This window comes from Ciconia boyciana, chromosome 7, assembly GCF_034638445.1.
Source record: "Ciconia boyciana chromosome 7, ASM3463844v1, whole genome shotgun sequence".
Lineage (NCBI taxonomy): Eukaryota > Metazoa > Chordata > Aves > Ciconiiformes > Ciconiidae > Ciconia > Ciconia boyciana.
Window position 1 is genome coordinate 17498807 of NC_132940.1, and position 253694 is coordinate 17752500.

At 40.4% G+C, this 253694-nt stretch overlaps 4 protein-coding genes across 4 annotated transcripts; 3 read left to right on the forward strand and 1 right to left on the reverse strand.

Moving 5' to 3' along the window:
* Window positions 1-10189: 10189 nt before the first annotated feature.
* Window positions 10190-38904, reverse strand: SELENOF (selenoprotein F). The gene is made up of 5 exons (XM_072868172.1): window positions 38746-38904; window positions 35680-35847; window positions 22765-22828; window positions 13652-13701; window positions 10190-11201 (listed from the first exon to the last, which is right to left on the reverse strand). Exons 1-5 carry the CDS (start codon window positions 38812-38814, stop codon window positions 11070-11072), a joined length of 483 nt encoding a protein of 160 aa, XP_072724273.1. The 5' UTR covers window positions 38815-38904; the 3' UTR covers window positions 10190-11069.
* Window positions 38905-39488: 584 nt separating this feature from the next.
* Window positions 39489-124872, forward strand: HS2ST1 (heparan sulfate 2-O-sulfotransferase 1). Its single transcript, XM_072867422.1, has 7 exons — window positions 39489-39849; window positions 101782-102020; window positions 108566-108651; window positions 112856-112994; window positions 116566-116663; window positions 117877-118034; window positions 119106-124872. The coding sequence occupies exons 1-7, from the start codon at window positions 39726-39728 to the stop codon at window positions 119330-119332; spliced, it is 1071 nt and encodes a 356-aa protein (XP_072723523.1). The 5' UTR covers window positions 39489-39725; the 3' UTR covers window positions 119333-124872.
* Window positions 122555-143920, forward strand: LOC140654116 (uncharacterized). Its single transcript, XM_072867132.1, has 5 exons — window positions 122555-122560; window positions 129679-129807; window positions 133992-134333; window positions 139086-139187; window positions 139862-143920. Exons 1-5 carry the CDS (start codon window positions 122555-122557, stop codon window positions 140393-140395), a joined length of 1113 nt encoding a protein of 370 aa, XP_072723233.1. The 3' UTR covers window positions 140396-143920.
* An 83596-nt stretch (window positions 143921-227516) lies between these two features.
* Window positions 227517-243797, forward strand: LMO4 (LIM domain only 4). Its single transcript, XM_072867313.1, has 5 exons — window positions 227517-228154; window positions 230470-230708; window positions 237644-237740; window positions 238094-238249; window positions 242411-243797. The coding sequence occupies exons 2-5, from the start codon at window positions 230473-230475 to the stop codon at window positions 242417-242419; spliced, it is 498 nt and encodes a 165-aa protein (XP_072723414.1). The 5' UTR covers window positions 227517-228154; window positions 230470-230472; the 3' UTR covers window positions 242420-243797.
* The last annotated feature ends 9897 nt before the right edge of the window (window positions 243798-253694 follow it).

Here is a 253694-nt window from a genome sequence, read left to right on the forward strand (position 1 = left end):
ATGCTTAAGGTTAAATAGTGTTCAGCTAAATTTGGCATGGAATGGCTGATGGAATAAATAAGGAAACCGGTTAAGATTAGAAACGAGGGGAGTCTAGTTGAATGTGGGTTCATGGATAGGGTGCAATGGGCTAGACCGGTAGCTTAATGTCTTTAAAGCATTGTAGAATTTCACTGGAGAGGTATTTAAGTTTTGGTGCCAGATGAATATTGAGCGGGTGTGCAGGTAGTTTCATTTAATTCTCTTGGAGACTTCGATCACTATGTATGTGAGACTTGTATAGATGGTAGCTCTTCCTAGACTGGACGTTTCCAGACACTTTCTGTCCCAACAACCCCTGTAGGCTACTGCTTCTCTGACCATAGAGGACCAGAGCCAGTGGCATTAGTTTCTGTGCTCCACTGAGCTGCTCTCAGCTTATGCAAAATCCTGCATATTTTGAATCTAACCTTTATTTGCTCTAGTTTAAAAAAAATGCTGGTGTCTCTGTTCTTTGCACTTGCAAGGTAAAGCATACTTATGAGTCTGAGTCCAGCAAACCTTTTAAATGTGCCTATATGAGTAGGATGGTTTGTACATTCAGATTATGTATATTAGTAAGATCTTTGCTGGATGGAACCGAATGCTAGCTGCTTTGCAGCGGTAGCCATTTGGAAAAAAAAAAAGTGGAGAACAGTGTGTTATTTTAGCCCACTCTGTGGCACTGCTGCCAAATGCCGTTTCTGTCTCAATGGTGATTATTGTAGTTGTTTGTCATCCTATCAATTCTGCAGCAAAAATCAGTGTAGCAAATATGCTAAATAAATACAATTTTTAAAACTACACAGTAGGATCATGAACAATGGTGACAAGGGTGTTCATCCTGAAATGTGCATCTACAGGGATCAGGTGCTGTTCTTTGTCAAATGGCTGTGCTCAGAGGAAGGGAGACTTGGACTGTGGAGTTGGGAAGGGACGCAGTTTGATAGTCTGCATTAGTGTGTTGCTTCACAATGGGAGTGTGCTTTTGATGTGAACCTCCCAGTTGTCCTTGCTTAGTGTGCTTTCGTTAATGTCGTTGTCGTCTTGGAGTATGTGTCTGGATTCCTTTAATGTGAAATGAAAGCAGGGGGTGTCTTCTAGGAGCACACCTGGAATGTGCTATCACGTAGATGTTGGATTCTCAGCACCAACTGAGAATCCAACTGTCCCTCTGTGCCATGCTAATGTACACAGAGGTGGTGAGTGGCACCAAAGAGCAGTGAAAACTCTTCAGAAAGCCTCACAGCTCTCTGAGCTTGGATGAAGGTTTTTACCTGAGTTTTTAAATCATTATTGAAACGATACCGCTTTAAGCAAGATCACAACTTTTGCTTGTTTCACAAGCACTGGCATTCAACGTAGGCAAACAGCCTCCCTTCTCCTGGGAGACAGACAATTACCATAACTAACACACTTTAGAAACCACTTAAAATGCCAGCATCTTTCATACTGTGCTCCTATGTCCACAGAAGACCTGTTAGAGGTATGCTGACAAGCTCTGCCCCTTGGAAGGTTCTTCCTCCTTAGGGGTGAGGCTTATGGGTGTTGCTCAGTGCCTGAACAAGGGGAGGTTGGTAATAGGCAATTTGTTGCTCAGACGCTTCACTGCAGGGCCATTCATGTATGCGCCTTTGTATGTATAGAATTTATCTGCTAATGACAGCAATTCTTACCTGGATGGTGAACTTTAGATGACATGAAAACTGTTGATTGCCACAGAAGTTCATCCAGAGAGTTTTTCAGTGGCTGTTTCAGTAGCCTGTTTCAATACAGAGTTTATACACTAATACTGTCGTTATGACAAGTAACCCATGAAAGATGTCTGTAATCGTGCAGCTCCGATGCAGATATATCTGTCATGCACGTGTGATCTTCATGGCCCAAATGGCCCTTTTCTCCATCCCTGGTTGACAGTCTTAATGCTCTCAGCTTGGGGTGAATTGATGACGAAGTGATGCCGTCCCTCTGATTTTGTAACCAAAGATGCAGAATTAAACTGGAGTAAAATTTCTCGCTGAATACAGATTCACAGTGTGTAAAGCAATGTTCCTTCTGAGTACATTTTAAAGGAATAATTATCTGCTAAAAAGGAAGGGGGATATGATTATGCATATCTTAACTTAAACCCAAAGAAACTCAGGCTCACGAAACCTGTAAGGGGGAGAGCACGTGCAGAGCCACGGCACTGCCTGTGCATGCTAAGCAGCAGGTGGCAGCCCACGTTTTGCCGAGAGCAGGGTTGGTCCTTGCCACCACGCTCCCATCCCGAGCAGGATCTGGCTGGGGCCCAGTCCCAAAACAGGTGAGAAATGGGGGAACAAATGCTCGTAGTAGTATTAAATTTTGTGGCTTTCCAGTGCTTGTACATGCACGGATGGTGAACAGCAGCAATGCTCACGTTAGGCTAAGGGTTGAGTTTCACTTTCACAGAAATAATTTACGGCAATCCCCCAGCTGTTACAGTGATAAATGACGATAAATGAAATAGTTTCACGGTGAAGAATCTGTCAGTAAACTAGGAAAAGGGTGAGCTGGGGAGGCTGCAGCTAGCTAGAGCTGAAGCTGTGCACAGCTCTGAAGCTTAGGACAAGCAAACTGAATGTCCCTTTAGACTTACTTTATTTCTTTTAAATAAAGGTAAGAAAAGCCTATTCTTACACCCGCTTCCTTACACAATCCTGGCTCCCAGATCACCTTAGGAAAACGTGTCAACATCAGCCTGACATTAATCGCTCTCCTCAGTTGCTGTGGAGACCAGTCCCCTGTGTGGTGGTCAGTGCTGCCAGCAGGAGTGAGGGGCCGCCAAGATGGCGCCAGGCAGCCTGCGGCCGGGCTGCAAAAGAGTGCAGATAAGTCGCTCACTCCGTTTGTGTAAACACACCTCTTCGTGTGGGTGTCAAATGTCCTCTAATATTTGTTTCATGGCAATGTGTGCTTTGCCTGATGGCAGGATCCGCCTTTTGTTCCAGTGATGCAGAAATGATTCGTAAGGCTTATTTCTTGGCCTGGAAAATGTGTTTGAGGGCCAGTGACAGCTGCCATGCTTTTCTTTGGGGGATCCCAAATCTTTGCAGCCAGGATTAAGTAAAAGGTCTGCTTTGATTTCGTTTCTCCAAATTTGCTGTTCTGATGGGCTGTGGCCTCTGGTGTGACAGGAATGGGGTGCCAGCGCAGGCTCCTGAGGGAGCTGCTGCGGAAGGCAAAGGTCCAGGCTGAGTCGGGAGGTCACGGGGAGGCTGTCCCACAGCCGGTGACACACCTCTGCCTATTCCGCACAATGGGGAAAATCAGATTATGGATCTTCTTTGTCACAGTCCCTTCAGCGACCTTTCGGCAAGACGAAGGTGGCACTTGGCTGTTCCCCCCGGGGGACTTGCTGCATGTGGTGACCCTCCACAGAGAGCCCGAGCACCCCACGTGGGGAAAGCCTGGCCGGGCTCCCAGGGACGCGTGCGGTGTGGGGGTAGGCGGAGTTCAGAAGTGAAAAGTCATAAAACTAGATACTCTGTGACTGATGCAGATAATCTAATAAAAGCATTAGCAAGACTCCCCTCTGGAGACATGGCTGCTTAGTTTGGGGCATGCATGGCTGACTAACGCTGGAGTGTGAATGCGGGTGTTTCCTCACTGCTGGGAGTGGAGGGAAGCTGCGGTTTGTCACCTTATTACAGCTCTGCTCTGTCAGACCCAGGAGGGGAAGAAATAAGCTGGCAGCATTAAGAGTCATACAGTCTGACTGGAAACTCTGCAGGTTGGAGCCTGGCTGCACTAAGTACAGAGGCTCTGAGGTGTTTCACCATGAGCCTCCTAAACCTGCTAGTTAAAGATGTGTCTGTCTGTTCTCAAGACCTCTCCTTATTGAAGATCAGTGCTTTCCAGAAACTGGTTCAGGTAGGCTAAAACATAGGGTAACACTGGAGAAACCAAGTCATTGATTGCAGGGGGAAAAGGTGGGGTAAAAAATTGTTAACTATGGTGTTCTCTGCTTATCCTCCTGCACCAAAAATCTGTGTTTGCCCATAGAATTTACAGCCTAGTCAGGAACTGTAGCCTAGAGATAGGTTTGATAGACATCCTGCCTTGAAATTACATACATCCTACAACAGAGAAAAGTGGAAATTTTTCTCTGCCCATATTTAAGGTGAGGAATGCTTTAGTCTGTGGTTTGAGCCACTGTGCCACTGAAATAACTACACAAAGATAATACTGGGTTAAAAAGAATTAAACTATACCAAAACATGAATTGCCCTCCTAACCATAGCTTGGCCCCAAGCATGCAGAAGCAAATACTAAATGATGTGCTTTCTTACCAGTCTCGCTCTAAACTTAGGAGGGGAATCAGAAAGGCTCCTAGCTAACCAAAATAAATCCAACCTCAAAAGATCATTGTCAAGCAAACATCTTCCAGTGTCTTTTCAGGATACAAAACTTACAAGTAATGGTATTAAAATTACTGAGGGATGCACGTAGAAGTACTTTTAAGGAAAAATTCAGAGGTGACCTTCAAGTTTATATCCCAGAAAACAAAAGCCAGAGGTCCCCTTACAGGTCTTCCACTTTTAGGTACCACGGAGATTCTCTTCTGATAAGGTTTTACCCATCCATAGTCCTGATTTTGTTTCTGGGAGATCGATTGGAGTTAGCTGGGAGAGACTGTTACGCTGCTCTAAGCCACAAAGCTGTACAGTCCCAATGTCTTCCCACCTCCTTCTTGTTTAGTGGGACTCCTGAATAGTGGTTGCACCCTGGCATGCAGGTTCTGCTGCTGTCACCCATCCTGTGGAACCCTTTTTCTACAGTTACTGAGACATACCATGTAGAGTACCTTCCCATGTATGGCTTTCTAAAAGAAATGATGAAGTATTCTTTTATGCCCTTCCTAACCAGGCATCTGCTTGGGCCCCATCTACCTGGTAGGTAAAAAGTGCTGTGGAATGTCTCTTTACCCTGTTCTCACCCATGAACGCAGCCTTTGCTGGCAACTTCAGAAATGGTTTATTTTGTGCTTGATGCACTCAGCCCCAAGGGGATGTATTCCCAGCTCCAGGATATGTACTGCACTGCAGTGCTGGATGCTGGCTGAGAAGGTCAAGGTATGGAACTGCTCTAGTGAATCATTTTGGAAATGTTAAGACTTCTACACTGTAAATCCATTAAGCAGTTATTCCTATATATCAAATACGAACACAGCCACCTCTGAGGATTTCCATTATACAGAAACTAGGAAATATATTCTTAGATGAATTTGTGGTTTTACAGTAAGACTGATTTACTCCTTCCCATTCCATCCAGCATGACTTATAGTGGGATTTTACCACAGTAAAATCTTGGGAAGAATACTGAGAACTGTGCTGTTACGATGTTGACTCACTAGAGTGACTGCTGTCCTGCTGCTACTGAGTAAATCAGGCACTTAAAACTAAGACAAAACAGAAGTATCCCAGTCTCTAGAGTTTGATTCTGCTAGTTTGATTGTTAACCCTTATTTTTTTGTGATATATTTTGTATGGCACATGAACATACAACTACTTTTCTTTAGAAGAATAACTTGTTGAAAGCCTATGTAATTAATATAGAAGTAAATTACACATGGCTTTTAAAACAATAAATTAAGGTGCTCTATTTTGTGTACAAATCTTAGCTGTTTTATTGAGATCGAAACCCTGAGTTATTTATGAGAAAATATTATGTTGTTTCATAGCTTTTGTAGGATCCATTGATTTTTAGTAAACAGCTTAATTCTTACTCAAATTACTGCTCAGTTGTTACTGTCCTGCTGTCTTCATTTCATGCCCTTGTTCCTACTAAATATAAACCACTGTTAAGTGTTCCTATGAAAATATGCAATTGTTTTCCCCTCCACTCCATTTCTATTATGTTCTTTTATTTGCTGTCACTTTTGGGAGATGTTCAGAGCAAAGAGTATCTTTGTATTCCAGAAATGGATAAAGACATAACTTTATTTCTAGTCAAGTGACCTGATCTTAATCTCAATCTGAAAGCAGTGAGCAGGTAACCCTCAGGGAGACAAAGCGGCAGCAGCACTGAAGGCACAACTGCAGCATGCTGTAGCAAAGATGTGGTTTAAACTTCCATTATGTATACTCTGGTATACACTCCAAGATGCCCTCACAGTATTTATAGCTTGTAATGATACTCATACCAGCGTGTCTTATTTTTTTTAAATTAGTCAGACTATAACTTCCCAAGGCACAACAACATGTGCTCTTACCTGTCTTTGATGTGGTACAGACCTATCCAAACTTACCATGACCACCAAAGTGCTCATCCTGGCAGGTATCTGCAACTCTAACTGAACTCCTATGCACTAGGATCAATTCCGTTCTACAAATGTTTAAACTATACTAGGCATCATACACGGCCTCTGAAGGCTGCCAGGATAAACTTCCAAAAGATACACAATATGTATGTCATTGATACAGCTTTGTACTGGGCCCCCGTAAAATATATGTGTGGTGTGTATTTTCAAGGAAAACAATTACTGGTAGGAATACCCATAGGAGGGTATGTATGCCACCACTGTCTATTTGAAGCCTATGCATTAGGCTGTCTAGGTCACCTGGGACCACTGCATTGCTGCAAGTGCTTTGAAACAAATATGCTTGACAACACAGTCTGGGAGCAGACAAAATGAACTATGATTCAAAAGAAGTGCTTGCTCGACGCAAGGGTAAATCATTATCAACTCTTTTGATCTTGGTTGCCTTGGTAGTGGGAAGTGTTGAGACATATTCCATTTCTCAGTGTTTAGAACCTTTTTTAACTTGTACATCAGTGGACACATGTGCTGCTGTATGTAAGGCTTTCAGTGTACAAAGGTGCAACTGAAACATGTAGTTGGATACCTTGCTTCTTGGACAGCAACAAAGCTGATAGGCCTTGTTCAGCATCAGGAATCCATTTCAAAACATAACAGATAATCAGGTACTCTCTGAGACACTCTGTGTTCACCTGGTGCCATGGTTCCTATTTAAATCAACAAATGCAAGAATACTCTGCTTCTGTAGTTTGTCTCCTGTCTGAGCTCACTAGGTGAGTAATTTCATAATGTGTTTCCTTCTGTCCATCCTTTATGACAAGTGATAAGGAAAAAAAATTACTGAAAATGTTCTCCAGCTGCCCTCTGCTTAGACTTTTCAGCAGAGTGCATTTGGGAGGGAAGCTGGTGTTCTGAACCACAGGTGTTCCATAACATAACATGTCAGTGGGCTGTCTGTTCTTTGTCTCCTTGGCTATCTTGTCCCTTGGGCTCTTCTTCTTAGACATGACAGCAAATGTTTCACAGTAACTGGGCTGGGCCTTAACAGTTAACAACTCAAGGAAAACCACACAAATTCAGAAGATAGTGTTTTCTTTAGCTGCTTTTGATATAAATATTCTGCATTTTAGCATTTGATGGACCCTTCTCAGGCACACTTGACAAATTTCAAAGTTCACTTACTTTAAGTGGTCAAAGCATCCCTCGCAAAGAAAACTTTGTGCTTTGTCTAACCTTCCTTATACACTGCAAGAACCAGCAAATGATATTGTTCCTTGCAATGCACTTTTGAAACTATCTCAAGTTTTGAGCCTGTTTGCCTTTACGGGTGGAATGTAGAGAAGTTGTAATGCAGCTCTCAAAATCCTGCTTCTGTGCTAATGAAGTAGAATGACAATAAAGCATTTTTTGCCTTTTTATTTCTTTTTGGTTTTTTTGAGGGGAAGAAGGTCTAATCTCCCTGGCTGAAGAGGAACATCAGAAGATTTACTTTGTTTCTGAAAGCTCAGGTTCAAAAAAAGTTATATTCTCAATAGGTGTTCAGAAACCTGGGCTCATACTTTTTTTTGTGTGCACTCTTCATTAAGTTGGCAATCTGTTCTTGTTCTATGTAATGAAACAATAAAACAAAGACTGAGTTGAATACTTACTTTCTTTCCATGATTTTAATGTCTGCTAGAAGGTTTCCTTTAGCTCTGAAACAGATTTTTGCCTGCTACAATCATTTTGTTCTGGTTCACACTGCAGGAACCTATGACTAAGCAGGTACCCAGGAAACCCTTCGGAGTAGCTTGTACACTGTGCTTCAAGTTGATCTACATACCATATGTAGAAAATGGAATGTACAACACTTTTTTTAAAAAAAGTACTTATCTTGCAGGAAAAAGTATGCATTGCCTTCTTTTTTCCTTCTAAAAAGATAGGAGAGGTAGATGGACACTTCATTTTTCAACTCAGTCATGCATGCTTTCTGCTTTTAATCTTCCTTTCATTAACTCTCTCAAGATTTGGCACAACAAGAGCATTATATAAGACTAAATAATTCTTACATAAATCTGAGTGAATGCCTTTCATGAAGTACTGGGTGCTTATCGTGGCTATAAGTAAAAATGAATCACTTCCTTTTTAAACAGGAGCTTTAAACCTTGTATTTTGTGTAGTTAATTGCCACAAGCCAAAATAACCTTTTGAGCTCTATGAATTTTCACAGCTGCAGACTGGAAGAAAAAACCCCACACTGATAAATAGAAACTTAAGAATTTCCAAAAGAAATTATTCCCCACTCCAACTGCCTCTTTTAGCACAAAGCCCAGCTCGTTTTTGCCAGAATGTGAAATGTTCCTAGCACATGGCTATAGAGCCAAGAACCTGAATATCATCTAAAAGGATAGAATGAGAGAGAATAAGAAAGAATAAAGCAAGGACAGGATGAATTTGACACTTCAAGAACAGCACAGAGAACAGTCAACAGGCCAAGAAGCATAGGCAATTAAGCTTTTGCTAGAGGCTAACAGATCAAGTAGGTTCAGGGCCCAGGAGCTCAGTAAGAGAATCATGGAAGACTCAACATGTTCCTATATATAGGGAAATACAGGGATGGACCTTGTGTGTGCTTCTAAGCTAAGAAAGTAAATATCTGTATTACAAGACAAGATTAGTATGTGGAACAGGAATCGGCAAATCAGGAACCTAGGAGGAAAACTGGGAGAAAAGATAATTTCCAGTCTCATTGATGAAAATAAGTGAGGACCAGTACTGGAAAAGGTCAGAGGCTACAGAAACAGTATTGTGACTACAGTCAAACTCCAGTTATGCTGGAGGAGAAATTCTTTGGCCTGTCATCCTCCTCCACTATGGGATGGTTGTTTCCTGGTACAAGAGTGAGTTCCTTGCTTCACTGAAAGACAAGCAAGAGCAGGAGTGAAGGACCTAGCATTGGAAGAGGAAGTTTGTGTAGGGAAGTAGTGGGCTGGCAGTAGGAAGACATGGAAAGAAAAGGGAGGTTGAAGGTCAGAAACCCATTGGCCATCATTTTAAGGAGGAAGAGGAAAGAAATACTGAGAGAAATTATTTGGTAAATATCAAATGAAGCAAACAATCTCTCCACTGAGTGGTAAAGAGGACCTAAGGCTAGGGAGAAGGACAAGGTTAAAATATTCTGCTAAAGCAGCATGATAAATGATCAAAACAGAAACTGAAATCCCTTGTTGGCAAATATAGGAATGAGAAGTATGGGATATAGTCAGTATATTAAAAGACCAGTGGATGGCAGTATATTTTTACTACCAAAATACTCATTGTCATTCCACATGTTTTGGTTGTAGCTCATTTGCTGACTAATATATCACATGTCCCAAGAACAAATCCGTGTTTGACAAGTTAGCACAAGCTGCAAAGATTCGTGCTTTTTGTGTAGAATTCATATTTCTTGAAGACAGTGGTGACCACTATTGTAGCTGTCTCACACTGAGTCATCTGGGAGATAAGCAGCATGTTTTATAAGGGTAGGAGTGAAAGGCACAGAATAAAGAGTGAGAGAGAGAACAAGGATTATATCATGTGACCTAGCTGTATGCACCTTCTAAGAGTTTATATTTCAGGAATAAAAACTCAGAAGGCTATGCCTAAAGAATCACCTTAGTGTATTACTTCTGATCATTTAGTGTGGTCTCAGTCCCAAGTTTATTGTTCTGCTATGAAGCTGATTATTTTTTCCTCAAAAGTTGGGAATAAAATCTGTAAGTTGTAGAGAAATTTCTTGAGATATAAAATTTTATATGAAGAGAAAAACTGAGTACCAATTCAGGCCATAGCATAACACCCATCCAACCAAAAATTAGTGTGCATGAAGTAGTTAAAGGGAAGGCTTATTTGCTAATTAGACTTCAGAAAAAAACCACGTTATTCTTGCTTACAATATTTATTCACTTTAAGTGGAAAAAACCTGACAAGTCATAATGGATTTGACTCATTACCATACATACTGTCTATATTCCCTGTTCACATAAATTTCAACTGAGAAAGAAAATATACATTTTAAGAGAACAGTTTATAAATTCATTTGATAAACGTACTTCCAATAAACTTGTGAAAGTTAGAAGGAAAGGTTTTGAGACTTACATCTCATGTTTCCTGAAGCAAAACACTTACGTAAAGCACACCTGACATCTGACTTCCATACACCTCAGAGGTTTTCTATGTAGTCTTCACTAAAGTGTACTTACTAAATGTTTCACAGTACCAGAGCATGAGTTCCTCCATCAGCTTCAAAACCTGTGAACTAGATACTCACCGTAAACAATGCTTCTATAAAAAGGACAGTTCAAATACAAAAACTAAGAGGGCATTAGCAGTCAAGTTTCTTTGGGAGATAGTACATTGCATTTGGTTCTGACTTTCTTACAAACAGCAGCAGACAAAAAGCATGGTAATCATTTCAATTATTTGAAGCTCTTCAGTTTTAAGAGCATTTGTAAAAACAGGTCCAATTATAACAAACTGATATTTGCATAATTAACATCAAAACAAAGCATTGTTAGTGATAAATGCATTAAGAGCTGAAATATATTAAGACAAGCTATTCTGTTTGTCAGCTTGTCAGATATGTGTGCTGAAGCTTCCGCCTTCTAATTACAAGATGTTTAGTACAGCACAACAGATATTTTTAAATTAATATAGAAGCTGGAATGTTTTTTCAATTGTAGCACACCACATCTGAGAAGATTACCATGACAAAACATGAAAAGGAAAGAGGACTGAAAGCAATGATTTATAGACGTTCTAATTTTTCACTTAGAAATTCTTCCACACTATCTGTATTCCACTTGAGGATGCTCAGTTCTTCTGCAATGTTCCCACTGTCATCCAGCAGCTTTAGTACAGGGTCAGAACCACGCACATACTGCAGAAAAAAAAAAGTCAGTTATCTTGGGCTGGGAAATGCATTCTCCATATTAACACTCCTCCCCACCTCCCCAAATGATTAAATCCGTTAAAAAGATGTCAAAGCAAGAATAGTAAAAAGTCCAAAAAGTGACACCATGAAGTATGAATACTTAAGAACAGAGTACTAAATTAAATCAGAGTATTCTGGGCAACCTTTGGCAATACAATGGTGCTAAGAAATCAACCTAAGCTTTGGCTTTTTAAAGCTTAGAATTCTTAAAAAACAAACAGACAAGCTTGGTTGTTCCTGACAATGCTCAATGCTATAAATATTCAAGTGCCACGTATTTTGTTCTGATTTTATGAATTTCATTACTAGTGTTTAACAACAGTGTATTCTACTTTTCTTGAAGAAAACAGATCTATAAAAAAATCAAATTAAGCTTATGAGACCAGTCTGTCAGCTTGTTTTCTCCTATGCCACTACCTCCTCTCTTCCAATATTTCTTTCACCTACTGTCCAGATTCAAAGGAGAAGTAGATGTTCAAAGCTAGAGTTTGTGTGCATGTGCCTATGCAGAGGAAGAACTGGTAAGAGGGGAGACACCATACTGAAGCTTTCGATGGACCTGCTGTGGGTTGCACACTCCACCAGCAGCAGTTGGCCAGTGTTTGCAGCTCTGGATTAGATACTTTCTTACCTAGTCCTAAGGAATGAGGGTGGGAGAAAAGAAGGAAGCATAAGGGACAAAGAGGCCTCATTTCACAGGAAATTAAAACACAGTAATTTAAGAGCAGTAAATGTTTATCTTGAGATCCAGAACAGAGTTACTTGCCTTAACTAAAACAGGTAGGAAACAGCTTCAGTTCAGGCTTCTGACTTGCATTTAATGTCAAAGAGAGGAAAGTGGAGGAACAAGTCAAACGAAGAGATGTGGGTATGTGAGAAACACCTACTATTTGTTCTCCTTGGCCCACTACACAAACTAATGCCTGTGCAGGGGAGCAGTGTCATAAGCCCAGCTTTGAAAGATGGTATTCCTATTCTACTTCACCTGTTTTAAATTACCAAAGTTGGATTTTTGAATCAAGCAGCTGAATGATTTTTCTCTTATAATCAATAGCCTTTTCACCATTTTAGAAATTTCTGGCCACTTTAACAGCTTGAAGTTCTACTATCAATTTCTAATGTAATCACATTCTTTCCTGCTGTTCTGTATCCGTGCCTACTAGGCTTTCCTGGTAACATAATACTTTAATGCTTCTGAAGACTCACTAAGTCACAAAATATGTAATGCAAATAAAAGCTTTTAACAGTATTAGAAGGCTCTAACCATTTAAGTTTATGGAAAGATTTCCCCAGGAGTATTTTACTTTACCCTGAGCTAACCTAGTTGGTTTTACTTAATGGAGCTAGTGGAATCTCTAATCTGTTTTCCAAAAGTCTTGTAAAATAAATACCAGATCCATTTGCACTAAATTTTTTGCTGGTAGGGCTCTGTACCAATTGTAGTGTAGACTGCTTTGATGTTCAATACAGCTACAAAGTTTAAAATAAAAATGAAACAGTCAGATATGCGGGAGAAAGCTTTTGAAAGAAACTGGAGGGGACAGAGACATGAATGCATGAGACAGACAGAGGAAATCTATTTTAGATGGAATCTGCTGCTGAGAAGACAAATCACTTGTTGCAGCCATGCACAACTATGAAGTGATTCCAGATGGTGCCATTTGGTGAATAGAGATGGGAGCACAAGATGTGAGAATCAAGATGTATATCTGTGAAGTATGCTGGAAGTTCACACAAGATTTTAAGAGGAAGGTGAAGTCTCACACTAGATCTTGAAACCAAAGAATTGTTTGAGCTTAAGGCAGTGCAGCTTATGCAGCTTTGCATATATGCAAGTCATACGAAACACCATTCAGTATATGCATTTCTATAAAGCTGGATGTTTGAAGACTATAAAGAAAAATAGAATCATAGAATGCAGCAAGGAAATTCTGAAAGGGAGGAGAAAAATCTAAGAATTACTGAATGTTTGGAAATGGCAGCTCCATCAGAAAATTAGGGGAGAACAGAACAGGAGAAAAGGAAACTATGGCAAAATAAGCTTGAGTAAATCCAAGACATCCACAGAGTAAGGACAGAATGCAAGCATTCCTCACATTCTTTTCCCATCTGCCATTAATTATGGGTTCCAGCATATTTTATAGATTAAAAACAAACAAGCAACAACAACAAAAACCCAAAACCCCAACAAAGAATTGGTACCAAACAGTTACTGAACAATAACCCAATTAATATTAGCAGCAGGAACTTGTAAAGATTTATACTGGCAACAAAAATATGTCCTCTGCTAAAGCATTACTTGATCAGCAAATAAGGAACAATCCACAGAAGGACTGTCTCCACCAAGCTTAATTCTTCCTACTGTACCAGGTAAAACAAGTTAGGTTACTACTCACCTTGATTTGCAGTCCCCTGAAGAGTTTTGGCTTATCACTCCTGACAAAAGCTATGGTTTGGAGAAAAAAAACCAAACATAATCAAACTCTTCTCCACTTGCATAAAGTAGATTTACATTCAAGGTAGTATTCCCTGAATTACTTCTTTTGGAATGATGCTTTAGAAGGCATTTTAATGTTAAAATTCTTAATAGCCTCACAAAATGAATAATATTATTATGCCTAAGGAACACCCTATTTTTGCTAGTATTCCAAACAAGCTTCGTATCTGCTTGGATTTTCCTCAAACACTAGTGCAACTGTCTAAATCAATTTATCTGCATGTACAACTGACAGTCTTCAGTAGACTGGCCCATATGCTGCTGCGATATGCAAGTGTGAGGAAAAGCATTACAGCGATCAAAATCAGGCTGAAGATAAGCTTTGTGAGAGAGGCTAAATACAACACACATCCCATCAGCACACTCCACAAAGCTGCAGCAGTGTGGGTGAAAGGGCACAGAGGAAACTGTGGGTAGAGGTGCTGTTCTTGCAAACAAGACGGACAATCTTGTCTTGCAGAGATATCTGAGATTGCATGTTGAAAACCAGCAAGAAAACAAGAAGAGAAGCTGGTATCTTCTCTTCTCTTGACACTCCTAAAGGCAATCAGCTTTTAAGATGGACTCTATGGCTTGTCATGTAGCTACCTGGAGAGAAGTGCAGGTCTGAGGTGGGCTACTAATGAACAATTTTTTGCTTGAAGCACTAGTCAGCAAACAGCAAGCATTAACAGCAGCATACTCCTCCCATAGCACAACCCAGGCCTTGTGTTAACGTTAACTTTAAAAAGAAAAGTCAATATGAATTATTTCAGGACAAAGTGTGAGCATAATCCCCTACTTCCAAACACTTTAGCCTAATGCATGTCTGAGTTCTAGAAGTACTTAAAATTTATTTAGAAAATAGCATAGTCTTCATTCCTCCTTCTTACATTCAGGTTATGCTAAAGGCTGAATTTAGTATCTGTACTGCTATTAAGTGAATTCAGGACACTCCTGTAGTATGTCAGCAGAGCCTCCCCAAGGATGAACCCTGCCAGTACGGACTGACTCTTACAAAGGTACTAGCTGCATGTTAAAGCTGCTTTTTCAAGGTTAGACAACAATCACTCTCTCACAAATTGCAGTGCATCCAGCTGGTGCATGGAGATGAGTGCAACCTCAGGACTACTGTTTCATACTGCTTCACAAAGTGTAGTGCTTTCCTCAGTAATTGTAAAGATGTCCCCTGGCATCTTTATACCTATCTTTACATTACTGTAGACAGCTACCTTAACACTTTCTCAGTATGTATATACTGAGTGGCATTTATTTCTTCCCTCTTCCACTGTGCTCCCAGTACAGATCAAAACCATATACTCTGCCTGCTGCACCAACCACTACACAGTATAAAGAAGTTGAAAAAATACCAATGGCCAAATGACCTGGCAGATATACTAGATCCCTGAAGAAGAAAATAAAGCTTGTTTTTGTTCTTTCTATAGTACACTAATGTCATATTGCAAGCTGTACTTGTATAACAATTTCAAATAGCGCTAAATAACCAGTACATGCTCACGTACTGCAGTTCAATTCTGATTTAAACTCAAAAGACATAATTTTCAACTTCAGTGTTTCCCATGTCCTTTGACTTGTTGTCTTGGCTGTCATCAACACTAACATGCAAAAAAGTGGCAAAGATATTTCTTATTCTTTCTTAAGTCCACAGCATGTTGAACTATTTAATGGGGAATTTTCCCACATTTTTTTCAATTTAAACCTAAAGCTGAAATCAGTCTCTAGGGCTTTATATGAAAAGGAGGTTGTAAGAAGCAGTCAGTACAGTGGATAACTTTAATTGCAAAACTTAAAGAAAAACTGTAAGAGCATAGTAAAATGGATAAAGTTTCAGAAGCATATCTGAACTGTGGAACTCCACTGTATTAAAGAATAGCCTTTGGGGGTTAACTCAGGTTACAGCACTTTAAGCTTGTAACAGGTGTGAGGATTTCTTACTTGAGTGACAGATGAAAGCTCATTTGGACATGACTGGATGTTCTCTGGCTGCAGTGTTGGACTGAACAAGCTCGCATAAAATGGGAACAATTAGGTGGAAGAAGAAAGTATTCTATAGGCAGTATTACGTTTTGTCACTTTAAAAGTAGCTATTACACACTTGTATCAATGTCAAATGTCTAAATCTTCTGAAAGCTGAAGCACTACAGAACATTTTTCCTGAAATTTTAGACAGCTGGAACAAAATCGGTTTCTGTTAATGGCATATTTATTTCTAATGCTGATCATAGTGACTTTCTGCATTAGTCACTTGAGTCTGCAACGCAACACAAAAACATTCACTGTACAAATAAGTTAATTTGTATATTCTCAATTTTGGAAGCTAAACTGAGAAACAAATCTACTGACATGCATTAAAAATACAGATTATCCTATCAAACACTTTTTTCACAAAACCATGCCCTAAATTGAATAAACAGCCTTTGAATGGAATTGATGGGGTTAGGAAGTCAGATGCAGCTACAATGCACATTTTGGGGCAGGTGGCTGCTTTCTTATCATGTGATATGGTGCACATGCTCCAACAGTTCTTCAGCACTGCCCCAACAGTTTCCCCTCTACACCCTGACATCAACATTGTTGCCTCCTATGATCCTATGTCTGAAGGCTACTTGCACATCTTTACACCACTATTTAGTAGTTTCATGTTGAATACTAAAATGCTAGCTATTTCCCCTTTTTCCTTTCCCTGTAGCAGCATTATAAGTTACACACTGCAGAGAAACAAGCATTTATACAATCCAACCATGGGTGAGCAAGGAATTTTCTACTTTGACTTCCGTAAGATGAACTCTGAGCTTGGTGCCATGACACTATGTTCTGGTGAATTAAACACCGGACTAGAAGTCAGAGCTGTTCTACTGCCAGCTTTGCAACTGTCCTTTCACATAATGTTAAGAAAATCACTTCACCTTATGCTCTTATAAGAGATGTGCAATACTAAAGCATATGCCTTCTGTTTGAAGGCAACCCTGAGGTGAGCCTACAGAGCAGACTTGATTGCCACACAATCAACTACAACTAAAAGGTCAGAGAAAAGGATCCAGGTGCGCATGAGCATTTTAAAGCCTGCCCAGCACCAAACTGTTTTGCAGAGACAGGTAATACTGAACAGTCCTTTTAAAGACCTAAGAGCAGCCTCTGCCTATGAACACAGTAGAACAGAGGAAACTCACTGCTATCGCTATAATGTCACTTTGTTTTGATATATAATGCCTCTTTGCTTTGAGAAAGTCTGCGAAAACTAGTCTGTTGGAATTAAAGCCTAGAGTACCAAGTGGAGATTACTAAGGAATCTAAGAATCACTCATGCCCAAACAGCAAGTCTATGTATATCCATGTACACTCCTGCGCTATTCTGAGATACAGTAGGATACACCATAAGAAAACTTCCTGACCCAAAAGGGACATGACACCACATCCCTCCGTGCAGAGTTGCAGATCTATATGCTAGGCATAACTTCTTTGTAAACAGAGTTGACTACCTACTGTTATATGTTAAGGGCGTGACCCAGACTACCAAGGATATCTACATTCAGGAATATTCATATATTTAGATTCCTGCTTTAGGAGCAAACATCTCCTGCTTGGTCTGTAACTGAAAAAATACAAAATGATGTTGAGAAAAAATTAAACTTATCTCTTAATACTTGAATGAGAGCCAATATACAATGGCAGTGAAATCTCACACTAGTTTTCAAACAACTATGAACACAGACAAGCATTTTTAACCTTGTCTGTCTCTACATGCATCAGAAGGATTATAATGGCCTCAAATCAGAAAGGCCTGGAGGAGATTAAAAAACCTTACTGTCTCTATTATATCAGTTTCAGATTTTAATGGCAGAAAAGCACAAGTCAGAACTAGTCAAATCTTCAGCACAAGGTCAGCAATAAATTTTTACTGCACAATTTTTCCTCCCGGTAAGCTACAGCATGTCTTCCAGCAAGAATCTAATGTGATTAAGTATGTCAGTAATGGGAAAGTCCACTTGTTCAAACTTCTAATCCTTTTGTTATTTAAAAGCTGTGCTTTTAGTTTAGATTTATTCCATTGCTTACTGTTGTAACACTTATGAGGACTATGTATGCCCATGGGGATTCATCCAACTTTTTAAGCGAGACATACCCTTCTCAGTTTATGCTATTTTTCTAGTAAACAGAACCCTTTAGCTTCTTCTAAACTCTTGATGCTGTGTAGAGATACACAGCTTCATATTACAGATAAGTCTGATCAAAAATGCTGATTGTGCACTGAAAAGCAGCAGCATACTTTTTTTATGAAGGTGACTACCCTGCCTGTCCCTCAGTATTACACCAAAAAAGCCTATTATGTGATCAGGGCAAAGAATTGTTAGTGCTCCAAGAGCAACATCAGAAAGGAACGCTTCCATTATCATTCATGAGTAAGGAGGAATGGTTCAAAATCAGTATAAAGGATGATCTATTTTTAGAGAAATATTTAAAGTCTTTGTGATGCATTTAAATGTTTCACCCATTGAATTAGCAACAGGAAGCACATGAGTTATTACTATCTTTCAAAAGACATTTTATCAAACAGTAGCATGGTACTTCATGCAGCTCAATTGATTTTTAAAACTCAAAAATAAGAAAGACTAAATGTATACAAAATGTGTTATTAACTGAAGTGATCTAATACTAACAGACAACAGGATGATTAAGTACATCTAAGACTATCTATAAATAGATGTTCTGAGTTAATTTCAACATACAGAAAGCAAATGTAATATTACTTAGCATAAACCAATGAAATAACGGGTAGTTTGCTTAACTTGGCCCTGAATTATTAGACACAAGCAGTTTGAAAGTAAAACAAAATTACTAGAAATGCAAGTTTGTGCAGAATGTCACAGACTCGTACATAAAAAAAGCAAAAAGGACTTGACCATACTATGGACTTGACCATTTCATACCTGAAATGAACTCGAATAAAACAATGGTTTTATTGAGGCATTGTTAATTATCAAATGTTAAACCTATGGAAAAGAAAAGGAACCAAACCAAAAGGAAGAGTAGCAGAGTGATATTTTATGAAGACAGGAAAACCCAACATTTAATTACGTCACAAATCTAAGCATTACTAAGACAACTGGCGATATTTGCTAAAAATGTGAATGTGTAAATCACTGGGAATACAGGCAAACCAAAAAAGCATTAATTTCTTTCCTAAGACTCTTTAATAATTTGTTTTGGGGACAAATACATGCTCTGCAGTTTTGAAGATTGCATGAGCCTGCTTCAAAAGATACCATGAGGGCCTAGCAAAAAGACAGAACTATAGCAGACATCAGGCACTCATTTACATTTTAATGGCTATAGCTCTTTACCTTTTGGGGACCTCAGTTTGAGATAAGAATTTAAATTTAAGAATTCATATGGCACATCAATAACTACTATTTGTAGTCTATTAATCAAGTTACAATGCAGCTGTTCATGATGTTATAACAAAGCACCACACGCTTTCAAAAGCAAATCCAAGACAGAGCTCCGATCAAGCCTGAAGAAACTTCACAAAAACCACAAAGACAGGGTATTTTGTAGAAGCAGTAGGGCAAGAGACATTGCTAAATCTGAAGGGAAGTATTGTTTTAGTTTGTATATCATCTGTTTACAAAATATGATAAAATGATGCATGTCTCCCACTACAATATCCTATATTTCTTAGTAAAAGTTTTACTAACATTTCTACCAATGCAAGATTTAAGGTTAATATAACTTTCTAACTTTCTTTCACCAGTATTTAAGAATTACAGATTAAAATAACCAGGAAATAAGCGGTCTTACCTAAAAGTACAATCCCATAACAAATTACGTTTTAGTAGCTAAAAGAATCCTCCTCACACTTACAGAACTTGGGCAATATAATAGAGTGCTTACTGACTCTGAAGTCAGAGGATCTAATGTAGTTGCATACTGCATGAGTTCAAGGATTAAGGACCCTGTTTCTGTAACAGATTTACTGGGAGCATGTCCACTTCTTAACTAAGAGAGTCACACAGGGAGAGGCGAGAGTTACTCTATTGATGAACAAAAAGAATGCAGAGAAATATGAAACAAATGTTCAATGAAAAAACCCAGCCTAATTCAGTTTTTGTTAAAGAAACTGGAAAGAACGTAGGAGTCTAGGCACCGTGATCTGTCTCATCATGAGCAGAACACAGCTGCCACTGAAGTCAACTTAAAACAAATATGCTAGATTAATCACTGACCCAGCTAATTTATTATTCCATTTCAGAGCCTTAGTTTTATGGATGTCAGCCAAAAACTGTCACATTTTCTGTGTTACCTGGTATAATAAGATACTGCTTCATCTATAAATCTTGTCACTTATGTTTTCAATGTTCTACTTTGATGGAGTGCTTTTAAATGCTAAATATTTAAGAACAGTTTTATACAGAACAATTTCAAAATATATGTAATATAGGAATTAATTTTACAGTATAGCATTTATAATGGAGCAAATTAATTTTAAAGGGAAACTTAGCAGGAAAAGTACTTCAGTACTGAGCTTAAACAGACTTACAGAAATGTGGTTTGTTACCTGACTTATCACAAGAAGCTGTATTTGAAAAACATAATAGACATCCTTGGCCATATTCACAAAATAATTTAGTAGTTTGTTATGATATTACAAAGAATAACATGCAGTTTAAGATTGAGATAATCTTGCTGAGGACTAGATTTTTTTCATCGTCTTGCTAAGGACTAGATTTTTTTCATCACTTGTCACTGCTTTGCTTTCCCAGTATCTATAAATATATTCCATATGTAATGATTCTCACATTTCAGGCACACAGGTGTATTCAGCAACTATTTGTAGCTAAAAATTATATAACCAGTAATTTTGACAGAAATTTTGATACAGAAAGACCATAGAATATTGTATTTAGTAACCACAAGCAACACGCAGGTTTTTCCAACTGTGTAACTTCCTTACTGTGTAACTTTTACAAACCTTTATTAATTCCACAGATTTTAATCCTTAACTATTTTAAGATGTGAATCTCATTATAGAAAAACCACTGTTCATCCTCTGGCCAAATAAAATATAATCCAGAAGTAGCCCATGACAAATCAAGTCTGTGGGAGTAAGCCAAGTGGCAAAACAATTTACACAGGTACTTAAAGGTGAAGACTTCATGGTCAGATACAGAAGTAACATACACTAATCCAAGTAATTCTAATATATACACAGTCCTGCAATCAGTGGTGCCATTTTGTGTATATTCTGCAAAAAAACCCAACAAAATCCTAGCAGAAGCTATCGAAAGGAATCAGTTATTTGCAATAAGACATTGTCAATGACAGGATACATAGTTCAATGAAGCCTACAAAGACAGTGCTTCAAAAGCAGCAGCATGACCTTCAGGCAACCTAACTTCCATAGCAAACATCCAAGCGACAAGTTGAAATAAACACACTTCTTGAATGTTAATGTCTTAAGATGGAGACATTTAGTACTGTTTCTTGCAGAAGTTAAAATCAAAGGGAAAAATCTAAGTAAAAGTGTTCTGAGATTAATACTAATGTGAGAATAAATACCAGCTGGAAAAATATATTCTACTCCTTTTTAAAGTTTCTAAATATGCTCTTAAAATTTATCCCATCTTCCAACCTGTTCTAATACCCTAGCAGTAAGTTTGGTCAAGATAAATTTAGATTGGGTAACTGCAGAAATTGGTGATGAAAAGGCAAAAGACATTAAGTGCACTACTGAGCCCTTTTTTTTCTTCTCACTGTACCAAAGAAGAACTGGTAGTCAAAACAGAGAACCTACTGAAAAACCACTGAAATTTATTCAGTTATTTTAAAAAGAAAGCTATATGATTAATGGAATATAAATCTTTGAGCAGGTTTAGATAACCAAGGATTGAAAGGAAAAAAATCTTTAAAAATCTTCAAGTTTTTCCTTTTGTACTGTAAGCTTTTGGACATGTTTCATGGTGTGTGCACAGCAGAAGTTGAGGGCCGTTCCCTTTTAGGGCCTCCACATGAAGATAACTGAAGACATAATGCAGGCTGGAGTCAGGCTAACAGGCTGACCTTTTTCTTCAAACCTATAGCTCAAAAGAGTACTTAACTGTTACAAATTCACAACCATAAAGAAGCTGAGTGAATGGGCAACAACAGTTGGGAATGTTTTCATGTTTGCTAAATTTGAATGCTCATGGAGAGAATATAGACTCCTGTGCTCACAAAGTTAATCTCCTCACACCCCTGTAGTATGACAAGTCATTTAAACAATTCTTGTTTTGGCATTTTAAACAGTGGGGAAGAGAAAATAGCTTTGCTGTGGTCTTGCAGTCAATTAACTGAACTGTGTGTGGGTAGAGGTGGCAGGAGAGGGTCTAAAGCAGCATAACTTACGTTAATTTTAACCTGTTTTAAAGCCCTTTTTTTTACTTGCTTGTCAGTCAGCCTTCAAACAGGGAGGTATTAATACTGGCCATGGTAGATAGAGACATGCTGTTTGTGCACTTCTATGTCTAAAGCTAGATTAGTCTTTCTTCTCTATGTTCAACTATGTCCAGAGTACAGTATTAGGATCTTCATTATGGGGCGGGGGGACCAAAACAAAAAAACCCCACAAACCCAAAAACCAGAAGTACTGCTATCACCTAAGCTCTTCCCCCATTTGTAAGATAATTCCAGTTTGAAATTTCTCAGACTTTTTCCTGCAGCTTCCTCCCACCACACACTCATAGTACTGATTTTCCTTGTACACTGCTGTATTCCATTCACTTTAGTTGACTGTCATTATCCACTGACAAAACAATTATACTGCAGGATCTGTGAAAATAAAGTAGTTCCATAAGTACACAATATAATTTCATCTATCAGTTACTGGAGACCAGTTCCATGAGTCTCAGGTCAATACAACTTTCCTGATATAATATATGAAATTTATGACTACTTGTAGTACTACTTAAAAGCACATTTTGTCATTCAGCTGTGACGGTATTTCATATTTCAAAGAACAGTAGTTGCTTTACTTACCCTGGACTTGAGGGAACCTTCCCAATTTTCATCCACATACCTCTAGGACAGCTCCTGCATAAAGCTGTAATAATAAACAGAAACTGTCAATGACATCAAGAATCTAAATTACCAGTTTACTTATAGTGTGTTATCTGTTGAACTATTTTTCTTTGAGAAGACAATATGTTATTGTGTTGATGGTAACTACAGACCAGTAAGATCCCAAATAGAACCACAATTCCAGACCTGTCTCTGATTTATGCAACAACTGACTGTTCACTCAAGATACAGGATAATTTCCATTCATTATATTAAAAATGTAAAAACAGAAAAAAGATCACTTGAGATATACTGTTGCTTTAAGCAAAGCTTCATTAAAAAAAAATGCAATCAGACATGTTACAATGGGAATTATGAACTAGTAATAGGAAAACTTTATTTCTTCCTCCCCAAAGATGCCAAGAAAGTCTCATCAAGTGAGATTTTAGTTTCCGTTTTAAACCTAACTTGGACAGTGAAATACTGTTTATTATAAAGATAAGACAGTGACTTTAGACTTCTCATTTGAGCTAACTATTAGTAGTTTATTGTAGTTAATTGTGATTGCAGAAAGAGGACAGATCACATTAACAGGCCTTAGCTGAAGTAATATATACAAGCTGGGCTAACTTTGATGCTTGCACTTAGATGTCAATCACTTCTGTCAGCTATGCAAGATACTCAGATTCAATGTTCTTAAAGCAAAGTTTAAGTTCATTTAAATTTTTTGTAGTATCTAAATAATAATTAAAAAACCTATTGATCTTGTATACTGTCATGTTTTTAAACTTTTTTGGTTTTTTGTGACATGCAATTGATTCTATAGTTTGCTGAATCTCAAATATAAATCAACAACAGATTTTTCCAGCTACTAAAATAGAGCTTCATACTGTAAAGTTAGGCATTTTAATCTTACACAGTTGTCAATACTGTATACCAAATCACGTCCTTCTAACCCTGAAACCCCACTGTTTATAGGGATGCTGACTGAAGAATAAGCTTCAGTTAAAATTTAATTCATTTCATTACCTTCTACAAACAATTAAGACCTCTGCTTTCATTTTCTTTTAGACAGTGCTTTCATAACGAATATGCAAGTCAGGACATGGAAAAATACAACCTTCCTGAAACAAAGTAAATTCACATTTCACTTCAAATATGAACTGTGAAAACATGTAATTAAAAATAAGCTTTCACTATGAAATTTACTGAGTACTAACCCCTCTGAAAAAGGGGTGACAAGTCATAAAAGCAAACCACACACAATACGACAGAAGTCTCAAAGACAATTTTATTAACACTTATCTACTTGTCACCTATCTAGATAGGCATTATGGACAGCCAGGAATACAACTTAGTTTCAGAATATGAATCTTCTGAATTCACGTCCAACTCAATATTTGCCTAAATACTATTAATTAGAACATAAGAAATACTCTAATCATTTGCAGGGAAATTACAGCTTCTTTCCTGACGTGAACTAATCAGTAATCATTACTTCCACAGGAAACAGAAATAAAAATGTTATGTTGCGTTATCTGTTCGGAACAGCATCTCAGAAATGTGCTTAACTATATTTACATTTTCAACTAGACATTAGATTTAAGATAAAAACTAAGATTTGACTGTTAAAACCCAGAGCTGCTATGAAAAATAGTCAAGAGATTAAAAATACCAGATTTTTTTTAAAGCTTTTTTTCACCACCCAAATAAAGATTTTAATTAAAAAAGGCACTGATAAACAGCTCAGATTCTAGCTTGCATAATTAAATTTCCTCTGGACTTACAACATGAAATAATTACAAAGATGGAGGAAACATGGAATACTGAGATTATAAACTTCAGTTACCTTGTCTCTATTCATTATTCTTTAAAAACCATTCAATTACAATTATATCAGCAATCCTAGATTTAGATATTAGTTTGCACACTCGCTAATACACTGAACATTTATACTGGTTCTCTGATACTGACAGTTATCTGCATTTTTCTATCAAGAAGTTAGTATAAAGAAGCAGACAAAGGAATAAATAGCCTTTTTCTATCTAAGTAACTAATTATTTTATATCTGTGTACAAAGAACTAAGCATGCCCAAACTTAGGACAACAGTGAAGTGAACATTTTTCAATTCTCATTACTGCAAATAATTCTTACAGTTTATTTCTTCCTTTCAAACAAGGACTTCTATGGAAGAAAATCACTGTAGGAATCTAAAATACGAAAGACATCTTGTTACTACAAACTACTCCAAATTTGTAACTCCTAGCCAATATCTGATAGAAGTAAAGCTTAACAAAGAAAACAGCTCAATTGTTGATGCCTATATTTTGAGCTTATAACTCCACTGTAATTGAAGGCCAACTGTACTGGTACAAAAAAGTTCAGATTCATGCTGGGACAAACAGCTGCTCTCTAGATGGCTAGACAAGAAAAAAAGAAAAATCAATTGGCTTCATTTATAGCTCTAAACAAAGGTGTCTTTTGCAAGAAACACAGGTTTATTTCCATCACTTAGCCCACAACAAAAGCATACTTGTTAATATCTACTGCTGCTACCATCCCATCGTGTCCAGAGCAGACATCCTCCAAACTTCCTTGTGAAGGCATTTACTGTGTTCAAGTATTACTAAGAATGACATGTATCACTCAGTGTGGAGGCATACAAACATGACTAGTCAGTTCATCACACAATACTTAACTCATAAGTTAGTTCATTTTAACATAATGCTTCACTTGTTTTAGTGCTCATGAAAGTGAGTTTAGTACTACAAGCAATGAAATAAAGACTCTCTAAACTATTACTAGTGTCCATTTTAACATCCAAAACAAGTGCTGTTATGATTTTGGGGCTGATTCATGTCTGCATCTATAAAAATAACTTCGCTTTTTTTAAAACCTTCTAATAGTATGCTTTCTAAGGCTACTGTGAAAAAATCTGAACTTCTCCCTCATCTTTTTCAAAGCATCAACTTGAGTTAAATTTCATTCAAAAGCTTTTTGTAAGCACGTGAATGTCTTGTAACAGTTCACGCTGATGTAATGAAGATGGCTCTTTACAACTGAGAGGAGGAAAACCACACTATCAGTCATGTCTGCTTTAATGATGAAGGAAAGTGGTAATTAGAATAAACCACCATTTACATAAGAATAGTGTTAGATAAAAATAGGTATTGCAAAAATAATTGTTCCAGCAATTAAAAACAAGGAACCTTAACTTAGGTGAAAGTAAACATTTCACCTGTTATTAGGAAGGGAATTGAAGTTATTTCTGCAAGACAGAACTCCAGCAGCGCTTCATTTATAAATAGATACAGTATTGTTATCACAATTATTCATGGTGAAAAATCCAGAAGAAAGATTACATTCCCGCTATGAAGCTGCTATATAACTGTTAGTGTTTACAACCAAACAGGAATTCAGATCAAACCGAACTGAAAAAGTGGTACTTATCAGATTGCTCCTTGATCATAATAAAATGGTGTTAGATCAAAGGTGACAAAGACAATTTTGTAAAATACAATAAATTATCCCTAATTTTACTTCTATAGGACCTATGCTTTGCACACTGCTTTCTTCTAACTACTGACTAAGCCTGACCCTGCACAGGTTACAAGTGTCACTCAAACTGGATTTGTACAGCTGTTTGCAATCAGCTGGAAAAAATTATAGTACCATCATGTCTCAAAACACACAATGAAACAGGCTGTTAAAATAAAGCCACACAATGGTAAATAGCTATCTTATGGTATCTGGATTCTCTCCAATATCTGCATCTCTTCCTCTCGTACTATCAAACAGTTTAAAAAACAAAGTTAAGCTCTGAGAACAAGCAGTAAAACACAACTTAAAACTACTGTTAAAACTCTGGAATTTTCACTTGCCTCAGATACAAGACAATCTTCCACTAAATATTTACCAACAAGTAATCTCTTTCCAATGCAAAGAATTTTTGTTTTTATCAAATTCACTGTAATTTTGATTTCATATTACTATATAAGCAAAACTGCCAAAGAAACCTCCTCATGCCCTATTAACTCATACTATTGTTTTACTTCAAAGCAAAGTCAGGAAAAATACGGATATTATTCTTCTTATTGGCCAAAGTTGCTTGGTATGTGCAAACTGGTATTGTTTTAAAGTAGAGTGCACGATCTCTTTTTTGAAAGGCATGCAAATCAATTTTTACTGTGTCCCACACACCTCAGAAGCAAAACAACAAGTTAATAATCGATATTTGTTCTTCTGAGAAATGAAGTCACAAAGAAAAGAGATTTTGGTGCAAGTTTCTTCTGCTCTTTCCTAAACTCTTATAACTACCAATTTATTTGTTACTTTTACTAGAAAACTAGATTAGTTAAAAATAAAGGAATATACACTGAGATATAAACTATAAAATATTTTCTCTTCTACAGGGCAGAGAATGCAAGGTATTTGTATTGACAGTTAGAAGTATTCAAAGTCACTCTAGTTTTCCCCTTCCTTGGAGACAGAAAATGAGCAAGAATCTGTGGGTTAACAGAGAGCCATCAGAAAGCCTCACTGCCAGGAACATTATGAATTACTGTTCTGTAACACAGAAAGCCAATAAAGTCATTGCTACGTAGACACATCATTCAGAACTGATGTAATCAGTAAATTTAGCAACAAAGAAACTGCTTCCATTCAAACTCATTATCCTGTGAAGGGAAATGCCTAACTCTAAGAGTTTGGAAACAAAGAATCAAACAGTCAAAAACCAGTTATCTGAAGTAGTGCTATTCCTGTGATTAGTGCTATGTATTGCAGGCAAATTCCTCTGAACAAAGTTGAATCAGAATCTAAGCTCTCATTTATTTGCAGGGAAGGAAATTCCAACTGAATATAAGGGTGAAAGAAAGTCATAATGAGGGTGTTTAAGCACTGAAATAATTTACTAAGAAAGGCTGTAGAATCTGTATCCTTGGAAATCTTCAGAACTTTGAGTTCTGCTTCGAGTAGGAGATTCAACTTTTTTTATTCTGCGTGTACATAACAGTTGTGCATTACTATTACAATCTTCAACATACAGAAAATGTGTGATCCATCCAAGTGTTTTATTTTGAGTGTTAAACAATCTCCTCCTTGCAATATTATGTAAATATTTTTGCTCTTTAAATCCAACAACTACCAAAAAGCTCCAAAACAACTTCCCCTCCTGGCAGGCTATTTTTTTTGTTAACTTTGCTCTCTGAAATGGTTTGGCGTAAGGTCATGTGAGCAAGAGATCTGGCACAAGGGTGAGAGAAAATGCAGAAGCTGAGCAACCATCAACTTTAGACCTCTGGAGCTGTAGCATGGATTAGGTGGTATGAATGCCTTATTTGAGTGTGGGTGGGGGGCAGAGTGGAATAGAGAAGGATGGCGGAAAAAGGGCTCCTATATACAGGCTCTCACTCGGACCTAGAGAATAGAATTATGCCAGCGAAAAAGTAGAGACAAAGTTAACAGTTTAAGTTCCAATTTTGGAATATATTGTCTGATTAACTTTTCTATCTAACCATCTACTTACCTCTAGAAGTAAAATCCCTGAATTTCTCTTTTATTCTACAGAATCTGTGCTTTTATTAAAAAAAGCATCTTAGAAGAATTGCAAAGAAAACATTGATAATGGAACTTGTCAACTATTTGACTTTGCGCATTTAAGTAATTAGGAGACTTTCTCCTTTTTGAAGTTGTTTCAACAAATGTAGAGTCAAATGCCAGTACTTTATCCAGATGAAGGAGATCAGACTTAATTAGCTAAACATATTCCATTCACCAGCACAGATGCACATCAACACCTTTAACTCACATTTAGCAAATTCACATTTATAATTTCCCTAACCTTTTCTTTTTCACTGATAAGGCTAGAAAGAGGTCTTCCATAGGTAAGGCTTGCCCTACTACAGACAGATAATGTATTTTATCTTAGTTTATCTGACAGACATGAACCCTTGGTGAATCTGATCCAAACAAAAGATGGTAAATTTCTGTCTCAGGCATTGAGTAGCTAGCTGCACCTTCCTTATCTAGGACTACTGTTTGTCAACATTAATCTTCATTGCTGATAACATCATGTACAGAAGGAAGGGAAAGAGTGTACATGGTAAAGTTCTTGAGAAGGACATCCACTTCAGCACATTTTCAGTACAAAGAATGGCTGTGCGTAATATTCTGAAGTGACACTACTCTGACAAGAGACTCTCAATTAGAGAGAACACAATCATCTCAATTCCTCAACTTCCCTATCAATATTTCCCATAAAATTTTCCCTCTGTGAACTGTACGAGACACTTTTTAGTTAAAAGCAAACTTTGAAGGGAGATCATTTGACATATTAGCCTTAGTTAGAGAGTTCTGATTATTTACTTGAGTGTTAAATAAAACATGCTGTCATTGAATTATGCTATTTTAAAGAGTCACACTTGGTAAAAACAACAAACATGAACCATTTTTATGTAGCATGTTAGAAGTAAGGAGTACAGCTACTTAAAAGCACAATTTGATTTTTACGAAGCAGACAAAGGATTTTATAGAACACATCAAAAAACAGAGAAAGTTGGGGTTTTTAAGAAAGAGCTACAAGTAAACTAAAATTCTAATTCATTTATATAAGTATTGATATGACTTACAGTTACATTACACCACTGAGATGTCAATGAATTCTAAGTAGTTCTCTTATTTTTACCCCTTGAGTTAAAAACCAAGAGATGAGACTCCTTCATCGGAACTATTCATATTAAGAGCCTCTGGCACAACAAGCAGGCAGCCAACAGTAATTTTTTTGAGTGTAGCACTTTAATTAGTGAAATGAAAAGAAAAAACCCTGACAAATGAAACTAAATTGGGTCACACAAGTGTAGCCTAAAGCATTAAAAGCATTTCAAGTTATTCTAGTTTCAGTAATTGTGAGGTTTGTAAACTATTTTTAGTTTAAAAAAGTCTGAACAAATGTCACCTTATTCCTCCTTGTAATTCATAACAGCACATTTAAAAGGTCTGTACATGTAAAAAGGTGGAGTTTTAAGAGAGCTTTCAATTTGATTTTTTTATTAAAAGTAGCACACAGTCATAGTTGCAGTGGACATGTTTATTACTAATATTACACTAAATATTTATTTCATTTCCAGGAGGGGTCTAACAGTAACTCCCCTCAAAGAACTGGTTTTAAGTTATGGTCAAACTACATCATAATGAGAATATAAGTATGATCCATTAGAATTAAAATAACCCATCCTGAGGAACAGTTTCTGCATACGTGCTCACCTCTTACCCTATAATGTTTGACGGTCTGAGTGACAATTTTGTTGTGACTGACAGATAAGGTAGACTACAGAAAACTGAATTCGTATAGGCATATTTTTTACCTTTCAGTGAAATTGAGTCATCTTTTCTTCAGAATAGACCAAGCTGACATTAGCAGCTACTTATTACATGGGCTAAATAGGTCTAATTCACTCTTCTTTTGTATATCGTCCCTCACCTCTGCATTCTTCACCCACAAAAACCTCTCAAGTTGTGTGATACTATGCAGAAACAGGTGGCTGAGGTGGAAGAAGGGGTCAGAGCCCAGCCTTCACTTTCACCAGACTAGAATTTCTGTGGTTTTGCAGTGTTGAAACAGGCTGAATCATTCACGTCTTAAAATGCCTTCCTACAAACTCAAGTACCAAGGGCTTGCAAGGAAAAGAATCTCGGCTTGATGCAGTCAAAACATGATACTATCTTCCTGACGAAATGTCAAAGTACCTGGTTAAGTGCAGCACCAGTTACAATGTAACAACTAGGGAACAGGCCTGCAACATGCCTAGCTGCCACATGTTTTGATCAATCCAACTGCAACGAAGACCTGCTTACCCGACTGGCCAGTGGAAACCTGTAATAAAACTCTAGGAAAGGTTCCCCTGCTGTGCTTTGACTTTTCTCCCCATTTTCCAGAGTGTTTTAGTATGCATTCGTAGGATTTTTTTCCCTAGTTGGTTCTCCGTCTTCAGCATTTTTCAAAACAGAGAAAAAACCCAATACTTAAAGGTCACTAAATACCACTATTTTCTAAGTCTCATCCATTCTGTTTGTCTACAGCCAATGGGGTTATATCCATAGACTTGCATTAACTTTCAAACAGCAGTCATAAATACTGAAAATCATTTTAGGTTCAGGTAGGATGTAAAATGGGGATCTGAATGTAAAGCAACCTTAAGATGGGCTTTAAGATTTTTTGGAAAAAGTAATAGCCAAAGCTATTTAAGCTGCCCACATTTATTTCAGGTTAATATTTCACAATACTTTCATGTCAAAATGAAAGGAAGCTTTCATATTCACTGGTGTGGGAAGAACATCAAGTTGGAAACCTCCCCTCTTACAGCACAATAATCCATTTCAAGTTTCTGAAATATTTTAGTTATTGTTACATCTAGTACAAGTTTGGTGAAAAATACTCCTAAATCTCTCATTATCTTAGCAACGCAGAGGCCAGATATTCCAATAAATTATTAAGCCGTGCTTTGACAGCTTATCTTGACAACCCTGAATACGTGCACAGGAAAGTTGCTAAAAATATCAAGATTTTACATGTTTTTGCTTAAATTCATGGAGTGGAGCAGTTATTACCAATCTCTATGTAAGTTTAAAAGTATGCATATAGACTTCTGTATCATTGTTTGCCTTGTTTTACAGTAGAATCAAACTATTTAGAAATAGTGTATGATAGACATTTGTGATGCTACCCATGACAACTTGCCATCTAAACCATCCATTTTCATGTCTCAAATTTCCTGGCCAACTTTTGCTTACACCTGATGTCACATTATCTAATTCACCAAACACTGTAACATTACAACATGACAAACACTTGACAATAGAAATTTAAAATGCTGAAGTTCAACACATCTTAGTGAGCAAAATATATTTCAAAGCTCTGTTTAGAAATACTGATGACTTTTAAGGGTTGTAGGAATCCTGCACAGTGCAACTGTGAAATTTAATGTATTGCAAATTTCATCATGGAGTTGACTCTTAAAATCAATTTGGATTTTGACACGCATATATTGTTGAGATAAATCTAAGATTATAATATACAATTAATGGAATATGCTTATAGCTGTGTCTGAAATGATCACACAGCATAAGTGAAGCTGCAGATGGAGTGCGGCTATTTTCAGCTACTGCAAAATATGGACAATCTCTCCTGCTACTACAATTTCACGCACAGTTAGCTTCACCTCCATTTCATCCTTCTACGTTTTACACACCAGCAGTACTCTGCATCTGACAGACTGAGGCTTAAAACTTGCAGCTGTCTAAAGCAATACTGTTTAAGATAGCTTCTGAATTAGTCTGAAAGTCAATACAAAATCTCTAGAAGAGGTGAAAATAACCAAAATAATTTTTTAATTTTACAAAGTACAATTATTAAGTAATTAAAATATTTCACTGAACAGGTGTCAGCAAAAGTTAAGAGCAAGGCAAATACTGAGTAACAACAGTACCTCACAGCTATTTTACGCAATGTCAATTCACAGAATACTGGACCAATAACAAGACCAGGATTAATAAACATCTTTCAAGGATATCAAACAGTTGAAATCTGCAAACATCTCATTTGAGGTTGCACTGATGCTATGCAGCACAAAGTATTTTTAGGACTGGGCATATTTCACAGATCATTTCTGAAAAGTAGCAGTGAATGATACATACAAATTCTCAGATACACATGCTATCCCCTTACCTTTAATTTTAAATTCTCATTTAAAACTCAGGTGCAAGTCATGCAATAAACCAACTCTTGCTTTCTCCATTTCTAACACTTGCCACATACTTACAAGGAGAATTAACTTAAAATCCTGAAGTCTGTCCTGGAATTCTAATAGTTTGCAAGTCTTTTTGTAGCACAGACTACCAACATGCTGTGTCACACGATGGGAACAAATATCTGCTCACATAATGAACAAGCTAGGTCATGTACTGGAATCATGGTTCAGAAAAAAAAAAGATTAATGTACTTTGAGGATGTTCAAGCATGTAGTCAGAGCATTAGCAAAACCCAGAGCACCACTGCTCTGGAACTCAGCAACATATAACGTTGCTAATCAGCAAGTCAGACATCTTACTGATGCAGGTCAGATCCAGGTTTTTAGAGTAAGATTAAGAAATTCTTCAAGCAAGAGGGTAGGAAAAAAACTTTTAAGAATTTCAACATCCATTCACTCTCAACTATCAAATTTTCATTAGAAAGAAGATTTCTATGGTAACCCGAAAAAAACTAGGGAAAGGGAAAAAATATAACAAAAGGCAGCATTCAGATTTTTTTATTCTGTACGCATATCATGAAAATACTTCTTTAGCAAGAAGCTACTATAAATTAGATTATTAATTTTTATGTAAGCATAAAATCTTAAACTCAATTACAGACACCTATTACAACCAGCACTATGTTAAAACACAAGTCAATCCAAAATGTCATGATTCTGAATACAATCTGTTCAGATAATATTCATGGTCATTTCTCCCAACACTAATTTTCCCCTGGCTAGTCTTCAAGGGATGTTACTCAGTACAAGGTTCAAAAAAAAATTAAAAAAAAAAACAGTTAGCAAATCCAAAATATACATTTTCAAGCAGTGGTAACAGTATAAAAAATTTCCACCTTCTGAAACAGCATTCAAAAGAACATTAGAAATGATGCTATAATTTAACACTCAGCCATATAGCCATAATGTTAAAAGAATCCAATATTTCTATTCACACACACAGTACAGAAAGCCTGCATTCAAACTCGGATATGAAAATGCAGGAAAATAGTATCATAATCACTCCTACAATTCAAGCCGATACTTAACATGCTAGCTCCAAATTTCAAGTATCATTTGCATTAAATTTCTTCAAAAATGTCACAGAAGTAAGAAAAGATAAAATAATAATAGAGATGTACATTGAATTGTGCTATAGCAGCAAATTGTTCATATTTAATACAAAGCACAAGCAGAAAATGAAACTGGGTAAGCCAACACAAATAGATAAAAAAACCCAACTTCTAATATAGTCTCTTGGTTCCTACGAATATACAACATTCTGGTTCACTGTGAAGGGATTTGTCAAACAACCTTGAGACCCCATCCAGACCACATTCAGCATGACTAAAATAGAAAAAGTTTTGAGACTAAAAATATTTACAATGTAAGGCCCTGACCACAAAATGGCATTTGATTAGTCTTACACAAAAACTGTGATTATCCACATGGTGAAATCTACGTCTGATTCAGGATAATTAGAAAAATATCTATTGATTTAAAATTCTGTTGTTTGATCCAACTTTCATTAATACAATGTTTACAACACAAACTAAGTTACATCCTTGAGTAAATTACTGATAAATTGATAAAGACAGATTTTTTTTCCTCAGAAGTCACATTGACAGAAATGCAACATAACTCCTCTAGTTTATTTTCCCAACAAATCACAATAGAAATTATCCTGCTCCATAAGTTCTTGTGCTACATCTTTGCATGCTGAGGCAAAACTGTAAGAATATTACCTGAACAAATAAAAGCACCTGCTCCTTATGTGGGCACTGGAAGCCTTGCTGCTGCCACCACAACTGTTACTGGTTGTGGTACACAACCACAGCACAGCTGGAGACTCTTTCCTATTTTCCCATTCCTTTTTAGTACATTTCATTAGATTTTATTCTGAAACTTTTCAGCTTTTCTGTGTGTGTATGTATATGTTCAGATATGTACATACCTTTATAAAGAACTGGAGCATTTTGCAGAGACAGACTTTCCTTTATAAGACCCATATATCTAGCAAAGAAAGTCTTAGATATCTAAGTCCCATAAGGATTGTACTGAAATATTACTGCAAGCATTCTTTTGTCAATATATGAAACAGCACAATTTACAGTCTTACCTCTTATCTTAATAGTCTTTCAATATTAAGGAACTACTAATCATTAATTCTCTGCAAATCTCAAACACTTGCTTCTTGATATATTGTACCTAACACTGTAATCAGTGATTTTGTTAAAAATTATAAGCAGACTTTTTTTAATATTATGCTGAATTTAATTGACAGGAGAAACCTGCTAGATTTCCTCATTAATTTCATGTTGTCTGTTATTGAGCTATCTCCTAGCTATTAAAAATAATTTTGGCATCTCTTCTCCTTGAAATCTCTACTTTCCTGATAATTGATTGGTCTTCAACGTATTCTACAATACTCTTAAATTACAACATATTTGAAAGCATGTATTCTTTTCAAGAGCTCTGTAAAAATTCTTCCTTGCTGACGTACCTTAAGCAAGACAGATATTTATTTACTACAGGTAAAGGAAAGGTTTTGCCTTAGCCTAACTGATTGAAGCACAGCATGGGCTCTGAGCAAGATCATTCCCAACATTTCTAGCTGTTAGAACCTAGCTGTTCTCACTGCTGCAGAACAGAGTTGACTAGCCCTGCTTCTGTCAGGTTTGTGCCACTTCAGGCGTTGACCTGATGGCTGCACCAGCCTTTTGTTCTTAGGCACTGAACTGAACTATCCTGGATGTTACACTACGGGTCAATGACCAAGCAATAGCTGTGATCAAGAACACCAGTCTCCTTAGCATCTTTTTTTGCCCTCTTCAAATCCCATACATCTTTCAGTTTCCCATTAGTCACTTCACAGTAGTGAAGAGCTGTCACAGAACTAAAGATTCCTCTGCTCATACAGGGACGTTATTTTAGAGCAGTGTGGCAAGCCTGCAAATCTAGACCCTATGTATATTGGACTATCAAGAAACATTACATCTTCCTCTTGAGATTATAATCCAGATTCTCATATATTTTTAAAATGAAAAGTTTCATAAGCATAACATAATGTCTTAAATTATTCCACAGAGGATTTGGTCCAAAACTCACCTTTCTAGTTTCCAGCTGAGCTTCTTCTTGGCAGCATTGCCTGCAGAACGGATCCAACTGATTCAGACTGAACTGTCCAAGAAGGTTGCAAGAACTGCATAGCAAGTTACTTGAGAAGCCTAGCTCTCTGCAAGCTTCTGATGACAACTGTGCTCCATATACACTTATCTGAAAATCAATACAATGTTATACTTTAGTATTAAATTAGTTGTTTTAAAAAGTTGCTTTAATGATTAGGAAGAACAACTAAGTCTCTTGTGACTGTTTTGGTCACAAGATGGTCCACCCATAAGTGCAAAAAACCACCTTATTTTGAAGAATGGTCTTAAACTAACAGTGAATTCTAGACACTCATAATATGTATATTTCAAGGTATCAGACCTGCCAAAATTCATTTATACACACTCCTAACAACTCTATGTTTTCCTGTTGCTAGCTCCAAATTAAGAAAAAAAACCATAATGAATCAGCTGAAATGCACATGGCTACAGCTCTCTAAAGCCTGCTCTTTCAAAACAATTTCAGTAAATTTCATATCACTGAAAACACACTTGGAAAATAAGTGTAACATCTAAGCTTGGGAAAAGCACAACCAGGGAGTGATGAAACAGACCAAACTGCTCAACAAGGCACACAAGTAGGATTTTAATTTCATGTTTGCATTAATGTTACAAAAAAAATAATTGCATACTAAAAGTGGAAGTGTAGATAAAAACCTGAAATTCTGATTTACTATTAATACATTAAAATAGGCAACTCAATTACATGGCTTCTATGTAAAACACCAGTTCTGTTTTTAATGAGCAGCCAAAACAATTTTACCAATTATCCAAGCACTTAAATGATATTTGGGTTTTGTTTTCACATTCCCACTTCTCTACACAGGGATTCTCACACCCTAGCTTAAAACCTTTCCTTCCAGCTGTATGCCGGGGGGGGTAGGAAGTGAGAGAGGAAATTAAGACAGTTTTCCCAGATGCTTCTCAGTCTGGGTGAAAGACCTTGGGCAAAACCCACAACATCTAACACACCAACAAAACAATCAGCAAGCACCTCTGTGTTCAGTGAAGAGTGAGATGATGCCAGTAAACTGGACTGGATGATAACAGAGCAAGAGTCAGAAGAATTATGCTGGGACAAACAGAAAAATACAGAAAGAAAACTAAATTTGTCCTTCAGCAAATCAGACTTTTCTTCACATTCACCCATCATTTAATATATACAGCATACCCAAGTAAGATAGAGACAAACCTATTTCCTCCCCTGAAGTGGCCAACCTATAGCCAAAGACATGTCACTGATGTGACAGATAGGAAATGTTATGGATTAGGAATTAGTAGAAAATATATCAGGTGCCTCATTATTCTGTTTCTCTGTATCTGCTAAAAAAGTTAAAGCATGAACAGAAAAGTATAATAGAAAAAAATTATTTTGAAATTACTATTCTGTCAGGCAGAGAGCTATTTTTCTTCTTCCTACAGAATACTGCTAAAGTAATTTCTATATATGACAGCAGGCAAGCAAAAAATGGGACCCTGTTCTACTGAAATAATCTATTATTTATCCTTTCTGAGGGATACTGGCAAGAAGAAATAACACCACCACAGTAGTATAGAAAATCTAAGGAGAATGCCAAACACTGCCAAAGCTACATTTTAATTAATGTTCACTTATTAAATGACTGATGATGACAGTAGCTAAAACAGTTTTCTTGCACCTTGCTGCTTGCCATCCACCCCTTTTATGCTTTACTATCATCTTTTGCTCACTTTTGAGTCCGTTCCCTTGGGAGCAAAAATGGCATTACTGCCATTGTCATTTTGCTTCCACCAGCAATGCTCCTCACATCTTTCCCCAGCACAGCTCTAGAGCATCTGCATATATAAGGCCAATACTCTCCTCTTTTTAGGGGGACAGCAACCAAAAAACCAAACAGGGTATGAAAGCAAGTAAAGTCTCCATTACAAGAGAATTGGTCAGTGAAGAAGTTCTAGTTACACAGCAAGCTCAAAACAGCTTGAGAATAAAACCATAGGGAGGGTGGGGGGAAGAAAAACTGGCTCTCCCTAAGATTTTTCCTCAATTTTTAGTACCGTAACTATTGTACTATCTTGAAATAATAAGCGTACTAATTATAATAAATGTCTCTATTTAGAATTAGAAAAGAACCCTCACATTTCAGAAACTAATTTCCGATCAGAACAAGATAATTTCAGCTACTTAGCCAGTGATGCACCTCATTTCAGCAGCATGCTCTCCTTTAAAGCTCTGACTACAAATACACATTACAGGACTGCTTTGCTTTCACATTCAATAATATATTAAAGCAAATGCAGCATTGATACAAATTGCTTTAGGAAGTACTTAATAGTTATTAGAGTGAAACATTTGAACAGGTCTTTTGTATAACCTCTTGTCTTTGGAGCTCAGGTGGGTCAGAACTTTAAGGGCATCGGGTGCACTAAAATAGAGAAACGGGACCTGGCTGGAAAACCTCGAGGGACAGCCTTTCACAGGACAACCTTCAGTAAGAAATCAAAAGCCACCTAGCTTCACTTTCCAAACCCATTTTTAACTTTGTTACCAAGCATAACCCGGGTCATGAGGTTTATAACAACACACAAATCCCACTAAAAATAGGCTAGGAAGCCTGTAAGTTTATTTAAAGAGTCACTGCAACACCCACACCGATGGCCACGTTTTCCGAGCTAAACAGGGCAAAGCGGGGCCGAGGCGAGGGACAAGGCGGAGGGGTGTTTAGGCTTCAAAACACGGCTCTCGCAGCCTGGAAGAGTAGAGGCACCGGCAGCAGGAGGGGAGAGGGCAGAAGCAGAGAACAGCCTCCGACAAAGACAGCAAAAGAGGCGGCCGCGGAGGCAGGAGAAGGACGAGGCACGGGACGACGCCGCGGGCATGGGATGGGCAGGGCAAGGCCCGCTGTCTCCGCCTCCCGCTATGGGACACGTCTCACTCCCACCCCACCCCCCCTTACAGCCTCTCTCTGTGTCCAGGAAATCGCAGCCGCATTCAGCCCCGAGCGCGAATAAACCGGAACGGCCTACTCACCGCCTGCAGCCCCACTAACACCCAGAACCAGCAGCGCGCCAGGGCCGTTAGCTCGGCAGCCGCCGCCATCTTGGTGCCGGAACGCTCCTGCCAGCGTCGCCGGGAGGCGGCTGAAGGGCCCCACCCATCGCGGATGCCCGACGCACTGCCTGATGCGGGAGAGGGCAGACTTGCTCCCAATCCCCAAGCAGAAAAGGTGACTCAGAACCTCTGCGGGAAGCCTAGAGCAAAGCTATTTTAGTCTGTTCGCAGTAGCGCTTCACGGCGAGGCTAGAGGAGATACCGTTCACCAACTCTAGTCAGGCACTGCCGAAACAACTCCGAGTAAAGCCCCTTCCCGTTCCGGAGAGCTGCTGCCAACCGGCATATTAGGCCCCTAGACCCGGCGATTGACAGCCGGTCTGAGCAATGGTATTGTGTATTTCCCAAGTGCCGCGTTGCCTGTGCCCAATGAGAGTGGGCAGATGGGCGGGACTTCAAGAAGGACCTCCCAATCACGAAGGGTCGCATGGAGGCGGGACATCGTCTCTGTCCGGCAGCTCCGCGCGGAGGGGGGAGGGAGGAGTCAACGCCCTGTGGGCGGGGCGTCCCCTGAGCGGGGCCAATGCAGTTGCGGGGGAGGCGGGGTGGCGGTAGCACCGCCCAATGGCGGAGGGCGCGGGGGCGGGTCCCGCCGCCGGGAATCGGCGGCGGCGGCGGCGGCGGCGGCGGCGTGGGGCGGGCGGGCGGTTGGGCGTTCGGTTGCTGAGCAGCGCACGCAGGCGGGGGAGGGGCGCGCTGGTGGCCGCCGCGCGGCGGAGGGGGCCGGGCGGGCAGTCCGCGCCCGCGGGGCGATGTGAGAGCGGCGGCGGGCCCTGAGCCGCGCTCCCTTCGCCTCCCCTCGCTCGCGCCGTCCCTGCGGCGGCGGCTCCCGCCGGCCTCCGCGGCCGGGCCCCGCGTTATGTCGTGATCCCGGGCGGGCGGCGCTGCTGCTGCTGCTCATGGGGCTGCTCAGGATTATGCTGCCGCCCAAGTTGCAGCTGCTGGCGGTGCTGGTCTTCGGGGTGGCCGTGCTCTTCCTGGAGAACCAGATCCAGAAGCTGGAGGAGTCCCGCGGCAAGCTGGGTGAGCGGCGGCGGGGCGCGGCCGGGGGCCTGGGGCCGAACGGGGGCCGGGCCGGGGGCCGGGGCAGGGCGCGGGGAGGCAGGGGAGGCGGCAGCGCGGGCAGCCGGACCGGCGGCGGGAGCGCGAAGGGTTGGCAGCCGGGCTCACCCCGCCGCGGTGTGCCGCCGGGCCGGGGGTGGGGGGACGCGCGCCGCTGGCTACTTTTCCCGTACGGCTCCGTGTGTTTGCACGCCCGAAACGGTGAAGGACCTGATCGATACGGTCTGGGGACTCTGCGGAAGGGGCTGTCAACCCCAGAGGCAGCAGCCTTGGCCTTTGAGTTTATTTGTATGTGTGTTTTGCGAGATCATGAGACCTAGGAGAGATCGGTGTCGGAAGATAAATGTTTCTGTAGTGTGTCTAAATGGGTTTTCTTAAAAGAGCAGCGGTGTTCAGCGCTATTAGGAGCGGTGGCTGGCCTGCCTGCGCCTCTGACAGGCACCTGGGGGGGAGAAGAGAGGCAGCAGTGGTGCCGAAAGTCAGTCTAGTTCTGCTGCCTCCTGCTGCAACGAATTATCATCTTCTTCACATCTAATTTCTACTTCAGACGTTTTACTAACGCTTGGCGTTGTAAAGGAAAGCACAGTGTAAAAAAAAAAGCTGGAGACGTTGTTCTTAATGACAAATGGGCAATTTGTTTTACTCTCATTGAACGTAAGATGTTATTTTTCTGCAGTTTGCTGAGTGTAGTTAGTGATCTCCTAGACTGTCACTGAGCTGTAGTTAAACAGAATAATGATGAACTTGAAGACTCTTGTGCAACATTTCTTTTGCTTTTCCTGCCTTAAAAAGACCTTTCTAGAGTAATATCTGCCTGGTAGGTAACATCTTATTACTTTGTCTGTCATACGTAAAGCTGCAGAACTTGTATAGATTTTACATTACTTAATTAAGGGTCTCAGGGATGTGAAAAAATACCATTCTGAACCTAGTTTGTGGTGCCTGGGAGTTGTAAAAACAGAGCACTGAGACTTCTGGTGTATACAAGTGCAGAAGCTGGTTTACAAACGTTGCTGATTTGTTTTCTCATAGTATTTGACCGTACTAAGATATTTAGACTATGAACACTTCCAGTTTGTAGGAAGAAAAGTGCACATGTTATGTTCCTACTGGTGTTAAAACTAGAAGTGGACTTTGACATGGGAAGTTTAACAGTGAGCTTCTAACAGAGCCAGATTCAGCATGACTTAATGTTGAGCTGTATGAATGCCATTGGGATTTTACTTCTCAGCATTTCTTTTCCACTTTGCTCTCTCTGAACTAGATATTAGAGATGAGGACCCTGGAAATGGCAGTGGTTGACTGCTTGAGTTACAGGATGCTCTTACTCTGCGTATTTTTCCACTGAAAGTTTGTACCAATTATAATCGAGGCAGAATTTTTGCAGGGTCTCAATAACTATAAACAAAAATTTAAAGAAGAAAATGAATGAAATTGGAAGATAATTCAAGCAGGTGTTAACATAGTGCTCAAGATTCAGTGGAATTTTGTATCCATCTGTCTTAAACTGGTCGGTACCTGTGGCTTCAGTGCCTCTGTTGCTGACAGTGTATGTTACTTTAGGGAAGTCTACCTCCTGGCATGGAAAGATTAACATAATGCATGTGAGAATAAAGAATTTTGCTGGTAAAGCTTCCTCTTCCTCTTTAATATATATGCAATGGGCATGATTAAGTTACATATTTAGAGGGTTAAAATATACAGCTCATACTGCTTTGGGACAAGAATCTAATTACTATGTTCTGCTGATTTTATTTCTTAAGGAGAAGGGAAAACTATTATAAAGTTTATTAAAAGTATGATGGAAAGATTTGCTTTGTGAGCAACTTACTAGTGATTCTTTAAAACCTGTGTAAGGAGGGGAAAAAGGGCTTTCTGCAACAGCTTTGAACTTGGGTTCTGTTTTTTAACGTGAGAGTATGCTTTGTTAAAAAGCTTCTAGCTATCTGAATGTCTCCCTTTTTACGTGTTCGGTATGTATTTTATGACTACCAAATGTTAAGATTTCATTACAGAAAAATTTTTACCGTCATGGTTGGTGATACTTCTACTGAGCTGTAATATGGAGAATGGCTTTCTCCGAATCCAAGTAATTAGTTGGCCTAATGCACTTGAATTCCAATCTTTCTCCCTGCCCCCCAAAAGAATGAGGTGTGTGTGTGCGAAGAGGCAGTGATACTATGATTTGATGATAACAACAAAGTAGTTCTTTTGGTCCTTCAGTTGTGTTTCAGTGGGTGCTTTAAGTTAGAAGACACCTTGCATATTTTTTGGGTACTGGCTTTTGAACTATGCTATGTGTTTGCGTTGATAGGTCATCTGATATACTGTCATCTTGGAAAGTAAGTGTAAGAATTAGGCGCTGACTAGGAAAACCGAATGACTTCAGATTTGATAGAAAATAAAATAATTCTGCAGTCTTATCAGCAGTTCTAATAATATTCAGCCATACTTTCTGATAGAAAGGGTTTTATCCAGTTTATTAACATATGAGCAACTCCTGATTCTGTACTGAACAATTGGGTGTGGGGGGTTAATTTCAGTTCAACGTCTTAAAATATCTTGCCTATAACATGAAAATGGAGCATGTTTCTGGGCAAAAAAGGAATGGGAACCTCTTTCTTCCCATAGGACTTTATACAAGTAAAACTCAGTCGCCCTGGCAAACTTTTCTTTTTTAAGTTGAGAAGTACAGGAGATAGAAGCGAATGACCATCACAAATGCTGCTGCTGCTTTTTGTCTCTGTGGTAAGATTATTATGAACCTAATATCATTAAAAAAGGTATTTGTAAACCTGTGGGTTTCTTCATCATATGAAAGGTAGCTCCCTAATTAAAAAAATAAAGAAAATAAAAATATTCATTGTAACTTCTCTGCAGCTGTTGGACTTCTTAAGCTCTTTAAAAATAGTTTGTAGTGGTGAGATCACAAGCACAGCCCAGTCAGAACCCAGCTTCAAGTACGTTTTTGGTGAGATTTGTACATACAGCTATGAATCTTTCATATTATTTTCAAGTTTACGTGTAAGGGCAGCTAAATTGGCATTCTCTCCAGACTAAGCTGTCCCTAGTTCCCAGTGAGAACTTTAATGTTTTATTTAAGCCTGGTGTAGGTACTTGCCCATTAGCTCTAGGAATGCACAGCCCTAATAGAGAATATTACATGTGAAAGGCAGATGTTGAGGTTTGCACTGTCATTCCTGGAACAGAAATAATGTCTGACCATCCCCTTTGGTTTTTGGAAGCCTGGTGGGTGCAGCTCTGCCTCTGGTTTAAACTGACCTAGCATTAAGCATGTACCATGCCATCTCCTGCGTTGCCATTAGTGTTTGTGGTGAGTTGGATCAAAAAACTGATCCAGCTGAAAGTAATCCATCCATCTTTTCTCTTCCCTCCCCAAAATTTTGTAATGCATTGGTGGGGAGAAGGAATAGAAGAGGAAAGTTTGTATGTGTTCTAGTTCTTCTGTTAAATTAATTTTTATTCTACAATAGCAAGTACTAGAAGCACTTCAAGGTTGGGCAGAGGGATGGGGGAAGACAGTGCCTCATTCAAGGAAGAGCCTGTAGGATTGATCAGCGAAGGTGAGGATGGTAGATGGGGAAGGATTACTCTTTTGTGGGGTGGAAGTGAAGTAATACTGCTGCTTTCTAGCTGTTTAGTGATACTTAGGTATTGGATTTTTAAAATAGTCCATGTCTGAGTAACATAATATACCATAACAGGGAGAGCAAGGATTGAGCAACTTTATTACTGTTTCAGGTTATTGCTTCAGATCATGTTGAAACACTGGTTGGCTGTACTGTGGGAGTATTTCTTCTGCTAAGTGATAAACCAACTTACGGCTCATATCTGTTAATTCAGCATCTTGAATTCAGCATATAGAAATCTGTAATTTGAAAGAAATTCTTAATATTTTACTTTTTAAAAATTGTTTTGTTTGAAAATAAGTGAATAGTTTGAAAGACTAAGGCTTTTTTCTTAAGCACAGGGAACAAAATTTAATTGATGATTAATTGATTGCCAGATTTTTTTTTTAAGGTAGTTTCCTAGGGCCTGTGGCCCTTGCGGGGGTAGTATCCTTCTAAGCACTGTGCAAGTACCTAACAAGCCACCGTTCCTTTGAAGTTAAATGATTTAACTTCCCAATGATTAAATCTTATACTTTCTAGAAATATAAGAGTTTCTACTTTTTTGGGATGTTGAAATAATAGCCATCTTATGTTTCCTTCATTTAGAAAAAAAAAAATCTCCTGTCAGTAGGCCTGCCAGTTGCATGTGTTTGGAAAATCCCTCAGAACACTTCTGAAATTGTGCCTCATAATATAGCGTGCAGGGTTCCTTAGTATATAATTTATACTTGAACTTCATTTATAAAGGGTAGTTTGTGATTGTTGGCAGTTCTGGCTGCACACAGCTATGCAAATAATTTACTCGCATTTCTTTTAAATATAGTTCTGTTGCCCAGTAGTTATTATTTTCCACTGAGTAGCCCGAGGCATTCTTTCAGAAGCTGTTTTCTTGTGTACCGGGTTTCCTTAAACAAGAGTTTTAATGCTGCTTCCTCAGTGTATCTCCACCCAGTGAAACATTCTTCCACTTTGCCTTGCTGGTTCTATCATACTTTTTCATTTAGCTCCCCCTTACCATTCCCCTTCACCATGCCCCTGGTCGTTGGGGACACTTTCAGAATAAATTTTAAACTACTCCCATACTATGCTTGTACTTCCCATTGAAAAGTGTGATATAGAGCAATTATATGAATTCTGTTTATTTATTTATTATGTTATTGTTTGTGATTTTATACTTATTTATAACTTTTATGGGAGTAAGTGTTGCAGCTGCTACTGTTGCATTTTCTATGAAATAGGTAATGTTTGAATTTTGGCTAATACAGAGCCCTGCACGTTCCCAAGCACACACCAAGACAGTTCAGACTTGCTAATGGGCTCTGAGGCTCGATCTCACCCTTTTCACTGGCACTCCAACATCTGTTTCTAACAGTGGAAATAAGAGGCCCAACTTTTAAAAATTTCTTTCCTCTTCTGGAAGGCTGCACATGAGAAACTGTAGTATTGTTGTACCTAGTTTGCAGGCCTCATGCTTTTAGTGAAATAGGTTTGAGAATTAGTGATGTGGTGAGAGCTGTGCCTTTGCTTCTAATAGCAGATGCTGTTCTGAAGAGTTATCCGGCAAGGGGATATTTTTGTTAGAGTCTTTTGAGGGCAGTTCTGAGAGGTGAAATGGACTTGAGAAATCAGATAAAGCATACGCCTTCAGTCCCTCCAGCCACGGCCTGCAGTGGATGAAGTAATCACCAGGTAAGGCACTGCATCTTTCTAGATTCTCCATTGGAAAAGGTCAGGTTTGGGCCAGTACATATCTATGTATGTTACTTTTTAATGCACATATGTAAGTTGAAGAGCACAAAGACTTAAAATACCATCCTCCAGGGAAATCCTGGAAAAAAGCCACAATTGCAATCAGCTGTTTAGGATAGAACAGGCTTGTTGGACAGCCAAAGAAATGGAAGTGCCATGCTCTTCTTTGTGAATTAATGCGGTATTACAGATGTGGTAATGGTAGCTATGAGGTAGGGAATTAGTTCAAGGCTGAGAACCTCAGGAGAAAGTGTTTAAAGGAGTTCTAGGTCCTGTTCTTCAATATAATTGTTTTTCTACATAGACAGGGATATTGGGCTATTTCAATAATGAAATACCTGACAGGTTTCAGTAATGTGCTTGGCACTGTAAAAGGAAAAGTGGTAGCACTACTGGAAATCAGAAAAAGCTACTTTTAATGCCTTTACTCTGAGATAAAGCAACTAAAACAATGACATTATGGCATAATGCCATGCCAATGCTCCCTTTGTTTTTCTTGTCTATTTTCTGCTTCTGAGCATGGCAAAAGTAAGTAAAATTTTCTCGTCTGCAATGTGCCTTTGAAATTGAATGACTGGAAGTTACTATGTCTGTTTTTTAGTTCTCACGGGAGATTGTTATCAAAGGAACTGGTTTAAAACACAGCAAAACCCTAATAAAACCAGAGACCCCCAAATACTCCACTAAATTAAAATTGACTGGTCGTGCATTTTATATATCTGTATGTGTGTATATAAACCCATATAAAATGTATATGTATTAAAAAAAAAAGAGCCCAAAACTCTACTTAAACTTTGGAGTTAGCATAGTAGGTTAAACCATTCCTTTCCAGTTTATCGTGTACATCTGAAGTGAAATAAATCATAGGAATTTTTTTTCTTCCTTATTTCAGAAAACTGACATATTTGCAGCTGGATTCTTTTTTTGCACAGCTTTGTATTGCCCCTGGCTGTTGAACTTGGGGACATTTGAACAGTTTGTGAACAAGTCATTTCCATATCTACTGACTGGCAACCATGAGTCACTCACTGTTAGACTTATTCTGGCCAAACTTGTCTTGTCTTCTAATAATGCATGCCTTCCCTCAAATTCTTGCTCCTCTGTAGGAAATAGATGGCTTTTGCATATGGAATCCTCCACGTATTATCACTTAATTGGGTCAAAAGACAGCCTTTTTGTGTAATTGTGTACAGTCTGTAGTTTTTGTCACTTATCTGAAGTGTATTTAAACCTTGTCAAAGCAGTATTAAAATAGTGATAAGTGCTTTGCTTGAAATGTGGTGCTATTTATCTGTTTATATATCTGAAATACTAGCCTAGCAAGCATAATGAAAGTGCCACGCTGTAGAAAAATAGCTGAACTGTTACATGTATTTGCATTATTTTTTCAACCAGAAATTAAAGATAAAAGACTGAATCAAAGGAGCCCAGTGTTGAGAGAGGCATCTGAAATTTGGCCAGCTGGCTGCAGCCTTTCATAAACACGTACAGACTCTTAACTGCAATCTGTCCTACTCGCTATCTAGAAGGGGGGCGGGCAGTATCTTATTCAAACCCTTAGCTGCATGTGATGCTCAAGCCCATAAATTCAGTTGGATTTGCCCACTCCCCTAAAAACTTGTGGCCCCGTTAAGTTGTTGTGTTCAAAGCCCAGCATCTTGAGAAAGGCAGCATTCAGAGAAGTCTTCAGTTGCTTAGGAGAGAAAAGCCAACCTCTTTCCTTGCTGGAACTGGGTCAGTTGGTTCTTTATTCACCCCCAACTCCTCTCCACTTGACCTTTTAAGTTTTGGAGAACTGAAGTCCCTCCATTTGGCATTCCTATCAGTAATTGCCTGTATTAAAATTACTGCTAGTGCTGACTGTAGTTGGTATGCCCAGGCGCTTCACTAAAGGTATAAATTCTCAATGCTTGTGGAAGCATTCATGTTGCACATGTATGTTTTTGTGTCAGGAATATGCTGACTATCAGGACATCAGTGTTTTTGCAGGATGTGCCCTTGAGTGTCAGGGTCTGGCATCATATTGAGTGTCAGTATGTTCCCAAGTAACTAATTCATTGCTGTAGTTTAGCTTTTTATGGCTATAAATTAAGAGCGTATTTTTACCGTAGAGGTATTGTTTGCAAACGTGTCTGCAGGAAGCCCAACTACATCCACATGTCTTTATTGTCTCTAGTATTCAGTGTATTATTGTTGTTCTTACTTTGCAATATCCTTGTGTCATCATGGTTCCAATAACATTACTGCTATAATAATTATTATTCAAGCTTTCTGGTAGTGATAAAATTCATCGTGAGTAGCTAGGAGTCTAGGGCAGTGAGAGAATTAATAAGATAATTAAATTACAAAAAGTATTTGAAAAGAAGCTATCTATCGCTTTGGCCCAGTCTTTGTCTGCCTTCCTTTACGTCCATTCTCTCTCTATATCCAGTTAGTAAGTTTAAAATGACAGCTGACATCCTTTTTTTAATCAACTTGCTGTTTAATTCTGAATACTAATTTGTGTTGAAACATATGTAAAACTTAAGTGCTGTTTTGATAAAACAGCTTTTGATGATTTTGAAGTGTTTATGCAAACCTTGTGCATAATTGCTGTAAAACTGTAAAGAGTGTGGGGATGGTATCTTAGGTTCCTTGAATTAAAATGTATATCTTCCCCGTTTACTTCTGTAGTGGTTTTTCTCTCAGAAGATCTTATTTTATTCTTCTGTTTTTTTAATATATATTAAAAATACATAGACAAATACATACAATGTAAATTTATAATGTATACGGTTATAATAAATATAAATATTATGTATGTATATATTCCTCACCCTCATTGTCTATATTTTCCAATGTGGTAGTATAGGACTGATCTTTCTTGGACAACAGATTGAAAGGCAGTAGCATTTCATTTCACTTTGAAAAAGATACAAAAAGGTTGTTGAGAACATGAAGGAACTTGGAGGTATGAGGGCAATTGAACAGAGCTTATGCTTGTTCCTCTCACTTTCTGCAAAGTGGAGAGGGAAATCCAGCTAATTTAATTATTTCTTTTTCCCCTTGAATCTTTTCCCGGCGTATCTTTCCATTTTCAATATTTCTATTATCTTATTTTCTGGATATATTGTTGTTGAATATATTCAGAAAGATTGCATAAATAGCGTATCTGTGTTTTCTTTGAAATATTTGCCTTTCATTACACTGATTCTGTGGGGGGCTTTGGAGGAGGTTTTCAGTAGTAGAAGTCTCTTTTTGCAAAATGTGGCATTTGCAATGGATTTGAATATACAAAACATTAATCAGCAATTGATTGTATTATATTGGAGTTGATTTTGGTCATTCATTCTGAGCGAAGGATCTTTGTAATTCTGAGAAGGATTTACAAATTTAGAGTAAAAGGCAATGAAGTAAAAAAGTAGGATGTGAAAATGACAGAATCTTATTCTGACACATTAAATAGACCAAAAAGTGTCTCCAGAACAAAACAAAGCAGTCAAAGATTTTGACTCCTTTAGCATTTGAATGACAGATGTAGATTGAAGAGAAAAATAACTTTTTGGAAGATCTAATTTCAAATGTTTGATTCCTTCAAAAAATGGGGATTAATTTTTACAAAAGCTGATTCCAGCCATGTCCTTCCATTATCTGTGGTAAAAGTAGTATCTCACAGGGTTTTATTCCCACGCTGAAGGACAAAAATACTACACCTTGTCTATTGACCAAGACACTCTTGAGCACAAGTGTATGATCACTTTCTGAAGATGTGCTTTTGTACCTGGTACAGAAAATATCTTGTATGAGGATCCGTGTGTTTGGAAACCGAGTCATAATGTCAGATTTTTTGTATCCTGGTGTTGAATGAAGAGTTTCATAGGTAGAATCCTATTTCAGCTGCACTCCCACTGACAACTTTGGAGCCAAGATTTTTCAGCAACTCATTTGTCAGTAAACCTTCAGCGGTGTGTGCTCTTAAAAGTGAGAAAAGATATTTTCCTGGCAAAATATCTATAATTGCATACTATTCTTGATACATTATCCTATGAACTGCTGAGATGGCCATAGCACTAAAATGCTTTCCCTTGATCAAGTTAGTGCCTTTGGGAATATTGAAGGTCTTATAGCTTGCCTCTCTTATTTTTGTGTTTATTTTTTTAAAAAAGCCAAATAAAAGAAGCTTACAAAGCCCTCCTGCTTATCTGAGAATAATTTAGTCTGTTTTAATAGGTTTTTAGGCAAATTAACTATTTTATATTAACTTTGGTGATGCTGCCAACAAGGCAAGCTTTTGAAGATAAGTACCTAATGAATAGTTTGCCGTCTTATGATGAAGCAATTAGATCTTGCTGTCCATTTGATGACTTCAAAGTGTGTAAATTGGGATTGGACTGAGTATGTTTTTGAACTCCATTTCACTTACAAAGATAGCATTTCAAGAGTAGATGTGTATTTGCTTTTTGGAGAATGTTCTTGTCTACAAAATGACCCTTTGGAGTATGATCATTTAGTAGGAATTGGAATGTTTTATATTTTCACTGTCTTCCTACTTTTATTAAAACAAATTTTATTTTTTATATACTTCTGGGCTTCCCTCCCTTTGCTCTCTAAATTGTTAATCCTGAGGTGCTACTTGTGCAGCTGCTGTTGGTTTGAAGACAAAACTTGCAGTAACCTCCTGTGTTTTAGCAGGACCTGTTTTAAAGTTTAAAGTTATCTTCAACAGGAGAGTACTTCATGTTTTTGTTTGATCAAGCTGTAAAAAAAAAACCCTAGAAAATTTCTGGCATACTGCTTGATTTATACTTCTAAATTAGGCTTTATAGTCTGTGTGTTTAATGTGTATGCAATAGTCTAGGTGTTTTCTGCTGTGAGAAATGCCAGAACGCCTTACTTTCTGGTAGGCTAGTAGTATTTATTCTAGTCCTTGAAATGCCTCACGAACATGCTGTCTGAGCCAAAAGCAAAGGCTGAATGACCAGAAATACCTGTCTAAGCTTACATTTAAACATAGCAGTGTTCATAACCTGTCATGTCTGGTACAAACCTAAATTTTATCTTTGAAACTATTCGATGGCCAAAGCAGTTAGGGTTACATAAAAACTTTTCCACAGAATTCAGTTGGAGCAACTTTTATTCCAAAGTTTTGAATTCTGAGGAGAGATTTTGGGGTCGTTAATGAAGTAAAATTGCTGTCAGTCACGGAGGTGCATAAGAGAAGTCATGAGACCCAAAGATGAGCTGTCAAAATTAGCAGTGGGCGCATAAAATGTTGTTTCCCCAGCAGTGTGCCCAGCACTCTCGTGGGAGAGTATCACCCCATTGCTAGCCAGGGTGGTAACCAGAAGTATGCCCAGCTCCTCCGCCAGCAGAGATCAGAGCACGGAGCATGAAGTTAAAGCACTCTTGATTTCAGTTTAGTTTAATGCTTTGGGCTTTGAGCTGCAGAGACGGCCTATGTTTGCTTCTGGACAGGAAAGGACAGCCACCCCTTCATCCAACCCAGAAAAAATTGGTAGAGGATATTTGTCAGGCTTCTTAGTTATTCATGAGGCACGTTAAATGCATTTGGCCTAAAGGCAAATTTATCTTGGAAGCGCGTGATCAAGCTTAGGGAGAATATTCAAGATGAACTTTTGAAGAGGGGAAATGAGGAGTAGAAAGGATGTATATGTGAGGATCAGTGCAACTTTTGCATGTGTGAGCTATCCACAGTCTGTCTGATCCCAACAAAAAGGCAGAAAGTATTGGGGAATACGCTTATTTTCAAGGCTGGCTTCGCTCTAGCTTAACAGTCTGAAAATGTACTTGCTTCTGATTCCTATTGCTTTGTCATTTACCCTCTACAATACTATTAAACCCTCCTCTCCTTTCTGATGTGAAAAACCAACATAAAACTGAGGTGCTGGTTTAGCAGAAAGAAACAATAAATCAACTAGTAAAACATTTATACGTATCCTCTTCTGGTTTTCCTGTCTGTGCTTTCCAAACCATACTCTGAAAAACATGGTCTTGCTAACATGTTTGTGGGAGCATTTTTCTAAACATTTGTGGTCACTGGAGCAACCCAAAGCATTGTTTCTAGTGATTTTTATGTGCTTACTTATGTGTGCTTGCATAGTGCAGATGGCAAGGCAGTCTTAATATGAGAATTAGGAAAGAGAAATAGATGATAAATTATTCACATATCAAGTTTAAAGAAAAAACTACACATGTGAAGGAGGAATGAAGATATTGAAAGAGGGTTTTTTCAGGTTTTTTTTTCTTGTTCTAAGCCATAGAAAAAAGCCCTTGACCATTTTTATATTTTCCAGGAGCATTAGTGGTGATTATGTGTAAGTTTTAAATATGTGCACTCTTTGACTGGTGGAAGCTTGTGTCAAGGTTGCGGTTAAAAGCACATATTGTTTTGTGATGAGTAATGGGACATAATAATTTCTTAAGCTTGTGCTATAAAATTTACATACAAAATATTTGTTTGCTGGAGATGATGAGAAAAGGTTTTAAATGTTAACTGAGATTTCAACTAGTTTTCAAGAATGAATGTTGGAAAACAGGGTAAACGTTTTTAGACTTGCTTCTTCTCATTGTTATGCCATCTTAAAACAATATGGAAATAAAAATGGCGCTTACAGCATGTGCTTTTTAAGTATGAAAAAAAATACTAAATGTCTGACAACATGACATTTAAGCAACAAAATCTGTCAAGTATTCATATAGCAACAGGAACATGAAATACAGTGATTGTTCCTACATCTCTCTTACTTTACTTAATATATATTAAGTAGGTGCATGTAAATGTAAACATGAGATGGCACTCTAGAGATAACTAGTATGTAAGAGAAACCTATATGAAAATCCTCTCAGATATTGAGGAATTGATTTGGATGAGTTTTCTGCCCTTGATGGAATCGCCTGTCTACAAACTCTCTGCAAATTCTGTTAATCCTTCAATCTTTGCTGTATCAAGTTCCACAATTAAATAGTAACCTAAATTGGCAAGAATATTTGGCTTCCCTATAGAAAAATAGACTTCACAAATACATATCAGGCAGAATTACCAGGTAGTTTAAAGCTTTACTAACTGGTAAGGATTAACCAAGTACAGACATAAAACCATAAAAAGGGGTTGTTCTTTTTCATCTGTTCAAAACCTTTGTTACAAGGAATATGAGGAGCTACAAACCCTGTGATATTTAAGGATCAGAAATGCATTGATATCAAACTTGACTAAACTTGTTGGCTTGTGTAATTTCAGTAGCACCCTTCATAATTTTCCTGCGGTATTTAATATACAGCATTTTGTGGTGACAAGATTTTAAGCAACTGCATGCTGTACAAGATGGAATATGGGAACGTAGTGTATGCTAATGGTTGTGTATGTGTCCTCATCTTGTCCCAGGGATGCCCTCAAACAGGTTTTAAGTGTTTGGTTTGGTTTCAGAGAAAAGAATCCTTGTTTTAGGCGGTTTGTAGACAGGAAGAACTTAATGAGTTGAGGATAATTAATTTCTTAAGTTAATCCTTGCTTCCTGTTTGATCTAAATGCAAGGTCAAAATTAGCTAAAAATATCCCAACATTCCTTCAAAAGTATGGCACGTAAATTATTACCAAATGCAAAGTTTTTAGGAGGTGTATCATTCAAGAACTGTTAGCATATGTCAAAGAGCATATGAATTATTTGCCAAAAGTATTCTTGGATAATGGTGGTTGTTTTTCTCTAACAATTTCTTTAGAAAACAAGTAACAGTTGACACTTTTCCAAACTATGACTGAGCTTACTGCAATAATTACACATTTTAGTGCTATTGTTTTATTGTAGTCTGCTGCCTGGACAGCAGCACTGATTTTATAAATGTAAAAATTAGTTATGCTTTGATTCCCTTTTTTTTTTTTAATAAAAGATAGTCTGATCTAAAGCAAACTTCCTAAATTGCACTTTAGTACTTATTAATCATTCTGTGACTGTAACCTTGAGTAGACATCACAGAATGCTTGTTAAATGAAGTAGTTGTGTTTCCAAACTAGAACCAGACACAATTTTGTGTAGGGTAGTAGTTAAAGCATTAACTAGATGCTTAGCATTCTGAATTTGATTTTTGTTTTTTTTTGTTTGTTTTAACTGCAGGCTTATTTCAGGTGAACTTAGAGTGCTTTGGATTTTTTTTTTTTTTAATAAAGGGATTGCTTTGACCAGAAAACTTCAGTGTAACTTGTACTTGAGAATTTTATGTGGTAGACTCGCATATTAACAATTCTGGTGGCAGTCTTGTGACTAGTATTTTTTATTTTATAATAGTTGGAATAAAACTATGCAGTGACGCTGTCTTTCATGATGGTTGATAAAGAGCTAAACTTTGTTTTAGTGTAGAAGTGACTGTTGGGTTTGGTGGGTTTTTTGGGGGGGGCGGAGGTGTTTGGTTTTTTTTTAAAGTGAACATTCAAGAACATTTACTAATGCCAACTGCTGGAGTGGCATTTGCTAATGAAAATTTAAGATCTCTTGCCTTGAGTGGTCTAGCAACCACTGGATCAACAAACTGCATGTGGCTTTCCTTGTTTATGTGTTTTGTGGAAATTTTCCCTTTTATGCTCTGTGAGCCCTGGCTACGATGTTAGAATGATGAACATTTTTTATTGAGCTCTTTGCCATTTTACAGGTTAATTTGTGAACCACTGACTGAACAGAACAACTTTTACAGACTATAAAGTGCAGCCTTGTAACATGGAGTAACAATCAAATAAAACAGGGTCTGTTGGGGAAAGTAATTTTCCCACATCTTTTAAAGAGTCTGTACTTGAAGCAGGGGGAAGGTTGGGGCTGTAGGGTCTTGTGATGATTCATAGCAATACAAGAGATGACGGGATGGGAGAAGGTTAGTACTAATGGTGCCGGCCACTAATGGCCATTGAGCATAGAAACATTCGGTAACACTTCTGCCTCTGCTCCCCCTATCTGTGGAGTCCCAAGGATAGAGCTAATTGGTTTATACGAGGGGGAAAAAATAAATGAAAAAGTCTTAGTCTTTCAGATGGGAAGTAATTTTTAAAATACCCATAGGGACCACCCTAATACAGAAATGGTACAGTCTATCTGTTTGATCTATGTCCTTCACAGGTATATCGCAGGTATGTGACATTATAAACTTGTATGTATACAAAAAGCCACTGTTTGTATTTATGCTCGAGTTTACACTTGTCATTTCTTCATACAAATTTCAGAAATAGTGCTATGGATAGAAAACTGTATTGGTATCCTTGTGTCGCCTGAAAGAAAACTGCTTAGTCTCCCTTACCCTGTTTAGAGCTGCATGAGTTAGGTTTGAATGAGCCAGTATGTTTACTCAAGCTATTGCAGCCTCTCTTGAAGATATGAACTTGGCTTCTCTAAGCATGTTTCTGCCCAGGTATTTGTTCCACAGCTCACTTGCATGTTTCTGAAGTGCTGCATTTATGATGTAGATTTAAGCCTCAGTCTGTTCATGATATATGTTGCCCTGAAGTTACTACAAAATAGAGGTTTACGGATCTTCTCTGCTTTCTATGCCATTTGTTCCACTGTGCATCCCACAGAATATAGAGCAATTTCTTCCCTTGGAGTCCTGCACCCATCTTGGTGCTGAAAGATCTTTATAGTTGGGGTTAAAGGGCTTCCTGAAATATTTTTAGTTATTAGTCCATGTGGATTGTTAATTATTTCAATAACTATGTTCAGTAGGCATTGAAATAAAACCTTTATAGAGTTAGTTACTTTTTAGATTAATTGGAATTAAGCTCATTAAACTAATGTTTCAGAGGAGAGAGCATATGTTTACAAGACTGATGACTGTTTCAGGGACAGTATATAATTTCTGTGCAGTACCTCATAATAAAATCATGCTATTAAAGACTTTCCTATGTTTAATATGTGTGGACAAATGTGTTATGGTTTTTATTCTATTCCTTAAATAAGCAGCAGTCTCTCGGCCTTGGGAGCTCACTGGCTATTTCAAGAATTTAACCTGCTTTGACACTTCCGTGGTTTCTTCCTGTGAGCAGCTTGAATACCACTTACTCAGCAGTAAGTTAAATAAAATCAGCTAAGGAGAGCAGCATACTGTAAATGATGCTGGTAACAGAAAAGACATGTAAAATTGCTTGTACGATGATAACATTTCATAACATTCTGGAAAACAACCTCTCATGTATTGATTTTTTTTTTTTCTTATTTTTTTATCCCCCCCTGTCTGCAAAGATGAAATGTAGTCTTTCAAGGAGTCTTATTCCTTCCTTGAAGACTTGCTATATTGATCTGAAGCCACAGAGCTGAAATAGGTCATATTTTAACAGTGTTCCTTCTCTAATGACAATATATGGCCCTACTGTTTAAGTGGAAAACTTGCTGCAGTATTTCTGTTACTAGAATTTGTGGAACAGTCAGTGAGGGACTTCTCTAAAAATCCCTTATGAGATACTGCAAATGGAATACTTCACTGACATCTGTGTGAATGGATAGCAGACTTCTGCAGACGTGATTCCTTAGTCATGCTTCATGGAAGCATACCACCAACTTGCTCCAGAATAAAGTAATGGGAGAGAAGAGATGTTGAGTAACCCCTGTATGAATACAGATTTTTGTGTTTTCTTTTTGGCCTGGTGCTCCAATTCTCAAAGGCCAGCTAATCAACAGACTTCTTGTTAGTGCAACTTTAGGTTTCTCAATTAGTGATAAATGCAATAAGACTTACCATCTCCCTCAGAACAAGGGACAAGACAATTTCTCCCTCTCTCCTACCCCCTTTGCCAGATGATGAATTTAAAAGCTGCTGCGTATTAATTATTCCGCACAATAACTATGTTAGCTGTTGTTGCAAGGCCTTGCTGTTATTCTAAATATGTAGTAAGTTTAAAGAAGTATAGGACTTACTATTAATGAGAGAGCTTTTTCCTCTCTCTTGGAAAAAAGGGGAAAAAATTTGTAAGAAAACATACACAAAGGCTTGTCGTGATTTTTTTGAAGTCTGGTTCTGGAAACAAAGGAAGTACAGAAGGTCAGAATAACAGTATAGAATTTTTGGTGCTTTCCAGCCTCACATCTTCTTTTACCTCCACTGTCATAAGCTTGTTGCTTCAGAACATGGCAATGTGTTTGTAATCTCTCAGTGGAACTAAAGATGAGTTACATAAGTTTGCGAGTAACAAATATCATCTTAAGCTAATTTAGCCTGGCCATTCAAACTTAAGGCAGTGTATATGCAATAATAGAATTACTGTATTTTTAGACATAACAATCTGCAGGGTGAGGATAGACAACTGAAGGATGTCAAGAGTCTGTGCAAGCTTGGCTTTAAGGAAGAATAGGAACCCAGTAGGTCTAAGTAACTTAAACTGAGCCTGTTAAATTTACAGTCTCTGAATCAATTTTTCTATTTTTGGAAACCACACAATATAAATTTAACATTAAATCAACAAATAATTTAACTGTAGACATGTCTGCATGAACCATGTTTTTAAATCCTACCGTAGTGAAATTTATGCCAGGAAAATGGGCCTCAAATGAAACAAACAAACAAACAGAACCATTATAAAACACACAGTTTGAAGTTTTGAAACCTTTAAATGTCCAAAATGTTTGTTCTTATCCAATGCACAGGAAAACCAGTTGATTAATAATGTAACAAATGGTTAGGAACCAAATGAATTCAGGATGATGCACTCTGGTGTAATATAAACTCTTGCAGAAAGTGGTGTTATCAAGAGAACATAAAACACTAAGCAGATGTATCGTTGCACAGAAATGATAAAGGCACGTTAGGCACAGATTTACTGAAATGAGATAGGAGCTAGACAGTGAATTTGATATTCCTCCCCTTCCCTATTGCCATTGTGCTGTTCTCATGTTCATCACATGAGGAATTGTTGTTGTATGGTTTCACAGCGCTTTCGCTTAAGGAGGACAGTGTTACCTCCACGCTAACTGAAACTGTATGGTCTCAACATTGTAACATTACTTTGCATATCAAATAGTAAAAGCTTTTGAAACTAAAGTTTCAACAGTAAAAAACCCCTATTGCCCTGCCAGGCTAATAAAGCCCCATGGTAGGGTTGGTTTAAATCTGGGAGTTTTGGTGTCTTGTGAGGAGTAGACAGTTGTTAACAGTAAAATTGATTAATCTGGAGTGTCCTTCTGCAATTAGATTTCTTAAGTTTCTGATATAGTCACACTGGATACAGTAGTACCCAGGGAATGCTTTTGCATTTTATTTAAGTGTATATGCATATGTATCTTTAAACTTAAATTCTGAAGAAGTCTGTTTAAAAAACCCCAAAATTAAAAAAAGCTCCATTGCTCAGAAACTGCTTTAATGTATTTTGGAATAGTGGAGTTTAAGTCGTTGTGTGTGGGGGCCTGTGGGGGCTTTTAAAAAATAACCACATGGTGTGACCTTTGCAGGTATCTCCTCTTTTACATCTGATTCCTACTCCTTCTAATGCTTTAGAGAGAGGGCTGAATGGTAGCTGAATGAGATTTATAATGTTTTTTAAAAGCCTTTCTGTCCTGTTAATTAGCTGACAAAAAATCTGACTCTTTTGAGGACTGTGATTAGAATTGTTACTTGTATTTTTTACTGAGCATTAATTCATGGTTTGAACTTGTGATTTGCACTTTTCTGTTTTAGAGATTATTGTGGGATGACGGTTTGATGATAATGAGCTATTCAGGGGAAGAATCTCTCAATACCAGGTGACTGGGTAATGGCAGGTGAAACTCAATTTTGTCATATCTAAATGTATTTGGAGAAAAACAATGCCAAATTTACATATGTTAGATTCTGAATTGGATGTCCTCACTGAGGAAGGAGATCTTGCAGTTACAGAAGTTAGTTTTATGAAAACATCAGATCAATTCTCAATAGTGGTCAAAAATGCATGTAGCATGCTGGAAGCCATTAAAAACAAATGAAGAACCACATGAGAATTTTTTTTTTCCATTGGATACAGCAATTCTGCTGTGTTATCCTTTCTTGCCCTTCATCTCAGAAGAGGTTACAACAGAGTTGGAAAAGATATATGACTGGTGAGGGTAATCAAAGGAACAAAGCATCTCCCATACAGGGAATGATTAAGTAGACCAAGGCTCATCAGACTTGGGAAAACATGTTAGGAAATGAAAGGTAGGAGCCTGTAAAATCATGAGTAGTATGGAAAAAGTGAGCAAGGAATGCTTATTATACAAGTATAGGAAACAGTCAAAAATAAAGTATTGGTTGATAGCTTCAAAACTACTGAAACAAACTGGTGAACTGTAGAACACAATGCCACAGCATATAATAATTATTTAAATGCTTAGACAAACTAGGGGTGGAAAAATTGTTGATTTAAAAATTCATTAATCTGCTAAGTTGCAAGTAGGTGGGCAATGGTAAATACATCAGGAAGGTATGACCATGTGCTTGACCTGTTTTTATGTCTTCTCCAGACATCTATTTGCCTTTGTCAGAAACAGGACATTGGAGCTTTGGTCTGAACCAGTAAAGCCCATTAGGTGATGTATGCACCAGGCCACTTCCCTTAAATACCATGCGTCCCTTAATGCATCCTGTTCATCCTTTTCACGCAAGGACTTGCCTGGCAGTTCTTCAGCATTGCCTAGATTCATAGCTTTTGTCTCTTCAGGAGGCAATTAAAGACTTAGACTGACCTTTTGTTTGTCATTAGTCACTTAAATTTCAAGTGGTACCTAGCAAAAGTTTTGCTAATCCATTTCTTCCAGGAGGGGATCCAATCTTGCTTTGAAAATATTATCAAGAAATGGAGCATTTCCTTCGCTCATTTATGAATGACCTTTGGAGCCTTTCACTATTTCAAAATAAGGCCTCAATTTCTTGAAATCAGGACATGGTTGGTCTTGTGTTACAGCTACTAGATCTTGTTATTATGTTCTCTGTACTCCCCACCACCCTGCATTTTTTTTTTCCCTGTGAAAGTACTGACATCCTGTAATCATCTCACTTCTCAACCTCTCTGAAAAACTAAACACATTGAATTCCCTAAGCCTCTCATTGTAAGGTAGCTTTCTGATCCTTGAATCATTTTTATGGCACTCCTGCACCCTCTCTAGTTTTCCACCATCCACTTTAAAGTGTGGACAAAAACACTATGCAATGTTTCAGTAGCAGCCTCCTCCCTGCCATGTACTCCGTTGTTTTTCCTCTGTTCTGCCCTCCTGACCCATCTGCGGATGCCGTTTGTGTGCGGTTGATTGGCAGCGTTACGCAGCTGCAGATATGGCTGAAGTGGCTGGCTGTGTTAACCAGATGCCATGCTCCGACATTTATCAATTTTTACTGAAATCAAGTAGTAGATAGAACTCTGATAACAGCAACATTATATGAAATTGAAAGCAGAGAATTTATCATATTATCTCCAAACTAAAAATACCAACAAATATTCAGTTTCAGTTTATTTGATAGATACTAGCGACTTAGTTTGTAAATCGAAATACAGAGCTTTTATAGTATAGAGATGAAAGTATAGCTAAAACTTCCCCAAACTCCTTTGAAGAGTTGATACTTGCAGTATTTACTGATTTATTTTACTGATAGGAAAATCTATCATCTACCATCTATCAAATACTGTGAATATGTGTAATGTGGAGTTTCTAGTTCCAGTCCAAACCCACTATGGTTGAGCTTGGATGGAGCCATATTTGTGCAACTGTGCTGCTTTTATTTTTGAGCTGGTTTCAGGTTTGTCCACATGATACTCAGGGATTCAGTAGGATTTCTTTGTAGAAAGCAAATCGGGGAAAAAAACCCCAGATCTTAATTTTAAAGGTCTAAGTAGCATTTGGAGAGTGTTTAAATGTGTGTGAATTTAGTATTTATTTGAAACACTGCATAGATTTTCAGTGTTAGAACAGTACGAAACATGATGGAACACATTTATGGATGAGTGATGGGTTACATTCTGAGTGTGTTGGTGGAATAAATAACAGATCTTAAGATAACATGTTTGTTCTTTATTACTTGTAATAGTGAGCTGCTTTCTCTTTCACTGTACTTACACTTTTATCTTGCAGGTATTTTTTTTGTTTGTATTTCCTGAAGGAAAACTGTTTCCCTGGTTTTTCCTTGAGAAAGTAGTTAGGCTTTTTGGATTTCATTGTTGACAAGTGGTACTTCCGCTCTTTGACTATCTTAAATATTTGAAATTTCATTTCTTCTGCTTGAGAGCAGAGCAAGTTACTTTCCTGCCTGAGTGTTCTGATTTCTGTTTGTGATGTGCTTAAGCTGGAGATAAAGTGGTTTGAAGCTTGTATTTCTGTTCCGTAGCTGATATTGTCACACATTAGAGGTTGGAAACCCTTGTGGTAGTAGCTCTACATTGAGAACATGTCATTCATTGTAGCAGCTGCTTTACACTGCATTTATATTTAAATAGGAGAAAGTGATCTATTTTGAATTTTAAGAGTTGTTCCCATGGCAAAGTAACTTGCTGTCTTGTCTTTTTCTTCACCATTGATTGATCCATTTGCTTGCTTATCCCCAGGAGTGGGGAGGAAGAAATCTAGAGTGAAAAAGCCTTCATTTAGGAGTATGCTGAATGCTTGCTAATAGCATTTGAGTTCAGAAGACCAGGGTCCTCTGGGTCTGGTTTATTTATATAGTTTTAATTAGAACTGAGCCTCATTAATGAAAATGTGCAAAATAAAACAAGGGCATCTCTTTTAAGTTCAAATACATACATTGTGACAGTGGGATTTCTGTTTAATCTAGGAAGCTGTGAGTTAGCTGCAGTACGGTGTTCAAGTCAACTGTTGCAAAGGATCTTACCCGTACTGACCATTAATATTCACCTAGTTCTCAATTATCCTAAATTAATTATTGTTTCTTCAGATGTAAACTTTTAGAATCATTGGTCCAGTATCTATGTTCCTGACTTCTGAAGTGAAGAGTTTGAATGTAGCTGAGAAAATGATTGCCAACTTGTTATAACGTGATCTGTTTTATGAAGAAATGTTGTTAGAGTGCTCTTTGCTCGGACTGAAGTTGAGACTCTGTATTGAGCGCCCTGAGGGACAGAAGAGTGGGCACTCTTTGTCTCTCTGGTTGCCTGTCCAGTTTTTTTGGATGATGAAGGAATAGAGCAGCTATAATAGTTCTGTTAATTTTTTTTTAAGTTGAAAATATGGAAACACAAGCGATCATGGTTGTAATGCCAAGTGTATGAGCAGTTGCACTATTTTATTTTTTAATTGTTTTTTCTAAAAGCTAAGCAGTGTTTTGCTATCTCTCTTTTTTTTTTTCCTCTTTTTTTCTTTTTTCTTTCTGTCTGGAATCAAGACCATAGCTCAATCTTGTAGGTCACTGGAATTTGCGGGTATTTTTTAGAAGAGCATGTGTAGACGATGCTTACTATAGCATCAGCATGCCATCAGGCCAAGACTGTATTTACTGTGCTTCCTAAGGTGCTATGAAGTACCATGCTGGACCCAGTTTGGAAAGAGACAAACCGATCAGGGTATTGGAGAGCTTGTTTTCTTCCCAGCAGTACCCCTTGTGTGATTGGTGTTGGAACTTCTCAGACATTGTTAATGCAGGAGTAATGCACAACAAGCAATTTGCTGTATTAAGAAGCAACCTTAAGCTCATCTCATGGCTTTATCAGAAAAAGAGAGAGTTAATTTTTCAAGTGCAGTCTTGTCACAAATGAAACTGTTCAGGAGAGAGGGAAAGACACGGAACTGATGATCAAGTATGCTTGTAGTAGCTTAAATTTGTGATTATTCTGGATTGCAAGCATGTTTCTCCACGTTGAGAAGTACATTGCGTGCGTTTACTTGAATGTTGGTATCATTTGGTTTCCCTTAACTTCCCTCGGTTTTAAAGAGGAGGAATATGTAGAGAACTTAAATGCATGCAACATATGGCTGAAATATCACGTATACCAAAGATTTAAAAATCATAGTTGCTGTTTCTATGGCAACTGTAGCTGAGCCAAAGGCTTCTTTTCATAAAGACAGCAGCCGTGCACAGCTAAAGTTCAGAGTCTGGGAACCTGATCCCTAGGATGCTTTAGGGTCCACATATAGATCTCCAAGGAGGTGCTATTTATGTTTGTATCCACTTGTAACTTCGAGTGTCACTTGTTCCCAGCTACTGCCTACAAAACACTCTGATGGGAGTAGCGTGTTTTTATGGTATCTAATTGATATGTCTGACATGTTGCAGATGGGAATAGCAAACTAAGAAGTAATATCACCTTGGCAAAGAGGAGTTTTAAATGGAAAACAAGAGCGTTTCTATCTTTAGTTTTGGGGGTGGGGGATGATGAGGATTTGATCTGCAGCTTTTCCTAATCTGAATTGTTTGTATGAATACCCATAACCAGATTCTTCTTGTGCATAGACCCTCTGATCTTTATTACAGGAAAAATTAGGCTATTCAACTTTTCTGCTGTAGTGCCACTATATTTCAGTCATGTCAGGTGGAAATTTAATTTTTCTTCCCTCTGATGCTAATTGTTCATGTTTTCATAAAATAGGAGAAGTGAGTCTTGGCTACAGTCAGTCAAGATAGTGAAGCAGATGAACCAATATCCTAAGTATGGCCAGTTCTGTGTAACCGTAGGGTTACACTGGTGTATTTTATCGTGCTTAACTCCAGTTTAATTCAGATTTTAGATTGATACTGGAACAGAAATTTTATGGGATTAGTTACTGTTTACCCTTTTTTGAGTATCCAGACATAGAGATAAATCAAGGGTGGATTAACCAAATCTGTCTGCAAGTCATTTTCCTTCATCCAGGCTCCACAGCAGAGAAGCTTTATTTTACTCAACTGAAGCAAATATTTCAAGTAATTTTTTTTGGCTAGTCACCAATTTCATCTAAACATCTTTAGTTTAAAATTATAAAATGGGTAATCTGGACGTTTTAATTTTGGTGAACAAAAGCCCTATTACTTAAAAAGGGAGGAAATAATAATAATAATAATAATAATAATAATAATATACTTTATTTTTTTCCCAATTAAGTAGTAACACTTTTAATTCATGAAAACTCTTAAAAATGTAATTGAACTTTCAATAACCCCATTACTGTAACTGGTTGACATTACTTTGATTTGAAGAGTTCAAACCTTTCCTACTGGGACAGCCTGTATAATAATAGAATTGTTCCCTTTTTTCTGCTCTGGCTCCTCTATATTAATGTATCTCAGTGGCAGTAATCCAGTTTGATCATCATATTTCTGGAAGAGTAATTCAAGAAAATTTAATCCCCTGGTGATATGAGTTAGCCTTTCCAAATGTGCTGTTAAAAATCCACGTGAGAACTGAGCTGGTGGTGGTTGGCAATCAATGTTAGCACAGTAGTTGGAAGCTAAATGTTTAGAAATCCGGTGCCCCTCGTTCATAAAAGAGCTCTGATTCATATTCCCAGATGAATTTCGCTGTCTTGGTTTAAGTGATTCTCTGCCCCATGGGCCTGACCTTCCCATCTGCCAAAGGTAGTGCTCCTTGGCAGAGACGGTAGAAGGGGCTTTGTACCAGCTCATGGACCCGTTTACACTGATATCCCTCAAGGTTTGACGTCAACTGTAGGCTAGACCAGAAGCAGAGTCTCTTGGCTGAAGGAACAGCATAGTACACGTGCACTGAGCTTTGGGATGCATGCTCAGATACATGCAGGCAATTTTATCGCTAACTACTTATTTGAGGGGATTGGGGGTGAAGGTAGAGAAAGGCTTCACAGTCAGGGCATGGGCATGTGAAGTATCTGACTAGATTCACTGGTCAGAAATTTCCAAATACAATATGAATTCATGAATAAAGCTCTATTAATAAATAACAGGAAAAGCATTACAAATATTAGCAAATGCCTAGCAACAGATTCTGTCCAGCTTTCCACAATTTGGAAAAGGTTTGTGGACAATGCCACTTATCCCCATTCTCCTTAAGTCAGTGCTTTGTGTTACCAGTGAGGGCACCCTCTTGATTTAATATGTTGTAGATGAAGATTGCAATAGAAGTTTTAAGTTGGCTTTTAAAGTGACATTGATTTTTGGGGACATATTTAGAAATGAAGCTGTATTTCCTGACAAATGGATTTACAGATAAATTTTTTGTTATTACTTGAATAGCTGAATATGCTTTAACTTCTGTCATTGAAGTCTTGGCTCATGCATCAGGTTTTGAAATCGAATTTGTAGATGGCATTCTTGGAAAAAGTGGCACCCAAATGAAACATTTTTCTTCTGGTTCTTTAAGCACTACAGTTGTATCGCAGAATGAACATGGATGTCACTGAGACAAAATTCTTAAATACTATTTTCAGAACCAGTACTCTGGAAAATATGGCCTTTCCCTTCAATTTTTCTTTACCTCCAAGCTCAGGTGTGATATTCCTCAATTTCTATAAAGTACCTGAGACCACATCACAGAAAAGTTGCAGATTTTCTGAGCAATGTGGTGTTTTAGGTGTGCAAGCTCTGTCATCTGTCACGATTCTGCAGATACTTGTATAGAAGAGCATCATTTTTTCTCTTCTTTGTTTTATTTAATGGCGAAAAATCATAACCTTTTGCTAGATTTCAAAATGGACTTTTCATGACTGGTTTCCCAGGCTCCATTTTGTAGATGAAAAGTCTTTTGAGAATAGTTTATGATCTTTTGTTTTAGCAATATATATTGCTAATAGATAAACTTCCTTTGAAAGTAATCTTTAAACATAGAACTCAAGTGTCTCTGTTAAAATGGTTAAACATTGATTAGCAAGAGACAAATCCTATCTTCCCCAGCCTAATTCACAAGCGAGGAGGGTTGATGAGAGAGAAGTAATTGCCATTGACAAGACTGTTAGCATTATATTTGAGTACTGGAAACATAGATGTGCTTGAGTTACGGTATTGGGTTGAACCTTCTGTCCCCAAAATTGTGTATGTGTAGCATTTTCCCTTTTCCGAGGTCTTTCTTAACAAACCGCTACTCTGGCATATCAGATTTTCTCCCCTGAGAAAATTTTTATTTATGTATCCCATGCCCCTTTGTACCTTTAAGGCTTCCATATCCTCCTATTATTTTTGTTTTGTTCTTTTAATTATGGAAATACAATTGTTTAACAACTCCAGTGTTCTATTACAGTTGCTTTGAGGCATTTCCTACAGTGATTTTTTTTTTTGTCTGGGGGAGAATGTAAATGAGAATGGCTCTTAAACCTTGCACATCCTCATTCGGGATGTTACTAAACACATGAGGAATCATGTTACAATTCAGAATCCATATCTTTCTAATTAGCATTAGTGAAGTCTGGCCAAAATATTTAAAATCAAGCTATATTTTTGCTTGTTAGAGGTTTAAAAGAGCATAATGTCTGGATTCCAAACTTGTCTTCTACATTATAAGCTGAAAGATAACTAGAATACAAAAGCTTTCTCTTCCATAGTTTTAAATTGTAATACAAACATATTTGTTGGTTAGCTAAGTAGTTGCAGCTTAAAATTTTATTTAGAACTGATACTTACACAGCAAGTCACTGGTATTGACATAGTTTTGCTGACCAGTGTGTTGTACAGTGGGATCACAGTGCTTGGTAGTTTACTACTAGGAATAGAATTTTTTTTTATGAATTTACAAGAGTTCTTTCAATAAAGTCCATCAAGCTTCAGTCCTAAGCAGCGATCTGGTGATAATGTGATTCATTACTTTTAAAGCAAGTCAAGGTTAGGTGAATCATTGAAAAATAAATTACTAAAACACAGACTTAAATAGTGAATGCTACATGTTGATGCAAGTTGGCGGAAAAAAATAAATGGATGTAATCTTTGGCTTTTTGCTAAATGGAATTCTTTCTACAGACGTAGGTTAACTGCTTCTTCATTGTCTCGTATAATCAGTATAAGCTTGCCAGTTTTATTTTGGAATTTGGAAGTCTGCATGGGACAGATACTTTCAAATATCTTTGAATACTTATATGATCTAATGCTGGTTTTAAATAGCAATTTGGTCTTGGCAAGATTAGCCTGAGGCTTCCTCTAGCTGAGGTTGAATAATGAAATATTTAATGCAGTGACAAGTTGTGAGGTTTCTAACAATGGTCTGGGTCGATCAAGATCAACTTTATGCTTTGTGAGTTGTTTTTTAATGGTGATCGCCATCTAAATAATGCACTAACTTGATCGTACCCGTAGCCCATCTGAGCTTGTATCCTGGGGGAGGACACTGAATGAAGCTTTCTCCTTTCTGGGCAAAGACTCAAACTACTAGTTAAACCATTGTAACTAATTGCTCTATGTGTTATGTTAGGATCATGTAAGAACACATTGTGCTGTGACTTAGGATCTCCTTTATAAAAAACTTAATGCTTCATAGCTCTGGTATTACGTTGTATCAGTTTAAATAAGGATTGTCCAAGGAATAAACAGGAGAAAGGGATGAAGTCAAGATGATCACAGTTCAGCTGAAAAGTGTTTAAGCATTCCCTGACTAGTCTAGAAAGTGGTTTAAATTAGTACAGGAAAGAAAGACTTGTGAGCAAAGAACAAATATTTATTAATGGTATTTGGAAAGGAGGATAGTGCAAAATAGTTATCCTGAAAACTCTCTGCCAGATTATTTTCCCCTTTCTTTTAAGAGCAGAAACTGAAAATGTGAAGTGTGCTTTTCAGATCTTTGAAAATGACTTTACTATATTTCATACTACACTATGGTGTCTGATTTTGTGTTATATATCTCTTTTATTTCCGTTTTAGGGTTTTACAAATCTGTGCTTTTAGAAGCAAAGAGATGAGGAAAATAGGCATTTAAGTCTGCCTGCAGACCAGACAGACTTATTAACAAAAACAATTTTCTGTATTTCTTACTAGTAAAAAAAACAAAAACAAAAACAAACCAAAAAACAACTCATCCTCTCACATCCACTTTTGTGGTCTTCCTTTGTTGTTACATTTCTGACTTTTGAGTTTACAGCAGACTTGTGAATTTTAGCTTTTTAAAATATGTACCATACACATAAATTAAAACAAGCACAAATTATAGTAAATGATCTAGACCGTTTATCCCTTCTCACAGTCATGTATATTTGAAATAATCTGCTATAGTAAGGCATTAAATGTGCACTCATGATTCCTGTTTTTTTGGTGATACTTCCACTAAAGATACAAAAAGAAATGGAACTTGCATTACCTGTGGAATATTGCTTAACATTTGCATAAACATACATTTACCAAATTGTACCAAGAGGGAAAACGCAACATAATCGTATCATAATTGCATAATCAATTCACTGTGATTATATTTTCTCCCTCGATGCAATTTAGTAAATGGGAGTTCAGGTGAATATGAAACAGATTTTCTTGCTTACTGTGATTTTTTCAGTTAGTTTTGGGTGGCTTTTTTACTTTAGAAATAGTAAGAAATATCTTTTTAACTTAATTCAGTTCAGAATGTATTCCCTAATTACCTTTTCAGATTGCGCAGGTGTCTTCATGGAGGTTAGATCTCTTTCTCATGGTTTAAGCATCTAGATTCTGTATAGTCCAGATTTAAACCAGAATAATACGGATAACAATTCCTTAATGTAAAACTTTTTTTCCATTACTATTAGTTTGATTATTCAACATTTGTAACATTCCCTTATAATAGCTAGGGATATAGCAAGTCTTTGTGAACAAAAAAGGTGACAAAAAAAAAAAGGAATTTGAGGTCTGGAAGTTAGTTTTAGTGTGTGGAGGAGAAACTATTTCCTAGTTAATACAGAGTAAATACAAGAAAATAGCTGAAATATTGGGAGAGATAGTGTAACATAAAGGCACTTGTCAGGTAGATTTTGTAAGTCTAGTTTAAAGCTTAGTGTAATTTTCTTAACTGTGCACGACATGACTCAATGGTAAGCAACATGTGGAGTGTCACTGACTGTTATGTTGATTCATACACATTGTACTGTATTTAAGACTTCGTGGTGTGTTTGTATAGGATAGAGCATATATTCTAGTTGCAGTTACTGAAACAGGGATAGATGTTCTTATGTGGGCAACTAGCCAAAAGAGCTAGAACCCTGTCACGAAAGTGGTTTTCCTATTTCAATGAGGTGTAATGATGTGGAGGCGGAGGAGAGGAAGCAATAGGAGGTATATAGGTACGTGGTACTCGCAAGTGCCTTATGCATATAAATTAACCAGATGCTATTTACTTTAAACTGCATTATTATTTTAAATTTTCAGCGTTTTCACACAGGGCAAGAGTCCAGGGCTTTATGTATGTCTGTAGGTGTCACTGAGAAGCCCTACCATTAAAAGTAGAATACAAAGTCTGCTGGAATATGGAGTAAGTCACTCCAATCGCTCAAAGGCAGTCATAGCTTTATAGCTCTGATTTAGAACAAAGGGAATGTAAGCTCTGCCCTGAGAAAGGTAGTAGCTAAATACATATGATCTATTGATGATGTATGCTCAGAAGGAATGGATGAATACTGAGAAGATGCACTCTTCTTTAAGCAAGGACACACATTGCTTCTCTTCATGCACTTTGACAACCTTTCAAACTTTTTTATCAGTGCTGAGACTCCCAGCCAGGACTTTCTGCACTGTAAAACTAAACAGTCTTGGGTGCTTATGTAGCTAACGGAGAAGATGCCTAAGGCCTGGGACAGAGGTCCCTCTCTGGGTCTAGCTGTGCTTATAGAAGGTGTTGCTGCTGCCCAGCTGGAGGTTGCTGCTCGCACTGTTTTGCTTAAAAAAAAAAAGAGGGATTATGTGCATGCTTCCTTGTCGGCTTTAGGCTGGTAGTTTAAACTGATGATAAAGGCTGATGTGAGCTAATTCACCTGACCTTGCCTAAGGTTGTTTTAGGAGAGCTCATGTAATCCTTAAACATGATTTTTCCAGAGGAAAGGAAGTGAGTAATGGCTGATAGAGGTCAGCAGTCAAGAATTGTAAGGTACAGGGTTTTTTAGGTCAACATCAGTCTATGACCTGAGGAAAACAACCCTAATAAATTTCTATAGAACTAAGTGCTTGCATATTAGGATTGTGCAGATACAACTCGATGATTTCCTTAATTAGATAGGAGTTAAGTTACATGATTTCTCAAGTCTAGAATTGTTTTAACTTCAGTGAGTCAGTAGGTGCTTGCCTACATGTTTAATAGACAAAGGCATAGCACTTCTGGGTTTTATGTTTGTGAATTTTGGTCTTGCTTTTTACATAAGCAATATTTATCACAGCAAATTGATGGTTTTGTTTTGAACAAACACATCAAACATCGGTCTCTGCTTTGGTAGTGATGGACAAAATGATACTGATTTTACGAACAAAGTGTTTAACACTTAAACAGTGTATTCCTAGAGATGTCTTAAAACATTTTTGGTGTTATTATGAACACTTCTTCGGTGCACAGGATATGTGACTATCTCCGTCATACAAAAATTAATAAAAAAAAATAGTGCTCCCTAAACAAATGAAAAAGAAAGCCCCAGAAAGCTAAGATTTCTGATAACAAATCATTTTAAATGTGACTAGTCCTATACAAGTGAGTGGAAATACTCACGTGCTTAATTATCTTGTTGAACTGGAAACTGAGCTATTAGCAGTATCTTCAATCAGTACAGGATTAGATGTTTATCTCACTTACATGCAGAGGTCCAAGAATTAAACTCCTGGGGCATATTGTTGGTGAATGTACTGTCTAACTGGCCTCTCCTCCCTTTCTGGAACACTGAGCAGAGCCTTTTTTCTATTAGGATAAGTAAGTGTAGCTTGCAAAATTGCTTTAGCTATCTGTTACTGGTTTAGAATTTCTAATTTTAGGAAGTAATGCTACAAACATCTTGAAATACACCACTTAAATTTGCTTACTTTTCCATTAAAAGTTTTGTCACTTATGTCATGAAACAGTTGTTAGTTTTTGGTAAGGCTTTTTCCTGAAATCTGAGTCACATCACACTGAAACGTAGATCTTGTTGGAAAATCGTGTGGTTTTGGTTTTTTGTTTTGTTGGTGGTGTTTCGTTGGTTTTTTTTTTAAATTAACTTTTTAAAGACATCTTAACTGTTGTTATAGTCTGTTTTCAGGTATCCCATAAGTTATATTTAATACTACACTGAGGGCAAAGAGGCTTTGAGAAGAATGTTGCTTTTCTGAAAGGCAGTCTAGAATCCAGACATATTATTTATTCATTCCTCAATGTTCTAGATGTCTTAGGGATGTACTTTGACATGCATTATTTCTGGCAGCAATGCTGACTTAGGCATACCCCACTCCTCCTTCCCTTCCTGCTTGTTCCAAGTTCTGTATAATCTTTGTGGGATACAGAGGTAAACTGAATCAGAGACTTGGTTTACCATGTAGCAAAAGTGGTACTGGGAAGCATAAGGACAGAAAGAGCAGTAGCGAATGTAGATATTGCTTAAATATCTGTATATTGGTAGGGTATTTTTCTGTTTCTCTCCTTCATTTCTCTGAAAATAGATACTTGGACATAGAGAGAAGCTAGCTTCTGAGATACTGCTGCCGAGCATTGGAACAGGAAATTACAAAGTTGGTCTCTCAGTAGCAGTAGCAGGAAGATGAAAAAATGTACCCTGAAAGTAACTTAGTTTAAGTATGTATGCTCTGTAAGATTAGATTCCCAGTCACTACACTGTACAATTAAACTATTAATGAAAGCATTGTTCAAGGTGTGTTTTATCCCATTGTACAGGAGCTCTGATGAAGAGTAAAGAATGGTAGGTAAAGGGGACAGAAAAGTAACGAGGATTGATGTTTATTTCTAGTTTTCCTTTGTCTTAAGTTGGCATGTTGGAAGTCACTGGAATCAAGACTTCATAAAAGATGGAAGATTACAGTTCAGGACTCGGGAAAGTGTCTTAATTGTTCTACTACGTTTTCCCTTCAGCATTACATGTAGGTTATTCCATAGTCCCTGTTTCATCGTTTATGGAATGGTTTCATACATTTCTCTGTGTTATCACAGCCATCTGCATCTTCCATGGTAACTGTTCCTTGGGAAGTCAGTAGAGATGCTCTACTAATACTTTCTTCTCCATCTATTCATTGAACATTCTTTGTGTTCCCAGTATCTAAAAAAGATAGGGAGCCAGAAAGCTAGCTGACATGCACTTCAGTTTCAATAAAGACAATGATGGTTTTGGCCAGAAGGTGCAGCAGTTTTAGAAATCAGCTGGATTGGTAAATGCAGTTTGATTTGAAGGCATAATGCCTTCAGTTGTGAAGGTGAACTGCAGTCTGAGTTGCAAGAGATTTACTGCTTGTTCTTTGGATAGCCTGGGTAGCCAGGAAAATATATTTGTCTCCAGCTGGCCAAGTGATTGCAGCTTTTCTTTGAGGATTTGAACAAAACTGCAGGTATCCATCTTTGTCATCTTTAGACTTGATTACTATAGCACACATTTTCTTTATGTACTTTATGCCTGACATTTTGCTCTAATCAGCATTTCCAAGTGAAACTGCTTGTAATTGGGCTTGCTAGCCTAACATGCTCTATATTTTGCATTATTTACAAGTTTACTCTTGGAATTGCTTAGTATTTGATTATCTGACATTTCATATACCCAAAGACTGACTTTATGGGGCATATATCGATATATATCTAGACACACTAGCAGCCTGCTCAATTAAAACCATTCTGGTTTTCATGAGAGCCTGAATCTTACCATTTCCAAGTCTTGATACATTGATCTGAGCTGTCTATTTGGATTAGTAATTTTTTTTAGCCTCCTTGCTTACTGAGATCCTTCCCATCTTACATTTTTCTAGCTTGAACAGATTTTCCTTAGTTCTTGTTTTTTTTTTTTCGCTTCGTGCAACTGGTAGTGTCTCTTGCAGTTTACTTCTGATTAGGATTGTACTACTTTTAAGCCTCTGAAAATATTTGAAGTTCTGCACTTATTAATAAATAAGGCTTCAGTTATGACAGCAGTAAGAATAGAAGAGTATAGGGATTGTATCTGGAACTTGCAGCTGCTGAAAATGGTATTCATGGATTCTTTATGCACACTTGATGTCATCCCCCCAAGACCCTCAAACCAAGCATCAGTCTTTTTTCAGGCTTTAAAACTTCATAAGGTCTATGAATACTGTGACTGCCATTAAAAGAAAAAAACAGCCAATTTAACTGTTGGTACTTTGAATAGTACTTCCTTACATACATAACCTGAAATACCTTTACAGATACAGCACTTTAAAAGGAAATGCAACAGTATAAACAGTGTCTGAGGAAATAAATAAATAGCTTCCCAAATAGTCTGCTTTATTTATGGCCTGACAGCTTACTTGTGCAGTTGGACAAACAGACTTAGACAAGCGTATTTGAAAAGGTACTTTAGAAATATTTGTCAGCACTAGCTCTATAGAAAAGCCATTGACCTGTAAAAGTATGCTGCTGAGTGCTGTATGTTCATCTGGATAGTCAATGTATTTTGTTATTCGTTACTGGTGTTAGTGATCCTGAAGATGTTCTAATGCATACTTTACTTAACTAAGGTTTTCCTCTGTAGTTGCAATCAAATGTTACTCTGTTTTCATCTGATTTAGTGTAACAATAGCAAAGAATGGCCCTCAACATTTGGTTACAAGAATAAAGATACAAAAATTCTGGAAATAGCCTGATGCAAATAGTGTCTGCATTTGTAGGACAATGCTTTTGTTTTCATCTTCACCTTTAATATATTAGTAATGGGAATGTCCCTGACCTCAGGACACTTTACCTCCCTTGGAGGAAGATTGCTAATTTTTAAAAATTATTTCTCTGCATTTCCTTTAGATATCACATTACTGACTATTGTTTTCAGTATCATATGAACTGATTCCCTTGGTCTCCAGGGAGAGTATTTTGAAAAAAGTCCCCCATCCCATCTTGTAACACAGGAACATCTCTGATGCATCTGTTGGTAAAAACCAATATGGCACAAGGGAAACAAAACAACTCTTGAAAGAAATCATTGACATTATCTCTGGGGAAAAAAAAAAAACATAATGGAAAATAAGGAAGAGAGAAACAACTCCAATTTATGTCTATAAATACCGTTTTATTGCAATGGTGAAAAGGAAATCCCTGGTAGGGAACTGCTTGGTCAGTGACTAAGTGCTTGGGTTTGAACGTATTTATGAAACAGATACTCTGGATATTTGCTGCAAATAGATGAGTAGCCTATTACTCCTGACTCCTATTGCAACTTTCTCTCTTTTTTTTTCTGTGACTTATATAAAATCTAGAATTCCTTTCAATTTAAGAGGTAGAATGTCAGATGTCGTGGTTTAGCTTCAGTTGGCAACTAAGCACCACACAGCCGCTTGCTCACGCTCCCCCCCCCCTCCCCCCCCTCCATGGGATGGGGGAGAGAATCAGAAAAGCAAAAGTAAGAAAACTCGTGGGTTGAGATAAGAACAGTTTAATAATTGGGAAAATAAAATGTATAATAATAATAAAAATTGTAATGAAAAGGAAAACAACAAAAGAGAGAGAGGCGAACAAAACCCAGGGGAAAAAAAAACAAGTGATGCAGCCGCTCACCACCCGCTGGCTGACGCCCAGACATCCCCGAGCAGCGATCGCTGCCCCCCGGCCAGCTCCCCCCAGTTTCTATACTGAGCATGACGTCGTATGGTATGGAATAGCCCTTCGGCCAGTTTGGATCAACTGTCCTGGCTGTGCCCCCTCCCAGCTTCTTGTGCACCTGGCAGAGCATGGGAAGCTGAAAAGTCCTTGACTTACACTTAAGCACTGCTCAGCAACAACTAAAACATCAGTGTGTTATCAACATTATTCTCATCCTAAATCCAAAACACAGCACTATACCAGCTACTGGGAAGAAAATTAACTCTATCCCAGCCAAAACCAGGACACAGCTTTTCATGCTGACACATTCACAGTTGATTTGCCCAGGAAAAGTACAAAAAATTAAAGTTATTTTAAAAATTTATTATAGAATATAAATGGAAATATTTACACTTGTTTCGATTCACGTGAGGGAAGAAGAAATGCATACGAACATTCAGATCATATTTGATAAGTAGTAACACTTAAATTCTTAATAGAGTTTTGGATTATAAAGTTAAATGAGGCGGCTTTCTTGCACAAAATGAGATGAGAAGAGAGACCTTTTGTTTTACTATAAATTTTAATGAAATTCCAGAATACGTTGACAGGCTCTTCAGTGCATCAATAGGGTTGCACTTAAATGCTTGCTGTTTTCCTTGGGGTATCTTCTGTTACTTTAAAATGTACAGCAAACTAGTCATAACAATATTTTCTTGTGAGAATAGTGGTGAATTAAGGCTTGGTTTTTACATTGACATTACCAGCTCAGCTTCTTTTTGCTGCCAGAAAAATTCAGTACAGTTTATAGCAGTATTTCCAATATATTAGTTGTGCTGGTTTGTTGGTATAGTGCATTATAAATACCATTAAATCCTTAATAAAAAAAATTAATGTAAATAATATGTCTATAATACATAGAAGTCAACTGGGGCTGATTTGCGTAGACAGAGGTTGCCTGCTGATTGATGACATCCAGTATGGTAAGGCTGTATTTGTTTTAAACAACAAATGGGTAATTATGTGCAGACTGCCAGGTATAGCAGGTAATTCACAGGTAGATAAATTATAGTTCTTGATCTCATTGATTGGGTCTGCTGTGGGACTGTTGATTCCTATTTGTAAATGTTTCTTATCAGGATGGTAGAAAAACCTGAAATTAGGGAAACCTGTCATAAACGTCTACATTCCTCTAAATATTAGGATATTAGGAGAAAAATCGACTTTTAGGGCATGTAGTTTCAAAACAGTAATTTAGATTATCAAGTTCTTAGAGCAGTAATTGTTTGAGGGAGCTGTAAAAGTTATACAGCTCTTCAGGCACTGAAGTGAATGTGGAAGCTGGGAACAGGTGGAATGGGTTATCTTCCTGAGTTCTGTCACTAGACTTTGGAGTATCTTGAATGATAAAATATATAGTTTGAAAGAGGGCATGTATTTCCAGAACTTTAAACTTCTATGATTTCATTTTCTAAAACTCTGATTGTTATTATTGTATAATTCATTGGATAGATTAGATTATGGATTGATGGTTTCTTATTCTAGCCAGCAAGTGAAAACTACTGATGGATGATAAACTGTGGTCAGTATTAGATATGTTTTAAAATTTTTATTAAAGCTCGTCATTCAGTTTTTAATTCTGTGAAGGGTGAACGTACAATGGTATGAAAGTTTTAAAAAAATTAATCTAATGCTTAATGCTTAGAATATGAGTTTACCCAATGCCTCCAAGAAAAAATATCACAATGTGTATGTGATAGAAAGGAGAGATGATAATATTGGTCGTGGAAACTGCAAGATACAAAGAATTGTTTTCATTTCCACAAGCACAAAGGAGTGATTGAAGTATTTTTAACATCAATTTTAACATTGAGTATCGAAGTGGAAAAACAAAGCAGTAATGAGCTCAGTCTAACAAGTGGGATGCTTACAAAGGCCAGCAAACCTACCTCTGCAAAACTAGCTGCCATCCACAAAGCAAGCTGAGGAATACAGTCAGGTTCTTATGTAGCACTGCGCCTATTTTTGAGGCTAACGCTGCTGACATTCTCCTTCGCAATTTTGGCATGACTTTTACTTAACAAGGACTTCTTTTAGCGAAATAAAGCTCTCTTTTTTAACAAGCTAAATAAATATTGTGTACAAATTTACTATCAAAGAGAAAGATGACCTTTTCCCAAATATTCACCTGTGATAGTCACATACTCCCTAATTAATAATATATTAAAAAAATCATTACAATTACTACTTGTATTGGGGGGGAGGAGGAACATGTATCTTGAACGTACCTGCCAGAACTTCTTTCACGTAGCTTTCAAACAGCTCGACCACTCTATGAAATCATTACTGATAGAGAGCGACAAACATCACATGGTACTAGACCTTGCTAGCGCAATAACTGTAAAGCTTGCAAGTCTCAAGAGACACTCAGAAAAATACATCAAAGGACACGAATTTTGTGTATGTACAGTCGCAACTGTGTATTTTATTTAGTCTGATACTGTTTGTCCATGTGGAAACCATGTTGGTGGAACTAAGATACAAGGACGAATTCTCAAATAATTGATGGATAAACATCTAATTGCAATGTAGTCCTGTATCACTGATATCTTGGGCCTTATTCTCAGGGAAAACTACAAGCTATCTAGGTAAGATAAGTCTGATAATTAAAATTTAAAATTTGGTTGAATAAACCTTGTACTTGATAGAGAGACTGATTTTTATTGCTTTTTTTTTTTCTCCTGCTAACCCTTCACTAACAGGTATGCAGCAATCTTTCTGTGTCTTTATACAGGTACTAGCAACTTGGCCCCATGCTAATAAACTCTTTGAAAGCCAGCTATCCTTTTGTCTCAAGGGACCTAATTAGTATAGTTAAGTTTAAGCACAATTCTCTAAAACTGTAATTAGTTTGGAAAGTGTCACTTCTTGTCAGACCTGACACTTCAGGGATTGAACACATGCCCACCTGGTTTTTTTTCCTCAAGTATATAATTTTGTGTAATTTGATGTGCACCAGAAAAATAAGTAGGGAAAGGTAAACTTTTGATGACAGATTTTTTTTTTCTGATGGTTGTGTGATGTCTATTGTCATCCTGAAAGGACGCCAGTGACTTAACTGATTTTGATAAGATATTGCACTTCATGCAATAATGTAATTGAATTATCTGCACTGAGTGTCAGCTTCATTGCTATCTTGGCTCTCCGCAGTATGCAAGATTCAAACCTAGCACAACGTGTCCTTTTAATCCAGCTACTTCAGTGTCAAGTGCCCAAACAGGTAATTTTATGCATATTAGAGAACTGCATTAGTAGCAAAATAGGCATAAGGTGATACTGCAGTAAAATAAATCCTATCTAGCTATTTGACAAAACATTCTGGTGAAGAGGTAGAAAATAAACTGTGCATTCTGGTGTGCAGCTAAGTTTTTCTTCTGAGAAACAAACTTGCGTAAGATTGCAAGACGCCCTTCTTGAAATATAAGCTGCTCTTTTGGATCAGTCAGGGATACAGAGAACTATGACAAGTCAAACTGATACTACAATTAAGGTCTGAGCCCAGGATTTATGCAGTCTAGCTTTAAATTCTGGTGTGGGAGTGTGCGCATGTGCAAATGGCTTCTTTGTGCTATGCTTCCTTGCTTATAAAATGGAAAGATACATCTTCCAATCTCAAAGGAGTTTTGGGAGATTAAATCCATAAATTCTGGAGGCATGCAGATTTCATGGCAGACGTGGCCATCGTGGTCCTTCCAGAAACTCCTAAGATACAAGAAAGCACCACCCTGCACTAAAATGCTCTGGGCACAATGGTCAAGTTAAGGACCATTGTATACTAGTTAAGCTCTTTTTAGAAATATTTCCTTTTTTCCCCTACTTTTAGAAATCTTTTATACAGAAGGTCCTTCATTTTAGGAGTATACCATCTTGGAATCAAATAGCTATAGATAAGTGCAATGAAATTTTCTTGGCATCAGCTGTGTTATTCTTTCTCACTCCGTCTATGAAACAGTCCCTGTTCAACATTAAAAACACTCTCCTTGCTAGGAATTTAAGCTTTGAGGCCAATACTCATTTAGTAAATAGTTGCACTCATTTCTAAATTTGGTAATTACACTGTGGTGGGTTGTTTCCCTCTCACCAGAAGTGAAAGAGAAGAAACTAGAGCAGAATCCGGGGAGGAAAGAGCAGCTCCATTGCCACGTTCCAGCCCTTTGTGGTACTGCAAAGGGGGGAAAAAAATCACTGTAGATTTGAAGAGACATTTTTAGGAACAGAGCTGGGCAATCAAGCACTGTGAGCTATCAGAAACTCAGACGGGAATTAGTTTTGCAAGGAATAAAGTTCTTGCAAAGTACGTTCCCTCTGACTGCTCTCCCAGTTGTGGAATCTGGGAGCATGGCTGGAGGAAGGAGCAGGGACGGAATCAGTTCTGTACAGTGAGTCGAGATGAGGCTCGGCCAAACATGAAAACTTGGTGCCATCCTTGTGGGGCTGCTTTTAAAAGCATATGTGTAGATTCCTTTGACGTGGTAAATGGCTTCTCTGATCACACCTATGAAGATTTTTACAAGAAAAAACTTCAAACCAGAAACTGTATTAATTTTTCTGTTACTTTGAAATACCTGTTCTGTGACTCGCATTTATTCTCTTCTTTTAGTGTTCATTTAAAGCTATGAAAAAGCATATTGTCTATTTTATCTTTATAAGCTTATTCACTAATTTTGATTTCTATTTTCCAGTGCAGTGTAAACATCAGAATAAAACTCAGTCTAACTGTAGCAGCAGTAGTTTTATTGCTTATTGTATAAAAATTGTAAATATGCATCAGTTTTTATCGAAATATGTTTTACAAACTTTTGACTAAATTAATAGCACTCCCGGGGAAGAGCCAAAAAATTCTATCTATCTAATATGCTGTTTCACAAAATGTACATCAGATCATCACCAGTCGTGAAACTTTATGTACCAGTGTATTAAAGTTGGTCTCAAAATGCGAACGTTCCCATCATTTCGTCCCGCATTAAGCTTCAGATCTATGTGTATTTATTGTTGTGGAAATTTAATTGTGTTAATGTAGTGCCTGACTCCTAATGAATAATTTGCAAAAGAAGTGGACTGACACTTTCTCAGTATATTGTGTTTGCATCTTAATGAACATTTTCTGCTTGGTCATGATCAAAATAGGAATACATTTACATAATGTTAATCAAGCACTTGTTCTTAGCATTTGGAAAAGGGCAGGACTTAAATTTAATTTTTAGTGCGTGCATGTCTCTAACACAGATTTAACAACTAGTTTAAACTACAAGTTGCTGTCACAGTGAAAACTGATATTAACTGTCCCTTCTACAAGCTCTATATTAAATGTTCTTTTAAGATGTTTTATAGAGTGATATTTTATAACTCATTCCTATTGCTTGCTTTCTAGACATAAATCTTATCTGAACTTTCCCTAATCTTTCTCAACCTTTTTAATTTAGATGATCACTTTCCATTTTTAGCTATTCATTGAGTGATAATTCTTTTTTGCTAGTTTGGTGCCACTTCATCTTTGGAACCAGAGAATTAACAAGTGCTTAAAAACATCTTTAAAGATTTTTTTTTTTCTGGGAGCCTAAAGGAAGCAGTCTTTTTTTTCTTTTTTCCTTTTTCTTTTTTTATTTCTCCACTTTTAAAGTGGAAATCTAATCAGCTTAAAATTAAGAGAAACAGAGAAATAGATACAGAGTTAGAAATAATTGCTTTTAAACAAGTTGTTGTCTGTTCTCACTTGTTTGCTTCTTCTGTTCCTGGTAATAGTATTTTGTATAAAAGATGTTGAAAGGAAGCATAAGAAAATAATCTGTGACACTTTGGTTAAAAAAGAAAATGGCAGTCATAGGCAGTCTATTTTGACTATGTAATTTTTTTTCCCCTCCTTTTGTTTTTTGTTTGTTTGGTTTTTGCGTTGGGTTTTTTTGTTGGGTTGGGTTTTTTTGCTTCCTATTCCAAGAGCATCATGTGTTCCATTGTTTTATTAATTGACAACCGAGAAGTTAGCATTCACTTTTCTGGAATCAGGGGGAAAAGAAGCTTCTGCCAGGGGGAGATTTTGAGGTAAGAGAAATGTGTGTGGGCTCCCATTGTGAGAATGGAATCTTTTGGCCAAAAGGTGACATTGCGGTGCACAGAGAAGTAGAATGGAAAGGTGAAAAATATGAAGGATGAGAATATAGGAAAAAGAAGTGAGGCTAAAAAAAAAAAAGACCACTTTGCTGCTTTCCTTTCTTCATTACCATTATTTGTTTAAAAAAGAGCAAAGCATACTATGGATCTTTCTCTCTCTCTCTCCCCCCCTCTCCCCATCTTTCAGAAACAGCTAAAATGTGCTTTTCTCATTTTTCAGTGGCAAACAAAGCAAGACTACAGGGACTTGTCGTATACTTTCAGGCATACTGTAAGAATTGGATCATGAGGGAAATGATCAGCAGTACAACCGCACTGTGTAATCTGTTGCATTTTATGCAAGGGATTCCTGAATGGTGTTTAGCAAGTCATTTGAAGCACAGGCTTGTGGTGTTAGTGCTTCTGTGACAGCATCTTTCATCCATTAGCACTAATTGTGCCTGTAATGGTTCTTTTGGGCTTGCTTTGAAATGTCAGTGCAGTTCCAATATGACTAGAATCAGGTATCATTTAATGTAGTAGTCCAACTGTCTCCCAGTTTTTAATTGTCATAAAAATCATATGCAGACAGTATGAAGCAACTCTGTCCCTGATCTTGGTTCTCACAGGTAGAAACGCCTGTTTTCTATCAGCTTCTCACTGAGATAAATCATCCATTATCAGTGTTAAAACATAGAGCTTCAGACTGCACCTTTTACTCTGCGGTAAGCTCACACAACTTGTTTTCTTTTGGAAAAATAGCATGTCTGTGTGTAAGATGTAGGACAACAGCAGGAAAGAAGAGGAACTAATACTGTTTAATAGCAACACAAAGACAATTTACTTTCTCTTGATAACAGGCATCTGTATTTGGTGACTTTATCCTTGTGAATTGTTTGAGTAGAGCCCATGGATTTACTGAGAAAACTTCAAATTTTGCCGTGATTGCCTTTATGCAAAACAAATAGCAATCTGTTTTTAGTTATCCCAAACTTTTTATTTAGTCCAAATGGCTATGACATTTCCTTAGCACCAGGCAGTTTTGACAAAATGCCTTTCTCTCAGAACTTCCCCTTCATCCCTAGGGTTGCTTCCCAGATAAAGCAAAAATCACGAGGGGATCAAATTGAGCATCACTCCTTGGTCCCGGTAGATGAATTTTGCTGTATTTTGATGTGGCTGTTGAAAAAGTGCATCTGTCCTCAGTTTCCCTCAGCTCTATGCTGTGTCTTCATTGACAGTGACGGCACTTGTTTATGGTTTGCCATACTGGCTTCAGCCCCCAGTGGAGATAGGTTTGTGGTAAGGGGCTAAGATGGGAAGTAGAGCTGAGGAGGAGCAGGCGCATGGCCTGTTCCTCATCCCTGACCTGGAATGGTACTTCCCAACCTTTACTGTGTTTATCTGAGCTCTTCTGTACAATAATTGAGAGCTCAAAGGAGCTGGCAAATATTGCACTGACGTCTGGATTTTTAGGAAAGCCAAACAAAAGCACGTGATGTCTACCATCACCTTTACTACAAATACTTTGATAGAAACAGATACTCTGGTAGTGAAGCACAAGTTTAATGACCAGCCTTGTAAAGACAATTACTGGTTTTGATTTTACGGAGAGCTTGACTATTTTATGAAGTGTATATAGTAGCTGAAGTTGTATAATGAGAACATGATGGTGTGTAATGTGGAGATTTTGTTTTGAGGAGGAACTGCAATGTTTTGATATTTCAGGTTCCTTTTGAAAGGAAATGAATTAGCAATTCACTGTTGTGAACCTTTGAAGGGTCTGAGTAATCTTTAAATTCATTCAGTGCTGGGAAGAGCATTGCAAGCTGATGCATAATAGCTACTTCCAAATAGATATTGACAATGGACTCTCCTTGTGAGAGAAGGAAGAGTGATTGAGTATTTTCACTTTGAAATCAGAAGTCTAATGTCTTTAACTCATTCTTTCAAATATACGAGCACTATTTAATTTTTTTACTGGCAAAATTTTTTTCCACTCAGAGGAAGTTCTGATTTTGGTGTTGTTAGATATTCCACTGGGTCTCTGCACTTCAAGGATGGAGAAATTGATCCCTTAGCATAAGTTTCATTTGCATAAGTATGCTATATCTGTGCTGCATAATTATAGACCACCAGTACAAGCAGCAGAATATTACATTTCTGGAACTTGAAAAATTCTTTTAATTTGACATTTTTGTATTTTTCATCAGTCAAGGGTTGGTTTCATTTTACGGAATTGTTGAATAGAGAAATGATGATTGAAGTACCAGTTTCAAACATCTAGTCTATAAGTTAGTCATCAGCATGCTTACTATATCAATGTTTTATTCTGTATAATGTAAGAATTTTGCATTCTATTCCATGTTTTTTTAGCAAAATATAGGCATAAAAATGCATATGACTAATTTGGATTGGGAGTTAAATCTCTAAAAAAATAGCATGGATCAGAAAACAAAAACAAAACTGAAAAAAAAACAAATAGTTCAATTTGTCACAGTGTAGTTATTATCCAGATCTTGACATATGTAAGAGAGTTTAAGAATAAGCATTTCCAAGTGATTTTTGTTTGTTTAGTGTTCACAGCTTCTTCAGAATGAAGGTGAAATCTTTCCAGGAAGCAGCCATGTATTACCAAAAATAAATATCTAATGAAACATTTAAAAATTAAAGTTGAGGTAGCAAATGTTGGCTATGGGATAGAATCTATCAAATGTGAAGTAGAACAAAACTCTTATTTTAACTGCAAAAAAGCATAATTTTTGTTTATTTTGTGTAGGTGTGTTTGTCCTGGGGGAGCTATCTTAAAACTGCCATTATCTTAATCTGGGAACTGCTTCTGCACTGACAGATGAAATGTGGATTTTCTTAGATAAGAAGAATAATTTTTCTATCCATAAGTGTTTAGCTTCTTTATTCCTGTTGCTTTGTTTTAAAGTGTAAATGGAAACTAGGCAACAGCAACTTGGATGCAGGCTCCCTAACATTTGGGAGTGTTTACAAGAGAGGAGTAGGGCTTCAGTGCGCTGAATAAGAAGCAGGAGAGTTTAGGGAATACTGGGGAGATTTGACGCTGGAAGTTGAAGAGCTAGAGGCTTGGTGCTTAAAATGAAGCTAGTGAAGGGTGGCAAGGTGTGTTTGAGAAGACACTAATAGCTATGAACGGAATACAAACAGGACCGTTGTAGCTGAAAACTCAGAATTATGGACTTTATTACAAAGTACTTGGCATACTTGGGTACTGGTAAGCAGCTTTTGATGTTGGTGGCAGGGAATTATTTTGGGAGGGGGTATTTTTGGTGGTTTTGCTTTGTGTGTGGGTTTTTTTGTTTGGTTGGGTTTTTTTAGGAGGTACTATAATTGGGTACTAGATCTTTTTTCCCCCAAAAAAAGAAGTAAATGCTCTGTCTTCCCACTGGCAGAGCTTTGAGAAGAAAGGAGTTGGATGATATATTCCTCTCCTTTAGTTTGGGGGTCTGCAATCAAAAAACTTGTTTATTTTGGTCTGCCCACACAAATACCAAGTGTACTGAAAGATCCTCTGGTTCCTCACTTTAATATATTGCTGAATACTAGTGTACTCGCTCTGAATAGATCAATGGCTCTGTATACTTGGTTCTTTTTTCAGTCTTTAATAAATGGGCAAAGAAACGTCTTGATTATTTTTATAGAAATAGGAACATTCTGTGGAGCAGAAGTTTGTGCTTGGAGGGGTTTAAGGGGAGCTAAAGTGATGTCCCCAGTGTTTTCAGCCTGCTTCACGAACCTTTTGTATGTCATGTTATATTACCTCTGATTTGGAAGATACTAAACCAAAATCCATTAAGACAAGACCTAATGTTATCTCAACTGCCTTACATATAAAAAGGTAGATGAAGACTATCATTCTTCTGTATAGAGAAAGCCAAATGTCCATTCCCGCTCAAATTCCTGAGGCTTTATAAACAAGCATTTGTGCTCATTCTTTGATGAAGCAACCACAGAAAAAAGGCTGAGGCAGCTGATTGCATAAGTCTGATGGTTGGAAGATTGGGATCCTCAGGCCTCACACTACTTCCTGGCCTCAGACTGTTCTCATTCAAGTCTATTAAAAGCTATCTAAAAAACTTTAAAAGCTTCTGAAACTGCTGCTTTTTTTGTATGGAACTAGCACTATTTCTTTACCTCCAGTGCACCTGGTTAGACCTCAAGGGTGTCTGGTGTTCTTTCGTTGTACTATACTGGGGTATATTTTTCTGCTCTCTGAGATGATTTCCCACCTTTTTAAGTGGCTTTCTGGCTGTTTTTTTCTTTAACTTTACTTGCTAAAACTACGGTTGTGTTTTAATGGAGGTTTTCAATAAAGCCTAAGACTCCTTCTCTCCAGTTTGGGTTAACAGGAGAGTTGTTATTCAGCTGCATAATGTAAAATAAAAGGAGAACACCGTTAATTATAAATGACTAGCCTTAGTAACTGTGTCCAGACATATATTGCAGAATTTTGATGCCCTTCCCAAGGGTAAGCCTGAGATAGCTGTGAGCTGCCAGGTTTACTTTCTGTATAGACTCTATTCCCAGCTCTCACGTATAACCTAGACTTTTTGAACTTTTATGCAGCTCTGCGTGTCTGTATGTACAAATAAGAAATTCTGGATACAAAGTTTGTTCCTTAGTGGAGTGTGGAATAATACAGCATATTCTAATTGATACCCAACTTGAATATTATTTTTTCTGTCCAATTCCTTTCCTTCCTCCCCATGTTTAATGTACTTTGACCTCCTGAATTCACCACATTGATTGGGGAATTAAGAATGTTGTCTTGGATGTGCTTGAAGCCCTAACTGTTGTTAGCTTGGAGTAATTAATAGCAAGGCCCTATGTTATTTAAATCCTTTTGGAGGTCATTAGTGATCTTGAAGGTTGGTTTGCCTTTAAGGCCATTGAAACAGAAGAGAGTCTATATGTTCCTTTGCTTTATTGCATTTGTGCAGAAAGAGAAGTGAAAGGAAAGAAGCTGAATGTATGGAAGAATAATGTTAAAAGCTTTCATTAGTGACTTTAGGAAGAAAATAGGAAATTCAATCTAAGTACAGACTAAAAATTTATGCTACTATTGACTTACATGCTAAAGGAAACATTGGTGTAGTACTTAATGTGTTCTGAAGTCTTGATGAAATAGTATTTTGGAGATTTGCTAGTTTTCAGGTAGCTTTATTTATCAGTTTACCAGTTGTTCAATATAAATCAGCCATCAGAGTTGTATTTCACAATAAACTAAACACCATCTATTTAATAAGATATGCTAAGTATTTCAAGGGGTGCCTCACCCTTCACATCTGTATCTTACCTCCCTTACCCCCACGTTCCTCTTGGATGGCATGTTCCGCACCTATTATTCTGACATTGGATTTTTACTGTAACCTTCTATAATGATCTCTGTATTGTGCTTTAATAGCATTAATATTTACTTTTTTTTAAAGTCCTGGCAATTAAGCAAAAGGTTCTGATTAAGTGTAATCCAAGACAAGACTGTATTTCAAAATAGTTGTATTGATTGCAACAGCTGATAATACTTTGCCCTTAAACTAAGGGAGCAATTCATTTTCATAGGAAGTTGATATTATACACCTTGATCTTTGCAACTGGAGTAACTTTCATATCCGAATGAAATAAACAATGGGTTTGCTATTCTAGCCAAGACAGTTCCTTACGGCTTATAATGGGAAAGTTTAATACATTTCTGTGCCATGATCCTATAATCAGCTCTTCTGACAAGTCTGAAGCTCTGTAGAGCTTTGCTGACTTCCACTGATGTTCAGCCAAAAGTAAGAATTCAAACCTGAGAAGTCTTAATTTTTAACTGTAACTGAAATACATTTATGTGTGTGTTCTTTGGTGGGTAGTTTATTGGTTTTGATCCTACATTGTGTGCTTAAAGGTGAATACATAGCCTTATTTATGCCTATCTTATATGCAAGGGACTTGAAAAAATATGGATTAAAAATAGGTTGCTGTGTCATAGGCATTACATGGATTCCTCTGATTTTTTTCAGTGATTTGATGTTGGCTAATGGATAATGTTGAGCATATTTCCCCCCCTTCTTTTTATATAAGTTTCTGACAGGAAATCTGTAGCTAAATATCATTTTATGATATCCATCTGTTCATGTATAATCGTGTTTTATAATGCAGTCCAGATTGCTGCCCAATAGAAATGTCCTATAGCAGGAGATAGGCTTTCAAGTGATTGTTGTACATACTAATTATTCTTTTAATGAGTGCTTCATTTAATTTTGAAGAAAAGTAACTCATTTTAAAGAGAACTTCTTTGATGGAAAATTTTCCACTAATTAACTAAAATAGTGCCTCATTTTTCTAGTGTCAGTGTTTTTTAAATGAAAGGTTTAAATAGTTGTACTACCATGGTAAAATAAGAAAATAAAATGCAGCCTTAGATTCAGAGGGAAAGAAAAAGTAGGCAGTCGAAACAGAAAACTAGTGCTGAAACGTTTCTTAGTAGCTGACTTTTGTGATGTCTGCGGTGTGTTTCCCAGCTAGTGAGGACTAGATTAAAGAGCATTTATGGTAACAGATATAATTTTAATTTTGACAACTCGGGTGATTTCCTCAAGTATTAAGAGTAATTGATAAAACTGTTAAAACACTAGCTCTTGAAAGATGTATGTCAGCATATGTTTTAAAATGAAAGTTTCTGTCCTTCACAGCTGGGAAGAAAGACTTGGTAATGGGAACCAGGTGTATCTGTATGGTGGGAAAACAAGAAGGCAAATAAAAAAAACTTACCTGTGTTATTCATGCTCTTCGTCACATGTCAGTCTTGATTTTTGTACAACTGACTGTAAACCATTTCAGGGGGGTTGGACTAGATGACCTTTAAAGGCCCCTTCCAACCCAAACTATTCTATGGTTCTATGATAAACAGTAAATTATTGTGGCTTTTCTTTATAAGCTTTGCAATCAGGTTGCCTTTAAATATTTTGACTGCCTGGGAGTTTCCATCTTTCACATGTAGTGATAATCTGAGTGATAAGATTAACATGAAAATCGTTTTAATATTTATCAGCTGAGGACTAATTTAGGGACAACTATTGTATGTTCCACGAGCCAGGATGCTGCCTGTGACTTCCACATGGGGCGGGAAGCGTCTCTGAGGGGGAGAGCTGTGCTCCCTCTAGAGGGAATTAGCTTTGTAGGAGCCTCAACAATTATTATAAAGAGCTCTCACTTCCTAAAAAGAAATGTGTTTTGTGTCCATGTTGGATTTCCTTTCACCAAGACAGTTTGTTGCAGACATTTTAATGGCATGAACACGACTTTTTGTGGGGTTTGCAGCTCAGTTGTTATCAATTCAAAAATGTTCTCTATAGATAAGCTAATTTCCTATGGTTTGTTTCCTGTGGCTGTATGCTTTGCACAGGGTGACCCTTTGCAGAGGAGGAGATGGTAATCCATCTGAAGTTCAGAAGTTGGAACTATTCGTGTATGTAGTCATGAGGGAGTACGGATCTATCATTTTGTAAAATGAAAGCCATTGGATTCAACTGCTTTTTTTGATGAATATACTGAATGAGTTAGTATCTGGGCTGAAAGCAGGGATTGTTCTCAAATGCTTATATCCACAACAGATGTGCAGAGACAGCTAGTCTGACTCCCACAGCTCTGTTGGGCTAGACAGCGCCATTAAACTTCTGTCAATTACCCCATTGCCAGTCACATCACAGCGGCTTGCGACATCTTTCCTCTGATGTCAGGAGAGATGTCTGTTGTGTTCTGATGCAGAGTCATGTTTTCCTCCTCAGAGAGAAGTAGCGTGAAGCTCCTTTGCTTCAAAGATGTTGAGAGCCATGGTTTAAAAACAAAAACAAAACCCCACAACACTTAAAACAACTTTTTTTCCCCTCTGAGCAGTTGGAAGACACAAAAGCAGAACAGAGCTGTGGCAGCTCAGCTTTTTTGTTCAACAGGAACCTGCTGTTTGGAAACATATTTTGAAATAAACCTTACTATGTACATTTGTAAATATAATTTTTATAAATTAATATATTGCAAAAATCATACCTCAGTTGAAGAACAGGTTAAAAACAGTTTATGGGGCATGCAAAAATTACTGAAGTTCCAGATATTTTTTAAGTGGCACATGTACAGTCGAGCGAAATTTCTGCTACCTGTTGAATTTGCAGGCTTGTAACATTGACTACAGAGGGGAGCCTTTTCTATAGTCTCTGGAAGAAAAGGCTACTGTTTTAACCAAAGTATCATTGGGGTAATTTGTCCACATTTGGGAACATAGAGGGGAGGACGCTTGGAGAGAATAACATCTTTTAAATTTACCATAATTTTGTTGAAAAAAACAGATACACATATGCACCGAAGTACAGCTCTGCATCTTGCTTGAGAGGTCTCTTATCTTCTCAGTTGGCCGTAGGCTAGTAGTGCACAGAGATGTGAAGTCCTGATCTATAACAATTTTGATGCAGAATTTTCTTTTGATGAAAAGTGACCCGTTTTCTCATTGATATGGTGATGTTTGAAACATAGTGAGAATTTTTACCCTGAGTCAGTTTTAATCCTGCAAATTGATGTCAGCCTATGATATCCTCTCCTTCCTGAGAAGAAGATAGCGTGGTATGAACTAGGTGTCAAAAGAGGTTTGAAAACATTTTGAGGAGGCTTATCAGAAACTAAGAGAAGTTACTTTATCTGGGAACGTAAAAGTAATAAAACTTCAGAAGTTATTTAGTATGAGCAAAGGAGGTATTTGTTTACAACTTACATGCAGCCAAAGTCTTTCCTCCTTTTGAAGGATAAATTGTGTGTTGAAAAAAAATGAAAACAAAAAACCCTCCCAAAAAACAGCAACCAAAAAACCCCGTACTTGAATCAAAAGGCCAATGCACTTTAAAAATGTGCAGTAGCAATGTGGCTTTTGTGTATGTTTTAAAAAGCATTTGTAGATGTCAGGATTTGGAAGAAGGGCATTAACACTAGCCTTCCAAGGAGGCAGTAGAAATTGATTCTTGCTGTATCCTAACAGGTCATTGTAGTCTAAATGATTCATGGGAAACCGTGATCAGAAGTGTATGATTATTAGCAGGGTGCGAGGAGTGTATGAGGAGAGGCTATAGCTATCTGAAAGGTTCAGAGGAAGATGTGGCAAAAAACTGAAAGGTTTAAGAAGACATGAGATAATGCAATTGAAGGAGACTGGTATGCAGATACTATTCTGTAATGGGCATACTGTACTGCTAAATTATTTGTTACCAAACAGTGTAAGTTTGTCTATTATTTATTTCTAAGTACCAATTTACTGAACTCCATGTGTGGGAGCTGTCATTCTTTTTCTCCTACACAGCCGCTTGGTTCCTTCGTATTGCCGTTTTAGAAAGAACGATGTTGTTGCTTCCCTTAAGAAAAGTCCAGTGAAGACAAAAGGGCATGAAGAGATGAGGATAACCTTAAAACTTGACAAGAATTGTAGATTGGGTGGATGGAGAGCAGTGACTTTGAGGAGATGAAGGGTGGGGATATGCACATTCTCACTATTACTCATCCTGCAGCTTCCCTTGAACCATGTGGTGCTATAAAGGGCTATTGCCTCTGGGCTTTTCCCCCACTTTTCTGCCCAAACTTGTGTCTGAATTGTTCCTACCATGTTACGGTGTCTTTAGAGCTCTGTTGATACATGGGTAGTTCCCTCTCTAACCACTGCGACTACATTTGCTGAGGATCGTGAGTCAAAGTTCCTTGTATTTCATTTTATTTTACTTGGTTTTACTTTATTTTATTCCTTATGTAACAATGTTGCCAGAGAGTCTGTGTCCTGGCAAAGAAGTCCTTTTCATGTTTTGCTCTGCTCACTCAATGTGAAGAATAACTTTAGCATGTGGCATGTTTCTGGAAGGTAATATGTCATCTCCCTGGAAACAGAATTTGCCAGTGGTATTTTTTGCTTTGAAGTATTCCAGATAAATAAGCAATTTCTTACAAAAAAATGTATCAATTGGTATACCCTCCCACAGAAGTTTAATAGTCCCACCCCCCACAGAGTAATGGCTTGGATTAAAATATCTTTCTGACTTAACACTCCGAAGAAGTAACTTCCACTTCATATAGCAAAAAGGAAAGCTTGTGTGTTTTTCCACACATGCTTTATTTGAATTACCAACAGATATTAATATATATATATGTCCTTACATGGGTACAGCTTATTAACCTAAAAATGAACTTTTCAACCTTACTATTCATATACACAAAAATAGTAATTGAGACTGATGGAATTTGAGGATGATGACTTAATGCAACAGCAAGGCAAATTAAATTTATACATATAGAAACCATCTGTGGTCGCTGGAGACTTAAACCACATGCAACTCAGGAAATTTGGGGTTCATGTATGGAGATGTGAAGAACAGAGGGTAAAAGCTTGTTTTAGATGACTCTTCAGTAGCTTTAATACCGGCATAGAAAGGAAGTGTTACGGCTGTACACCTTTCCTGGGGAAAGCTGAGCTGAGACCAATACCTGCATCTCTGGCGAGAATGCATGGTTCGCAACATCACACACCTTTCTTTGGGAACATGGTCCATGAAGTTTCAACAAATCTTTGCTTCAAAACATATTTTTAGCGCTGATACTCTTATCTTGGCTGACCATGTAATATATTCTTTAAAATCAAGTTAAAATATCTTAAGTGACTCGGTATTGACAGTTCAAAACACTTTCTGAACGACAGCAAAAGGATTATTCCCTTACAGAGCTCTACAGGTTTCAGCTGTATTAGAAATGGGTTAATGCCAGATTTTAGGCTATTGACTATTGTTGGAAGCAGATTACTTTGCTCGTGTAAAATAAAATCTGACAATTTAAAGTCTTAATGTATGCAAAAGATAATCTGACCAAATATGTGGGTGTTCTTGGTGGTTGTTTGGCCTTTCTTTTTTCCAAGAGCAGTCAGCTCTTTATATACTGTGCAATTCTACATCAAATGCCAACAAAATGATATGTAAAGCTAAATTAACTTTCTCGTTGTTCCAGGGGCCTTCATAAAATGAATATTTTAATGAATTTGAAATACTAAAAAGAGAACCATTATTCCTTTTTCACTGGTCTTACTGGGGGGTATCTGTAGGAATTCTTTTTATTTCGGTGGCATTGCATTATCCAGCATAACTTTCTGCAATTCTGACTTTCAGTAAGCTCAGTGATGATGTACCTTCTGATAGTGAATAATTACGGTATATTATAGGCAGGATCGATTGTTATAGATTGATTGAATACAGATCTATTGTATCCCTTACTGCTGTGGGACCAGAGGTCTGAGCAAGGGGCTGGAGATGTCTTTACTTTTTTTGCAACAGCTACCTAAGATGCAGTGAGGGAATTGCTTGCCCTTTTGTTCTGATCAAATTTTCATCAAATAGTCCTCCTTGTTCAAAAAAGGACTGATTTGGGGGAGAACAGAATATTTCTTATGCATGTAGGATAAGAATTATTTTTAATTAAAAAGCTTAATCCAATCTAAATCGGGATTAACACCCAGAGGCTTTCAGTGAGCAGCTGGCTCTGCTACCAGCAGGAAGTTTTTTGTACAAAACCACCTTACTGCACACCTTACCCATCTTGGACTGTTCCTGTTTTTACCAAGGACAGGGAGCTCTGTATTGCACTGACATGAAACTAGATAAAGCTCTTGTTTGTGCAATTTTGATTTTGCTAATCAATGTCTGCTGCAGAGAGTTTTTGTAGTAATGTTGTTGGTCTGCAAGTGTATTTGAACTGAATATGACTGCCACTGTTTCTTAGCATGGAGAGAATGAATGCGGAAGGTTTGCATTAGCTGGTTAGTTGTGTCACAAATGTTCTCTAATGCATGATTTCGAGCTAATCCCAGGGATTTCACCTGGGCTTCTGTCATGAAAGCCCAACTGAACTTCCAGGGTAGGACCAGGGAGGGTACATGTTGCGAGGACCTGTAAGCTTTCCTCTGTAATATTCCCTCTACTGACTCTTTGAGTCCACTGGGCCTCTACTCCTTTTAATCCTCTGAAAGTCAGAGGGGAAGGCCGACCTTTAAAGCAGGTGATTATTTTATTCAGCAAAGAGCCAGTTCATGCTGCATGTATTTGTTTTCCTAGTTCTGCCTGAGTATAGCTTGGACCCCCAGGTGTGAAGAGGTGTAGGATATAGCAAGAAGAGTTTTCCAAAGGTAGTTTAAAAACTATTTAATTTAGTGTTCATTGTAGTTCTAGGATTTAATTTAAAAAGAGTTTTTCTTGTACTTTTGTGTACTTAGAATGGCTTTGAGGTTCCTGAAATGTATTTTTTGAGTAGTCTATGTGTTGTTAGAGCTTATCTTTATTCATGCTTATCTTTTTCATCTCCATCTCAGATGAGGTCTTTAGGCTTCAAGCCTAAGATTAGGAATAAAAGATAAGGCAGTATTTTTTAATTTTTTTTAATGTATGTTGTTATTTAAGCTACATGAGCTAGCAAATCTCCCGATTAACAACTTGCAGCTTTTTGGGGAAAAATAAGACATACTTTTGATTTGTATATAAAGCAACCAGGGTATAGAATTAAACTGAAGTTCTTAAAATGAAGCTAAGAGCAAGATAAATGGTTTTCACAAAGAAAACAAAAAATATAATCAAGAGCTTATCTTGTCAGTATTTAAAAAATGTAATTAAAATTAATTCTGTTATGACTTAACAACAGTGGGGCTTATTCAGCGTGCAGACTAATTTCTGTTTTTTCAAAGGACTTTACACAAACTCCTATAACTACATTACGGTTAGAAATAATGTTTATCACTGTAAATGCTTAGTCTGTACACAGCCAATGTTAATTCAGCAAATACCATGCTGTATCTGTTGGTACTACATAGAGTTATCATAAGCTTGGTACTCTAACTTCCCAAGATTCCTAATAAAAGATTTAGATCTTCTACCTTAACCATGTCAGTTGCCATTCTGATCAGAAGGCAATGCTGTTTGCTGTTTTCCTTTTTTTGGCTGCTAGACCAGCTGGCAGTGGTTTGTTTTCCAGATTAGTTAGTTTAGCCCAGAAGCGTGAAGACAAGCTGGGGTATAAGTGTAATATGTTGGAAATAACAGTATATCATACCAATTAGTTTTATTAAATGTGATGGTGACTTACTGTAATACAGCATTGAGCATACATATAGGTCTTTCAATGATTTTAAGACAGTTTAGTGATCCTTTTTGCTTTTATGCTAGCCAGTACCCTTTTAGAAAATCTAAATGATTATATGTCTGGAGAAAGCTTGTAGAAAAATAACAAAACAGTCTCCAGGCTGCCTTACTAAATGGAGTCAGATGATCTATATTGATCTTGCTTTCTTTCATTATTTGAATTGGATTTTGCTTGAAGGAGTAACATGCACATTTGTATAGTGGAACGCTTGTGACAACTGTATCCATGTATAAAACAGTTCCATTAACTTTTCTTGCTAACACTGAAGACCTGCATTACAATATTAAGGCACTATAAATAAGAGCAAGCCCTGCTGTTACATACTCAGCTGTGGTTTATTATTTAGAGAACAAATCCCTGATTTACAAGTATTTTTCATTGTCGTTATTGTAGTCACAGTGCTTCATAACAGTTTACTGACAAGTTTTGGGGTTCTGAAAAGCCACAAACCTTTTCCTTGTGTGATTACATCCTTCTCTTTACAGCTATCTGTTATTCAAGTTTCCTTGTCCTAAAGAAACCTGAAATTGCAAGTGACTGGGAGGAAAACAAGATAAATGGTGTCTATTGTGTTTGCTCTCGTGCTGATTCATTAACTTGAATTCAACACTTGTGTCAAGCAAAACAGTTCAGTCTGAACTTGGAGAGTTTGTGGAGCTGTTTGACATATGCTTATTTTTAAATCTTACTATTACACCATGTTGCCCAAAATGTTTCTGTAAATTTTTATGTAACTTTAATTAGTATTATTTGCAATATTCAGCAGTCATAGTAGTGATGTTACAGTTAAAGCGGAAGATGTGCTTTTAGTATGCACCTTTTCTTTCCGGGCATTTACAAATCTTTCAAAATGTCATATTTGATGGAATGAAACCTCCTATTTCTGTTTTATTGGGTGTTATTACACAAAAATGTCTGCTATAAGCCATATTTTTTTCTGGGAGTAACCATGCTTGTTGGGTTAACCAAGCTCTGATCTATCAATGCAATTCATCTGGTCTGTGTCTTTTCGTGGGTTTTTGTTTAGTTTTGCCCTTCCTGGGGCAACTTGAGATGTAGGCCCTTACCTGTCCTATGTATTATGTAACTAAAACACCGATTGACTTTATAGTACATGCATGGTATGTCTGGTCTTGTATCAAAAAGGGCCACATTTCATTAAAATATTCTGCCCAACAGAATGCTGGAAGAACAATGCGTAAGGCTGTATGTTAACTGTAGTTTAAAAAAAAAAAAAAAAAAGATAAAGGAAATACTTGGTCAGAGTTTAATCTTTAAATATTCTCTTCCTTCCAAATGCAGTTGATCGACTAAGAAAATTTGCAGAAAAATGAGAAATGCAGGGTCTTATATTAAAACCAGCTTGGACGTGTATGTGGGATAATGATTTTACTGTTGGGTAAACATTTTTATTTTTTAGTTTAATATCAAACCCTTAACAATATCACACACTAATCAATATGCTTCTACTTACATGTTCAAAATAAAGCCCTGGCAAAAATGCTATCTTGAAATTAAATGACAAGTATCAAATGCTAATGAAACTGTAGCAGGTTTTTCAGCATCACTACTTCTAATTTTCAGACAGCTGCTGCATTAGATTTTAGTTAACTATCTCAGTGCCTAGCTGGAGGTGGCTCCTTGCTAGTCTGTGTTGGGGGGTTTTGGGGGGTTATTTTTGCTTTTAACCGGTTCCAATGTGCGTTTGTTGAAGTGTGAAAACAATTCTCTTCTGTCTAGACTGTTCTTTTTCCTTCTGTTCTGAAAATGCATTAACCACTATTAAAGAAAATGTTTTGACCATGTTAGCGAGTTTTAATTGTTCACTAAACTACTGATTTTTATTACAGAAGATCTTTTATACCTGTTTTTTTTCATGCCTTACTGGAAAAAAACAAGCTGGAATGAGATTTCTAAAATTATTCATTAGAATCTCTTGACACTAAGGCAACTGAATTTTTAGAAGGGGAAGGAAAAGATGGGGTTTGTTGTCCTGACTGAAAAAAATTAAAATAACTTTTCTGGTATTATTTTAAGTTTTGTGCTCTGTTTCTGTCCTTGTATGTGCTTTGCACATGATCTTCACTTGCTGTAGTTCAGAACTGGGCTCAGAGCACATATATGCCGAGACTGTCCTGGAATTTGAGGATTTTTTAAAGACAAACATTAAATTAAAGGTTTTAATAGATATTTCGTAGGCTGATTAAAGATAGCTAGATTTGCAAATGAGACCAACAGTCTCTTTTGTCTAAAATGCAAATAGCTAAAATATCTTAAGGCTTAAGACGTTTTTAATTAGGTAAGTTGTTGTGAGCTGCACAGATAAATAAGAAAAGAAGAAAGCGAAAATGCCCGAGTTACTGTTTTTTAACTAGAATAAATAATGGCTATTGCATATGGCATTAGCAGTGATTTCTACAGGTGTGGTTCCTGGAACAGTATCTTTGTTAACCAGAATTTATGAAGATGTGAAGTGATTGGGGGGGGGGGGGGCAGGAACGCAATAGGACCATCTAGCCTCTGTCTAAGGGCAGTGGTCTGCTGCTTGAGTACCAATGTTCTCGCTAGCATCAGGTTTCACTGGTGACTGAAAAAACTTAACTCAAATTGCAGTTTTGTTTCTTAGCAATTCTTTTATTATTTTTCTTAATAAAAATTTGGTAAGATGGGGGTAAGTGTTTCTGTGTTGTGTTGTTTCACGCTGAAGTTGTATTTGCTTTACCAGTGAAAAGTCACTCAGCTCTGATAAGCAGAGGCACTTTGCAAGACTAGCATTTGGTACTTTTATCAAATAGCAAGCGTTTTGCTTTCCTTGTTTTTTAATGGTGATTGTAATATCTCTATTTACTTCTGCTAATGGGGATCAGAATAGTTAATTACGGTTTTAAGGATGGTCACTTAGAGATAGTTGTAAGGAGTCACACTTGAGAGAATCTGAAGTCCCCCAAACTGGTTTTCAGAGCACTGTAATTACCAAAGCCAGAAGAGTTTGCTGCACTTTACTGACACCTTCCCCCCCCCCCCCCCCCAATGGCTCACCCAGAATAGCCTTTGAAAGTAGTAAACATTCATTAATCAGCAATAAAGAGACAGCAGGCCTCATGGAATACTTTTACAGAGGAAGAGAAAGTAGGAGAAACCAAAGGCTTGCCCAAAATACACGTTGGTATTTAAGTCATTAAGTTGCTAAAGAACCAATGTAGTAGCTCTGCTGTTAGTAAGACTTAAAACTAGAGCAGGATAGAGTTGTTATTCTTAAAGGACTTTGAAAGAGTTTGTGTGTTAATACCGGTATCTTGAACAAATGTAATTTTAGGTGTTTTTTATTAATTCAATCTACATTTTTCCTGTAGTTTTAATTGGGTATAGTGACACAAATCCTCCATGGCCATAAATTGTCATAGCACCATTGACTCTTTCCCTCCTCCTCTCCATCCCCAAAGTACTGATATCCATATACAGCAGCACTGCTCTGGTTTAGAAGTAGTATGCTGCTGAACAGCTCCCAGAGGAGGCTGCATTTCAGTGAAGGATGAAGGCTACGTGTATATGGTGGGTGTATATAATTTGAAAATGAATCAGGACATTAACTTTGCTACATAATTATGGTTAATTTTTAAGCTGCTGTTCAGTTTTCATTCTTCATCAGAGGAGAATGGAGTCAATAGTGAGTAGGTTTTCGGTCCTGCTCCGGGTTCAGTATTTAGGCCAATCATGTTTAATGCAGCTTTTGGGCAGGGAAACAGCTTGAGAGCTGTTCAGTGCCTGAGGCTACCAGCTGCTTGCCTAATTGGCCTGGGAGCACAGTGGAAAGAAAGCTGAGACACCAGGTCAGCTGTCTTCAATATTGCTCCCAACTGGAAGAAACCTGCTTACTGGTTTGAAGTAGCATCCAGTGTCGTAGATATCTGGCAACTGTTTCCTCAGGGATGGTGCTATCAATACTAGCTGTCCAGTTCCTTCGCATCAAGTCAGCGAGAGTGAAGTTTGAATCTACATCTTTTTCTTCTGTTGGGCAACACTTGAAGGCTGCTGAGCTAAAATTTATTTTAAGACTGAGCCTTTCCTCATCTGAGTGGGAGGTTTCACAAGGAACCATGGCAGGCGCAGAAGACGTATTGAAGAGAGAGCCTAAATAATATCTGTAGATACACACAGAAGGAAAATAGACATAGAGGACAGAGAGCATAGTTTGGGGAAGTAGGACGGTATGCTCTGAATTATTCTTCCAGATACTCAGTTAACTTGACTTTGACAGTCAGCGAGGCTCAAAATGTATCCTTCATCAAGAGTGGTAAGTGCTAAGCTATAGGGGAAAGAAGAGGTTCTGGTTTTGTTAGATTTTCTTGTTAAGAAATCCCAGGAGGTTCTTGTGCTTTTGTGAAAAATGTAAGGAATTTGAAATATTTGGTTTTGTTAACCTTTAAGTTGTTAAAACCCATGCCACTCTATTTTGTTTGGGAAGATAATATTTTGTATGCAGTTAACACTTGGATTTGAAGTAAATGCTAATAAACTTGTTTTATTTAAGACATTCATCTGTTTGAATGTGCAAGGAATGTAGATAAATAACTGCTTGTGATCACAGTGATTTGTTTCTATAATTATCGAAATATTGTTCAGTTGGGTGATTTGTTTCTATAATTACGTAAATATGGTTCAGTTGGGTTTTCAAATATTTTTATAGGTATGTATGCATCTAGTGCATTGTCACAGGTGTTTTTATTAGTTGAGACCTTAACAAAATAGGGCTAAGCAATCAAACTTGCTCTGTCCATTTCTCTCCAAGTGGATAAACTGCTTTGACTTGCAAGGGCAGCGATCTTGAAGATAAATAACTTCAAATTTTTCCACAATCAGTGGTGGCATACAGATCGAATGCTGCTATAGTGCTTCTGCTGAAGGAGAAGACGTAACTTGCCCATTATATGTTATTTTCTGGTAGCATCTGACTGGCAAATCAACTTGTTGCTAGCTGTGGTATTTCCTGTTTTTTTGCTACAAGATGGTGGCTCAAGAAATGTAAGTCATGGGAAGATGCTGGCAGTTGAAGAAATGGGTTAAAGGAGGATTTCAAAGAACATGTAGACAAATGGCTGAGGAAATAAGCTTGTTCTGTTGTTTACAAAACAACTACTTCTGCCTCCTGAAGCCTTTCTGCAAATAATTCATCTGCTGGTAATAACCAGTGTAGCAATCTTTATTACGCTGATCATATGTGGTACTGCCCGTGTGCAGACTGTCCTTGCAGCTGATGAAAGTTTGCACGTAGGACAACTGCAGATGACAGAACAGCATTTTTCCCAACTGTATAGTAATTATGTTATTCATTACAGTGAACCTAAAGAGGCATTAATAAAAAAGTGTGAGACAGAATATTTTATGCCTTAAAATTATCATGTATTATATTACTATGAAAAACTGTGTTGTATTCAAAGTACCGCTTGCTTAAATGCTGCTTAGCTTTTTTAATTGATATAGTTAATTAGTGTAAAACTTAGTGTGGACAGTCATAACCCAGACAATTGTCTCTTAATAATTTTGCCTAGATGTTTTTCTTACACAATCAAGTTTAAATAGAAGGCAATGAAAGCAATGAGACTGTAGGACATAATTTTGTCCACAGGATCTCTGATAGGAAAGAAATGACCTAACCTGATTTTTTTTTTTTTTTTTTTAAATTGATTTCAGTGAAACCAATCCAACCTTATGTAGATACGTTCTTATAATCAAAGTTAAATTTGCAGGGCTGTCATGTAAGGAGATTTTTGCTAAACAAAATATATTTAATAAATACCTAACATCTTCTTCCTCCCCATCTTCCACATGTAAAAAGTCATCAAAGCATACGTTGCATTTTCTACTGTACTTTTAAAATCATATGAGCAATGTTCATTTTTCAACCATTATAGGACTTTTACTTCCAGGATGATTTATGCTCATCAGCTCCTCAAATTCTCTAACTCCTGCTTAACACAGTTATCCCAAAGACTAGTCAGAGTTGTGTGTTACCATTACTGGACCTCCTCCCCCTCCCCTAATAAATAAATAAATAAAATTCATATGGATCAAATCACGTGCCATTTAACAGTTAAACTGAATTTTCAAAAAGTAACAAAAAAGTTTCCTGACTTCACAGGAAAAAACGCAAACTGTTCATGACTGGGAAAAAACTGTGCGCTTTTACAGAACTTGCAATTTTCCTTGTTGTCCTATTAAGAGACTACAATGAAATAGGCCATTAAGATGGCTGACCAGGTTAGACACTTTCAGGTGCTTCATCGGCTGCTCACCACTAGCTTTAGCTTCCCTGGCACTTCAGCAGTTTATATCCTGCACTTCATCACAGCTTTTGGTTTTTAACTATTGCAGTTATTTCAAAAAGGTGATTTCAGTTCTTCATCAGAAAGATTAGTTTTCATTTTAATTTGAAGTTTAAAGCCTCCTTATTCTTTGGTAACGCAACTGTCTGTGTACTTCATTCTTGTGAAGGTTCTCCTCCTTGCACGGGCTCTCGCTTTCCCCTCTCACCATACAACGTTGCAGGTGATTGTATGCAGTAGCCTTTCTGCTAATTGCATCTAATAATACATCTTTTATATCTTACGTATAGCCTTTCAAGTGCACTTATCACTTTAATTCTTGAATCATCATGGTTTCAAATGCCTCATTAGAGGAACACTTCTCATCACTCTTCTTGCAAATCATGTCTGTTTCTCACAAATGTCTACTTCTTACACGTAAAGGGGGAAGCTTCCCTCCGCACCAGCCAGCCTCATCAGCCCTGGAGTTCTGTGCAGTTATGATTCAAATATAGCTGAGATCTACTACTCTGGTGTAGAAAATACAAATTAAATTTGTTTCATTTCAGCCTCTCTAGGTGGTATTCAGTATCCATGTAGCCTTGGGCAGCTGCAGCCATGTGGTTAACTATGTCCCCTACCAAATGCTTCCTCTGATCTGCTCCTGGCAGGAAGGGGAGAGTTGCCAGTGCCTTTTTGTTGTAGCCATCTTCAGATAGATGAAACCTGAGTCTGTTGCCTCGTCTCTTTCCAAAATAGGATGTTTGCCAGCAGTGATGGGAGAGGTAGCAAATGAGAAAGGAAGGAGCAAAAACTGAGACTGATGTAGTGGGGAGCAACAGATGTCATGTGGAAAATTGAGATATACTCAATAAGCATTTTCTACAAACATTTTCATACTGATGTAACTTCGTTATGGGGTGTGAGATACGAGCATATGAGAGAGTGAGTGAGTTTAAGGTTTGAAGCATTTCAGACAGATGGAAGTTTGTGGTTGAAGACAATTTATGTGGAATTACAGGCTAGTGGTGTTCACAGCTTAATGATTCTGCTTTAAAAGTGATTTTATGTTATAATTAAAGAGATGTGGTGAAAAAGAATAGAAGGAGCTGGGTTACAGCAAGCAGGGGAAGTAAAGGCCAAGAGCTGCTGCTTTTAAAGCGTGTCATCCAGAAAGAGCTATATACCCTGTGTAAGAGCATAATACAGAGAATTACAGGTTACTATTGTGGTACTCACTTCAGCTTGCACTGTTGGCCAACGCAGCTTTCTTTGAATACATTATTAAAGGCAATATCACAATAAATGAATTGGAAAAGATGCTTTGACATCTGTATTACAAATCGTATTAAACTATATACTTATCTAGAACAGAACAAAGCTGTGTCTGACTCAGCACAAAGTATTTGATATTCAGCAGCAGCAAAAAAAAAAAAAGCAGTAGTACTGTGGGTTTTATTTTCCAAATAAGCTTTTAGCACTTGAAGCAGAGTTCAATTACTCAGAGTATTGCCCTTTGTATAAAAGGAAAAATGGTTTATTTGCCATGTACTCACCTTGCCAAAATGTCTTGTTCATAGCTTGCTTTTCCATGTTTCTTTCTTTTTGATGTATTTGATGTATTTCAGTACTCAGAGATCACTCTTCACCTTAATGTTAACTGTTTTGTAAGCACCTCTTGCTTCAGTTCTTGTCAAACTTGAAATTAATAAATCTAATTGAATTTTTGCAAACCCATTTATTGTAATGCTTTACGCTTGGGCTTTTATCAATTGAAATAACAAAACAATGGTTTCATCTGAATTCCAGTGCCTCTACACAGTTAATTGACTAAATCTCTAGTGTTAGTATTTCTACTGTTTTCAGAAAATTCATATTCTCCAAATTGCTTGAATTATTCCTTTTATTAAAATTTTTAAATAGTTGTTTTATAGAAATTATTTGGGATATTTTGGGGATGTCACCATTTTGATAGCGCTTTATAGACATTTTTCTTTAGAGACAATGGCTCTAAACATAACATAATATCACATAAGCATATATATAACATATACATAACATAAGGTAACATTAGCATAAGTCATAGAATACAGTATGTGTTCCCTAATTATATTGTTTTCTAGTCTTCATGTTCTGTGTCAGACTAACTCACCTTTTATCATTCATATGTTTTATAGATTAAGTTTTGCTTCAGATCTGTCAGAAATACATATGACAGCAAGTGTTTCCTTTATTGCTGAGGAGTTATTGCTCTTCACCAAGTTATTTGCATTCTATGGTTTGAACTTAAAAATTTCTGATATTTACATGGAAATATTGTATTTGTCATCCTTAACAGAAAGGGCTATTGCAAGACATGAAGTCAGAGAAATAGAACAACGTCATACAGTAGATGGCCCCCGACAAGATGTGACACTGGATGAAGAAGATGATGTGGTGATTATTTACAACAGAGTACCTAAGACTGCCAGCACATCCTTTACAAATATTGCCTATGATCTTTGTGCGAAGAACAAGTATCATGTTCTACATATCAATACAACCAAAAATAATCCTGTTATGTCTCTGCAAGATCAGGTAAGCTACTGCATTTGGGATGTCTTTATTAAACAAGGGGAAAGTATAGAAAACTTTTTCGCTATTGCAAACTTATATGGTCTGATGAAATTGGCTTTTATGTCACATTTTCCAATATAAATTAATTCTAATGTGTTTATATTTTCTTTGTAGAGAATTAATATTATTTATTAAATAATAGGTTTAGGTTTTTGCTGGGCTACTGGAAGTGGTAAGTATCTGTTTATCAGACAAAAACAAAGCTAAAAAGGGATACAGCTAGGGCAGAAATGACCTTTGTTGTTACAACTCTAAAAGTTTATTGTATTGTCAACTGTCTCCCTTTTGGCTGTGTAATAATATTTGCCTGTCATCTCCATCTGCAGTGAATGCAGTCTTATGTGCCTTCCTCTCTGAGTAGCACAGGCAGTGTGCCGTGCTGTCAGGGCTATACTTCTGTCTTTGGTACTAGGTCTGGTCAGGTCTCACAGGTAATTAAAAAAACAGGTAGAAAGAAGTGGTTGTAAATAGTTTGCACTCCAAAGGATGGGTCACTTTGCACCCACTTAAAGCTCTCACTAAAATCAGTGTAGTCCCAGGCTAGAAATGGCCATGGCTACCACTGCGTCAAATGATGAATATTGAAAAAAGATGATGGAGGATCAGTGCTCTGTTTTTCTTGGGGTGGGTTGTGGTGAGGGAGTAGGTTTTTGCTTTATTTTTTAAAATAATATTTCTTTGCTTGTCATGAGTGCACGTGCAAGCAACCAAGGTCAGAGGTCTGAAAGATCCCTATGTCATCATCCCTGTCTGTAAAACAGATGTTTCCAAACTCTCAGGTATGTCCTACCGGTTGCACGCTGATCATCTTAAGTTGATACGCAGTAGAGGCAGGAGCTGTTCTGCATTGCAGCATGTCAGCACTGAGGCTTCCAGCTCCTTTAAGTGCTTGCCTACAGGCAGAAGCAGCTCAGCACAGCTGCTGGAGTGGGGTGAGGGGAAGCAGGTGGTAACGGGCCCCCCACTTTTCTCTGTACGTGGGAGAAAGATTGAGGTAGGGATCTCAGTGCAGGGAACACAGTGTACTTGGGGAGGGACTGGAAACCTGTTTTGTGATAGTGGCGTTATGTTACTGTTGGGTTTTTGCTGTTGTGAAATCTCCTAAATATGAAGGTGATATTGTCATACATGATTACTGAGATTACTAAGAGTAAATCTGGTAGCCATCCCTATAGTCCTGTCCACTGCGTAGAACAAGTACCAAAGACCTATGCACCAACAACAGAGTGATTTTTCAAAAGATTTAATAAGCCTGTATCTGTTAATTAAAAATCCTGCTCAAGTCAGTCATACTTAGTGCTGCACTTCCAAACACAGATTCTGTTTCTGTCAAGGTGTCTCTTTGAATTGTGGTCTGTCCTGAAGGATAGGAGAGTTAGTCATTGATGGTATAAATTAAACATAGGCAACCTTGCCTTAAATTTCTGGTTTTGATTGAATTTCATTTAAATCAAATTTGTTCTTTACTGGCTTGGTTTTGTCTAAGAGAACCTCTCCTCCTCATTTTCCCTCTAATAATTAGCTACTGAAAAATGAAAATCCATCAATGCTGGGCATGTATACAATACTAGCAGTCCTATATTGACGTGATCCTATGCTCTTGTCCAAGGTGGTAAATTATGTTGTTTAATTAGCCAGTTGATACTCTGCTTCTTTAGTGGCCATTAATTGGGAGATGCTGACAATGAAAAACTTTATATATTGCATAGTTGTTCAAAGAAGAAAAAATAATTATTTATCTTTAGCGTATCAAGATGACAATTTGCCATTGTAAGTCATACAACACAAATCTGGAGATGGTAAGGGTGCTGAGTAGTAGCTGATGTAGGTTTACTCTTTGTGGGCTTGGATGTGCATGAAATATTCACGTGCCGCCTTCATCAGTATAGCTGACTTGAGTGCATTAGGGGTATATGCACCAGTTGTAAAATACGTAAATACATCATAGAGGCAAAAATATTTTATCAGTGATACTGTTTGCTAAAACAAACCTCCCTAAGCAAGGTGAAGATTGTCTTGGGCCTGATGTAAATTAGTAAGCCCTCTGTTACACACTATTTCTGCTGTACTTTTTCCAAACTATTCTAGTTCTGTAACAGATTTTAAGTTTTCTGCCCATATGTGAAACCTTTACTTCTTGAATGCAATCTGGAAAAAAACCAACCAACCCAACTATTTAAAGTCCACTCCAAATATAATCTGTATCTGATCTGAGATAATTCGATAAGAGTCCCTAACACATCTATTTTAGTTTCAGATGGAACTTGTCCCAGCAGCCCTCCTTTCTTTTGCAGCTTCTCTGACAGCAGGATCCTGGGAACTGCCCCTCTTTCCAGAGGTTGGGCCTTTTCCTTGCAGCAAGCGGTGCCATGTTGCCCACGTTGCATTTCTGACCTGCGTGGTCTGTAACAAAAACACTTGCTTTCATTAAATTAAAGTAGCTGTTTGGTTGGATTTTATTTGTTGCTTGCATGTTGCAGTACTGATACTTTTTGTCCATACAAGTATGTCTGTATTATGGCTAGTTGGATGGCATACCAGCCATACAAACTTTAGCTTTTTTGTTACATGGTGAAATTGTAATCTAAAACATTTAAAATGAAATTACTGTTCTATCTTGCAGCATGTATTATTGATATATTATTAGAAGAAGGGTTATGAGAACATGTTCTCTGTACTGTTGTGAGCATAGAAAAGCCATGGTACAATTATCCAGCGCTTCACTACTGCAGCTTGCTGTTTTCTGTTCCTCCTCCTTTTTTCTCCCACAGTTTCTCTCTCCATTTTTCTCAAAAAAACAACCTGAAAATACACAATCTTGCTTCCAAATGTATTCTAAAACAGTGGCCTCTCAGAGGATAGCACACTCATACTGACTTTAGTAGTACTTCCTTCCTCTGCTGGTGAAGGTTTCAATGGCTGTCAGAAGTGGAACAAGTAAAAGGCTGCAGTGACTCTGTTAGAAGTGGAAGTACTGTCATGTGCTCCTGAACATTTAAGAATTTTTCTCTTGGAGTTAGATGGCCTAGTGAGTACTAGTGTCCACTGCTGTACATGTGCCAATTGTATTTTTCCTTCTGAGAAAGAAGTGTTCCTGCAAGGCAGGTATCCTGGCTGTAGTGCGGCTGAACTGGTGAACTCTGCCTTTTCACCATCTCACAAAATTGCTTCTCAGCTGGCCTTGCCTTGAGCTTGCTTGTGATTTCTCATGGCATGCAGCCAAAGGTGTGCTGCTAGCCTGTTTCCAGCGTTCCTGACCCTCTGATTTAGAGCTAACTGTAAGTTATTAGCTTGTATGACAATTCGGATAGCTAAGCTACCAGTGCCTTCCTGCAGAAGGATTCTGATTGAGTCATCCCATCATGCTTGGTCTTTAAATCTGAATCTGCGATTTCCTTTAATGGGGACACTATACTGGTCTTCGGTCTTACTTGAGAGCCCTTTTTTCTAGTTCAAATGGAAAATCCTCATGTGTCCTCACCAGGCTGGGTGTGTGATATTCATCCCCCCAGTTATTTGTAATTTTAAGTCAGTTATTCAGTACTTGACAACAAAACTAGAATGTAATGACATGAAAAGCTGAGGCTTTTTTGGCATCCAAAAGTCCATGTGATATTAGGCCACAGGGTAACGACCATACCACCTTTTGGGGGCAGAGGGTGTGTATGTGTGTGTTCAGACTGTAGAGAAGAGGGATTGGTAGAAGCAGTTAGTGGACAGAGTTGACAGACTTGACAGCTTACGACATCACTTTGGTTTGCACGCACAGATTTCCCAGGGCTTTTTGCGCAGACCAAGTACGCTGGGGGTTTTTTTTTGTTTTTTTTTCCTTTTTCCTTTTGGTTCACTGGGACTTGTTTTAAATTCTTATCGTCCTAGAAACTGAATGTATTTAACTTACCTTTCAGGACATCTTACGCCCCCAGAGTACGTTTGATCTGGCTTTTTAATTCAGTGAAGCTCAGCTGATTTCTCACTTACTAAAGGCTGTGAAGCAACTTTGTAGCTGATTATATAAAAGCGCCATGAAACAACTTCACAGGAATTCCATTCACGTCTATCTGAACTTTTAAAGTAACCTCAAATTTTATTCAGTTGGGTTCAGATGGAGAAGCTTGCTCAGTCTCTTGAAAGCTCCACTATCTGCTAAGCCCTGAAAAGAAAGGTAAATTTGATCCTATTTAACAGTATGAAGCAGCAAGCAATATTAATCTGCCCTAAAATATGTGAATCCAGACTCATTAGGCTGTCTGTGACCTGGAACAATTCTGATTTTTGGAATGCTGCAAACTGGCGGGGGGGGGAGGAATAATCTCTTGCCTGCAGGCTAGTTATAGGTGTTAAAAACTTAAATTCTCAGGGGCACAGCATGTTGCTGGTCCATCTTAAGGCAGAGGTAAATGTCACAGCTGTCTTATAAAACCTTCCTAGCCTTCTCTTAGTTTGCCTGGTGTTTAAGTTAATAAAAGGCTAGAACATCCATCCTATGTTCATAAAAATTATTTCCTTAGCAGACAACGACATTGTAAGACAAAGACAGTAAAGGATTTTTTTAACTGTTACTGGAGCATCTGAGGTTTGATGCCAGATTGTGGCATGGGGATCTAAGACAGAACTGACCCTTGGGATTTTGCACTTAATCTTTCCCTGTGTCTAGTCCTAGTCTATTAGAAACTGAAATCTAGCTGGTGCATCAGAAAGCTTGTTCATGGAAACGTAACTGAAATGTACACTTTCATATGCATGCTGCACTACACACAGCACATAGCATAACTGGTTTAGTTGCAGAGTTGTATCAACCAACCGTGACATTTTGGGGTTTGGGGGTGAGGGAAGGGAGGATAATACATCCTTTGCATTTCGGAAACTTCTTTCCCAGGTATAGAAATATCCATAGCTGCGGCTCTCCGCTGAAAATATCTTGTCATTAATCTTTGAAAGGTACAGTCAACGAAAGTGTGGTTTGTTTCAGTAGCAGTAAAGATAGTTCAACTGGATTCAAAGTCTCATAGATATATTATCAGGTTGTGCTGTGGACAAAACCAGACAGAAAGCCAATGCAGTTTATGAAACACCATCATATAACATTGTGCAGTGCTTTTCAGCCAAATTTGCCACAATTTTCTTGTGCAATCTATGGTTTAAATTGTGAAATCCACAGACTGTGAAACTTACATGCTGAAAAAATGAATGCTGCCTGTTATTAAAACGTAGTATCTGTTTCTTTTACGTGAGAGTCCAAGAGCCAGTGTTTGAAGAAATAAGTAAAGTTTATCAACCTCTTAAATCCCAGATTGCAAGTTTTGCACATTTGAAGAAACAGCAGCAGGCCAGTCTTTCCTCTTAAAATCCTCAATTGGTTGATTATAATAAATAATAAATATCATGTTTCAGGACACTCTAAATCCATTAGACTTTACAGAATGTTAGTGTGTTGTCTTGAGCTCTCAAACTTTCCTTTTTTGACTCTCTTATATCACCTCAGTATCTTCATGGTTATCTATATCACTGTATAACAGAAAAGATACTGTAGATGTGCAGGGAACGCTGTCTTCTAATTCTCAGCTTCTAGCTTCAGAAATGGCATATCATTGTCAGACAGCTCAGGCAGTACAAATTTATCGCCTTTTCTTTATTATTCAATTCATTAGTTTTGAAGTAACTTTCAGAGTTAAATGCTTTGATGTTAAAATACTCTGTTCATCTAATAAAGCCAAGCTATATCAGGATTTGCGTGTCCCACTTAATTTGATCATACTTTCTGGTTTGGGGTGTGTATCTTATTTTGTTTTTATCTTTGAAATGTAAAGTTTTTCCTATTTTTGTGAAGTTTGACAATAACTGCTTTATCAGACCTTGTTTAAGGGCTACTTCATGCTTTAACATGGAAGTTTCACTGAAATGTTAGGCTTAAGGTAACTATTCAAAATGGTAAACTATAGATCTAATTTACACTGTATACACGTATAAAATTTCTGGATTACTCATGCACTGCATTCTGGGTTGGGGAAGCAAAAATGGACCATCAGATTTTTTTCTTATGCCCCAATAAAATAGGTCCAAGAACATGCTTGTAAATCTGGTACACGTTTACTTGAGGGACTAAATAGAGATCAGACAATTCCATCAAAGGTGTACTTGCATTTCTACTTATTGCTGAGGGAATTCCGCATTCCTTTCAAATTACAAATAAAATAGACTGACAAAAACTTAAATGTTTGTCTTGCTAATGTTTTTGTGGTAGCTTTCTTTGAATTGCCCTTCTGATTGCTGTTTTCTGCTTTTGTTTAGATTCTGATCATTAAATTATGATGATCTAAAATAAGTCATATGTATGCTTGCAGAAAAGTCTATTTTAGCTGGCGCAAATTCTTTGGTAATATTCAAAATAGACTTTTTTTCTAATGCATTATGAGATATTACTTACAAACCAGAAAACACCATGTATGGGGAAGCTTAATGTGTTCCAGCTGTACAGAAACACTTTCTCCTGTCTACTCTTACAGGTCCGATTTGTGAAGAATGTGACTTCCTGGAAGGAAATGAAACCAGGATTTTACCATGGACATGTATCTTATTTGGACTTTGCAAAGTATGTTACCCTTGGATTTATCTGTTGAGTAGCATAGTCGTTTCAGTTGCTTGGCTCCAGCTGGGATATTAGTGCCCTCTAGTGATGAAAGTCTAACAACTGCAGTTCTGAAAAATTCACACACTGAAATTCCTATGATGAGCAATATTTGGTTTTGATTTTCACAGTTCTCTCTTGTCTTTTTGCATGATAAAATGTAGCTGAGTCTCATTTCAAAACTATTTATATGCTAGGATTAGTATTACTTGTCTGAACTACAAGCTTGTTATACTGAAAATCCTGGCTTTTCTCTGGAACACTGGCTGTTCTGTCTTAGGATTGGCTTCCCATTCTGGGAAGTTTAAGATACCTGTTGTTGTGGTTTAACCCCAGCCAGCAACTCAGCACCACGCAGCCACTTGCTCACTCTGGTGGGATGGGGGAGAGAATCGGAAGAGTAAAAGTGAGAAAACTCATGGGTTGAGATAAAGGCAGTTTAATAGGTAAAGCAAAAGCCGTGCACGCAAACAAAGCAAAACAAGGAATTCATTCACTCACTGCTTCCCATGGGCAGGCAGGTGTTCAGCCATCTCCAGGAAAGCAGGGCTCCATCACGCCTAAGGGTTACTTGGGAAGACAAACGCCATCACTCCAAATGTCCACCCCTTCCTTCTTCCCCAGCTTTCTATGCTGAGCATGACGACCTATGGTATGGAACAGCCCTTTGGTCAGTTGGGCTCAGCGGTCCCAGCTGTGTCCCCTCCCAGCTTCTTGTGCCCCCCCAGCCTGCTCGCTGGTGGGGTGGGGTGAGAAGCAGAAAGGCCTTGACTCTGTGTAAGCGCTGCTCAGCAGGAACGAAAACATCCCTGTGTTATCAACACTGCTTCCAGCACAAATGCAAACCATAGCCCCATACTAGCTACTATGTAGAAAATTAACTCCATCCCAGCCAAAACCAGCACACCTGTTCTCAAATATGTTTCATCTAACAAGTAATACCACTTGCCTCTTAAGCTGTGTAGTTCTTCTCTATCAGAGTATCCCTTTACAGTTTATCAAAATCTTAAAGGTTATATTTTAAAGCAGTTTTCTGGCCTATAGTAATTTGACTTGCTGTAAAAAGCATTGAAATAATTCTTGTGGAGTTAAATCCTGCTACTTCTAATATTAATTTAAAAGAAAATGAGGTAAAAATCCTCCCAGTGACTTCAAAGGTTCAGGTTCATATCTGTATTCCTGCTTCCATGTGTTTCTTGTCTTGTCTTATTTTTGCTTCTGGTTCTAAAGCATTAATCCTCAATAGCTCAGTCTTGTGAAACCTCACCTTGAACTGGCAAGTCAGTTTTGCTTAAGATGCTTACTAGGCAGTGCTTCGTCTTGCACTTGCAGCATGCAGAAAATGGTTTCAAATTGAAAGTGGATTTTTCAGATCTCAGCATATTTGACTGCAGAAACAACAGTAACCACTACTTTTACCTCTTGCTGCTGGTCAATCCTCAGTAATGTTCTATTTCTGTGTATTAAAACATTTATTTAATGAAATGAGGTTTTTGTATGTAAGAATTTATTTTGTTTAGTCAGTGCTTTTAATTATTCATTCTGTTGTGTACACTGATTTTTAATTCTATCTTTTTATTACAAAAAATGGGAAGGGGAAGTGGATTTCCAGTACAATATATTATATAATAGAAAATGCTAAAAGCTACAGTAGTAGCTGGAAATTACCAATGCCACCAAGTAAAAGCTTAAAGTTTACAAAAAGTAATAGACAAGAAGTCTTAAGTGCAAATCAATCGATAAAATAAAATGTATCAAATTTCATCAGCTTCCTTTCTGCCTTTTTAAAGTTAAAATGCTGCAACATTAATAAACCCTTGAACTGAATAACAGCTTTTTGGAACAGCAAAGGTGAATGTTATTTTATACATTAATCAATTCATAAAGCTGAAAACATTTTCAGAGACTGGAACTTTTTAAACTAAAATAATTATTTTGTATCTAGAAAGCATCTAAGCAATTTCACAGATTTCTTTCATCTGTGTCTTCCCTCCAGGACTGTGTTATCCTTGTGTTTGTTGTTTGTTATCCTTTCACCTAAATGGTTTATTTTTTTCCCACAACAGCTTGCTTTCTCATACTTTGGGTTTCATTATTAAAATAATATCTTGAATACTCTGGTTGTGCTTGGCAAGGCCCACACTTTTAAGGCTGTGAGGCATGTTCTTGTAGTGAACATTCTTGTAGTTGAGAAGTGTGAAGTATTTTGGAAAAGTCTATGCCTGCTTATACGCAGACATCAGACTTGGTCAGCTGTCAAATATCAGAAGTACCTCTTAAATTATGCTGAAGCTTAAAGTACTGGATTCAATCGATGTCTTACAGTATTGAGGACAGGTTATCATAACCCATCCATGTAGAAATTACAGTAATAAAAGTTTAATTTTTTTTCCCCTCTTTTTTAAAAATTTCTGATCCACCCTTATTCCCTATTTTCTCTGGTAAACAGTTGGGAAAAAAGTTATTTGACAATACAGTTGCCAAATCAGTATCATTAATAAAGTTACAAAAATAAGTGGCTTATGCTGTCATAACTGAAGCTAGTTTTGCGAGGCCATGTGCAAATCCATATGAATGTACAATCCAGCACAAACATTTCCAAGGGCTTTGACGCCTTCATTTAACCCACAGATACATATTATTGGTTGAGGCTGCTACTATATCAAAATGGCTTGTTACAGCCTTCTACAGCACTTGCAGTAGAGTCTGTAGAAAGGGACACACGTGCATGTCTGAGGCACTTCAGTGGACCTGAAAGAGGGTGCAGTGCAAAGTCAGGACTTCGCATCAAAATGGTTGAAACAGTCACACACTCCTATTTTTGTGGACTTTGGGGAGTAAGAGCTGGTGTAAAGACAGATATCAGCAATGCTGCCTTTAACTGCTACAGTCTGATTCATTGGTACTCTGCTGGCAACATCTGAAGAATCAATTGCTCTTTCTGTAGCCTTTAACAATTTCAGTATCTGTAGTTCTGGTCTTTTGCTGAAGTAATGCCTTTTAACTGTTGGGTTTTGGGTTTCTTTGTTTGTTTGTTATTTTTTTTAACTTCCTCTTTTCTGCTGCTTATTTTATGTTTCTGTTCTTCAGCTTTTCAACTTAAGATTCCTAATATGAGCAGTATCTGGTATCATAATTTACAGAGTACCACTTTAACAATAATGGTACTGCATCTTAAAACTGCGAGCACTCTCTGTTTTAGCCAAGCTAGGAGGCTTGAATGGCCCTCTGTCAATGCAGAACACTTTCCCAGTTTGCATGGGAACAGAAGAGAATTTTCCAGCTCCTAGCTTTACTTCAGGGCACTTGACACACTTGCAATTTCCATTGTTATATAACCTCTTTAATGTTTGGATACCATATTTATTTGCCACAGTAATGTCTCAAATGGAAAAGCAAATAAAACCGAGAAATGTATCGTAAAAGCTGTCTTGGATGTAGATCATTGAAAGGTAGCATTTGCACAAAACAGTTTCAGTGGTTGAAATCTTTCTCGTGTGTCCCATGAGCTTCCCACCTCATTTCATCAAGCTTCCTGTTTGTACCACAGTAAATCAAAATTAGCTTAGGGTAAATGTCTAAGGAAAAATACTGTATCTTGAGATAGAGAAGTTAATATGGTTACAGATACTATCTTAGGCTTATATTTAATAAGCATAGCCATGTGGATTCAACCCAGGTAATGGATGGGCTCTGAGCTCTGTCTTCCTTCTGTTAGAGTTCATGTCTCTGACGGCTGGACACCTGGCAGGAGCAGCACTTGCAGCATTGCATGGCCCAGCTCAGGAGGGCAAGAGCTCAATATCAAACTTCCTTGTACTTACTGTAAACACGTATGTGGCTGCTGGGCTAATTGAAGCATTTCTTGAGTCCGGATGGTTGTATAAACATTGTTAGTATCTATTGTGTGAGAATATTTCAGTTTTGTTTGTTTCTCTAATAAAAAAAACCTAAAATCACAATCCTAGGAAAACTGAAATTGAACTGACTTTTACATCCACATAATGCACTGGATATGAGAATGAGAGGAAGTGATCATTAAACTTCCTCTCACCATCATCTTCTCTGTATATAGATTTCAGTTGTATCAATAGAGACAGGCTTTTAAGTATTAGATGACAAGCTTTGATTTGGCCTTTAAAAGACATTTTTTCCTCTTTTACTTTAGATTTGGTGTTAAAAAGAAACCAATTTACATAAATGTCATAAGAGATCCTATAGAACGACTAGTTTCTTATTATTACTTTCTGCGCTTTGGAGATGATTACAGACCAGGGCTACGGAGGCGAAAACAGGGGGATAAAAAGGTAAAGTACACTTTATTTTCTCTGTTGTTCTTACTAAAGTCAATATGAAAACAATTTTTAAAAATGTCCTGGTAAAATCTGAATAGGTCTTGTATCAGCCTTGGTGATGGTGGTGGCTTTGTAAGTTATATTTTCCCCTTCATGTCCGCACTGGACCAGAGTGTAACATTAAGTATGTTCTTTGTAACCTTCTAAATTCAATTTATGTTGCAGTTTGTAAAAAAAAAATTAAATAAAATGAAAAACTGTTTTCAGGTATTCAGAGTTGTAAGTATCAAGTTAAGCTTCTCCTCCTATGTAAGAAATCGATATCTCTTATTGTTGAAGACTGAGAGATACGTTTTTTACCAAAAGCTGTAGAACTGCTGATGCTTTGGCTTTGATGTTTACTTTTTTTATAATTAGCAACCCAGTTGTTGGATTTTTTTAATGTAAATATTTCAATGGAATTGTATAAAGAGTCTGCTTGAAAACTATGGCATATGAATCATACATTTCTGTATTTCCTCCATCTGTCTTAGGTGGCTATAGGAATAGTTCAGGTTAGCATATTCGAACCTTGATTACCAATACAGTTTCAGAATGGCAACATCATTTAGGCTCTATAATATATTTATTCCAGAAAGAATTTATACATCTGCTGTCATGATTTGCAGTAAGACATTTGTTGGAGCATGTTGCTTTGGAGTTTTCTTAAATCAGGAAGAAAAGTAGGGTATTAAGTATATGAATATAGTTTATAAAACTATAGTTAGAACAGTGTGGAAGCTTTTATTAAATATAAGGGGTTTTTTTACTTCACAGAGCCAAACACTTATTAAAATTTCAGTGGCAATATTTTCTTAAATTGATGAAATTTCTCTGTAATGTTGACAATTTAGTGTAGCACTGTTCGAATACCAAGAGACATTGAAAAAATAACTAAGCAAAAATCACACTGAATACAGCTTAGTCTATAAACACTGTAACAACTAATAAATGCAGCTAATCATTTTGTGTGCTCCCCCCATCCAAACAATGTTATTTAAATACTGGGAACAGACCATTCCTCTTTTCTTTCCAGTTGATAACTAACTGCTCCTCTGTTATTTAGGGTTTGGCGCCATCTTCTGCTACTGCACGTCAGTTTATCCAGGCATCCTACAGCATAGGTGGAGAAAAGCTTCAAGCAGAACAAACTGAAATTAAGCTTTAAAAATGTATCTTCATAGAACTGGCTACAGAGATGATTTGGTGATATGGTATCATAAAGGCATTTTTAAAAAGAGAGAGAGGATCTCATATTTTGTAGCCTACTGTGTTCCTTTTCATGAGGAGCATGGTTTGGCCAGTAGAATTCCTTGCTGGTGGAGATCAATTAATTGGAAAGCTGAGCATGCTACCGAGTCCAAGCTGTTTATAGGACTTAATACTTATTAAAAAGAGTGAAATTTAACAGTGTTGTTTTAGTTTTGAATTCTAATCCCAACAGCCTTGTTAGTCACTGGGAAACATTAAGCCAAAATCCCTAATGCTACTGCTTGGTAGTCTGCACTGTAAGCTCTGATTTGTTGGAAGACGTTGAAATGCATTCCTATTTATAATGTTTGTAATGCATTGCATAAATAATTTTATGGTTTTCTATTAAAGATGCTTTTTTTATCATTGTGTCACTATCATACCACTTTATTTAGGTCTGAGACTTAGTTGTTGCCATACAGATTTAACTTGTCCTGTAAGCATCTCTAGTTCATTTGAAGTGAAATTGATTTGCTATGCCAAGTTTTAAGGTTTCTTTCATTTAAATCAGGTAATACTATGTTTCCATGGTGTTTCCAAGAAAACTGTACATATATAGATGGTGTCAGTTTTACATACATTAGATATAAAATTCAGTAAGCTCAACAATGGATTGACCCAGTTGCAGTGTCTATAACACTGATATCTATTCTAATCTGTGTTATAGTAGATTCACTAAGAGCTCTTCAAATGAAAAGTAGGGAAGGTCAAAAATGCAATCTTTCTAATGGAAGTCAGTTGTTCCTTTATTAAGTGGAAAGGAATCTCAATGTACTTTACACCCTCACCCCCTCTCAGTCCATACCACAGCATTTATATGGAGGAGTTCTTCATTCATTTTCTTTCTATATCCATGTGCTTCCAGAGTTATAGATAGCTTGGCTCCAAGAACAGAGTCTGTAAAGACAAGTGTTTCTTATAATAAAATCTCTGGATGGAGTAGTCAGGGTAAGTATGTAAGAGGAAGTGGAGAAGGAGGCCTGTCCTCTTTCACCTCACTTAGAAAATTACTTGCTTGCTTTTGCATATTAACTATAAAATAACCTGCATGTATCAGCAAAGAAGTCTTTCTTTTGACAGATGCCAGTTCATATTTAGTATATACATTTGTAAGTTAGGAGGTACATTTAAACAATTTAGTTCCTAGGTAATGTTGATGTTATAAAGTACTCATGATAGATCAGTGCAGAATTTCTCCAGAGAACTATGCTAGAGAAAGCATACCAACAATGACTTGTTTTTCTAGTTAAGCTGCATTTTTATCTGTGATATGTGACATGCACAAGCTATTCTAAACTCAAAGTGCAATGTGAACCAAGACACCACAGGTTAATCCCTGCTATGGCCTGGTATCAGTAAGTTTTTCAGATTATCTCAGGAACTTCACCTCAAAATAGAAGCAAAGGACGTTGTCCTTGTTCTAACACTGAATAATTATGCAAATGTATTTTTACAAGTTGTTTTGAACAGAAACTTGTAGTTATACAGAAGAAACAGTCTAAAAAGTTGCCTATGTGATCACTTATTTGTTATTAAATAATTTTTTAAAAAATCTATCCTAGATACGTGGCTTATATCTTGATTAGAACTATAACAAATACTTTTTGGTGACTGGGTAAAATATTTACAAATTCTTTCCAATGCTAATGGTGTTCTTATTGTAACTGTGTTACTGCAGTTGAAACTGTGTTGCTACAGCTGTCTATCCATGTAGAGCCATGTTGTATGGAACATTGTGTTATGCAGTGAACAACTTGCTTTCACTTCTTCGGATTGCCAAAACCAAATTGGCCTCTGTAATGGCAGTTATTAGTCATAATATTTAAAATGTAATAGAACATTGTTTAATCTAAAACACAAAATGCACAGTGTTCTATGGTATAAAGATCCAGCTGTTCCAGAATCACACAAATCCTGATAGCATTTGACGCTGTGTCTTTAGTGACTTTTTTAATAAGGGAAAAATAATGATACAAACACTTATTGACTGTTTTTGCTTGTTTTGACATATAGCCTTTATCAAGGTTATATCAAAGGTATATCAAAAATATCAGGTAAGATCAAATTGTTCATTAGTTCTAATCATAAGACTGTCCAAATACTACCTAAATGAGACAAATAGGTCCTCCTAATAACACTGTGAAAGCAAGACTTGAAAAAAACCACTTTTGTTTTTCTTTCACATCATATCTTGTGTTTTTCTGTCCTCACTACATTTAGCAACTAACCAGGTTGAGATGTTTGATACATCTACTAGATTTTAAAGCTCAGCTCAATTTTGTCTTTGTTCCAGACCTTTGATGAATGTGTGGCAGCTGGAGGTTCAGACTGTGCTCCAGAGAAACTTTGGCTTCAAATTCCATTCTTCTGTGGCCACAGCTCCGAATGCTGGTAAGGAGATGAATGTAGCTTAAGTTGCTAGTCGAGTATATCAGCGCTGAAATCTACACTTAACAAATTTGAATATATGGCACAGCTGGGGAAAGTGTGTGGGACTGGACAGAGTGAAGCAGCAAGTACTTTAGTAATGTATTTTCTTTTGAAGATCCATTTTAGTGAAACAGTCGTGCAGTTCTTTAAACAAGCAATATGTTAGGTTACTGTATCAGCAGTGCTATGAAGGAAAACAGATGTTTTCAATTTTAAAAATAATTTTTGTAGATTTGGAGTCTTGACATTTTTCTCTTATGTCAGGCTACAATATCTGTCTTTCTGAATGGAGATATTTTGTTCAAGCTCCTAGAGTTTCTGGGGAGAGTTAAATAATTGAAATCAGGATAAATTTATCTTCTTGAACCAGACATCCAGTAGTCAATGCTACTTACTAGAAACCGAAACAAAAACAGATAGTGTCCATCTGTCAATGCAGCATGTTTTATAACAACGGCACAGACTTTAAAAAACTCTTTAGCAAACTAAAAAAAAAAAAAAAAGGACATAGACGATTTGAAGGATTCTGAGTGAAATCAAGGGCAATTATTTGTCAAAGGTACTGTTCATCCAAGCGTAAGCAAAGTAAATGGCCACTTGGGAGCTCCTCTTTCAGTGGCTGTTGGTCAGACCAATCTACACCTGGGCCAGGTGGAGAAGCAAAGAAAGAAAGAACTCTCAACCTATCTTTTCACCCTGTCTAGAGCTATAAAAAGGAGGGAAAAATGTCAGTTTAATTTCTATCTGACGTTCAGTAGGGAAGTCCTCCCATTAAGTGCAATGACTTTCTAGTTCAGAATTATGCTTGTAGGATGCAAAAGGGAAGGTGTGTTCTTACTAGAACCATTTCTGGTATCTAATGTGAAAGTGGAGACTTAGCATTGACATTGAGAAAATGTAAATCCTCCAAAAATTGCATTAATAGAGGCAGTATCAATATACATACATGGGGTTTTTTGTGGATGGAGATATTAGTCAACTAGAGGAGTCAAATTTTTAGATAAGAACACAGATGAGAGAAACTGGAAAGGGAAATGAAGTTAGGAATGGTTATAACTTGAAATGAGTCTTGCCTTTCCTATACAAATGTCCTGTTATGAAGTAATCTCCATCTAGGGACCAAGGATTGTTGGCTGACATCAGAACTTGCTGTAATTGTTCTCTGTCATTTTAGGAATGTGGGAAGCAGATGGGCTTTGGAACAAGCCAAATACAATCTGATTAATGAATACTTCCTAGTGGGAGTTACCGAAGAGCTTGAAGACTTTATCATGTTATTGGAGGCAGCTTTGCCCCGGTTCTTCAGGGGTGCTACAGAACTGTACCGGACAGGTATTTACATGGTTGATTTCCATGGATTCCATGGATTTTTCATCCTCTTATCACTTTTTTTAATGTGAATTCTTTAGACCTACATGGATAGTTTTGAGTCTCTGCCAGGTTTGCCTCTCAGTTGGCTGATGTTCCTACAGAAGAGACAAACTCTTTAAAAGACTCTCGGTACAAATTTTTGAGGGCAGCCCAAGTATCTGCCTTACACAGATTGTAAATATTTAAGGTTGGGGAAAGGCAGTTGTGTAGGTATACCACACTTAAAAAATTGTGATGTGTTTATCAGAACAGTTTTGAAAGGTCTTGCAGGGACTTCAGTTCTGTAAAATGGCTGGTAGTGGCAGACTTCCATTTCCTCAGAAGCCCTGCTGAAATTAACTGTGCTTGATACAACCTGGTTGGCTGTGCAAAAAGGCCGAAGGGATACAAAGGCCCCAGTATATGTTTATCTTCCTGGGGTCACAGTAAGAGATTTGTAATATAGCTAGTAGCTCAGTTTCTAGGAGCTGGCCATGCAACTTATGATGAAGAAAAAGTCCATCTTAGCAGGGCTTCTATCTGCAAATAGAGGGAGAAAACGGTCTGATGTATAAAGGATGTGTAGTATTAAGAAGTTTATTATAAAGCAACAGATAGCACTTCTTAGGGAAAATGCTGTCATTTTGGTCATCTTTGTCTCATGAAAGAAGTCTCTTTCTCTGCAGTTTGTAAAATTCTTAACATTTGATGCCAGATTAACATCTAAATAATTAATTTTGAAAGACCAATCTTGCTCCAAGTACATTACGTAGAGTAATCGTGTTCCATAAATGAAGTGTTCCTTCCCTGGGTTTATTAGAATAAGGAGAAAGAATTGAAAGAACTGGTGCAAAATTCATTAACATTTAGTGAGAGAGACTTTAATTTTCCAACCCTGCATGTTATGTTAATAAATTCTGGATTAAATTCTGTCACTTCTAATGCAGTTTATCAACATGCTGAAAGTATAAAACTCTGTAAGTAAAAGGACTGTAAACATTTTTTAATCACGTGAACTTTAAAGTGAAGTTCTTGCTTTCATTTTGCATTTAGGAAAGAAGTCTCATCTTAGGAAAACAACTGAGAAAAAACTTCCCACAAAAGAAACTATTGCCAAGCTACAACAGTCTGAAATCTGGAAAATGGAGAATGAGTTCTATGAATTTGCACTGGAGCAATTTCAGTTTGTCAGAGCACATGCAGTTCGGGAAAAAGATGGAGAATTGTATATTCTGGCTCAAAACTTTTTCTATGAAAAGATTTACCCTAAATCAAACTAAGAACACTATACTGTTAGATTTATGGACCTAAATCTTTGGTCACATCATCATCTTAGTCCTCAGCCATGGAAACTAGATTGCTTGTAGACCTCCAAGACGTTTCCTTATAGATCTGAGAAAAGTGGGCTGTGGATCACCTCCAGGGCGTTGGATACTGGCTAATTAAGTTGGTAATCCAGAAGCAAAGGCTTCATTTCTTTTATCTAACTAATACATTCTGTGGGAGTTAATATCCTTTACCTGAAGAAATCTACATTTTATTTTGGAGCAATTAATACACAGCAGTTCTAGTTGAAAATATAAACAAACAAAAAATGTTTCTGTTGATGCTCTTTTTAATTTTCAGAGCAATTTATTTTCATTTATACTTCTGTGAAGAGGAAATCCTTTTTCCCAGCTTTCAACATGGAAATTTTGGTTGTATACAATATGAGTAGTGTTAATAACTGGTTGACATCTGTGCTTTGTTTTTGTGAATCATGTCACATGATATTAATTGGGATGGTTAATCATGTTCTGCTGAGAAATGCTGCTGCTGCTGAAATTGCCCATATTTATATATGTGGTTTTATTAAAAAAATTACAACTAATCATTAGTATTAAAACATCATTTCCATGTTAATTTTGTAAAACGTTAAAGAATCGGAGCAGTGGGGTTTTTGTTTTGTTTTTTATCCCCACCACCACTGACTGAGGTTGGGAAAACTACAAAGAAAGTTGGTATTGTCTGCAGTTCTGGTTGATCCTTACACAGTGGTATAAAAATCATCAATTCAGTATTAAGTTTCTCCATGGATTCTTTGTAATAATTGTAAACTGAGGTATTGGTGAATCCATATTATGACTCCATTAGTGAGCTGTGGTATGGTTAGGGTTTTCCTACTACTTCGATACTTTTACCTGTAGAATATTTTTACTAAGGTGCTTTATAACGTGTTTTAAAGCATTGCATTTACAAAAGGCGTAAAATGCTGTAAATACTGCTTATTTTATGTATTTGGACCAAAAGGTTTAAAGTAACTAGTTTAAAGTGGGTTTTTTGCACCAGTTCTGTTACGTGTGAAGTGCGAAACATCACCTCTGCTTCCTGGTTGAGTTAACTGTTGGACATTGCTGAAATGCACTTCAGTGACCTCTCTGACTTCAACACCAGAATGTTGTCCAGGGATTCTCTTTACAGAAATGTAGTCTTCATCCTTTTATTATGGTAAGAGGAAAAGAAGAAAAATGTCATGTGTAGTCTGGTTGAGAAAGATGCAGTGAACTTGGTTGACATAATTGTATTTATGTAACTGCCTTATGTGACTATTGTAAATTTGTGAGTTGCCATTATTAACAATGTGAAACACCTGGTAGATGAAGTAAATTGAAATTTGAGAGCAGATGTTTGGGGCCACTGCATTATAGCAAATGGCAGTGGAGAACTACAAGAATTTGTTTCCTATTGAATTTTCTTAAAGATCTGAGCATTTACACATCTTACACCTGCCTTTTCTTAAAGTGCTTTTCACAGGGTTTAATGGGGGAAGGCACTGAGGAGACAAAGTAAGGAATGGTGGTAAAGGTTTAAATTCCTAAGGGATGATGCTGAAAGCTTAGTTTAAAATTACCAAGTGGAGTTTCTTTAACCAGCTTGTTCTTGTAATGAAAACAAAGGAAATGGAAAATGGTCTGTGAACTGGATGTCTGCAGCCAAAAGCAACAGCCCAATTACAGAGAGGATAATGAGAGACTGTTAAGGACATCTTGCATTTTCTTTGTTTTCTTGGACTTTTCCCTTTGAATTTTAAAAATAGATCTCTCTTTGTCCTTCCCAAATCATCAGGGAAGTTCCTTCTGATAGCTTACCATTTATATAGCATGAACCATGCATAAGATTTCCTGTTCTAGTTCTTGTCTATTGACGTCATTAATAATGCCAACATGTTTGGGAAGAGGATGTGTTAGTTCACGCATGAAGACATGTTTCCTAGCTAAAGAAAGGAACTGAGGAGTCATACACAAGAAGTAGCTAATGGAGATCTAAAAATTTCCATAACAAAGCAGTAACTTTTTTGAAATAAAATGCATATTTATAATCCCAGGAAAGATTATCCACTCAGTGATAGCTTTATGTTGGATATTATTTTGACTGTGGTATTTGCCTTCAGAATAATTCGGATCAGTTTACCTTCTTGAGTCTCCTTCAGAATTTTCAGAAGAGCACCTCTAAGAGAGCAGAAGAATTTACTAAGTGAAAACATAAAATATTCATCTAAGTAATGAAATAGGTGTGTAGACAAATGCTTCTGTATTGACAAGAAAAAAAATAGCCAAACCTTCTACTGATTTTGGTAGGGTCTACAGAAACCTCTTCTATTCTGTAAGCAATTTTAAAAGTTGTGTTTCTTTTTTTTCCTTCCAGGATTTAGAATTTCTTAATTATGAGTCTCCAGTAACACAAATAATAGAACAATGCAATTTTTTTTACTTCTAAAAGAGCAATATATTTTTCATAGTTCATATAAGAAAACACATTTTATTTAATCAGATATCACTTCCTGTTCTTTGCTGTTAACAGACAGGGTTGAGACAAACAAGAATTTTAGGAATATTTTTTAAAAATGTTAGCTACAATTGGAGAGGTATTCATTCCAGACATACTCTGAAAACGTTATTGTCTGTGGAACACAGAAGGAATCAAGACTGGCTACTTTTATATCTAGTGCAACCGTTAGGTCAACTGTGAACTTTTTAGAATCCTTTGAATTCAGAACTATCAAACTTGGATTTCCTAAAAGACAGTTTAGGAAAAGGAGCTTTACAGATTTTTTAATAACCTGCTCTTTTCATCTTCTATTCAGAAATGGAAACAATCCAAATTGTTGGTATTCAAAATATTTTACAGTATATCAACAGAATGTATCTTGTGTATTTTCCCTTAATGACTTATAGTGAAAAGCAGCAATACATGGATTTTTGTTGCAGGTTGTATGATCAGTAAACTTACTATGCAGCCTCCTGAACACGGATCTTTTAACTGAAGTCACTGTAGTCTCTGCACAGGAGTGAGATTGGCTTTTTGCAGGGCTAAGTTCATTTGAAAAGTGGTGAAATGCTTATATATTATTATATATTAGTTGAGAGTAGGTTTTGTTACACTGTTCTGTACTTTTTGTACAGAATTAACACCCAGACTTTGTGCAAAACTGTAGCCCTGTTGAAACTCTTGAAGTCAGCATAATGGCGGTAGGTCCAGCTGCGCTGGTAGCTACATAGCCATAACCACAGCATGCCTGGAGCACTTGTGATACACTGGGCAGTGTTGACAGGAGAGCAACAGTGTTTTTAGCTCCTTCCCATAATAATTCTGCAGCCGTGCAACACGAATTTCACTCATATTTTGTTAGTGCATCTATAAGCAGACACAAGGCTAGGGTGCAGAATGTCCTATGTGCATATCCCTGCTTGCTCTGGGTTGATTTTCAAGCAGTCTCTCTATTAATGGTACGCTGACCATGGCTTCATTTTCAAACAGGCATGAAAATTTATAGCTATACAGTATGGGAGAGGAAGAAGCAGCCCATCCTGGTCATTTGAAATGCCTTTTCTGGGTACTTAGTTTTTCTGAAGATACTTAGCTATTTTTACTTTCCAGGAATAAACATTTGCTTATTTATTGTCTCAGAGAAGTTCTGGTTTATATCAGGGAAAATTCAGTTATTTTCTGTTATAATTCTGTTTAAATTTTCCATTAAGCTTACCTGGCGTTGCTAAACGTGTATATGACAAAAGGTATATGGATGACGCTGTCTGAACTGTGCTGCTCAAGCAGTCGGTGGAAAATCCTGATTCAAGTGCACTGCCAATTTAGCTCTTCAAAATTAGAGCGTATTTTATGACTACTAGAGATTAAACTTACGGAAACTGTAAGGCTGCTTAGTTGCATGGATGCTTCCTTTACTGTAAGCCTATGCAACTATGTAACCTTTGCAGCAGTATTTATAGAAAGAGCCCTCTTCCTGAGACTTTTCTGGAGCATAATTATAAATGTTCATACACTTGTACTGTCTGATATTTACATCAGCAGCTTTCTGTAGCTTCTGTAAAAAGAGACAGGTTTGTGAGCATTTCTAAAGCAGTACTGAATGTAATTTTGAAAAACATGGATTGTGCTTCATGACTTTTTTCTTTTTAAACACACACACAGCTAAATAGTGCCTTTTTTCCTCACAATCCATGTTGAAGATGCTCGCTCCCACTCACCCTCCGTAAATTGATTCGTTTGTGCAATACTATTCCAACTTGAAACCATTTTGTCACAGCTGTTTGAGAAATAATCTCCATTTTTCCTTACTATGCTGCCAGCTTTCTGTTGTTGAAGTGTTTCAGTTGATTACCTAAAGCAAATGCTATAAAATAAAACACCCAGTGGGAAGGGGAAAGAAAAGAAGTCTGGTGTCCTGTCTTAATATTTGCATGTCACATTCACATTAAATGCTCTTTTTCTAGGAGATGTTGTTATGCAGTATTGTGAACTTCATTTGCAGCTATTGTGATTTTGGAGGGGAGGGGCGAGCTGGAATGTAGCTCGTCTGTAATAATTTCGTATAGCTATAACCAAATATATTTATAGGCCTTTAGAATTTGCATTGGGCTTTCTGGACAGAAATGCAATAAATTTGCAGAGGGTATACGCTGTGCTGAAAGTGTCAATGAAAAGTTCTTAATATTAAAACGGAGATTTGTAAGAATAGAAACCTGGCATTAAAACAGTGCATTGATACGTACGTGCTTCCCTGCCTGAGGGAACAAATGACCTGACCGATTACTGTGGTGCTGGAAGATGCTCAGTTACTGCAGTGATGAGTATGTTATAAGAACTCGAGTAGAACAGAAATGTCATTTGGATTTGTAAGCAAGCACTTAAAACAAGAAAATACAGTGAGCATGGGTACCCTACTCTGTTTAGGATTTCTGACGCGTACTGTAACCATTGCCCTATAAACATTCTGAGCTGCATGCGCTATGGAGCTGAACAGGCATCTGACCCAGCCAAGCTTCTTAATGCGATAGTTCCTAAATATTTAGTTGTCAGCCTTGATGATTAAGAACTGTCATGCAGTTACTCAGCAACTTCCACTTGAGGATTTTGATGGCTTTTAAATCCCGCTTTCGTTGCAAGTAGACTTTTCCTTCCTTACATCAGTGGAAGTGATAGGTGTAATTGTGCACAGGAAACAAAGCCTCTCTGCTTATATCAGCCAGGGGGAAGTGGAGGAAAAAATTGCCTATATAAAAGTACAGGACTTCCTAAGGTCACTGCACCTCTTTCTGAAATGATGTAGTAAACAAAATAACAGCCAAAAAAAGTTACAATACAAAAAATGCTTTATTTAAAATGACAGTAGCTTCTCCTGTGAAAGACAGAATGACTGTAGTGTACAGATATGTGTTAAATACTGGTTGAACTTTTTTTTTTTAACTGATGCTGCCATTTGCACAGGTAATTAATCTCATCAGTTGGAATTCATGGGAGGGGAGTGAAAGAAGGGAAAGGGGGTTTTTTTGTTCAAAGCTAGATTTTTTTTCAGGTCCTGTATTTTCATTTTATTTATTGTTTGAATCTTGCATTTGATTTCAGTATAATTTCCTTACTTCTTAATAAAATACAAGAAGTTGCTAGCGAATGTCAAAGCAATGTCCAGATGTTTTCTTCAAGCACAAGTCCCCTGCTATGACCTCCCCCTGGCTTCATTACCACATAACGCAGATGTGGTAACTTTCAATAAGAGCTAATTTAAAGGACTAATAATACTCTTTATTAAAAAAAACCTCTACAAAGAACACCTGTGGCCTAAAAATGAAGGCTTTGAGACCTTTCACCTTGTCATAATAACCAACTACATCCCCATAAAAATGGAAAATACTGTGATAAACATTTTCTGCCCATTTTCTGCACGTTTACAAGGCTGGTCCTGAATTCACTCTCAGATTTGCTGCACACAGACATTAACTTCTCATAATAAACATGACTGTCAAAATAATTGCACAAAGAACAACTACCCATCTTCCCATTGAGAAACAAAAATCTTGGAAAATAAATTAAAATGGTGATTCATGGGAATGGTGGTTATATTTCAAGTATACAGGTATTGCATTCCTCTGATGCTTTAAGAAATGGTTCACTACCTTGCTGTAAACATGCATGTGTTGTTTCACCCTGCTATTGATATGAACTCATCTGTGGGTTTCAACTAAAAAAGCATTGTATTTCAAACAAAAATTCCGTATTAATAAGGACAAACACTGCTGTATTTTGAGAGAGAAACATACCTAATTTGGTATGATAATTTAAATGCTCTAACTCAACCAGAACTCTGGGTTTGATGCAGCAGTTACTGGAAAATATTATGAACTGTCTCTTTACCAAAAAAAGAAAAAACTGAGTCTAGAGAATAACAGTCTTCTGGCCCTAAAGACATTAGTGTCTTGACAAATATTGATTGCCATTTTTAGCACAGAATAGAATTTGGCATCCTTAATCTCCTTTATTTAGAATTTAATAACTTTTAAAACGTTGCGTGACTTGGAGAATTGGCAAGGGGAAAAGGAATGTTTAACTGCTAGAGACTTGTGCAGTTACAGGCTGGCTTTGTCAAGACTGCCTCAGTGCAGTGTGTAACGATGAGCCAATATAAGGGCAAACATTGCGTAAAGCAGTTCATACAGTAATAAAGGGTATATATGCATCTGTGAAGACAGTATGTAAAGAATACAGAGGAAAGTGCACGCAGAAATATAAACCACTATATGAGATTGCAGTAATTCCTTAAGTTAACAGCTGTGATGGCTATCTTTGGCCTAATTATCTGCTTTGGATCTTCAGTGCCTTCCCTTGACTGAATTAATGAATTCAAAGTTGCAGTCATCGAGGCTGCTGCTATTATAAGGAAGGCCTGTACATTGCCAAATGAAACCTCTCCTCTTTATAACCCCAGACCAAATACCTACTTCCAGCACTTTTCTCCAGTACTACTTATAGCTAAGCTATAGATCTGGAAAAGCAGATTACATTGACTGAGAGGCTTGTCTGCTCTGCATTTGAGATCCTTGCTTCTTGGAGATAAAATAGTAATTGCATGATAGAAGTCAAAAATCCGTGAAGTCTGGGAGAAAGCATCTTATGCTCAGATTATGTGGAGCAAAAATTGTGCACTTTTTTTGGTGTCCATTCAGAATGAGTTCACTGGCTTAGGCAGATTCCAACCAGACATCTGTTAATACTAAAGGCTACTTTGGAGAGATGGTTGGAAACCTGAGGTTTACTTTTAGCAAAAACTGCCGTAAATGTCGTTTTTCCACAAAACTTTTCAACAAAGGTTTTGTTTTCTTTTTCTTAAGACAAATGGAGATTATTTTTTCCCTTAAAAACAGAGCAAAAGAGAGCAAACCCCCCACCCCACCCCAGCAAACATTCTTTGTCACTGCCCTTTTTTTTTCCCCCCCCCAAGTGGATGGAAAAATGTGTGAAGAGTGTATGACATCTGTGTTCAGCCTCTTCCTTTTCTCAGCTGGCTCTCTGAGATAGCATAAAAGGTTTCATTCCTTCACAAGCCTTCCAAAGGACAAGTCTTATCTTGCAGGTATTGTTGTAGGACATGAGATCACGCTCCAGTATGGAGTTTATCAAACGTGGTGTTTACTCAGAATCACCTTTGAGAGTCTGGTGGCAATAGAGGTCCCTGTCCTGTGTGTCGGAGGTAGTACTCGCGTATTGTGCTGAATTAGCTTGTGCACACTAGTGACTGTGCATACAACAGTTCAGATACATTCCCCCGATGTATCTGACAGTCACTTAATCCAGCAAGGATATTTAACTTGTGGGTTTTTTGGTTTGTTTTTTTTAAAAAATCTTTGTGCAGGACAAGTGCCTGACAAGATGAGAATCAGGCTGCAATCAACAGGTTTTATTAACAAAAGTTTTGTAGGTGGCTCATGTGTAACTTTGGTTCCATACCCCTCCTCCCCAACTCACCTGACCAGGAATGTCCTCTTACATAGATATGTGTGCATGTGTGTCTACACGTATATAGTCATAGTTCTCATCACTTGATCATGAGATAAATGGAGAGTGAATTACAAAGCCAAAAAGTCAAAGACAGCTTTGGAAGTTTGAAAACCTTGTCAGTAGTCACAGGGAGCAAAGCGTGCCCAGGCAGACCCTCGAACGCGCTTTCAAAACCCAGTTTCTTTGTGTATCTGAAATGGCCTCTCAGCATCTGTTGAGCAGTCCAGTTTGGGTTTTACTTGGTTCTGGTATCTAAGAAACAAATTTAAAAGAGCTTTCTGCAATGAAAGATCCTGATATTAAAGCTTATTGCTCCTTTAACAGCGGTGTTTTCCAAAACAATCATGTACCATGTGACTGAGGGAGGAGGGAGAAACCCTGATGTGCTGGTTTATCACAGACATTGAGGTGGTTGTTCAAACGTATTTCATCATTTTATGTTCTGCTTATGCATGTTGGTTTAAACACATTCTTTTTCTTGTGTTTTCTCATATGCATGAAAAAGATGTGTTCAAATCCAAAAGAATGTGCTTTTCTCTGTATGCTCTGTTGGTAGACTCTCCTCCATGCCAATCTCATTTTGTTTATCCAAATTCAAATAATGATTGATAACTGGAAGTCTTACTGCCTAGTTCCAAAGATACTGCAGAAGACTAGGAAATGGGGACCTGGGTATCGTGGCCATACGGGATATTCTAAAATTTCTTGGAGTCTGTGATATTCCATAGCTAAAAGCAATGCAAACTGAGTGTTGTGATCACAGTATTTGTCGTTTTTTCAAATGTGGAGCCTCAATTTAGGTATTTATGTTAATATGTAGTTATCTAATAAATTGTCATGGGTTGTTTTTTTCTGGTTGAGCAAGTTTCAATAACTTTCTAGGAAAGCAAAATATCTAGTTTTGGTGCCAAGGTATTAACATCCATCCACAGTTTGGCATCCGAGTTCGTAATTGTTGGCTTTATTCTTTTAAAACCACCCAGAAAATTGTTTTCTGTTGCTTCTTGTTATGAAAATACATTTCTAAAAATTTTTTTTTAAAATTGTTTCCTCTTCATATTCTCTTCTGTAATCACATCTGCAAGAAAAATGTGAGTTAGGAACATTAATCATTTGGGAGTCTTGTGTCTAAGTCTTTGAAGACAAAGTGCTGCTTCTGCTGACTGTAGACTTTTTGCCCAGGGTGGTTTCCTTTTTCCATATAAATCAAAAAACCCCATACTGCTGTTCTGCCCAAATCAGGCAGGGGGAAGGGGAACCCTCAAGGAATAAATAGCTGTTTTTCATTTGATGTCACTGCCATAAAAAACAGGACAGGAGCAAAATCTTAAAAGACTTTTGAGAAACTATGTTTAAGCAACATAGATGAAAAGCAAAGCCAAACTCTCCGCCTGCCCAACGCTGGGGCAAAAACTCACCCACATCACTTCAAAACCTATAGGATTCCAGTCTCTGAATGTCCCTGCGGATTAGGAGTGTTTCTTAGGGTTCTGCAGATCGGATTCTAGGCTTCAACTGCTAATACATCAGCTGTCTATAAATGCATCAGATAATAAGATTTATTAGCAACATTTGTTCATGTCCTCAATTTCTGTGAAGAATATGCAGGTGATGGGCAAATCTGGGCCAGATTTGCCCATCTCTGAGCAGAGACTTGCCTATTGAAAGGCAGAAGGGAGGTTAATTGTGGAATATTGGTGTCCGGTTTTAGGAATGATGATTTTTCAGTCTGTCAGATGACACAGAGCATAACTGAGAAGTTTAAGCAACTTCCCCACAGTTACTCATCAGAGACAGATGTTTCACACTGCACATGCAAAGCAAGTAGACTAACATGGATAGAGGAGGTGAATTCCTGCATCTTGCACTTCTCATCTTTCTAGCCATCTCTGGGCATCTGTCGTCATCATCATCTATCCAGTAGAGAAAAGTCTCTCCATCAGGTAAGAGCTTTCTTTTCCTACTTGGAAGCAATATAGATGCTTGTTCTTTGTAGATAACTTGGTGTAAGAGCTGTGTTAGTATTATTGCACATAAATATTTTTATTGGCACATAAACCAGTAGTGCTGCAGATCAAAAGGAAGCCTGTGTTGGTAAGCAGTGTTGGCATGTGGCTGCCATCATATCTGATTGTTACCAGATAGTATTGAATAGAGTCCTCTTATCCTTTGCGATGTTTTTGTTAGAAAATCTGGTACTGTTATCCTGTATCAGAGGTAAGGCACTGAAACACAGGTGCGATTTATCTGTCCCGAGAAACTGCTTCTTCCAATCCTTCCTGCTGCCTGTGTGCAGGCTCTCCCCTCGCCCAGCTACGGCGTGGGCCTGCTGGCGCTTCGGCAGGGATGCCCCATGCAGGGCAGGGAATGGCCCAGCTGGATTCCCATTTCTGCCGGCAGCGAGAACGTTGCTGCCAGCCGTCAGGTATAGCAAACAGGAACAATTTTGAGGAACGGGGCCTTGACCTGGTGGGTATGCCTGCTGAGGTGTTTTGGTATCGATTCATGCTGAGGTAACAGCAAGATTGGGCTTTTCATTGCACTCCTAAACTAGGAGTGTGGAGCCTGCAAATATAGCAGGGGTGTTGGCAGAGGTGAATTGCCTACAGCTGCGCAAGAACGTTGTGGAGGAGCCAGGAATTCAGCTGAGACCTCCTGAGCCCTGCAAGGGTTCCTCCTGTCTCTTCGCTAATCTTCTTCTCATATAACTTTCTACCTTGGCACAACTAATGCTCCCAATTAATATGTACTAACCTCTAGCATTGTAATATAATAAAATAATAATTTATGTCTTAATATGGAATTTAATTTTTGTACTTTCCTGTCACGTTTCAGGCACTGGGAAGGGCCAAAGAGCAGGTGCGGGTGTCTGGGGAGTGCTGTATTTGCAGTGCTGGTCATGAGTTATGAATCCCTCGAACTTGCTGTTGTTGGCTGAAGCCATATCAGGGTGCAAGATGTTGTTCTTTGAGACTCCAAAATGAATCCTAGCCCCTGAAGTGGGAAATAAAGCAACATACAACAACTTTCTGAAAGTTGGAACCGACTCCTTTGACTCATTTGGAAAAGGGTCAGAACAGGAACAGCTGTTTGTGCTGGCAGTGTTAGGGGATGAGACTGCAGCAATTGCGCTTGCTTTTCTCCCCCTAAGTCTGATTCTTGCTTCTGAGGTTTGGTGTGATTGGAGAAAATAAATGCCATGATTACCTTTGTTAGTCCGCTATATTGACCACTTTAAAAACCAAGGAGAAAAAGATCAGAGAAGGTGATCTCATCCTTTTAGACATCCGTAGCCAGTGAAAACAGTGGTGTTTCAGAGTCCTCTCTAGTGAATGCTTCAGATAGTCTTGTCGTGAAGTATGCAGCCAGTGGGAAGAATTGGGGAGATGTAGAAAACATCTATTGTATAGAACCTTCCCACTTGTGTTCCCAGACCAACATCCCTCTTGCCCAAACTCTACCAATCTTTACTTAACAGGGTAAAGACAGGTTATTTTTGCTTCATTTTGAAAAAGAAAGCAAGCATCTTCCCCTGCCCCAGCAAGGACTAGTCATACAAAGTGAAAGCACAAGGACATTGGACTGAGATCATGCCAAAAAAACCCTTTAATTTTTTGCTATATGTTCAGGCCTACGTTTAACTAAAAACGTGCCCAAGAGCACTTGTGCCCTTGCCATGCAGTAACGCTGTCAAAAGGAATATTACCTTTCCCTACATTCTAAAGAAATACTGTTGGGCCATAAATATGTGCCTGTGCAAGCTGAGGGCTGTAGCATCACACCTGCTTTAGAGAGCGATGCCCCCAGGGCTTTCCATGCCTGCAGGACTGCCACATGCTTTCTGGGGCTCTGGGCAAGCAACAGATTTAAACTCTGCCCAACCATTGATGCAAAGGCCGTTGCAGCATCCTCCCTGTCCCTGATCATCCGCTCTGCAGTTTGGTTTTTGAAGGGGAGACTTGCTCTCATGGCCTCTGAAAGCTCTCCCCATCTCCAGAGGGGCTGGGGGTAGGGGCCCTTCGCAGGGCAGTAACTGCTTTAAAATTAACATGCGTCTGCACTTGCTGCAATTATTTAGAAACCTGCATGTCAAATGACCCACGTTAAGCCAAACAGCATATTACTAAGGGTGTGCTAACAGCACCAGTGCACTAAACCGCAACTGACAGCCTGACCCAGCACTGTGCTTTAAAAGGGCAGGGCCGCAGCGTTGGAGTTGGAATTCTGCTTTAATTAGGCCATTACCTGACCTGCAAAGCTGTATTTTCTTCCTCCTCTGCATGTTATGCTGGAGGAAGGGCTGCTGGAGAAGATAGGAAGAGCCTTATCTGATCGTTATTGGGAGTGGACGAAAGCCATGCGTTGCCTTTTCCTTTTGACATGTGCAATTAGTTTGGCTTGTGTGGAAGAAACGTGTCAAGGTAAATGGCCGTCTCTGTCTTTCCCCTTGCTGATCCCTGGCAAGGTCTGTCATTTGCTCCTTATGTGCAAAGCTATTCAATCACCTGTTGACAGTGGTATCCCTCTCGTAAAACTTGTAGCATACCCTGATTATACACCACCATGAGATACCTTTGCCCAGGCAGTGCATCATGCAGTGGCCGGCCACTACTGTTAGGCTGTTTTACAGGCTGAGTGCACTCCAACTTTCCTCATAAAACTCTGTTTGAACCCAGGTGTTTCTACATTTCTTTGCCCCGCCCCCCTCCCAGATAAGCTTTTCCATTTTTATGGGGATACAAGGATCTTTCTGTCCAAGGCACGTGACATCTGTGGTGCTCACCAGGAGCATGCTGCCGTTGCCCCTGCTTCCAAGCAATCCCCTCCCCGCCGGCCCAGCAGCATCCCACGGCTCTGCTGCCTCCTTTGGCCTCCTTGTCGGAGATGTCGCATGTCTCCTGCGTTTGCTCTGACTTCTCGGTCTTCTCAGGCAGGGATCTGTGCTAATGCGCTTACCTTCAGAAAACCAATGAAATCAGTTCTTGCCTGGAACTGCTGCTGGCCGCCGCCAGTGCTCAGCACACACAGGGGACAGACCCTCCGTGGCTGCATGTTCCAGAGGTGACTCTTACAGAAGGCAAAAGACCTGGTTTGTGGGGTTTTTTTAATAAATAGATACAAGAATTTATTTTCTTTTTAAAGTTCAGTTCACTAGATTTAAGTAATGCTTTGCTTATGAGAAACAAAGTCAAAAGCAAAGAAATCCAATGCAAATATGAGAGGGAGTTCACCTTTAATTCACCTTTTAGGCCAATTGCAAATGCATTGCTGATAGGTTATGCCGAGGAAAGGCATTAACCTCACTCCATATTTGTATCTCGGAAGCGTGCGTGTGTACCCTTCCACCACTGGTGAAGGGGTGGTCCCTTGCAGCTCCCAGCGTGAGCCATGGTCACACGTCTCTGGTCATACCCTCCATCTCACTGCAGATTTCCTGTGTGCCTGCAGGAAAGCAGTTTTAAACTTGTGCTATCTCCTTTGCTTTGACCAGAAGTGCTGCTAATCTTTTTCCTTCTTCTGAAGTTGCATGTGCATGAATACCAACGGTGTGGCGGGCCAGCGGCTGCGAGAGCTCTGTCTGTCCCAGGACGGTGCGCGTGGTTTGTATTTGTCCCCATTTGGGTGCTGGACCTCAGCAGATGGTGATGCCAGCGCTCCCCAGTGTCACTTAGGACACAGCGGAGAATGTTCCAGGGAAAGGTTTGCAAAAAGCTTCTTTGTTTGTTTAATCACAGACACTTTGGTTTTTTCCCTAAGCAATATTTGAAGGGTGATGGAGTAGCAGTTGAGCCCATCAGGGAACAGAAATCAGATAATGTGTTAGAAAAGGAGGGATATACAGAGATGAGGATAATGGAAACAGCACTGGATTTTTACAGTGCTATTATACCGTTAAAAAAAGTACTTAGCTCTGTTTTATAAAGGGGAAAATTGAGGCATGGCAAGATCCAGTGGCTTCCCCAAGGGCGTACAGGAAATTTTGTATGTTGGCACCAACATCCAGAGTGCTCTGGCCAACAAATAACTGAAGTCCTGTGCTGCCGGAGAGCCCCAGGGACGCGGTGCCTGAGCGACACTAGGCCCTGTCCTCACCCGCTCTTCACCAAGACCCCGCTCTGCAAAGAGGGACCTACATGCGGCCGCCCAAGTCCAGGGGCAGCGACAGGACCTCTGCCCGTGCCAAGCTGCTGCTTGGACGCCTGTGTTTGTGTGCAGGCTGCTCGCCTGTCCCCCTCCCCTTTATAGGAGGCGGCAATTGTACAGTTACAGTGACATGACTGGTAATCAGAAAGATCATTTGTGCTTTTTATCACTCCTACTATTGCCAAAGGGCCTGGTCTTTAACCTGACGGCGTTCAGAGCTGAACCTGGGGACAGATAAACCATAAGCTGCTAAGTTCAGTCTTCATCGGGCTCTGAACAACTCGCGGCAGGCAGCTACGGGGCTGCAAGCTCAGGAACCGGGAGAGCTCGGCAGGGACAGGCTCATTGCCCTTACGCCATGCCCGGTGCCCCTGCCTCACTACCAGTCACCCCTCACTTCTGGCAGCGCGCCGAAGCGTCAAGGAAAGGAAAAGCCTCACCTTAACCCTGGCGTTTCCTGTACAGGCTTCCGCACCGCAAAAACTGCACGAAACCCCGGGGGGGCTGGAATACCCGCCCCGGGTCAGCAACGGCGGGGCGGGGCGCGGCGGCCGGGTGCGAGGCGGCTGCGGAGCCGCCCGGCCGTCACTAGATGGTGCCCGAGGAGCGGCACCGCCGCCCGCCCCGCCCCGCCCCGCCCCGCCCCGCCCCGCTCCGCCCCGCCGGGCCCCGCCGCGGGGCCGCTCGGAGGCGGGTGGGCCCGGCGGCCGCCGGCTGGCAGCTCCCGGCGCCGGCAGCGGGCGGCTCTCGGCGGCGCGGGGCGTGCGGCGTGCTCGCAGCGAGGGACCGCAGGGAGGTCCCTCCGGGGTAAACACGGGCGCTATTTTTTCTTTCCGGGCGTAGCCCTTGTTTTAAGTCAGGTGGCTTTTTGGGGCTGAGTTTAGTGCTAAATGGAGCTTAATTGTTATAATATAATGGAGGGCTGCTTCAAGTTAAATAATGACCCTTGCATTGTATTTATATGAATGAAGAATTAACCTTAAAAGGTTGCCCTTCTCAGAAAATGGATTGCACACTCGGTTCTCTCTATTGATTAGTTTAGGTATTTAAAGTGCTGCATTTTATCTCACCAGCCGCCCGGTAAATTTGTCATGATGATACTTAAAGGAGCAAATTGACATTGTTTATTTTCCCAAACCTTTTTGGCATATTTCTTGGCTTCTTATTGCACCTTTGAGCTATATAGTATTGTGTGAAGGAACAGCGATAACCCTTCTGCTTAAATAAGCACGACAGTACAACATCTCTGTTCAGCTGAAACACCAATGAAAGGGATGCTGCAGTGCGAAATGTACATTACATTGCAGCTGATGGAGTGAGGTTAGCAATCCTGAAGAGGTTTTCAAGAGGACTAGAGTCTTCCCGTATTAAATGAATGATGGGAGGGTTTGTCAGAATTTCTGTTCACTCCAAAAATTGGAGTTCATTTCTCCTTGGAGCTGCCAGATAACGTGAGCCATCCTAGTAATTGCAAAGTACTTCAAGACTGGGTAGTGATGGAGATTTTGAATGTGACGTGCAACTAAGCAAAAAGAGACAGGACACATGCATGCATTTCTGTATTATAGAATTCTGAGGAAGTAATAGGATGATGTGAAGTTTTTAAGTGAAATATGGGCATCTGTTTTTCCTACCAAAGTTTTTAAACCTTCTAAAATTTTCCCAAAAATGTATTGGGGAGCGGGGGGCATTTTGTGCCCTGACGCTAACTACAGCTGAAAATCACTCCTCTGCGTGCTGCCGCAGGAAGCACCACTGCCTTGGTTGTGCCCCTGGAGATGGGCTGTTTCCCCCACTGGCACTCGGGGAGCAGCCTTGGCACTGCTTGCCCCGGGGTCTCATTTTTGGGGGGTGGGTGAGGGCCGTGCCGTGGCTCAGTGTCCCCCGCTGGCTGACCCCACCAGTGCCTCCCATGGGGGGCCGGGGAGCATGGGTGTGGGTGCCCCATGTCAGGGAGCGGGAGGCTTGCAGGCACCTGCTTTGGCCAAGCCACAGCAGTGTCCCCACTCCCCACGCTGGGCCGGGGTCCAGCCACCCCCATCAGGCTGCACTGCCCGATGTGTGTGAGGGGCAGCCAGCCAGCCTCTGCCAAGACAGCTATTTCCACAGCTGACAGTCTCTAGCGTGCTCCTTCAGTTACCCTCTCTGGTTTCTCAAGTTTACAGATCTGCTTTTGGTCTCTGCGTGAGCAATTGCCACCCCTTTCCTAACCCCATATCCCGGCTGGCAGTAGGAGTATGCACGCCACTTAAATTCCCCAAACAAAATGGAAATGGAAAGTCTTCGGTTTAGTTGAAAAGAACAGCGAATTCTGCTCGCAATCTGTAATGCAATTAGCATTATTTGACTTGGCAGCCTTCGGAGGGCCTGCGTGGGCTGCAGGCTGCGAGGGCCTGAACTCAGCCTCCGTCTAGGAAGCAGGACTTGGGAGGAACTCTCGGTAATTTTTACATCTGAAGTCTCTCAGTGGTTTTTCTCCCCCAACTCGTCTTCCCTCCGCCCTCAGTGTTCGGATGCTGCAGCCGATCCTTCTTCCCAGCTGGGAAGGGGTGAAGTCGGCTGGTCCTCCAGCCCCTGCCCTCCTCTGCACCCCTGCCAGCTCCGCGGGTGTCTGCGTCCCCCCGCCTGGCCAAAGGAAAATAATTCTGGGTCAGAACTCACTGAGCCATCTGTAATTCTGAGGCTAAATTATTTCTTGCAAGGGAAATAGCATTAGGTCAGTGTATCTGGCCTGCTAATTGCTTTAACTGGCTGAAAAGATTTTGGTCTGTTCTTGAACTGTTCGTGCAAACTTAACAGAACAGCGTTACCTTCAGATCCTGCCCCGTCTATAGCCAGAACGTATAAACAAGTCTTTTGGTAAGAAAAGCAGCACAAAGTTTCAAGCTATGCTAGCAGAGGTTATGTGAGACAGGAAGTTATGGGCAAATTGATTTCACCACTGGGAAACTAGGGATTTTTTTTCCCCCCAAGTAATGACTGTAAAGCATGCTAATGCTATTCAACGTTAGTGCATTAAAGTGTGGCCTTATTAATTCAAGACATAAAGGCAACAAAATAAGCTGTTAAATTTAAAATATAATACATATATAATGAGAAAAAATGTGTGAAAGCTTTATTCAAATGAAAATGCAGAATTGTTTGAGCTAGTGAAGTATCTTTTGTGCTGAGTTATGAGCATATGTAATAGATTTAATTATTAATTTCTCCATTGTTCTATGCACACAGACAGGGTTCAAGGCACAGTCATTCTCTGGCTTTCATGGATCTAATTTGTATAGTTATTGCCTGAATAAAGAATTGCTCTGATTCCTAGCTCACTTTTTTCCTCTCCTAAGTACTACCTCACTGCTGCTTTCTGAAAGGAGAGCACCTGCCAGTTCTTCAGGAATCAGCTGATCACTTCCAGTGATGAGGCACGCTCCCAGTGACGTTCCTTTTCAAGCCTTTTTGTCTAAATGAATTATTGTGCATCCTTTTTAATTTTATTGAACAAATTATATTTGTCAAGGTCTAGCTTTGTAAATAAATAGCTAGAGACACATGGGTGCATATTGCTGCTGTTCAAGGTCTCCTGTTCTATTTATGGAAGCCAGATGAATGTGAAACAAAAGAGAAACTTTTCTCTAAAAGCAATTATCTTTCTGCATTCCCATCAGTATAATTATATTGCAGGGAATTTTAAGAAGTCATACAAGTAGAATTGAATACTTAAAATCATGGCTGAATTGTTACGCAAAAGCTGAGCAGAGCACCTTGCCTCATGCTAACAAAACATGCCGTGGCTGGCTGTTCTCTTACACCTTTACACCTGAAATGTATGTGCGTATTCGTCATAAAATAAAAAACTGAGATCCATGCTATACATATAAAAAGTATTTGTGGGAATAACTACTGAATTCCTCTCAATTTTGAAGTGCTAATATTAATGGGTTGAAATATTTTATCACTCGGGCATTTAAAAAGTCATGGCCCTGCTCTGTGAGTGTCTTTAATTATGAGTATTTTCTTTGACTTTGGAGACACACTGTTATTAAAACAGAGCATCTTCTTTATTAATGGAAAGGTCTTCCCAGATGGTAAAAGGAATAAGGCCCAAGAACAGATAGCAAGGTCCAGACTGTGTTGCTAGAGGAGTCTGGTAAAAATCATTACGTTGACCATGCTTAGAGAAAAACCATTACAACTTTTTAGGAAGCTGCAGTACCAGCATGGTTTGTAAAAAGTCACATCATTCCGGGGGGGGGGGGAGTAGAGAAAGTCTGCCAGGAGAGTAAATTCTTTTTGTCCATTGTCCCATCAAATTTTGAGAGCTTTTCTTGAAAACAAGAAAGAAGTTGTCTTTTCCCTTTAATTTGTTGGGAAGATGCTGTCAGACCACCAAAATAAAAATTATGGGGATGTTCTATGGGTGCTTTTACACTCCCATCAGGGCAGAAAGTTCAGCAAAAGCAGCTGCAGGGGTACTTCTTGAGGAGAAGCAAGACCAGGCCTGGCTGAAAGCCTTCTTCCAAAGCAAAGGAAACGGAGGTCCTGCAGCTGGGATCTGCTACACCACAGTTAATCTCTCAGCTACCACCTTCCTTTGCAGGGAGGTGCTATGGAAAGGTGAGAATATGATAGTGCAATTAAAACCCATTAAACAGTCCTTGTATGAGGAAGTGAAATAAAAGTGGCATGGGATAAGTATATGATGTTTCCAGATTTGAATTTGTAACCTGTATGTTTAAGTGTATATTTGCATTTAATACTAGAAGTAGACAGATGTGTTCTTTCCAGCTAGATTTTTCCTCTTGCCTCCCTCCACTCCTCTTGTATCCAGGGTTGCTGTCTTTTTCCTTTGCCCTGCTGCCCCTTTTTCCCTCTTCCAGCCTTTCTCATGTCAAACAGGACCATGTAAATTCAACATTTTAAACCCAGCTATGAAGAAATGAGGGAGGTATTTAGCCTGACCTTGGCAAACAGCTTTAGCAAGTCAGGAAATGTTCGTAACTCCCCATGCCATGGCAGACGGCTGCGCAAAGCCGTGTGCTGAGAGGTGCCCGTCCCACATGGGACCAACTCCGTGCTGCACACCTACGGCAGCTCCAGCCCAATGTTTTCTTTTCTGTGAAAACCATTTTGTCTGCCATATGTTTGCATTTATTTCCTTTCCGGCTCCGTACATGACTCATCCGCAGCAGGACTGAGGAGCCAGGGCAGAGCTGGGCCGCCCGGGAGCTCCTTTCCCCGCTTCCCAGCCCTGTTTTGGGCAGCTTTCTGGAAGGCAGTCCCACGCGAGGAGACGTTTGCCAGGCTGCAGGAATTAACCCGCCGTGCTCGTGGCAGCTGGGCTCAGCGTTGCTTTGCAGGGCAGGCACGCGAGGGCTATCCTCTTCCCGTGCCTTGATACAAGAGACTGAGATGCTTCTCCCTCTGTAAAGTGATAGAGGCAGGTTTTATTCGCTCTGGCTTTGAACCTTGCTGTTCCCTATAGGTTACTCGCAAAGCGTACCACCACAGGTCTGCTGCTCCTAGGTTTTAGTTCAATCCAAACCTAATCTTTTCTTCTTTTTCCAGAAGTCCCATTGGCGCCAGAGTTTTCTCGTGTTCAGCCATGGGCAGGGTTACAGTAAATGGTTTCCTCTCACTTCCTTCTGGGATCCTCTGCCAGGGCAGGAGGTATGTTTCCATCTGAGGATCCTCCTTGGGAAAGACTCTTATTTCACGGGGGGTTATGCCTGAACCGTAATGGTATTTTAACTGACTTTTGGTTTTTAGTAAATTCTCCTCCCCCCTCCAATAATCTGCAAATCTGTTACCAATCAGAATATGATACGTATCCTCAGCCAGTTTCAGTGGGGCTTATTTCTATTACATCTGGCAGTGTGTCCAGCGGGGGAGAAAAAAACCTCAACCAGAATTAGCTGCTCTGAAATCAGCTGAATTTTGGATGTGTTCAACCTTTTTGGCCAGACTCATTCCGGTTCATGAGAAGTAATTATCTCTTGAGCATCACATTAATATTAAAGATCCATAGGCATTAGCATTTAGGCAATATACCTTCTTCCCAGCTCCAAAAAAAAAGATGTGGGATAATTGATCTGAACATGCTCCAAATGTGCATATGTCTTTATTTATGAATTCCAATGTGGATTGTTTGGGAGGATAAGGGGGAATAAAAAAAAGCAGGAAAAAATGTTGAGACCTCTCATCTCCCTGGCCATTTCTGTTAGGAATAGTTATAATCCGCTGAAAATGAGTTGTGAAAGCTAACAGCATGTTAATAGCATATGTTACAAACACTAAATCCCTTCAACTGGTATTTCTGATTTACGCCTTTCCCTATTTCTTAGATCAGGGAATTCGTGGTAGCTGGAGCTTGCGGCTGCCTGCGGCCAGGCCGGTCACTGGAGAGCCAGGTTTGGGCACTGATGGCTCCGCTTCCTAAAGTCAGTGTGAAACTGCAGCCCAGCTTCTGCCTGCTGAAGGAAAAATTGCCTTTGGAGCACCCAAAACGCTGTCTCCTGCAGGGTGTCCATCAGCTGGCACGCATCGGCTGCGGGGATGCTGGGGTGACCTGTCCCAGACGTGGAGGTGATGATGGCTGTGCTGCGTCCCGCGACATGGTGGCTGTACGCATAGAAAACCGCAGCCTCAGGTGTTCGGGGACCGCTTGCAGACAAAGTGTGGCAGGACCTTGCGAAGACGGCAGAGCTGCTGCCTTCGGGCTGGGCTTGAGCCACCGGGCACCCCCACGCAGACACACGCCTGTACCTTCCATCATGACTGTGACACTTGCATTTATGCTCAGGTATGCTTATGGGTGCATAGATGGTATTGCATCGCTCATCCTTCCACCAGCAGAAAATCCGATTACTCCACACTAGCCAGCAATGTCATTACATTAAATAGAAGGGGAACTTTTTCCTTACTGAATTTTTTATTGTGTTCAGCTTCACTCGGTAGGGGAAAACAAGTCAATAAAAGTGCCGCTAGCTTATTTCAACTTCTGCACGTGCACCCACCTCATTTTCACGCCCTGGCGAGGGGTGTCAGACACAGCCTGGCCGCCCGAGCAGTTGTGGACTGGCCCAATTTCCTGCAGAGCGCAGCGAAGGCCGTAGATATCAACTTCAAAGGTAAACAATTACCTTTTATTATCACACATGGCTTTAGCTCTACCAGTTTCAAATAGCACATAATCACAAGTCTGTGATAACATTTACTCCTGATGAGAGAAAATTTACCAAGTACTAAATTGCTGCTGAGATGACGGGAACATGAGCCAGGCAGGAATTAACTGCGATGATGAGTCAGCAGACGTTAATGTCTTGCACCATGCTGGAGACATCTGCCGAGCCGTCCACTGTTGAATCATCTTAAATATTTCTGTGTTATTACCCCTCCAGGAACAAGCATCGGAGAACTTTTGTGTCTCGGTGTTATATATGCATAAGCTATTTTAAAATAAATATATGCAGGCACATAACAAGTGTATGCGTTTAGGTATGTAGGTAATTTTCAGCTACGGGAAGGATGAGCAACCAGCAACTATTTAAAGTAAAACATGCATGGAAATGCTAATAGCAATTGCCTACATTTGGTGCTTGGAAAGCGATAGCTTTGCTCAGTCGTGGCTCTGATGAGCCTGGGAGGGTGACCTCGCGTCCACGCCGTATGCCCTGAACCTTCATGCAGACCATCCTGGCCAAGTTCTTGGAGTAGGAGCTAAAAGTTCACTAAAGGCTCCCCATGTTTTGACAATTAATCCCTCCAGAACAGCTGCAGGGTGCTGTGTTCAAGCGTATCATCACTTTGGCTTTTTCCAGTTTTTTCCCATATGCCCAGAATGTCAATATGTAGTTAGATAAATGTAGTATCTAGGCGCAGTCAAGAGCATCAGATGAATTCAGTGGAGAGGTGCAAATGACTTCTTAAATGAGATCCTTTTTCACTGAAGGCCCTGCAACTGTGCCATCATACGCTGTCCTCCTTCTGCAGCAGATCTTCAGCAGATGCCAAGACAGTGGCGTATAACTGGGGGTATCAAAGGACTTTACTCTGGACAATGTGACCATTGCACAAAGGAAGAGGCTGAGCTTTCATTTAGTAAATTCTTTGTTGCGTTCAGCTTAACTCACTGCAGCAAAACAACTCAGGTTGTTTTAAAGTACGTTGTCTATTCTGGCCTTAATTCATTTAAACTTTTGCATACATAATTACCCAATTGTATGCACATGAGAACCGCAGTAATTCAGTGCACATCGTGCAAAGCTGCATTTTTTGAAACTCCGACTCTCTGAGGTCTGGAGGTCAAAAGTTAATTCTAGTGAGATATGTGAGAGTTGTCCATGTTTGCCAAAAAAAATTGTTGTTTCAGGCATTCTGCAGTCTGAGTGTCACTGCTCCAACTCATGTTTTTAAGGTTTCCCCACCCCCTGAATTTTCAGATGCAACTTAAAAAAAACACCACCCAACCCACCCAATGTTTTGGAAAGCAGGGTGAGAGCAGCCTTGGCTGTTGCAGAGGGGACATGGGAAGCACAAGCTGACAGTGGAGCTGGTGTCCTGCAGGTGCAGCCATGGGGTGGTGGAACTGGACAGCCTCATGGTACCCATCCTCCCTCTCCTGTTCTCCTCCTCGCTGCCGCTGATCCTGGGCTTAGCGTCAGCTCAAGGCAAGCCCATGGCTGCCTGCCATCTGATGGAGGTGCTCTGAGCCCGTGTCCCCCTCTTCCCGGGGCCTGGGGTGGGCGCAGGTGCCCACCGGTCCCCACTCATGGGCCTGAGGACCTCAGGGTTTCTGAACAAGTTCGATGCTAGATGCTTAAAATAGCTCAAAGGAAATTACGTGAACATCCTCTGCACGCAGGGTTTTACACTCAAACACTGCTTTTTCCAAAAATTAGCTCTAGCAATTCATCTTGAGGTGCCCTAAAATAACAACTTAGTATTTAATGAACATTAAGGGGGAATTAAATGAATCTGAACAGTAGCTTGGTTTCAGACTTCTCAGTAGTGGCTGCACAAAAGTAAGGCAGTGTTTTTAGACCAAATAAGAAATCCATCCTTTGAGGATTGGTTTACAGTCCTCCAGAATTTTCCACAAGGTTAATAACCAAGTGAAATGTCCTGGCGGGAATGATCATGTTCCCGCTACTGCCCAGTCATTGGAGTGGTGCGTCAGGAGGTTTTGAGTAAGTCGCAGTGTTTTTCTTCTACCATGGAAGATGATGCATCTCCATATTTATTTGAAAAGCTTTTTCCCATTGTCCTTTGCAGGCTGAACTTCTTGGGCACAGTGCATTAACTCTTCTTGAAGTACAAAATAGAGAATACAAGTGCCAGAACATTTTTGTCAATGGTTTCCAAAAACTATGGAATTTCCTGCCCAGCTACATCAGATCAGCCAACAACTTTGTAATTGCTAAAAACAGCCTGTTGATTTTCCTCCCAAGTGTTTCAGCTGGCCTGGCTGAGCTTTCTCTTTTCCACTGTCTTGAGATGTTTCTCTCATTGTGCACTGTGCTGTATTTTTATGGTCAACATATCCTATAGCAAACAATTTCAGGCTGATGGCGGAAGGGAGATTGGGTTCAGGTTAGAGATTTGAGCCTGGGACGGGGAGCCAGGAATGCTTCAGTTCCTGGACCAGATCTGCCACTAAATCAGGAATCCACATAAAGCAAAGCCACATGATGAGCAATTGTACAATGATTTGATTTTCTGTGCAGAGGAAGAAGTGAGTGTTTGAATGTGGTTCTCTCCTTGGCGTGCCCTCTGCAACCGAAGCCACGGCTACAGGTGGGCCGTGAGCAGGGAGCAGGTTCCCTCCAAGGGGAGGCTGAGATTCAGGAGGCTGCTGTCTAAATGGGGACAAGGAGTTTTCACCAGGGCGGTACCTGGACTGACATCTCAGTGGTAAATGCAAATAAATTAGTTAAGTACGCCTGTATGAAATTTTCCTGCTGAAAAATTCATTCTATAAAAACATTTATACTGTATTCTTTATTGTCAGCTAATCCTGCCCAAACTCATTAAATGGCAGTGTGTGGGTTACTCGCTGTCAGTGAAATTATCAAAGGCATTTTTCAGCTGGTGCACCAGGAAAGCATGTGCTTCAATGCCAACTAAAACAATAACGAGGAAATGTTATGATCAGACTTGACCAAATGACCTTTCCCATTTTAGATTAGTTCTTAATTTCAGCACAAGGGTCATCCTGTGAGAATACTTACAATAAGTCACTGCTCACCTCTCACATGAAAAAGAAGTGACTTATTAGAAATCTCACTGTACTCATTGCAGTTAATGAGATGTGGAAAGCTTTGTAATTTGATTTGCTGGACCATATGCTGTAAAGGGATACTGCTGATTTCATTCCTCCACATTTAATTTAAGCAGTATGCAATGGCTTCTTCGTATGGCTACTTATATAATAAAAATTAACTTGAAGTATAAAAAAAATACACCATTGTGGGGTTTATTACTCTATGTGGTTGAGTTTCAAGTGTTTTTCATTGAAACATCTGTAAGTAATGTGTAGGTCTAATTTTAAATCCTGGCAAATATTTTCCATTTAACATTTGGTTTTACTGACAGGCTTGGAGCGGTGGTTTTCAGAGCTTGTCAGTAACAGATATGTATTTTCAAAGATAAACATTTTTTTAATTGAAGATAACTGTAATTCAATACCTGCTTTTCCTATCCCTCTTGTATTTTAGCGGTTGCAGGCAGCAACGCAGACACTCGTCCCCTCTCCGTGCAGACCCCAGCCATGGCAGCAGCACCGCGGCGGTTCGGGCTGTCCCTCACGGGCGGTCCCAGAGGCATGGGGCGGCTGTGTGGGGCTGCGTGGGGCAGCTGCGTGGGGCAGCTGCGTGGGGCTGTGTGACGTTTGGCAGAGCGAGTGCAGCCGCGCGTGGGCTCGCCCCCGAGGGAGGAAGGTGACAGCGTCGGGAGATCGTGAACTCCCCAAGGATGTCTCCTTCCGAGATGTCCCTGCGGACGTTGACCTCCGGAGGGTGGATTTGGGCCTCAGGCCCGGGCGGAGCTTGGCCGCGTGCCGTGACTCAGCAGCACGCGCTCTGCTCTCAGGGCCAAGTGCGCTCGCTTGTACCATGGTGGCTCACCATCAAGGCTTTATTTCAGGTTATTTGATTTTTGGCTGCAGACAAAATGAAACAGCTCGAACAGGCAGGCTGGCCTGCATAGCCCATAAAAGCGAAAACCGAGCTGACTTGTCAGCGCGCGTCATGCTGCCCGGTGAGGGCTTGCACGCTCTTCTGGTCGTGGCGCTTCGTGTGAGAGCCTGAGCCATGGCCGGGCTAAAGGCAGTGCTAGAAATACCTGGTGTGAGGCAATGAAAGGTCAGTTTGGAAGTCTAATATTAAGATCGTTTTCAAAAAGAAGTCCTGGAAGGCTCAAAATGCAGGAGACTCACTGCTTTCACCTGAAAGAAATGCCACAGCATTATTTGCAATTAATGCCATGGTGTCCACAAGCTCTAAATACGTGCGTTTTAATCTAACCCATTGGTTAAATTTGAGATCAGGCCAAGAATCTCATGAAGTGAAGTTGCTGCCCATGGGGGAGCATGGCAAGGGAGGCCGTGGCCCCACACCACAGCAGGGCTGCAGCAGCTACAGAAACACGGCCATTTTGTGAGGTGCATGGCAAGGGAACGGCGCTCATTTGTGTTCCCCTCACTCTGCCCCTTCTCCTACACTGTACTGTTTTCTCACCATGATTTTAAAAACAAGCTTAATTCTGCTTTTAGTGAGAAGTAATAATAATAAATTATTTCCCTTAGACTCAGACTGTCATCTTGTTGAACCCTGAACTGCAGCAGCAGAAGATTGGGTTTTGGTACGGGGGGATTAGCTGCGGCGAGGAGCCGTGGCCGGAGGGAGGCTGGTGCAGGGACCTCCGCTCTCCTGCAGCACCATGCCGAGCTCCCAGGAAAGCATGTCAGCGTTACCCGAATTTAACGGCTTTCCATTTAGAGGCAAACACGTCTTTGCTACCAAAGACGACCCGTTTCTTTTTAGTTTGGAAACTGCCTTTAATGCTTCGTGACAGGCTGTGGTGTGGGTTCAGTGGCTGAACCGAAGGCGTGGGCTCGAGCCAGCCCTCTGCGCTTCTCAGGCCTGAGTCCTCCTTGGTGGGGACCCCGCCAGGGACTGAAACACAGGCCCTCCATGCGTGGACCTCCGGATTAAAAAAATAATAACAAAATCAGGTTTCAATTTTAATATGTCCCTGTTTTCTTTCATCAGAAGTTTTGAAATGCTTCTTCGTATGGCTACTTATATAATAAAAATTAACTTGTAATTCAGAGCTTGTCAGAGCTTGTCATCATCTCAGCTACAGTGATTTCTCATAAACATTGAGAGAAATTGCAGCTTTACTGAACATAGCGTCTGTTTTAAATGGCTGGTGGTTCACTTGTTTTTAATATGAGTACAAGCACAGAGGCAAGTAAAATCTAATGAAAGTGCCTAGAAGATTTTGTTTTGATACCCCACAGCAGCCCTGCTTTATACTGAAGGGGGAAAAGATTTCTTTATAGCCAGGCCTGCAGAAGCCAGAAATTTAATCTTGCTCCACAACTTATTTTATTGCATTTTTAATTTTCTCTTGCATTACCCTGACCCTTTTCTATAGCTTTTGACGCCTGGTGCTTAATTACTTATCATTAGCAATGTACATGGGGGCCTTCCCGCATATTTATAAATGTGATCATTAGTACATGGGAAGACAAAGACTTCTTTAAGACCGTCATTAGTTATTCTGTTTTCATAGCAATGTTCATTAGAGAAACTACCCACCTGGTTAAATAATTATAATTAAGAATTGGTAATCTCCTTTGCATTTTTAACTTGATCTTCAGGACGTGTGTGCATAGCTAAAGGAGCCTTGTTTGGCCATCTTACTATCTTTTCTTATTGATTTGAATTGTCAAGCAGATTTAAATGCTGTGTTTTGGAACTGTATACCCTAAGAATGATTTATGGAAAGATAGGTTATTAAAAAAAAAAAAAAGAAAGAAAGAAAGAAATCAACCCAGCAATTATCTCTGAATTCATTAACTGCGCACTGGCAGCGAGAGGTTATATAAGCCGTTTACAGTAATGCACAGTATGTAGTTAAAACAAAATGTCACCGGAGCCTGATTTCTCTGCCCTATCTGTGGTACTCACTGCAGACACCCAGACTGTGGGAGAACACTTGCTGAAAGGTATCATTTCCATGTCACGGTATGGTATTACTTGGAAATGCCAACAATAAACACGACGGTGTCAGTACTCCTGCTCCCAGCCATTGTGGGGAGCTGGTGGGAAACCCGTCCGAAATGTGTGCGTCTGCCCGTCTGCTGCGAGGCCGTGGGGAAAGGAAAGCATCACCCCTCCGTGCCCGCGGCGCCTGGCATGGGGAGGGCTCACCTCTGATAAACCACAGCGACGGGAAGAGCTTGTCAGTGGCATAAATATCATCTGTAAACAATTAAGCAGCTACTGCTCATTCAGGCCAGTTTTGAGAAGCAAAGGAAGTCTGCAATCAGTTATATCTCCAATTACCATAAAAATATATTAGCCATTCATTCATTTATTAATGATTCATCAGTTAACCACACATAATGAGCAAATAATTAGCAATGCTGTACGGTTGCCAAAATTGAAGAAGTGTTGGCATTTTAAAGATGAAAGGTTGCATTTATGTAAAAAGTCGGGTGGTGATAAAGTTAATACAGAAGATAATTATAAAAGTGGCTGTCCTATTTTAGAGGCTGAGGTCCTGCAAAACTTGCCTAATTGAACTGAAATTAATATTCTTCAAAAGCACGCATGTTACTGCATACTAGCTGCTGCATTTACTCGGAGATCTCCCTTCAGTAAGGTACATCGCACAATGCAAGTTAATAAAATGCCAGACAGCAAGACTGTGTTCTTTGTTTGCTCGGTTCAGGGCCTTGTGGAAAACAATAAATTGCATTCATGTCAGCCGAGGCCCATCCCTTTGCTAATTACCGTTTGGTGCTGAAATGACTTCTGTGAAATTGGGAGCATGAAGAAACACACAGCCGTACAAGGGAGGCTTTTCAGACTACGGCAGTAAATGTGAGATAGGCCTTAGGCGCACAGATGTTAAAACAGTGAATTCCCCTACAGATTACACTAATGGAAACCCTGTCAGGGTAAGTCAAATCCGAGGTCTGTGGTCAAAATCTAATTAATGTTCCTGTACTTAAAAAGAATATGAATGCCTGGAGGTGATGAAGAATGTATAAGAAACTCGCTTGTTTGTAAAATTGCTCGTGCGGATGGCAAGCGCTGCTGAGCCCTTCCTTACGAGGTAGCACCTGCTGGAGGAGCTGCTTACACCACTTGGTGCAGCGCTGCGGGCACCGGGCTCGACCCCTCTTGGAAGTCCTGCACGGAAACGGCTGTTCGTGCCTGGGCCGCGTCTCCAGTCGACAGTCATCGCTGTCGTTAAATGCCCCCTCTTCGTTCAGCGCGACCGAGCGGTGTTGGCATCGCTGTTTAGGAAGTACTTGTCGCTGAAGACGTAAGAAAGGGCCAGCTCCTCTTTGTGTGAAAACAAAGGCTCGCCCATCTAGGTTGAGCTTGAGGACACTGCTGGGGCTCTTACAGCGCTTTCACAGCTGCACTGTGCATGGCCTGTGCAATAACAGAGGAAATGAATTTATAATGCAACAATCTCTTCGTTTTCACAAGCACAAAAATTCCCCTAAATACTTAAAATAACACTCAGAGTGGGACAGACCTTAAATTTTGAATAAATGAAACCCTAATCCAGTGTGTTGCTGAAACAAGCTTGTTATTAAAGAAATAAATTTGAAACAGCAAGTGGTTTGAGAATTTTGGATTTAATTATTTAAATCTACTTAAGATAACTCTCTAGTACTGTGTTTGGGTTTCCTGTTGAGAGCATGTTTTCCAGGAAAGGTATCCCACCCAGTGCCTTGGAAATATTAACTTTCTCATGCATCAGTGGTTTAAGCAGTAGAGACAAATATTTATTATTATAATAAGGCAAGATATTGTATGGCAACTTGGTGATATTTCCTGGATGCATCTTGTCACGAAAACTGCACAGAGCCGTTCAGGGGTTTGGAGAGACGACCGCTCTCCTTGGCTAAATGGTGCATGTAATGCAGCTCCAAATGCTCTTCAGGTAAGAGAGAGAGTAGTTCCCTTAGTAGTGTTACAGAACCAGCCACAACCAACAGTATCTGAACCAGCAGGTTTGCAATTGGAGGCATCATATGTTACACTAATTGGAGGTATTATATGTTATTTAATAGATAACTATTGGGAATTGGACTTTGTTCATTGCCGATTGCTATACTTCAGTTAAAATCTACTATTTCATCTTTAGGATGTAAGATTGCCTCCTAATGCGGCATAGATCAAGAAGGCAATAAATCTGTCTTTTCTTTTGTGGGGCTATAACAGGAGCTTCCTGGATCCTGGGTCTGTGTTTAGGGTAAGAATCAGACAAATGTCTTCAAGATGTCCTTGATCTGCACAAAACCCAGGACAGGGACAAGAACCGGGGAGGCGTTCCTTGTCCCCAGCCACAGCCCAGGCATGGGGGAAGTCAACTTCCCCCACAGCCAGGAGTGAGCAGGGGAGAAAACTCCAGCTCTGAGTCACATTTCCTTGCCCTGGGCTCATGCTGGGACAGAGGGACGTGGCCACGCTGCGTGCCAGCTCGGCCTCGCCGCTTGGCTTGGCTCCTGCAGGGCAAGCACACTCTACGTATGCTGTGAAGAACAGGGATGATGTTTTTGCATTTGAATATCCTCACAAGCAATCATTTGTGTCTTCAAGGCAGGATGCTCATCTTAACCATTTTCTTTCAATATATTCTGTCTGTGTTGCCTGTGTTTGCAATACAGCTCTTGCAGGGGGGTTACATGCTAGTTTGGAGGCCAAACTCTGTATCTGAGTATTGCCAGCACTCACTCTGTCAGTAACGTTGGCCACTGTGGCTCAAGTGCCACCCTCCGTCACAGGGATGAAGCCTTTCAGCTTTCCTGATGCTGCTGAGGTTGCATTGATGTAACTGAATTTGTCCCTTCTGTCAAGCATAAGGGCTGGATCTTAGGGATCGTTCAGCTTTCTAGCCAGTGTTTGTGGGGACAAAAAAAAGGCAAATCCAGACTTTCAATTAATCTAGTTAGATGGTTCAATTACTACTCACAGGTCTAATGATCAACACAGCTGTGTCATCGTCTGAATCCGACACCACCAACTGACTCAAGAGCTGGTGCTCAGTTCAGCACTGGGTTCTCTAAAATTCACAACCTGTGTAAGGATGGCATTCAACCAAAATCCAAAAGATTTCCCTCATTGTCCTCATTCAAGCATGCTCACTGACTTACCTTGTGATTATCAGCAATATTTCCATTTTAAAATATTTTTTTATTTTCAAGAAAAGGTAGTCCTAAAAATATTTTTTCTTAAGAAATAGTGTCTGTATTTATGTGTTACATGAGGCAGATATTGGTTTAAAGCATAGTTCTTGCTTAAGAGATATCTTTCAGTCCACTGAAAGGGGTTGATTAGTGTCCCCTAGCTGAACCATTTTTTCCCCTCTGTTGCTTTGACCCATTGATTTAATTAAGGTCTAATAAAGAGAGGGATGAAAGATTGTTAAAAATCCTTTTTTTTTTTTCATGGATCTGACCTATGCTGGTCTGTCAGTGCATTTTTGACTCGCACATGCCCTCTTTAATATGTAAGCACACTGATACAGAGGTTGTCCTCCTTAGAGCCAGTTGTTTTTTTCCCTCAGTGGTAGATGAGATTTAATTTTGGTTTTAACCAAAACAAATGCTCTTCTAGAGACCTTTTATTTTAGTGAAAATAAGTAATGAAAAAATAACCAAAGCAAGTCACAGTATCAAAAGGAAAGACCTTAGAAAGCTTAGTGGTGACCCTTTCTTTCTCTCTTTCCTTTCCCATCTTACCAGTGGAGAAAGAGGAAGAGAAATGAAAATTCTGGTTTTGCTTTCCAATTAAGTAACAAGAATGAATGGAAGTTTATGAAACACGGAGGGTTTTTCATTGAAAATGCTTGCTACTTTTCAACTTTGCATCTTGCCTAGGTCAGTGTTAATGCTCCAAAAAATACCTCACACTACTTGTCATATTGCCAACCTCCCCTTTCCCTTCTCCTTCCACCAGCTCTGCAGTTTGCTACTCGTGTGAGAAGAGCTTTTCTCAGCATGCTAATTTTGCCGCTGAGCAGGCTCATCTGTATCTTGTAAAAGGCTGATTACCACAAATGTGCCCCCTCTCCACACTCTGCTTCTGTGGTAGGAGAGGACTTCTGGCACTGGGGCTCCTGGTGCCATCCCAGCTGCGCCAGGACCGTGATGACGGTCTGCAGAAGAATAAAAAAGGGAAAAAAGCCCCAGCTGCAACTTCAAGGAGTGGCTCTAATGTCCTATTTGTGGCTTGAAAGAACAGCATTGCTATCTACAGTGGCAGTGTGTGACTGTGAACCTTCTTAGATGGCTCTCATGCTCAGATTTCCGTGCTGCAGCTCGTTAGCAGGGGAGCTGCCTGCAGGGCTGCGGCAGGTTTGCAGTATGGCAGGATATGCACTAAAATAAAAATCTGGTTAGTGGTGGTGTGATCCCAGTGCTGGCTGGGCACTGGCAATTAAACCTGGATGAGAATAAGCCACCTGGACTTTGGGACTCCTGGGATGTGACATACCACTTGCTGAGGGCCATCCTTGCCCAAGAAAGCACTAAAACAGGTGTATAAATCCTACTGTGTTCAATGGGATTTAGGCACCTGCTTAAAGTTAAGCACTTGTTTAGAGAGTTTCCTGAATGAAAGCGTGACAATTGTGCCCAAGAGTAACTTTGAAATGAGTTTTAATTTGCTCATCATAACCAGCTGTCATGAGTCTGTGTAAAAAGGGTTTGATTTTGGATAGATGAAAGACTTCCCAGGCCCTTGGCTTTCATGTAAGTGCCCTTCCTGGATGCCCAGCACCCTGCTGAGCTGAAGCAGCCCTGCTCAGCCCTGCTTTTATTCCGGGTTGCTCTGTGGTCCCGCTGTGGCTGCAGTGCCAGCCTGGCACTCTGCAAAGCAACGTGCCCTGCCAGCAGCTGAAATCGCCCAACTGCACCTCACCAGCCATATCCCATCTGAGGCAATCTCTGCAGGCTACAACAGAGGAAGAGAAGGTCCACGCTATATTTAGTAGGTGAGTGCAAAGGAAAGTTAGGGGAGCAAGAGGGGGAGAGGAGATTTGTGTCCAAGTGGAAGAGTCAGCTGGACCTCCCACTCGGAAACATAGCAGGCATCAAGTCCTTTTGTGTCATGGGACTCAGAAAGCTTCAAGAGCTTTTTCTTTTAGGATTTTTTTTTTCCTTTATAACCCTTTCTTTCTTACAACAGAGTTTGAGGGTAAACTTGAAAATAAATCTAATGTTACACTTACAGCAACCAGTCTCAAAGGAAAAACAAAATCCAACAAACTCAAATTACTACTTAATTCTGTATGTGCACATGTTTACGTGCATCATCTACTGAAGGCAAGCAGGATTGTGTCCATGTAGCTGAAAGTTATTTTATTTTTTTGCTCAAATACATGGTTAATTAGTCAATGGACGATACCACTGTTGTGTAGCTCTTGGAAAGACTAAATTTGCAATTAAAACATTTTAAAGACTTTCTTTTGTAGAGTCCTTAGGTAATTAAGCTGAAGTGCACGTACATTTCCATATATAAATGTACAGGAGCAGTGGTAGCTGATGTAGTATTTAAGGTCAGGTGGAAACCAGCCTTGCATTTCGTCTTTTTTCCAGTACCTCACTCAAAACCTCCCTAAATCTAAATTAATCTTCCAGAAATGTATGGGAAATTTGGTTTATGAGGGGAAAAAAAGGTCTTGCATTATTACCGTAGCCTATCAGTCTTCCCTCAGCGTGATTCCATTCATTTTGCAATGCGTGGCTGTTCAGCATTGCCACAACTGAACTTCAGAAGACTTTTGCTAGCATAAAGCACATCACGGGAACCGTCACATTGCGGTGCCTGCACCAAGGCAGGAGCAGGGGCTCAGCCCTGTGTGGCTGCAGCCTGGGGGGCTGGGGGTAGATGTAGGTGAAGCCTTTGTCTGGCCCACAGGAAGGGATTTGGGGGCAGCACAGTGCTCAAGGCAGCTGCAGCAAACCTGGGAGCAACCCTGGCTCTGCTGCTGTGTCCTGCTGCAGTGCTGCTGTGGCCCGCTCCCCTCCCCAAAACCCCCTCACTCCGGGCTGCAGCTTCCCTCTCCACCTCCTGAAGCCATTCCCTCCCGTGCAGTCGTGGTTCCTCTCCTCCTTGCCAAGTACACTGACTCCAGCCTGATCTGAAAGTTAATTTTAACAAATAACATCTTGGGCCAAGCCAAGTTAGGATCTGGAGATAGGACACGCTGTGGGAAGGGAGCGGGGTGGGGGGGTGTAAGAGAGCATGAACGCTCAGCCTTGTAATATGTGTGAGAGCTGATGCTCTCTGAGCAATCGAGTGCTTATTATTATTTCTCTTGGATAGGTCACATGGGAGTGGAGGAATTTTTCATTTTAAATTTAAAAGAAATCTTTTATAATGCTCGTTTCTGAAAGGAAAAAAACCCCACCTCATCATGGAAGCAATTAGATGGAGGACACATTGAAAGGAGTGATTAGTTGTTAATTTTTGAGCTGTTGGCCCTGACAGAGGGTTTTTTTGTCAAGGATTTTTTTCTTTTTTTAAAGGTGTCTTTCATATGCCTATAGTCCAAGGTTACTTCTCATTCAATAGCAATTACCATATGTCCATTACATGCTAGAGACTGCTTGAGGTGGATGCAGTGGTCCCCATCAGAGCATGTGCCAAGTCGAAATGCCAGCAGCTGTGTGAGCCACAGGATAATTGTTCCTATCTGCTTCTTCTCTTTTCCAAGTCCCAGTAAATGTTCTAGGGAGTAACTTCCCCCTTCCTTGATGCGACCTGAAAGTACAGCCCTCCGGTTTGCATTTCAGGTTCCAAGTCAGCCGTGTCAAGATTTGAACAAGAATCAAGGAGGATAATGGGTCAGATGTAATTAAGAGGTAAAACTACTGGCGAAATAGCTGCACATTTCAGTTTTCTTTCTTTCTGCCCATCAGATTACAAACCTCAGCCCCACCACCACTTAAAAAACCTAATCTGTAACTGCAAACCCTGTATAACTGCTCTATTGTATCAGATGGAAACCAACTAACCAGACACCACAATACAAAAAAAAATAAGCACATTGTACCTCAGAAAAATATGGGTCTGAAAACACAGAAAAAATGCAGTCTTGTTAAAACATGGACATGGTCCAGTAATGGAATGAGTAGGGAAACTTGAATGGATCAGAGTCAAAAAACACTCTGCTTAATTCTTGGGGTTTTTTATTCGCCATTCAGCTTACATCAGTGTTAACATCTACTGAGAAATGCAGCCATTTACAATTTGCAGTTCAATGTGTTACTTTAATTAGTATGAAAATTAAAGGGCAACTATAGGCCAATGTGAATGATTATGGAAATACATGTGCATCACATGCAATGCTCTCATTTAATTAATCGTCTTGTAAACTATATCGAGCACTTTAAGTCAGTTGCTGAGTATAACAACTCTATTTTAAATAACCACTTAATACTTAACAGGATGTGGAGAAAACACTATAGCACACTACTGCTTCTCAAGTTTCCGTGTCTGAGATTTTTTTTAAAGCTGACCCAAGTCAACCCAAAGAATGTTTAACACCCCATGTCTGAACACAAGAAACTCTGTGATGTACAGACATTCAATTACATTTTTTAAAAAGTGAGAAACATTTTGCAAAATAGTGACTTTAGAAAACTAATTGGCAGCAGCAAACTTGAGAGTGAAGGCCAAAGCTAGAGGGGACCTTTTACTACAGTAACTCTAGTCAAGGAAAATGGAAATAAAGGCATCTTTGTTTCTCAGTCAAATTAGCTGATTAAGAAATAAAACATTTTAACATGCTTTAAATGCAGCATTAATTATTTATATGAAAAAAATTAAAGCCAGGTTCCATGAATTACACTTTGTGTGTGTGAATTGAACGTTACGGGAATAGTAATCCTTTTACATTCATGCCTTACTTCATTAGGCAAAACTAAATATTAAGGGCTCTATTCATTCAAAAAATTCTTATGCATTCAGGTCACACCTTTTCTATGGCCTTTTTTTTAAGGGTATGATTTACAGCACTGATTTTTAAATATGATTCAGAAAAAGCAATCTACTTCTACAGGATGGGCTCTAGTAAACGGATGTATTTAGACAAGGAGAAAGATACAGTGCTGGGTCTTGCTTGTCATCAGTGAAAAGGCCCAGAGTAACTCATATTGTATGGTCTCAAAGCTGGTGTAATAACATAGAAAATCAGATGCATTACCGGTAGGGAAGCTCTGAACTCTGTGAACCCTTTTTCCCAGACTGATTAGTAAATAATTTTCCCCCCTCATTGATTGTTTCCAATGACTGGGCAGTGCTTTATTCAGGTGAATGAAGAACAGAGGTTATTTACTCAGGCAGGTGTGTTCAGGGATGTACTTTTCTATTTTCCATATATGCTCAGTTTAGCAACGGTGTCTCCCATGCTTGGCTCCCCGGGAGGAGAGCCCATCCGCTGAAGCTGCGCTGATCTGTGCTATGTGGTTAAACATCTGCTGAGACTGAGGCTGGGATCATCAAAGTCACTTGTCTGCTCTTCTTTGAAGGCAGACCCATGAGGTAAGGAGCTGGTGAATTAATTAATTGTTTTGCTAACACATGTGACAAGAAATAAGAATTGGACTCTGGTTTGTTTCAGCTTCTTTCCTTGGGTGTTTCGTTGTTGTTGTTTTTTACTGACTGAGGAGAGGAACAGCTAGAACTGTGCAATGATGATCATCTTTAACTTTCAAAATAATTAAAAGACTCACTTAACATTAAAAAAAACTTTAAAAAAATAAAGAGAGAGAGAAGGAAAAAACCCAAACCCAAGCAAGAAATTACAAAAAAGGGGTTATCCAGAAGCTTGCAAATTGTCAGCTGGATGAATTTAAATAAACTTTTGGGAAACAAAATATTGGGAAATGGGACAAGGCGTCAGATGGTTGGGTAAGATTGATGTATTTAATAGTTTAGTTAATATGGATCAACATCTGCCTTTAGTTACATCTGCACAACCCCCTGACTTCAGCAGAGTTGTACTTTTGGAACCAAGTTTGGACCAATGTTTTTAAATAGGCCCCGGTGCAGAATATCTATCACCGGCTCAGTGCCGGTGTAACCAGGCAGCTCTGGAGAGAATGGGTAATACAATATGTTATTGTTTCTCATGTAATTTTAAAAATACATTGAGGAGTAATATATTTTTTTATAATAGGGTGCTCCCTGTCTCTTTAAGTAACTGTCAGACGTAGGATGTCCTCGTGCCAAAATGCTACGGTCTGCTCCCTCTGTGCAATTGTTAATTAAATCCATCCCTTATTGTAGAGCCTGCCTAGTCTCTTACCCATTCTGCTTATCTGTGATACCAGATGATGCTCAGTAATTCATGACCAACCTGCTCCCACCTTCAATAGGGCCTCCTGTGCACTGACCTTAACCAGCTTCACCTTTTCGTTATTCCCAAGGAGAACGGAGCTCCAGAGGCAACAGTTTTATCAACTTTTCCTGTTGACCAGATGATGGCTCAGTGATAAATAAATGGAGTGTGCTTGAGCTGGAGGCCTCCCAGATGCTGTCACTCCCTGCCCTTCTCCGGCTCCTGCTGCCTGCCTGGACGCAGAGCTGTGCAGGGAAAGGGGACTGTCCTCAAAGGGTACCGCAGGCTGCACTGCCGCTGGCAGGCAGGAACTGCTTTTGCCTATCCAGGTGATGTTACTCTGTCAGTCATCGTGTCAGCTGAAAACTTTCTGTGCTTGGTACTGAGCTATGCCACCTGCAAATCTCTTTACCCCACCGGTAAGGCTGATATACAGGAGCTGGTAGGAATATTTTCATAGCTGACAAGCTGTTTCCCCATGAACAGTGTCAGAGATTTAAAAGCCACTTCTGGAAATGGGACTTTCTGGCAAATATAGACTAAGCAAATCTTTTATTATTACCATATGGCTAGAAATACTCCTAGAGTTCTCCTGGAAATGGGTACTGTACCAGCAGAAAGCAATATTCTGTTGGCCTGTGCATTGCCTCAAGGGTATTTACTATGGTAATAAGATCAGTAATTCATCTCCTAAAATCACTGGGAGTACAAATGCTTATTTAAGTAGATGGTATCTTGATTGCAGCTGAGTCAGGAGAGCTCTTAAAGCTGCCTGTTTAGGCTACAGATCTTCTGTTAAAAGCAAAGGGCTGGTGGTTCTTGGTAAACACAAGAACATCATGTTTGACAGCTACCTTACATTTTCAGCAATTCACAGTAGACACACAGCACATCCCTTGGCAAAATGGGCATGTACATACATGTCAGGAAATTATGCCTATTGGGGTTTTTTTTGCTTTTTTCGTTCCATAACAATGTAATGGAAAGAGATATAAATCTCTCTCCATCTCCAAATGGTTGGTTAGAACAAAAAAGACAGAGAGCCATACTCCAGAAGCACATGGAGCCATCTGAACCCTGTTGTGCTGGGGGATGCAGCACCAATATAAATTAAGAGACAGCCTTGGCCCAGAAAAATGAAAAGGGAAAGATCTGGGGGTAAAATGATTTGCTTCATCACAGAGTAGGCTAGTGTCAGAGAAGTATCCTATGTTCTTGAGACTCTTGCAGCCTCCCATCTGCTAGCTCACAAACTCAGTGGGCCTCTTCTCTGGAAGTCCTGGAGGCAGAAGCCTCCCATCTTGCTCAACTGCTTTTTGTTTGTTTGTTTGCAAAGCTGATCAAGAGAAACCATGGTTTTATGGCAAAGACATAAAAATGGGAGTTTAAGGACCTAATTTCTAATCCCAAACTCTGCTGCAGGAAGTCTTCACAGAAAGGATAAGACAATCTAGAAATACAGAGATGAATCAAATTGTTTTATTTGAGGAAAACCATAGTTCAGTTTGACCTCTAAGAATCCAAAATCAGTGCCCATAGCCTTGTGCCAGGAAAGTCTCAGGTGGTCCATAGTGTTTCACATTGGTGATGTGGCATTGAAGGTGAATCACAGAAAAACTGAGCTAGAAGTGCCTAAAACAGATGTTCTCTAGTTTGCCAAGAAGCCTGAGCCCTTAATGAGGACATGTGGCTGAAACGGAAAGCATTAGCAGTTTTCCTGCAGAATGTTGTTCTGTACTTTAACTTCATCAATACTGTTCCTTCTTTGCACAGTTATTAAGCTAAATATCACTGAGGCGTGTGCAAATTTGACAAGAGAAATATTTGTTTGTGCTCTCTATATATTTCAGAAATTAAAGATTTTTCAGCAGGCACAATTCTGCCTTGTGAGCCAGAATTTTCACTCTAATTTTTTCTGCAGTCATGGAGCATAACAAACATTTGAAATAACTTTCACCAGCTTGATCACTGTTGTCAGACAGAGTATATATGCAAATGAAACTAATAAATTTTGCTAAAGTTCTCTGGATTCTACCAGAATGTATGGAATTGTCTTCCGTTAGTTAACAACGCTTAACACTTATGTAGCAATTTCCATCCTCGGTGACAAGCTTATTAATCAATGCAACACCTCTGAAAGGAGCATTGCTATGTATTCCTATTAGACTGTGAAATTTAAAATGTATGGATGTGCTCTGAAGTGTTGGTCAAATAGCCGAAGAAACCTGGGTTTCAAATTTGGGAGTTTGTGGTTTCTGTCCCGTGATTAGGCCAGACTCCTCTGACACACAGACCCCTCTATGTGTTTAATAGATCAAGCTCTGCTGGGTTTAGAGCCACACATCAGTGTGGCCATACTCTGACTTTGAAATGTGGCGATAACACAACCGTTTTTTATAATGGCTGCCTAGAGGACCTGAGATGGGGATACAGCACACTGCTGCGAGTTGCTCTTTGCAGCTTTGTTAAGACTTGCAGGAGCTGGAAGGTGTGTTTCCAGTGCACAGTAAATAGGGTTGTGCTAAATGACCCCTGCCTTTTTTCATGCTAATAGGTGTGACAGTGTTGGGTTAACAAAGAAGTCAATCCTGACATAGTGATGATAATTTTGTCTAGAGTGAAATCCATTGAGTTCCCTCACCTCTTTTTTGTGCCTGCTATTGCAGGACACTAATGGAACCGCTGATCTGCTCTCTTTGCAGCCAAGAAAGTGTCAGATGAGAGAGTTTTCTGCCTGCTACCTCCCAGGAAAAAAATGTATATTCTATCCAATAAGCTTGGTTTGGGGAATGAGTTTTGTTCACTGTTAACAGGTCTGCAGAAGCCACTAGGCAAGTGCAGTGAAACAGGCCTCCTATAAAGGGTATAACGAAAGACAAACCATTTCAGTTGGTGACTAGAGGCATATCACTAAAGATCACCTCTTGCATATATCAAGTGATTGACAGCAGGTTTGAAAGCTTTTTCAGTTCCCTGGTAGTGCCATCCAACTGCAATAAAACACATGGATTTCTCTGCTACCCTTCCAGATAACCCCCCCTCATGCTGCACGTAAGAAGAGCTTCAACAATAAAAAAAAAAAGGTACAGGGAGTTATTACTTGAGTAGTTCAGTCCATTGCTTTTAAGGGTGACAATAACAGTTCCCCTCCTGCTATAGTTTAGATAAACGTCTGGTTGCTTTGCTCTGTTGGTAGGCAGCCTCTGAGACTTTGTCAGCAGCCTGACATAAATCAGCCTGCTCAGGGGTAACAGCCCAGGATGTGCCCTGTGAGCCAGGCGAGGAGGTTTTGGGATGCCTGGAGGGGAGATTTCAGATGAGAACAGCTACCTAAAAATTCATAGCCCTCTGGCAAGCTCCGCAAGCGTAGTCCTTGTGCTGGGTACCTCAACTGGACAGACCAGGGCCGTGGGCCAAACAGCGATGGCTCCCACATACCTGCCTGCAAGGCATAGGCTGCAGTCCCGTTCTCGCTGCCTGTCTCCTCGATAGCTAAGTTGCTGGTACTGCCTATGGTTTGGGGTGGGGGCTTGTAGCTCCTCGTGGATGCTGAGCCTGGCCCCTCAGTGCATCAGGTGCTTGGTCTTGTGCTGTTAATAGGAACTGATTGCTCCTGTTGAAAAGGATTCTGTGTTTTGAGGATTTGTGCATCCAGACATTGTGAAACTTTGATACCTAGAAGCTATGGAAGCATTATATGAGTTCTTATGACCAAATCTGTACCTGTTTCATCACTTCATGCTCATGGAAGTCTTGTGTCAGCTGTTGGGAGCCCACAAACCTTGGAGAAGTCAAGGGGCTTCTGGGAAACTCTTACTGAGATGAATTTTATAGTTAGATGCTGTTCCTTCTCACCAGAGAAGGAAATCCAGGTTCATGAGACTCCAAGACCTGGGAAATCACCTTGAAAATACCAAGGCTGATCTGCTTTATCCACACACAGCCTGTTTAAAAATTGGTTCCGGCTACAAGGCTTGGGTTTGGATCTGGGTCCAAATATCCCTTAATTTAAAGGTGAGATCTTTATCCTGCTCATGTCAATGTGATTTCTATCACTGGCTTAACTGGATGAGGGTCTACGCTGTGTTTTAAACCACAGAGTTTTAGTTTGACCTACATGTAATGTATAGATGGATATTAACTGGGAAGTCTAAATTTCTGGAAGTCTCTCTCTCAGTAGTTCTTATTAAATTCACTACTCCAGCATAATGTAGCTTTCTGTTCTAATCATAGCATTGCTGTACTTGGGCATGGCACATCAAAGGGGTTACCTTGCTCTCGTAGCAGAATCCTCCTTAGGTTCGCTCACTCTGGGGACCCAGACCAGATTCCCCCAGTTCTGCACACAGGCCAGATTTTCAGCTCCCTTTTAATCTTTGGCAATTTGAATTTATATGGAAAACTTACAGGTGACAGTCTGGCTACGTTGAGACAAGTAGGATAGAAACCATGTCAGAACAGTCCCTGAAAGTCCTACGATGTGCTTAAAGCATTTCAAGAGAACCCTTGATCCAAAGTATCAAAGGGTTACAGTAAGATCAAGAAGAATTAAAACTGATGGTGTGCCAGAAATCACGTGCAGCACAAGGTCATTACTCACCCTTGTTAAAGTGGTCTCAGTACTGTGGCCTGATCTGAAGCTTAATTGAAAAGTTTCAAATGATGCATTATAACGAAGACATGACAGCCACTGCCCATTGCACGACCTCTGCTAAAGAAGGCAGATTGGTAATAGGGCAGAAATCTAAGCAATTGCTTGAGGATAATCAAGGCCTAATGAGGTATCCACTTCAGCCTTTCAAAGGCAGAGGAACCTCTCCCTGATGCTGGAGAGAAAGAAAGGTCTGATGTGAGCAGGTTCTTGCATCCAGGGAACAGGCCACCTGGCCAGGAAAGTCATGGTCCTCGGCAGTGGGGGGAATACAAAGGGCAACACCGTATCTGTAGTGCGGGTTTTCAGTTGTACAAAAGGTTAGTGCTGTGGCCTAGGACAGCCTCCTCTCAGTTGCCTTCTTTTGCAATCACTTTCTGTTACCCCAGACCTTGACCCAAAATGATCATAAGGAGCCCATCACGTCTGAATTATTAGTTGTGTTAGGAACCAGGACAGTGGCAATAGGAGATAGCCGACTGCTGATGTTATCAATTTTCCCTAAAAATTCACAAAAAACCCAAAGCCTGTTGATGTTCCACTTCAGCATGATAACAAACTGCAAGTCACAATTACTCAAAGAAATCTAGTATCTCCTTGGCATCTTCCTCTTTTTTTGTTCTATTATCTGTTCTAGCAGAGAGGTCAGTGCCCATATCCACACGATTATCTCCACATCCAGCTGCCAGATTGTGAAAGCTGCTCTTCCTGGGCTATGCCTTGGGCAGCTGTAGTAAGGGGTTTGCACGTGCCCCTGCCTGATGAGCAGTTACAGTGTGGAATCACCTTTCAGTCTGCAGAAGCCAAATGGTTTTTCATCTTTTTGAAATAGTCAGCTTACCCATTTTAACCCATATCTGTATGCTCTGCTTTTGTGAGGAGAGGGTTTCTCTCCAGATTCCTATCTGTTTGCTGAGCAGGTTTGCTTGCTGTTCCTAATCTCTCCTGTTTTGATAAGATCTCCCTCCTGTCTTGAGATACACTAGCCATGGGAAGCTAGACCAGACAAAAACATTGTATAGGGTTTCAGGTTCAGTGACAGAGTGCAGCCTTCAGTGATGGACTTGCTTAAAGGCGTCATGCACAATGACAAGTTACAAAAATTGTTTAGCACCATGGGCCATTTTCTTCGGCCTTCAAGTTCCTCCCTAATTTTAAGTACAGTTAAAATCAAAGTACCTGCTTTCTTTGCTATGGATCCTACTTTAATTATCTTCTGCTTTTTCATGTAATTTCCTTCAACTTTAAACACAGAGACTGAAAAATAAGGCTAAGATAAAGTTATAGTAAAATAACTAAGACCCCATTTATGCAGCTCTTTAGGTAGCTGTCTTGAAGACCATGAGAGGTGCAACTGGCTTCACTGGGACACCCTTGGGCTTAGCATTAAACCATGTGTTTTGCTGAAGTAAGACCTTTAATATATGACATATGGCATCAGCTCTACAAAATATTACTGGTTGGCTGACAGCCCTGCTTCTGTCCGTTGCTTGCAAATTAATACTGTAAGTCTGTGTGGGTAAATAGGTTGTCATCACCAGTGCCCGTGGTCACTGCAGGCTGCACCCACGAGCTGAAGGACTCTGCGTCCGTACTTTCCTCGAGAGGGATTTGTGTGTTAAGCTGCTGGTGCTGTACCCATGAAGGCAGTGGCTGAGCAGTCCTGCCTGGGGAGGAACCACTGCCGCTGTGTTTTCAGGTCTCCGAGGAGCTCTGGGACAGTACGGGAGGATGGGGCACTGCCAGCTGCTGCATGAGAGCTGCCACGGCGGCCGGCTGGGCTCTGCGTGAGCTGGAGCCAGCCACAGCGTCAGCGGGGCAAGCAGTGAGAAACGGGCTGCCTGTACCAGCCTGAAGGTACAGTGTCAAGAGGCATTTCTTGATATATTGTTTCTTGTTAAGAATCATTGATTGATTTAGCCAGTTACAGGATTTTTTTACTCATTTTACTTGTATATGAACAAGGACAAAATGCAGATGGAGGGATGTCTAGCGTGTCTTGGGAACGGGTACCAGTCTGCTCTTCTCAGGTGTCTGCAAATCTCAGCTAGGGCTGATCTTTTTGACTTCAGGGTTGCATTTTCCTCATCTGTTGCAGGGAGTACAGTTGCCCACACTTTACCTGGGCCGTTGCAGCATTCAGACAACTCACGGGGGTCTCCCTGCTCACCTTACAATATCTAGGGCTAGGGAAAGTTAAGGCCAGTCTTAATTTGTTTGTTCTACAGGAGTTACATGCATGTGTGCATGTGGGGTGTGTGTGATGGGTCATGGGTCATGGACTGCTGGTTTGGCTATGAAGGATACGAAAAACTTCCAAAGAACTTAAATGTGCTACGGGTGGCGGGAGGGAGTGAGAGCAGCCAGTGAGAAGATGTTCTACCTATATGAAACCCACTAGCTTTGCCGAGTTTTAAGTAATGAGGGGAAAAAACCTCTGACATTTAAAAAAAAAATGTAGATCCTGGAATCCATATGGCAAAAAATAGGGCAGTTGAGCTATCAGTAGCTGATGAGAATATGAGAAGAATAATTATTGTATAGTCCTATTAATGAAATTGTACTGCAGCTCAAAAGGAAAAAAAAAAGTCACCAAAGAGAGCCTGGTGAGTTACTTCAGGGAAAAAATATCTTCTATTATATGAATAGAAATATCAGCTTGTTAGTTTAGCAGAGAGGTCTGGACACTTATGGAAATACAGAACATTTCCATATATCCCAGTCCAGGATGGAATTAAAGTGTTGTAAAGCTTCCCTGGAAGCCAACATTTATCTAATATGTAAGCATATTTAGATTTCATTTTGAAATGGTTGTTAAAGGCTATCCTTTGGCTGCACTCTATCCTTCATTCTAACTTTTTTTTTTGAATTGTTGAACTCTGAGATTTTTATGCTAAGAAAAATGTACTTTCAGAACCAGAAATGCCTGAATGACCAGTTACAGCATGTACTAACCCTGGGAGATATCCATTGAATCTGCTCTCCTCCTCCAATTTACTTGCTGTTTTTCCAATCATGCCTTGCATTAATGTTCTACACTTAGCTAAACTGTGTGTGTTATATTTTAGATCTATTTTTGTTTTGTCTAAAAAATTTCCAAATTGACATTAAGTATTCAAGATGTAATCTCTGTAGCAGGAAACTAGTTATCAGATTCATATAAAATAACTGGGCAATAGAAATAACTCTGAGCAGAATGCATTTTTTTTTTCTTAGAATTAATTTAGAGGGAATTTAATGCCTGTGAAAGGTGCTGGATTGCAACATCAGAGAACTGAAGCTACTATTTAACCACAGAATGGTTACAGGATGGGAGATGGCTTTACAAGATTCCCCATGAGGGTTGACAAAATATTTGTCTCAGGTTTGGTGCCTTTCATCTAGCTGGAACAACCAAGCTTTCATGTGTCGGTAACAGTTGCTCTCAGGTTGTTAGCTTTCACACGGGTGATGGAGAGAGCCCTTCTGTAAAAAGAGGGGGATTTTGCTTTTGTGATTACTGGCTAACATTTATAATATGGTTAAACCTAAAAAACTAGATTTACTACAGCTGAGTTGGCACATTGCTGTAAGGGACAGTCCTGGGTCAGAAATTCAAAGCACAAGGCGTGTCCATGCTGTCCCTGCCCCGTGCCGCAGAGGCAGGTAGAACTGGAAGGGAAGGAAGGGGTGGATGCTGTGACCTGCACCCCACCGCACACTCTGCCACCACCCTCGCGATGCCCCTGGGCACGGTGCCGCTGTGCTCAGACCCCTTCAGAGGGGCTCTCAGGCCCAAGGTTTGTATCTTTTGCTTTCTGTTGCCACCTGTTTATCAGAGGAAAGATGAGAGTGGCAGGCTGTAAGATGCCGTTATTGGAGCTACGCCAAGTTCAGGGTCCAGTTCTCATCTTTTCCCTTTTTTTCCTGACATTTCCAGAATAGTTACCTCTGAAGGCCACATATGGTCCGCATGGTTGGAGTCTCAGGTCTCCGCAGTCAGGTTCCTATTAGACAGGTACAAACAGTATCATGTGTGCTAACTGGTAGTTTTGCCAGCCGCAGGAGACACTGAAAAGCCTTTTTCATGATAACATGTTAAGCTTCAATTTATATTTGCTGCTTAGTTAAATTAATATCTTTGGTGTTGATGGTTTTTACTGACTTCACGAGGAGGGGGAGAGGTGAGTAGCCTCAGGGTAGTTTTTACTAATTTCTCTCAAAGGGAGAGACTTTCACAGTACTGTCTGCCTCCCCACGAGCTCATCAGGAAAAGAAAATCACCCTTTCCATGTTTTGTGTGTGCCCGGTCTCGCAGGTGAAGGGCAGCCTGCCCACACGGGACGCCCAGCAGGCTGTCCACCGCGGCTCTGCTGCTCTCACGGCGAGGCCAGCAGAAATACATCCACGACTGAATAGATCAATAGGCTTGTTACTGTAATGCAAAGTCGACTTATGGACGAGCCCACTAGGAACCAGTTAAAAGTTTTTTCCTCTGAAGCCGCATTCTTCTGCTCGTTGTGGTATGTTGGACAGAGGCTGCGTTCCCTCACACTGGAATTTCCTGTATTAGCACTGCACAGGAGTGGATTTATTTTGTAGTCCTTGAGATTTCCTAGCTTCGTGGATTTCACAGCCTTTATGCGCCATGAAACAAAGATCTGGTTTCTACTGAGGCATTGCAGAAAGGGTGAGCATCTGCTGACTTGTTGGTCTTCCAAAGATTGACGCCCTCCAAGACCAGAGGTGACCCAGTCTGGGATTATCTCACTGAAGACTGAGGTATTAGTGACACAGCTCTCATGTAGCTCACATGTACTTTTTGCACTGATTTTTGGTGCTAAAAGAAACATTTCCTTGTTTGTTGTCAATTTGCACCCTAATGTACTGCTGAGGGAGCTCACGTTGCTTCTGTTGTAGCAGGAACACGGTGGTTACAATCTATAAAACACTAAACTAGGCCAGGGCATGGGCATCCTGCTTCAACATCTCCCACCCTAAACAAGTGTGTTGTCCTCTGCGCTTGTGGGCTCAATACCATAAAGGCAATGTTATAGGTCCATTTTGTGCTGAGGGCTTTTTAGAGAGGCCTTTGGACTCTTTCTCTTTTCTCAGACTCACCTGACTCCAGCCCAGCTGTGGTTTTCTCACTTCTTATTTGAAACTGCATTTCAGATATCCAATCTCCGAATTTACAGGTTCATTGAAGTGGAGATAGGTTATGTAAGACTTTCTGCATAGAAATGTGTAATATATTATACTATATTGAGTTTTGTGGAAGAGTGGAAAAATATCTGTTTGATTTTGGAAATATATCATAGAGTTATTTAGATGCCAAGTTTTTCATTGTTCTACTAATGTCTTCCTGATCTGCAAGTTTTTAAAAGTAAATCATTAGAGTGTTGCAAACTTTAAAATGATATACCTAAGAAATTTTACACTGTGGTGTTGAGTCAGGTCTCAGACCTTTGCAGGAAACGAAGTGGCAGCTGTGATTCTGTGGAACAGGTTTCCCAAAATTGCCCTGGCTCATCTCTTCACCCCCTCTCCTTTATGCACTTCCCCACCTTAAACTGCTCTTATTGAGCCAGTTTGCCAGGGGCTCTGAGTGACTGGTGAAGTGGACTGAAATGCTCAATTTTGCCAATATTTGTACTTTATGACTAAGAGTATTTGTACTTTATGACATTATTGGTTTTAGGATTTTTTAAAATCTAAGTAAGGATACTTTCCACCTTAATTGCATGCTAATTAACATTTTGCTTTGTGGAGGATTAATATTATATAAACTGTAGCCCTACCCCAGCCACCACTCTCCTATACCTGCAGCCCAGAAAACTGTTTTATTTTTTCCCAAGGTGACTGTCGTGCTCCCCAGCAGGCCAACACGAATTTTCAGACTTGTCGCAGAGCTCCACAAATAACCAGTCAAACCTCCCCCACCCAGACCTTCCTGACAGAGTCTTTCTTTTATATCCTTACATTCTTTTTCATTAAATTGGCCTCAGTAATCAATATGTCCCAAACCTGTGGAGTGTCTTAGGTGGGACATTTCATCAGCCCCCCCTTAGAGGAACGCTGCCGTCATGTCCCTGCTGCAGCTCTCGCTTGTCTGTGCAAGAGGATGTCAGAACACTGGCTGATCTCATCTCTCCCAAGCACTAATTTCATTTGCAAAATGTTGTGGTTTTTTCTAAAGTGTGTGAACTTTCCTTACTCTGTGTTCTTGAAACATGAATTAATGCTCTGTTTTCATCTGTACGGCCTCGGTATGTATCCTGCCTTTGTACACAAGCCTTCAAAGCTGTGTGGCAAGGATGGTATGAAAACAAATCACTGTTAAAGCAATTAACTTAAATTTTCTGAGAGTCCCACTGATAAGAAGTTTGCAGCAGTCCTTGCCAGTGACATCCTTATTGGTGCTCAGCTAATGGCCAAGCCACCACACTTGGGTGGACATGTCTCGAAGCACTAACATGATCACTGAAAACTAACTGAAGGTAAAGGAGAGCAGTAGGCAACAGCGGAACCACAGTGTACCCTTCCCTACAGGTACAGAGTCAGGCCATGTACTGTGCGCTTGGGCGATCTGCTGGTGAGGTCCTGCTGCGTAAATACAAACAGAATCATGGTAAAGTTTAAATTTTTCATTGAATTCCTAGTTTTTCCTCTCCAAACTTCATTCTTATCATTTATATTTGAAACCATCTGGCCTTTAAATCAAGAGTTAGGATTGCTCCATGCAGTATCGAGGCCGAGCTCCAGTTTGAACTACCTGTTTAAAATTCCCCTTGTTTTATAATTTCAGCTGAATAGTTTTAATCACTTCTTGTTGTGAGCCGTGATGCTGTACAGTGGGCTGCGATGCTTCAGTCTAGAGGTAGTTGTACTTCAGTGCCAAGGGAAATAATAACTGGATGGATGGAAAGTGTCTGGGATTGATGTGGTTTGAAGGTGCTGTTCGTGCAAGCTATTATCAAGGAAGGAGTTAGGGAAGAGATTCACTCTTAAAATGCAGGTGCTCTCGTGCTTTCTCCGACAGATGTGTTCCAACAGTGTTTTGAATTCTGTTTAAAATTTGAAAGAGCTAAACCTTCAGGCTCTTCTCTTCCTTTCTTAAATTCATTTCCCTGTTTAGATGAAAAAGAAACATTTTGCAACTTACTTTAAACTTTCTTCAAAAGAACTGCTGGAAAAGGAACATTCATGTGAAGCACATAAGCTGTAAACGAATGTTAAGCACAGCAGACTGAACGATTTTAAATGTACTAATGGACAGACATTAGACTGTAGGAATTTACCTAAGAGAAAACCTCAGATGTGAAGGGACTGCCAGGTGGGATAAAACCCCAATGAACAAGCCAAATGATAGAAAAGTGTTACCAGAGTAAAGAGCTGTACATGCGAAATAAATACCGAAATGGGGAAATAGTGCCAGCAAAGATAATGAAAGATAGAGAACATTTCAGTTAAGTAACTGATGCGGGAGCATGTACGCGCAGCCCGTACCGAAAATGCAAGCTCTTAGGGTGGATCTCTCTCTCTCTTTTTCTCTCTCCCCCTTCATTCTGGCATTTTTTCCCCTGCTAATGATGGTAGCTTAACAGAGTTAACAGCATTAATGGGCAAAACTCCTTCCATCTAAATGCGCAACAGACTTTTTTGCAGTGCTCTGTCAGATGTTTTCAGGTGTGTACTTGCCTCGAAATTTCTGACAAACTGTTTTTCTCAGATAATTTTTGATTAATTTTGTTAGGCCTCCTGGCTGGTGGTTACTTTCTCTGGCTGTGTGGAAGTAGCAAAGCAAGTGGGTTGAGGTTTGCATGATTTGTGAATATGAAGGGGAAAAAAGAGCCGTCTAAAAAAAAAAATACCCCACAGGAAAGAAATAATGGGCAATATGTTTCCTTTTGAACTTTTTCAAATCAACCTCTGGAAAAGGTGTCATAAAGCCCCCAGAAATGAGTAACAGCACAGGGACAAAGAAAACTCTGTTACAGATGTCCCTGCAAGTCTATGAGCAAATTGTTTTTTTCTAAATAACTCCAGAACATTACATGGCCTTAACAAGTTTCCCAGGACAGGAACTCCTAGTTTATTACTTGCTCACATTGTCATCAGAAATTAATTTTGTCCCTGAAAGACAAATTGGCTGGTAGCTTATGAAGTTAAATAGAAAGAACAAGTGAGCATCTGTTTCTTCTGCATTTTGTCTCCTTGGTGTCTTACATATAAATGAATCAGAGTGTTCAAACTTAAATTAAGATCTTTGGCTAGATAAACAGTTAAAACTGGTTCCCATAGCTACCTCTCACACATAGCTGTGATTGCATTATAATCCCCTAGTAATCAGGTCTAAATGAAAGAAAGATGATAAGGGTGCTATTTTCAGTTTTCAGTACTGATTTTTATTAGCTCTCAATCAGATCAGGACTGCTTTGCCTTTCATCACATTGTGCCAGTGTTTGTAGAATCATTAGAGTAATAAAGTGTAAATCTTACCGAGGTGCATTTTTCTTGAGGTGTTTTATATAACAAAAACTCTGAAGATTACATTGGCGGGTACAGGAAAGATTTGTTTCTGCAACTAAAGTGAGGATGTAATGTATGCTATATTCATTTATTCTTTACCCAAGCGAATACCTAATGAATTACCTTGCTGAGGTAAAACAAAAAATAAAAATATCCAAAGAATCAGCCTGTCTGAACATGGTCCTAATATACTGTATATTGCAAGTACTGAGTTTAGTCGTTTTTTTAATTTGCCTTATTATCTTGTATCATATCTCTCCCTGTGCATTACCATGCACAAATGAATTACAGGCAAAACCACAAGCACTGCTATTACCAGCCTGCTGTTTTTAGTAAACTAGTGCAGCCCAATAAAACATCATGTTGCAGCAATATATAAGTATTTATTGTAGACTAAATTTCAGCTAAACAAAAGCACAGAGGGAGGCCTGATCCTGCTCACAGGAGAGGCAGCGGCAAAGCTCGAGTTTGGCTCGTACATCATTTGCGTCTCACCTGCACCCTTGATTTGCAGTATCCTTTGAGGTAAATTTTACTTAATAGCTTTACTTCTAAAAGCTTCCTGACTGCCAAATTTAGAGAAGACTTCACCCAGCCCTCCGAGGTGTTCCTGGGTGTTTCTGCAGGCAGAGCTATCCTTTAGCACAGAAATTGCCTTGTGTAGTGTTGCAGGATTGTTCGCAGAGTTTGCAGGTGTGCCCCACATTTGCAATTAACTCCCAGTTTAATACTGGAGTGATTTTACTTTCCCATAGACTTTTTTTTTAATATCTGGTGAATGTTACAATGTATCATACTGTAGCATAGCTCTTAAAATGCCTCCCCATTTTAAATATTTGAGTTTTATGTATTCTATATTTAAATGAGGAGTAAACTGTCTCAGTAATTCAGTGTTAGATATTTACAGTCATCCACACAACTGCAGGAGTGTTAACTAGCAACAGAAATTTGTGAAAAAGTTGAAAAAGCAAACAAACAACTTTCTGGTTTTCTGTTTGATTTTAATGTACTTGGTGTAGGAACTATGTCTGATATTAACATTAACAAGCTATACTTACTTTCTGTTCTATAAAAGAGGAATCTGTTCAGCCATCAAATAGTGGTGGTTGCATAGTTAGCAAAGTCTAAGATATGGTCTGATGTTAGGACATGGAATACTTTAGGACAGGGACCATTTAATGTTACAAATTTATACCTGAGATAATTAGATATTGGTATTCACATCAGGCAAAAAAAGAATAAATCAGTTCATATGATGTTATAGATAAGGAAACAAAATTTATGTTTCAAATTTTAATCTATTAAGACTTCTAAGATGCAGAGAGGTTCTCAGTCTAAAATGATTAATTTGCTACTAATATTTTAAACTACAAAAAGCTCAAATTCAAACGCTGTTTCAAGGCAAACAGGCAAAGAGAGTATTTTGGTCAGAAAGGTTTTGTGTGTGTTTGTATGTTGACACACAAATGTAATATGTCTGGAAGATGTTGCTATGTCTAATGACACAAAAGAGAGTAAATTGTAGAGCCTGATTATCAACAGATAACACGACATACTGTATATAAATAAATGCTCAGCATCAAAACCCATTATTGGATTAGCTATATAATCATGTTTCAGGCTGTAAGTCTGTGCTGACAAATGAACACTTTTCATTTGGCTCAAGGTCCTCATCAGCAACGGAACTAATTTTACATTCTCACCCATTAAGTGAATAAGATGTGGAAAAAGCTGTCTGCTTTTTGAAGTGTAAATTTGCTGCTACAGGCTGTGCAGACCAAAGCTCTTTTGAAGCAGTGAAATGAGATCATCTCTAGGGACATGTGAACCTGACAAAGTTTAGGTCATTTCTGCGGAAGGTATGGCGGGGGGGGAGCCATTTGGATATGGTTTCAGTAGTGACTTATATGGGGCAATTTGGAAGATGCTGAACTTTACAAGCTTTTTGTTCAAATTTGTGAGAGAACTTGAACTGGAAGCACAGATGCAAGCTTTCAGCCCTCAGAAAGAAACCTCCATAAACATCTGAACTGGGTACTTGGCCAGCACAGTTTGGGATTGCTAAGCAGGCTGCGTGCTGAGCCTGTCCTGCTCAGCAGAACTTAACCAAGTCGTTTTTAGGGGCTGGATACTTCCCCTGCTTTCCCCTCCGTACGCACACACACACACACACAAATGGAGAGCCAGGACCTAACTTGGACCTCTTTCTAGAAAAGACGTTGGAGGTGGAGGAACTAGACCATCACATCTCACTTTCCACCCCTGGGAAGTCCCCCAGGAGAGAGGAAAACAGCAGCTCTGTACCTCATCTGGCTGCCAGCCCTGTAAATTGCAGCATGGCACCAGCTTTTGCTCGTCCTCTGGACGCTCCTGGCTTCAGGGGAGCACGTCCTGCCCGTGCCTGTGGGAGGGAGGCATGGTGGGCATGGAGGGCAGCGTGGACAGAAGGGGAAGGGGAGAGGATTCCTCAGAGGGCTCAGTAAGGATCCCCTTGGTCAGCTAGTGTAAGGGGCCTTCCGTGATAGGGAGCAGTGTTGTGATGAACCACAGTTCAAGCAAGGGTGATGAAGATGTTGCTGACACCAGCTTAGAAGAAAAGGGTCTCATGAAAATCATTTAACATTTTGGATTTCCAGACACGCAAAGCAGTGTTTAACCACTGTTTAGGATCATGAAAAAATATCCCCAGGCTGTGCTGTGCATCTAACCACAATGCTTTTCATTTGCAAACCAACTAAAAATTAAGATAGGCTTTGGTTGTTAATTTGTTAATTTGATTTCACCCCCTTCTCTTTGTTTGCTCACTGGAACATGCTTGTACGGCTTAGGCTTTCGGTCGTCTTTGGAAAATGTGCAGTTGTTTCATCCAGCACTTCCTGATGTCTTGTAGCCCACCAGTGGTCCATGGACCACAAGCTAAGAAACACTGTGAGAATCCTGTATAGTGCCGTGTGGGTATAACGAAACTAAAGAAAATTGCAGGAAGCCCAGGCTGGCATATTTGCATGAGAATATACATCCTTGATATGCCCCTGTGTAAATGGGGCTAGTTAAATCTTAGTTCAAGCACCTTGAGCATATGGTTTTGAAATTGTTTTTCTAAGAGTAATGGCTATCAAAGAGTAAAGATGTTTGTCAGGCACTTGTATAAAGCGACAACAGGTTTTTAAAAATATCCTCTAGGCAAACAATTGTACTGCTTTCTCCCACAGCGTTTTTAACCAGATGTATTAATATCGTGTAGGAACATCCAACCGGCAGAACTGAACAGAAACCTAGGTGGATAACCTCTGTGGAGTCTTCACCTAAAAAAATAAACTGAAATAAAGGCAGCTGAAAGAGAGATTTTGCACTCCCTTCCCTGAGCTCAGCTTTCCAACTTTGCTGCTGGTGATGTTGTGCCCACTAGCAGGCTTAGTTGTCTCCTTGCCTGAGCACATGGATGGGGTTTTTGGCCTTTGGAGCAGCCCCTCTGCAGTCAGCATCGATTATTCAGGACCTCTCCTTCACTTTCCTCGTCAAAATAAAGCTGTTAATAATACTTCTCTACCTCACTGGCATGTTATGAAAGTTAATGAGTGGATGTCTGCAAAAGACACTGAAAGTATAAAACGGTGCGGAAGTTCTAAGCGCTGTGTTGTGAAGGTCTCCCTTTCCCCAGCTTAAGGCAGAATGAGTTAAAGTTAGCCAAAGGGGATAAGAGAAGCAAGAGAGACTTTCTGAGTGTATCAGGGGAAAAGGAAATACTGGAGAGAAAATAGATCCGTTAGCAAATGAGGAAGGAGATGAAGTTAATTATGATTTTAAAATGGATGAGCAATAGAACTGCCTTTTTTAAAGAAAAAAAATCATCCTTTAACAAAAATAATAAGGACTGACAATTAGGAAGAAGTGAAGGCCTGTGAAAACAGGTGTTTGATTAAAAAGTGAGGGGGAGAAAACTTGTAAAACATGAATATATGCAAATGAGCAAGTCTAGATGAAACTAGTCTTAAGAGCAATGTGAAACTAATGCATTTTTCCAAATATTTACAAGTAGTTTGGAAAAACCATGGTAGATGGGGGAAAAGTTGCATCAGAAAAGAAAAAGCAGCAACAGCCACAAAAAAGCTCATGATGTTTGGAAAAATGATGCTAGTGGTTACTGGCCAGTAAGTATTCATTTGTACTAAAAGTGAGAAGCGCAACTGGAGTGAGCAGGCAAGCGTCACGTCTGTTGGGTTATGAAGCCATGCTACACACATGAGGTTTTGTTACAGAGTTACAAAATACAGCAATAAGAAACCCAATACATGTTGGGTCAGATCCAGAGTTGCTGCTCTGCCTCTTTACACCAGCAGGTCTATTTGTAACATCTGAACTTGAGTAAATCATTTGACAAAAATACCTTGCAAACTTGGGTCTGAGAAAAGAAATCCAAATTGGTTTTGATAGGAAGCGTGTCATTTGGGCTGGAAATGGCAGTATGAGGCCACACAGAAAGTGATCTGAAGACAAAAATTAAAATAGAGTCTGGTTGTAAATATGTGATGATTATTTCAGCATAAAGAATGATTAAGACATAATTATAAAAAGAAAAACAAGTTACTGTGTGAGCAGCAGAACTAGGGCACCCTGGTTCCCAGTGTGTTTAGATGCTGTGGTTGGATTCTCTGGTGTCTAATAGTTTTCCTCTGTGACAGCCCTTCCAAGGTGGGGGTGGGCTGGCGCCTCGATGGGGGCATTGGTAGGGGTGCGCTTTGTGACACCTGTGATAGCCCTGTGTGTGTGAGACCTGCACAACCTCCAAATGCAACTGGGGTCAAAAAGTCCAACCTTTCCAAAAGTTACGAGAAGGGGATTTGGAGAGGGGGATCGTATTTACCACATACATTTATTGGGAAATCAAATTTGAAAATCTTGCTAAAGGGTAAATTCTGAGTGAAAATTAGAATGTCACAAATGAAAAAAATGCTCTGAATTTTGAGAGTCTGTCCCCGTCCTTTCTCTTGTTTCCAAAACACTGTGTTTTCATGGATGGACTGCATACAGATAATAGCTGTAATGATCTTTTCATACCTACTTCTTAGCTACTGTTTTAGAAGCTCCCCCCCTTGCCAAAAGGACGAAGTATTTTTCCAAGGAGCTAGGTGTTCCCTTCTAGTGTAAAGGATTAAGGAAATGGGGAGTTGCTATACTGATTATTTTGAGATATATTATTTTTTAAAACCACTGTTCTGAGTCTGACTGTTGAATATGTACACCCACTATGATCAATAAAATTGCTTCTTGCAGAGAATGATGCATACAGAACTTCAGACAGGTTAAACTTGCCTATTGTAGGGAGGGGATCAAAGCTAACTTATAGTTTATGATATTCAGTCTTCAGTATAAAGCTAGATCTGCAGAACCTGCTGAATACCAGGGCTATGTCTCCATTGCTGTACTGGGAACTGAACTGAGGACAAGGGCACTATTTCTTGTCTGTGATCAAGAAGTATCACTGAATTACCTGGGGCATCCAGTAGCTTCTTACATGAGGACAGAAGGATGCAACTCTTTTTAACGGCATGGGAATAATGTTATGGTACTTCCTTTTCATGTCCAATTACTCTTCTTCTCTACTCGTTAATACCAGAATTTTTAAAAGCTTCTGACCCTATTAGATTTCACATTTAAAAAAAAAAAAGTGTCCTACGTGGTTTCACACCAGGAGAGAAGTCACAGCACACATGGACTGAGAAGCAGAAATCCCCTTAAGCAGCAGGAACTGTGTAAGTAACACCTTGAATATGGTTTTGAGAAAAGTGACTTAGCAGTTTTCATAGCTGTAAAGCTGGCTCACAGATGCATGGAAATCTATGTAGAAATATACTGCCCTGTTTACCATCAGGATTACAAAGCCCAGGATGGAAAATGTAGAAGGAATGGTATGAAAATGCAGCCAGCATATGTTTTGTAAGAGCAGCAAGGCTCGGAGAGCCCAGCTCCCACCTCTAACCACTCCTCTTCCCATGGCTCCCATGGCACAAAGTTACGTTTGGAGTGGCAGCTTTATGATGGAGAGGATTAGTGCACCTACGGAGCCCTCCTCCTCCTCTCCTCCCTTTGGGTCACATATCATGGGAGCACCCGTGCACCTTCGCCTGCTGCCGGGGCAGTGTTGAGCGTGAGGATGTGATTTGCACACCCCGGTTCCTTCTGCATTCCTTAGGGTCCTGGTTTCCCTCTTCCCCTGGTTTCCCTTTCAGATTTGCTTATTTCTTAATAGTGCAACGTAGTATATTGTGCATTCGCTGGGAGCCTAAAAAAGCAAGACAGATTTTATCATTTGGACTGTAGATATCTAATGCCCATTATGGGCTGACTAAATTTAGTAGAGTGGCAATTCACCAGACTACTAAATTTAGTTAGGCCATCCGGTCATATCATTTTACTTAGCTTAATATTGGATATCATAAGATAGGGCCTATCAAACAGTATGGCTCCAGCTTCCCTAGCTGCAGATTATATTATCATTATAGCTTTTCAAAACATTCATGCTGACTTTTTTAAAACCTTGACATTTTTGGGTTTTTATATTTTGTTACAAGTTTGTAAAGATGGTCAAAATTAATTTGGATTTCACTGAAAAGATCACTGTTTAAAAAGAGAAAGACGCTGCTGTTTTCATTTTAAGCAAAACCTTTGATTTTCCCTGTTAAACTTTAACTTCAATTAGAACAAGATGAATTTTATCATCAAAGCTAGGTAGACAAGGTAGGGCCCAATTTGGAGAGAAATTTTGCACAATGTTTTTCATTGTCTTCATGCATTTCTATTTGCCATTGAATCTCAGTTCTGTTCCAGACAGAAAAAAAGCTTTAGGAGAATCCAGATAACCTGGACTGTGACAGCCAGAAGGAGTTCTCAGTGCTGTAAATTCAAACTTGTCTTGTGCAGAGTAAATGGGAAAGAGATCTTGGTAAGGATCCCATGCATAACAGCTGGAGTTATTGCGATGGGATCAAATATGACTAACAGAACGGCATGTACAAACTCATCAGCCCTGCTATAATTCTTCCTTGGTATATGGAAAGAAAGTTGCAGTAGCAATATTCTGGGAGTCTGTAGACTTAATCTTTTTTGGTAGGTCTTGAAAGGGAGCCAGTGTCTCTCCATACCGAGTCAATCATTCCCTATCCAAGTAAACTGAACTGAGATCATCTAGTTGCTGGTCTTCGTTTCTAATGAGCTTTCACAGTAAAACAGGAAATAATAATCTTGAAAGGGGAAAAAAATGGTCAAAAATCAGCCAGAGAACATTTAAAGGTTTGTTCTGAACAAGCAGGGCTAAGAAAAAGGCCTGAGAAAAGTGTGTCCTGGGATCACTCACAGTTAAAGCACTGATTAATTAAGCAGAGGGTCATTCTTCAGAAAGACTCAAGGGCAGTTTTGGCCCTGGGGCTGTAATTTGGACACTTCTGGAGTTCTAGATACACTGAGCTATTCTGTGCCGGTCCTGTGAATATGTGCATTCTTCTGGCTGAACAATGGCATCTTTATTCAAATGGGAGCGACTAAGTAAGTGGCTGTCTCCTAATATGGGTGGTATTTCTTCCTGCTCTGCCTCAATCGCTGCTGCTTTCCCGTTGCCTTATCAGTGCTTTGTAGCACAACTTACAAAATGAAATCTATTCATAATGCTAAAAACCTCCCCCTTTATAGACACAGGAAAAAAAGCCCCAAATGCTTACATATCCTCCAATTCTATGGCAGGGTGTTTACTTTTTTAAATGCAATTCTGCTTATCTGACGCTGGTTTGGAAATTAATAAAATGGTGCCTGGCTTGTATTGTTTTGACTATGGGAAGGAAATTAATCCACAATTCTTACAAGTGTTTGATCCAAACGAGCAGAGATAAAACTACGGTTTCAAGAAACGTCATTCCCTGTTTGTCAGGTGTCCTAGTGCACCTAACAAGTCTGATTTATTCCTCCCATATTTAGCAGCAACGCTGTCCAGGTAGATGATGCCCATTCATCTTGCTTTGTGTAGGTATTTCTTCAGAGTGGCTTTATTTATTATGTCTTAACTACTGCTTCTTCTTACTCACTAGGTTAAGCTCTGCCAGAGGTTAGAAAAGAGGATGTTTGTCTGAAGAGACAAGGGTGTGGTGAAAATACTCCGTGCCAGCCAAGTGAACCAAAACACTATCTGAATTACAAAGCAGGCTGGAAAATAAAATTTAACTGACAGAAGATCTGGACCCCACCTGTGCTGAGAGACAGAGAGAAAAGGAGTCCCGGGAACTGGCCATGTACAGCTCCCTGGAGGTGAGCCCGGAAAGGGGGGCCATGCCCCCCCCAAATCCTCTCAGCAGCTCACAGTGGCAGAGCGGGATTTATGGCATTACCACATGGGGAGAACTAATGTCAATGTTTATGCAATATTGCTTGGTATAGTTAATAGTTAATTCAGTGAGAACAGGCTCTCTGTGAAACTGTACTGCAGAAATCTGCGACTTTGCTTATCATGGAGACTGGACTGTGGCACCACTCACACCCCAGACCTGTCCCAAAGCCCGCTGCAACTAACCACCGGCTGCCAGAGTTGCAGGGATTGGTGCGGTGGAAACAAATAAGACATGTTATTTGTTTCCACCAAAGACAGAGCCCAGCCACCTTCCAGCTGCATGTGCCTCCACATATAGTGCTTCCTGAAATACTTCTGGACATCCTAGATCTAGACCCCCTAGACCCCCAAAAGACACTGTAGAGAGCACTGATTTGGTATTTCATACAATTGCAATGTAATATAAAATAGACCATCCTTAGAGTGGAGACCGGCTTCCTCTTCCTCTGTGAGAGCCCAGCCATCAGTGCAGGCAGCCACCGTGCCTCTTCCCAGAGGCTTTCGCTCCCCTCCACCACCCCACGAGCGACAGGCAAACCAGCAGCCACACTGGAGGTGCCCCCGTCCCAGGCGCCCTTGGTGGAGGCGTGAGTTTTCACAAACCATGAGGCTATCATCTAAACCTCCGCTGAAACACCTGGCAGTCTTTGGGATGGGGACAAAATGGGAGGAAAAATGACTGCCGTTATTCTTAGCTGCCGGCTGTTAGGTCCTTCTGACCCGCTAAGCAGCGCGTACCGCAGGAGAAGGCACCGAGTGGATCTGCCTCCCCATGCCTGCATGGGGAAGGAAGCCAGAAGCACAGCCCTAAAGGAGTCCGGAGAACAGAAGTTTTGCATTAGCGATGAGCCAAGAGTCAGTTACTTGTATTTAAACAATACTGGGCTCTGCGGAAATTCAGATGCAGCCCTGAAATACATGGCTTGGCAAAAGACTGTTGTTACTGTCACATGTCTGACCTCTTGCAAATAACATTAATTCAAAAGTTAAACGTGTTCAGCTGACAGTGATGGAGTACTTGTGTTAAGGAGGAGATTTTTCAAAGGCACAAAATCAACTTAGTGGCGTGTTACAATTGCCTCATTGACGTCCTACAGAAGGCCTGAGTGCAGTAGGTTTTGGGGGGCTTTCAGCTGCAGTGAGGCACTTGTTGCACTGAGGGGGGTGGTTGTGAGCCCCCACTAAAAGGGCTGCCTTTCCAAAAGGGGTTCTGAAGTTTCATGATCTTTCTGGACACTTTACATACAATTACTTAGGAAATTATTTCTCCTGGTTTAGTTTCCGAGGAGGCAGTTAGACACGGCAACCATAGACATAAGTCTTGTATCTGGCTTTGATGCGAGAAAGCAGCATTGCCATAATTCTGGAGATATCCCTGTCTTTTCTGAAGTACATTGGCAGCTCATGATACCAGCGTGTCAAAATGACGTTCACTCTATATTACACAGAGCGTATAAAAACTTGCGTTTACATTTTGTCTCCTTTGCCCTTTTCAATTTTGCTTTATTTTTTTATAGTTATGTAATTTAAGGAGTACATATTTGGGGATGGTTTTTTCCATGCCTTGTCTAGCTTTATGGCTTGTTCTGGCTGAGGCATCCTTAACATGATTTGATTTTACAAGAAATATAGGCTAGCACATATGTATGTAATTGTTCCACAGTGAACCAATCTGTCTGGAGCACTGGAGGAAGATACACATTAATACTTTCTTTTGTGCTATTTACAAACTAAATTGCTAGATCTACAAATGGTGCAAAATATTAGGAACTGCAACAATAAGGCTTGCGCTAGTTAGCAGGAAGCATAAAAGTATGGTGGAGCCTGAGAAACGCTCATCAGAGTAATATTTTCATCAGAAACAGAATGTATTGTAACCAGGGGAGATAAGCATGAGTAGGCAAAACCGACTATGCTTAGAGTGAACATACAGCACATTGCTGAGTGAAATCTGAAAAATCGAAGCCTGATTCTTCTACCAGGAAGAGCCCCTCCCTGCTCTGAGTAGGTGCGGAGCAGGGGCCAGGTAGCGGGGACTGCCGAAGTGTGCCAAAATGGGTCAGCACCGAAAGCACAGGGCGGCCTGTGACACGAGCGAGGAGGAGAGGCTGGGCTGTGCCCAGCCGCTGCAGACCCGCCACCCGGTCCTTACGCTGGTGGCAAGTGGCCCTCTGATACCGGGGGCTGCTTAAGGAAGCAGCACAAAGCCAAGTGGATTGAGAGCAGGGACCCATCGTGGAGGAGCTGGTTAGCCTTTGCCACACGAAGAAATCTTGGAGGACTTTCGTGTCTCCAAGTAGGAAAGCTGTGGAGAAAACAGCCAAGAATTGATGCTGAGGTAGAGCAGCAAACCTTGTTTAATAGAGGGTGCATTGCAGTGGTATCAGCAATGTGGAGTCAGTGCTGCAAGTGCCGCATACTACGACTTATTTAAAGAGGCTATTTTAAAAGTCTTCGAGCCAGTTAATTACCAGTTTTTGTTATGTCAGGAACTCCTTGAGTTAAAGCAGAAAGAAACTATTCATGAATATGTTCCAGTTCTGTAGTTTAATGGGACAAATTAAAAAAAAAAGAAAGAAAGAAAGAGAGAGAAACTGGTAAAATGATTTAGTTCATGGAAGGATTGAAAACCCTCACAAAAAAAGCTGAAATTACATATTGTGCCCCATCTACTCTTGCATAAGCCATTGAAATTGCTGGAGACTTAATTGGACTAATCGTCCATTGCAGTTATGCATGAGCCTTAGGGAGCGCACAGGGTGCATACGGGCCAAAGCACCAGCCTATGAAAGAGAGAGAAATTATCCAATAGCATTTTAAAAAAGTAGATGTCCAGGTATGAAAAGCCAAGAAGCTTGGCTTGCATTTAAAAAGTATTAAGAGCAAGTGAGGAATTTCATATAATTTATTCACCAAGTGGACTTGAAGAGGTGCGAAAAAGGACAGAAGTGACTTTAGGCAAGAGAAAACTTTCAATGGAAAACAAAAATGTATAGAGGACATTAATGTAGACTCATTCCCCTCCTGCTTACATCAGTTTTTTCCTCCGCACCTCCCTGTTTGCTGTGAAGTTACTGATGGACCATGGTTATTGCAAGCAGATTTAGGCCTAGAAATTCCATCTGATCAGAATAAAAATCATATTGCATGCTGCATATTGAATCGAACTGCAGATATGGGAGTAAATGGCAGTTTAGAGCCTGTCTCATACTATCAGTATTCTTCAGACATTTACTTTGCTGCCTTTCACTGTTCAGAATGCCTTGAAAATCACCAACACATTTACTGAATTAAGGTTTAAAAGCAACTCAGAAACAGGAACAAATCACAGTTCTTAGCTCTGCTGAAGGTTAGAATAGTGTTGCCGAGGGGGTGCTTCCTGCGTGTGTCTGAGTGCCTCCAAAATGACCTGTCGTGTATACATGTGTCCTAGTTTCTTTTTTACAAAGAGAGTTTGTTAGGCATTAAACCTAACTCTTGGGAGAAAAAACGAGCTCAGCATACCAGAATACCCATCTTCCTAATTCTTACCATGCCACAGACTGAAATCCCAGACCTGCTCATATATCATGAAGCATCATGGAGAAAGCTTTTATGTTGTTGTGCCTATAAATGCAATAATCTCTCAGGATATAGAGACAGTGCAGAGGATATCGAACACAGTTTGTTAGATCTTTTCCCTTTGTGTTACTTGCATCTTCTCATCCCTGGTAAACTTCTCTGTGCTTGGCTTTTCAGAAGTCCCCTGAAGTCCTACACTAAACACCTTAGGCGATGATACAACTGTAATGCGGGGCTGACCACGCTGTAGAGGTTGTCAGCCTTTCAATGGTGCCCCTCTTCTCAGGGCTGGTTTCCCATTTGGCGTGCTGCTTCCCACTCCTCCCTGCTCCCGCTCCCCTCCCCTGCCAAGGGCTTTGCTCCGGGTGCGAAAGCCCTTCTGCTGCATGCTGAACTCCCAGAGTTCAAGACGTGAGGCTTTTGCTGTGTTGTTCTTTAAAGTGCTAGCTTGGCCTTACTAATATCTTTCCAATGGCTGGGATTAGCAGAGCTTGTAAGAACATATCAGACCTGTCAGGTTTACAAGTCCACTCGCCACCTCCACCCTCTTACATATATTTTTAAATACCTAATTAGGAGATAATGCCAGTGGAACCAAATGCTGTCACAAGATAATGATCTCGCACTGCTACAGAAATAGTAAGTGGAAATGTTTATTTTCAAAGGGAAGAAACACTGATCATGTGCCTAATCCTATAATTCTTAAACAAGTAAAATTCCTGTAGATTTCAGTAGAGCCTGAGGTGACAACATCCTATTACTGTGGTAGTATTTCTGGATACCAAACGGCCGTAAGTGATGCAGTCATTTTCTCCAAATGATACTAGTGCAGTATTGGAACAGATGTTTCCCTTACCTTTATTAGCCTGTTGTAACTTCTAAGTTGGAGGACAAATTTTGCATGTGCTTCATTGCACCAGCTTAGATGATTTTTTTTTTTTTTTAGTCGTGCTTTAGGAAGCAGTGAGCTGTGGTTTGGATGAAGTTATGCTTATTTTTAACTTACTGACAGTTCATAATGGTGATACACAAGTCTGTGTTGCTACTGCAGGCTCCCTTTGGTACACTAAGGATCATCTCTGTTTAAATCAAAGATGGCCTTTCCTCTGTCCTTCAGGAATTTTGGAAACAAGGGTTGTCTTAAATTCACCTTTCAGGAATAAACCACCTTATGTTTCCAGTGGGGTGAAGGAGCACACGTGGGCAACAGGTACAAGCTCATTAGCTGCTCTGGCGTAACTGCCCCCGCGCTCCTCTTCCCCAGTCATAGACGTGAGACAATTTGGGGCAGCTTTACCTCTCGCTCAGGCTCATCCTTGTGTTTGTATTCCCACCAGCGGTGGCTGCACCGTGCCAATCCTCCCCCAGATCACCTGCCGGGCAGCCTCTCGCTCTGCTACGAGGCAGCGTTAATGGGATGGGTACATTCACCTTCACTGCCTCCCCGCAGGGAAGCCTTCTTTCTACTGCAGCTCTGGACTCACTTTAGATGCAGGGCTGTCTTACAGACAGGTGAATGCTGCAGTGGAAATTGGAGGCAGAGGCAGAGCTGCTTTCAGAGAAAAGCCTGGCAGTGAGAGCATGAAGGTTTATCCTAGTCAGAACTAACTTGCACAAGTTGTTAGTGCTTCACCATGGAAGGTGGCCAGTTGTTTTTAGAAATGACTGCTGCTTTCACGATCATTCCATGAGATCATCTCTAACCTGCTGTAATTGTTCTGATTTTTATTTTTTACCTTGTTCGCCAGTTCATGTCTAAATACAAGAAGATGTTTATATTGCATACATTCAGCTTTAATTGGTCCTTAAAAGAAGGTGTTGATTAGAATCTTCTCAACATCAACAGCTCGCTCGCACAACGTTCTCTAATTACTGTTTATTAATTTAGTTCAAGTGGCATAGTTGAAAGCCCTGCTCAGATGGGAGAAGTAAATTGTCACTGGTATTGAATATGTAAATTATGTGCCGTGTAAGTTTCCATGAAGAATGTTTAAAGTTAAATGCTACGCACATAAAGCCTTCCAGTTTCATCTAACGCAGGCATATGACAGCTTTGCAAAAAGTGTCATGAAAATTTACCAGCCCTGGCAAAAAACTACTTGCCTATCCTTTACTTTTTTTCTATTAACATAATCATGACGATAATAATAATTTATTTGCCAGTCAAAAAAAAAAAAATCATTCATGCTGGCTGGCTGGAGATTTGCAAGGCTGCCAATTGAATCTGAACTACGCGTTGCTGTGGTATAGACATTCAGCAGCCTGGATTTGTTGCCCTAGCGCAGTAACCCTTCCTTCTCTTTAATTAGCTTATAAAGTCAGAATTTCTTAAACAAAGTACTCATTAAACATTGCCTTGTTACATTACTTTAAAATGCAATTAAAAGTTTTAAAAGTGCCACAGAGTTTGTGTACCATTGTCAGCGCCCGTGTCACTCACTATCAATTTCCACCCACTCACATAGATCAGAGGCCTCCCGTTAAATATAGATGGCACTTCATAGCTCTTGTATATAGACTAGGCATACAACAACATACTGATGAGGACGACCTGACTGCATCTTATACTTCAAGGAATAAGAGAGGAACGGAGGGGAGGATATTCTGGAGGAAGGAGGACCCGGGAGTCTTCGTTGTCCTGCCACTTCTGCAGTTGTCTCTGCGACCTTTTGCGTGGGAGTAGCTGCGCGTTGCTGGTGCGTGTGCTGCTTCAAAGTCTTCCCAGACAAAGCTGCATGGGAATACCACGCAGCTATTGTATTATGCATCTGAAACAATGAGACCAGACATCACGTTAAAAGGGAAAGAAAAATATCCAACGCCTGAACGCTGCCTGGGCCTTCACCCAGTCCTCACACTCTCGCTGGCTGCTGTTATCATGAATGGCACTAATCAATTCCAGGAAATCTCTACACCAAGCATTATGTCACATGCGGTTACATCATTCCCTCTAACCTCTAGGGCTTCCTGTTGACATCTTTGGAGCTCTTCTACTACCAATTGGTATTAGAAGAAATGCCAAATGGTATTTTTAGCCATTTCTGTCTGCCAAAAGGAATCCAAATGTTTCAATTTTGCAGCGTTCACCTGCTGGATCTCATCTTTATTCCTTAAAACAAGCCAACCTTTGTGGCTCTACTCGGGGTCTCCCCAGGTGTTTGCATAAAGGATGGTGGGAGCGTGTGAGGGGTTTATTGAGACAGAAGGGACTAATGCTTCTGCAGAATTTATTTATTCTTGATGTCTACCAGATTGCTAATACAGCCTGTCAGTTGTGTAACTTCTGTTATAACTTCCACCCCAGGAGGCTGTTTCTCTTTTTCTTTCTGAATTCTTTCCTAGGAGATGCTGCTTCCCAGCGTGGGCTATGTTTCACCTCGTGGTTGGTTTCCAGGCATCGGCCTGCGGGGCGTTCCCCTCTCCCCTCGCAGGGCCATTCCCACAGGTACGAAGGAGCCCTTTCTCTCTTGGAACGGACAGTGACACCCCATCAGCTTCTTCTGGTGCGACCCCCACTTCTCCAGCTGCTCAGCCGAAAGAATCAGGACTCAGAGTCTTTCCAGATCTAACTTGCCAGATTATTCTTCTTGAAACCACTAAGTTTCTTGGTTTGAGACTTTTTTTATTATTATTATTTGTCTGGTTTATATCTTCCTTTCATTCTAACGGTTTGATTTTTGTGGCTGTTTCTGTGTTTGTTCACTGCTGCAGTAGATATCAACAACATGATTAAATTCCAGCTCTGACTGTTGCAACATAAGCGCTCTGCCTTCATTATCCACGGTGCCTCAAACTATTTGATCTCTAATAAGTTCGCCTGCAAGTGTGCCTCATTTGCATGATGAGGCTAACTGGTGCAGCCTGGTTGCATATTGGTCTGTGATTTCAGTTTCTCTTCGATCAGATGCATCAAACAGAAGGAACTATTAGAATTGCCAGCGACTGTATTTTTTTCTGTTAATCATGCCAGAATACTAGGAGTCGCAGGCAGCCTTACTTGGCTGGAGAAATCCACCACTAAAAGGCAAGGGAGAGCTTCTCATGTCATGTCACATACAAACCAGTGCTGTGCGGGGCATAGTTGGTCTGGCGTGATGGCACAAGCTGTTAAGATCACATGCAGCTCCTGAGCTGGCTGTTCGGTAGCCTCCTGTGGTGACCTGCACTTCCCGCTGCCACCAGCCCCAAGCCCGTGAGGGAGCTGTGCCACCCAGCAAGGACCTCTCCCCTGGCCCATCAGGCTCAGAGCTGGAGGTGTCCTTCAGCCTCCCTGAGGGTCTTTGCCTGACTCTGCCCCCAGCTTACGTCCATCCTCTCTGGTCCTGCACTTAGAACCAGTTGACATTCATTCGGCAGTAGTGCCTTCTTGGGCTTTACTACCCAAAGTTTGCAGGGAGAGAAAATTGGTGTTTTCTTACACCAAGCTTTTAGGAACCTGAACCTTTCTTCATGTCTGAAAAGGAAGCAGCAAACTTCAAAGCTAAATGTAAGTAGAGAACAAAAACTCAATAATTGTGAGATTCACAGCAATAGTGTTGAAAACGTGTCAAGTTGCCTTCTTCCTTTCTGGATCGTGCTCAGGATAGATCTGTGGGTTTTTCTGCATTCAATATGATTTTAAGAAATGTGATTTGCCCCGTTGCAGCATTCCTTACTTCCCTGATTTCAGGATTCAGCTTCTTACATTGCAATGTGTACCAAATACCTGCATTTTCATTTGAGACAATTTTTGACTGAGCTGAATGACCTCTGAGAACATGGAAATGTCTCTCATTGATCCGAATGGGTCCTAGACTGAGTTCTCATTTCATACACAAACCCCACTGTTTTCTTTTGTTCTTTGGCTCGCACAGAAACTAAAAAACTAAACCAAGCAGAACCAAACAAAAGAACTCTGAGGATCTTATCAGCAGTATTTGCTTTGCACATGAACAGTAATTTTTCCCTAGCACATACTTCCAAGAATTTTTTAAAATGTCATTCATACATCATCTGCCCTAGCAGACAATAGTTGTTCCAGAGAAGCTGTTGCTCTCTATTAGGTCAATGATCACTGAACTAAACATTTTCTACTTAGGCCTTCATATGATAAAAGCCTAAGAGCTTTGAAGGAGCCATTACAGACTATTGCCTAGAAGAAACATCCATTTGAAAATTCAGCAATTATGTACTTCTATAATAGCGTGTAAAAGGAGCTCTGGACCCATTATGGGTTATTGAGTAAATAATGTATTTTTAAAAGTGTCTAAGTAATTTATATGATAGCCTGTATTGGCAGCAAAGAGTGATTGTAGACTAAACATTCTGTCTTTCTTTCTTTTTAAAAATCTCATTTAACTCCCTAAATAGCAATTAAAAAAATAAATCCCTGATGCAGTTTCAGTATTTCTATAGTAGTCAATGGCTAATGGCTCTGACTTTACTCCACGGAGGCTGCCATTTTGTGCTGAGCCAGTTTCCTCTGGTCTGACTTGACTTTCTTTTTTTGTCTTCATTGGATAAGACAGGAGGCTTCATTATCAAATATACTACAGACGTGTCCAGAGGCCTCCTGGAGGTCAGACTCACAGTCATCAGACCTACCCATAATCAGGAACAGCCACTAGCCAAAAAAGCCACGAGTCCAGAGAGAGAAGACAGGAAGCTGTCAGTCCCTATTTCAGGGAAAAATTGAGGCTTGGAGAGAGGAAATATGTTGTCTGAGATCATGCAGGGGACAAAGAACCTCTGCCTCCCAAGACCAAGTTTAGTTTCCCTGCTTTATGTTTGGACCTTCTATGGAAAGGCACAGTCTGACATCTCGTTGCTGTGGATCCTCAGTGCTAATGCGCACAGCTCCTTTATCAGATGCCTGCAATAGTCTTGCTTCAGACCACTGCGCTCAGCCCTTTCAAGCACGGAACCTGGGCAAAGCAGATAGGAAAATACTTGCAGTTCAAAAAATTTATATTGCAGCAACAATGCGCCGTGAAACAGATATGCTGGAAAACAAACTTGTTTTCTACTCTTAAGTGTGGAGTAAGATTTCCTTAGTCCTCCCCTTTATTTATCATACTGCTTCCTACCATGGCAGGGGTAGTCACCTCTTTGATAATTTTCTGTCAAAAATTGAAAGAATAAGTTGAAACAGTTGTTTTTTAAGAAACACTGGTGTTGGAGCTGCACTCAAGTTTGGAGATTATCTTGACATCCCAAAAAACCTGTTAGGCCAAGCAGCCTGGAGTGCCACAGGGACGCTACCATACTTGCGTATTACATGTAAGTTAAAATAACGCAATGAGCCTGACCTGGGGGGACAAAAGTAAAACAAAAGTAAAAATTCTCTGCCTATGGTGATGCTCCACCTTAACTCTTTTTGATGGTACTTTCCCTGGCATAAATTACAGGCAAAGTCATTTAATCTGGTGTTCTCAAACCTGTAGGTCCAGACCTGTGTTGTAACTAATTTTGTACATGAAATACCCTAACAGCAGGAAGCAGACATCTGTTAATGTGCCTGTCAGGAGTTTTGATTTCCTTTTTTACAGGCTATGTAACGCCTACCCCTGCACGTGCATGGTCAGAGCAGATTGTGTGCTTCCCATAGCTAGCTATGCTCTTCAGTCACAGCTCAAGAACATCATATTTAGGCCTGAATTTGAATATATCTGTATAATTTCTCATTGTTTCAGAAAAGTGGTTTTGATGCAATGAATGAAAATGTGGCATTTTGGCTCCCCTCTGGAGAGATGACAAGAGATGGGTCTCTGTAGCAAAGCCACTGACACATAAGAGTCTGTTTTTCATGTTTTTGGAAAGACACAAAGAAGAGAAGAAATACAAGGGTGTCGAAGAGCACATAGTTCAAAAGACAAAAAAGAAAGGGAGCGACAACGAAAAAATTGTAAGGTACTAGGGAAAAAGATGAGGTAAAAAATGGTGAAGGAGAGGTAACAGAGACAGACATAAATGGAAAAGACACACGGTGAAAGGCATAAATACATTTAAGTTGTATTTGAGCAAAACATACAATGTCTAAGAAAGCAATCAGTCTCTCTCACTGTTAGACTGTTTTTGACACTTAGGAAGGGACCGTTATCTGTTGGGATAATTGACTGAAGCAGTGATGAAGTCTCCATCACTGGAGGATTTCAATGACAGAGTAGTCAAAAATCTGGGAAATACTGTCAGGTATTGGACTTTTTACGATCCCTTCCATCTCTATTTTCTACGACCTCAGCATCCCAAAGTGTATGATTCAGAGTAGTGCCTCAGTTGTGTGATCATGGGAGACCTGTTTCTGGCCTGGTCACCTCCTGGCTGAAATTCTGTAAGATCTCATAGAGTAAACAAGGCACGTACTTGAAGATGAAGTCTATGAAGAAGATGAACATACAGGGGGGAAAAAAGAAAAGGAACCGGTTGGTCTGAAGACATTTTCTTCTAAGCTATGGACCCAAGGCCACAACCCTTATATCTTACTTCTCAAACTGAAGAGCCCCATTCTGCAACAAATACATAGTTTGGCTTAGATGCAAAACCAAAGCCCTCACAACTTGAGATAAAAGATCTTGGGGCCTTTCTTCCAAGAACAGAGTTATTAATTGCTCTACTGTGCTTCAACCCTAAATAATTCTGTTCTCTCTTTCACAGAAAATTACCCCTAGTCCAGCCAAAATAATTTTGCACTTCCTTTCCTGGCTTCTCTTGAATGGTGGGTGATAAGAGGACAGAGGTATGGAGTGGTCTGGGATTCTTCCAGACTGATGATTAGTTCTATGCAAACCACCAGTTACCATTGCAGTACAAAACAAAGTGTAAAACAGGCTTCTAAAAGAAAAGTCTGGAGAGGCATCACATTGAGATGAAAGAAAGCTTCATTCTGCCATCTTGTTGAGTTTTTCAGGTCTCCTAGGGGGATCTAGCAAAGCCCAGTGTGATAATGTCAGTGGTCCTCCCCTGAAAGTAGAAGGCTTGGGTTGCTCTATTACTGCCATAGGAAGGCACAAGCCTTTAAAGTGACCCCATGCAAATCTGCAGTGTATTCTCCGTTTTTTCCATTCTGTGCCACCAAATACGATGCTGGTAACTGGAGGAAACTGCTTTTTTTCCCTGACATTATTTTAGAGGCATTAGATTCATTATTTGAGGGTGTGTATGAGATTCTGGAAGTACAATTTACGTCTGCTATGCTGTGAGATCTTTGGTATGATATTGACTCATTTATTGGCACCTGAGAGAGGTTTGGGGAATTCAGCAAGCTTTCAACAATCCAGTTTGAGAGATTAAACAGAATTATGGTTCACTCAGGTTTGTCCTAATTTTATTAGATTTTCACCATTTCTAATTGCATAAACATATGCAGCCAAGTGTACAGATGGGGACTGGGAAGATGTACAAGGACACTTAGGCTCCATAGTCAGCTAATTGGTGGACTAAGTAATAGGGCACTTGGAAAGATTGATAATTTTTTTCAGAACATTTCAGGGTAAAATCCTTTCCCCATTAAAACTGAAGCAATCAAGAGAAGAGAGATTTTGGTCATAGATTTTTTTGGAACTGGAGAAAGAGACGGGAGGAACTATGTGATGCAGAAAATATCCAGGATGAAGGATGTTGTTTAGGGCAAGATTCACTACTTATTTGTCTTAGCCATAGGAAAAAGATAGAATGTCTCAAAAACATAGAGCAACTGGCCTGATCCGTATGGTGACATCAGAAGGCTTTTGATCAGGGCTAAACACAAGATAAACAATGGTTAACAATTTCAGATACTGCCAGGGCAAATAAGAAGTCATTTTGTGTGAACATTGTTATTGGTAGCAAATGCCAAGCTGTAGTGTTTTCAGAAATACTTTTTTTTTCTTTTGGAAAATAAATCTGGTTTTGCTATGGCTAGGAGAGCCCTTGGGCTACAAGCCAAAGTATGCTATGGCTATTTCTGGTCGAATTATACCAGCTGAGGCACTGGCATGGCTGTTTATACGAGTACTTTCACATGAAATAATATTGCTGTCCATATTTGTTAAGGGAATGCTGCTGTTGCCTTACTTTCTACAACCAAGGCAGAAGGGGGCAGGAGGGAAAAGTCTACATGCGGGTGTTTGCGATTGGGCATACTTCATCCCTGATATGGCATCTGCACTATGAAATTCACGCTGAATGAATGGGCATTCAGGTGCCTTCACCTCCGGGAGACAGGACACAACTCTCAGGCTGATTTAGCCCCAGTTGGATAGGTTTTTTAAAATCTCCAGACCAGGAGATTTAAACAGACCAGGTAGACTTGAACAGACCAGGGTAACAGACCAGGAAGACTTTTTCCTCACACTGGCCTGGGCTGAACACTTGGTGCATGAGTAAAATTCTTTTTTTTTCTTATGAAAAGTAGAACAAACCAAACAAGTTGGTCACAGATTTGGACCTGGACTTCTCAGCAAAGTTTTGCAAAGCCCTCTAAAAAGTCAGAATATTTAGTAAATAGATCATTAAATATTTTCCAACAAAAAAATACAAGAGGGACTTAATAATGTTGGGATGTGGTTGTCTGTTAATGACTTTTTTTTCTTCTTCCTCCTGTTCAGGCAGTAACATGCAAACTCTGACCACATCACTGTGTGAAATTGCTGATTAACCTTTTGACTCTGACAATTGGGACTTCTCTCAACACCAACTGGCAATGCAAAAGACCATTAGTAGTTAATATTGGGACATCCCAGCTCCAGATGTCAAAAGGTTAATGAAAAATCAAGTATCTTGGTTTTACTGGGCAACTTGGAAACCTTCGCCCCAAACATTTCATTTTTTGTGATAAATAAGCCAGACTGCTTGAGCTGAGAAAGACGAGTGTTTTGCTAATGTGTACAGCTGTTAATTGAAAAAGATTTTGTTATGCTTGTTCTTCTGGACGTAGATAAAAGAGACATTTGTTGGCGAACTTTAGTTGGTCTTGAACACCCCTTTGTCCAAATACACTACTTAATAATAACGCTTTGTTCTTTCTAGAACAGCCATGGAGGGATTTTGAGTGGAATACTCATTTTCTTTAAGTCATATCTGCCAGTAATCATTCCTGGCTTAAGACCAGCTGCCATTTATGTGTTTTATGAAAATATAACACCAGTTTTATGCTCAAAACTATTCTCTTTTAGGTAAAAGCTTCAGCACAAGCTGGTTCCCCATATCTACCATAAATGCTATTTATCACAGATTTTGGTCTTTAAAACTGAAAGATAATGTTAAAACATTTTGATTACCCTTTCCTTACTGCTATCATTCACAAACCATCTTTTCTAATTATGGTATTAGGACATTTACATAACCGGGAAAAGGGTCCTTTAACTACATTTCTATTATGTTTGGCACTTGTGTGAAAGGATATTATATTCATGTGCATTAGAGATTGCTTATAAAAGATCAAGACAATAATAGCAGATCAGACGATAAAGGTTCCCTTTTCTCCTCCCAGACAGGCTGTCTCTGACAGAAGAATACAGTTCATCAAAAGTGTCTGCAGGTTGTCAAACTCGGTGAGATTTGGGGACACTCGGAGGCTGTCATGGCCAACAAGAAGATTTTCTGTAGGGTTCTGCCATCATTCACCCTCAGGAAATAATCACTCACTACATTCTGCATGCTCTCATGATAGAGCTCTATTTGAGAGAAAAGAGCCATTTTATCAAAGGACAATATATCCCTTCTCTTGGTCCATGCAGCTTCCATTATCAGACCATAATAAATCATATTTATGTTCTCAGTTAATAAGACTGATTACAATGCAGGTTACAGGCATGGGAAAAGCAAAGCAGGTGAAAAGATGTTTTAATGAAAATATGATAAGCAAACAGCTTCTTGTGAACATTTCAGGCTGTTATTTGTAATGATCACAGGCAATTTTTGATACATCTTCTTTAGCAATGGTTTAAGCTGCATAAATTGGCTTGCCACTTTATACGTTGAAATAGGAAGAATCCCAGTGTCCTTATGTTGTCTAGAATCATTATATACATTATAAGCATAAAATGAGTTTAATGTATGTGCTTTGAAAAGAAGGGGAAAACAGAAAATCAGGGAAGACTGATTTTAATGCTGCTCAAAATGATTTTGAAATTTTCTACTCATCTTTGTTACTACCGGTGCATTTTCCATGAAATTTAGGAATGACATGTACTGCTTTCATCTCATTAAAATTAATATACTGCTCTCTCTGTTTTTCTCAATTTCTTCAAAGTTTTTAGAGCACTGTGCAAAGAGACAGAGAGAAATTCTCCACTCGATGTGTGAGCATATCTGCTATTAATGCTGAGGGGAGTTAAGTGTGTGCTTCTATAGGAGAATATACCCCAGTGTTCAATACTGAAAGGTACCCTATTAAAAAGGTGCAAGCGTGTTTAGCTCCAGCACATGTGATGCATTCAAGGGCCAACTTCCTTGGAATTTTTTTAAGTGATTAAGATCTTTTTTGGTAAGGTAGGATTTCTGATATAATTTCAGCATATAACTGTATGGAGAGAAGTGGCTGATGGACTGTCTTGCTCTCATCTTGTGAAAAGTTGTCTTTTGTTATTGTTATGTTCAGCATCGTACTTTCAAGATGAAGTTAGAAATCTAAGGAATAATTTCTTCCTGCTGATGTATAATTTTGACCAAGTCTCTGAAATTCTACAGCACTTGCAGAATGCTGATGACAAAGACTCCTTGGTGTTGTGTGTCTGCAGGACCTATTCTGGTCACTGATATTTCCCTCAAATCACTCTTAAACAAATTTTAAAGCTTTGTAATTGGCCTCACCCTGGAGAATGACCACGAGATTCCCTTAACCCTTTTAGGGCACTTCAGCAAGAGAAGTGCCCACACAAGAAACAGCAAACTGCTCCTCAAAGGCAATATCCTGATATGACAACAGATGTAGATAATGTACTTCATGATGGAACTGCTTGATACAGAGAAAAACATGTTGTAACTGCCTTCACTGTGAAAGGGGTTTAAAAATGCTGCCTGCCAACTCCACAAAAACCAGAGCTGCTATTTCAGTTAAAGGCCAGTGGATTGTATTTTTCACGTCAGTTTTCACTAACCTCAAACATCACTGTTATGACAGACTGTCATCCAACCAAGCCAGCACTCCGGTGCCATTCAAGCAGGCAGGAAGAAAGCAAACACGAAGGAAACTTAAAAGTCCAATTAGTAAGTGGGGGGTGCATGTGAGTGAACTACTTTTGTGTAATGATACTGATTACTGAAAATGAAACACTTTTAAAAGAAAATAAACAAAAAGCAGCGCTTTCTGAGCCAGTGGTGTTTTCTAGGCTGGTAATTTCTCTTTGTTCTGTTTCATGACACCAGCCTCAATGGTTGAAGGGGTGTTCTGGGCCAGATGTCAATCATAATGTCTGACATAAACAAAAATAGCTAAAAAGGCATGCCGGCATCTTCCTTTTGTTTTCCCATTAGCTCCATTTTTCTTTTCATAGGCTGACAAAAAATTACTGCCTCCAAGTGAATTCAGTAATGTCACTATATATCTAATATCTAGGAGACCTTTTGTTTTAGCTTTACTGGGCTTAACCACAAAAGACACTTGACATTGACAAAGAATCTGTCAAACATACAATGATCAGTGCAATGAAATCTCTCATGACAGAAGGGCACTATTCTGCCTCCCCCCTGCCTCCAGCAGCAGCCTGTCTGAGCAGAATATGCTGGAGCACATGTAGCAGCTGAACCATTACAGAGCAGGCCAGAAGCTGCAATGTGTCTTGTTTAAATTGTCATAGCATATTAGTATAATTAAAAACGCCAAAAGAGTAGAAAAGATAGATGGAAATGTTACATTACTTGTTTCTAGAGATTAACCTCAAGCCAGCACTGAAATAGAGAGACACACGTTGGAGATCTTAGAGCTCTGATACGGAAGAAAACAAGCCCAAGAGTACATCTCTTGAAGTGTGAGACATGAAGTCATAGTTCCTGTATTTACACAACAAAGCAGAAATAGTGTTTCAGACAGACACTCTGTTTTCTCTGTGATTACAGCTCCCGTTGTGGCTGTACTCTGCAAAGCAGTTGTATCATCTCTCAGCCACATCCTTTTCACTCTCCTTTGCCTTCATGCCTGCAAGGTCTTGACAAGCCTTGGGCCTGCTGATGAGCTGGTGTCACTGCTCTCCGCTCTGTCTCCATCTGTGAGCTTGGCTGGTGCTCCAGGTGCCCAGCCCCGAAGCAGTGCACGGTGTCCTGGCTGGTGGCTGCAGAGGCCACAGCTCGGGCTCCGGGGCTCAGCAATGCCCAGCAGCTACGGTCAGGAAGTCCTCCTGCACAGGCTTCATCCCCTGGGCATGCCCGTGCCTGGGGAAGAGAAACAAACACCTACTGGAGGCAGGCACAGGTAGACCAGCCCTGAGACGGCTCTTGAATTGCACAGGGGAGCCAGACAGGAGCTGGGAGTCAGACTAAGATTGTCTTCGCCCAGGCTGTTTCTGCTTCTCATTGCAAAGGAAGATGCTTGAACAATGGCTTCAATTTAAAATCTGACCTTTCAAATGCCAAGCTCCATGCTTGCTTCTGTGTTGAATGTAGAGTTAAAAACATATGGCTTTCTAAAATTGACCCTGAAAATGATGTTCTCCTCATCGGATGAGATGTTTTCCTTCCCATACATCATTACTTCTCATAACTATTCAGGACTAACTAGTTATGATCCCAATTTCTAATTATGCCCCAAGTTATATCTGGTGGTGAGAAACCCATGGAGAACCTTCTGTGGATGTTCAGTTGTAGACGTTGGAACCTGATTTATCCAGAAGCCGGGGAGAACCTGAACTGGCTCCGGCAGTTCTGAAAGACAGCAAAAGCACCACGGCTTTCCTCTAACAAAAGTGGTACATTCAAGGAGAAGATGCAGGAATCAGGTAGGTCTCGTTCATTTCTTCTAGTATAAATGAACTTCACAGCCTTGCCCCATTTGATGATTTGCATGAAGTAGAGAGATGTTAAACATGGGCCTTAAATTTTAGGTTTTCCCATATTTCCTGTATTTCCCAAACTTAAATCTCAGTTAATGACTTCTCCATATAGTGCTTCTCTTAAATTTCTGTACAGTTATGCCTGTAAATGTGCATAACTAGTCAAAAATATGTTAACTGCATTTAGTGTTGGCTTTTGGAACCCTCACCGCCAAGTCACCTCACCGCCGCGTCTCACCTCACATGTGTTTCTGTGTAGTGCCAGGAGGGGAATGGAAAATAGCGATGAAGTAAAAGCAGATTCTGCTCCCATTAAAGGCAATGAAAACTATGCTTTTACTTCTACTCACTCATAATAGTGGGGAAAAATGAAGTGGAAACAAGCACAACAAAACTCCTCTGCCAGCTATCTACAAGCTAACCAAGGCTTCCACTAATGAGGTGCTCTGGCATTTTGAGAAAGACAGGTTCTTCCAGAAACGGAAAAAATATGCCGAGTTTTTCCTTCAGCTCTGAAAGGCTAGTGAGAGAGTAACAAATTGTATTTCAAAAAAGGCATAGCAGTCAAACTTTTAATGCTGTCTGTGCTATTAAATACCTACAGATGCCAGTACAGTTTCTTGTCAATCAAATGCTTTTACATGCATGTTTAGCAGATTATGAAATACTGATTCTTATATACTTCACCTAATTATCTACTGTATTTACAGGTTCATCTAAGTGACCATAAAATTCGTGAGAAAGTTATTAATTTCAAATCACAATAACAGAGTAATTTCCAGGTCAGATTTTCTAGAAGACGATTCAATACCACGGACAATTGCATAGTCTATTAAACAGAACAGTATGGTTTGTGGAAAAGATAATAGTCCAGATCACGAGATAGCACCAGATTTTACATTATGATCTCCAGATGTCTTTGGGAACTTAATGCATCCAGCATTGGTTCAAGTCTAGTCTGCATGGCAGAAATCTGAGTTGTTCCAATTTTCTCCTCTCTGGAGCTGTGTGGAGAAACTGTCTCACAAGGGCTGCAGAGGACAGGCTGGGGTAGTCTGGCCATGCTTTGGTAAGAATATTCACTGCATTGCCAACTGCTCCTGGAGTGCCCAGTGGTACCACGTGCAGAAAAGAAAAGGTGTCATCTTTGCTTGGTGGGACAGCGCTGTGCCCAGGTCTTTCTGATACGTGCCCATCAGAGCTGGCTCCACACATTGGCCAAGCAGGCAATTATTTAGGGCAGCAAAGTCATTGCGGCCTCATTGCCTGTTTGATATGTGCTTCCAGAGAGCTGGAGAAGCAGGTGAGTATCGTGCTGCTGCTTTGGAGAGAGGAGTTTGCCTGAAGGCCAGGGGAAAGCCCACCTAGCAGCAGCCTTTGTCCGCACTCCCATCTGGCTGCAGAAAGCTAGCAAGTCTACCCCTAACTGCCAGCTTCCCATCTCAGCTGCCCTTTCCCTGCACGCTTGCCTCCACACGGACAGAACAGACCTCCCTGTCCTGTCCCAAGCCCTAACCACTGGAGCACCAACGTTCCCTTTCGCCTACAATGCCGAAAAGCCCTGAATTACAGCAGTCTGTCACAACTGCCAGGCTTCTGTGACAACCTTGTTGTATTATTTTAAGCAGTGTGGGTTGATTCACTGGAGAAAGGGTGGACTTTGCCAAATTGAGGCATCATTTACTTGCTCAGAAGCTGCTGGAGTGAGTGTCTCTGCAATGGGAAGGCAGCTCCGCCACTGTTTCCAGAGTGCAATTTTGGAGTTCAATGCGTTCCCCTGAGTGTCCGCTGTAAAACAATATATTGCATCAGTTCCCTGAACCAGGGACTTGGTGATGTCCACAGTATAGTGGTGCTGAGTGAGGGATTAAATCCTCCCTCCTGGCAGCCCGGGGGATTTACAGCACTTTGCAGGGCAGCCCAGTATCCTGCTGTGCCCAGAGGGACCACAGATGTCCAGGTGGGTCACATATCTATAAACACGATACAGTATTTGCTCCATTGCATTCCTAGTGGAGAGTGGTTTGTACCAGTACAGGGAGATGGTGGTGGATAACAATGCAAGGATCTGCCAGTGCATTTGCTTTTCAATTTCAGCACCACTGGGCTGGGAAGTAAAAAAGAGCTCCCCAAACAGAACAAGTGTCTGACATGACACTGCAACACAAAAATAAGCTTATGGCTAGTCTCCCTCCATGGAAATCTGTACAAAAATTGTCAGTTTGGGACTTTGTGAGTTTCTGGAGTCAAAAGTTCAGTGAGTGCACAAAAGAGTGTGAGGAGAGAGCATTTTGGCTCCTTCAACCCCATGCACAAAACTTCCCAGGGTTTCAGATAGGATTTTAGCATTTCTCTCAGTCTTCAAATGTTGTGCTGTGCAAGGATGTGCTTATACATAATTTTGTAATTGAAATGGCATGTTTACTGTTCTATTTCATGCTTGATTGTGTTTTTTAAACACCTTTACTCATGCTGTTAGAAGTGGGATTATAATTAAAATGTCCTGTTGAACACCTTGTTCAGTTCAATGAAGGCATAATAGTAGTATAAATACTTGTTCTCGTTGACTCTATGATGTCAGCACAACAAGCGCAGTAAATGTCATAAAACAAATCTCTCTTTCGCCAAAGCATCTGTCAGAAAGGAAGGGAAAACAGAATATGCGGCTGGGCAAAGAGGGGACCTCTTTTTTTGGTAAAAGGAAATATTTTGAGGTATTAAAATACCTGTGATATGGACGTGTTAACTAAGGCATGGAATGATTGACTGATTTAGCCAGTTACAACAAAAATCACATGGAATTTGTTTCTCAACTCACAGCCCCTTGGCCTAAAGACTAGGCAGTACTTTCTCTTTCTACAGTTGCCATTAGGAAATGCTGCGTCTGGTTGTAAAGTGTGAAGGAGTAACTTATATTTCTTATTATTCCTGTTTCCTTAAAATGTGTACAGATATGCATACTTCATGTCTTTATGGTAGGGTTGAACTACAACACAAAAGTCCAAATGTTTCTAAGTCAATGTCCAGTGGTTACAGCACTTTCGCGTGGCAATAATGGTTTAATTTTCTCTGTGTTTTCTCTTGTACTCTAAGTTACCACCGATGATGAGATTCCTACCCATCCTGGCAGGCAAACTGTTCAGTCTTAAGGAGCTTTAAATGACTTCACAGCTTGAAATTCCAGGTAAGTAGGGATGTTCCAAAATTTCGCCTAGTGTTTGATGTTTTCTTGGGCAATTTACTTGGATACCTTGGCTCAGTTTCCTCCTCTGAAAAATGGGGAGAACAATGTCTGTGTTCCTTGTGCTCTTTGACTGATGTAATAGTATTTTTAATATACTAAGTACTAGGCTCTACACTGTACATAAACCATGAGGTTTTAGGTTTATGTCCTTTCACTGGCTGAAAGAGGGCTCTCAAAACCAATCCCAGGATGTGTAATATTTCTGTGCCAGAGCAGGACTTGCCAGTCAGTAGCTGCCTTATAGGGAAAGCCTATATGATCTTTATGAAGTAGGCAAATAAGCAGACCCAGAGGGTGTGCAAATTGCCTTCTGTGCCCAGTTTCAGTTCCAGCAACTTTAAGCTCAGCAGAAGTTGTGCAGGCAGACGGTTCACAGGATTTGGTCTTTCGAATGAAAGCAGTGAGGAAGTGACAAAGTAGGAGGTTTTCTTTCTGGGATGAGGGAGGGAGATGGGTACACAGGGCAGTCCAGCCCAGCCCAGAGAAAGATTCAGCAGCAGGGATAAGGCTACTGAACATGCAGGACAAAATGTACAAGAACGTTGTCAAGTGGGATTGCAACAAAACTTAGTGGATTTCTTTGAATGTCTCATTATATATACAGGTGCAGCTCTACACACCCACACACGCTGCATTTATTTCAGTGTGCGATCATATAAATACCTGCAGGTGCGACACTGAAGAGATACCCGTGCTGAGGCATGAATATGGAGTTCCACATCTGTATTTACTGCCTGGTTCACACAATAAACTAGTGCAGTCAGTGGGTTCTCTTCCCACCTCCTACATGCACTTTAAACTTAACACCGAAGGAAATTCCATCCCGGTAACGACATTTAACAGGATGTCAAGGCATAGAAACAAAATACATGAAGGGGAAGGAGTGTGGAACAGCCATCATTACTTCACTGTGTTGCACATGTATGTACAAAATTAGGTAGAAACTAATTTGATATAAAGATGGACACATCAGTTTAGTGTATGGTAATAAACCCATGAAGTTGGAATTTAATGTGCCTTTTGGGGCACCTAAAACTTCAGTTGGCCTTCAAAACAGTGGCTGGTTTCTCTCTTCTGGCACACACAGAGATGTCTCCTTGTCCGTAACACTGTCAGATAGTCTATAATACATGGGGTGCAAACCGTGGCTGCTGCATAAACCATGGTTTTGAATTCATTGATGTACATGCATGTAAAAAAATCTTAGTCCCAACATTGCAGTCATGCACCTGATTGCATTAAATATTAATCTGATGCTAACTACCTGGCTACAAATGCCCTCCTCCCAGTGTCAAAAATGTAAAACAGCTAAAGGATATAAACTAGGGACAACATTTTGCATGTAATTGCTGCCTGTAGAGATCCAAGGTTGTGAAAGTTTCTTACTTTTTATAAGGCCTTTAGTGATAACTTTTGTTTTCCAAAGAGAAAAATAAGCCTACCAAAGTTCCTTTGAACATTTCAGCAGCCTTTCATAGTGTTAGCTGTGAAAGTAATGGTGTCACACTCCTAATAAGGATTTATGGGAACTGTGTTTTAGGAGTCCCTGCTGCTTTCTTTGTGGAAACTATCTCAGATGCTTTGGGATTATTTGGCAGTAAGTTATTTTTGCACCATGATTTCACAGGGATCTTCTCTGTTATCTTCTGCTCAGTATATTCCTTTGAAGATCTAGGGAGAAAATGTGGAACTTGAGCATTCAGTGAAACCCTATTCGCATCTCCATCTAGCTAAAGACAGGGAACGAGTTCTCCTGTGATAGAAAATGTGGAGGAACCATAGTGCCCAAAATTCAGCAAAAATTTTAGGTAGTGCTGTCCAGGCAAAGGAATAATGAGAATATGATCAGTGGAGATTTCATAGGAAGCAAAGGAAGAAAGAAGGCACAAATTTTTGTTTCTGATCTGAATGTCACTGCTTTGTCCAGAGGGACCATGGCTGCCATCCATGGCTCACGATAGCAAAAGTGCTCTGTGCAGTGCCACAGAGGAAGGGACCAGAAGCAGCTGGAGCAGTGGAAGAAATAACACTGTGCTAACGAAGAGTTTCACCCAGGCAAATTTACCTCCCTAAGAATTAGCCTGGGTATCTCTCCATGATACATTTATTTTAGAATCACAGCATGTTGCAGTTATTAGGCTCTGGCAGGCTCCTAGGTAGGAACTGTGTCCAAGAGCCTTTATTTCATCTGCGCCAATTGAGAAGAGTGTGGCAGTTTCTTTTGGTTGGGACTTCGCTATAACGATCTGAGCTTTAGTCACTGTGAGGCTAGCCTGCTGCAAAGCATTCAGTTGGTGTTACAACCAGAGACAACTGCGCTCCAAAAGTGAGTGCAGACCGTGTCTACTTATTAAATAAAGGGGCATGTGGAGAGCCCATTACTCAGTAATTGGTGCTAGCTGCCAGTTAGCATTCAGCAGGACTTGCAGCATTTGTATAGACCTTACACTCCAGAATGGCCTGGGATTGTTCTTGCCTTATTTGCTGCCACTGTAATCAGATGGTGGGTCTCTGCTTTGCACAGCTACCAAAAGCAGCTTTATCGGACTGAAAGGCACCTGGAAGTACAAGATGTCCCTGAGGAATTCAGCCGGAGGGACGTGCAGGTCCGAGAGACTTTGTGGTTAAGGTTGTGTTCCAGTGACTGCTACTTTTGTGGGTTTGCAGGGTTCTTCCCTTGCCATGGGAGAGGAAAATGATGCCTGGAATTTGTGGTAGACGATACCAATGACTGCCTCATTGTGTAAAACCTTAAATAGGTCTTTAGAGATGAGAACCTCAAGTGTTGTGTGACTCTGGATCACACAAACAGCACTTAGGTACAGGGAGTCTGGAGAGACCGTGTGGGAAGTCTTTACAGAAAAGACTGCATAAGCATTTAGACAAAAATATAGCTATGTGAGGTACATGCCACTTGCAGCTTTGACCTGGGGAAACCTTTCTTTCTCTTGGTACCAACTGCTGCTGTTATTCACAAGGATGCAAAAATCACACGCAGGTGGCTCAGATGGGTGCACACAGACCCCTGGGCCGGGCCTGTGGGCCCAAGGGGCCACAGCCTGCTCTGCTGCCCGGGGACCAGGTCGGACTCGGCATACGCAGGGGGGCAAAAAGGGGCTCTTTTCACATGATTATTCCTTGCAATATTATGTGTTTTAAACAAATTTACAGTGTGGAGCAGCACTAGCCCCAGAAGGTTGACAAGGCAGTTAAATGTATGCAGACAAGGCGCTCTCTCCAAGCAAGCGGGCTTTGTCAACACCTGTAAAGTTAAAAACCTGTCTTTACACCGTACTTGAGCAAGCAAGTAACACTGTAAGGCGGCCGGAGTAACACCACAGCCCCGCGGCCCACCCTGCAGCGGGACCGCGACAAGCAGCACGTCCGCTGCCCCAGCGACGGCGGCCCAAGGCCCCCCGGGCTCGGGCAGGGACCCCCGCCCGGGCTCGAGCAGAGCCCACCGCCGGCGCAGGGCCCCCACCGCCGCGGCCGCCCGGGCACCGGCCCCTCCAGCCGGCGGCCCTGCGCCAGGCGGCGGCGGGTGCGGTTCGCGGCGGCGCCCGGCAGGTGGCGCCCTTGATCGCCGAGTGGCGGGCGGCGCGGGCGGGCGGGCGGGCCCGAGAAACGCATCGTATCCCCCCGCCCTTTAATTTAGGAAGTATTATAACTGAAGTGTTTTCAACTTATTATTATGCATGAGTAAAAATTCCATGAATGTGTAACATTTTCGCCTGTATTCCCCTCTTTTATAACATCATTTAAATTCCTCATTAATAATTTAGAAATGTTCTGGATTTTAATCACTTTTCTCATCATGACGGTATCTATCCGAGGGAGAGCTCTCCTCCCCTACCTGAAGGTGACATGGAGGAAGGGCCTGCCAGGCCAGGGGCAGGGGGAAAGGGCGGGTGCCGCCCTGCCCCGGCGTCCTGCCCGGCTGCAGGGTACTTCGTTCATTAATTAAATACCCCAAGTTTACCAAACCTGAGGTTTGAGTAGGTCACCGTTAATAAAAATTTAAATTTTTTTTGCATCTGCGTTTAATTATGGTGGTATTTGTTTGATAGCTTGTTACTGTAAATAAAAGAGATAAAAGCAGCCCTTCACTTGAGTAGCTCTAGAGCTGTGAAATATGTACCTAATTAAAACTATTGGTGTAAGAGGCTAATAAAGTACATGTGCCTACTAGATGTCTTATTCTAATGAATCTCGGCTAATTTGCTTTGAGTGATGAATTTCGGTGCTGGTAGTAAGGGCTGAATAATTATGAAATCCATCACGAGGTACGGGACTCATGAAGGTCCACGGGGCTTTGGGGAGGGAGAGGAGAGGGAAGGGCCCCGTGGCCATGGCCGGGTGCGGGCCCTGCCCCGGCGGCCGCGGGAGGAGCGGAGGCCAGGCGCCAGCCCAGGCGCGGGGGCTGCCAGCGCCCAGCCTGCGGCCCCAGGGCGGCCGGGGGGCCGCCGGGCCGGGCCGGGCCGGGCCGGGCCGGCAGACAGGTGGGTGAGGGCGGCCTGAAGGGCCCCTGGGAGGCGTGTGGGTGCGGAGGTCGGGGCGCTCCTCCTGAGAGCGTGGGGCCGGGGAGCGCTCCTCCCCACCCAGCTCCTCACCCCCTTCTTTCCCCCTTGTTTTCGCCTGGCACCGGTGAGGAGTGGGCCACGGCAGGCGCTCCTCAGACTCCCAAACCGAGCGCAGATGGGTTGTCTAAAGCATTTCAGATGGAGTTTTGGTCTTGCGCCAGCAGCTAATCAAAGTCTTAATTCTGGAGAATAAAAAGGCCAGGCTTTCCAAGCTTCCTCCGGCTGGTTTCTGACGGGGACATGGACAGCCGGCACACCCGAAAACCTTTTTGCCCCGCATGCTCCCAGCGCGCCAGGCTGGGCTGTGGGGCTGCCTGCGGGGACGGCATAGCTCGGCCCCATGCAGCCGGTCTGCGCACGAGGGTTACCCGACCCAGCTAAAGGGGCCAGCTTTGCACAGGCCTGCGGTCGGACACCCTCAAATCATCCCGGTTTGACCTGTAGTGGAAAGAAGTCAGGCAAGTGAAAAAGTGTGCGTCAACAACCCCTGCCTGAGACCTGAGCTTTGCCCTTTGGAGCAGTACAGGCTTGTTGGGAGAAAGGGTATATTCCGAGAGAAGCTGGATAATAATAAAGGGGCTGGTTAAGCAGAGAAAGAGCCCTCAGAGTAGCACATATTTTTATTGCTTTTTTGCAATAGAGTAGAGAAAACATCCTAAGGCAAAATGTCTATTGTAGGCTTTCCTGTAGTCCCCAACAACGAGTATTTAAACACTTGCATGTGCGTACGTCCTGTCAGCGTCCTCCATTTACCGGCACTGTGGGAGGGCCGGCGGGGCTGCGGCACTGGCCTGCCCAATCTTCACCTGGGGCCTGCGCAAATCTGCGGGGCCCCAACCTCGCGCTGCTTCACCCCACACGAGGCACGAGGGCTTTACGTACAACCAAGCCATCCGGGCTTCGCTGTTGTCCTGGTTTCGGCTGGGATAGCGTTAATTTTCTTTCTAGTAGCTGATATAGTGCTGTGTTTTGGATTTAGGATGAGAATAATGTTGATAACACACTGATGTTTTAGCTGTTGCTGAGCAGTGCTTACACTGTCAAGGACTTTTCAGCTTCTCGTACTGCCCTGCCAGCAAGTAGGCTGGGGGTGCACAAGAAGCTGCGAGGGGACACAGCCAGGACAGCTGACCCAAAGTGGCAAAAGGCATATTCCATACCATATGACGTCATGCTGAACAAAAAACTGGGGGGGCTTGCCTGGAGCGGGGTGCGGCTGCTGCTTGGGAACTGGCTGGGCATCGGTCAGTGGGTCATAAGCAATTGCATTGTGCATCACTTGTTTTTTATATGCTTTTATCATTATTATTATTTTACCTTCCTTTGCTGTCCTATTAAATTGTCTTTATCTCAACCCAGGAGTTATACCTTTTTTCCGATTCTCTCCCCCATCCCACTGCGGGGGGAGTGAGCGAACGGCTGTGTGGTGTTTAGCTGCCTGCCGGGTTAAACCACGACAGCTGTCTATCCCAGAGTCAGATCTGATGAGTTCAAATGACTCTCTGAAAGTGTGTGGTAGTTGCAGCTGTTGAAAGTGCGCTGGCAATTTCTGATCTGCACATGAATTTGGAGGTTTTTTACAAGCGCTGCATTGGCAGTTTTTCTGCAGAATGAAATTTTCACTATTGCTAATACCAGCTGGAGAGACAGGTGGAACTTGTTATTTTCCTCGCAAAACCTACCTTTTCACAGGGAAGAGATAATTTTTCATGGCTGTACAATCTGTTAATGGGGTAGGTTGAGAATAAGATTGGGGAGAACTAGACTGTTTCTGTCTTTTTGCCCCTGACTTACTGTTTGACCTTAGGAAAGTCTCTAAGTCATTCCGGAAACCTGATTTCTTTATCTGTAAAAAAAGCAGTAATAGCTATATCAAAAGAGACAGTCATCAATACCCCAGAATTGGTTTTCAAATTTCAGGTGGAAGCGTTAAGTATTGTCACAAAAATGGCGTCTGTTGTGCTTTCTCAGAGACCTGCAAAAATCTGTTTTTTCCTGCTGAGAGAATTCTTTCCATATTGCTCAATCAATGATCATTTTAATATATTTTTCTGCCTCTCAGTTACGTCTCAAATATTTGTGTCTGTGCAATTTTCATGGTCTTGTATCTTGTCTCTTTCTGTATAAAATGTATGTTGTCAGCTTGAGGGAACGCTTTTCCTTTCAGCTTCTTTGTAATTATCAAAAATAGTTTTAACCTGTTAAAACATTTCTGAGTTGTTGACATGGCATGGTATGGTATTAAAACCTCGTTACTCCACAGCAAACCTTCCTGTGTGTTGTGTTTACCTTCTGATAACATTTCTAATAAGAAGCCAAACACTAGCGGAATGAAGGGGATACTTGCACTGTTGGGTCCAGTGTGACTTTGCATAATGAAAATATGCAAAAATAAATGACACTCCCGTATAGCTAAGAGAGAGAAAGAAATATAATCAAATTGTTTCTTCTGGCTTTTCTTCAAAGAAGAAAACCTGTGTGTTTTCTGGACAAGCTTCATTTATATTATGATCTGGGACCTGACAGCAGGGATTCCTGTGCCTGTGCGAAGTTATTTTGATTTCAGCATGACTCCACTAAGAGACCTCAGCATAGAGGACTACCCCCTTTTAGAGGATAGTATGTTAGGGCCCTCAGCAAGGCCTGGATTTGAGGTGCTCTGAACTAGAGTTACAGATAGAACAAGAGCTTAAGAGCTAAACTCAGTTACTATAACAAAGCCTGAGGCTGCAAAGAAACTTTCCACCCAAAGTATGTTTCCTAAATGTTGATAGCAGACGGCCCTCCCATCCCACAGGCTGAGGATGTGCTGACTTTGCACTCTCGGTGTCACTTGTTCTCACATCACAGGACTTCTGATTTTTGATTTTTTAATAAGCTTGATCTGATAAGCTAAGCTAAACACACTTTTAAAATAAATTTCAAGTGTAAAGATCGTTACTAATTCTGTTGTTCAGATTCACAGAGATGATTAATATAATTTCCTTTTTCCTTTGGCACCTAAGCAAAATCTGGCCTAGATTTAATTCTTCTGGTAGTAGATAGGATGAGTCTAACCAGAGGTGACCAGTAGTAGTGCTATCTGAATTTGTCTTGCAATGTCTGCTTTTGTGGTGAATGATGAATTAATGTTCCACAGCATTTTGTTTTTCTATATCCTACCCCTATTCATTAGCTTTATTCTGCTTTTTCCCAGCTTTGCCTGACCCTCCTCTGTGAAGCCAAAGACACCTGGCATTGGTAGTCATGTTTTTGAGATTACCTGCTCAAGAATAGAATAGAATCATAGAATTGTTTAGGTTGGAAAAGACCTTTAAGATCATCAAGTCCAACCGTTAACCTAACACTGCCAAGTCCACCACTACACCATGTCCCCAAGCACCACATCTACACATCCTTTAAATACCTCCAGGGATGGTGACTCCACCACTTCCCTGGGCAGCCTGTTCCGATGCTTGACAAACCTTTCAGTGAAGAAATTTTTCCTAATATCCAATCTAAACCTCCCCTGGCGCAACCTGAGGCCATTTCCTCTTGTCCTATGGCTTGTTACCTGGGAGAAGAGACCGACCACCACCTCTCTACAGCCTCCTTTCAGGCAGTTGTAGAGAGCGATAAGGTCTCCCCTCAGCCTCCTTTTCTCCAGGCTAAACAACCCCAGTTCTCTCAGCTGCTCCTCATCAGACTTCTGCTCTAGACCCTTCACCAGCTTCGTTGCCCTTCTCTGGACACGCTCCAGCACCTCAATATCTCTCTTGAAGTGGGGGACCCAAAAATGAACACAGTATTCGAGGTGCGGCCTCACCAGTGCCAAGTACAGGGGCACGATCACTTCCTTCCTCCTGCTGGCCACACTTATTTCTGATACAAGCCAGGATGCTATTGGCCTTCTTGGCCACCTGGGCACACTGCTAGCTCATATTCAGGCGGCTGTCAACCAACACCCCCAGGTCCTTTTCCACCGGGCAGCTTTCCAGCCATTCTCCTCTAAGCCCGTAGCATTGCATGGGGTTGTTGTGACCCAAGTGCAGGACCCAGCACTTGGCCTTGTTGAACCTCATACAGTTGGCCCCAGCCCATTGATCCAGCCTGTCCAGATCCCTCAGCAGAGCCTTCCTCCCCTCAAGCAGATCAACACTCCTGCACAACTTGGTGTCATCTGCAAGCTTACTGAGGGTCCACTTGATCCCCTCCCTCATCCAGATCATTGATAAAGATATTAAACATAACTGGCCCCAATACTGAGCCCTGGGGAACACCACTTGTGAAAGGCTGCCAACTGGATTTAACTCCATTCGCCACAACTCTTTGGGCCTGGCCATTCAGCCAGTTTTTTTACCCAGCAAAGAGTACACCCATTCAAGCCATGAGCAGCCAGTTTCTCCAGGAGAATGCTGTGGGAAACAGTGTCAAAGGCTTTACTAAAGTCCAGGTAGACAACATCCACGGCCTTTCCCTCATCCACTAGGCGGGTTACCTTGTCATAGAAGGAGATCAGGTTGGTCAAGCAGGACCTGCCTTTCATAAACCCATGCTGTCTGGGCCTGATCACCTGGTTGTCCTGTACATGCTGCATGATGGCACTCAGGATGATCTGCTCCATAACCTTCCCGGCACCGGGGTCAGACTGACAGGCCTGTAGTTCTTCGGTTCCTCCTTCTGGCCCTTCTTGTAGATGGGTGTCACATTTGCTAACCTTCAGTCAACTGGAACCTCCCCGGTTAGCCAGGACTGCTGATAAAGGATTGAAAGTGGCTTCATGAGCAGTTCCGCCAGCTCCCTCAGTACCCTTGGCTGGATCCCATCCAGCCCCATAGACTTGTGTGTGTCTAAGTGGTGTAGCAGGTTGCTAAGCATTTCCCCCTGGATTATGGAGGCTTCATTCTGCTCCCCGTCCCTGTTTTGCAGCTCAGGGGGCTGGGTACCCAGAGAACAACTGGTCTTACTATTAAAGACTGAGGCAAAGAAGGCATTAAGTATCTCAGCCTTTTCTGCATCCTTTGTCATTATGTTTCCCCCCGTATCCAGTAAAGGATGGAGATTCTTCTTAGCTCTCCTTTTGTTGCTAATGTATTTATAGAAACATTTTTTATTGTCTTTTACGGCAGTAGCCAGATTAAGTTCTAGTTGGGCTTTGGCCCTTCTAATTTTCTCCCTACATAGCTTCACGACATCCTTGTAGTCCTCCTGAGTTGCCTGCCCCTTCTTCCAAAGGTCATAAACTCTCGTTTTTTTCCTGAGTTCCAGCCAAAGCTCTCTGTTCAGCCAGGCTGGTCTTCTTCCCCACCAGCTCATCTTTCGGCACATGAGGATGGCCTGCTCCTGTGCCTTTCAGATTTCCTTCTCGAAGAATGTCCAGCCTTCCTGGACTCCTTTGCCCTTCAGAACTGCCTCCCAAGGAACTCTGTCAACCAGTCTCCTAAACAGGCCAAAGTCTGCCCTCTGGAAGTCCAAGGTAGCAGTTCTGTTGACCCCTCTCCTAACTTCTCCAAGAATCGAAAACTATCATTTTGTGATCACTATGCCCAAGACAGCCTCCAACCATCACATCACCCACGAGTCCTTCTCTGTTCAGAAACAACAGGTCCAGCGGGGCACCTTCCCTAGTTGGCTCACTCACCAGCCATGTCAGGAAGTTATCTTCCACACACTCCAGGAACCTTAGGAGGACTGTTTCCTCTCTGCTGTATTGTATTTCCAGCAGACATCTGGTAAGTTGAAGTCCCCCACGAGAAAAAGGGCTAGCAATTGTGACACTTCTCCCAGATGCTTATAGAATATTTTGTCTGTCTCTTCATCCTGGTTGGGTGGGCTATAACAGACTCCCACCATGATACCTGCCTTGTTGGCCTTCCCCCTGATTCTTACCCATAAACAGTCAACCTTATCTTCACCATCATTAAGCTCCAGACAATCAAACCACTCCCTAACATACAGGGCTACCCCACCCCCCTTGATTCTTACCCATAAACACTCAACCTTATCTTCACCATCATTAAGCTCTAGACAATCAAAATACTCCCTAACATACAGGGCTACCCCACCACCTCTCCTTCCTTGCCTATCCCTTCTGAAGAGTTTATAGCCATCCATTGCAGCACTCCAGCTGTGTGAATCATCCCACCATGTGTCCATGATGGCAGCTCTGACATAGTTTCCCTGCTGCACAATGGCTTCCAGCTCCTCCTGCTTGTTGCCCATGCTGTGTGCATTGGTGTAGATGCACTTCAGTTGGGCTATTGATCCTGCCACCTTTCTGGGGGGGAGAAACCCTAATTCCTATGTGACCATTCTCAGGCAGTTCCATGGTTTCTAACACATCCATAACCCTTGTGTCTTTGCTGCCACATGGATCTCCATCCCCTACCTCCACTGAGATGGCAGACCAAAGGACCTCACTAGCACACCATCCTGCAAACATTGGCATGCTGCCCCCAGGCTTATCTCTAGCGAGCCTGGTTTTATCCCTTTCCCCCTTCAAACCTAGTCTAAAGCTCTTTCAATGAGCCCTGCTAACTCCTGTGTAAAGATCCTTTTCCCCCTTTGAGGCAGATGTACCCTGTCTGTCTCCAGCAGGCCTGGTGTCGTGTACACTGACCCACGATCAAAAAACCCAAAATTTTGCCGGTGACTCTAGGCTCAGAGCCAGGTATTGATCTGCTGGCTCTTCCTGTTTCTTCCCTCATCATTCCCTGCCACTGGAAGGACAGAGGAGAACACTACTTGTGCTCCTGATCCTTTAACCAGTCGTCCCAAGGCCCTGAAGTCTCTCTTGATTGCCCTCGGACCTCTTGTTGCAACTTCATTGCTGCCTACTTGAAAAATCAATAATGGATAGTAATCTGAGGGCCGTACTAGGGTAGGAAGTTTTCTCTTCACATCTTTAACCCAGGCCCCAGGGAGGCAGCAGACTTCCCTAAGAAGTGGGTCCAGTCTGCATATTGGGCCTTCTTTTCCCTTCAGAAGAGAGTCTTCTATGACAATGACCTGTCTTTTTTTCTTTATGGAAGCAGTTTTGATGCAGGCCGTAGGCCGACTTAACCTCGGTGACACCTCCAAGCTAGATGAACCATCATCCTCGTTATTGTTTGGTTCCACTTGCAGAGCCTCATACCTATTATGGAAGGGCACCTGGGAAGGTGGGGCAGTCACAGAGGAGACGTGCCTGCTGTGCCAGGCAGGAACTTGTCACCATTGTCCCCTATCCCTTAAGTCACCGTGTTCAGCCAGGCAGAGAGAGGATAGGGAATCCTCCATATCTTGCATCCTGTCTGCCTGTTGGGCCTATCTCAGGGAAGGTAGGGTGCGATTCCAGTAGTCTCTCTCTCCCTCTCCCTGATACTCCTCACCGCCTCCTGGAGCTCTGTCACTAAGTGGAGGAGTTCCTCTACCTGGGCGCACCTCCCAGAGGTGTGCTCGCTGCTGCCATCCCGTACGGGCACCAGAGCAGGGCACACCCCGCAGCCTGGCACCTGGGTGGCAGCTTGTTCCCACCAGAGCATCTGTCCAAAGAAGTCCGTTTTCACTATTTCGCACAACTGAAACAACAACTTGGGATTCGATATGCTGTTGCCTGGACAAGTGTATGAAGAGAATTGGTTTAGACTAGTTCAGCAGAAGGGAGCTGTTTATGAATGGATTCAGACGCATGGAGGTCTGAGAATGATAAGTGCAGGGCTTCATCTCTCTGGGTCAACGGTCTTTGGGATAAGGCAAGGAGGAGACAGAAGTTGCAAAGACACTGCTGTTTTGGAGTCTGTATTTCAGGTCACAGTCTTGTCAGGTCAACAAAAGTCATGCAGTGTGAATGGTGCCAAAGTACACTTCATGGTTGTGCATGAGTATTTATCCTGTGTTTTTGTTATCAACTTCATTTTGCATTCTGACAGACTTGTCATTACACGCCTTCTTTGAAGTCCTATTAGACAAAACCCCCAAATGTGCTTTGTTTTGTAGTACACCAGGCAATGAGCCAAAACGTAGGTCTGAGGAAGCTTTTGTGTCACCCTCTTCTTGGAGCTTTCTTCCAGGAGATCATCTGTGTTGTACTGGATTCCCTCTTAACTGAGGGAAGGGGTGGAAAAGCCCTTCCAGCTGATCGGTGGTGACCCCAGACATTGTCCTAGGACATGTTTTGGGGCTGCTGTCTGAGCTGTGGTGCTGCTTGCAGCAGCACATGCATTTCTTCAACTGATCATCAGTTGGAGAGTATGGATGGCACTTGACCCCCGACATGTGGCTCACACCCTTGTTCTAGACCCTGGTGCTAACTGGTGGGCCAAACTGCCTTTCCCTCCTCCCTTTAGCTTGTAGGTAGTTCTTTGGCATGCATCCAAACTGAATGCAGTATGGAGGGAAAGGTCTTCAGGTTCCTGGAGTGTATATACACATGTGGTCAAATCCCCAGCTCATTAAATTAGTATGTGCAGTGGAGACCAGCTACTGATTTATGTTTTCATCTATGCAAGGTAAATTGGGTTGAAACTTCACACTGTTCAAAAAGGAGAGCTGAGATTCTTGCTTTCATTTGAGTTCTAAATTAGCAGGCACATGACTAAGCTTCATGGACCTGAAAAAGCTGAGTCTGAGTTAATGTGATGCCTATACCATTGATTTCACTGGAGCCTTTTGTATCAGAAGCCACATGTACACAGCCTCACATTGTGAAGCAAGATTAATTTACTTGTTGGCAAATTATGTGCTGTATAAGAATGTTCTGTGAATTACTTGGATTGCAAATTCTACTTCTTAATATTTGCAATGCAAAGTACCAGTAACATGAACAGGGCACTACTGGTTTCAGCTGAACTTCGCAGAAATGTGAATGACAGGCACCCAAAATAAGGAGATAAATGGTGGAGAACTAAACAACATAAGGCCTACTGAGTCAGATATTAAAAGCCCCAATCTAAATGATAACATCGAAGATAGATATAAAACTAATTGCAAAGGTTTTACAGATGCAGTCCCTCTAAAAATGCAGAAGGGGTGGCCTTTCTCTTAGAAAAAGTTGATTTGTGATTATTCTTAGTTATAATTACAGGGAGTGCCACGAAGGGAGCTACCAAGAATATTTCCATGTTTCAGTTTAACACATTATTTTAATGTTTCTAAAATGTATCCACTTCTAGAACCAAAATTCTTGTTCCCTCTCTTTGAATAGTTATAGCAAGAGCTGAAACAAAACAAACTTCCCATGATCTACCTACCTTGGAGAACAGAACCACTCTGGATAATAGAAGTAAATTAATGGTATGCAAGCTCAGTTTTTGATGTGCTTCCTACCAGTACCAATTCACTTGATGCAAGTCCCTAAAGGAACATGGGTATTAAGCTATTACCCTGAAGTGGAAGTCACTGTATATTGTCCTAGTGATCCCTTATGTGCAGTTGCTCTTCAACTTTGCTCGCTTTTATGTTGGTAAAAATTTTGATTACTTGGCATTTGCAAATGCTGAGTATATGAAGCTTAAGTAGCATAGATTACAGTTTTCTATTGGACCAGAGACAGTAAAATCATGAGTCTCTTCTGTTATGGTTCCTGTTAGTTACTAACCACCCAGCAACTGTTATTTCTCCCAAGCACATAGATACACCTCTGCAGAAATTATCCTTGCACCAGTAGCAAAGATATTAAAAGTGTTCCTTACTCATATCAGTGAGATGTAGAGAGATGAACTTTTCTCGCACTGTGTATTGCTGATGATAACTTTTTCCTTGAATCTTATTCAACCTTAAGAAATTTGCATCCTTCCACATGTCTGGATTGGTTCCAGTCTTACATGTTCACGTATTCTCCTAGAACAAACAAATTTCCTCCCCAGTGCCTAGCCACCATTTACTAGCTGAAAACTACACCACATTGTGCTGCTTGTGCCTAGTCCCTCCCCATAGCTCTGCCATCAGAAGAAGCCAAGCAAGCATTCCCTAATGCACTACAAGTAAAGCCAGCCTGGTTAGGTCATATCCATGTTCATCACCAGGTGAAATGAATCGGACTGATTTAGCTTAAACAGATTAGGAGGTAATTTGTGATCCCTTTCACTAATGGAGCAGCATGTTGGGCACTTGTAAGGCAGCAACAAACAGTAAAGACAGTGCTGTTATCTCTCAGAAGAGCTTCTCTACAGTCTCAGGTTTTCTCAGCACTCCCGTCCTTGAACCTAATCTTGCACCCCCCAACTTTCATGCTTTTTCTACGTACCTTGTCTTTGTTTTTACCTTGGTGGCCCCAACTAAAGATACATTTTGACATTTTAAATGAGTCTTCTCTGTTCGGCTTGCTCTGCCTGTCTTTATTAATTAAACTTGTGTCTTCATATTAGGGTCCTTCGGCTCATCGCTTTCAGTTTCAGCTCTTACTTTCCATTTGCCTTCATTATACTTTGCCATCCTTGAACTGCACTGAACTTCTCCTCATTTCACATCTTCCTGTACAATATTCAGATCTTCTATTTCTCTGCCTAATTTTACCATGGCTGATGTGAAAATCTTCTTCACTACAGAACCAGCAGTGAGGAGACAGACCTTTCTTCTCTTTGCCATGTTCCTTCTCACTCTTACATAAAATCTCAGCTGAAAAAGAAGGGCATTCTCTTCTGTGATTATAAATTCACGTTCCTCTTTTTCCTGCTACTCTTCCCTTTGGGATACATTTTAATATACCATCATCCAAGGAAACTGCACTGTTTATGTTTGCAATTTTTCAATGTGCTTGGAGTTGGGGTTTTCCAGATGAGTGGTATATTAAGATTTAATCTGAACCTAGTCAGATAATATTGACCTGCAATGAAAAAGCTGTGTGAATGAGATAGTAGCAGACAGCTTAAAGTGCTGAGTGCCAAGTGCTGACTGAAAAATGATACCCCAGAAGTTTGGTGGTGGAGAGCAGATGGGACATTTATGAATGGAAAAGCTTTCTGATTATTTAAATATTGTGATATATTTTTTTAAATTGTCTCCATTTTTTCAACATTTGCCAGAATTTGCCTGCTCCTGTAGGGTGGTACAGCAGGGAGCTTCCAGGAGCTGCTTATCCCTCTGTAAGCTACCACATCTTGATGCCAACTTTAAGGCCTCTCTGTTTTGCCACAATAGACTTCCCCAAAATTAAAACTAATGAGAACTGAACCCAAGACTTGGATTCCTGATGTTCCTCTCTATGCCCATTTCAGCTATACTTCCCACTGTTCAGTGTTAGCAGTCATCAGGAAACATATTTTGTTTCCAAAATCAGGGTCTCCTGAAACAAATCCCTAGGTATTACAGTATTGCCACAGCTTGCAAGCCGCATTGTGTTAGAGCCACAAACAATGAGTTGGCCCTTGCCCAAAGCAGCTTTTAATCCAGGTTATGTATATGGAAGATAGGCAAGGGAAGCTGTTTCCGCATGTATCTGAGTCGCCTGGGTTAAATGTGGTGAATTATTTCAGCAAATATATTCCAAACCTTCCCCTTCAGTTTTTCACAAGTTCCAAATTTGGATGCTGCTCTAAATGAAAAGGAACAAATCAAATGCCTTTCTGAATGCATTTGAAATAAAATAAGTTACTGTAATTTCCCTGGGCAAGCCAGCTCTTTGGAGGGGGCAAAAGTTGCAAATGGAAAAACAAACAAACAAATGAGTGAGTAACTGTGGGAGGTGCTGCCAAAGAATCAGAAACAAGCCTGGATAGAAGGGGGAGGGAAAGACTCTTGTCTGCCTTGTGACAATTTGTAGAAAAAATGTGGGAGAGAGTTGAAATAAACAGGGGAAAAAAAATCCACTGTCCCCTTTTTTGTTTTTTAAATCCAGATAATCAGGCTACCAGGACCCATGATGCTGCTATTAAAGAGGACTGACTTTGAGGTCTTTGAGAAGGAAAATAGAAAATTCCACCTTTGCTGTTCAGGTTCTTCCTTTACAGGGGTTTCTACAGCTACACAACTAGGAGGTGAGTCCCTTGGTCTCAGCTGTAAAGGGGAAGGATGAATGAGGTTGCTAGAGGCATCGAGTTAACAGACAGTGAGCTGAGAAAAGCACAACCACCAGCTGCTTTTCTGCTTTCCAAATCCTGGACCAGTGAGAAATCAAAACATAGTTTAGGTCAGCCTACAGGTATAGAGTATGCTTCACCTCCCATGAACTGGGGATGGGAAGTGAAGGAAAGAGTGCTGCAGAGCTGCTGATTGTCTGCTCTCCAAAGACTTCCTGTTAAAGGGAATCCTCAGTTGTCCATTTAGGGTAGTATTATAGCTGCACTGAGCTGCTGAGGCATGCAAAGAAGCTGCAGATGGGGCTGAGAGTACAGCTCGATACTCCTCTGTTGAGCCATCCAGTTACAGCATTATCAAATACCTGCTAGAGGTGGGTACTAAGACTGCTGGTAATGGCCAAAGGCAAAGCAGGGGGTCTGGTTTTAATAAAAAGGTAGTTTACGAACAGCATTTTTCTTATTGTAATGATAAAATGGATATGAAACAGTTACACTCCAAACCCTTATTTTTCAGTGCTTTTTGTTTTTTTCAGAATATTGAAAACAAAACAAGCAAAAGGAGGGAGGAAAAAAAAGGCGGAAAAGAAAAGTCCCTTCAGACAACAATCACCTTTTGAGTTAAATTCTCATGCTTGGTCTTAGCCCAGAGGGATTTGTCTTGAGTGAAGTTCGAAGAAAATCCTTTCAGCAGTTTCTGAGTTATTTAAATGTAACCATGGAGGTTTGGATTCAGATGCTTTTTTGCACTTGTATAACTCAAAAATAGCTTTGCTTTAAAACTTCTAAATTAACCCTCCTTAACTTTTCAACTTGTCACCTATCCTACTGTATGGCTTATAAAATTTTAAAGCTAATAGTATAACAAACTCAAATAATGATACTGCAGATGTTCAAATGAATCTTGGGAGGAATAAATTATAGGAGTCACAGCAGGTTGTTACTGAAGAAAGAGCGGCTGCATGCCTTAAACCATGTGTTCTTACTGGTCTGAAATAGGCCCGATCTTTTCTACTATTAAAAAGCATAAGTGTGCTTGGGTGTGGATTTTAATACTCAGTTACACATATGAAATTAAGCACGTAAGTCCTGTTCCTTGTTTTTCCTCCTGATAGCAGTACTTCAGACTTGTCAGAACATTCTCTTAAATTTCCCTTCTTTCTTTTTAACACATGCTGATCAACGGGACACTTAAATGCCTCCTAAATATTTATGGACTTCAAAGTCACTGAAATGCTCTGTGATTGTCTTACTGTTATTATTTTATTGCCAGAAGATTGAAGCCATGAGAGGTGAAGTGTCTTGGTCAGTCACGGTTTTTCCTTTTCCTTTGTCCAATCCTCCTGTTGCTTTCTTATGTTTCTTCGTCTTTGTCTTCTTTCCAACATTTCTGCCTCACTTACTAGTCCTGTCCTCACTGTCTCCTATCTGTCTTTCAACCATCTTTCTCCATTTATTCTTCTCTAACAATTGTACTGAAGAGGACCCATGATAGAGAGAAATGATTTTTACTTCGGCAGCAGCTTTTTACTTTTATCTTTTCCCTAAATGTCTGGGATGGGTCCAGGCAGCTCTCCCCACTTTCATCATCTCTCTTCACATCCCTCGTGACCCTGAACTCTAGTCAGCAATCTGATGTCTGCCGTGAGAGCACCTCCCATGATCCAGAGCCACGATCAGACTAAGGTGTTGTAACACCGTGCATTACTTTACCTACTTACCACGCTTGCTCTGCCGCTTTCTAGGAACTGGACACCCGCGCGAGGTTTTTCTCACAGAATAATGATAGATAGCACTGCCGCCTTCTGCACATCTCTCCTCCTTGCTCCTGTGCCCTTCCTCTCCCAAGCTTTTGTGGTTCAGTCTCCTGGCGGGTGCAATTTAGCCAAGATACGGGAGACTTGTATTCAGCCTCTGCCTGAGGCAATTTGAACTTGAATCTCTTGCCCCCTGAATTAGTACCCTACCCAAGAGATTAGCACTGTTCTGTAAGGAGTGTGACCTGAGTCCTTTCTTCAAGTGGGAAAGCTTGCGCTTGACTTGTCAGCCTTGTAGTGGAGACACTCACCTGGGTGGGGAAACCACGGCTGCCAGGGCCTGCCCCAGTGAAAACCTGATACAAAGTATGGAAGTATTCCCTGGAAGGGGGTAACAGAACCCAGGTTTCTTGCTCTTAATAATGCTTTGAGAGCAAGCACACATGGCAATCCAGTCAATAATTATTCCATACAAACAGGAACAGCTCCAACAGGATGGATTGGAGAGAGCCCCTGTTCCACAAGATCCTTTTAGACTGTGCCGTTCTTGGCTGCTGACCCACTTGGCTGCTGTGGGTCAGCTCCCCTCATACCCCAGAGCAGCGATGGCAGCTGCCTCGGCACCACTGACACATTGTGGGAATAGGTAGAGAGGACATACGTGGAGGCTGGAGGGAAGGGAAGGAAAAGGTGCTCCTGAACATGCTCTGTTATCCATGGCGACAGGTTTGTACCCTTACCTGAAACAGGCACCTGCCACTGCTGCCTCAGTTGCCATTCTGGACAGGAGTGACAATGAATACGCGGTGGAGGGAAAAGAAGTCTGTGAAAAGACAAGGCAGCAGGCTGGGGCACTATAAGGGAAATTGCTTTTAAAGGTGGAAATACAACAAAAATAGACTAAAGAATCTTAAAAGACAAAATCAATGCCAAAGCAGAGGAAGCCAGAATGACTTCCAGAGCTCAGCTATAGGCAGTTGTCCCCCAACATAAGCCAGACACTGTCAGTATGTGGGAGACATCCAGGAATTTTCTCTCCTACAAAAATATTAAGGACATTATATGTTTTAACTGTAATGGAAAAACTGGAGCTCTAGTGCTCAGTTCCAAAGGAGAACACTAACCATTGGAAGCGATGTGGTACAGGGGGCTCTGTGTGTGTGTGTGTGTGTGTGCGTGCGCGCGTGTGCGGCTGCTCCCTTTTCTCCTAGGGATTCTATAGCTTCCTTCATTCTTCGCTTCTCTCATATTACAGAAAGAAGGTAATTTTTCCTGGCCATTTACTAAAGCTCATTAAAGACTGAAGAGAACAAACAATGCTACTCCTTAGAGACTACCATTCAAAGTCATTCTACAATTCTCTGTTCTAATACTTGAGACAAATTAATTATTCCTTAGTGAAAAGTGGATAATTCCTATTCTTCATTTTTGGGGTGGGAAGTGGGGAATAATAATAATAAGTTTATATCTGAGTCGAAAGCTGTCTGTGCTGAAGGGAAATGAGAAAAAATGTGTGTTCCGAGAAGAGTAAAAGCAATTATTCTAATAATAATTCTAGGGATATTAATGTCTTTTTAAAGTAGATTGCTTTCAAATAAACACCAAAGTTGAAGGGATAGGAAAGGCTGGTTTATTTATTAATCATTCCAAAAGTCCATTTTTCTAAATGAACAAGTGCATGAGCAACTTCGCTGGCACATATTAAATTTAGTTAAACGGCAACTTGTAAATGTCTAAAAACTTCTGTAACCAGAGACTAATTTGTTTAACGTGTTGAAAATGTTATGTGGATGTGAGGAACTACATATTAAACTTCAAAGCAAAATGCTCCAGAGATTACACCATCTTAAAGACTGCATATTGGAAAGGCCTTTATACATTAAACATAAAGGATTTTTAATTCTCTTCTATTTTGAATACTTGTCAATCTGTGTGACTCATGCTTAGGATTGTAAACTGTCATTTAAGGTGTGATGTCCAAGTTGAGGCCTGGACCACGATTTGCAAGGGGCTGGCTTTTCTCTTTCATCTCTATTAATTAATCCTGTCTCAGTTTGCCCAGCGTACACTTCTGTTGACATCACCTTTTCCATATACTTTAAAGAGTCCCCAGAGAGATCTACTGCAGAACAAAAACTGGACAGAGAATACATTTGGAAACCATTTTATTTCTCAATTACCAACCAAAACGTATGGAAAAGATTTACACTCTATCTGATTTACACAATAATTATACTTTGAAAGCTTAGAAATAAATGGCTTGATCCTTGAAATCATTAGTTACTATACCAAATGTAATTGGTGTAAACTAATGAGTTTACTGGATGGCTGACCCTTAATTACTGATTATAGTTAAACTCTAGCCAATCAAAAATGGGTTTACTTATAAAAGTACAGTATACTATTAACAAGCATTACATTTCCAAGTAAGCAGCTTTATGATTAGTTGTAACACACAACTCAAGCCTGTTCAGGGCTATCAAAAGCAGCTTTTTAATAATAGTGCACTAAGCAACCATCACTCTCTTACCTCAGCGTCTATCAGACAAACAGAAAGAAACCACATAATTAATCATCTCATGCAAAAGAAATAAAGCATCTGGGCCAGATCCAGACAGGATGTACATAGCTGCCTTAGTCAAAAGAGCTGCAAGAGGCTGGGGATTCGCTTTAAGATAGGATAACTGACATAGGGAATTCTGGCTCTCTGTGGGAGCACTATGCGGTATGGAAGTTAAATATTGATTGATTGCGTGCAGTCCTGTGCGATATGGAGAAGCCTATCGACAAAATAAGTTTAATAATTCCTTGAATTGAGGAGGATTCCTTGAGCAGATTCAGTCTGTAGTGATAGGACATTTGGTTACCATACTGGCAATCCCAAAAATTCAGAAGTCATGACTCCTCACTATTTATTTATTAGATCAAATGAAGAATAATTTTTAAAATAAAATACTAAATGAGAAGAAATTATTTGTATTTGTTTCTGGTTGATCTTTAAGAATTAATGTTTCTACCTAACCAGGAAGACTCAGAATTCCTACTAAAAAAGTTGAAAGCAGATTTGTATAAAGACCATGATTCCATAGTTGGGACTTTAAATAGATACACCAAATATTTTGATAAAATAATAGGACTTTACAATACTTACTTAAAGGTACTTAGATAAGTGACTCCAATTTTTTAAAGATGTGGAAATTCTCCATCTCCTAGAACTTCCCTGTGAATCCTAAACTTCAGATAGGATGCTGACGCTGGAAGGCACAAGCATTGGAAGATCAAGTCTGATACACTGCTGCTACGGAAATCTAGTTGGAAGAGTTCACAGCTGCCAGGATTCATCCTGTCGGGATTACAGGGCTCCCATTTCTGCTTTTCTCCATGATGTTCTCTCTAGTGCTTGCATTTCATAAAGAGCTAGGCTCAGCAGAGGACCATCCTTATCTGATGGCTCCTTGGCACAAGTGTGGTAACACTTGCCCATTTAGTAGTATAAAAATTTTCTTAAAACTCAGAAAATGAAGAATGAATTAGTTCTTAGAATGTCTGCACATGGGTTAAAGTGAAATTCATGCATTTACTGAACTCCTATTTGTGAGATGTGTCTGGGGTCAATAAAAGGTTAAAGTTGTTTACTGCCTTCAAGCTCTGGTCTTAGAAGTTAATTCAGAGCTGTGCTGTGAGCAGCTACAGAGAGTAAGTCCTTGGAACAGTGAATTGCTGGTTTGATATCAAGGTCCTTGGGCTTTAATAATAAAATTAGTTTGTTTCTTAAGGAAGTCCTAGCAGGGACTTTATGGTCATATAAAGTCATTATGCTGTTTTACAATATAACTTTAAAGATGCTTTGGAATGACCAGGGTTTGTGGGAAGGGATCATATTTTTTATTATTTGTGGGATATCCTTCAGCTGTCATAGCTACAACACTGCCACTTGGAATAGCTGCTCTACAGCTCAAAAGAAAAGACAAAAGAGCTGTTGAGGCCTTAGTCAGGCAACCGGGGCGTACCTGTCTGGAGAAAGCTTGTTGAATTGAATGGATCCCATGGACTTCCTGACAATCAGCTCCAATTTTGTAGGAGCTGGATACTTGGGGTAATCAAGGTGTTTTACTGCAATTCCACAAGAGCAGATAGAGAGCCCAGGAAGCTTTAGAAGCACTGCTTTTCACAGTTCTCTGTTGGAGGGTTCAGGGGTGTGCAATTTTAAAAGTCACGGAAAAGGAAGAAGGCATATTTTTCCAAAACTTCAAGACCCTGTGAACTCAAAGAGAGATGAAACACTAAAGTAGTCAAAAACTTTCCTCTCCACCCCCTGCACAGCAGTGCTGGTGAGAACAATGCTGCCATTTCTGCTTTGCTAAGGCTAAGGCAACACCCTCTACTGCAGAAGAAGGGAGACAAGGAACCATTGACTGGGGAGGAGGGGAACACGCTATGGGCAGGTTCACCCTCCCCAGCCTGCTGTCCCGGTGGCACAGAGGAAAGGGGGGCTTCTGGATGGACTGGCGGAACGAGCACTGTAGGGCCTCACTTTCCTCCTTTGCTGTGAACTATGCCTAAATGCTTCTGTGAAAGAAAGCATCGAGCCCCATCTTGTTCATAGAAATACAACATATTTTAAAGCTGTAGTTAATGGATAAACTGTTTTCTGATTGGATGAGCTGCACAATAAATCTCTTCCTGAGCCAAGTGCAATGCAGCTTATTCAGTAACAGCGAAATGAGCCGCTGTCACTGCTGCACTTGCATACATCAGGCAAAATGCTTCCATCTTCATCAGTCTTTTAGTGAAATAGAAATAAAACAATTGTAACAGAATGGTGTCACTGGATCTGTGGCACCTTCTTTAAAAATAAATCTCTTAGCTTTGTCTTCACTATTACTTTCAATAAATGTCCTAGCATTGCCACAGCATTTATCTAGCAGCAGGAAACCATTATCCTATGACAACAATCTATTCCATTAACATTAGCTCTTAATTGTAAGATTGTTTATAAGACAGCAAAAGCTACTGAATCATAGTAGAATGATAAAAAGAGTTATGGTCATGGAGTATAGTAGTCACTCCAGTTCTGAAAAACAACTTAAGAAAAGTAGAGGGCTATATTTTTATATGAAAAATAATGTAAAATTCTTGCGCAAGAAAATGTTTTAAAATAATGGATTACATCAGCAAAGTAACTATTAAAGAGTTAATGTTAAAAACTGTTACTAAGAAACTCTTGCTTTGATAAATGGTATGACTAAAAAACTGAATAGAAAGCTTAGAAACTCTTCCTGAAAGCAAGGCTGCGCCGAGTCAAACAGAGAAATCATAATAACAGAAGCACATTTGTCTGGTGGAGTGAACAGAAGGAATGTTGCAGAATTGAGATACGAAGAACCTCACTGCAGAATAGAAGGAGAACTGTCATTCTGATTGTTTGTCATTATTGTTTCATGTCCAGTTAAGTGAACTTAGAGTGACAGTCATGTCATAACTACTGGCATCTATGTAAATTTCAAATCAAATACGATAGAGGCATTTCTGCCAGACACAAGTCACCAGGCTGCTCTTCCTCTTTATTTTTGTAACCCTCCATTTTCTCATACTGTGCTGCTAGCCTTTAAATTAAAAAGACAACTTCAACAGGAGATCCCTGTAATGTGTGTGTTTCAGTTCTCAGTCCGTACCGTGCTTTCTCTCAGCTCTTTGAAACAATGGCTAATGTCAAATTTCCATCAGAAACAGTCACTACAAACATCTAGAGGTATTAGCTAAAACTACGCCTTCCCATCGATGATGTATCATACGACAAAATTCTCTGAAACTCTAGCTTGTGGACTTCCTCTGAAGACCTACAGAGAAAACAGCTCGAGCAAATGTTCCTCCATTGGTTTACTATAGCCCAAGCCAGATATCACAAGGGTCTTCCCTGTGGATAAGTGTGAAATAGGTGGAAAAGATCAGTCATGGACCTTTCTGTAAATTACAGCATTGTTCAGAGGTTATGGGAACTTCACAAGGATATCAGACGTACTCCTCCATGGCAGAGTTACAGTAAATAACTCATTTCCTGGATACACTCATAACAGGCAGATATTCTAACAACATGGGATTTGCTACTGGACACACATCTTTGAAAATAATTTCAATGCAATTATAAAGGTATTATGTGTGGACACCACCATCAAAAAATATTAAACATGCTGTTTATTCACTCGAGCACAATACTAATTTATTCTGTGTATTTAAACTTACTTGGCTTATTAGTTAAATAATACAGGCTAGAGTTAAGTTTTCATTTTTCATTGTAACACATTATTCTAGAACATTGTTTTTACTAAATTCTGCACAGGACTCTTTTTTCAGAAATCATACCAAAGTGCAGCTATGTTCTTCAAAAAACATTCCTTTGACAAAGGAAATTTTAAAAATGGCTACAAGAAAAAAAAGTCAGCTCTGAGTAGAAAACATTTAATGTTTCAATGATTTCTTATCTCAGAGGGAAAAGAAGACAAGTTTACTTTCTCTGCTGAAATTTTAAGTGAATTCTGACTGAAAAGAAATAGCAGTGATTTAACAAAAACATGCTGTTATAAAATATGATGTATGTTCAGAAACATAAATGATGGTGCCATAAACATGTACCTCTGCATTAGGTAAGAGCATTTTGGTCAGTTGAATTAGTCAGATTTTTTTTTTTAATTCCTTTCCAGTTGATCTTTTTTGTTCTGTAAATTTAAACTTGCTCAGTGGCTACTTTTATCTATAATTTGGGCCTTCAAACAGCACCAAATTGTGCTGTCCCATCCTCTAATCTGACCATTTGTTATGGTGACTACCGAATAGAGGCAACATGTTAATGCAAGTTCTCAGTTCTCAACAACGAATTGAGAACTCACTTCCAGGACTCTCTGCTACTGATGGCTTGTGGTAATACATCAATACTCCCAACAGGAATGTGCACAGGACAAAGTAGTGAATGTAATTTTAGCCATATGAGGTCATTACAAATATAGCCTTAGCTCTTCCTAAAGTGGACTTCATTGTTAATATAAATATATATCTATAATTACTGACATTTATATTATTTGGCTCCTGTCCTAAGTTAAGGATAGAGTGATGATAAATGGGCCTTGCAAGCCCTTACCTAAGCGGTCCATGCTTACTAATTACCTTCCATGGTTCTGAGTAAATAAAGTTACTCGGGTATTTATAAGCAAGTCAAAATCTATACACATATTTCTAAAAGTGAATTATCTTGCTGTTTGGGGCAAACAGTACAGTCTACTGCTTGGAAAAGAACGCTGAGAGTGAAGCCATCCAGGATTCTTCCCAGCTTCTGCCAGGACGCGTTCTCTCCCATATCATTCGATATCCAACTGAAATACTTAATCCAGTCACATTTTTAAATTGTTTGAGGCCCTAAAACAGAAGATCCTATGCAGGTAAAAGGATGCATGACTTTAAAGTAACAAATGGCTTTTGATTTTTCATCACTGTTTCCAAAGAGACTGGGGTCAGAGGGTTTGTTTTAAAAGTCTGATTTGTTCAAAAGGTGTAGCTCGCAAGACACAAGGACTAGCAAAGTGCAGCATGGAAGATCTCAAGACAAAGCAGCAGCCTCAACATTGCTCTCTAATGAGAAAAGGAAAAGACAGTCGAGGTCCCATAGGAATGCAGTATTTAGGGAGAGAACCAAGACTCCTTTCATGAATGGAGAGATAACCCCGATGAATTCTGGACTACCTGCTATCTTAGGGGCACGTCTAGGTTTAAGAATGATTTGGATCGCAGGCTGTAACATTTTCCAGACATTCAGATTGCAACTACTAAGCCAGCAATTTTATGCTTTCCTTTCCCTGACTCCAACAGTACTGCGATATAAGCAGCCAGATTTTCTTCTGCATTGTGTTTTTTATCCATTCAGCCAAAATTAACAGTCTTCGAGGATAACGTATGCCAAATGAATTTAAATCTTGCGGACTCAAATCGACCTAAAGTTGATGGATACATTCATGCCTACTGCTGAAATCTACCAATTACACAAAACTATGTTAACTTACCATAGAAACATCTCATCTAATAGCACAGATGATGTTGAACTAACTAATTACATTATGGCACATAGACAATGAAAAACATAACGAAGATGACAGCACAGCAACAGCAGATGCTGCACAAAAGAAAAATTAGAAAAATATTGCTCTGCAAAATGCTCTCAGTTAAGGTTTCCTCTGTTAGCATTAATCACAAAAATTAATCACAAAATATCAGATTTCAGAAAAAGACATGAACATTGTAATGGTATTTGGAAGATGTCATTAAGCCATTTAAAACTCTGCTCCTTGAGAAGGTAATTCCCATTTTTTGTATCACTATCAGTTTTAAGACTAGTAAACATTTTAGTGCCTATGGCAGAGTTTCTTGGTAGAATATCTTTTCCAATAAGGAGAGGTCCTGATGGCTCTTCCAGAGTTTGAATTTGGTAGCTTCCAGCCATTACAGGCTTAGATAATTAGACAACTTAGATTTTATTTTTGCTTGGCATTTGCTCTATTCTTGTGCTCTTAGCTGTCAGAGAGCTAGAATAACAGTGACTGTTGATTATCCGTAGCATGCCTTGTTACTTCATATATTTTAAATTGTACCAGATCCTAAATAACAAATCTAAAACTGCTGAGTATGTTTAAATGTAATATGTACACGGAGATTACATCCAGATGATCTATTTCATAGACCTATGGTAAAAAAATACATTATTTTTAACCACAACACTGGTCCTCTCCCCCCTTTCCCGGTGGAAGCTTTCCGCGAGCTCCCAGTCCGCTTTATGCACAGACTGTGAACATATCCCAGTCTACGGAGAAAGATGAAATAGACTTTTCTCCTGAATTTAAATCATACCTGTGGTGCCATTCAAATTTCAATATTGTATTTGCTATATAAGTAGAAACAAAACATATCTACGATGTCCTATGTTTTCCCAAGTACAGTTTTCCTAGCTAGACATTTTTTCCTTAAATTTTATCTGGTTACCGGGCACACGTCTCCGTGGTCCAGCTAAGGCCAGGGATGCAGAAATGACGGAGGCCCACAGGTGGCGATGTGGTTAAAGTACACCTGGGCTGCGATTCCCGAGACCGGATTTACCAGTCGGCCTGTCAGAGGGAAGTCGGTCTGCATTTTTGTACCAATGCACTTATTTGTAAATAAATACTCCCGGCTAAAGTTTCGTACACCCGTGCAGGTACATCCCTTCCACATTAGCCGCCAGCAGGAACAGGTTTAAAATACTTTGTTGCCTTGGACAAGCACGCAAACTCGTAATTCAGTCACACTGCCATCACTAAATATTAATTTGACAACAGCAATTAACTGTACCCCCCGAGCGGTGCCAGGACCCGTCCTGCCCGCTCCTGTGGCGCAGGCCAGTGTCAGCCTGTGCGCACACAGGGCAGCCGCCCGTGGGTTGCTGCAGTTGCAGCGGCGCCTGGCCAGCCAGCCCCACTCTCCTCACTGCATTGGCTGCTACTTACGTCAGCAGTCTGGAATCGAGAAACTCGTATTGTGAAGTTTTTCTGTTCTTTCACAGATCCTGGAAATGTATAATTTATCTGACTCTTTAGCTGCGGTTCGCTCGGTGAAGCACGTTTGCGTGTGCTGTGTGACAGAGGCGTGTGTACGCCCTGTACGAGAGGATAGCGGGCGAGAGCCTATTCTAGCAGTTGGGCAAATCCCCGCCGCTTGCAGGAATAACTGTTCACAGGGCTAACACCCACTCATTATGGCACATTTATAGATACTTTTATTATTTCGAGGGTCTTTTTTAGCTGTATGGTCCTGTACTTTTCCTTATCCTGTGGGCTGCGCTTAGGCCTCAAAAACGTGCAATTAATACGTGGGGTTTTTTTTCAATTTTAAGTGTCCCTACTGAATATTACTTCCTCTGATTTGCTATCATCCTTGGGCTTCTTCCTCAGAAATGCAGTTGTCTTCTCAAATGACAAGCCGTGCTGCTAACTGCCAGCCAACTGCGGCAGTTTAACCCTTTTAAACCTTTACAGGGTGCTAATAATAGCGGGCCGTATCCGGACGCGGATTCCTACGCACCGCTCCCCGACGGTTTCACCGGGGGAATTTTTAAAAGTCGGCGGCTCGACACGGCCCCCTCCACCCGAGAGGCGAGCCGGGCACGTCCCTCACGGCCTCATCCTCGCCCCAGCAGGGGACCCGAGTGCCTGCCAGCCCGCCCTGAGGACGGGGGTGCGCGGCCCCGGGGGCTGGACGAGGCCGCAGGCACCGGGGGGCGCCAGGCGGGCGGCGAAGACCGGCTCCCGCTGCCGCGGGGCCGCACCTCCCCTCAGCGCCTCCGCCCCGGCCCGGCGGGGCCGCGGCGGCGGGGGAAGCGCCCCGCACCCGGGAAGGGCTCTGACGGACGCCGCCGCCCGGGCGGAGCGAGCCTGTCCTCGGCGGCGGCCGGCTGGGGGGCAGGCGGGACGGCCCCTCGCCGCCAAGTTTCTCAACTGGTGGCCGGGAGCGGGGCGCGGCGGGCGGCGCCCTAACGGCCGCGCGCGCGCCTCTCCTCAGCAGCCGGGCGGGCGGCGCGGCCACCGCTGCCCACCTGACTCCCTCCTTCCTCTCCATTCCCCTCCTCCTCCTCGCCCCCTCCCTTTTTTTTTTTTTTTTTCCCTCCCCTTTCACTCATTCCTTTGTCTTCTCGGGGATTGGCAGGTTTTATTATTCCGCCTGAACAAGCCGGGGGCGGATTGGCTGCGGCGGGCTGACGGCGGAGCCGAGCCGGAGTGTAGTTGGGATTCTGCTCTGTCAGTAACACATGTGTGAGGGGCAGCGGGGAGCACACGGACACACACACGCACGCACTCACACACACACACATACACACACGCTCACGCAGGCAGAGGGGCCTCCTCCCGCGTCCTGCCAGCGCCGCCGCCGCAGGATCCCCGGCAGCAGCTCCGCGCCCGGCCCCTCTCAAACTCGCCGGCTCTCGCCCTCTCCTCTGAGGCGCTTCGGCGGGCCGCGGCCGGCCGGCTCCGCGCCGCGGGAGGCTCGGGAGCCGCCGCAGCCCGGAGAAGGGGGGGGGGGGGGGGGGGCGGGGGGGAAGCGGTACAAAGTGAAGCCACATTGCCAAACTTACCCGGCGATTGCAGCAGCGAGCGGCGGCGGCGCCCTGCGTGTGCAGCTCAGCGGCAGGGACTGAGCTCTGCAGCTCCCCTCCAGGGAAGCGGGAGCTGGAGGAAGGACCCAGGCAGACGCCTCTCACAGAAATATCTATATTTTTCCAGCCTGGGCTGCCCCTCACCGGGCGGGGGGCTCCCTCCAGCGCTCCCGAAAGCCAGAGCGAGGGCGAGCGCTGTGTTTGTTTCTTTGCAAGGAGACCTCCTCAGGCACCCCGAGCGACGTTGCTCCCCGGCCTTTTGCAATATAGAGGGGAAGCAGGTAAGAAGTGCCGGTAATTACCCCTTATTTTCCAGCGTACGTGCGCGCGGTTGCATGCCCGCGCCCCCTGCCCCGCCGCCGTCCCGCCCTGCCCGCCGCGGCGCAGGGGCGCGGAGCGGGGCGGCCCGGGCGCGGGGGGAGCCACGGGCCCCGGGCATTGTCGCGGCCCCCGCGTACAAAGCCTGGCGGCGGCCGCCGCTCGGGGCGGCTTTCCTTTCCCCCCGTTCCAGCTGCCGCTGGGAAAGGGCTCTGCCTGCCTCGGCGGTGAATGGAGGGGACGGGGGGGGAGGCTGGGGCACCCGCTGCCCCCGTAGTAAACACTATTCTGAAACAGTGGCAGAAAAGATCAAAGTGAGCTCTCTGTTTCTCTCCTCTCCAGTTCCCTTCCTGCCCCCCACACGGCCTTTTGTTTCAATCCAGGAGAAATCCGGTGAATCACCTAATTAAAACCAAGACATGAATTAAGCATCCATTTTTGTACTACAAATTGCCAGCTCTCCGCTTGTCCCTCCCTCGGTCTCCATTAAAAAAACACCAGAGACGCTGTTAAAAGGGGGGGTCATTTTGCCTCTAGCTTCCAGCTCTGCTTTCTATTTCACTGCCTCCTATCCCAGGACCTAAATTGCTTGGCTGTGTAATTACTAGAGTAAGCCTATTTAAGTTAAAAGCTTTTTTCCCCCCAACTCTAAATGAAACTTGATGAGGGCCGTCCTTAGTTATCAAGGGAGTCACTTTCTGGTCAGTCCTCTTGATTCATCTTTTTAGATTTAATCAGCATTAAGGTATTGCTTGTCCTTAAGAGCTTTAGCTTAATGGGGTTACTGGATGGTTTTCTCAGTGTAACGTTTCCCATTTTATATTTATATATATTTGCCTTCGACAAAGACGGGCTAAGGTGGTGGCATGGAGTCTTTTTCTTTCTGTTAAGAAATCCGAAGTGATTTAAAGCGTAGGGAACCGGTTTAAAGACTCGGAGCAGGAAATGCAGATTCATTTAGGCTGTAGCTGGAAACTGTAACAAAAGGCAGTTCCTTGAACAAATGCATCAGAAATCAATTTACATAAAGGTATATGATGCGTTCGGATAAATGCAATGCTAATGGCTTTTAGAGTGGTTTTCTTTCCAAAGTCTCGGGGTTTTTGTTACAGCTTAATTGGTGCAGTTCTTCTGGTTTATTGTGCGGTCACTGGACATACCTCCAGGTACTCTTTCTGAGGAAATGTGTGTTTAAAATCGGCCTCAGTTCTCCTCCTCCTGCCGCCGAGTTGGGCCAGTGGCAGGAAAAGTTCGTCCTCGCTGCTCTGGAGGTATCAGCCTGAAGGTCCTTAGCAGATAGCCAGATGCCTCGGCATGAGCACATACGGCTTACAAAGGACAAAGACAAAACATGCTGCTTAATTGGCAGTAAATAACTTGATCTTTTTATAGTATAAGTGACTAGAGGAACACCGGGAGTTTATTGGACTCTGGATTGAAGGCAACAGATTAATCGGTTTAGAGTAAGCTTTATGAATTGATTCCTATATTATCTCTCGGTTGTCCTGCTTGCATAAAGCGTTTATTAGAAAGTGAAAAATGCCCTTAGCAGCAGTTTTGGAGACGGCCAGGGTAACTCCAGCCGGAGCGGTGCACTTCATTACTCTGCTGCTTTCCTGTGGTCGGTAAACTTTTTTTTTTTGAGTAACAAAGCTTTAGCGTTTAAACTGCTGATCAAGGGCAGATTAGCGAGACAAAAGTTGGGTATGTTTGTGTAGGAAGTTAACAGGCGTCCTAAAGTTCAATGATCTATTATTCGGGCCAGTGTCCTCAACGGAGTGTTTTCTCCGGGTGTTTTTACGTCTCCAAAAGAAAAATAAAAAACCCACGAAGTCCCGAGGTCTGGACGGCCGGTCCCGAGCCCCTCGTTACCGCCCCGAGCCTGCAGAGTCTCTCCCAGACTGAAAAACCAGTTTCACAACTTTTTTTTTTTTCCACACTTTTTTTTTTTTTTTCATAAGCAAAACAAGCCCCGGGACTGTTCCTGACTTGTGAGCTGCAGCTGCACAAGCCCGGAGCGGGGGGGACAGCGGGGCGCGCTCGCTCTGCCCCCCACGCCCGCCGCTCCCCCGCCAGCTGCGCGGCCCCGGGCCTGCCCCGAGCGAGTCCCGTCGTCCCGTCCCCCCCCCGGGCCTGCCCCGAGTGCCCCCGGCCCGGCCGTGCCCCCGGCGGGGCCCGGGAGCGGCGCTGGCCCCGCGGCGGGCGAAGCGGGAGGCGGGCGGGGTGCGCCGCGCTGCCGGCCCGTCGCTGACCCGCCTCCGCCCCTCTCTCCGCGCAGGCCATGGTGAACCCCGGCGGCAGCTCGCAGCCGCCCCCGGTGACGGCGGGCTCCCTCTCGTGGAAGAGGTGCGCCGGCTGCGGGGGGAAGATCGCCGACCGCTTCCTGCTCTACGCCATGGACAGCTACTGGCACAGCCGCTGCCTCAAGTGCTCCTGCTGCCAGGCCCAGCTGGGGGACATCGGCACCTCCTGCTACACCAAGAGCGGCATGATCCTCTGCAGAAACGACTACATCAGGTGAGGCGCCGGCGGCACGCCGCGGCCGGCCTGGCGACGGCTGGGCTGGCGGGGACCGCAGTCCCCTTTCCTCCCTGCCTTTTTGTCCTTTTTTCCCCATTATTTCTGGCGGGCAGACGGGTGGGTGCCCGTGGCGCGGGGCGGAGGGCTGGGCTGGCCCAGCATCGCTCCTTCGCTAGGAGCGGAGGGACGTGCGGGTGCGGAGACGGATGTTGGTGCCCAGCCCAGGGCGCAGTTGCGGCTGCCAAGTGGAGGGAAGAGTTGGGGGGGCGGGGGCGGAACGACGACTGTAACTTTAAAGTGGTTTGTCAGCACAAAACAAGTCCTAACTAAAAATAAACAGCAATCAGAGAGGCTAAATTAATCTGCTTTGTTGTAGTGTTGAAGGAGAAGTGTGCATATCTGAACGGTAAATGTTAAAATCGTAGGGCTTAAATAAGGCTGTGGCAGAGGTGCTAAATAATGAAATGCCTGCCTTTAGTATCTGATTAATTATGATATTTACATAAGCACCTTTAAACTCCTTTGAGTGGAAACAGAATGACTCATTCTCTGTTCTCCTTGCGAAAGAGCTGATTAACCGTCAGTTGGAGGGCCACCGATTCTACTTATAGTCAGACCCAGTGGTATAATGTTTGTCTTCGCATTGTTAGGGAGAAGCTTTGAACCGACATTTTTCTTAACTTCCAGTACAGAAAATGCAGGGGACAGGAGAGGAGGGATATGCGCTTGCCCTTTACTTCTTATCTCTCTCTGTTTTTGAAGCAGTTCGCTCTAAATGCCACAGATTTGGGTAGGGGGAACTAAGCCTTATTAATCTCGCATCTGTTGGGGTACAGTAAGATTACGCAGAGTATCCCTTCCAACGGGTTTCCAATATAATTAATAGAAAGAATTCATGAGGTCAGGTGCCCGTACGATCTTTTCAGGTGAACTCAAGCTACTTAAACTCATTAATTTAAAAGGAGGCATTTTGAAGGATTACACATTTAATTTGAGTAAATGGTTTGATAGACTGATGCACATGAATGCTTCAAGGAGGTGTTCTATTTCAGCATTCAGTAATTAAAAAAACCAACAAAAAGCCCCATACCTTCCCGGCATAACAGAAATGCTTAGTTTAAAAGAAATTGTGTTTTGTTTAAATGCTTCTGGCTTCTCATTTACAGTAAATGTCAAGAGTTAGCCCAGGTTTTTCTTCTCCCTAATGGCCAAAAAGTTCTACTTTTTTTCTTCCTTCCTGCAAAAAACCCCCAAAAAACCAGCCACAAAATGTTACGAGTTTGCTAATGTTGTAAAACTTGACTTCCATTTGAGAAGATCGGGACTGTACTGAATGTGTGGGTATGCATGGAGACGTCCTTAGTCTAAAATGACGGAGTTAAGACTGGGTTGCTCTGATAGTGCAGCCTCTGTCCTGATAACATGGCTGCATCTTCAGTCAGTTAAGGAGATGAAACACAGCCCTCAGTATCTTTGAGGACTCGGAGCCTTAGCTTCGCTAGTTTTGGGGGTATTTTTAGAGAGAAATGCTAGAAAATCAGCACATGGGGGGATTTCAATGGTGCTTTTCGGTCATCCTAAGCCACAAGCCTAAGCCTGGCAGAGCTGTAATTAAATAGAGCAGAACGGTGTTAGGCAAAGAGTCTCGTTTGAAGTGGAAAAATTGACACTACTGTTAAGATGCACTGAATAGTACAGATTCATCACTCGACCAACACCATCAAACAAACCCTCATGTCTGATTACTAGTAATTAAAAAGAGAAGATGCGTCCACTGTATCCCAGAGGCAAGTTCAGGCAAGCTTATCGCAGTCCTCTGGTTTTGTGTTGCCAAAAATTAATACTCGTTTATTTTAATGTAGGCGATTATGAATAGGATGCTTTATCAGATGAGGGGTTTGAATTGATCTCCTTGTTCTATCGCCTGACTTCTCTTTAGATCTGTGTAATTTGACTTGCAAAAATAACTCTGACAGATGCTTGCTGAAACTTGAACTGGACACCGTTTGCTCAAGGTGGGGTAGGACGGCCTGGCCCTGCCAGGGCCGAGTTAACTTGGAGCTTTCCCGCTGGAAATGGACTTCGCAGGCTTCCACGTGGGTCGCGCTGGCAGGAGCGAGGCCCTTACCGGGTGCTTGCTTGAAATGGCCTCATTTGGTTGTGGAGGCGACGCCACCCGTTTGGCAGCGAGTCTCTCCGGTTCCTCTCTGCCGTCCCCCCTCTTAATTTTCTGTAGGGCTTTTGCGGCGGCACATTCCCTTCCCCAGGCAAGAGCCACGGGCACGGTTCTGAATCGGAGACGCGGGGGCACGCTAGACACGACTAACAAAACGAGAAGGAGGATTGATCAGCCCGGCAGGCGCCAGGTGAAAGGGGCTTGACTCCTCTGGGCCAAGACCACGGGGCCATTTATTCATGAGCTTTTTCAGCCCTCTGAGGTTGTATGTGTGTTTTTGTTGTTGTTTAAACAACACAACACTCCCCTTTCCCTCCCTCCCCTCAAAACCCGACAACAAATTAGCCGTAGAGCTACAGCGGCAGCTTTCATTGAAAGCCAGGGTTCCTGGGAAAAGAGAGGGAGGCGAAAACCCCGGTCCCTTCCCCTCCCTCCCCACCGCGAACAGGGCGCTTGCGGGGAGGGGAGCGGAGCGGAGCGCAGCCCTCCCAACCTTGAGATGCCAGATAAAGCAGCAGCGTGGCAGGGAATCCGCAAAATTAAAAGCTTTAATTAGTGTCTCCTCCATTTTCTCTTAGTTCTGATAGGTTTTATCTAATGAGATCTGGTCCCTGGCTTAGATCTGCTCGGAATGACGTGTCCGAAATGAATGAGAGCCGCGTCGCAAACAAAACATTTAATTAAGAAAATTGGCCTCTAAGAGAGAGCAGGGAGTGGTGGGGAAGGGGAAGAGGGGGGAGGCTGCCCAGGCGCGTCTTAAAGGGGCAGCGCCCGCGGCCCCTCCCCGGGCGCCCGCTCCGCGCAGCGCGGCGTGGGCGCAGCCCGCCCGGCCCCTTCCGCGGGGGTGCGTGGGGCCGCGCCGGACCCCGGCCGCGGGGCGCCTCGCCCGCCCCAGCCGCAGTGTGCGCCGCGCCGCGCCGGGAGGGGAGGGGGCCGCCAGGCAGCGAGTTCATTTCCCTGGTAATCAGCGGCAAGCTGCTATATTCAGGGAATGCTGTCCCTTTAATTGAACAGGCTAGGTAATTAAATGGCACTTTTCCAATAGGACGTGCTAGGTAAATCTAATAGTTGGTTATTTAATATCACTTTGAAGTCTGCCCACTCAAGCACAATGACAGCACAGGAGCATGTGAACTATTAGCTAGGAAAAAAAAAAAAACCCAGGATCTCAAAAATTAATTAAATCGCATGCAATTTAGGGGGAACGTTTATCTTGATTTGTCATAACAGAATTAATTCAAGGCCTCCAATTCACTTGGGGGCAGATCTGTTACTCTGAATTAACCAAGCGTAATTTGGCTGGGTTTTTTTTTTTTTCCCTTCCCCTTCTCTAATGCAGCACTTGCCATTATGCACAGCCCCCCTTTTAAGTATCAATAGCTTCTGGTGCTTTTAAGGTGCTTGGTCTCTAGTTATTCTGAAGTACCTTTAATGGACTTGGCTCCAGACGTAATTTCTGTGTTGCCTGCCTTTGTTACATTTAATATAGCTGGCGCAGAATTTAGATTAAATATAGGGAATGTACAGAAACGCCAATCGCTTCTGGATCAGTAGGTCTGGATGTGCCTTTCTCTTTGCTAGGGCTTGCATATATATTTGTGGGCACAAATGTGCACCGTGTTGTGCAAGAGTCGGAGCACTTAAATCTGTCTCCACAATTTTGGAAACGACTGGAACCTTATTTTGTTAGTATAAGTTGCTAGAGATGTGTTTGTGTTGACAGTGAATTTTGAGCAGCAAGACGGGAAACTGGGCTGAAAAGATTTCTCGCTGCCTTCATTCCCACTCTTGTGAAAGTTCTGAAAAAAAAAAACAAACCCAAAAAAACCCAAAACCTCAAACCCCCAAAAACCCAGGAGCGGTTGTCTGTTTGGGGGTGTGGGGAATGCGGTGCTGGAACCGCACAGTAGTTAATTTAAGGTGGCTCAGTAAAATGCTGCTAGGTGTAGAAGAGCTGCCTTGTCCGTATAGGGAACCTCTTGATGTTTGTGATTGATTGCATTGCCCAAATGTTGAAATATTAATGACCTTCTTGGACTGAGGACCCAAAGAGGAAACTGAAACCAATTCTGTCATCACAATTAAAGAGTCCCCTGGCTTTAATTAGCCTGACCTGGGGTATCTCTACCCATTGCTGCAGTTAAAGAGAAAAGAGCCCATTAAAGTCCAGTCTGAGACCGATAGCTACTTAATTGAGCACCTAAAGCCTCAAGCCTTTTAAATCAAATACTGTCCTGGACAGTCCCCCTGGTTAGATAATTAGCTCTCCAGCCTCTCGGAAACCATGTGAAACAACTTTTTCAGTAAAGAATGGTTACTGTGGAAGACTTCCTTTACTGGTAAGGAGGAATAACATTTTTTTAAAAGATAATACCTTTTTCCTGTTAATGGTATTACAGAACAAAACCATTCATAACAGTAGAGAAGGAAAAATAAGCTTAATTTTCCTGGTAAATAATACAAAGCAGCAGAAAGGCGTTCTGACTTTGCAAGCAATTTTTAGGAGTTTTAGCAGAAGATTCAGCTGAAGTGACTTCCCGAAACAGAATTGTTCTGGGAACATGCTTAGGGAAAACCTAAGATGTGTGGAAAGCCTCTGGATTAGTTTGACTCTGCTTATTAGAATTCACAGACATTCAAGGTGTATGACCACTTCTAGTCAGAGAGAATTGTATAACAAATGAATGCTTAATGAAGACAAGTAGTGCAATGAGCTCGGTATTCCGAAAGCTTCATTTTCAGTTGGGTGGTGCAAGTGTACAGGGGGTTGCCAGAGATCGTTCACTGGGTTCAGGTTCTCCTGGACAGGTAACACTGCCTGTTCATCTTTGCCTTTCTTCCTCCCCCCCACCAGCAATGCCTGTTTCGCCACCCCCTCACCTTAGATTTTTGGATCTTTGCTCTAGAAACCTAACAGTGCCTTGCTGCCTCCTCTTGCAGTGCTACCCGTGCACCTTTTCTACGTGCCAACTTCATTACTGGTAACAATGGAGGAAGAAAAATGCATATCGTAAAGCTTTGGAAGTAACCTCAATGCATCATGTAACTACTCAGAACTGGTGCTGATTTAGAAGATGCCCCAGTAATGGACCCTTAGTTTCCAGACAGTTTAGTCCCGTTGGCTGGAGGTCCTGACAATGTATTAGTTCAGCTTTCCCTTTGTAACCACTGTGATTCTGCAAGACCGTGTCAATGTGTCGTGGATCTCAGACTAATTAGTTTTGAAATGGAGTTTTGATTGAACTCTTCAAATCGATGCTGCTGCAAAATTTGTTTCTCAGCTTCCTATTAAAAGCCATCTTAAGGGGCAGTTTTACTACTCTCTCTGTCGTTCAGTCGATACATTTAATAACAACTTACAGGCTATTTTCAATAAAGTGGCGACAGCAAATTAGTAGTTTGAACATGACAAGCCTCCGCTGCAAGCTCAGATTCTGAAAATTCAAAGCAATTATTTTTATACAGAGGCACACTGCAATCATTCAGATTACGGGTATTCTGTTGTAATGCGTCTCCTAGGTTGACACAAACAGAATTTTATGACTTTATTTGGACAGGAAGGAGATGCAAATATTAATATTTATTATGACACCAATACACTAATTTGTAAATCCTATTACTGTGTTTTACATCGTGCAGAAAAGTGGGTCTGTGACCCTGCCGGCTAGTTCAGTTTCCTTTTTTACTGCAAAATGATTGTGGTAGTCTTTATAAATATTTGTGTATATTAGAGATGCGCGCAAAAGCAAATAAAGGTTTTCTAATTCTAGCTAACGCAGCCTGTAAAAGTAGAACTCAATAATCATTATTGTATTATGTTTTGAATCGATGCGTTGTGCCTTTAAATGGATTTGAAGAATTATGTATATATTTTTCTTCACCACTCTTCTGCCTATTTCCCCCCTCCCCCCACTGCGTGTGCCCCCCCCCCAATGGCAGATGTTGTGGTCTCATTTGATTGCATAGGAAAACTGCAGTGATACAGCAAACACCCAGAGAGATATGATGACAAATGGGTCCAGATCCCGGTAAATTACTTTCTGCTCAAATCGAAATTTCATTCAGTTTGTTGCTAGCAGAGATGAAGTAATCTAAATTGTGGACTCAGGAGCAGATAGAGGGAAGTTGGAGCAAGCATTTCATTATCAAGAGAGAGAGAAGGTTAGGATGAAAGAGATGAGCAGAGGCAAATCTAAAGTGTTGACACCATGATTGAAAAGGTTAACCCATACACATTATATATCAACCTGGATAGCAGAGAGTTTCTAATGGAAACTCTGCACTGATGGAGGTTTACTGGAGTTTCAATACACTGAGCATGATGTCTTCTTAGATATACAATCAAATCCTCTTAACCCTTTTGATGACTCGTATCTCAAGATACGATTAAAGTACAAAAGAGTTCTTCATATAATTTCAAGGACACAATGCATTTAAACTCCAGTCATGAATTGTATCTTTTTTTTTTATGATGAACCCAGTAATCTGATAAAATGTGTGTAGTACAGAATTGTTTGTGTTTCCAGAGGTGTAAGTCAATATTTCTGATTAAATCCTGTGTAACCACATCCAAGGTAGGGTGAAGCTACCAGTTGTTACACAAAAATGTACTTTTTCATATTATGACATGTAAGCAAGTTGGAAGACGGGGGTCAGAAGTCTAAAATAGTTGTGTAATAAACCATTGCAGTGATGTGCAAAAATGCTTAGAGCCTCCTGTGTATTAAATTATTCATGATCATCACCTCTGTTTCAGGTTATTTGGAAATAGCGGTGCTTGCAGTGCCTGTGGACAGTCCATTCCTGCTAGTGAGCTGGTCATGAGGGCACAGGGCAACGTCTATCATCTTAAGGTGAGGGGTTTTTCTGTGTATTTTTTTTAGTGGCTGATTAGTACTGCTGTGCTGCTTTAGTATAAAATCTGCATCTGCTTATGAATGAAATGCAAAGCAATAACTAGAAATATGAGTATATATTACAAGGCTCCCCTTAGTGTGTAGCTTTGTTCCCTCGTAATCGGTAAAACTATACTTGAGTTATGTACTGCGTAGTCCCAACAGGTAAGGCTAATGCCATATTTGGAGATGCTAGAAACCAAGCAGCTCCATATCTCAACTGTACTTGCAGTCTCTGAAGTGTAATTTTCAAACCTGCAGCATACTTAATTTGTGCTGTAGTTTCACTTGCTGCCTCTTTCCTTTTTCAGTGTTTTACATGCTCTACCTGCCGGAATCGCCTGGTCCCCGGAGATCGGTTTCACTACATCAATGGCAGTTTATTTTGTGAACATGATAGACCTACAGCTCTCATCAATGGCCATTTGAATTCACTTCAGAGTAATCCACTACTGCCAGACCAGAAGGTGAATACTCAACAATTACTAATAAGCTTTATTAGAGCTAAATGAAGATCAATTTCTTTTCATTCTAATAGTGGACATTCCCCACCCCTGCAAGGAGACCTTTAAGTAACTGAACTTACCTTAAATAACTTAGGCATGGGGTATGGGGAGAAAATATTAACCTTTTAACTATGACATGTAGGGTGAGTCAGTTTATTTTGGTTTGGGCATGTGCGTCTGTACAGCTGTTGAACTCCTTATGTACAAAGCGAAATGGAGAGCATACGTTAATATAAGCTCTTAACAAAGAGAAACGTTTTATTTTATAATCTTGAAATTAAGGGCTACAAGAGAGCAGGTGTCTGTGGGAGGAAAATTAGATCCTTTAATATGGAAATAAATGTCTTCTGAAGAGAAGGTTCCTGAACTAAACCAATGTATTTCACTTTACTATTAAGGTTTTAGTTGAGGAAGCATGCTGGGGCACTCTTTCAGAAGTATTTTCTTGTCTGTTTTATATGTCATAACTCAGATTTAAAAACCAAAGTGCTATTTTCTTATCGCTCCATAACACTAATAGCTCAACTAGAGATTGTATATCTCTGTGGTTGATAGCTCTTGGTTTCTAGCTAAATGAGTAAATAATGACTGTACAAATCATATAGAGAAGAAGAAGAAAAAAAATTTCTGATCAACAGTTGTCCTGTAACTCTGAAACCAGATAGTTTTAGATCCATTTCAATCTCCTTAATAAGTCCTAAAGCTATGCAAGTGAGTGCATTTTGATAACTGCTGTGCCTAATTTGTAACAATTACTGTCAACCTTGAGTTAAGAGACTGTTCATTCCACCCTGGTCCAGAAAAGAGTGAATGTATGACTCTTGCACATAATTTTATTCACATCATATTTCATACTGATTATGTATTGATGACATTGATTCATTTACTCTTTACAGCGCCACTTGCATGGATATTAAATCTTATTGACCACAGATGAATTTTAATTTCAGATTGGTGATAGATTTTTCCATCAGCTCTGATAGTATATTTGACTTTTTCATCATTAACCCAGGCAATCACACAGCACTGAGTTATTGCAATGAAACAAAAAGTGCACACTTCAGTTGGTAATTCTTTATAGATTTACAATAGGAACTTCATTAATGTCTGTAAGGATCACAAAAAATAACACTTATCTGCAAATAGGAATTTGGAAGATTAAAAAAAATCTGGGACAAATGCTAGGCTGATCTATTCTGTAATGTACAGAATAGTTTTTAGTGCTTTTACTCAGTGGAGAAATATGTCCAAGAAAACACAAACTGGTTTTTAATATCCATGATTTTTTTGTTGTGTTGCTGCCTTTCAATATTGGTGTTTGCTTTTTTTTCTGTGCATAAATTTACTGATTAAGTATTCTTTCAAGTCTTATACAGTGAATGTAATTACATCAAAATAAAACAGGAACCTTTTTTATTTACTTAATTTGTCAATCGAGGTGATAAGAGAGTTGAGTACAGAAGTCCTATATAGTTAGGCAGAACAAAGATAATTAAGATCGGAGGAGAATGTGCAGCCTCTTCTCAAGGAAGTACAAATACAGTTAAAGATTCATAGATTTATACTGTTGTGAATTTTAATGAAACAAATCTGTAATATAGACTAGCTAGCAATGAATCTGTTAAATTAATATCTGTAGGTATCCCATTTCAAAATATAGGTAAAACCATTCATCTTTATACACTGCAGTAAAAGGTTTACCATTCTGAGAGAGTGGTTTATCCACTTGTCTTCTACGAATGTAAAGTTTAATGTAACTTCAAATAGGTGTCTAAATTGTCATTTAGTTTTATCAGTTTCTTACTATGCCTTAGCAAAACATAAAAATGATTTAGTTGCAATAAAAGCAGTAGACATGATGGGGAACATAGAACACGGAAAAGAGAAGTAAAATTGGACTGGGCTTGCAAGAGCTCATGACTGTAGGCACCTGGTAGAAGCTAAATGCAGAGAAAATAGTGAGAACAGGTTTTTTTTAGTTCCTGTGACCGACTATTAACTGCATTGCTAGTCAGTGATGAGGCAGATGAAGAGGTATTAGGGAGAAGACTGGGGGGAGAGATTATAGTTTGGGGTTTTTTTTTCTGTATAATACAATCTCTCTGGAAAATGGTGTAAATTCTCCTACCAGTTTTCAAAGGGGAATTGCGGAGCGCCTGAACCCCAGAAAACTGAAATATAGTTGAAGAGACAAGTTGATAATTCATAGATTTGCCAGGTTTCTGGAGTTTTGGAAGCTACAGGGGCAGGTGCCAAAAGAGTTGTGTTTTGTATGTTGGCTTTTTAGCAGTCTAAAGATGTTTACATCCGAGATGTTTTCCAGAAGGCTGTGTGTTTTAGGGCTACTAATTAAAAATGTTCTTCCACTATGACAGCGTTGGCTGTAACAGATACTTTTTATTAAACATTAAAGATCAATCAGTCTCCAGGTTATTCTACCACTAGAGATTATAGACAGAGCAGAATATTCACAGGGTTTTTTATTAAATTGAAGAGATTGAGACATACTCCCAGCATGAAAACACATTTTTGTTGCGTATGTGAAGGTGACAGTTATGAACTCACTATTGTCTTACTATAGTTTGCAGGTTAATACCTTTTGGTGATGGGTGCAGGCAGAAAGGGTTGCATGACCTAACTTTGTTTAAAAACTTGCTTTTCTTTTTGAGGAGGGGAATGCAGTGATGTTGGCTATTCCTGCCTTTTGGCTCCCTGAGGCAATTCACACATGTAAATTATAACTTCCCATCACTTGCTATGTAGTTTGAAAAAAAAAAAACCTGTTTTCTCTAAACTCGGTACTGTTTGCCTGCAGAACGCGAACTCTTACTTTGTGATGTCCTGTGTGCCGTTGCATTTGAAGGGGCTGTATTGTCAAGAATTCTCTATGCTTTTTTGGTGGTGGTAGTGTTCCTGTAGTATTCCTTGTTTGCAATAGTATTACCACCTACTAAAAGTGTAAATTTTCCCCTGGTTGGCAAATGTTCGTAGCAAGCACTTGTCTTCAGCTTGTATACTTTTAACTAAAGTATAAGTTAGATTACATCTCAGAGAAGATCTTAAAAATCTTCTAGTTTACATATCACTCAACAATTCCCTTGTAGTTACATAATTGGTGTTGTCTGTGTCCATAGTAGAAGATATTTGATGCTCATTTATTAAATATGCTTGCTGGCTGCTCCCTAATCTTTGTTCTGGACAGACAAATTACCTTTCTCACACTGAGCTTCAGCTCTGGGGAATTAAACCTCCAAGCCTCTACTACTTTAATTAGCTTGAAAGTGGGGGGTTGCAGTTACTAATAGACCTCAGGCTTTTAGTAACTTAGAGAAAGGGTGAAAAAAGAACTTCCTGGGAAGCGCAAAATGTCATTTAAAAACCATAAAAATCTAATATATATTATTTCATTTTGGTAATTGCAAACAGATTGTATTTGAAGACTATGGATGATCATTTCTATTTTATCCATGAAAGTTTAGATTTTTATTGAGTTAGACACTTTTAATTATCACAATTCATTAACACCAGTGTGAAAGCACATGTTTGACTTCATATATTAAAATGTTTATGTAACATTAACTAACACACCAGATGAGGAATTTTAAATGGGGGGGAAAAATCCTGAAATATCTATATTTAGCTCTTGTGCAATGCAGCATATTAACCAAAGTTGCCTTGGGAGGATATTGGCTGTACTTCTTATTTGCTTTACACACTATTTCTTCCGATTATAAGATCATATTACTAGCTTCTTCAAAGGCATGGCATAATGTTTCTTCCCTTTTAAAAGGGGCCCAGAAAAGCCACCTTATTCACTGTACAATTTGTTACCAGAAAGTACACTTATTTATTGTTGACGTCTCTCTCCCCCCCCCCCCCCTCCCCCCCCCCGCCTGCTCTTTTTAGTAGTGGAACTGCGGAAAATGTTTGCTCTTTGCTGTTTGAAGTTGAAACGTTAGCAGTATGAATGGATAGTGTAGAAAGCCTTAATCAAGTCACAGTTGGAAAGTAATTTAATAAAAAAGAGATTAGTGAATAAGGAAAAGACAAAAGCAGTCATGTTGTAGTTTCCTATCTCAAATTTAGTATTCTAGCTAAGATACCCATTTTTATTTCTTACAGGTCTGCTAAAAGGTCAGAGTAATGCAGAATGCGTGCCTTCATCTCAAATTTTGTTCATCACAGATGGATCCCATGTCTCCAAGTAGACAAGTCACCTTTGTAGCTAGCATCAATGCCAGCTCCATACCATTGCACCTTCTTTATTCTTGATTGCCCTTCCCACATTTATTGGTGTATTAAAATGACTGAATATGAACATTAAGGACTCCATGAACCTGGGCTAATGGGAGACTGTAGAGAAAATGAAAAAAGATCCACCGGAGGACATCTTGGGGGGGGTGGGTGGGGAAGATGACTAATGAAGCTAATTAAAAGAAGCATTGAAATCTGCTTTCTACCCTCATTAACAATTAGCAGGGCACTGGCCAGTTTGTACCCTGTGTTTTACCTTAACAACATTCTATTTGCTCTTTGTATATTTAAGTGTTGTAAGGAAATGTGTTTCAATCAAACTGAACATGAGATAAAGATGTGGCTTTTGTGATATTCTATCACAAACACTTTTATTGTATCTCTGTAAAATACAATGTATGTATGCATGTAAGTGTTTTTGTCCTAATGTTGCTACTTCCCATGGCAAAAAAAAAGAAAACAAAAAGGAAAAAAAAAATCAGGCTCATAGCAGCTACTGTGTAGAAATTTTCACCTACTTCTAATTTGCTGAATGAAGAAAAATCTTTTATTTGTGATATTTTCAGAGACATTTGCTCTAGTATGGTGTATTTAAATAATAAAAAAGTAAAACAAACAACACTGAATTGAGTATGGGTTTTAGAAGCTTTGCTTTTTTTAAATTTTTTTTAAAAACTACATTCAAAAGATTATTCTGAAACTATATCTTGCGTAGCCATTATGTTAATTGTCAATTACCTTTAAAAGTAGCTTTTTGGTTTGGACTTTTTTTTGTCTTATGCCAGTAAAGAATCTGTTAAACTACTTAACCGTGTTACTTTTGGCAAGGATACAGAGCACCGCTTCAAAATGGTCGTTATTTTTCATTGAGATTCTTAATTCTGGTAGCAGCAAGTATATTATAATTCATATTGCAGTGAATTATGGTACGCATATAGGTATTGTGGTCTCTTTCTATCCAGTTCCTTTCCGCAGAATCATCTGTGTTAAGGGTGTGCATGTGTCTGTGAGTGTGCAAGCATGAGAGTGTATGTATATACCATAAGAGGTCAAAGAATAATAAAATAAAAAATAACAAAAGGTCTGTACCTCATGCTGAGCACTAGAATTGAGTATTCATAAAAAGGAATACAATAGCTATTCTGATCTGAACAACATAAAGTTGTGTTTGCTGTGGTAAGAGACTAACTTTTCACCGCTGATAATCTTGAGGAAAGAAAAACACGTTTCCCGGGCTATTTCCGAGAACTAACTGATCTCAAATATGATCTGTTCTCCGAAAGCAAACAGACATAAAACATCCCCCCCCCGCCCCCCCCAGCCAAAGCAACAAAGCCTCCTCTAAGCTTAGAAAGGGAGCAACTTCATTTAGTGGGTTTTTCCCATCCACTGCTCAGTGGTAGAGCTGCGGAGAATAATTTTGAGAAAAAACTCTGACTTTTCATGTTTGTAGCAAGAATACTAACATTAATCTATGGCTGTGCATTGTATGCCTTCAGTCAGGAAATTGCAAGCACCTAGAATGTGCCTCTGTCTCAATTAATAAAAAATCAATATTAACAACTACTCTACTTTTCTAGGAAAGTAATACATTTGAAATACATCATGATTATGTTTTCTTTTTTAATTCTGTTTTTGAGAAGGTGTTCATTGTTCAGCGTGCTTGGTTACAGAGTGAGCTTGACTTATTTTTGTTATGATGCCGGTACACAAAAAGCTGATTTATAGATTTGTCTGTCTAAACAACCAACAGCAGATTATTTTTTTCAGATTCTACTTCTTGACCTCTAGTATATTGGAGGTCTGCTGAATTTCTTCTTTTAACACTTCAGTGCTTGAGGAAAAATAGTACTGTCGCAGAGAAAAGAAAATGTCGTCATGTACAGTATCAGACAGGAAAGACAAAAGAATACTTGCATAACATATAAAGCAATAAAATGACTGAAGCTATGTATGACTTTTTAATTAAATGCACTTACATATTTAAAAAATAAGTTTCTAAGCTTTTTGATCTGGCATTAAAGTCTTTAGGTAGAGTCCTGCAAATTGTGCTGCTTCAATATCTTTGAAAAGACACTTGAAGTCATGAATATAGAATTCAAGTATTAGTGAAACTGCAGATATCTTTTTATATTCTTCCAGTATAAGCACTCAAGGTACAGTGTTTAAATCTAACATGTACAGATTTTTGGTTGTCCAATATAACCTAGAAGTGCTAAGAAGATAGCTAATAACTTCTAGTAAGTAATGTAGTATAGCATTTAGTGATGTAGAGGTTGAAGTTCATTAACGGCTTTAAATAAACTATTATATGACTCATTTGTAAAGCACAGCTACCTATTTAATAGCTTACTTTAAAAGCATTTCTTAAGTTGCAGACCTATAAGATTACAAATGTCACTCATGTTAGCATAATCCACATGCAAGTGATGAAGCCTTTGCTTTGATGTGCTAAATTGGAGGAGGACTAATGGAGCTATGAATATACAATAGAACATATTTAAGTAGTATTCTTGCTTTAGGTAAAACACTTTCTTGAAACCAGAGGCATTTCAGACAATAAACCAGGCTCTAATGGGGACAGTAGGTGTGGATAGAAGGCTACTGGAAACACTTAGATTTGTCCTCATGTGAAAAATCACTTTTTTAGGAGATCTGTACGGAAAAACATGTACTTGTTCAGCTTTTATCACATGCATTTGCTACTCTGAGGCTGAAATACACCCTCTGCATTTAGTGCTGCTGAAAAGTCGTACAAACAATCATTCAGTAAGAGCTTCCCTCACTTTCAAAAATGAATGCTGTTAAAAAAATCAAAGGAAATATTACTAATCTGAAATCATCCTCGTGAACCTGGATAAAATGCTCTGTCTATACTGCATCTGAACATCTCAATCATATAAATTGTCACTCTTATTAATGAAACAATTTTGTAAAAAGATTGCCCTCTAAATGGGTTTGATGTTTTTACCTATCCAGCTGCCTAGTTACGAGATTTACGCATCCTGGCAGGCAGTGGGACATTAAGCCTTTCCAAACCAAATTCTGTTTGCAACAAGATACTATCTTTTCAGCCCTACATGATTTATCTTTAAATATTTAACAGGTTGTGCCGTATCTTATGAAATATAAAATGAGAATGTCTTACCAAAACGAAGCCTATGAAATTAAGTCACATCTTTAGAACATTAACCACACTGAGTTTGTCTTCCTTTTTCCCTGTTAGTTAACACTGATAAAATTTGCATCATCTAATTTTAGGGTAAATACAAGAAAAAAAAATCGTATACTGGCATAGTATGACTTGCTGTCAGGCATTTCAAAAGATCATTAATTTAAATTTTTTATCAAATTCTTTGGCTGGTAGTTATATATCAAGTGTGAGGCTTTTTGCAAGGATCTACGTTCTGAACAGCTCTATTAAAATAACAAAATTGAGATGGGAATATTGATGTATATGTATTTGTTTAAGTGTTATATTTCTTCAGTGTGAAATCATGTGTTCCAGGTCTGATTTCACTGCCTGAGCCTCCTGTATGTGAAGTACCAGATAACCATTGTTGCTGCTTGTTACTTTTAGTACCAGGTGTATGCTATTGTCAGTCCAGCTAAGCCACAGAAGAGCTTATTGCAATTAAATAGCAATTTGTTTCTATGAAACTGCAATTAAAGTATTACTGATCAGCCATTTTAGATTGGCAGTGCTTTGACTGCATGCTAAACAGTGAGGAGCTCTCGATTTATTTCTGCAGAGTCTGAGCTGCAAGTAACAGTGAAGTGTAACACGCTCACCTATGTCCCTTGTCAAGTTGAAAGTATGAGTCCTCCGTGAAGCTCTCTGATCTCATCACGAACATGCTGAGAGCAATGACAAGTCAGGGCTGATCTCTGTAAGTTGAACTTGCAACTTACAGGACCTGAAGTTATTACTGTTTTCTGTTCCTGTATAAGCAGGGATGTGTACGCTTCCTACAGGGGATGTTTTCAACTTCAGATTGATTCTGTTGAGAATGGACTGCAAGTTGTGGGCCGCAAGCCAATAATGTACTGCAGGTCCTGACTTGTTAGAGCTGTGTAAACAGGGCTACTATATCTCCTTAATCACAACTAATAAAAGACTAGAAGAAAGCAATCAATTACCTTATAAGTTTTTTTTTTTTTTAATAAAAAGCAGAAGTTTATCTGACACGGCTATTATTTTCACACTTGTACAACAGATGAGACAGTTTAAAGCAATCCGACCGGCTTACCTGTGCGCACCCGGGGTTTGCTGGCGACTGTTTGCCTGTGACGTTCCCGGGAAGCCACAGTGCTCCTGCCCCCAAGCCTGGCAGAACCCGCCAGCCAGCGCCTTGAGTCCCCTGCCAAGCTGGTAGCCATTCCTGGTTGACTTGAAATCTGAAATGTAAATTTTTGGTGCAAATTAAAAACTTGTTTGTCAGAACTCAAAGAGGAATTAACTTTGTAGTGGTAATTATATTTCTTAATTATCACCATATTTTAACAAAGTCTGAGACATGTTAACTTTAGTTCCTGCATTTTTGCACAGTTAGACATCCTCGTTCCTTCGCCAGAGGGGATGACATCACACCTGTGGCATGCATGAGATAAGCGTTGCTTCATTTAGAAACAGGTTCGTGTCTCAGAGATGTTCCTTGTGGGGGCGAAATGGCTTGGGTCCTAGGCCTGAAGTGTGACCCATCGGGGTAGATGGGTGCCGCTGAGCAAACTGCTGTGTCAGGCGCTAAACGGCTAGCACCAGCGCCTGCGCGGGGGCTGAGCAGCCGTACCTACGCGCCCGGCGTGCGCAGGCTCTTAGCCCCTGGCACATGGCAGTAAAATGCCTGTGCTTAAACCTCAGTGAAAATGGCCCAGCTGACAGTCGCTAATTCATTCACCCGCAGTAGATTGGTCATACGTCTGAGCCCAAGGCCTGAAAAAAGTCCTGGTCACTGGAGACAGATGCAACTGTGTTGAGGATTTCTTTTTTTTCCCCCCCTCTTCTGTGGGTATTTTTTAACAAGTCAGGTTCTGTTGTTGTATTTCTTCTAACAGTAGCATTAAGTTCACAGAAATGTTTTTGGCGTGCAGGAGGCTACACAGTTCAAGGGGGAGGCAACAGGGTCTAAGACGGTAGCTGGGGATGTAAGCCTTAGTCCTGCCTGCTGGCTCATGTTGCTTTTTTTTGCCCCTCTCACCTCTAGCTTGTCCACTGAAGTGCAAGCAAGGGCCTGGCACCACAAGGGCTGGAGTTTTTTGTTTTTTTTTTTTAATGAAGCCTCTCAGTGCTACTGTATTAAAAGTAATAAAGTGCAGAATTTTAGTGACTGGAAAGGCATGTGCAGGCCGTACCGCAATGTGTTTAGCCAGGTCAGAAAAGATGTAAAGTCCAGTGACTTAAACAAGAGCTGTTCCTGTAATAGGGTGATGCTTGGGGAACGCTACGTGGGGGCTCGAGCCTCTGAAGCACCAGTCCTGAAAAGGGCCTGGCCTTTCAAACAGCAAAGCACACACACGCAGGAAGGCTGGAAATTTTAATAAGTGCTGAGTAACTTTCAAAAAATCTGAGCTTAAACTTCTCTCATATTCGCTGTTCTAATACAGGCCTAGTAGACCATTGTGCCATTTTGTGCCCATGTGTAATACCACTCTTACATTTTTGTAATCATTTTATCTGTTTAAATCTGTTCTCCGCTGCATTAGATGTTCACCTCAGCTTACAAATGCTGAGCTTGAAAATCGATTTTTTTTTTTTGCATGATTAAAAATGTTTAAAAAAATATTTTGCTTTTTAGGATTTTGTTGTTGTTGTTCACTGCTATATATTTAAATTTTAAAAAACCAAACCAAAACGAAAAACCTCCACAATTTTGTTGAAACAGTCCTACAAACCATAGCATTAAGCCCAAAACGAAGCTTGAGACATTCTTGCCTGAAAAGAATTTTTTTTTTGATGGAGAGTGCTACAGTGGAGAGAAAATGGGCATCTTGAAAAGAGTTATTCCTTCTGGTTGGGTCCGGGACCCATGAGGGAAGGAGGCGTGCTGGCGAGCACAGTGAGGCTGGCAGCATGAAAGGAGCCCCTGCAGACAGGGCCTGCCCTGGTGCCTTTCTCGGCAGTGGTGAGCAGCAAGCGGTCTCCTCTGGTGCTCTTCGTGTCCTTTGCTCTTAAGGGAGAGGTGGCTGTTGGGCAAGCCGAAGGTCTCCCTGTGCAGCCAGGTTCCTCTGCAGCTAAAGCAGCTGATGTTTCTTTCTTGCGTTGTTGGAATACACTGTTAATTACATTTTGAAATATCCATATATTTTTCCTCTTAGGGGATCTTACAAGCAAGCTTTTCGCTAACAACTTCTGTGGTTCGCCATAACCTCTCAGAATAATCATCGGTTCCATTGAACTTATGCCAGTTGTTTTGTTAAACTAAATTGAGAGAACAGGGCCTATATTCATTCTCAAAAGGCAAGAGATTGCCCTGTGATTTGGGGAAATCTTGATTGCTTACAGAAGAATAAATGAAGGCGGCAGATATTAACTTTACACCTGACTTCAATTTCTTTGAGCAGTGGAGAAATGTCCAGTAGGAGGAAAAGAAATCCAGCTAAAACTCATAAGCCAGCCATTAATAGGCTAATTTTATTGTGCTGTAAAATCATCAGCTGCTTATAGAAAACAAAGGGGCAATGAATGCGGTTATTTGTCTTTTATTCTTAGAAAAAAACCTGAAGATCAAACAGCCCCTGAAAGACTGAGCTGATATGCATCCCACTTACACATTTTTGGATATCCTCTGATATTCAATCCACTGATGTATTTGATAGGTAATTATATCAGCCATATCAAGATGCTGATACCAAGTAGTGAAAGACTTCAGTGTTTTGCCATAAAGCTTATACCCCTTGTTATTGAACTCTCATCAGACTTGCGATCTGCAGCAATAATTTGAAAGCTGTAGTTGGTATTTTTGTGCTTATGCCACATTTAAAAATTATTATTCTTGCTTCATCAGTTAGTCTTTTTAGCTGGCTTGAAAAAAACCCATATTGCAAATGAGCTACTATTCTTATTTGTTGTTTTAAGAAGGGTAAGCACTGAAGTATTCAAATGGAACAGATTATACCTTTAATTACATCCAAACAGGATGCTGAGCTGATTTTTCTATTTTCCGTTTAATTGCTATAGTTCAAAAAGATATTGCAAATTTGTAGATGAATTATTTAAGCATAGCCTTCTGGCCTCTGTGTTTACGAGAGAGACCAAAAGGGAAAAAGAAAAAAAGAAAAAAGAATTTAAAGGGGAGAATTGCCACTTCCTTCTTTAAGAAAGAAGTTTGAATAAAACACCTTGGGGGAGATGTTTTAGCTGGATAGCTGTTTTATGCTTTCTGGGAGCATCCTGGGACTCCATGGGATTTGTTTGTATCCCACCAACCACACTGGGTCCCTCACTCCTGCGGGCCCCCCTTCTTGTGCCGTGGGTAGCAAAGTGCTGTTTCTTCTCTACCCTGCTCATTACTGAGCGTGTTGCTTCACGGATGCGATCCCAACCAGCCGCCCTTTTTGTGGATGTGCTTGATCTCTGTTCTCCTACATACAAAATGAGAATAATGAAAGCAAACACAATTCATCACTTCTTAAACTAAATATATATCCATTTTGTTTGCACGTGTGTGTGTATATATCATTCACCGTATATATTTAGAATATGTACTATGACATTACAGCCAGTGATAAATCCTACTCACTTACTATATGTGTTATTTGCTGCAACATTAAGCTCAGTAAGAATTTTATATGTAACTTGTACCAAAACTAAATATACTGTGGAATTGATGCACAGTTGTAAACAACAGCATAACTTCCCGCTTCAACACAGTCAAAGGTGGCAGCTTGTGAGGCAATTCTTTTGTAAACAACTGCAGACTTTCCAAAGAATAAGCCAGTTAATTAAATTTTTAATGATGTTTTTAGAAAATAGGATTCTTGGGGGGAAAAAACCCCCTATAACACCAACAAAAAAAGTAAACCTAAAGCTTGTACTGTATAAAGAAATGCCATGTGTGAAAAGCTGGATTGTGCAGGGCCCAGGTCTTTTGCTCCCCCCACCTTCTTTTTTTCCTTCTACTGAACTTGCCTGTGTAGAGTATTTTTTTATAGCTCTACTGTGAATTCAAAGAAAGATGACACTGGCACAATCTATTTGATTTTTTGTGTGTGGATTATCGTATTTCATTATTTTCAATAGTGCTAAGTATGTGCTACCCACTTAGAGAGCTGATGCAGTGCACAGCAAAGCTCAAGATGTCCTCTTAAATACGCAAAGCTTATGCAAGGCCGTGACACAAGTAGGTTTTAAACGCTAGCAGCGTTGGCAGCTTTGAAGGGCTCATATGATACAGCCTTGCCAACACGTCACAGGTAACATGGAGAGATAAAGGGAGAAACTGAACTAGCTGGAGTAAGAGTAGTACACAACTTTTATTGATGAAGTTCAGGGGAAAGAGGCACCGGGGGCAGCTGTATTAATCCCATAATAACTTGAAATATAATCAGTACATTGCTGCAGGGATGGCTAGGAAGGGAGGGAGGTGGAGGTGTCAGGGTTTAAGTTCACAGGCTTTCCCAGTTCATTAAAAAGTGAATCAATCAGAGAAACAGGCTGGCTTTTCAAAGGGCTGGCAGTTGTGAACAGGCTTCGGACGTCGGGAGGCACGCAGATGGCGCGCCCGTCCTCGCACGGAGGTTGCTGGAGCTCAGCAGCCATCCGTTTGAGGAGACGGCTGTGTTTTACCCTGCTCAAGCTAGTAAAATGTGTTATAATGTGCTAGGGGAGATTCTGGCTGGATTTTGAGAACTTAAAAGCTAGGCAGTGTTGGTGCTGTGGGCCATAGAAAGGTGACGCTGATAGATGTTTATAAAGGAAAAAAAGTTTTGTTTTATAATTTCTAGAGTGGTGGTTTAACCAGCAGGCAAAAGGACAGAAGGAGTCTGCCTACAGGATCCCTCTTTGTAGGCAGCTGGTATAGTAATTAGCTCATTACTATTACTTTGCCATCCCTGGACTGATCAGTGACGTATTTAAAACAAAAAAAAGTGGAATTCATATATCTGGAGCTGGCATTTCCCACATCCTTTTGATGAAGCTGGTGCATGTAGACAGACCAGGGAACATCCTCAGCGAGTGAGCTTACTCACACCCACAGGCACTCAGAGGTTTAGGACAGAATGCCCTATATTTAAATAGGACTCATGACTTTTTAATTACTGCACAGTACAACAGGGCTCAGTGAGAACACATGGTTGTCCAAACTGGTGCGCTGTGATTGCTCACCAGTGGTTTGGGAGCACGTTTAATCAGTGGTCTGTAGTTCATGTGAGAATGAGTACCCACCACAGGCACAGGTAGGAACACTGACAGACAGACGGTATTTCCACACAAACCTCAGCCTTGTGTTTAGAAGATGGTATGAGAAGAGCCGTGTCATATGGATGACTGATACAGGCTGAAAAACGTCTGTGTTAGAAGGCAGCGGTGTCAGTGTGACCTGATAGCTCCTTAGGGGGAAGTGTGTCCTTTTGTGGACATCTTTTCTGGAATGCAAGTCCAAATCTTCATCAGCCTCTGACCGGCTCATCCCCTGCCCCTTGCATGGATCCTGCTGTGCTTGCAGTGGGCCGGAGACTGCCCTCAGGTTAATTAATTGTTCCACTGATTGCTGGAGGAGCTGTGGGGAAGGGGAAAGACATACTTTGTCAGTATTAGAGTTGAGAGAGGCAGGCTCTTTTTTGTCAACATTTGCTTTTAAATAATTTTTGCTTTCTAAGATGTTTATAACAATATGAAAGAAACCAATGTACCTATTATTCTGCCAATCTTCAAGGCAAATGTTTGGCAAGGGCATATTTCAATCCTACCTGCACAACTTCACTGTACATTACTTTGGGCTAGCAAAAACCTTCTTTGAATACGCTTAGCCACAGCCACATCCACATCTCTACATCCACATGTCTTAGCCCCTCCACAGCTCTACAAGGTGGTTTAAAGCACAAACCAGGCTGGCTCCACATCTCCTTTCTTGCATTCATAGGTCTTTCCAAGGACTATCCCTGAGCTACAGCCCAAGGCCAGTGAGTAGAAAGCATACTTTCTGGTTTAATTTTTTAATTTCTTGCTTAGTGTCTGTTTCAATCACCTCCCCAAAATTATGATTTTTCTAAATGTTAATTTTCTCTTCCACTCTCCTTCATCCCAGTGCCTAGCCCAGCCTTGCTTGTGTGTCAGTCTGCTCCAAGGACTCGTGTTCAAATGGATTCAGCTGAAATGCTAACATGGCTGGGAGCTGGCACTCACGCGGGGCTTGGGGCAGCTCATAGTGGCCTGACCTGTTTTTACTGAATCAGTTCCAGTTCAGCAGAAGTGGGTCAGACTACCTTCAGCCACGTCGATCCAGAGCTTCACAAGAACTCACCACTTTGGCAAAGTGGAAATTAAATCAGCTGGAGAATAACCTCAGAAAAGCAGAGATCTCACTGGCATCTCCTTCGCACCACAAACACTCCCTACTATAAACATCACAGATCCTCAGGCCTTCAGCCCAGCTTTGCTGGCAGGGAGGGGGTGGGAAGAAGCGCTGAAGGAAGGGCAGTGCAGCTCACCTGGACATAGTGGCTCCTCGGTGTCCTGGCCAGCAAGAGCGAGCACACCCAGCACTGGGAGGGAGGACTCGCCCAGTGGTTCCCCCCCCCATCACCTTGCCAGGTGTTCACACCACCCCATCTCCTGGGAGCCTACAGAGGATGACATAAAGATATGCTCCCTGCCATCCCGTGATGGCGAATCCCCTGATTATACATGGGTCCCTTCCTCCCTCCTGGGCTAGATCTGTCCTACACTGGCCCTGATCTGGGAATGCCCTTGAGCGTGTGTTGTGAGCAGGCTGCAGCTCCCAGGGCTTTGCTGAATCGGAGTTAGGCTCCACAACGGGGACGTGGCTCTGCTTTAGCCCCGCTGGCGGAGAAGGAAACCCAGCCCCAAGCTCCAAGGGAGCAAATGAGGGGCTGGTGGTCCCAGGCAGAGCCTGGGGACTGCACCCCTATAAGACTGGACCAGACCGTTTGACAGGAACCTAATCTAAACAAAACCAGTACGGGGCAGGAG

Coding starts and splice junctions, on each gene's coding strand:
- HS2ST1 (XM_072867422.1), top strand. CDS start 39,726: ATGGGGCTGCTCAGGATTATGCTGCCGCCCAAGTTGCAGCTGCTGGCG. Junction 108,652..112,855: donor TCTTATTTGGACTTTGCAAA/GTATGTTACCCT, acceptor CTTTTACTTTAG/ATTTGGTGTTAAAAAGAAAC. Junction 116,664..117,876: donor GGCCACAGCTCCGAATGCTG/GTAAGGAGATGA, acceptor CTGTCATTTTAG/GAATGTGGGAAGCAGATGGG.
- LOC140654116 (XM_072867132.1), top strand. Junction 129,808..133,991: donor ACGTTGCTGCCAGCCGTCAG/GTATAGCAAACA, acceptor TTTCCTGTACAG/GCTTCCGCACCGCAAAAACT. Junction 134,334..139,085: donor CGCAGGGAGGTCCCTCCGGG/GTAAACACGGGC, acceptor TTCTTTTTCCAG/AAGTCCCATTGGCGCCAGAG.
- LMO4 (XM_072867313.1), top strand. CDS start 230,473: ATGGTGAACCCCGGCGGCAGCTCGCAGCCGCCCCCGGTGACGGCGGGC. Junction 230,709..237,643: donor TGCAGAAACGACTACATCAG/GTGAGGCGCCGG, acceptor CCTCTGTTTCAG/GTTATTTGGAAATAGCGGTG. Junction 237,741..238,093: donor GCAACGTCTATCATCTTAAG/GTGAGGGGTTTT, acceptor TTCCTTTTTCAG/TGTTTTACATGCTCTACCTG.